The 230,968-nt window shown below is 37.9% G+C and overlaps 4 protein-coding genes and 1 long non-coding RNA gene across 12 annotated transcripts; 2 read left to right on the top strand and 3 right to left on the bottom strand.

Moving 5' to 3' along the window:
- Nucleotides 1-22,329: 22,329 nt before the first annotated feature.
- Nucleotides 22,330-147,047, top strand: ME1 (malic enzyme 1). Its single transcript, XM_039385320.1, has 13 exons — nucleotides 22,330-22,460; nucleotides 29,642-29,791; nucleotides 50,040-50,115; nucleotides 51,294-51,455; nucleotides 70,350-70,453; nucleotides 106,250-106,359; nucleotides 116,651-116,748; nucleotides 118,538-118,651; nucleotides 132,418-132,523; nucleotides 135,357-135,499; nucleotides 138,050-138,223; nucleotides 144,382-144,480; nucleotides 146,690-147,047. The coding sequence occupies exons 1-13, from the start codon at nucleotides 22,330-22,332 to the stop codon at nucleotides 146,846-146,848; spliced, it is 1,626 nt and encodes a 541-aa protein (XP_039241254.1). The 3' UTR covers nucleotides 146,849-147,047.
- On the bottom strand, nucleotides 88,966-144,703 carry LOC120324034. Its single transcript, XR_005565029.1, has 3 exons — nucleotides 142,923-144,703; nucleotides 90,547-90,723; nucleotides 88,966-89,748 (listed from the first exon to the last, which is right to left on the bottom strand). It is a non-coding gene; the product is annotated as an uncharacterized LOC120324034 (long non-coding RNA).
- A 3,501-nt stretch (nucleotides 147,048-150,548) lies between the features above and the next one.
- On the bottom strand, nucleotides 150,549-154,783 carry RWDD2A (RWD domain containing 2A). The gene is made up of 3 exons (XM_027743195.2): nucleotides 154,594-154,783; nucleotides 153,573-153,791; nucleotides 150,549-151,752 (listed from the first exon to the last, which is right to left on the bottom strand). Exons 2-3 carry the CDS (start codon nucleotides 153,768-153,770, stop codon nucleotides 151,075-151,077), a joined length of 876 nt encoding a protein of 291 aa, XP_027598996.1. The 5' UTR covers nucleotides 153,771-153,791; nucleotides 154,594-154,783; the 3' UTR covers nucleotides 150,549-151,074.
- Nucleotides 154,784-154,901: 118 nt separating this feature from the next.
- Nucleotides 154,902-165,997, top strand: PGM3 (phosphoglucomutase 3). Of its 2 annotated transcripts, none has more exons than XM_027743206.2 (13): nucleotides 154,902-154,980; nucleotides 155,590-155,795; nucleotides 156,499-156,683; nucleotides 157,167-157,234; nucleotides 157,538-157,671; nucleotides 157,828-158,023; nucleotides 160,503-160,660; nucleotides 161,324-161,407; nucleotides 162,114-162,212; nucleotides 162,531-162,647; nucleotides 163,359-163,481; nucleotides 164,258-164,431; nucleotides 165,016-165,997. In XM_027743206.2, the coding sequence occupies exons 2-13, from the start codon at nucleotides 155,592-155,594 to the stop codon at nucleotides 165,100-165,102; spliced, it is 1,629 nt and encodes a 542-aa protein (XP_027599007.1). In that variant the 5' UTR covers nucleotides 154,902-154,980; nucleotides 155,590-155,591; the 3' UTR covers nucleotides 165,103-165,997. The 2 variants fall into 2 exon arrangements, with proteins under 2 accessions (XP_027599007.1, XP_027599008.1); XM_027743207.2 differs by lacking the exon at nucleotides 154,902-154,980 and adding an exon at nucleotides 155,007-155,131.
- DOP1A (DOP1 leucine zipper like protein A) lies at nucleotides 165,121-226,679 on the bottom strand. 7 transcript variants are annotated; one of them, XM_027743197.2, is made up of 39 exons: nucleotides 226,605-226,679; nucleotides 215,654-215,845; nucleotides 214,434-214,615; nucleotides 212,186-212,356; nucleotides 210,386-210,575; nucleotides 209,721-209,819; nucleotides 208,516-208,615; nucleotides 205,923-206,032; nucleotides 204,533-204,641; nucleotides 203,633-203,753; nucleotides 202,644-202,763; nucleotides 200,862-200,976; nucleotides 200,406-200,435; nucleotides 199,796-200,029; nucleotides 195,964-196,588; nucleotides 192,665-192,939; nucleotides 191,853-192,005; nucleotides 189,513-189,613; nucleotides 187,962-188,221; nucleotides 185,279-187,286; nucleotides 185,062-185,173; nucleotides 183,967-184,149; nucleotides 182,787-182,912; nucleotides 182,323-182,457; nucleotides 181,735-181,790; nucleotides 181,121-181,225; nucleotides 180,366-180,432; nucleotides 179,432-179,576; nucleotides 179,104-179,183; nucleotides 178,435-178,544; nucleotides 178,122-178,271; nucleotides 176,775-176,836; nucleotides 176,010-176,162; nucleotides 174,632-174,768; nucleotides 173,412-173,467; nucleotides 172,377-172,541; nucleotides 170,706-170,835; nucleotides 168,746-168,805; nucleotides 165,121-166,588 (listed from the first exon to the last, which is right to left on the bottom strand). In XM_027743197.2, the coding sequence occupies exons 2-39, from the start codon at nucleotides 215,789-215,791 to the stop codon at nucleotides 166,283-166,285; spliced, it is 7,479 nt and encodes a 2,492-aa protein (XP_027598998.1). In that variant the 5' UTR covers nucleotides 215,792-215,845; nucleotides 226,605-226,679; the 3' UTR covers nucleotides 165,121-166,282. The 7 variants fall into 7 exon arrangements, with proteins under 7 accessions (XP_027598998.1, XP_027599003.1, XP_027599002.1 ...); XM_027743200.2 differs by having other exon boundaries at nucleotides 166,283-166,588; nucleotides 205,923-206,005; XM_027743202.2 differs by lacking the exon at nucleotides 168,746-168,805.
- Nucleotides 226,680-230,968: the final 4,289 nt, after the last annotated feature.

The following is a 230,968-nucleotide window of genomic DNA, read 5'->3' as shown; positions in this document are numbered from 1 at the left end:
TGTGAATGGAATGAAACCAGAATAAAAGGAGTATGGTGGACTTATAGCTTAGAGGAAATGGGGATGCCTGTGCGCTTTTATCTTTGGGTTCCTTAAAAAGCCTGCCCCATTTCACTGAAAACTCGCTGAATGTGCTGTCTACTTCAAAGAAGGTTTAAAGCAACCTCCATGTCATTGACTTACTGACCACCCTCCTTGTTGTGGTTCTAATTCTACTCAAACAGGCTGCAGCTCTATGTTCAGTAATCTCGGCAACTGGAGGAGAAACTCGTCTTCCAGAGCTTTGCTAGCTATGGAGCTTTCAAGAGATAAGAATAAACCATAAAATTTGGCTAAGAATAAAGAAGACATATTGGGGTTGCACTTGACCTAATCAATGATAATAGAGTAGAAATAGCACAAAAACCCCTTGGTGAGTCAGAATCTCTACTAAACAGGGGTATCTTTTGAGGGAGAAAGCCAAAATCTGTTGCTGTTGTTCCTCTTGGAGGTGTAGGCTGTGTTTTTCAATTTGCAGTTGTTCTGAGTCATGTGTAATTCTTATGACTGCACAATTCAGAATAATTTAATCATATTATTCTTGCTTATGTTAACTTGTCAGTGGAAATATAACAAGTACATCATAGAAAAGAATGTGACATGTTTCTTTTCTTTACTCTGTTGGAGAGAAAAACAGAACACTTGCAGTAGCCTGTGCTCATATTAGAATAGTTTCCACACCAATCTCTTACATCTTAATTAAAGTAGTGTGCTTACATTTATAGATTTGCAAACAGTATGCAAACACTGTGGTTTATGGCCTGTATTTTCGAAAGCAAAAAGCGTTGTTCTGTAGATCAGATACAGTATACAATAACAAGGATTTTTTAGGAGATTTTGAAGCTTGGAGCTATTTAAAAAAATTTTTAATTTTTTTATTTGTTTATTTTGTTTTCTTTAGTAGGGAGCAGGAGGTTTGGGGTGGTTTTGTGTTGTGCTGAAGGGTTTTTTTGTACTTTTGAGCTAACTGTAGTCTGATCCTATGAACTGAATGTCTGGTTACAACTCAGGCATGTGAACATATTAAGTGAACTCCTGGAACCTATCTTCTAATTTCTTTTTATCCAAAAAGAATTAATTTCAGGTGCTCCGAGACTGTTCCACAGTCTGAGCCAAATACAGTGAGTGGTGACAGCCAGGAAACTTGATTCTAAAGCCTCCATCCCGTTTAAGCAAAATACCTAATGTGCGTGCAACTGAATGTGTGTCATTAATACATAAGGGATTCAAAACCTTTAGTTTTCTCAGTTTAAGCACTTTTATAGGTCTCAACATGTTTTTGTGCATATTAAAAAGCATTAAATAGCTGACTGCCTTTAGGCTCTTAAGCTAGTAGTATCTTGTTATAAAGTCTCTCTTGCTATTGCTTAGTGCTAATTCAGATGCAAACAGTGGCATCTGATCTACAGTTCAAATGGGGAGGATTCTCCGAGCCTTACTCCCCTGCTGCTGACCTGCTGCCCAGGTGCTAGTCTGTCTGCAGCTCCTCATCCTGGCAGCACATACAGCATTTAAATTCCCAAACTCTGGTGGCTTTGAAACAAAATTTGTAGTTCTTCCGTTTATACATTTTTCTGCATATTCATTCAAAGCAAAGAACCTCATAAAATGAATTAATAAAGGGATCTTAGAGCTTATATTAGCAAAATGTGGAGATGAAGAGCAAATAACCAGCTTTTTAGGTAAAGCGTGTTCTGACAGCCTATAAGACCATTGCAGGCCAGCTTTTCCATGAATTCTCCTAGAAAATATTGGAAAGAACATGCAGTGGTATTTATATTTGGTAAGATTGGTGATACATTCCCTGATTTTTATTCTGGTTCACTGATGGGTGTGTACCTGGGAAAAAACTTCCAGAGTTAGAAAGTCCTGTATTAGAAGTATCACCTGAAAAATTGGTTTTGCATGGTTCTATAAATCTTTATGATGGTTAGACACTAATCCTTGACAAAATTTAAAACATTTGTAGGATATAGAGCAGGTCTGGATAGGGGCTTTGAGATAGATTTCAAAAACAAGGCAGAATACAAATTGTGTACATTCCTAAGTGTCACAGCCTGAAATGGTTCCAGAAAATTTTCTTATTATAAGAGTAGTTAGGTTTTCTCTTGTATTTCTAGAAGAGAAAGCTGATGAAATGAATGCAAGAATCACTTCATTCAAGGGGCTGGAATGCTTCAGGTTTTTAAGTATGTTCTACTGGGAAAGTGTCCTGACTGATGTTCTGTCTCCCCTTCCCTGCTTCTAAAATGATGTGGGTGACATTGTTGTCTGCTCTCCCTAAGCAGGGAAAATAACAATGCTTTTAATTTCAGACATGGTACTGCATTGATCAGAGTTATGTATTAGTTTCCATTTCACTTGGTCGCAAATGTGTGACCAGATTGAAGCCATTTTTTTTGTGTGTATGTGTTTAAAGGGTGGCTTGCACAGGAACAAGCTACACAGACTGAAATTGTTTAACCAGACATCCTTACATCCTTTTTTTTTTTTTTTTCCATAGCAATGATGTAAAGAGCTCTTGAAGGCTCTCATGGGGAGGATGGGCGGTGATTTTGTGGAGAGCTGCAACAGAGCCTTTGCTGGTGCGGCTGTGTCAGTAGAGCCCTCTCATGGAGATGGGACGTATGCCTGCTGGAGGAAGTTTCTTGTCAGCATAGCTTTGCTACTATCTTAGATAACAGGAACTGATTCTGGCACATCCATCAGGCTGTTGCTCACATTGCTGCTTGGCTAGAGTTCGTGACTTCCTGTGTGAGATCCAGCCTGGCACAACTGCCTCTGTTGGCTTAATGTGAGCTGGTCCAGTGTTGGCCAAGAGCAGGCATATAGGTCCACCAGGTCTTGATATCTGCAGAGTTGGAGCTGAAACAATGTGAGAGAGAGGGGTCTCTCTCTCTCTCTCTGCTTTCTCTCTCTCTCTGCTTTCTCTCTCTCTCTGCTTTCTCTCTCTCTCTGCTTTCTCTCTCTCTCTGCTTTCTCTCTCTCTCTGCTTTCTCTCTCTCTCTGCTTTCTCTCTCTCTGCTTTCTCTCTCTCTCTGCTTTCTCTCTCTCTCTGCTTTCTCTCTCTCTCTGCTTTCTCTCTCTCTCTGCTTTCTCTCTCTCTCTGCTTTCTCTCTCTCTCTGCTTTCTCCCCCACATTGCTGATACTTCTTATTATCTGTAGTGTTTAAAAAAACAGTATTCTGAATTATTTTTCTGCATGCAGATGAAAATGATCCCTTCTGGAATTCATCTCTTGAGTGTACCTTTGCTCTTGAATGGAAAACCGGTAATACTTACTTCCTAGGGCAAGAAAGTGTAAACTACAGTAGTTTCATAGGTTTTCTGGCTGAAGAATTTGTTATACTTGCTGGTGATCCCAGGTGAGACTCTCATGTGGGTATTGCAGTGGAGTAAATTACACATGGCTTGTTCTGAATTTTACTTGTATATGAGAAGACTTAAGAGCAGTGTTGAGAGGTTCTCAGTTCAGACCACTACTTTTGTGCTCTACTTAGGATTTCTGTTGCACTGGGAAGTAGAATAAAATTATTATTTCAAATAATGAAATATAGTGGTTAAAGCATAATGGCCTGAACAATTTAGCATCTGTCTGAATAAGCTGTGTAATGAAACAGACTGCACTATCTGCAAGCCTGAGGACTATACACTTTAGAAGGCATGCTGCTTTGTGGAATGACCTAGAAATACTGGAAAAATAGGCTGATGGGAACTTCACAAAGTTTGATAAAGGTAGATGAGCTGCCCAGCAATTAGGATGGAATAAACCTGTGCAACAGAACAGGCTGGAAAACAAGTGGAGAAAAAACAACCTGGTCAAAAAAGGCCTGGGTGACCTGGTGACGTGGTGACAGGGTCAGAGGCAAGGAAGACAAGTTGAAATATGGGAAATTTGAAATAGTTCTGAGGAAAGATAAAGTTGTACCTTCAGGATAGCCAAGTGCAATTGGGGGCTGCTTAGAGAGAAATGGAATCTCCATCTTTGGAGAGACTCAGTACTCACCTGGAGATGACCCTGAACACCCTGACCAGCTGGACCTGCTCTCAGTAGGAGCTGGACCAGAGTACCTCCTTAAGTCCTTTCCAAGCTGCATGACTATTTTATTTCTGGGTCTCATGAACTATATGCATATAATAATGGTTTGGACTTCATGGATAACTAGATTATAAATGTTTGTTCTCTTAAAATAATGTCCAATTGTTAACTGTTTTCTTGGTTTTTTTTAAAAGTCAGTGACAGCTGACTTCTAGGGAACAATGAAAACTAATTTAGATGGGTAAGGATGGTTCAGACAGTTAGGTTTTCTGTGCTTACTGGTTTTATGAGTTATGTGGGACTGTAAATTATCTGGTTAAAAACAGCATCTCTCTTTTCACTTTAATACAGCCAAAGTGCCATATATGTGCAGGGTTAGATACTACAAGAGGAAATTAACCCTGTAAATCCCATTATTTCTTATCTGTTGTCCTGCCTTTCATCTTCCAACCCAATAGTGAATTTCTGTCTGTTTTTACAAGTGAAGGATTTGTAAAGTTTAAAGTGTTGTCATCCATGGTTTTATGTCTCTTGTGGACATTTTATCAACTTAAGGATAACTTTTTTTCTAAATCAAACATTTTAGAAGTAAAGTGTATAATTGCTTTAATGGGGGCATAAGCTACCAGGAAAATATTTAGTGATGTGATAGTTCATTACAGCTTCAAAGTTGTAACTTGAGTGCTCTTCTCAAAGGGGGAAACAAGTTTGTGTTTTTTTCAGTTAATATATATGCCCGTAAGAACAAGCCTATGTAGGGCATATGAACTGAGCATATAAAACTGTCTAATGTTGGCATGTGGACTTTTTTGCATCCAGTTTTGAAGAAAGCTTGGGATGTATTTTAGTGTTTTCCTGTCTTTAGAAGGAAAAAAAAGAAGAAAAATCAAACAATGGAAGCCAGCCTGGATGTGCTCCCTATCCAGTGATAATTATCTGTGAAACAGATAATAACCTAAGCAGATATTCTCAATTTCTGGTTAGCCATTTTAGAGCTCAGCATGTGGTTGGATTTGTGGGGCAGTGATGGAGGGAGAAGAGGACTTTTATAATCATGTGATTTTTATTACTTGAATTCTGTTTTATTCAAGCTGCCTGCAGTATTATTTATGAAATTTACCATTCAATTTCTTTATTGAAAAACCCCACCCCTTAAGTCAGACCATACATCTAAAATCAGTACGAATGCTTGGGAAGCTTATGGAAAGCAAAATGTTATTTTCTAAACGGAATAAGCAATGGTGACTTTTATATTACTGTTGTGTATGTGTCTGAAGAGAAGTGTGTGAAAAGATACCTAATGGTCTAGATAAAAGTTTTGCTTTAATGGCTTAAAAAGTGTGCTGAAATCTTTGGGATTTTCTTGGTGAACTTCTGCCAGTGCTGTGCGTTTTCACACAAAATCTCATCTGAAACAAACAAATAAACAATTTTTTTTATTTATTTCTGAAGGACTGGGAATTTACTGTAATGCAAAATTCCTCTTAGAAGGATGTGAGTCGATGGGTTTTTGGTTTTGAACAGGCAGATTTCTTTAACAATGTAACTGATAGCAAAGAATGAGAAGGCATTCAAACTTAACACAGTTGTGAGTACAAGATCTACTGATCTGCAGAGCTACATGAGCCCAGCCAAGAAGTTCTCCTGACCTACTTTTAGGTAACAGATCTTCAACTTGGCTATCACTGACACTTCAGAAATGCAAGCATTAGCTACCATAGTATCACAGATAATAACCCAAGCAAAAGCTTTGTGACTTAATTACTTTACTTTAAAAATGTATTTTTCTTTTATTGTTTTTGCCAGACGATGTTTCTTCTTTAGCAAATTGTGTAGTCTATGGAGGAAGTTACCTAATTTGTCAAGAATATGTCTGTATGTGTAACAGGATAAATGTGGATTCTGTACACAAAAATCCAGAATTTTCTAATTATCTGTGTTTATTGGAGTTGCCAACCTGTATGCCTACTTTAGAATGTAGAAGGTTAGAAATCTCTAAATGCTGCTCAGCTCATTCTCACACATGTGGAATAAATTAAGAGTATCTAGTAGGGTTTTTTTTTACCATTTTCTACAGTACTGCTAATAATAGACTTGTTTAGCCCTTAGATAAAAGCATTAATTTTGCAGAGGACTAGTAAATAGTTCTGGTTCGACACAGTAATTTAAAGATTCCAACATTAAAAACTTGCCAAGCTGGGAGATGCTTTCCCCATGGATGACGTGTTTTGGGTACCTGTTTTGTTTGAGGGACTCTCATATTCTTCTCTAAGTGTGTGATTTGTGATTCCCATTGAAACTCAGCTGGGGCTCTGGATTCATCTTTATGAGATTCCAGTGGGGTAGTGCTGCCCACCCCTGCCTGGAAAAAGAAATGTTGCCTTTTGCAGTGTAATTTCAGCTTTCGGTCCAGGCATAAATAGGAGCAAACGGCAAAGCAAGGTTCTTTGTGTGCGTAGTGTGTGCAAAGCAGATTGCAGCAGTCCAAAGCTCTTCTGGCACAATTACTTGCTGCACCTGTTTTTTCCTTGTATTCTTCTGAGCTTCATTTCTTCAGCCTTCACATTTGCATGCGTGCATGTTCTCTGATCTTAGTGTTCTATGCACAGGTTGGACTTGTTCTATTTTGTCCGTGACTCCTACCTTTGAGCTGTCTTTCAGTTATTCATAGAAAATAAATCCTGTTACTGTTTCACTTGCTTAGCTGGCTGTTCACTCCCCATCTGCTTGGGCCTTCTGTTTAACTTTTTCATTTCCATTGCTTTCAGTGACATCAGTTCGATGCTCTTTCTCTGCTTGTTGTTGTGCTCTTTCAGCAGCTTCCAGCAACTCCTTAGTGTGCCTTTCCTGTTTTTACTTTTTTTTCTAGAATATTCAGCTACTTCTCTTGGCTGCTGTGAGAGGCAGATAGACCTCACAGACCACCCAGTAAATAAATTGGGTCAGTGTTTCTAGGAAGGCTAGTGACTTTGCAGTATTGAAACTTGCGTCCTGTGAGCAGTGAGAAGTAGTTTTTCTATACTATAATGAAACCAGTTTTTCTTGCGAATCTTGTAAATAAATCTTAAAGTTCAGTGTATGTAAATCCCATTTCCTACTAGAAAAATAAGATTTGGAAAATAAGTCTTTGGAAAATCTTGCATATTATAGCTTAGACATATAGTCTTATTTTGAATGCCAGTACTGATGAAAGAAATCTGTTCATTTCAAGCATTGCTTTGCTATGCTGAGAGACTTAAAACTGATGCTTCTGTACAACAGCAGAAACTGCTTTTGAGACCAACACTTTTGGGGAAGGAGAGTTAAACTAGTTCCTCTAAAAACCAGCCAACTCTCATTTCACACAGCAAACAGTGTTACCTTTGCCAAAAAGTAAGGACCAGTGGTAGAACAGAAGATTTTGTTTTGTTGTGGAGCTTGCCATCCAGCTCTCAGTACATAGGCATTGGGAGTGATTGTGAATATCTGAAGGCTCCTATACCTGCATGTGAAATGGTCTGAATAGCAGCTGGCAGTATTGCTACAGTGTAAGTAGATGAGGTACAGACAACCACCATGATTGTGGTCTACTTTTGCATTTAAAGTTACTACCATAAACTGTCTAAAACCCCCAAAAGGCAGTTTGGATGACTAAAGCTAAAGAGCAGGATTTTGTGTTCTTTTGAAACAGTGTTGGTTCAATTTGTTTGCTGTTTGAGTTGAGAAAATAAGTATGTGTATTTTATTGTATAAGCTTGTCAGGCTTTTTATTGTGATCCTTTCATCTTTTAGAGAAGAAACATGACACTCATGCCTTAGTGTCAAAATGGATCTGTGTTGCGTTTTCTTGTTACTGTTTCTTTTCTCATCTCTGTATTTCTTGCCCTTGAAGACAGCGCAGATCCTTAACGTACTCACATGGGAGTTCTTGTAATAGTGTGCAACAAAGGCATTTGAATATTATCTACTGTCAGACTGGAAATAAGATACAGTCTCATATATGTGTAGAAATAGTAAAACTAATAAAACAAAATCCCCAGTGATGGCTACAGCTACGTTTCCTGCACTAGAAAAATTAGTACTTCTGTACTATGTTTTTCTTCATCAGCTGGTCTTTTAACCATCAGGTGCCTGGTGAACACTAAACTTTGTTTAATTAAAATGGCAGAGAAGTGGCTGCACTTTTCATGTTAAACCACCAGTCACCTGAATATTTGCATAACATTGCATAACAATGTCCAGAAAGTTAATGTGCCCCAAAGGAGGCTTTCCAATGGGTGGTAAGGGAGGTTGAGGCTAGAAGTGATTCTTGCTCAAGACCTGTGCATCCACTGCATCATGGATTTCAGCTAGGATTTTGGTGGAGAGGATTGGTTTTTTTGATATAGCCCTTATTATTTATGTGCTTTTTTGCATGTTTCCATCTAATGAATAATGCAAATATGCAGTTTGAACTTCAGGAACTCACAAAATAAGTTTAGTGTGCTCATTTGCAATGTGGAGGTTAGTAAATAGAATACAAATACCTTTCTGAGTTGGTTTCGTTACTGTGTTTTTCGTTCAGTTTTGCATGAAAGGGGCTTAATATTGGTGTTACTGGTGTGATTGACATTACTCTGGATTGTTGATAGGTTTCAAGAAGTGGACAGACTTACTTTATAGTTAATCGGTTATGAAACTGATGAAAATTGATGATCCATCACCTTTCTTAACCTGAGCAGATCTTTCACTGTTGCCTAAAATATGTTGCAAGTAGCTTAAGGACCCCATGTAAGACTTGAAAAACTCTGTTAGAAGTAATTTTTTTTTTTTTGAGATGCCTTAGCAATTAGTCTGAAAATACAGTGTTTTGCCAATTTATCTCAAACTTCTTCCTCTTCTGTGTTCCTGGTTGCTCCATACTATGTTGTGTAGATGATATATTTATAGGTCTGCTAGCTCAATGTGTCCAGAACAACCTTATCAAGGGCAGTGGTTAATGATTAGGATTAAACGAGATATTTGTTTTTATTTTGTACTAGTGATGGATCTGGCACCATAGTTTCCTTTAGGAAAGGCAGCAGTTATTCAGTTAGGTAGCTAGAAAAATCTTGTAGTTGGTCTGCATAATTAGATGCTAGCAAATTGGAATGAAAAGTTGGAATTGAGGAGCAATATTTCCTTCAGATTCAAATAGTCTTGTGTTTAATGTTTACTGCCAGGATACATTTTTCAACATCCGGAAAGAAAATAGGTTTCTTAATATAATGGGTTTTTTGGGGTGTTTTTTTGTTGTTGTTGTTGTTCTTTCTTTTCTGTTTAGTTCTTGTTTTCATATTGTTTTAGACTTGAGTTTCTGTGAGTGGCACAGTTAGATAAGAGGGCAACTAAATCCTTGGTTTGCTTTGAAAACATTAGCAACTTGAAATTAATTGGCTTTACTGGGAGAGGATTCTTGTCATTTTTTCACCGTCGTGAATTTTCTTTCAGACAGAGCTCTTGTGTGCCTGATAGCAAATTCAGATGGTTCATATTGGCTGGTTTCCTTAACTACCATTTAGATTTTATTTCCATAATACTCACTTTTCTTTAATCTCCTGTCTGCTTTGATGAGTCAAGCTTTTTTGGAGAGCAGTCAAATAAAAAGAAAAGTGATATACTCCGTTTTATCACAGCTTTTTCCATGATTCATTTCAGTCTGATCTTTTCTATGCAAACAGATACTGTTGGTACACAGGTTGTATCTTGGCAAAAGCAGAACTGTATGAATGAATCTGGTACAGCAGTTTTAAATGGAATTGTCCTACCATTAGTAGATATCTTCCCTCAATCAACTAACTTTTTGCATGCTGTCAAAGGCTGCTGCATGACTTTGCCTTCTCTCTATAACTGGTTAAATAACAGTTTTAACTTACAAAATCAGAGCTCACACTAAAATTCTGCACCGGCTGTATCTTATTTTTCCTGTTGAGTTTCAGGGTTTGCCTTCCTAGTCAATCTGCTCCCTAATTGTATTTTCCTCCTGCCTTAATCTAAAGGGATAAAACCAAACAAAATTGTAGCCAAGTTCAGATAAGCTTGCAGTTTTCAGGAAGAGGTGCAACTGTGTGACAGTTACGTGCACTGTTCTATCCCTTAGCTGGTATTTCAGATGCTGTGATGATCCTGTCCTGTGGTTCTAGTAATGAGTGAGGCTACTGATGGCTACTCTGAGTGTTTAAGAATTCAAAATGGAAGAAAGGCCATGTCACGAAAACAGGTGTTTCATTGTTACGTACTGAGCAAAACTAACACACAATGTATGACAGAAAAGATAGCTCAAATATCTAAACATTCTTTTACTATGTATTGGGTTTGTGTGGGTTTGGGTAGCCAGGGGAGGGGTGGGCAGCTACAGTGGTGGCTTCTGTGAGAAGCTGCCAGAAGCTTCCCCCATGTCAGTGCCAGCCAGCTCCAGGATGGACCCACCACTGTTCAAGGCCAAGCCCATTAGTGATGATGGTAGTGCCTCTGGGGTAGAGTAATTAAAGAAAGGGGAAAAAATAGTATACAGAACAGAACTACAGCTGAACCCCCTGGTTAACATCTGAAGCAAATGCTGTATGGTCACCAGTAATAAATGGGCCTCTGTCCTAAAGCCTGTTCGATTTATTTATTCTTTTTAAAAAGGGATGTAAACAGAGTAATAAGCCATTCCTGTGCAAAACGTTAAACGTTCACTTTGGGATTAAAAAAGAGAATCTGTTGCTATCCAGTAGTCAGCTTACTCAGAGCTGTAAGTTGGCAATTTTTTTTGTCACATTGTTCATGATTACATGAATTTTCAGTGACTTCAGCAAGAAGAAAAAGACTTTTATTTACAAGAGAATGCTGCAAGTAGGATGCTTATTGTTACAGCAAAAATGGAATGGTTACCTCCTGGATAGCAATTAAGGCTGTGCTTATAGATGAAGTGCATTCAGAGTGTAAATTTTGCATGTTACTTTACATTGATTTTAATGTACTGCCAAATTCTGAGGAAAAAATGCCAAAGTTAGATGAAACAAACTCCCCAAAAACAAAGGGTTTGGATAGGCTTTGCTATTTTCACATATACATGTATTACCAGCTTGTAGACTGAGGTGATTAAAGGAAGAGTAAGTTGGCAATCTGTAGAATGGGAAATGGTCAATAGGTGTGCAATATATGCGATATCTGTGTATGACTGAAAGGCTTATAGATCGTATTACCAGACTGTAGTAATAGGAATCCTGGGTTGCCTGTGACAATGGAAAGTACTCATTTCACACATTTTGTCTGAAATAGTTCTTTACATTATAGAACTGAAAAAGAGGAAAGGGTACCACCTAGGGTCCTACTCAGTCTTTCCTCCTAGTCTGTGGAGGGTGCCCAGAGGACTAAATTTGAGTAGACACGTAACTTTTAGACACAATACACTACTCCTGAGTAATCTGATAGTCTGTGTAACTGGTGTCACTTGACACGGTTCAGTGCCCTTGGCTCTCAGGTCAAATCTTTGTAGTTCACCAGGCTGGCCAGTCTCCCTGTCACCACTTTAGTGCAATAGGGAGAATCCTTACAAGCTGATGAGGCTGGTACTGTTGCAGGTGTGGAAGGAGCTGTTCCAATGTCTTTCAGCTTGAGGACCACACAGGTGGGAGCTGCTGTGAGTCAAGGAAAAGCATCTACCCAGTATGAAACATGAGGTTTACTGCAGGCACTTACGTGTCAGCATCTGCAAGCCAAGTAGGCACTTCACAGCTTGCTCATTAGAGATTAACTTCTTTTTGTGCTGCCATAATTAGGAAGATACTTGAAAATACAATTTTAAGATATGCTAATCTGTGTGGAAAGCTTTTATTTTTTTAATTGCCCCCTGAAAAAAACCTTCAAGTGTGCATCTTTTTTGAAGTAGTTCTGCAGATGTGCCTTCTATCATCTGTTTTTGCTCACATCCTTCTTTGTTGCATTATTTTAGGCTATTCTTTTAGATTTGATGGATACTATTGTATTACTAGAAGAGAAAATCAGTATTGAGATTTATCTCTGCTCTCCTCTATGCAACTCTGTGTTACAGTATTTAAAATATTTATTTGTGTTAATTGTTTATCAAGCTAATGAAATGAGTTGCTTAGTCCTGTCAGAAGACCAGAATATAGTAGTTGATAATCTGTTTAATCCCTGAAAGACAACAATAAAATCTGTTAAGCATATGAGGTTTATCAAATTCCCACGGGATTTCAGGGCTTACTAACCTGTATTTGGTTAAGTACTTATTTCAGACAGATGGAATTTTTAGCAGTTACTGAAATTCCTTTCCAACCTACATGGAAATCATGACTGACTCTTGAATAAGACCTGATTTTGCAAATGTAAACATTGCATATTGGAGACTGCATGCCTGGTAACTATACTTTATTTGTAAAATTATTACAGTTGGAGAGCTATTTTTTACCATTTTGTTTGTAATCATTCTGGTTAACAATATATTTTATGTCACCTGATACTATGTTCATCTAAATTCCCTCCATAAATAGGGATACCTTGTCAGTTATTCCACTGATAGCATTGCAGGCATCCTTTGATTAGAGTTATATATTAGAGATACAGGGTACTGACTCACAGCATCTACTATACAACTGAACCAATATTTTAAGTAGAATTTCAGATATGGTATAGTAAAACTTAGTGACATCTGTATTTTTAAAAAATCAATATCATGAATTAAATTGCAATTTAATATACTATTATTATATAAATTATGTATCTGAAAATAAAACTGCACATTGATACATCTTTAGAAGACAATATTGACAAAGGCAGTAATTAACGAGATTATTGCCTTTTCAAGATTGATTTACCATGGTTCACCCAGGGGATTAGAGCTCTCAAGCGGCTTACAACCAGTGTTTTTAATTTATGGCATAGGTAATCTGTGTTGAAAACTAACATCTGTCATAAGAACATGCTCAATAATTTTGTAAGTGATGTGGTAAACTGCTGTTGTCTCTTTCCAGAGTGGTTCCTGTAGCCAGAGCTTTCCCAAATAGGCATCTTTGAAGGTCAATACAACCCAAAGGAGTTTTAAACAAATAAAGATGGCTCAGAAATAGCCAGGGACAAAAAAAAACCCCAAAACCCAACATCTGAATATTTGTTCACCTTCTCTGACTCTACAGTTTAAGCTGTGTTTCATGCTGCTGTTTGATCTTGAATGCCAGGGGCAACCAAGAGAGCCAAGATAGATCTTTCTACACTGGTGGGAGGTCCCGGATAGGGGATTGAGTCAGAGGAAGCACAGATCACAACCAATACTTGTTAGTATGCCTCTTATTAATTTAGCTGCTATACCAAACAGAATTGGGGTGTTGCTGTTAGTAGCAGGTAACTGCACCCATTGATTTAAGTCCCAGTTTGCTCATGTGTAGGTTCATTGTAGCTCTCAGGTGGGAGCCACAACAGGGAGGGCAGCCTCCCCTCTTTCCTGGGAAGCCAGGCTTGTACTAATGTACCTTCGAGCTGGGTATTCAGAAAGTCCCTCAGGGCACCTTGTTTCATCAGGTATCTCTCCACAGACCCTTATCTGCATGCAGCAGCCACTACCTTTCTGGTTGTGATCTGAGTTCAGCTTGAGGAGAGTGCATGCTGGGGCCTTGTGCAGAGCTGGTGACTCGGGGTGTGATGAGTTTATTGGTTCTCATGGAGTCAGCAGCATGACCAGGCTCAGGAGCTGTGCAGATCTTGGGAGAGTTCACACACTGCTTCTTGGCAGGCACAGTGTTGCCTCCTATGCTGGAAACTATTGTTCCATCCCCAGACATGGGGACTTACGGAGGACATTCACATCAGCTCATACCTTCTGGCCTGCAAAATTGTTCTCACATGAAAAGCGAGAGCCTAGACATCTCTGCAGACCTTGCTCTAACACATCTCTCCCTGAGCATCTAAATCATTTCATCTGCAGGTGCTGTAAGACCTACAGGTCTGTCAGTTTGGGAGGTGGGGTGTTGCTATCCCCTTATGTATTGTGCTTTGTAACTTATTTTATGGCTTTAAAATTACATGCTTTTGGGACAGCCAGCTCTGGTTGAAAGTGTACAAATGCAGCTCTAGCAATGTTTTGGTTGCTTTGAGATTAAAAATCCCCGTAGTAATATGAATGATTCAGAGTAAGATGATTTTTCGGTGGATTGTGGATTGAAGAGTCAAAAGGACAGTTGAGGCTTGATGTAGCAGCCCACATCCAGGCAACTAGTGCTCCTTGAGATACAGAGTGTTGTGCATGGCTGTCAGCTGGTGCTGTGAAAGCCTCTTATGCAGTTGATTTATAGTTAATACTATTGCCATAATGAGCAATGTTGATTGCTCCGATACCGTTGACCCTCCCACTTGACAGTAAGTGCTTATGTGTGCAAATCTGAATTTGGTCTATAGTCAATGTAGTAATTGGAGCAATTTGGATGAGTGACTGCAAGGTACCTATTCTAGAGTGAGCTTTATGTTTCTTTAGACTTTTTATTTTAATCAATACTATACATCCTATAATTATCATGGGAGGATAGGTGCCTAGATTGCATATGAAAATCTAAATTTAGAATCTTAACTAGACCCACTTCATCATCCTACATTATACCACAATATGCAATATATTTTTATCTATTATTATCTTGGTGACTTCTTTTGATGTTTATTTGTTGCTGTCTGCAGTTTGTGTAATACAGATTTCTCAAATTTAAGATGAGGAGAGATTATGCAATTGAAAAAGATTTTACTATGTATATGTATAATAAAACAAATATGTACAAATAGTTTCTTAAAATAGGTTAGCTTGCTTACTTTCAGATAATTGTTTACAGTAGGTTAAAGGATTGCTCAAATAAGAATGCTGTGTTGTGTCATTTCTAATTTTCTGGTCTGAATCACGCTTCATGCAATCACTGTATCAGCTCACTGCATGGCTGCCAAGCTGCCCACATGTTCCCATGATGAATTTGCCAAGAGAAGTCTGATCTCCTTCTGGCCTTCTGCATTTCTTTTGAGTCATAAGTCCATGGGTGTGTGTATTAGCTACTGTATTTGTTTGTGCTTTATTTGTTGGAAACTGGTTTAGACTTCTGTTTCAGTTTCCCCTGTTGACTTGACTGTGTAAGTTTGCTTTTGAAAATCCTATGGACTTAGAATTGGGCTGTGAATATACTTCAGGTCACTTGACTTTCCTGAAAACTATAAAACATGGTGTGTTCAACACACTACAGCAGATCTACCACAACTCTAGAAAAACAGCTTTGAAATATAAATCCCAAATGCCAGAATATAGTTCTTCGACTTAAAATAATAAAAAACCTGTGTTTCAAAAAAGTGCATAAAATAAAACCTGTGCCTTTTGGCATTTCTGAGCTGAAACTCGGACAGTTCCTTCTTTTCTTGTATGTTTAGAGCTCTGCTCATCAACTATAGTGTTTTTGTTTTCATTTACCTTCAGCATGCCTCACAGTCTCACAAGTCCTGATGGGTGCCTGTGCATGAGGGCTTACCAAAAGAAGCACAAGTGCTTTATCTAAACTGGGTTCTGCTGCTTACATTTCACCAGTCCTCCTTTTCTAGCTTTTTCTTTCCTTGTCCCACCCAGGGTAGTTACCAGGTATGTGCCTGGCTTTTCAAACTCCAGTGAAAACACTTAGCAGGATTCACTGCTATTTTAGGGATCATAGCTGTAGTCTAAGGCCTATACAAGACCTGTGTGTTAGGTACTGTAGAAAGGCAGGAAAACCACAGTTCCTCTGTAAAACAAGCTAATGGATTGTTAATTGCTAGTTTGTATAGTGATTTTTAAACCTTAATCCAAAATGCATAATCCAGAGCTAACCAGTGTGCCCAAAGGCGAATCTGAACATAGTTTGGGGGGAAAATAACTGTACTTTTAAAAAAGATGGCAGTTCTGTCACAGTGATTTTTCTACTTACAGTCTAGTATTACTTTAAATAATGTGTGTGTTATAAATGGTTACCAACGTTCTTTCCTTCTGAAAATTTATTGAGATTTTGTCTGTGTGATTTACCAAAGGATTGCAATAGAAAATTTGTATTTTTGTGTTCAGTTTTCATTTCTTAACTCTATGCTATACATCTTCAAACTGGGGTAACTTTCTGCTGATGATCATATAATTTCTTCTTATCAACTTGTATTTGTCATCTTTCTCCCTAGTCTTCATGAGTACCATTTGAAAGGATTTCTTTTTTTCTCTAAAATTTTAATAATACTGATTTTTTTTAAAAAAATTTGAAACTGGATTCTGCTGTTTGAGCCCTTCTTTTGTGCATAGTCTTTACGACAAATCGTTCCTAAGAAACATGAAGCTCTAAGTTAATGTAAATTGACAGTTTGCAGAGAAATTTTTTTCTTCATGTCCAAAGGAAACCACCTTAACAGAAAACTATGTGTGAATTTGAAACATTAAAAAATTACTCCCTCTCCTTACCTACAGAGATACTTGGTGTGACGTGTCTGGCCTAGAGCACTGGTTGCAGAAGAAATATTTACCCAGATAGCTACACTGGCTGCCTCTGCTTGTAAGGTTTTTTGGCAGTCATGACAAGCATGGGTCGAGAAACTAGCAGTAAGATCTTTGCCATATGTAGTTCTCCAACACCAATTTCTTGCCATGAACCACATTTGTTTTCAGCAGAATGAGTGTATTATGGAGTGTGTGCTCAGATTAGTTATTCTAAGTATTTCCTGGTGTATTGTGCCTTGAAATGAATGTTGGACATGGAGTATTAAAACTGTTTAGCTGGTTTCTCTGAAGTCATGTTTGGATAATAAAAATGCAGAATGGAGGGGAAATGCTTGTAAAACTTTATTTTTGCCCATTTGTAAGGTGATTTTTTTTTAAAACACAAATTATATAAAATAGCTCAAAGGGATTTGCAGATCATTAAACTCTTAAATGTGGTTAAAATGCTTGAAAAATCATATGTTCTATATTTTTATAGAGATTTTATCATAATTTCTCTGAATGTGTAAAATTTTGCAAGGTTGTGGGTTTTTTTAAAATATTCTAATCCTAAAGGGTCTTATGGTATTAGGTGCCTGAAACTGTTTTCATGTAGCTCATACCTAGCAGGACTATGCATATATTTTGTTGCTTCCTCAGTTTAAGAAGTTTTCCTTAAAAAACCCTAGTTTTATTAATTTTGACTTGGATTCCTTCCTAGCAGTACTAGAGTAGTATGAGAAGCCAAAAATGCTGAAGGCAAAAGCTTGACCAGCAAAAGAATTGCTTGCAAAGAGTTATGCATACCAGAGATCGTGTTTTCCTAAGGACTGCTTCTGGTTCTGCAGTTGAATTTCTCCTGGAGACAGTCTTGTGCATGAAGTGGTGTCAGCATTGTGGGATGATGTGTGACTGGCAACTAGTAGCGATGCGACAGATTTTTCATTTGGGACATACTGGGGAAAAAAACTCTTCTCCAGTAATGGGAAAATGTTTTTGATCTTTCCGACAAAAGCATTCATCTTATTTACACATTCTTTTTTGTTCGTTTGTTTTTAAGAATATGGAATTGCAGGGTTCTCTAGATCCATTTGCTCAAAAAATTGATTCAGATCTTAAGCAGACACGTATTGCAGGTAACTGTGGGGTTTTCTCAGAGCTTTGACTGGCAGAGCAATCCCCAGCCTCTGCTCAGGGTTACCAACTGCTGTGGTGGGAGGCTGCAAGGGGTAGTGAGGCACCAGCTCTCCTCTTTCCAACCATGGCAGCAGATGTTGAGCATATCTGAGTCCTGCAAATTTGTGTACTTTTTTCATGATATTATTGAAATTGGTTCACTACACTTTTATGATTTAGATATGCAGAATGAGTTGTTTTAACAGAGGGTTTTTGACTTTTTGATGGACTGTGAGACAGTGATGAACCTACTTGTCTGCCATCCCCAAAATACTTTAGAGATGATAATTTTTCCCTAACAGTATCTTAGATCAGCAATCCAGAGATGTCTTTCTTGTAGAATAGACGATACTTCTGTATATACTTCCTTGCTACACCTTTTTACCTTCCTCTTCATTTCTTCCTTCCCCCTTCACGGATCCAGTCAGTTCAAATATGCATGCAGGTACTTGAGCTTGGTGTTGGTGGTTGTCCACTGAGTCCCAGGGATGACCCGAAGTCTTACAGGCCTTGATCTTCTCTGCCAGAGGCTGAGGAAAGAGCCACTGAGTTCAAGAACCTTGGATGTGGACATGGTTTCCTCTTCTGAGCCAGCCTCCTTCTGCATGCTGTTAAGCTGATATTTTTGTGGCATACCTGCAGTGAGGCCAACAGAAGGAAATGAGTTTTTTTCCTAAATGAGTAGGAGTTTTTAAAAATGGAGGTTTTAGTCTACTAGAACAAAACAGGAGGGCTAGGTCTTGGAAGAAATGGGAGAAGGATCCCTGCAATGAATACTGGCAACCCTTTAGTGAAGCTGAATCTCATTAGTGCGTGGACAGGATGCACATATTGCTTTAGTACACTCTTTTTTTCTTGAGAAGTTTATGTAAACCTAGTAATTATATGAGCTTCAGATATTCTATCTGAACAAAAACTGTGTCATTGCAATCTTGTTTGTATTAAAAGATAAGACTTGTCTCTGTTGACTGTGAACAGAGGCTGAGACAGCTCTTGAAGTATTTTGAAAGTGTTCTCTGTCTTTTCAAGCACAGCTTGAAAATTTAGTCAAAAGCCAGTGCAAAAAGCTGTCTGATACAAGAGGATGCTGTGCTGTTTATTGTGTTTTATGGCTTTTCAGTACTGCGACTGAACAAGAGAATTGATGTGTATGTAGTTGCACTAGAACAACATTGTAGATGGAGGGCTTTGGAGGAAAAGAGAGTCAGGGCAGAGCACATATAGTTATGGGCTGAGTTGATAAACCAATAGAGATTAAATAATGAAAGAATACTGAGCAATGTGCAGTAATAGAAATCGCTGCTACAATTACAAACCTTCCTAACATTATAAATGGAGAGGAAAATTCAGAATTAAATGTATTTGAAATGAGTTAAACTTCTTGAGAATAGAAAAGGCAGACTCAGAGAGCTTTCTGTGTACAACTGAGAATATGAAAGACTATTTATGCCTAAGGAGCAATAAAAAACCCCAACCCAAAGTTTTGATCAAAAGGTTTGTGAGAAAGGAAGATAACAAGGTGGCTGAAGAACAACTTGTTTTTACCAAAACCAGAGCTTATAAAGAAGCATATGAAGCATAACTCTTGAAAAATTGCAAACTCTTATCTGGAAGGGTTAATAATAACTATACTTTTCATCTCTATGATGTGTATGAGGCATAAAGCAGTGAATAAACCAAAACTACTTAGGCAAAGGTTAATACTTATGGTAGTAATATCTTGCCCTTACACTGCTTTTAGATCATCACACTGTTGTTCTACTTGGAAAATTTATTTGTAATACAGACTGCATAATAAAAATGTCCACATCGTTTATTATAGTTGAGATGCTAGATGATGGAAATCTGTCCCATCCAGGTGTGCACAAAGTATACCTCTCAGGAAGGGAAAGGAGTGTGTAAACCAAGCTAGACCTAGAGCCCTCTCTGCTGGATGGCTGGGAAACAACAATTCTAACAGGAAAAAATAAGAATTCTAATATAAAAAAGAAAATCCGAGAGGCTACTGCAAGAAAGCTAGATGTAAACTATAAATCCTGAGTAGTTAAGGTCTTCCCTAATTATAAGCAAATGAAATAGTATACACTTATTGCATAAAATGGCCTGCTCTTATTAAATTGTCAGGTGATATATTTTAATGATAATTCTTTTCTTTTGAGTATATATGAGATCTGAGGGGGGAAAGAGGAATTAACATACCATCTTAGAAATTTTAAAAATTCATAATATCTGTACCAAAGAGGAGTATTCATGTAAAGGATTTTCAAACTATATATAGCATAGGGGGTGTAGATGGGTTATGTGTTTTGTAGTAATGCTCCAAAGAAATTAATTCTTACTGGAGGAGCTGTAGTAATATGTGGAAAATAGGCTATTACAAGATGAAGTACTTTTTAAAAAAAGGCACTTGGCAAGATGTAACACGTGTCTGTTTTAAAATAAAATATATTTTCCAGTACAAGGGAAAACCCTATCATAGTAATTAAAGTCTGTATCTTATTCCTAAAGTGAAGGCAAACACAGACTTTTAGAATTTTTTTTATTTCTTTTGACTAATGGAAACGGGAAAGGAGAGATGCAGAGAGTGATTGGATTGCCACTTTATTGCCAGCACTGAAAGATCCACTAAAATTACGGAGCTCCCTGGAGTCCAGTCATTTGGAACTGATTCTGAAGTCTATGTGTGTGTGAGCACACATGTGTAGCTTTTATGTGGGTCCTTTAAGCCAAAAAAAGTCTAATGGAGATAAGAGGGATCAACTTTGAATAAACTTGTGAGGAATTTATTTATTTATTATTCACAGTTGACTCTCCCTTCTTCCATGGTCTTTCAAAATGTGATAGCAGCTGAAGACACTCGCTTATGGTCACTGAAAGTTCATTAGCAAAAAAATTGCAGGCTTTGTGTACGGTTTTGGAAACCTTTGAAATCTTGTATGCGTGGAGAATTACAGCAAAACAGTGTTTGACCTTTATTAAACTTGGTTTCCTTTCATTTCTGTCTCATATGGGAGAAGCACGTTCTACTAATGTGTGATGTTTTGTGAAGTGTTCATTATGAAGTATTTATCTTTTTTTGAGTTATCATTTCACTTAAGGGTAACAACTTGATTAATGGCGTTATGAAGCAGATAGAGTGATGGAGCTGCTTTGGGGGTTTTTTTGCCTACTTTTTTTCAAGCCACAATGACATAACCACTTGAAAATTTAGATTAAAATGGTGTAAGAAGTGTAACCTAGTAAGACACAGAAAGATTTTGTAGTATACTTTTGTTCTGGAAGAGTAAGTCCTGTGAGGTGACTATTTCTGAAAAAGACAGAAGAAAAAAAAAAAAACCAAAAAATAAGAAACCTGTCCAGGTAATCAAACTAACTGGTATGAATTTATCACTTTGTATCACTTACTAGGTGTTGTGTGAAAGGCAGGAAGAACTTTGTGTACGGGACTGGATTTGTTCCCTTGAAAAAGAAAGAGTAGTGCAAATGTAGAATGAAGGATGCCTTTTGTATTTGTTGCTTTACCTGTTTTTTCCTATCACTTGTTGATGCAGCTAGTTCTAATGGTAACATGAACAAAGAAATTTTAAAAGTCTGTTTATAGAGGTTGTTACGGAAGTACCTCAGTAGTGTTTATTTTCCACAGAAGAATAAATGCAGAAACATTACATTGCCATTTTTAACTCTTGATAGATCTCAAGGTGTTTTCTCAAATACTTTTTGCATAAGAAACAAAGTATTTTCTATAGTTGTATGATAGATATAGAATATTAGGCAACTGTCTAATGGCTTATTTATATGTGGGTACACACACACACAGACATCTTCTTGCTAGAGTATTAAATGCTACCTAATATCTGCTACATGAACTTCTGAATGTGTTTAAGCTACATGATAAGCATATTGCAAAGATTATAGACAGTTTTAGTGTAACCTAAGAGAGGCCTCAAAGACACTTGCATATCTGCCAGTATTGACTCTGGAGTGGAAGCCGTGCAGCAGCATGATGCTAAAGGAGAGCTGTAACATGTCTGTGGAGCCACCAGTCAGTGGCTATAGTGTGAAACAAATGCATGCATTTCATAGGTCATATATGGAAGAAACTCCTCTGAAATTTCTTTTTATCCCCTGAAACTGTCAGAGGTCTGATCCAGTCTGTCAGTCCTGCCTGGCTGTAGTTACCACAGCATAGTAAAACTTCAGCAGTCAGAGTGTCCTAAACCCGTAGCCATATTTCTGCTGTAAAGGCATCATCTTTCTCAGACTAGCTTGGGTACTTTCTGAAGATGTTTTAGACAGACAGACCTCATTAAAAAGCAGCAATTGAGTGACTGAGAATATACAACTGCTCTCTGCTTCAGCTGTAAGTTAATGATTTTGCAATTAATAGTCTTATGGTGTCAGGAGATCTTACCTTGTTCTGTGCTGGGATGGAGTTATCGTACTGTTTTCTTATGACTCAATAAAATCTTTTTCCAAAATAATTGCACAATTTTAAATACTACGTAATTTTAAATAGTTTTTCTGAAGCTAACTTTACCTGCGCTATGATTTGCCACAGAATTTTCTTAAATGAATTATCTCATGTATATATCTATACATGGTTTTATTTTTATTTTTTCAGGGCATGGCTTTTACCTTGGAGGAGAGGCAACAGTTGAATATTCATGGATTATTGCCACCTTGCTTTCTTGGTCAAGATGCTCAGGTTTTTACAATTCTTAAGAATTTCGAAAGGCTGACATCTGATCTAGACAGGTAAAGTATGACTATGGAACTTTATCCTAATTACCAAACCACGAGTCCTTTATGGTTTTTTTTATGGTAGTACAGATGAAATTTTGGGGTTTTTTTTCAAGCTATGGTGATTGATTATGGGAAATCTATAAGTTAAATATATACTTTTGCTGAAAGGCTTTCTTCAAAAAATCAACTCCTACTTTAAAATTGTAATGTTCCAGGGCTCTTCACATGAAATTACTTTGATAACCAAATGACACAAGGGTCATCAGAAGCAAATGAACTCATGTGATAGTAAAAGTCAGTAATGTCTTTACATGCATATAGATACATATGCATTAAAACATATAAAAATAATAGAATATTATAAAATTAATGTGTCATGAAGTATTGTTGTGTTTGGGTTTTTTTCAAGAAAAAAGCTGGGGAGGGCTTTAAACATTTACGAATACTAAAATGTGGATTTTTTTTTTCCGAAAAAAAATCATATTTTGTAGGCTCTAGAACAAAAAACTGTGCCTTCATTTTTTTTCATCCTGTGCCTTGCTTTTCTCTGTTGTGGGCTGTCTTGTTATCTGTATGTAATACATGGCTTTTAGTTACCCATCTGTTGGTGGCAAGGCTTTTTTATAATTTAAAGTTGCCACAACCTTTGTTTTCTGTAGAGTCAGAATAGGATGAGCACAGTCTTCCAAGTCAATGAAGAGCTCATGATTGTGGTATCTTTTCTAGGTTAACTCTTTTCCAGTGGGCATTATCAGTTGTCACAGATCAGTAGCTTCCCAGGTTAGAATGTTTATTATTTGGAGTCCCCACGCATAGGAAAGTGCAAAATTTCATGGAGACCTGTGAGTCAGCCATAGATCTTATTATAGGGGAAAACTTTATCCTTCCTCCAAGGAGGAGATGGGAATCTCCTCTTTGACTCTGCCTTGAAGTAGTCCCTTCATGATACATCTCATTGTTTTATGTTTCAGTACATGTAACACTTCAAAGCAATTTCAACTGCTTCTTTCTGCTTGAACTGCTGAAATTTCTTTTCACTTATAACTTAGGAAGAAAAAAAGGTCTTTATCCCATTGCTGCATGTATTTTTTAACTAAGAAAGAAATTTTGCTCCTACTTCAGGTCATAGGAGAAAAGCACTTGTATTTCTCAAAACATCCCAGATAGAAAGTTAAGGTCTAGCTATGAAGGAGTTACAGCCAAAAGGAGAGCAGCAATATTTCCAAATCTTAATTTTTTTTTTTAGCAAAAAATTGTGGATATTTAAGTGGCTTTTTGCCAAAATGACAAATTTCTTCAGGAAAGGCAAAAAATAAATAATCTATGAGTTTTAAATTACAGAGTACTAAAACTTTGAATGCTGTGCCATTTGAACTGAAATAAACCACTGTATACTGAAGTTTTGATTGCAATGGGAATAATGAAATAAAAATAACTGTCTCCAAGTATTGTGGGTATAGTTTGCAGAAAACTTGCTTTACCATGTTAAAAGAAAGAGAAGAAAAATCTGTCTGTCTTTGGGGTGGAAAGAATATTTTTTAAAAATACAATTAATCCACATAGAATAGACATAAGTAATACCCAAGTATAAAGAAATATATGTTTACAAATAAATGTAAATTAAAGGTTTTTGAGAAGCCATTTACTTCAGATAATGTTTTTTCCAGATTTGTCTCTGTTAAGCTTAAGATCTGTAAATACTTAACTAAACAAAAATTTGGTGTCTTCCTTTCCCACCTACGAGTCTTCTTGTGCATCTTCTGTTTTCCAAATAAATAGTTAGATAAGGAAGAAATTTGTTTCCTGTTCCTGTGACCAGACATCCCTAAAACAGAAGCGCTAACATTGAATTATTACATCCATGTGTCTTGAGTATTAGACTCTAGCTTGCCATTTTATACTATAAAGCCAGTTTTTATTATAATGCCTGTTTAAGTATAAAGGTTATATTGTATTGTACAGCTTTGCAGTACAAATTTATTGTTGTTACTTTGGTTTTAGTGATGTACTTCAGCTGACAAAACTAGCAAGTCTTCGGTTCATAGAAATAGTTTGAAACTAATACAAGTTAGGCTTTTTTCTCACTAATGTATTAACTAGTCAAAATACTTCAATTAAGATTTTAGTAATTAACATATTTAAAAAGTGAGAAGCTGTGTTTATTTCCCAGTCTTATTCTGTGACATGTGGCAGTGGTATTTTCTCAGCCGTAATTTTCGGTACAGGTATTTGTATCTTCTCCTTCCCCTTATAGTCAGAATAAACAGTGTGGCCCTATTTTATAATGCTGGATGAGCTGTGGTAGGATCTCCATCCATGGGAGGTATTCAAAACCTGACTGAACATGGTCCTGGGCAAACTGCTTTAGCTGACTCTGCTTTGAGCAGGGGATCAGATGAGGCCATCTCCAGAGGTGCCTTCCAGCTTTGAGCTAGTGAATGCTTTCATAGCACAAGTCCATACTATTTAAGAGATAAGCTTTCAGGGATAATCTTGAATCAATGCAAACTTGTGTAAATTAAATCAGGTTGTCCCTTATGCATGTAAAATTATATAAATCCACAAGTACCTCCCAAATGAAATTGTTTCTGTAAGAAATTATGTTTATATTCTGTGTGAACACCCAGCAGATCTAAATTCACTATTCATGCCATGGGATGTTTTGATACAAAAATATTTTCCTCACATATTAGTGGGGCTTTATATAGCTGTGCTGTTTCCTCCAATTTTTAGCAAAATAAAATAATTTGTGTTACATGTGTAGGTCTGCATTTAAGACCACTGATGGAAAGACTTGGTAATATTTGCATGCGGAAGATACTTCCACTGAAGACTGTCACCAGTGACATCTTGGGCTCCTTTGCAGATAAAATGCTTTTGTGTGAATTGAGTGTGCAAAAAAGTTGCATGTGCAAGATGTAATTTTCAGCTGTGTTTGTAAGTCAAGTATCTGACAATTTTATTGGAGTATGTCAGTAAAGATCTGCTTGGAGAACATGTGCGTTACATGTGTGTGAGTTCAGTCCTCAAGGCAATATGTGAACTCTGGTCTCCTATGTCTATACTTGTATCAAAGAATTTTAAAGAGAAGAGTGACTGGGATCCTGCCACAATGACTCCTTGAATAGCTTCACTGATGGAGAATGCCAGAAGACATTGACTGTTTTAGCTGGAACTTAAAAGGAAATCTGTACAGGCGGGTGCTCAAGGATAACCTTGTGTAAGAGCATGCAGTTATTGCCTTCTACTCAGTCTAAATGTCCTAATTCTAGAAAAAAAGTGCACATTTCCTGCAGTATGCATCTGGCATAGTCCTTGCTCCCATAGAAACAGCAACTGAAAAGAGATAAAGGGAAGCTGTTGTTTTCCCTCCAGAGCTTGAATTCGGCAGTGGGTATACCTGTGTGTTTTATGTCCAATTACAAAAGCTTAAGTACAAGCATTTAGATATTGCAGAGATGGAAGCTGTTAAGTACCTTAGACAGAAGAGTGTTGTCTGATGAAACATAACTGCTATGTATGACAGCATCTTACATTGGCAGGATTGTAGTTTTGATTGGAAAGAGGGTGTGTGTAAATTCATAAAGCTAAGGTGATAGATCTTACCTTGACATGGCTGAAACTCCTTTGCTGACTTGCAGCATGAAATTGCTGTACTCTGAAATACCAGGAGTTCATACACAAAATGAATGTGGAAACAGCAGCAAATATATTGCCTGGTATGCTTGGTGAAAGGGAATCATTCTATCCCTCTAATTTAATTTGGACAAGCTGTGATATATTCTGCAAATAAATTAATCTTTTTTTCTTTCCTTGCATGTTCTTAATTGTCTTTCTTCTTCCTGTTTATGGGCATTGAAATTGTTGTCCCTGACACAGCCACATCTTCTGCCTGAACTTTTCTTTCTTCACAAAGTTACACTGGTAAAATGTTATACTGGATGTGTGAACATTAGGAGGGTGGCCATCAAATCACTTTTTCAGAGAATGCCATGTTATTTTCTTTTTTTCTTAAAGTTCTCTGTCTTTAATGCATTTTTTTATATAGATACTGATGATGCAAAGTAATGGAGCTAAGTATCTTACACAGGTTAAAAATAATAGCCTTTCCTCCCATTTTCCTTTATTTGCTCTCATGTTTTATAAGATAAGAGCAAAGAAATTTTGAGTTTGGGTTTTTTTCACCTTTCCATTTTGCCTTGTAAAATGCGTGCCAGTGATAGTTGTGCCAGTTATCCTAAGAAATCATCGGTAATTTTCTGGTAGTTATATCAGTTTTCTTTTGGGTTTGGATGATATCTGGTTTATATCCTTTTGATTTTTCTGTATTTCACTCCCTTCATAATAGCAAACTGGTATGAAAAGTTCTTAGGTGAAGTAAGGGCAAGAGGGGGAAAAGTGACATACTGAAATTTGAATGCTTGGCAGTCTCCTCTATCTGACTTGCCAGACCTTGGGTTTTGTCCTCTGAAACTCTTCCCTGAAATCTTCATTCAGGACTTCTTGTCTGAGGATAGATAATATTTTTCTCCCTTTTTATAGCACAAATGATTATTCTCAGTGTTTTATTGCTTGTTTTCACTATGTTTTCAATTAAATGTGGGCTTCAGTAAAAGATTCTCTTAAATACTGAATTTTAAATATATTTTTTAAAACACAATGCTTAAAACCACTTCAGGCTTCTAGTTGTGTAGATTACTTGGATGTTGCTAAAAGATGCATACTTGTTGTCTAATGTGTTATAACCATCACCACATTGAGGATGAAGCATTTTTGTGTTTCCTCTTATAAAGAATTTTTGAGAAAGATTATACCTCTGACTAAGCCAGTTACTATGTTGAGAAAGAAGATGTATACCTGCCATTGAAAAGTATTTTTCACTTTATAATGATATTTCTTATACTGATTTGGATATGATCAAGTATGTAATATTTGAAAATGTGATTATAAATAGTATGCAGTTATTACCTTTGCAAGTTCTTTAGCATATCCTGAATATTAAAGTGGCACAATAAATACAAATAAAAAAATAAACCCCCTGTTTAATGCTACAGGACAGTAAAAACAAAATGGAGAGCTTTAACAAACAGTTTTTTGATTCGAAGCCCTTGAAGCCCAACTTTAGCCTTTTGCTAAAGTTTTAATTTCTTTTGTAAAAGATTTCTTAACCCTATTTAAAATCTAGGCTTGATCTGAGTAATAAGAAAGGATGATTAAAAGGTATTTTAAAGTCTTAAGCAACCACACCTTATTTTAAATGAAACAGATAAAAAAAATTAAATACTGGCAACTGCTTCAAAACAGTGCTGTGGCTTGCATGGTGCTTGCAGTCTCCAGTACAGAGCGGGCCAAAGTATGCATAATATTTTCTAACATCACTTTAAATATTCTCTGGAAATGAAATTAATGTCTTCATGTGTATTCACAACTATGTGTGCATGAAACTTGTATTTCAAGCTAAGTGTTGGGATAGTCATCCTCAGGAGGAGTTTTAATGAAGAAGAATTCAAGGACATTGGAAGATATGCTATACCATAATGAAATACTGGGAAAATGAAAGGCTAGTAGGGAAATGTAATAATATGAAAGAAAATTAGTATGTATGTATATTTGTAGCTGATAACTGTAAGAGCAGGATATAATTTAACCTTGGAGAACATTCAAAACTAATGGGTATGATGGAAGGTGTTTAGGATTGCCTCATGGTGATGGTATTAGAGTAGTTCTGCAACTTTTTAGTTTCCAGCTCTTTATCTTTTTAGGGTATAAAATACCCTTGGTGACAGAAGCGGAGGGACACTGTTTTGCTTCACTTGTGTCACCACATTACAGTCATCACCTGCCAAACTGGCTGCATTAGCCTTGCTTATAGTGCACATTAAAAGTTTATATTGTAGATTGCAGAAGTGCTTCCCTGATATACAGTGATATACAAGCTAAGCTTGAATGAAACAAATTCAGATTTACTAAGCTGTTCTTTTTTAGATAGTTACCTGACTATGTCTTCCTAAAGAATGAATTTGATTTTATTGGGGCATGTGATGCATGAGAATGCAGAAGAAAAGGTCATGTGAATAATACTTAAGCACACAAAACTCCAGGGTTTTGGAATTAATGTGTTGTATATGTCTCCTCAACACTTGTGTGATAAAATGATGGGCATATTAAGCTTATTGAGTGTAAGTAATTAGTAGTCCGTTGCAAATTAAAAAAAAACACAAACCCTTGCATAAATTGTGTAGATAAGTTAAAGATTTTATATAAGCCTATTGGTACAGAAGACTACTTAATTTTTAAAGTAATACTTAACATTACTAAAACTAGTAAATAGAGAGGTGATGTTTAGGATCACCAAATTCCTAAGTATTAAGTATTCACAAAGTGGACAGAGTCATACACCTGTGTGAACTGGTATAACTTGAAGTCACTCTCCGACTCATATCATCTATCATACTCAGCATTGAAATTTGGCTTCCTGGTTGGGATCTTGAAGCAGTAATGTAATTATTCAATATTAGTTTGATGGTAGTTAAAAGTAGATCAAGCTAAACATGAACTTTTTTTTCACTCTCATTTCTCTGATTTTTTTTTCCATTGGTTTTCTTTTTAAACAAACAGAACTTCTTCAAAATTAATTTTCACTGGGAGATAAAACATTGCAGATTTCATGACAAATAGAGTTCAGGGATGAAAGGCCATACATGTATGCTTTGTTTTTGAAGTTTGTTTTATTTATGCGAAGTATTAGTCTGGATTTAAGATAAATTTCTATTGAGACAACAACTTGCAAAGCTTAACATTTATAGTTTTGTTTTCTTTGGGCAGATGAGTAAGCTTGTTTAAGTTATATTTAATGATGGTCTCATTTCAAGTGGAACAACTGATAGGTACAGATAAGGTTCTGATAGACCAAACCCTCAGTGCACGTCAGTGTTTTATACCTGAGAGGGATTAGCTTCTTGAGTATGTAATTCATCAACTTCTTGATGGTTTCAGTGTCTCTATCTCAACCAATTTGTTATTTGTTTCTGAACCATTTGTTCTATTAAGACAAGGAGGAATTAAAATACTTTTAACAAGAAAGAGGCTATTATAGAACAAAGATAACTTTAATTATCTAAACACCTCTGTATTTCTATATCTACTTTATATGTTCCCTTGGTGTCTGTCTAATTATATGTAATTCTCCACAGATACATTCTACTAATGAGTCTTCAGGATCGAAATGAAAAGCTTTTCTATAAAGTGCTGGCTTCTGACATTGAAAAGTTCATGCCTATTGTTTATACTCCCACTGTGGGACTGGCTTGCCAACATTATGGGTTAGCATTCCGGAGGCCAAGGTATGTAAATTTATACTTCAAATAAAAACAATTGTATTTTATTTTCCTCTTGGCAGATTTCTACAGGGGTTTTCTAATATAGCTGAATGTAATCCAAAACTGCAATAAAGATAGTTCAAGCTACACTTTTTGTCTGCAATAAACAATAATTTGTATTGCATTAAGAAGGCAAATGGTTGGTTTAATTGCATTAAAACATGAGTATATTTTTAATCTTATTAACTGACTGTCTTAGAATCCTAGCTGCACGTTACAAGACTGGAGAGGAGTGGAACCTTAGTCTTAGATTTGTCTTAGCAACTTCAAGAGCATAGACTTTTGCCTATATAAATATTTACATTATAGGTATTTTTATATATATATATATATAAACACTAAGGATGCCTTATGTGTATGCCTACTGACATCTTAAAAATAATCAATAATCATCAAAGTGCCTGTCTCACTGCTTAATAATTTGTTGCTTCATAGATTGGTTGCTGAAGTGCTTTTATTCTGTAAACAGTATCTGTATTTATAGAGTGATGGGGAAGTGGTATGAAAGAAGGATAGATCCTTCTGTTTCACTCTGCCTCTTGAACATCTGCCTCCTGTGTATATTGCTGCCTTCAAGTGCAAACCAGAACAACACTTTGGAGCCTTCTGTAGAATTTTCTGGCGAAGGAAGAGATAAATGAGCTGCATGTGCATAGCTCTGTTAACAGAAATAGGTTTTTTTACAGTCAAGGCATTGATCAAAAATAAGAAGCTTGCAAGATTTAAGGGAACAAATGACTGCACAAATTCTTCAGCAGGCAGTATTTGAGGGAGACTTATGGCTTCGAGGTTTTGTTGTTGTTAATGGGAAAATCATTTTGGCCTTATGACTAACAGAATGAGTCAGGACTATCTGGCCAACTATAGAAAACAAGAATTCCCACTCCTCTGTGCATTAAAAATTTCAAAAATACCTCAAGAATGCTAACTTAAACCTGTTTAATGATCTGTGGTTTTAGGTGCCTCCCTTAGCAAAAGAAGTCATCTCCAGTTTTTCCCTCAGTATATACCACCATGGTGATTTAATTGGCCTTCCAGGAAGTGCTAAATGTGTCTGGAAATTAAGTCTTTGCTTACACTGGCCTCATTGCCCCTTGTTTTGATATCCACTGACATATAAAATATTTCACAAGGAGCACCTCTGCCCATGCATGTACTTTTCACTTTCTCCCCAGATCTGTTAAAGTCATTGAAGTCATTAAGGTTGCAAAAGACCTCCAAGGTCATAAGTCCAACTTCTGAGTGAACACCACCATGCCAGCTAGACCATGGCATTAAGTGCCACGTCCAGCCATTTCTTAAACACTTTCAGGGATGGTAACTCCACCACCTCCCTGGGCAGCTTGTTCCGATGCTTGATAACCCTTTCAGTGAAGAAATTCTTGATGTCCAACCTGAACCTCCCTTGGCACAGCTCGATGCCATTTCCTCAAGTCCTGTCACTGGTTGCCTGGGAGAAGAGACTAACCCGCACCTTGCTATAATCTCCTTTCAGGTAATTCTAGAGAGCAGTAAGATCTCCCCTGAACCTCCTCTTGTCTAGGTTAAACAACCCTAGCTCCTTCAGCTGCTCCTAAAATGACCAACTTTCCAGACCCTTTGCCAGCTTTCTTGCCCTTCTCTGGATATGCTCCAGCACCCCAATATCTCTTTTGCAGTGGGGTTGGAACTAGCTGATTTTTAAGGTACCTTCCAATCCAAACAATTCTATGATTCTGTCATCTTTGACAGACTGTCCTGATTAAGGAAAACACCTATACTTTGCAATCTTTCACTGTGCTCTATTACAGAGATCTGCTTGAAAAACCTTTTCGAAATTATTCCAAAACCAACTATGCAAAGCAACCAATATAACTGATTTTGGAATTACATTCAAGACTGTGACTCATTTAGCATTAAGCCTTATAGACCAGAATCCCTCATAAAAAGCATCCTCCATGAGATGGACAGAGAAGAAAAAATAAACATTAAATTTAACATTCAGAAGGAAAGAAGCAGTAAAATATGTAAAATTTAGTCCAGTCTGTACAATCTTACAATTTTGATTGATTTTTTTTTTCCAGATTTTGCAATTAAGGAAAAAGGTATAATCTGATCATACATAAAAAAAAAGGTATTATCTATAAGAACTGTGTGTATTTGTTTTATGCTGACTTGTATGTAAATACTGTCTTTACTGATAAGTGACTGTTTTTCTTTCAGAATGTTTTTTTATTTCAGAGTATTTTTATTACTGTCTCTTCCCATAGCTCAGAAAATGTTTGATATATCATAATTTAATGAAGATCTCATTAGAAACAGACTTGTTTATATAGTTAAATAAGTTAAAAATTACCCAGTTGCTGCAGATCATATTTATCACACTGGAATTTGCAAGGCAGTGTCTTATTATTCAGTTTACATCTGTAAGGGTTTTTTTTAATATTCAGTTACATTTCTTTATGTTGTGAAGTTTGAAGCCTCTGGCTCAAAAGTTATATCTTGAGACAAGGAACAATGACAATTAATTTAGAGTTAAAAAATAGGTAACTCATGGAATCATTAAATGAGATCATCTTCTGTGACTGTTTTTAGAAGACTATATGGGCTTACATGATGTGCTTACAGTTATAGAAAGACTCTGTGGCTCAGGCGAGAGGTTTTCATCCTGAAGCAATGTTTTGCAGTTCTAGAAAAATCATTCAGGGCTGAGCAGCTGACCATCTGATTAAGCATTATTTCTCAAGAGAACCATCTGCAAAGTAACTTGACTCACTGCTTTGAAGCTCGTATGGATTTTATTTGTAAAATTCAGGCTCAACTCAAGATTGCATTACTCGCTCTGAGTATTCAGCTTTAAATCCACCCGTTTAATGAGTAAGAGTGTTATTATAGAAATAAACAGTACAGATCTGATAGCAGATCTCTAACATGCATCTACCTACCACAGTTACATAAAAATAATTTAGAAGTCCAGTCTTTCTGGTCTTCATCCTAACTGTTGAGGAGGATGAGGGAAGAAAAAGGGTTCTCCAGGGAGTTGTTCAGAGAAGGAATTTGGACCTGTACAGATAAAAGCTTTGCTTATGCTGGGAATATAATGGGGCTGTGTGTTTTTTGCAGTGCTCACATTATCATTTTAAGAGCATTATCTCAGAATCCCTACTAGGTCACTTTTTGGTGCAGAGTTTCTATTATTTAAATTCCTAAAGTAAAAAATTCTTCAGTTGCACAAAGCATGTACATATATATGACAGCTTTTGCTGACTTACCAAGAAACAATATAGTTCTGTAAATGGATTTCTGAAATATAACAGTTCTTTCATCCAACAAGAATAAATATGGGAAAGCTTAATGGAAATTTCCTCTAAGAATCCAAAATCAACTTTTTACATTGTATAGAGAACACCCGGGAGTTTAAGGTTCTTATATAAACTCAGCGTTCAGAGAAGGGAGGAAGAATTGCCAAGTACTGCTATGCTGAAGACTTTGGATGCTGTTAAAATGTTTGGTGACCGTTTATGCATTGCCATTCCTAGAAGGAAAAGCCATTTCAAACAGAATATGAACAAAGTGAGCCCTGGTAACTATTGCAGCCACACAGGCATGGCACAGTTCCTTTGAAATAATTTCCTGATGCAGTCACACACTGTCAAACTGACTAGGAACCATTTTTAAAGCAGCTATATTGTATCTGATGCAGCATATTGAAGATACAGATGCACTCTCTTAAAAGGCAGAGTATGTTGGGCTTAGCTTTGAAGTTATTTAGCAGATTGCCTCCTCATTGAACTATGTGACTGACTTGGCACATACCAATTTGAGACTTATTCCTTACCTTGTATTTATCAGAGAGGATGTATTTATTTACATTTATTGTATGTGTTTACATTTACAATTATTCAGATTCAGTGTATTGAATACAAATGTTGCAAATGTGAGTTCTTTTTTTGTTGACATAGTAATGTTTATATACTGAGATTGCCAGCTGCAGGATAGCATCACTTTTTAATAAAGAAAATAACTTAGAGAACAGGGAAGTATTTATTTCCTGTCACAGAACATGCAAAATGTTAGACCTTGGCATCAAAAGTTGCAGTCTGTTGGCCAGTGCAAGGCTGATTTTTTGTGATTTTTAATGAGGCTTTTATTGAAGCTATTTTCCTTAATTCCATTGGTTGTCTGTGGCATGCAAGTCTCTTAAGAAACTAGATTCAGCTTACTGGAGGCCAAAAACTTGTCAAATACTCCTGAATCACATGAGCTGAAAAAGTTCAGTTCCTGGAGCTTTTGTGTGACTCTCTCTCCCTCAGATACGTGATGTTTTCTTGATTGAGACTAGAATGTCTGGATTTATTTGGCCTAACTTTTTCAGCAGTATAACAGCCCCCTTGCCCCCTCCCTTAGATTTTTTTCAACACATCTAGATGTTTTGGGTTTTTTTCCTGGAAAAGCATATATATATGTATGTATGTATGTATATATATATATATGTGTGTGTGTGTATATATATATATATATGTTTAGGGACTTTATGAATCTGATTGTTGCTATAGATAATTATTATATTCATTTAGTCAAAAGTGATAGTTGTGTAACATAGACCTCTTAACATATTAAGAGGTATAACAAAGCACTAGTTTCACAGCTGTTTTTTCCAGGTATTTTCTTCTCTGAAGACTGTGCACAATTTTCACCTGGAAGTGAAAAAAAGGAAACCTGGAGGTTTTTTAACCAATCGCTTGTAAGGGCTTGATTGTTAGGACAGTCTCTGAAATCAAAATGTTTTGCAATAAAGACATAAAATACAGGAAAATACTTTTTTGAAAATAGCAGGTTGGAATTCTGTTCTCCAGGAGGCACTGATGTGTGTTGTGTGTATTAAGCACATGGTTCAGGTGGCAGGTTATTCTCTAACATTTCGACAGAGAATTAGCATAACTGTAGCATTTCATCTGATTTTAGACAATCTTTCTTTTACTGACTTCAAAAGCCTGACAATGATGGCAGTTGCAACCCCTACCCAAGCACTTTTGAAACACATATTGGTCATTTTCACTTTTGTGAAGATGATAGCTGCTGACATCTTCCAGGCAACTTTTTGTCTTCTTCTTTTTCTTCTTTTTTTTTTTTTTTCAGTAGCTTTGCCATTGAATTCAAGCACCATGACATCTCATGACACCCAGTAATTTTACTTTTAGGCATGATTCATCAAGCTAAAATTTAGCTTAACGTGCCATTGCTTCCTTGCCTTGAAAGTAAGACTATTAGAATCTCCCAGCAAAATGTTTGTCCTGCTCTGAAAAGTTGGAAAAGGAGAATTGACACGATGTAAGAGTGTTGAATTCCTCTCTTCTTCTAGGCTGTCTTCTACACTGGATTGTGCCTAAAGTGTATTGAACTTGGTCTGTCAGCTGCCAGTAATGCTGCTGCGGGGAAAGGTGTGAGAATCTTGTGCAGGAGATGTCAGTTGGCCTCATTTTGGTCTTGGAGTGCTTTGTAAATATTAAGCCAGTTTTCTCATTCAAGAAATATTTGAATGAAAAAAAGTTATGTCTTGATTTTTGAAAACGTTGGGATATTCTTTAGTTTATATGCATGTAGTCATCTGGTCTCTCTTGAATCATTATATTCATAGCCTTTGCTAATATTTTTGCAACATGTTTCACCATTTACTTACGGTGTGAATTTTTATCTTTTTATTAAACTTTCACGTTAGAATAAAATCACGAATAACTGGCTTGTGCTAAACTGAGAATAGGTAGTCCTAACCTAGCATTATGAAATATAATGTCCTCCATGTGGTGGGGTTTTTCTTTATGTACTTGGTGCTTCTATGTAGGTATAACTTACAGCAGTAGTGGAAGGGGATGGTATTTATAGAAGTTGTGCTTTGAGTTATTCTTGCATTTAGTCTTGTCTGAGTTGGAGCTTTACCTATGATAAGCCTCTTCCTGCTCTCATGAACTGCGTACATGATTTCTTATGCAGGTAATCTTTAAGAAATTTGTAATTATGTTCATAAAAGCTTTATCCTAAAACACATCCCAAGCGTGGAATTACTGGCTTTCAGACTTAAATTTCTACCTGGAGAAAGTACATCTTGGCTGTGAGCAGGAGGAAATGAGGCCATCCCTTCTCAAAACATGAATCTCAAAATGTTTGGCAGCAGTCAATGTTCAGTCATTTTCTTTCCCCTCTTAACAGTCTTCTGAGGAAGACAGATAACAAGGCTCAGTGCTCTTCTTTAGACATCCTTGGCAGTTTCTGTGCAAGAGGGCCAAAATTGAAGTACTGGCCATGACTTTCTCTCTGTTTCCTTGTTTACTTCCTTCACAGAGTCTTGGATGTTTCCAGGGGATCCCTGTCCTTATTTGACTTGTACTGTTATTTTCTACAGATTTCCACTATCTGTTGTGTGAGGTTAAAACTGAGCATTCTCCCTCCTCCATAAATTTAGAGGACTCAAATTTCTCTTTTAAAGGGCATCTGCACTCTGAAACAATGAGAACATATGCCAAAATCTATGGGGTTTGGCATAGGATTATCTTCCTCGTTTCCTTACATCCTACTGAGACAGTCCTCTGAAACAAAGATGTTTCGAGCAGATGCTTTTCACTACATGGGAAACACAGTTTGTGTGACAGTTATTAATGGAGTATTTATTAGAGCCTTCTTGTTTGCTTTACTAAAGCAGTCATCTGGTGGATCTACGTGCAGAAGACTGGACATAAAGTACATGATCCCAAATTAAATGTCTTCACTCTGACTAATCTTTGCTTTCTAGTGCCAATACCACATAAAAGGTAGGCTATAGGCTTTTCAACAAATAAACTACGTAACTGCATTTTAAAATAGCAGTATTGTTTTGGCAAGCGATATAACCATGTTACTCTTCAATGTTTTCCTTTTTCCTGAATTTTTGAGGAGATTTTGACTCAGTGCCAGACTTTCCTTGTTACAAGCTCCCAGATTTCCCGAAGCAGTACATTCCTTAAAGAAATGTATTTAAAGGGCAGAGATTTTATTAAGTTTTCACACTTCTACTTGGCCAAAGACTTTACTGGCAACACTGAAGTATCAGGTCATACAGTACAAGAGGGGTCTACTCATTGGCTCTGTCCTGCTCTATTCAAGCTGTATTTATATACTAAAATTTCCCCCTCATGAAACAGCCTCTGCCAGTTTTATAGAGCTTCTTAATTATGAACATCATTTGGCCCCCAAAACAAACCTTTTAAGAGTCACTTCCTTCAATAAGAGAACCATAACTTTCCTTAGTTCAACACCTTTTCAAGGGCAACCTGTCAAATCCCACACAAGATCTGCGAATGAATGCCACTCCATTTTTGCCTTTTGTACAAAATTATAGGTGTAGTTGCCTCCCTTCTGGTCCAGGAGACTTTGGACAGCCCTGAAGTTGTGGCTTGCTTTAGACAGTAGTTTGCATATTGCATCTATTCCCATGGACTGGAATTCTGCACCATCCTGGCACTCATTTAGGACAACATAGGCAAGTGACAGCTTGTGCCCCATGAACAAACAGGATGGTGCAAGATTTTTTCACGTGTCTGATCAGCCTTTGGAACAAGAACTTGAATTTTCAGATTCTCTTATCCAGCAAACGTGAATCCCTTTGTGGATGATCCTGATAGTGTCTGATCTTCTAAGACAATGCTTAAAGTAAAGCAAGACACAGCACTGATACTGATCACTCCAGCATAAAGCAGGTGATAATTCTGGTTTTATGATCTGAATCCCTTGTCTTGGAGACTCGAACTTTTTTGCAGTTAGTGATTTTCAGTCTGTTGGTATCAGCTTTGCACCAAAGTGTCTCAAACTTATCGTTTGGAGTGGCTTTCAGGGAATGAACAAATTCATTTTAATCTTCAGGAACATACTTAGTAATAATAAATATGTTTCTGCCGCCAGTCTTAGTTGCCCCATATTTTGCTCCAGGGCTCTGGCCTCCACATCACTGCCCATGACATCTATGCTAGTTTTTTCCTAGGCTTCTCTCTAGAGCACTGCAACTGATTTTCTGCAGTAGGTGAGGTAAATCTTTCAGTGCAGCCAAATACAGCCAGAAACTGTAAAGTAAGAAATTACATTATCTGTGGAGAATACATGTGGGTTTTTTTGTAAAAACTGGTTAGGAATGGAAGAGGAGCTGCAGCCTATTTTTTGAGCGTGTTGTGCACACCTTCAGCATCAGGCACACTTTTAGATTTACAATAAAAGATCCTTTTAGAAGACTTATATATTATCTGTGGTGTGCTGAGGCATCCCAGGCACTTTCAAAGAGAGATGGTTAACCACTGGTGCTAATGTCTATTTAACATTTGTGTTGAACTGACTGTTGCTGAGAAGTTAAGAGTTTCCATTTTGGATGGAATTCCTTCAGTTTTATAAAAGTATTTATTCTGAAACCCTCCGAAGAGGAGGTAATGCTCCCCAGGGCAGGCACTACAGGAATTGCTTAGCAAGGTGCACTGAAAAGAAGAAAATCTGCTACCTTTCTGTAGCTGTGAGATGCTCTGGGATACGAAATGCTCTGAGGTGTGAAGTGTGTGCACTCATAGGCTATGCCCTTGCTCTTCTGCGTGCTGTTTAAACTTGTGATTCATTGCATATGCTGTGGAAGGGAAAGGGCTTACTTCCAGATACCAGTGGGATAAAAAATAAATGGTCTTACAGCCTGTGTTTACAACTGGGTATCATCAGCAGTATCATCATGCACTGGTAACATGAACATGTAACAGAGAAGCGTTACAGGTGACTGATAAGCATTTAGTGTGGGTTTGGTTTGATTGTTTTTTTTTTTAAATACTAAGATCATACAGATAGAAAATCCTATGCTCTCCTTCTATGCAGAGTTTTTCCATGTCCCCGGTAATTCCCAGTGGTATCATCTGATACTGCAAAACAAGGTGCCAGTAGTATTTCAGATGACATGCCAGTGATTTAGAAGCATTGCATTGCTTTATTAGCTCATTCTGTATATATCCCAGCCCATGCCCAGAGGATATTTTCCTTTAGGGGTGTGCTTACACTGGAGTTTCTCCAGCTGTCATTTTTTGTAAATTTGTTGCACGCACGTCCTTCGGCACCACCCGAATCCCCTGCTTACACGTTCAGCAGCTTCTCTGTTCAAAATACCCTCATTACTCAGCAGTCTAACATTGTCTCGTTGCATTTCCAATACAGGATACTTAGTAGCTTTAAAAAAAAAAACAACCCTACAGTCATTCCTGTAACTGTATTTGGTGAAGTGCCAAAGAGGAAGGAAAAACCCTAGTGAAATCCCTGTGACTTTGCAGCAGCTGGGCTATTCTAAAATCATAGTTTTCTGTCTCTGTCTAGAAGCTTTCTAAATAGATAGGGTAAATAGTCAGATCTTAAAATGGAAAATCAGAAGTGAAGAGTAGGCATATGATTTTCAGCCTTAGGAGCATAACAAATGGGATGATTGTGTGTTGTAATATATCTTGTGTTTCTCTATATTTATGGTTAGATGCTTTTAGTCCAGGAGATTTTTACATGCTACATTTGAGAAAGCCATATGCTGCTGATGATATGAGGCTCCTGAAAAAGACAGAAAAAAATTTTGGGGGTAGAAGTCAATGCTTTTATTTCTTGCAAGGCATTTTCATCCTTTTTAAGCAAAGTTTTATAGCTGTATGAAACTGTTTTCTTACAGGCACGGTTCAATAAAAAGTGTCAGCAGTGTTAGTTATAAAAAACTTAAACATAAAAAGACTAGGTCATAATAACTTTACCAAATCTCTTGTAGAGTAACATTAACATAGTGTAATTTGCAGTTGGGTGGGGAAAGGTTTGTGAGGCATCTGGCATCCTGACCACCACTCTTTGAGTTAAGTGGTGACATTGAAAATCAGTTCTGCTTTGTACAAGGACCTTCTTCAGCTAATGAGCATTAGCTGATTAAACCACATGCAGGAAAAACAGTATTTTTTAGAAAACAATATGCAAGAGGCTGCTGGAAACATAGATCAAGTAGATGAAATGGTAAGAATGTGCATAAGCCAAACAAAACAAGTCATTTTTGTAAGAAAAGGAAGGACTTCTGGCCGAAGGCAGAAAGTGATAGGGAAGGCTTAAGTCAATTGGCAGAAATAAGGGAACCATTTACTGAGAAATATAAAAAAGGAAAACAAGTTTCAGATTGTAGCGAATGAGAACCTCTACCTTTGGCAAAAAGATGTTCAAAAGCCAGTTTTCATTTTTGCCTCTTTGTTCACAAAGTGGCTACATTTAACTTGAATTTCTGTTAGTCTTAAGGAAAAAAAGGGAGTCTAGGAGACCTCACAATGTTATTTTAGTGTAGTCTAGCGTATGGAAATTAACTGCTGTTTTGGACATTCTGGTGGAGTTTTCCATCTAAGGGAAGAGCTTCCTGTTGCTGAGATGAAGCTCTAATGTAGATTACAGAGACACAGCAGCACATTTCCACTTACAGAAGTTTACTATATTATAAAAACTGTTATATCAGAGGGTATTTTTGGTTTCTTTTAACTTTTCTCTAGGAGTTCTTTAGATTTATTGTAAGCACATACAAATGTACAGGTTTGCTTCACTGTATGTTGAGGGGCAGGTTGTTCATGCTACCTGTTTTAGGCAACAGTATGTCTTTGAGCATTTTCCTTAGTCATCCAGAAGGAGCTTCCTCAATATAATATGTAGATGTTTGCTTCTGAAAATGAAAATACAGAACACGGTTTGCTTTCTGTTCAATTAATTAATTTTTTTTCTCCACAAATAACTAGTATATGAACCCTGTTTCTGTTCTCTGCAAGCAATGTGCCTATTTCTACTTTCAGTTTGCCACTTCACATAGAATGTAGCAATACTCCAGTGCAGGCACTGAAGTGAGATTCTTCTGGAGGATGGTTGTAATGGCAGTCATTTGATGAGTGGTTGGCATACCACATTCAAACTTCACAGTGAAACAAATGTCTTCTTTGAAAGAATATGGCATATAGACTTTCAATGGCAATGTCCTCAGAAAAGCTTGTGCCTCTTTCTGACGTTGGACTCGAGCCTTTGATTACCTTGAACAGGTTGGAAGCTCCTAAATAACATTTCAGAAACTCCTCTTGTAACTGCTGGTGGATGCTTTTTGAATACTCCATCACCCCATAAGACTGCCTCCAAGACTCCATTCTGTATCCTGTGTTGCTTTGTTTCACATTGGTGCAGAGTGAAGGTTAGCAGTGTTAGTTTGTGTTAGCCAATATTGTTGCATGCTACATTTTTTCCCAAAATGTTGATACTGACTTTATGAAATGAAAAATTTTGCATGGGGTCATGACTGAATTTGCAAAAAAGGGAGGGAAAGTGTAAGATCACTTACCTCTAATGGATGAGGTTACTTTTTATGACAGTGGGCCAGATACATTCCAAATGTTTAAAGCTCAAAATGTTTCTTTGGGGTTCCATCTGGTATAATTTTTTTCTCAAATTTTATAATAAAGGCTTCTAGTAATTTTCAATCAAGTCAGAATATCACTATTTTTTTTCTTAAATATATTCAATTCCCTATAATTATAATATACATGTCATATAAATTTCCTGGGTTTTGATGATAAAATTTTAATATTCACTTCCTCTGTGAGTGAATTTCAGAAAACAACTGGTATGTTGGAAGTTTCTTAACGTCAGATAACTAAGTCTTAAAAACAGTCATGTATGCCTCTCAATTTCTCTATCTGAGATAGAGCTGGACATGAAGCTTTTTTCCCATGTTAAAAGTTGTTATTATTGAACACAGTACTAAAAATTTTGTCTGTCTCATGCATTTATTTATGCTGTAAATAACAGGAAATAAGTACAGAAATAGTGCTGCTGATCAGGTTGTTTACATTTTTAAAATGTGCACGTGGTAAATTGAGATCTGTACTTTTTCAGAGTGTTATGCCACCTTTTTGTGCTAAAATATAGAAGACATTTTCAATTGGTATCTGCTGATACAATTTCCACTGAAAGCAGGAATAGATTTCTGCGTATGTTTGGAGTTGAGCATCATGCAGAAAGAATCTGATCTTAGGAACAGCAAAAACTGCTAGATCAGGTATTTTTGTTTACTGCTAACACTTCATACTGAAAACTAGGGAAAATTTATGATCCATAAGAAAATTTTACCTCAGGAGATGCCAAGGCAAAATAACTGCTCTAGCTAACTCTGCTTGTGAGGGGGGCTTGGAGTGGGTGATCTCCAGTGGCCCCAGATAGCTTTGATTTGTGTGCCCTGGGATGCAGGTCCTGGAGATGTCACCAAATGCTGCACACAGACAGCTTAAGCCTGGGTGAAACAGCCCTACTCTGTGCCTGGATGCTCACTGCAAATTTTGTATGATAAATTTAATCCTGGTGCTTTCCCATAAGCCTGCCTGCCTTGTTACCTCGTAGCCCTGCAGCTCCTTGCATTGGGAACTGTTCTGTCACTGTGACAGACATTGAGCAGTGTCCTTGGTTCATTTTCAGCAGATAGGGTCAGCACTACAAATGGAAGATAGTGTCTCTTTTCAGAAGTGACTTTTTCATTAAAGTGGAAGTTGAGTAGGATATGCCATAAGAAGAGGCATTTTTTTGAATAAGTCTTATTGAGAGCAAATGATGGTGATTTAAAGGTCAGTGAAAACTGCCTTAAAAGATGCTATTGTCTAAATACTGGAAATTTTCCATGTTCCAATGAGCCAAGGCAGCACAAGTTGCTGAAGTAAATAGAAGGACAGTTATCTCACTTGTTGAGTACTTCACAGTTTAAACAGCATTTAAAAGGTTTTTTTTTAGAAAAACATCAGTAGCATTACAAGATTCCTAGTAGATAACATGATTGATGTTGTTTGTAGGTGGCTTTTTATGCAGTTAATATTAGCATAAAATAATACCAACATGATAGCTATTGAAGCAGAGCAGTAGGTTGTTTTTTGTCTTAAAAATGAATGGGTCTGTCTCTGGTAAACCATTCTCTCATTCACAGTCTTCAAATAGTTCTATTTGTGTCTATTAGAGTGTAAGTAATTAAGTTATTTATTGAGCAACTGTCAGAGGAATATAAGTAGCTTCTGGAGGAAAACAGCTAGTATTTTGCAAAGTCTGCCTTTTCCTTCGCAAACCCATCCCATTGAATTGCTGATTGTCTAGATGAATGATACTTTAGGAATATAGTTAAATCAACAAATCCATGTTTTAAGAAGTGACTATAATGAAGATATGATTTGATCTACTTTGTTGCTGTATGAAAAGGATCAATCATTACAGTTTGAAATTCCAGACCAAAAAATTCTGTGCTATTTGCTTTTGCAAGTCAAGGAAGTGCGACACTAATTAAAAAAGTGTTAAATACCTAAATATACAATAATGAGTATTTTATATGAATGATGCAAAAAGTCTGCAATTACGAAGTCCATGAAGTGTTTCTTTTAGTATGATGTATTCTTAATTTTTATCTGAAGTAGTTTGAGGTCCACATTATAGTTTCCAAATAAGTAAAGATTTTTGGATTATTAGTGAAGTGTCACACTATAATTGCTTTTGGTACCATGTAAAATTGGCTTTAAAGCTTTGCAGTGTAAGGCGTGTAATGTTGTTACTCAGATTATTTTTACAATGTAATGGGGTTTTTTTGTGTTGAACGAGAGCAATTGAAGAATTACTTCATTAAGTTGCTTTTTATTGTACAAAAGTCTTAACTTCTTTGCCCAGTTCTGGAGCTTGAGTTTACCTAATGGGCGTTTTATGAAGTGAAAGCAGAATGTTCCAAGGAAAAAAGGTTCTTTCTGCAAGAAATCTCTATACACTCATATTCACTACATAGAGATTACACACTTTGGTAGCAAGCATAGGTGTCTCAGGGAGCTGGAAGAGTCCAGACTTTATGGAGAAAAGTAATAGGACAGAACTGGTGCAGGTTTTTTCTCTCTTCCTTTTTCATTTGCCTTCAGTCTGCACTGCTATGGGCAACTTGTCACCTACTCTGTTATGTTATGATTCTGAAAATGTATGCTGTATGCAAACTCTGGAGACTGTTTCAGATGCAGAAGGGGAGATGGGGCAATGTCTGTGTGATCTGGTCCCTGCCGGGAGATATGTCAGGAGTGTTATAGCTTGCTGTGTTGCAACTTATGGAACAGCAGCCCCTGATTCCCTGCTTCCCTGATCCCTCATGGGGTGGAAGAGGAATGGTCTGAGGTCTGAAGTCAGGTTTCTGAGTGAGACCTAACGTGTGGAAAAAGGGAATCTCTCTGGAAGTTCCTGGAGCCCACGGTGTTGTTTGAACCAGCTCTTCTGACTGTAGTGCCACCTGAATGAGTCTCTTTGAAGCACACAGTGTCCACTGTCAAGGAAACAAGGCAGAGCCAAGGAATCTAGTCAAAGGTCTTGGTCAGGTTCAAGCAGAGTGTAGATACTGTATTTGCTTTTGGCAGCATTTGGAGCACTCCACACCCTAAGGCTTACACCAGAAAAATTATAATCTTACATAGCTATCTATCCCAATTTTCTTTTTACAATGGTTTTGTTTGTTTGTTTGTTTTTATTACTATCATAACTATTATTCATTTTAAATAAGCTTTTAGCATCTATACTAAAAGATCCCCCAGCATCTGAATCTTTGTGTCACTAGAGTTATGTATATTGTATTCCTCCAAACCCTTTCCTTTCTTTTCTGAAACCTTACTCCCCTGAGATCATATCTTCAAACATCAGGCTTATGGCTGCTCTCTTTCAGGTTAGGTTCATCACTTTTCTGCTCTAAAGACTAATTCACATTGTAGACTGCACAGTTCTGTAAGTGCTCTGAACCTAATTCTCTCTTCTACATAGATGTTACTTTTAACTGTAGTAACTATTAGAGCACTACACTTACTGGCAAGGATTGATGAGCATCTTTGATGAACGTGGGCATGTAAAAGAGTACTACACAGGCTGCCAACATTGGTTAAAGAGTACCATGAAACTGTTTTCAGAAGGGATTCTTGAGATAAACCTAAATGCTGGTTTGCTCTTTCAAGCTGAAGATTGACTGTTCAGACCCCTTGACACTAGCATTTCCCACTTAGGATCATTATGAACACTGTGTTTTCCTGTATTTTAATTATTTCCCTACACTCTTGTGCCAAACTGGGCTTTTGAATCACTATAAAAATTTATAATGAGGCTTCCATTATTCTTTTATGCATAGCAAACTAGAGTTGGCAGATGTTAGCATCTGTCTTCCAGAGTACTTGAAGTCTTCTACAAAATAAATATTTATAATCAGTAACCATTTAGGAAACCATATGCCAAGTGTGAAATAACACATAATATTTATAAACTTTTATATCTTTTCAGGATTGGTATCTTACTCTCCATTGTCTTTCATATGTTGCTGGTACTTTTTTATGAACTACATCTTGCTCATGTACAGCCCCAGGCTTTCAGAGGTGTTAGCAATGCCTACTGTTTTCTTGATGCTCCTATTGTATCTTTGATCTTTGTTTTTGATTCAGTCTTTCTTTTGCTTCTTATAAACTTTTTTGATTAAATATGGTTTGAGTATGCAACATCTAGAAAATGTAAATCCCAGATTTCTTTAATACTGATGAATTCAGTCTGATGGTCGGTAGCAGCCGCAATTTCAGCATCAAGTGTTTTATTTGTTGAAAACTGTACCTGTGCATTGCAAAGTAATGAAATTCACCCCTGTATAGAGGGAAAGGTAAAACAGCTACATTTCTTAAATCAGCCCACCACCTGTATTTATTAGGCCTCAGTGGTCTTGCAGTGCAAAGGAACCTGGTAAGGTAGGATGTAATGAAAAGTTTGACTATATTTTATATGAAGACAGGAGACCATGTTGAAAAGTTACAATGGGAAATGTGAAAAAGAGCGGAATGTTCTTTGGGGAGGATATAGGTGCTCTTAGTTTCTAGTGCAATGTTTGTATTGTACTGGTTTTTATAATCTTAAAAATAGGAGGGAATTTCAACAGGGATCAGGGAAGTTAGTTTACCTCTTTCTTGCAAAGTACAGGAGTTCAGGAGAGTCTAGGCTGAGAAATTAACTTGTTGGACCCTGAGATTTTTTTATTGTTGTTGTTGTTGTTATTATTATTATTAAGCTTGTTGATTTAGGCTGCCTGGAGAAGTGAAGTCTCCTCTACTATGATAGTTCATCATTCAAATAACAGTTTTGAATATGTAGGGTTGTGAGAAAAGTTTGAACTTTTTTCATTAAAACATGTTTGGCATTTTCTGAGGCATGTTAGATTGCCTCCTGTTGTTACAAGAGGAGGAAAGAAAGGATTATTCTGTTACCATGACGTATTTTTCTAAACTGTTCTTTAATAGCAAATAGACATACACATTGCTGCTGGAACATTGCTTCCTTGAAACATAATAAACAAATGCTCCATTTAATACTGTTGACTTTGTTCTCATAGATCAGAATTCTAATAAAACAGACCCAAATTATATGATGTAGAATGACCTCCACATAACTGGTAAAATTTGCTACAGTGTGGTGAGCTCAGTGACCCAAAATAGATCCACCCTTTGTCGAGTGGATCTTGATGTCCTTGTGTGTGTTTCCCCCTCACTCTTCAGGGCTTTGTTCTTACTGATGGTGTGACAGAAAGAAAGGAGGCATAGTTACTTCTTTGCCTAATTACTCCTCTGCTGTAGTTATATATGTTGTCTGGGTAGCTGAAGTGGGCGTAAGTAGAAGTGTTCACCTTGGCTAGGCAAGTGTAAACCAGTGCTGAATTGAGGGCAACAAAGTGGCTGAAGACGAGCACTTCTGCATATGCACTCAGGCAAATTCTATGTGGAACTGCATTGTGCCCGGTTCAAAATGAATTAGTTAGAAGACTGATCTGCTGCTGCAAGATTCAAGTAATTTTTAACTCACAGTTTTGCTGATTGGCCTTTTAAGCCTCATCAGGTCTCAATTTGTTGCCTTGCAAGAAAAGATAATGTGTATAACCGAGGTAGAGTTCAAATAGAAAGGATCATACAATGTTGCAAAGCCAACAGTTACTTTCCCAGTGAGCTTTCCAGTCTGGGCTGCTCTGAAAGTGCGTACAGGAAAACTTAAGCCTGTTTCCTCATGAGTTGCATCTCTTGTTAGAGATGTGAATATGTGCATGCTGAAAAACAAATACCATATATTTCCGCATAATTTTTCCTGTATCTTGCCTCTTTCTCTGTGTGCTGAAATATGTTATTTGTCCATCTGTTTTAGCAGCCCATCCTCCAGTGCTGTGTCAGGTGCACAACCTGCAGACCATCCCTTGCTCTTTGTCTGGCAGAGTGGGGTGTGCATCACTGACATGACAGTCGTTATTAACACGATATTCAAATGGATAATTTGGTCTTATTTCTAGATTGAAATACGTATATAATTTAATCCAGTTTAAATTGCGTAGCTTGCCCCATTCTAGTTTATTCTTGTGGCTGTGCCATGACAGCCAAAAAATAACTATAATGTCTGCTAGGTAGCTAAATGATTGACTACATTTTCAGCTTGTCAGCCCTATCCCTCTTACAGTAACCTTATGCAATTGGTGCTTTTCCTGGACCTCGTGGAAAACAAAACAACAACATAATGCTACTTTTCTGATGGTTGCCTCCAGGTAGAATTGTCAGCAAGTTCAGTCCCAGAAATATGGGATGAATAGTCTTGTGGCTGACACCTTTGCAAGCCAGCGTTCCTCTTGCAACCTTGTGTAGCTTCTTGCAGAGGACCGCTTAAAGGAGAAAAGTGCTTTAGCTAAAGAAATGAAGGACAAGAAAAACAGGTCCAGATAAAAGAATAAGAAATTCTTGTCTCTTATTCTGTGCCCCTTCATCTAGAGGTGTCTTCTCAGTCAGAGATGTCTTCTGTGTCCAAAACATTTTACTAAACTACAGAAAGAATGGAAGGAAGGAAAGAAGGAGGGGAGTGAAGTGCTTTTGACATGACTCTGTTTACACTTCAGCCTCTATTTTCCATTGTTGCTTGAATGTGATCCTGCTAGGACAGATTTCTGAAATACACTCTCAATACTTATTCAAAGTCCTTACAAATGTTCTAACAAAATTCCTTCTGGAGCAGCCACCCTGCCTTTATTTTCCTCTGCTGGGAAATTTATTCCATGGAGACCTCTCTCCCTAGCTTGCAAGGAAGAGGTCATTCAAGCACACTGTGCTGGACTCTGGCTCTTTAGAAAATCAATACAAAATCTTGCTTCATTTAACACAAATCTGTTAGGTTGATGTAAATTGGAGGATGGAGACCAGGAGAGGAGTGATCCCACAAGATAGCTTTCTTCCAGCACTTTTCACTTCCTTTCACACGCTCTCTCTGACAGTTGTCTGTCTCTGAGGCGAGCAGTTTTGATAAGCTGTAGTTTATGATTTAACAGTTTACAGGTTGTTTTATCTAATGACTCACTGTACAATACATCAGAAAAGAAGCATCAGCATTTACTTTTATTTGCTGCTTTACAGCATTTCACTGTTAGGAACATCTTTTTTCAGGTAGCTGGCTCACAAATAGTATGCTTGTGTGCTGTAAATACCAGAACTTTTCAAAAGTGCTGTATATATTAACCCTCCTGTCCCTAAGGACCTGTCACTTCCACGGAGGTGGAGTAATTAATTTACTGACAGGTCTTACTCATTAAAAAACAACTGATAGATGATAATATCCAGCCTGGTGTGTTAGTTCTGAGCGTAGGGAGTGGATGCAGAAGGGGAATTAATTAGAAACTCCAGGATGAAAAGATTTCTAATTCTAGGGGAAAAAGCATCAAATGGAACACTTTGGTTAATTGCAATGTGTCTTACATTGCATTTTGTCCAAAATAATAAATAATTCCATTTGAATGTTTGTGACAGCAAAGAGGGGAAGAATACACTTAAATACAAAATTATATTAAAATTCAATATGAAAGTATAGTTCACATTATAATTTATATATAAACATATAATCTAATATGTTTGAAATATATGAACATAAGAAATTGCATGTAATGTTTGGACTCATTTTGTTGTCTTGATTAGTATATATTTAACACAGCAGGAAATTTTTTGCTTGACTTGGAGTATGTGCAATCATATCTGGAAAGTGTTTTCCTGAGTTCTTAGTTTTGTTTAGACCTGCATGAACAAATACTCACTTGTATGAATATGGTGATATTGTAGTAGACTTAGATTTCAATTATTTTTTCAGTACTTATCTCCAATTTTTACTGTATAATGGTGGATCAAATGCTTTAGAATAATTCTAGAAGACAACTTCTTATACTTACTAATGAAAGTTTAATTACAAGAAGGCATCTTTGACACGTACTTCTCCATTGATGTTTTCTTTGTGAATTTTTAGAGACTGAATTCAATGGGAGAGTATTTTTCCGCTATCTCACATGAGAAAAGTTGATAAGAAATGAAATTAAATTATCTCTGAGTGGACCTGAATGTCTATTTGCCTGTCAAGTAAAAAAATCGAAGAATAAAATGCTGAAGAGTAGGATAAGATACAATATCAAATTTGTAATAAACAGAAAAAGAAATGAGAATTAAACTTTTCTGTCATTTTGTTTTAAACTCTTCTGTACTGGTGGATCTAAAGGCCGATTTACAAACATTATTCAGCGTAAAGTTTTGGTCTGCTCAGCACCAAGGACCTTCTCTCACTGTAGAGAAGGTAACTTACCACTTCTCTGAGTTTCAAAGGGGCAATCTAATGAAATAAACAAAATGTTTTCTAAACACATAGCTGAATGTTCTTGAATTATTTTATGTGATGATAATATATGGCTTATTTCAAGTTTTGTTCATAGCTTAAAACTTTGGCCTATTCTTGTTTGTAAATGTTAGGACTGCCGAGGCACTAGTGATCACGGTTATATGAGGAACTCGTTTTGTAGTCAGGGACAACTAATGAACACATTTGAACAGATGAAGTGCTTAGTGAGCTTTAAAATCAAACTTAATGGTTTTCAGAAAAGACTCTTACACATTCTCAATGCTCGATGAAACTTCACTGAGTTACGTGTTCTCTGACTTCTACTAAATGCAGATGTTTAATTTACTCATTGATACAAAACTGAGCTCTTTTTATTGAATGGAATCTTTGTTGGAAACACATTTACATAGAGTTTGATTATTGATTTATACTTTATTTATATTAAATGGATTTATAATTATTTAATTGCCTGCTTATATGAAAAGTATTTTTCTATTTGCAGAGGTCTTTTTATTTCTATCCATGACCGGGGTCACATTGCTACAATGCTTAAATCCTGGCCAGAAAGCATCATCAAGGTAAGTGCAGTTTTAGTTGCATGACAAAGCTGATGCTGTTTTATAGCCAAGATGACTTGGTTAAGATGATTTTTAAGCTTTTTATCAATTTAGATTTCAGTGATTTTTTAACTAATTTTTTAAACAGAAAGAATGCTGTTACAACCAAAGTTTGAGGCATTTAAACCTTTACTTGTCTGGCTATAGGCTTATGAATTAGTCAATTACACAAAATATTATGCATGAAAAAAACCCAACTCTGAATGCTTTTTCTGCATTTCAGAGAATCACAGAGTGGTTAAGGTAGGAAGGCACCTCTGGAGATCATCCAGTCCATCCTCCTGCTCAAGCAAGGTCAGCCAGGAAGGGCTACATCCAACCTTTGGGGTTTTGAGTATCTCTCCAAGAGTGGAGACTCCACAAGATCTCTTGGCAAACCGTTCTAGTGTTTGAGTTAATAGTTCTCCATTTGTGATGCTTGATGAGCTCTCTCAAAAGAAATATTAAATTTCCAACTAAAATGTCTTGTCACAGAGTATGACAAGGAGATTTTTGTGTTTTCACCTGCTTGCTATACTGAGCACTTCTGTCCTTTACTATGAAAAATCTTTCTGTATAGCACAGACAGTTTTTTGGGGGTTATTGCATTTCTATCAAAGAAAATACATGCTTCCTCATATGCATAAGTATGATGGAGTTATGTTATTTGCTCAAGGGAAGAAATACATCTTTGAGAGGTAAGAGCCAGGTGGTTGTAGACATCACTGTCAAAGGCCGGGAGGAGTGGCTGGCTCTGGTTCTTCTGAGAACAGATATGACAAAATCCAGGAGTCTGGGATTCTTCTTTTTTAGTGGGTAACTTCCTTTCCCTTCCTATTCTGTTTTTGTACTGTTGACAGAAAAATGTAAGAGGGAACAATTCCGGTTCCCTTGTAATGTAGTACTAAGTAGCTCTTTTGTATATTCTTAAAATTTTATATGAAAGTCCTGTTTCCAGTGAAGCAAGGGTCTAAAATAGTGTAACAAAACCATAGTAAAGTACAATAAAACAATTCTGTGCCTTTACTGTAGTATTGATTTGTTTGTACCTGCTAGAATTTTTGCATAAAAATTAAAAACTGATGGTAAGAAAATAACGGAATACTTAGTGCATACAACCAAAGAAGTGACTTCTACAGTGTTTTTATTGCTTCCTCCAGGCTATTGTGGTGACTGATGGAGAACGTATTCTTGGTCTTGGAGACCTTGGCTGTTATGGAATGGGCATTCCCGTTGGTAAACTGGCACTTTATACAGCATGTGGAGGAATAAAACCTTACGAATGTCTGCCAGTGATGTTGGATGTGGGAACAAATAATGAGGTAAATCCTTTTCTTGAAGTGTAGTGAATATTAAACGTGCATGTCTGTGTACTTCAGTTGTACATTCATTTTAGTTATAGAAAGCACTGTAAATTTTCCCCAGATGAGGTCCTAGTGCTTCAAGTGTGTGGACCTTACCCTCTTTAACTTGGCTTCCCATTTGTGTGAAATGGAGAGATTTAAAGTTGTTGAAAATTGGCTCTTTGCTTTCCAGTGCTTCTGGGATTACTAGTTAATTGCTTGGCTCCTGTTCTTCCTTCTTTTTTTTTTGCCTGAAAGAATATTTGTATACTTGAAAACTATGAATGATGGCAAATTAAAAAAAAATCTACAATATCATTATGCTTTTGTAGAAGTAAACATGTGTTCTCCTATAAATAATGCAAGTGCTAAACTTTATGTATGATAAATGTATCAAAGATTTATGTGTATTATAGCTAAATTCCTGTAGCAGTAAATTTAGCTGGGGCTTCTAGATTGTTGGGTTGGGTGTGTGCATCTTCAGCTTTACACACACACATCCACCCCTGCCCCACTGGGATAATTTAGACAATTACAATACATTAAAGCATTACTGAACCAGAAATGCATGCTACCCTTTCTCTCTGTCCCCCCAGAAACTCCCTTTAAAAGCAAACAGACTTACTTGTGAGACGTGCCTGAACACTGTAGCATGTAGCCATATCAAATCATATACAAGTCTCATTAGCTATAAAATGTTTTTATTCCTGGTTTGAGCAGCTGGGCCAGTTGTGTAATCTATCATTGAATGTTTCTAGGCAGTTAATTGCATCAGGTACTTCTTATACTTCAGTAGGATTTGCCTTTTGCTTTTATGATTGTGTTTCATTGTACTTTTTAATTTTGCATAGCATATTATTTTCTTGAAAGTTGTTGTCAAACATCTTTATATACACAGACCAATAGCAAAACAGGCTTACCCATACTAGTAGTCTAACTTTCATGTCACTGTTCTTGTGACTAAACAATCAGTATGAAAGAGTGGCACCCATAAAGTATTACAAGGTGCATAAAATTTGTGTGAGCTAGAGTTTCTTGATGCTCTGAAATATTCACATTCTGCTCAGGAGATTGCCTTTTGTGTTTTTCAATTCGGAATATGGCTTCTTATATTAGGACCATAGGGAATGAGACCTGAAGTCTGCCCTTGGGTCATGACCAGGTGGGACTTTATTGCTGTACCCCTTGACTGATGAGACTACATGGGCCTGATAGTATTCGTTAATGGAAGCTTGGATGTAGTTCCCAGGCTCCTTTAGTCAGTCAGGAAACCTGGGGCACCAGGTCCCTTAATTTCTTCCAACACCCTTCCTCTCACCCACATCCCTGTTCCGTCCTTAATACCTGTGTTCATGTAACCTGGTGGTGAGTTGCTGTAGAGAACTGAAATGACTGAAAAGTGTTCATGTTTTGCTGGCTAAGCTGATTATACTAGGTCAAGCTGCTGTGGAATTGCACTGCAATTCCTTATCTTAAAATCTAAACCTCTTGGACAAATAACTGTATTTTCATGCTATATTTTCTTAGTCTAGCCAGTATTTTCCATAATAAAACACAATAGAAATCACTCTCACAACTTGAGCACATATGAATAATAATTATGCTGAACATATTTTTTGAAATGTGCAGATGTTTTCTATTTAGATTAGTTCCTTCTGCCATTCTGCGGGGGCCTCACTGCTTTAAAAGGAGTTCTAAAAAATGTACTTTTGGCAACTGTAATGTAGAGGTGCACAACTTGCAAATTCTCCAAAGAAAGATTAAGTCTTATTCTAAAGCAGATTGCAAAAAACCACAAGATTTTACAGGTTCTCATCCTGGATTGCTTTGTTGTATACAGGACTCGAAACAGTAACTTCGAGAAGCAACTCAATTTCAGATGATTATTAAAATCCTTGTTACTGTCAGTTTTAGCAGAGGTATTTTTGGCTGGGATATTGTCCTGTTACTCATAAAACCAAAGAAAGAAATAAGAAGGAAATAAAGCATTTTTATACATTTGCCTAGATAATAAGCAAGAGAAATGGAAACTGCTTATTTATGGGTAAAAATTGACCTAGTAGAAAGTCTCGTGTGACCGAACTAGTAAATCACTCTATGTAATCTACGTGGGACTGAGTGTCCAAAAGAAGAGATATTGGCTGCTGCCAAAAATAATATGCCTGTTTTGGAAAATATTGACAAATTGGAGGTAAGTAATTATTGAGGGACATATTTATCCAAAGCATTTAAAATTTTATTTGGAGTACTATTAGTTATTTACCTCAAACCGTGACAATCTCACGGTTGTGCCTTACCCAGTAGCCACGTATTTTTTAGGTGTGAGGATGGTTCTTTAGGTGGGATTTCAATCCAATTAAACTATACTCAGTCACCGGTCTCAGTGCTGATAGGAAATTGTCATTGGAAATCCTGAGGTGATATGATCTCTGGATCCTGAGTGTTCATCTAATGTTGTAGAGATATATGTTAAATCACCTTGAAATGGTTAAAGAAATAGACTGTAGAAGAAAAGGAGTAGTTGCCAAGGTACAAACAGCTGTAACTTAATGGAGACCTACCCAAAACACATGTTCTCAGCACTGGAGGTGGGATGGTTTGAGAACAATGAAAATAATCAAGCTGGATCATGGGGAAACATTAAACATTAAAATGTGAGTGATGATTGTTTTCTACTTAAAAGATGCTATTAAAGTCTCACAAAATAAACAATGTTGAGGCAAACCTGTAGGTAAAAAATCAACCTGGCTTACAGGGATGTGAAAACTGGCAGTTTAATAAAACCAAACAAACAGCAAAACCTAATAATAGAAACCAAGTTCAGAAAATGTGTTTATAGGCAGTAAAAAAGCAAAAGACACTAAAGAAAAGCAACCTAGTGAAAATAATTATGAATAATAAGAATTAGTTTTTCTGTTGTTCCTTATGCTTTTCCTTAATGGTGGTACATGTGGAAGTACTAGTTTGTCACTATAAATGTAGTAGTAGATATTTTTTAAATGTCAGTTTTATCTGTCTTGGCAAGAAGTCTTATTTTCCATTGTATTAACAGCAAATGAATATGTTGAACAAAAGCTTTAAAAGTTTGTCAAGATCCTTAAATCAGAATGTCCAAATAATGCTTTGGCCAGTTTTTTTAAAAAAAAAACTCTGGTAAAAGCTTTCTGTACCATGCTGATCTGGGTGGGGAGGAAGAAATAGTTTTTTCTTAGTTATATTTGGGATAAATTGAGAACGCCAGGCAGATTGGATTAAAGGTAAGGCTCTTATTTAAATACAATGGTCCTGGTCTAATGTGAGTTTACAGATTTTTGGGTTGACTCTTATTTTTTACCTTTATAAGACATTTGAATTCATAGTGTTTCTTTTAAAACTAGACCAGTGAAGAAGCAAAGCAGGCCTCCTGTGTTACTAGAGAAAATGCAATTTAAAATTTATATTTCTGTGAGGAATAATAAAATACTTGTGGGTTTATGGTGTCTCGGGGTTGTTTTTCTTCAGCTCTGCAATGTTTAATATCTTTATCAATTTCTGTTGTTTAAGGGTCACAAAAGAGACACAGTTTAGTTAAAGTACTATTATCCAGCCAGACTAGGAATGAAATCTAGGAAGACTGATGACTTGTGTTATATAGAAGTCAAACCAGTGGTGAAAGGATTTCTTTTGAGGAATGAAAACTGTGTTTATTTGATACCTTAGAAGAGAAACTCTGACAAGTTCATGGGTGCTTTAGCAATTCTAAACGTAATGTGTAAATTCAATACTGGCGATGGCCAGTTGTGGGAGCTTTGGAAAGATTGCGTGTTAGCGTTTAAACTTAAACCATTTACAATGAATTTCAGTCTAACTAGAAGGCATTCAACTCCTTTAGATAGCACCTTCACAGGATGTGAAAAAGCCAAGACGGCTCTTACTGAAAGGACTTCTTATTCAGGCAGTTTTTAGCAGAAGGCATCTTGGTGTTCTGAGCACCAGGACAGTGCCACACCCTGGCCATCAGGACTGCCGGGCTGTCAGAAGTCACTCCAGCTGCAACTGTGATGGCTGCAAGGAAGCTGGGCATGCCAACATTCTCCTGCCCTGTGTAGCATAGTTAAATAGCTGACTGGTCACCTATATAGTTAAATAGCTGACTGGTCACATATATATACCCTTAATGTACTGATGAGCTGTGATGGTCAGTTTGCTTTTTAAAAATGTGTATCTGAACTGGTTTCTGTTTGTATTACTGTTGGTCTCTCCTCCCAAGTAACAAGAGATAGGAGGAGAGAAAATTACCTCAGCTTGTGCCAGAGGAGCTTTCAACAATTTCTTCACAGAAAGGGTTGTCAAGCATTGATACAAGCTACCCAGGGAAGTGGTTGAGTCACCGTTCCTGGAAGTATTTAAAAGTTATGTAGTTGTAGTGCTTAGGGACATACTTTAGTGGTGGACTTGGCAGTGCTGGGTTAATGGTTGGACTCAATGATCTTAAAGGCCTTTTCCAACTTAAGCAACTCTATGATTCTATGATTTAAGTACTGAGAGGTGCACAAGAGAAAGAAATATGCAGGGCAGCTCCTAGGGCAGCTGCTCCTCCATCTGCGACACTTCAGGGATTTGTGGGCTGCTATTTCAAGTTGTTTCCTGCGTGCTTGCTTCAGAATATTTTTTCTCTTAACTTACTAAAATATTGAAATGGAGAAATGTGATGGTTCTCACAGTTGCCCTAAATAGGTCAATGACTGTGGCTGACTCTCAATTCTGATTCCTCTGGAGGAATGGCAGACTTCCGTGGTGGAATATGGAATCCAGAAAAGCTGAGGTGCAAATTCAGGCTCAGTTCTTCAGCTTGTTCTAATTAACTTTCTGCATTTCAACAAATTATTTTCAGTTGTCATAAGAACTGGTACCAGCTTTCCAAGATTCATATTCTTGAAGAATACCTACCTATGAATGTGCAAATGAAATCTGTTGAGAAAACATAAACAAAGCTCCTTTTATTATTCATATTCGAACCAAAATAGAAACCTGGGCAGTAGAAAGCTGAGTATAGAGCCAACCTGCTATTTCATACCTTATCAATCTAAATATATAAATGTATCAAACAAATAATGTAAATTGTGTACAGCTGCAGGGATTTCTAAATAAAAGACAGTCACAATTTGCATTCATGTATAGAGTAGTGGCACTTTTACATTTTTTTTTGGTGTAGTAACAGTATACTGAAATGGTTATGCTCTGATTTTAAAAAGGTCCTTTTGCCTTTCTGTTGAATGATGATCTTTAGAACTAGAGACAGCATTTCAGTGCCAGTTTTACTGTAAAATAGTAGTAATATTTCCTGAATTCTATGAATAAAGATTGGTCCTGTCTATCTAAAGATGATCTATTTTTGTATCCGGTGCATATATGAGAATCAGATTTCAAGGTTATATTCTCCACTGTGTTCCTTAGTAGTTTTGAGTGTTTCTGCAATATAAATGACACTATGTGTGATCAAAACAGAAGGTTTCTAGATGCGCAGCTTTTCATTTAGGTATGTTAAAATGTTATGGACCAACTTAACCTAGTTGATGAATAGAGGCTTTTTTCCATGCTCCACAAAACAGTCAGGCCAAGGAAGGTACTCAAAGGTACTCAAAAAAATGCTGTGGCCCAGTGGTGCTGAGTTCCAGGCATGAAAATTTGTAAAACTATTAAGTAAATCTGTTTTTTTAATCTTTCAGCTGCTGCCTATCCATGTCAGTCTGGTAGGAGGTAATTGCACTTCCTTCACCAGTTAAGTTCTTTTTTATAAGTGGATTTTTTTTCCCTCTTAGATCTTGCTGCTAGATCCTTCCTTGGTAGCACATGGACAGCACTTGAACAAAGGAGAAAATACATGAATATTCCTTTTTCTTCCTCTTTTCCTGCTTCCACTTGGCAAGTAAATAGTGTGATTGGATATTATTTTTCCTAGAGTCAATGCCATGAGTAATTTTTTCTATTCTCTTTTCACTATTCAGAAGTACTGAAAAGTAAATTAATTTCTGAATTTACAGTTCTGTCTAGCCCATTATGCAGATTAAAAACCCATATACTATTTTATTTTGTTGGAATTGGTAGTCTCCTTTTAGATCTATTAAGTTATTTGAAGTGGACTGAACATGTTTTAGAAGAGGGAATGGGCTAGTGCATCTGTTCTTATAGATGCACATTCTAAAATTGGGGGCATGTAGTGTCATCTTTCTAGTGTGTTTCAAAAGATTCTACCTCTAAAATAAACATAGGATCACCAATCACTCATAAATGTGCTTTATTTAAACTATAGGAACACCTGAAGCTGTACCAGCATCCATATTACGCTTACAGACTAAGGAATGAGCTGGGAAAGGATGGTACTTGCAAGAGTCACCATTTCCTGCTCAGTGTAGGGATTGGTGGGTGACATGTTTGTGGATCACAAATATCTGACAGCTGATGTTCTTCAGTAATTTTTGAGAGTTTTCCTTTTCTGGCTCTTCAATGCTCTAGTTGAATAGTTACAATATGTCTGGTAATACATTTATGACTTGAAAATTTCAAAAGTTATTTTTACTCACTGTTTTAACTCAGATGAGTTGAGAATTTGTTAGTGTAGTAATAAATCTGGATTTACCCAAGATATTGAAGTTTTCAATGTGTTTCAGTCTTTTAAAGACTGCCTTTTGAAGAATCTTTGAGTTTGTCTTCCATTGTGTCCCTGGTCTTCTGCAATTTTTTTTAGTTACTGTTTCTTTTGTATCTTCTGCCTTACTATGTATTTCCTTGGTTATATTAAACCTTCAGTAGAAGACTGTGTATAAATGTCTTGTGCTTCCTCGAGGATGCATTCTACTAGTGAGAATCAAGAGAGCTGAAATACAAAACATTGCCTATCCCTTTTATGAAGTAATTGTGTACAAAGGGGAACAGCATTCCCCACTGTATTTAGAGCTGCTAAAAGTTTTGACTTATTTGCAAATGTAGATCACTTGCTATTCTTTACCATGGTATTCCCAGGGCAATGTGTTGCCTCACCTCCCTTTTTTTCATTTAGCTGCTTTTCTCATATTTTCTTAGGCGTAGATCAGCAGCTATGAGTACCAGCACTTTTTCCAATAAAACTCAAATATAAATGGGCTTGGCTTTTAAGCATTTTTTTAAAATATTTTTCTCAGTTTCATAGTATGCACACTATCAGCATTTTGTTTAATGTTGCATTCACTTGTTATTTACTATAACAGTAGAAAGACATTCTGTATTTACATTACTACTATTATAATGCTTGTCTCCTTTTACCCTAATAAGGGGATGAAAAATACTTTGATCTACATTTCCTGTCAATAGCAAAAATACTTACAGTCCTTTTTAAATAAATAAAAAACTAATGAGGAGAGATTTTTTCCACCAGACTTTTACTGTTATTATCATACAACAAAAGGTTACTGCAATTTTAAAAATTCATTCAATTGTTTTAGTTCAATTAAATTAAAGGAGACTTTCAAGTTCATATTATCTTTTTAATATGTATGTTGTATAAAACAATATATTGCTATATATTTAGTGCCAGACTTACATCCACCATGATTCTATATTGGCTTTGCTTAAAGTTCTCTTATTCTTTTATAAAATACTAGAGATAAGTGTTTGCAATCTTCTTGTAACCATCCAGCCTTTCCATGTTGCCTCTCTAGTCAACCCAAATCTAGACTTTTCTAGTGTACCCACTGTCCTGGCAGCAATGTGTTTTCCTGTTTTTTTTAATCTTTCCCATGCTTAAGATTCAATGGAATGGCCGGTTATAATCTTGTGTTTGAATTACTAGTCTTGAGAGTCTGGGGCCCGTTCACCAAGTTAGGTAAGCTCAGAATGACTGAAAAAGAGACACAGAGCTTGACAGCCAGATGAACCTAAACTAATCCTCCTTGGGAAATTTTATGAAGAGCAACAGATGCTGCTTTTTGTAGAGGAGCCGTGTCAAATTTGTTCAATTAATTGTGTTTTAAAATGTTCTTTAATCTGTTGTTCTACCTGTTGATTATAAAAAGAGCCTAGACTAGCTTAGATGTTGAAGTATCCAGTATAGGTTCTTAAGTTACTTAACATGAATTCATACTCAGTTTGCACTTCAGTTTACCTCTGTCTGCATCTGACATGTGGTTTCTGTGTGTCTTGGGAGACTTTTATAGAGAACTTTTGTCAACCTCATATTAAACAAACCCTTGTTATCTTTGAGAAGTGTCATTCTACTGCTCTTTGAGAAATGCCATTCTACTACTTAGTGCATGAGAAGATCTCAGCAATTGTCTGCTACTTTTGATCCATTGTTATCCTTTGAACTTTGTCATTTTGGCAGGAATATATGGTATTCTTTTTCTGAGACTGTTAATTTATTTTTGCGAAATTTGCTATTATGAATATTTCTTTTGTGAAGTGTTCTATTTCATTAGACCATGGAAAATGTGTCAAAGTCAGGTGGTGCTTCAGATTTCCACATTTGCCAAACAGCATTTTGGCAATGATTTTTAAGACCTGAGAAGTTGAAGAGGGGAGAATTTTAGCACAGAGAACAGAGATGGTGACCTGAGATTTAAGTCTCAGTTTCAGCTGGCATTAGAAAGAACGAGCTGTGTACTGATATTACTGGCAGTTCTGTCAGTCCATTTAATTTCTTTTTACTTCACTTTTCAGCACAAGGGGATCTATGAAAGAGGGCAGAAATAAATATCTGGAAATGCTTATTTTGGATAGCAAGCATGAATATCCACGGGCCAAACTGATGGCAGACTTTATTTCAAGATACATTAGACATTTCCAATTCTTCATGCTCAGAAGGCAACAACAGATAGTGTTTGTTTTGGTTGGCTTTCATGTAACTGCCAGCTATCAGCCTCCTCAAGGATTTCACAGGCAATGGAGAAGAAAAGAGAAGGAGTAAGCATAAATATAGCTGCTATCACAAAAGGTGGGATAATATGCATCATTTATGGCTCCGCAGAAGACAGCTTAGTGTCTTGAACAAAGCATGTCACCTATTTATCATAAAGGTGTTCTTACAAATGTTGGCCTTGCACTAGCAGGTCTACTTTGTGCACAGAATTATTTTTTCCTTTTTTTCTTTTGGTGGTAGGACAGATATATAGCTGACATGCCAGCACTGAAATAATATCAACATACTTTTTTCATAATTGCCAGTCAGTCAAAGGAACACTGTTGATGTGACTTGTTGATGTAGGAAGAGGTCCAACCCATTTGGCTCTAGTAAAAAAATGGCTGATTGTCAGCACAGTAGACAGGGATGTCAGAGTCAAAGATATTTTGATGAAGGACCATGTGGGAGTAGCTTATGGAAATAAATGAAATAAATATATGTAAGTTTAATAAAATTGAAAAGAGGTCGCAACAAGTAGTGGAGATTTGTAGTTACATATTAATTGAAAAGAAATCAAAACAAAATATCAGAACTGTTGGTATAGAAATGGGATGTACTGGTAACCTAGAACAAGATTTTCAGTTTTGTAAATGATATCTATTGATATGTTAAAATTCTGTTTAATTACATATCTGATGGACTCAAAACACTTGTGCTGTCATAATCTGTGACCTGATACAATAATAGCAAAATCTTCTTTATTAATAGAATATTAAAGATGAATGAAAAAGATCTTCAAGGGTTTTTTTACAGTTTATGTTATCTGTCATTTGTCACATGAAGCAAGATTATTAAGATAGCATTCTTCTGAATATTGTTAGTTACTAACATTGTTATAGTTAGTTAAAACTTTACTGATACCATCTTCTTTGCTCTTCTCTGAGTCACTTTGTTGGTGGTTTGTTTTTTTGGCTTTGATTTTTTTTTCTTAATTTTTGTCTGGTTTTGAAAACTGGATGACTCCTTACATTCAAACGTTTCCACTGCCTATCCTAAACAAAATTTTGAAATGTAAGTGCATGAAAATAAAAGGAATGATATGTGTTTGTTGCTTCACAGAAAATGATATAGGAAAGTTTGATATATTCACAGTGTTTGAATCACATCAAGCATCTGTATCTTGTCATACTCTCTTGATTAAGCTAATAAAATAATTTATTAAGATAGCAACACACCTGATTACTTTGCAGGAAAAAAAATCTCCAACTTCTATAAAGCATTTCATTGAGGCTAGACTTGTTTTTAAGGTACTGTATAGGCTACCGTGAGTAATATTTGGACTTTTCTTAAAGATTATTGTTTGGCCACCTTCTGTGATTTATTATAAGCACTTACTGCTGGACCCTCAAGTAGGTTTTAGCGTGTCATCCCTCAGGTTTTTGAGAGCAATAAACTTTTGAAAGTTTGGTTGTGATAATCTATTTCTATAGCTTACAGTTCCCATTATCTATCAGCTGTATTTCAAAATGTAGCATTGAGGGTATTGTTAAATGTTTCTTGATGTGTGACAGGACACGGGATTGAAATTTTAGACATATAACTGCTGGGGTTCATGAAGAAGAAATAATAGTCATTAACTGTATGGGGTCTGTGGAAGGTCAGTTGTGTAGGGAGCTTAATGGTTCATCTGAGCCTTTTCTGTGATTCAGTAAAAGCTTTTATAGAAAGTAGATATTAGGAGTTTCAGGAGATTCCTTGTGAGGTGCTCTGAAACTATATGAATAAAAGACATCAGATTTCTCATATTTTTTTACTTTCTGATTATTATTTGTATGTTAAAATATTAGTGTTTACATGCAGCATAATGTACTGAAGTCCTAAACGATGTTGGATTCTTCAGTTCTATTGTTTTCTCAATAGGCAAATGATTAAGTTTTTCAAGAAATGCCACTGGCATGCAGACAACCATTTGTTTTCAGTTTTACTGTGTAGAAGAGTTATGCATGCTAAAATTGTGTCTGATGAAATGTTCCTCTGAAACCATGGTTCTGAGCATCTTCCAAGTTCCAACTCAAATTACAGGCATTTGTGGAATTGGCATTATCCCTGTCCCTGCAGACAGATATTAACATCAGGAGAAATCGCTCAGACTGTTAAACATAATGTAGAGTATTTATCTTGCTGGTTTTTTTTTTCTTAAAGTACACAATGAATTAGGTCTCTCTGTTCTCCTTACTAACGCTGCTAAATATGGTTCTGGCAGTGAATTGTGTCATAGAATTCTTTAGGTTTGAAAAGACCTTTAGGATCATTGAGTCCCACTGTTATCCCAACACTACCAAGTCCACCACTAAACCATGTCCCTAAGTGCCACATCTACATGGCTTTTAAATATTTCCAGGGTTGGTGACTCAACCACTTCCCTGGGCAGCCTGTTCCAGCGCTTGACAACCCTTTCTGTGAAGAAGCCTCTGTATTCCACCCATGGTGACAGTGCCATGTTCATACAAAGCATGCTGTTATTTTTGGATTGCCACAAGTAACACAGAAAATGGATCTTTCTATACTTTTCCTTTTGTATAAATTAAGAAAATTCAAGATTAGAAATTATTTCCCCTTCCTCCTGCTAATCTCGTGCCTTAGTTATGACCCGCTTGGTATAGCTGCTACTTGGTGTAGAAGCTTAAATGTTTATTTAAAAGAAGGACCTGATGCATCCATGTGGTGATGGTACACGAGCAGAGTACTAGGAAAAGAACTTTAGTGCTATAAGGATCAGTTTAACAAGGAATTTATTATTTTAGTTTTGAAGCTAACTTTCCTTTAACAGAATATGTTGGCACAATTTTATGTTTAAAATTGAAAAACTTTAGTTTTTCATTTTCTAGTATGAAAAACTGTCAAACTAACTTGGTAGATTTGTTTTTTTCTTCAATTACATTACTTTCATAAACAACATCTAATCCAGTCCTCAGGAAAATGCCTGCTTTTCTCCTTATGAACAGTGCATGACCTGTGCTGCAGATTCAGTGATGGCTGTTCTTTCATAGTTACTTCTAAGTAGTTTTTAGAAGTTAAATTGGTTGAAAATCATCAATGTAAGCTGATTGACCTGAAAAAAAAGATTCCAGTGGCATTTAAATTTCAGGGAAATACCATTATTTTTTTACTTTATCTGTTGGCTAGCAAAGTTGTAGTTGAGGTATGGTTCACTACTTAGCTATTCCCAGGTCTTTCCTGACTGGAAACTGCCATGAAGAACAAGGTGAATAAAGCAGTTTTTTGCTAGGTTGTCCAATTAGGTTTACTACAAGAATTTTTTTGATAGCAATAGTAAGTTACTGCAAAAGCTTTGTCATTGTTGTGTGAATCTGCTATACTGTGTACCAGAAAGGTGAGGAGGTAGAACAAAAGCCAAATTGCTCTGATCTTGCATCTGATGTTGGGTGTATGATTGCTTTTAAAAAATTTTTAGGTTTTGGTATTGAATATCAGGTATGGCAATATATACAGTTTGCCTAGCTATGCTCTCTATACTTGTAATTTTCAGAGCCAATCAAGAAAAGAACTTCAAGTGTCCCTGTGAATTCCAGGTTGTTTGGAATGGAAAAATCAGAAAAGAATGCACACGCATCATTGATAAGGCCCCTGGCTGTAGCCGGTATTTTCTGTTTCAGGTGTTCAGAAATCTTGAATTACACCTAAAAATCATTAGATGAACTTTCTATAAAAGCAGAATTTCTATAAAGTATTTTATAATTTCCAGTATTTTGGAGGTAAACTAAGAATGACTTAGATGTACCTACAGACTCACACTAGAAGGCAACACTGCTCCCTACCCCTGGACCATCAATAACCCTTGAGCTTTTCACCCATCACTGGATTCCACAAACTGACTGGATGCAAACACCAGTGTGTTGCGTGACTTGAAGAGCAGACAACACAACAGCCTTCTGAAAAATCAAGTGCATCTTGCTGCTGCAACTTTCTGTCTTTGTGTTTTGTGCTTGGTGCTCCCTTGCTAATGATGGCTCACACAGCTTGTGCTATTTGGTATATCTTAGGTGTGTTTGTAAATGTTACCCTTAGGGGACTGCATGGTCTCTGAGTTTTATTTCCTGGAGGAGCCCTTCTGGTGCCCTGACAAGGGATGGAGGGACACGGGCGGAGTGTGCAGTGCGAGAGGTCTGGAGGGCTGGCGCCCGCTCGCCACACAGCCCACTGTCTGCCCACAGCCCGCACACACTGGGGCCTTTATGCAGTGCCACATACATGCGCTGGAAACATCCCACAGAATGTCCCTGGCACAGCCTGGCTTTGTGCAGTCTTCTTGCTCAGGGACAGTCTGTGGTAATTTCATAGCGTGTTAGAAGATTCCTGCATGAAGCATTCTTTCCAGCCATTAGAGGGATTTTTATTTTGCTGTTAAAGTTCGCTGGAGCTGACAGTTTTTCAGCTGGGTAAAGCTGACTGCATGCGTGGGAAATAACTAGAGTATAAGCAACAGGGTTCAGTGAGTATTCAAAGCTACAACTGGCAATTCCTCTTCAGATTAAGAAATGAATAAGCTTCCTGAGCAGAATCAAGCACAGGATGTAAAAGTCACATTGACACTTAAACAACCTTATAAAATTAAAGAACAAATTGAATTGAATAAATGAAGCCTGTCTTCAAGGAGAAATAACTGAAAATGTGTAGTCTAGGTGTGCAAAACTATAGTATCACTATGCGTGTATGAAAGAGAACATATTTTCTGTATTGTTTAGCACAACCTTAAATTCTTTTAAACAGAATTTGAAATACCGTAACTTCTTTTCTGTTACGTTAGGATATTGCTTCAACAGAATATTAATAAATATTTATATTTTGAACTGTCTCAAAAACTCTTAATATTCTTCAGGAATAGTTTTATTCCATGGAATTTGTTCCCTTCAAGCACTACACTCAAGATTGATGACAATTAAACGTTATGAATGTATTGTCTTTTAAACTCTTGACTATTTCAGGTCTAGAATTTTGTCTGAACAGACAATGGATGATTTATAGTGATGTTTTTAGGGTTACAGATCGGAAAATATTAATTATAGTACAGCTGTTGTCTGCATGCACTGTTATCTTTGCCTCTCAAGTACTGGCAGCCACTTGGTTTTGGCAAGGTGAACACAGCTGGGCTCAGCTTTTTAAACTCGTGTCCAATGTGTGGGGGTTTTCCTCCTTTATTTGTAGCTAGAATGACCCATTGTGATACCCCTTTTTTGGCCTCCTATTTTGGGACCGTTTGTGTCATCCTGTCCTAGGGAAATTCCTGTGGAGGAAACTGAGGTGCAAAGAGAGATACTGCTCTGTGTGCCAGTGCCTGTCTGTGGGGCATGTCCAGATAAAGTGTTAGCTGAGACTCCCAAAGATGAGATCTCCTCCTTTTGGGGAGACAGAGAGGATAAGGCCTCTTTTTTCTTCTGCTAGAAAAGTCTGATGTTTAGATAGGAGGGGCCATGATCTCTTCTTAGTAAGTATGCCATGGGGCCAGTGTAGTTCAGAGAAAACAAAATTTAAAAAAAATCTTTCACTCTCTGATTATGAAACTTCTTTTTGCAAAGTATTCTGCACCCTCAAACCCAATTAGTAGCATTCAACTCATCAAAAATTCACTTAGCATTTGGAAACATAGAATCTGTTACATGTTTTAAGGGCATCATCCTGTATTTCACACTTCAAAATAAGCTTTTTCTAAGAAAAGAAAGGCTTCCTAGTCTAATATAAATTGAAATCTTATACACTCTTTCTAATGCCATGAAAAACACTTTGCAGCTGTAAGCTGTTCTTGAAGGACAGACAATTGTGATTCAGCATGTTAGTGCTTACAAATGAAAAATTTAAATGAACACGGATTGATTACTGGGTAATGAGTACTAATAGAAGCTGAAGCTAAGTCCAAAACATTGGCTTTGTTCCTACCTGGCTAACCCTTCTATTGGAAAAAGTTTCACATCAAGGGAAATTTCGGTCTTGTGGAACACAAAACAAAAAAAGGTTTGGAATGTCCAACTTTCCTGGAGAACAGAAATTCCACTGTGCTCACCAGCCCTTCCCCAACCTGTGAAAACTGAGACAAGAAGAAGGTTACAGAAAGAATTTACAGTGTATTAACATAAGAAAGAATTTACAGTGTATTAACATAAGAAAATATTAACACTTGAAAAAGCAGCAGTATTCCCCTAGTTTTCTTGGTAACTGTGTGCCCTGTTAGACCAATCATACTCTGAAATGTATTTAATTTCTGGTGTATGGCATGTCTTTGTCCCAAAGCTTCAGACGTCCCACACAAATGTAGTTCTCCTTAAACTTTATAGCTGTGGCTCTAATGCAAACCATCATTTTCCATTCTAGAACTGCTGGAGGGTTTTGACATTTTGATGGTGTGCAGTTAGTTTCTGCTCTGAAGTCTCACCATACACCAAACTCTGTCTAGGTGGCATTGATTGGTTCTGAACACTTGCTGCTGGCATCTTTGTCAGTGGAAAGGCTCAGTGTTTTGCAGTTTTTCACCTCCAATTTTCCATGAAGCTGTTCACTAAAATGTACCTGTTCCAAAGAAACGTCTCAGTGCCAAGTTTGAGAATAGATGACATTTCAGTGTGTTTGTGCTCAACTGATGAAATAGTTAAGTGTGCAATTTTCTGTTTCTCCCTGGTTTGGCTTTTGTAGATAAATTAGAGCCAGGTGCACAGCTCAAGTCTTGCTTGAACTTTGATGCTTTGCTGATCCCTTTAAGTGTGCATAAGTAAGGTGGTATAAATGGCTTGCCTTTTTCTTAGAACCCCAAAGGTCATTGCAGTTTTAATTCGCTCAGGTGGTGCTTCAAAGAACATGTTATTTTATACAGATAATTCTAAATAGATGTACATGATATTTCCACTACCAGAACTTCAAACCGTATTTCTGTTAAAGCTCGAATGTACCACACTAGTAAACCTAAATGTTTTAGAACTTTTCTTTAGCCTTAGAATAAGTGTGTCTAAAAATAAACTGGCATTAACCTTTTCAGTATCATGTAATATGCATAACAAACCCACTAAACTGAAAAAAGCAGAGTTATGTTTTGAAGGAGATTTGATTTCCAGCTTTGGCAACAAGCTGGGTGACAAAAGAAACCAAAGTCATTGAGAAGAGGTACCTAATCATCATGTCAGCTTGACATACTCAATTGTAGGATGGAACTTTTTTTCCGTAATCTGTTTTGAAAACCATGAAATAGTCGATAGCAAATGTTAGTTTCTCAAGATGTGTGAACCCTCTGAAAAAACCAAGCACTATGGACCGGGTTTGCATGGTGTTGACCTGAATAAAGGGATAATGTGCTTAAGCAGCTTATGCATTCTTCAGTGCCCTTTGGAAAGGGAGCGGCTCCACAATGGTTTGCCACTCAGGGCGCAGACGTGACCACTGTTCTTTTCACTTTCTGAATGTTTCATTCTTTTGTCTCCGCCCAGGGTTTCTTACTACGTTGTTCCAAACAGGGCTATAAAGGAACTTTTTGGGGCTATTTCTTGTCAAACTGTAACGTTTGTTAAGCAGAATGCACTGAGCTGTAAAGGAATTTTGAACTCTGAGTATATAGCTGGCCAAGCTTTTCATCAGTGATGTGTTGCTGAATTAATTGTTTCTACTTGTGAGACTTCCCAGGCTAGAGGTTTAAACATACTCCAGAAACGCTGTAATAATTGTTTTAAATATTCCACATTAAATTTCAGCATCAAAGATACATGAATAAACTCAAGCTGTGGTCTCACAAAGGGAGCTGCTTTGAAGTTCTGAGTTTTAGTGTTGACTATAGATTTAAATGCTCACAGACATGAGAGATGCAAAAGGAAAGTAGCGAAAGGAGTGTAAGAGCCTATGTTTCAAGGCAGACCCATGTCTTGTTTAGCACTTTCTGAACAGAGTAACTGTGATGCCTGTTTCTCTTGAACTTTCACATAATCACTGCCCATCTGATCTGGCTTCTTAAAGGAATAAGCCTGACAGTCTGGCTGCAAAGTGCTATGGAAACATCTTCAGTATTTAAAAAATAAAGGGACCGAAGATTTTTTTTTATTTCATTTTAAGCATTGTTTTACAAAATGAGAAAAAATGAGAAAAAAAGAGAAAACAGACATTGCTTAATAAAAAACTTGTGGAAACTCTTAAAAGAGCACATCAATTTAGGAAGACGAATTACGGGAGTTGGAAAGAGATTAAGTTATTTACACTTATCTGGACAGTGGAACATGCAGTATGTTTGCATAGGACATGAACTGGCATGAAAAGCTGGGGCAATGGGATTTTAGAAATGGGATTCCTGTTCCTGAGTCCTACTGTGATGTTCCTGTCAGAGGCTCCTGGGGCTTGGCAGTTCTTTGTGTGCTCAGTCTGGTGGGAAGCAACGGGCTCTCCAAACTTGCCTGAAGTTTACACATTGCTGAACAGTTCATTTACACTTCCTGTGAATTTATCTCCCAGAGATAAAAAAATTATCCTTGATTTTTCAGATTTTCCTGAGGTCATTTTAAATAACTAGACAAACTGAAAATTGAAATGAAAAACTAATTCCAGAAATAGTTCTTGACAACAAAGTTTGAAATGATCATATAAGAAAAGAAGACTATAGAAAAGGGACAATTACTTAGAAAGATATCAGATCAAATTCTTGCCTGCATTTTCCTGCTGTATCCGGAATAGGTACAGAATTATGATTTTGATTTTGCTGCTGTAATACTTAAAATAATGTAAATACACAGGTAAAATTGTTTCAGCCAAAAAATATGCTACTTAAACATGAATGCTACAATGAGTTGATGAAGGGAATAAACAAAATACTTACAGTGTAATGACTTCACCTTCATTTACAAAGTAATTTTAATTTTGAGATTTATTCAGTTGTCAATTCAAAAAGTTGAACTAATAACTTCTGAAAGGCTGTAAGTAACATGTTAGAAACTGTTTTGAATTGGTGATGAATTTAGCAATGGTTTTAGAAAATTCAGCTTTTAAACCTGCTTGATTTTTAAAAACATTCTAATCTTACATCTTTACTTTTTTGTGGAAGTGGAGAGTAAAGTGAGGGAGAGACAAACATTTCTATCTGTAGGTCTGCATCAGGATACTCCCACAGGATGCAGAATACTACCAGAGGTTTTAAGTTTCATACTGATTCAAATCAATCTTTAACAGGGACTTCTGACCCAGAAGATTTTTCAGTTCTACAACATAGAAAAGCTGGGAATGCAATTGAGGCATTTCTCTAAAATTCAGAAATCTCATTTCTGATTCTCTGTTTGACCAAACCAGGACCTTCTGGTAGTGAAAACATGGAATAATTCAGGCTTGGTGTTTTTATGGACCTAGGGGAAAAGTCTGTATCATAAATCTAAAGAAAGAAAAAGTACAAGATTTAAGCATAGGCAAATTCAGAAATCTTATCCAACTGATGGAACGTGGGTAATTGAAATGGATAATGCTGGACTCTAAACTGATAATCTAAAAAGCATGGAAGGAAGAGGTCGAAGGCTTGTTTATGTTTTGGCATATTGAATTTTAGAAAGCAGCACACTTTCAGAGTATCAGCTCATCAACAGAGTTGAAATGATGGGCTCTGGGAGAGATTGTGGAACATGATGATAGAAGTAAAGACAATGTCCTTTTTAAAATGTCAGAGCACTGTCAGGACATAAAGGAAAAATATAAAAGTGCTAACTAAAGCTTTAAAAGATACTTTTGAAACCTGACTTCCCAGAGTAAACTTTTTCAGTTGGAAACTGTACACTTCCTTTGAGACTAGAGTATCCCTTTTCTTTGATACAAAAGGGTGTTTCTTTAATCTCCTTATGTTTCTTCAGTCTTTATGTAGACATGGATAAGTGGATATGTACTTCATATGCTTGGATTAATCTTCAAACACTGTATTGTTCTCCCCTTCTTATTAAATAAGAGTGTAGTATTGTAGCTTGCTCATGTAACAGCTCAACCATTTTTTTTAACAGACATTGTTGAAAGATCCTTTGTATATTGGGCTGAGACACGAGAGAATTAGAGGTCAAGCCTACGATGATCTTCTTGATGAATTCATGGAAGCTGTGACTTCAAGGTAAGTGATATATCTGTGCTGGTCCTTGATGAATTCCACTATGAACTTCATATTGCCAGAAATAAAGGTCAGTAGCTTAAGAAAGGAAGACAGAGTTGTTAGGTTCCAAATAATTTTTATTTTGAGCATACGATTTTATGAGTTTATAACTGCCTTAACTATTTACCTTTAATATTGTAAATATATGAATTCACTGTATGAGTGGTAAAACTCATCTTGAGATGAGTGAACTCATTTGTCAAATGTCTTTTTCAAGATTTGGATGGCTAAGTATTTGCCTAATAATTCTCTATGCATAGTGCTGTGCCTACATGATTGTCTCTGTGATTTCATATGTGAGATGTCACGAGCCTTAAAGAAGATCTCACACTCAGCAACCACTGCCTCTGCTCCCACCAAAGCCACAACAGGACTAAGCTTTCAGTGTTTTAATTTTAAATGTCATGGTATGGACCTATACCAAGTCAGCTCTTTCACTTGCTTCTTTTTTCCTATACAGAAAGTAGTTAAATGTATTATTAGACCATGATCCATAAAATAGTTCTCGTTACACATCAAATAAAGTTTGCTCATATTTTCCTTGTTTGTTAAAATATTTGGAGTTCTAGCCCTGCATTCAATGTGTATACCTAAAATAGCTCAAGTGCCAGGATCCTTAGCAGAATATGTTTTCTGCATCTGCATCCCAAAGTTGAGGCTGAACTGTGGAACCTGGAAATACTTTCCAGCTCTTCAGTCTTGCCTTGTGCCCCTCAGCATTTTGACTCCATGTTGTGACCTTACCTGGACAAGCACAACCTCTGTTCTTCCTGGCTTGGTTGCTGTGCAAAAGAAACTTGGCCAAGCAGGAAGTATTAATTTCCATGCCTCAAACACGTATTCCTTCATGTATTACTATACTCTTCCCCATCATCCCCAGTTAGCTGCCACTCCCTTGTTGATAATCTTGCTATGAAAGTTGCTAGTTTGGCTCTATCCTGTAGTGTGTTTCTTCCTCTGCAGAATATTCCATTTCAGATAAAATTGATGCACCTTCCTAATAGATTCATGTCCCTAAAAGAAGGTTTAAAGCATTAAGAAATTGCTCTGTGGTCCATGTTTTGAGAATCTCTAACATAATGCATTCCCTAACTCACCCTTTCTTTAAAATGAACCCTTGTTCTTCTTACTGAAGGATATCATCAGAGTCAAGCAGAAGATTATCTCAGTAATGTTTGAAGGTCTGGTTGACATGTTCTTTTTACTTAAACATCTTTAAAGCTCTGTAATTTTGAGCAATTTTGAGCAATTTGTGTTTGCTTGACCTTCTGAAAGATCACTTTGTTCTCATCTAAATCGCTCATGATCAGTGTAATTTATTTCATGTTTGAAGTGGGGCTCTTAAAAACTATAATTCAGACTTTATGTGGTTTACTTATGAACTGTGTTGGCTGTACTGTGACATCTATGTTGATTATGATACTTATTTGCTAAGGTGAAGGGAAAAGTGATGTAGTTAAGTCAAAATCAAGTCCATTTGATCAATAATTTCACATGTTCCTAAATTTGAATTTCCGTTTAATGTGCCACTGGCAGACTAAGCACTTGCAGCTGATTCTGGCATAACAGGTCTGACTGTTAAAGACTGTTAAAGATTCCCCTGCCAGCCATTGTGGTGATCTAGGTAATTGTATACTTTGGTTAAATAATAGTTACTTTTTCCTTATGAAAGTTTCTGTTATGTTTTTCCTCTTTTCACTTTTCTTAGCCTTCTGCTGGCTGTTTCACTGAGGGAGTATTTGCTTCACTAATCTTAGATGCATGTTTGGTCTGTTAGATTTTAGGTTAGTCATATTTATAGTTAGTTAGAATGCTCCAAAAGAAGCATTCTTAATTAGCATTGCCTAATCAGTTCCTGGAATGGAAGAAGTTTTGCAGAAATCTGTTGTCGTGTTTTCAGTACATCTCCAAGACATACATAACCATGAACATTGTAAAGCACAAGGCTGTCGTATATTTTTAATAAGCCTAAGTTAAAGACACGGTGATGACAGATATTTTCAAGTTGGAAAACTATGTGAAATACCTATTTTAGATCTTTTTCACCTCCATAATTCTCCAGAGAGGCCAAATGCTAATAGAAGTGAGAGCCAGGTTTTAGCAGCACTGCCTGGGAGCAACAAGGAGCAGGCAGCCGTACAGGGCGGTGCACTTTGTACAGGCTTTTCATTGGCTTCCAGGGAATTTTCCTAGACATGCACATCATCTTGATTGATTGTTAAATTTTGAAAACCTAGATTTTTATAAACTGATGCAGCATAATTTATAGTGTTTCATGTTGAAACATGACCTTTATACAGTAAATGCCATAATGTTTAATAAAGAAAATGGTAGTTTCATCAACTGCAATACTTTCCGCTTCTCAGCCTCCACTGCTGTTCACCCCCAGAAAGATCTTCTTATGGAACACAATTATTTATGAAAGAGTCAGGATTAAAAAAAAGCAAACCAAAAAGCACACCAACAAACCCAGAACTTAAACTATCCATTACTAAAAGATTTTGGTACAGTATCCAGTACACTATCATGGCAGAATGGAACTAGTACATTGTGATTTTTCCCAGATGTGGGAAGGCAGAAGCATATGGAAAGTGTCTGGATTTCTCTTGACATGAATCCAGTGAACAGCTTTTATTTATTTACTTATACATTTATCTGTTTATTTATTTATTACCAGTACCAGCAGCTGCCCTCTCTGAGGGCATGTACTGTAATTTCTCTGGACATTGCCAGGTATTTCTTGCTCTTGTGTCAGTGTGGTAATTTAGGGGAACAGGAATATTCTAAATGGAAGGAATGTTTTGTTACATGAGGGAAAAATGGACAGTTGTCTTCATCAGTGAAGAACATAAACTGGAATTCAGAAACGTCTGTTAAGTTTCTATACAAAGAAGTAAATTTTTTCAAATTACAATTTGTTCTTAAATATCTATGTTTACAGAGGAAACTCTGAGAGGAGGGATTTCTAAACAACACTTTGGTAGCTGGGATTGATCCACCAAGACTTCCTGTGTAACCAGAGAAAATAACTCTATGTTTTTATTCCAGTTCCTATTTCTTCCCTACTTGACTGTGATAATGCAAAGAGAAATATATAAATGGCCAAGAGGTATTCATGTACAGTAGTGAAGGGATTATGGAAATGCTTGAGAGGAAAATATGTAAAATGGAGATGGAACAAGAAATGATAGAAGAGGAAAAAACACCTTTTCAATGAGAGGGACTTGAATTGTCTAATACAAGAAATAGATTTAAAGGGGATGGAAAGTTTTTTCCATGTTTCAAATGATATTTCATTTTCACAAATCTGGTAAGAATAACTCCACCCTGAAGCCCTCCAAAAAATGTCAGAGTAGGGAAGAACAGCATCATACCAGCTTGCTTTCTGCTGCAGGTCACCTCTGGTGGAAGTCATTGTACATTGGGCAGGGACAATACTGACTTACACCTCTGGCCTGTGAACAGAAAGGAAACTTAGAAAATGGAAAGAATCTGATACAATTCCCATGGTTTGTTTCCTTGCCTACCTACCACAGCCCCAAGGAGCTGGGTGGAATTATTATTCTGTTGTGAGCTAAACCCCGTGGATTTGTGATGTGTAAAAGAAACTCTGTATCACTGAAATCATCTTTCTGTGTGTGTGTGATTGTAAGTTTTCAGTTTCACTTCAAGATGCAAATAATAGTGGTGGACCCTTGAAAAGTAATACCATGTGTCGTCTGCATTCTCTTCTGTAATCATATTTTGATTAAATCCTTCCCTGCTCTTTTTATATGCTGTGCTTTTCTCAAGTTTGTGAGTTATAAACCAAGCTGCTGACAATTGTAATTCAGTATGTTCCATCCTAAATTACCATGATGTAGTCATTATTCCTCATTTGCCTGATTACATTATTCACAGATGGTAGCAGTGTTTCATTTCACTTTGTGTGTTACTTTAAAACAGTGTTTTATGGTAAATATGGTTTAGCTAGCTTTGAGAACAACTGTAAAAGCAATGTATCCACAAAATACAAATACAAAAATGTTTTAATAGATGCTTTCATTTAGTAGATTTCATTAGAATATGGTTCAATTTGTGAATAAATAAATTCAAACAGCCCTTACTTTTGGCAAGAGAATATACTAGCAGGAAGTCAACTTAAAAGGTGCCTATAGCTGGGCATCATTAAGGGAGTGGCTGGACATTGTGGTGGTTCTGACATTGTGTTCAAGCACAGATTATGAGTACAGGAACATTTGTGTCTCTATTCTCTTTTGCTCTGTAGTGGTGCAAGACCAAGACTTATGTCCTGCCTGTATGTTCCCATACTGATTAAGTTAAAGTGGCTGTCAGAACACATGCAGGAAGAAATGCTACTGCAACAACTCCCTCCTATGGCAGACTTTGTGAAGACCTTTCTGTTTATAGGTTTTGTTGCTTAGTGGGACTTAAGCCCCTGGAGGCAATTTTTCAAGTCTATGGCTACCTGCTCCTTCCATCATTTAGCAAACATTAACTTCCTAGTGAAGATCCCTGTGGACAGCAGGATAGGAGAAAGGTGGGTCCTTGGGCAGTAGCCCCTAGACTGCCTTGACTACAGCTACAATTGCTCTTTGAACCCACCCCCTCAGTTCCTTCTTGTTTTACATCTGAGATTGATGTCCAGTAATTGATGGGCTTGCATTCTTCCTGAAACTGCTTGGACCCAGGCTTCCTTGCCCACCTAGACTCCCAGGTGGACTTTGCTTTTATAGTCATGGGGTAAAACCATTCAGGAGGATCCTTATGTTTTTTGACTATTAAAAAAGACCCTTAAACTAAAAAAAAAACCCCGCATTGTGGTTTTAAAACAGGGACTGTTGCTTTGGATAATGGAGGGTGCTGTGGAAGAGAAAAACTCCAACAGTTACATAAGCAAGATTCCTTTTTTTTTATCCTAGTTCAAGTAACTGTGATGTCTTGCCTGAGGAAAATTTTGGGATTGACCACATGACTTGTAACTGTTATCACTTGCAACATCTAAATTGTTAACAGATGATGCCACCTCTAGGAAATTTGTTGGAATCATCCTCACCTGCCTGTGTAGGGGAAAAAGAGAAGTAACCTCAGTGTAGTGCATTTTTTGAGATGGGATGCTTGTGTGCACATTTGACACTCTTCAGTTGCCAAAACCAGGGGACTCTGCCATGTCTTCTGGGTAGAAGACATCTACTTCTGTGTGTTCTGTTAGGTAAGGGGGGGTAGGGTTTTTTTTAGTTTGATTGTTGGGGTTTTTTTATTATTATTTAGTGCCTTTTATCCCTCTTCTTCCCTTTCTTCGGTTCATTTGGTGGTTAAATAGTACCTGATTGCTGGAAATGTTACGAATGTATGCTTAACAAATTTTTGGACACAGTAAGGTATAAGGAGAAGTGAGCAAAATTGTGGCAGGATAGACAGACCCTAAACACATCAAGTTTATTTGTAGAGAGACCTATTATTGTTTGGAATGCGAGACCTTAGAGAAATTCTGAGCAAAGATCAGCAGAGGAACCTTGAAGAAATAAAGCCTCATTGATCCCTTATAGAAAACACAAAGTAATGAAATCCTCAAACACAGTACTGAGCGGGAAAGCTGTTGTTTTACTTTTGCCAACAAGATAGAGTGGGGGAATATTTTAGTATTTTTAATATACCCCTTGTACCAAAATTAATTCTGGAGCTCAAATTGTATATATTCATCTTCTAATAATGCTCAGCTACGTCCCAGACTTGCTGCAGCCATTCAAGACCCAACAAGTGAAGAACATGCTGTTCTTAGGCTTTTCTTCTCCAAACTATTTTAAGAAGGGATTTTTCAAATGGAAAAGGCCTGGGTAATCTCAGTTACTTTCCTTCATCTTTTATAGCTCCAGCAAATGGTGGGCAGGATTCCCAATAGAAGTTAGCTGGTGCAACTGTATTGTAAATGGAATGAATGTTGATTTATTTGAATAATTTGTATGAGTGTAATATTTTAACTAGGTATATATTGTTGTTACGGAAGTACAGCAGTTTTCCAGGCTGTTAGAAGCAGCAGTTTCATATTTTTTTCTTTTTTTTTTTTTTCCCCTTTGGAAACTCTAGTAAGTAAAATATCAAATTTTTGGCTGTAATTTACATCAGAATGCAGTAGCTTATCTGTGCCTCTTATCCCAACTCTGTCTCTCTCCTGCCAGAAGTCAAGAATTATTTCTACCTATATTTCAACTCTCGGGAAAACTTTCACTCACTGTCAGTCTGGCTAATGGGATTTGGATACCTCAGTGCTTCATCCCTCTCTAGTCCCTTATACCAGACAGCAACACTGCTGTGCTTTATTCAGAGTATCCCACCTGAACTGCTGCTGAGATTCTTGATCCATGGCAGTGGATTAGTCCATGCCCAGAGGTGCCTCTGCTGTCTGGTTGCCTACTAATAGTAAGCCATTTGTAAATATCACTGACATAACCTAGTCATCGTTTGGTTGTTACTAACTTGTTTTGCCACTGGCTGATTTAGCAATAAACCATCATGGCTCACTGGTTTGTATGTCAGGTACTTGCAAATTTCTGTATAACTACTTTTATACTGTTTTTTGTTGTAGTTGTACCCTTTAAAAATAAAATCATTACTGTATTAAAAATTGACAGTGACATTAGACAAACACCTCTAGTCCCAGATTAGAGAAACTACAATATTCCCAGAATTTGATTATCCATACTCCTTGAGAATTTTGCGAGACAGAGCACTTGCTAGACTCAACAAGTTTTTGTGCAGTCTTCCCAGGAAATTGCAATGGAAACTTCAGTGGCTTCCCTGGCCATCCTAAAATCTGCAGTAGTAATCCATATATCCAGCTATATAGCCTATTGAAGTGTGGACATACTGCACTTCTGAAAATCAGGGATACTTCTCTTTTGGTGCTTATCTGTGGAATTAAATGCTGACTTGTAAAATGCAAGTATTCAACCATGTCCTGAGATTATGGCCTTGTTAGTCTTTCAGCTGTGCAAACCTTGTGATATGAACTCTCAGCCAGGGTTTTGGGACTGGGGTTGGAAAACATGCCAGAACTGAATTCTGGAGTTGTGTCCATTGTCATTTGAATGCTTGGGACTGCCTCTCTCCTGCTAACCCAGCAGTGTCTCTATACCAGTTTCTTGCCAATAAGGTATACTGAGAGCTTGCTTAATTGAAGGGAGCTAAAAACTGATGCTTTTAATTGCAAGATGATATGATATGATTAATTTTACCGATCCTTTGCCTTTTTATTTAATCTGGAGGTAAGGAGACAGTATTTGGTATCCTCAGAATTTTTGACACTTTTTGGAAATTCCAGATACCCGTCTTTTTTTTGCATTAGCAGTCACCAGTGTTTATACACCCCTGTAAAAAATATTAGCCTGAAAATGGCTGAAAAATGCAATATGACACTTTAAACCCACTACCATATGTAAGTGCAGTTAACTGACACTTCACTGACACTCACAGTTGTGCCAGTGCTAACAACTTCTGAATAAATCATGTTACCTCTTTAGCTAATGTGTTTTTAATTGCAAAATTATAGAAGTTCTTTGCAATTCTGTAAGTGAATAACTAGATTTTTGGAGTTGCAAAGAATGCTGATTGTGTCCCCAGAAGCAGATAATAGTGATCTGGTAGGTCATCTTTATATAACTGGGGGTGTATATGAGAGGAAAAAGTAACACGTTTTGAAAAATAGACGAGTTTCAGTGATTCAGAGATCCTTTTTTTCCTAATCCCTTACTCTTTCAGATTTTCTTAGTAATTTTGTGGGAAGAATTTCTACTGCTCTCTCTGCATTGGCTCCTGCAGAAGAAGTCTTTACTGTTTTGTCTGTGGCATGTTGTTACTTTGATACTTCTCCTTCTAAAAATGCGACCTAGCTTAGTACAAAACCAGAAAGCTGTCTGTTTCAAACATTATACTTTAGAAAAAGCGAGAGAAGTGTCACTTAATCAGCGAACTGTATGTCAGAATTTGGTGGATTTTGTCATCAAAGTTCATCACTTGCTGGTCTGTGGCAAGCCTAAATGGCTACTGGAAAGAGATCGCTGGCAGGGATTGCTGAAAATGAACTATGCAGATTTTAATAAAAATGGAGTTAAATACAGCTAGAAAAAGTCAAACCTTCTTTCTAGAATCGTAGAACCATAGAAGATAATGTTTCTGCAAATGGTTAAATGATACTATAAAATTAATTTGATTATAATTTCTTTGTGAATAATTTCTACTGCTGTAAGTAAATTCCTTTTTTTTTTCCTCTTTCCCTACTTTAAAAGACCTTGATGGAATAGATATTTGGAATCGTTACTCTTTCTCAGGATGAAGCTCTGATCTAGAAAACATGCCCAGGAGTTATTTTTCCTTTAACAGAACATATGAATGGGAACAAGCTTATTTGTGTCTGTTAGATAAACTGAAATGTTGGTATGATAGTTACTAATATCAGAAGAGTCTTCAAATCTGAAAGTACATTGAGAAAAAATGCAGGAAAAAACCTGCTCTTTTAATAAGCCATCAGCCATCACAAAGAATTAAACTTATATTGTGTTTATTTCAGGTTCTGTACAAGCCTTGAAAATGTTTAATCAGCTTATTTTTTGCCTACATGTCATCTGTGTTTGTGGTTCCATACTTGGAAACAGAAAACATTTGTGCAAGTCTGTGAAATACTACAGTTCTCACAATAATCTGAAATCTCACATCCTTTAACCAACTGTGAGAATCTCCAAATTTATCAACAATATTTAAGTCCACTTGCTTACATATACTTTGGTCCTGCACCATTAAAATAAATATATTTTTATAGGGTTTTTTTAGCCTTTTTCAGTAGCTTCAGAATAGAAAGCCTGCCTTGTTAGAGGTTTTGCATTTGTCAGCCCTGGCATCATCTGAAAACCTATGGAGTCCATTTCTCTGGCCAGACATAATGGTCCAGACATTTAGAGATCTTTTTACAATATCAAGTTTTTATTAGAAGTCTTTGATTAGTCTTTTCTTCTGAAGAATTGATTATGATCTGAGCACATGTTTGACTTCTGGAATTTCCTCAGCTGTGAAGCAACAGTGATTCTACTGATTTATAGTAGGAAAACAGCTAGTTAAATCATTCATCCTTCACATTTATACCAGCTGATTTAAGAATGCCATAACAGTTACAAAATGCTATATTAAATTTGTTAATGATTCTAAATTTGAATTAAAACCATGATTTTTCAGTTTAAGGCAGACTACACAGTTAGGGTTTGTTTTCTTCGTCAGAAAAGTATAGAAGCTGTAGATTATATATGGAAAATATTTTTAAAGAATGATATTTTCAGGATAAGAGAACTGAGTGCAGCTGGTTTTGTATATTTTCCAAATCAGATTTCAAAATGGAAACCAGCTGCTCATCTGTTGCTCTTAGCTAAAATGCCAGCATATGCCGATTGTCGCATGATAGCCATTTTTGAACTAATATACATGAGGAACACTGGGTATGATCTTGATGTCAAATTCAGTTGCACATCCTCACCTAATGCCAGCACCATCTTCAAACACTGCAGGCCCATATCCTAAAGACACTTAAACGACTTGTTTGCAAAAAATCCAGAATCAATGAGGAAATCGTGGTATATTGCATACACTGTGCATTTTCAGCTAGCTTTCTGCCTGAATTACTCAGCCCCTTGCAGCTGTGCTGTTCAATTGCATTAGCAGACATCTCCATCTGAGCAGGCAGCTCCTGAGCGTTGATCTCTGGGCGTAAGAACTGGCACCACTGTGCTTTTGTCCCAGATGCCTTCTCTTCTGAGCTCCATAGACAGGGCTGCTTTGAGGCTGGCCTTAGGCACAGGAAGGAGAACAGCACTGGAGGCAGGAAGAGACAGGCTACGTGGCTTTGGTCTTGTTATTGGTGATTTGTCAGCAGTGTGGGATTTATGTATTTTTAAATAAGAACTACTTTTTCAGCAGGGGTGCCAACAAAAAAATTAAGTCTAGGTCATACTGTTAATAGAAGTCAAACACAAGGCTGCAGTGAACAGTGCGTTCTTAAGGCCTTTGATTTAGACTTGGGGCCAAGTTCATTTTGTCTGGATGCATTTTTCATGTTTAATAACTATTCATAGGGTTTGTGTAAGGCTGAATATTAGTTCATATTAGTTCATTTTTTTCTCATGCTATTAAACACAAGGTTTAATAAATTAGGAAAATTTAAAAGTTTTGGTCAATAATAAAATAAACTGCAGCATATTTACTTGTTTTATTTTAAATTATATATTAAATATTATGGAAACACTCTAATTGTTGTACATAAAGCATAGAAACATTACAGCACATAAAAAAGAGGTTTGCTTAAAATAATTTTGAGTTTGCCCAGTTCTCCAGAAAACCCTGTTTTGGCTTTTTTTGTAGACTTCCAGGAGACTTTTTTTTAATCACAGAAAAGGAATTTCCATACTTCGTCCTGAAGTTACATTCAACAATATTCCTGTTACAGTTATTTAATAAAAAAATTCTAGTCTTTGATATCTACCAAAGAATGTTTTGGGTTGGAAGGGACGTTAAAGACCATCTCGCTCCAACCCTCCTGCCATGCCCACTAGACCAGGTTGCTTAGAGCCCAATTCAACCTGGTCTTGAACACATCCAGAGATGGGGCATTCACAACTTCTCTGGACAACCTGTTCCAGAGAACAGGTTACTACCCTTATCAAATCCCCTTCTCAAGAGCTTGGCTTCATTATTTGCTTGCATGGAGGTCCCCAGATGCTGAATCTCCTAAGTCTGTTTCAACAAAAGAACTATGTAAGAGGATTGATTGGTATTCAAAGCTTTTTCAGAATGACTATCACCATTTTCAAGTTACATCTCTGATAAAACTTTTTGCCATCTCTTGTACTACAGTCAGCTTTTGGATGCCCTCAAGGGCAAATATTCAGCATTGGTGGAAAACCTCTTCTTCCACAAGACGTGGTAGCCATCGTTCTGCTCCTCTAGGCTTTGGTTGTATTGCAAAATATCAGAATAATGGACGTTGTAATTGCAGCAGGTGTAAAACCATGTCATGGAAAAAACCTGAGAGCAGAAGACAAGGAATTGCCTATTTCCTGTGGCCCAGGTATCTGCATGGCATACTTAGAATAAGGTGCTAAACCAGATTTTTTTACTCTGTATTTGGGAGTAAGAGGTCCGGTGGTCAAGAACAAGGAGCTAATATGAATGTAAACAGTTGAAAAGGACAGTGGAGCTATAGTGTTTTCTCAGTTGAGGCTTGTTGGCAGCAGGTTTAGCTTAAAGAGCAAAGGCAATGTCAAAGAACCACTTAATAGAACATGGGACAAAGTGGATTTTTGACAAAGAACATAGTGTGTACTCCAAAGAAAACCACTAAACTAGTTTCAGCTTATATAAGTACTGGTGCAGTTTTTTAATGTTCCCATTTTTGTCACCTTGCCTTTGTTAGAAATCCTACTGTGATTGGAAAACATGGGGAATTCACCTAAGTAACTTTTTTTTTTTTAGCGTTACCAGTCATGGAGGTTTTAAGTAAAGTTCTGTGCCTTATTTGAGTCATTGGAACAATTGTTTTGCATGTAGGTGTTTTAATGGGGTTTCAGGTATATGATTGAACTGCACTGATATAAACTAAGCAAGGTGATAAATATGTTATCAGAGTTTGAGGAGACTTTTTAAAAATGCTCAGTCATATAAGGTAAAACCTAAAAATGCGTATTAACTAAACTGCCCAGGCTGTTCAGGTGCTTTCTTTTGCATTTCTTCTTCTGGGTTACAGAATTGGTCTTAGAACTTTAGTCTTTCTAAGAGAAATGGACAAGGCTAACTTTTGCTTCTTCACATAGAAAAAAGTGTCTTTTAGAAAGGACATCAAGCCCTAATTCTGTGTCCAGTTTTAGAAGTCAAATGTGGATGTATAGCCCAAAGAAGCTGAGTCATCTGTTTATGTAGAAACAATAGTAAATATCTCCTTTGGATCAGAATGACTGAAATGGAAAGCAATTCCATTTTTATTGTAATTATTTTCATTAAAAAAGAAAATGCTTTTAATTTTAGGCAGCTTTTGGTAGTAAAATGTTCCTAAATTAAAAGAGACTAACTTTTAGAAGAAGGAGCGGAAAACAAAAGCTAGCATGCTACTTTACCTGTTAGTTAAAAGCAAGGCTGTGCTATGAACTAATTTCGAAGTTTTGAGCAGTGCTGATGGTACCAAAATAGACCTGGCTTATATTGCTTTTATCATTTTGAAATGTTATGCAGTTTATAGTAATCATAAACTTAACTACCATCTATCCTATGAACACTTCATTTATAGCACCTGATGTAGAGATTGTGCCTGTGGATGAAGATTTTGTTTAAATATGACATTTACAGGAGCCTGTGTTCCCTCGTTTTTAACAAGGTTAACATTTGTTTTTTCTTCTTCAGTTATTAGGTAATAAAGTCCAGTGTTCTGCTGCTCAGAAGTGTCACTTTGAAACTGTTAATGCAGGCATGGCTGTTGTATCCTCAGAAGAAGGATGTAAGGGGAAATAGTTCTCTACTGGGAAAAATCTGATATCTTCTTTTTGTATGCTTTGCTTTTATGTGTGCTGTGTGAGACCACCAATGGGTTATACTTTTTGTGCTATACAAAGTGGTAGCTAAGGTTCCTGACCGTAAGGACCATTATGAGTGAGTGAACTACACCACCACTAAATTACTGCAACTTCTATACAGCAGTGCTGTGAAATAAGAACAGTGAAGGCATCAAAAAAAAAACAACAAAAAACAACCAAAACAACTAACAACCAAAAAACCTAATTTGCCAGATTTTATGGATTCAAGCATTCCTGATAGAGCATCTGATGGCAGAATGACATATTTTTTTCTCTTAATATGGTATAGACGTTAGTTAAGTTAAGTTAGTTAAGTTTCCAGTGTTGTGGCACAATTATTTGTGGTCTGCTTAATTTTTTTCCGCCCTTGGTGGGGCATTGATAGAAGCTTTTAAAAACAATAACCTTGTCTGGTGTGATGTGGCTTGGATGCTTTTTGCTTAGCACAGCAGCGCCCTACCTCACTGGTAAATGAGAAAATGAACCCTCTTGCTGTCTGCAGCAAAGAATCTACCTCAGCTGGTTAGCACAAAATATTGTGCAGTCTGAGCAGTGCCTGAGCTTTAAGTTAGTGTGGAAATCAGACCTAAGGGTTCTGAAAAGCTTGCTTGTGTGTAATAATAGTCTGCAATTCCTCATTGACTCATTCCACATTTTTTGTCTCTTCATATTTTTGTCTCTTTACTTCCTATAGCTGCCTTCTACTAGTGGTATCTCATCCTGTTGCCTTTTCTTCCTGATTGACTTTTGTAAATTCCAACTCTGCTTCCTCCTTTATTGCCCACTTCTCTCTGGAGAGGTTTGTTCAATCCTAATCCTGCCTGTGTTCTTAGCCATTTTTGTTCCCACCTGTAATTATCTCTAATCCTTCTATGTCACAGCTGTTCTCTCTTATATCCTCCTCAGTTGTTCATTTGTAATTCTAAGTATGAGGTTTTCTAAATATGTTAGTTTGGTTATCTAATTCATTTAATGATCTCCTAACTTCTGCTGTCTCTGTCATGCTCTAGCTGGCAGTTGTATGTCCCACAGCCTTCGTTCCTTGGCTGGTTCCGTCATAGCACACCACAGTTTTCACCCTTCCCAGTCCCTTATTAAGGGATAAGCAGATGATAAGCAACAACTACCACTTTTCAGCTTCATTACTACTTCCTTGCTATCACTGTCCCTACAAAAATAAGGAAAGAATGTCATAATGTAACTAAATTGTGTTCATTCTTTCTCAAACTAATTTGTTTGTATATTCAGTCTCAGGAAGGCTGCAGGATGGTTTCTTTTCTTTGGAACCATAACGCTTGAAGGCAGAGATTTTGTTGTCTACCACCATCCAGTATGGTGGGGCACTGCATCCTTTAGTCAGCTTCCAGATTATAAGTATTTGAATAGTTTTTAGAACTGTTTTTGTAGATTACTGAAGCATCTCAAATTTTGCTTCTTGAGCTTTGTCTCAAATAGGATGTAAATTAAGTATTTAGCAACCTTGCTAAGTACAAAGGACTCAGCAAGATACTATCTTTATAGTCTTATTTTAGAGTGATTAATACATTGTATGTAAGAAAGAGGAGACAGTTTCTTTCCACAAACATCTGTTTATGATTTAAACTCTGCAAAATATCCAAAAAAAGACTGTGTGGTGAATACAGACTTAGGACTTTTGCCACGTATCCTACTGTCTCAATGACTGCTTCTATACTATTATTAATTTTGTTGGTATAATTCCAAATCTGTCATACTGAGTTTCAAAATATTTGTAGTCACATACCCTACTACTAAACAAAAATAAGAAATGAAAACTTGGGTACCATTTCTGTAGTTGATATATTACTTGATAATATTACTTGAACACTAATGCTGCAACATAAAATTATGATCAAAAGCATACGTTTTGCTGTAAATAGTTGGGAATGTATTTGAGAAAATCAAGTTTGCTCCACACGACTTTTTTTCCTCTTTCTTTATGTGTAGCTGCTCCTTTACAGTGATAGACCCCACCTGTTTTCCCTGTGTAACAACCATCTGGCTTAATCCTGGGGATGCAGCTCCCTCTTTCACAGTTTGCTAAGTCTCTTCCAGTTAGATCTGCTCTGGTCAAATAATGACATGCAGAGCTAATGTGTTTAAAGGGATCCAGCTAAACATTACACTTTGTACAGCCTTATTTTTGCACTAACAAGCTTCTTGCTATTTTCTAGCAGTCTCTTGGACCAGAGGGAAACACATTATGTAAGTGTTTAAGAGGCATTTAGGCAATGGCCTTGTTAACATGCTGTGACTTTTGGTCAGCCCTGAGGTGGTCAGTTAGACTAGATGATTGCTCTAGTTCCCTTTCAACTTCTCTATTCTCTGTGAGCTTTGGCATTGTCGAAAGAGGTATGTATTTTTCACTTTTGGATGGTGCAATATGGTGATGAGGCCTCAATGTTAATGTAAATATGGGTTTTGTGGTTTGTTTGTGATGTTGCAGTTTGAAAAATTGTTGTTTTTTTTCCGACATCAGGTACGTTACGGATAGTCCTGATGAGGGTATACCCTGTACTTCTAGGAGAAGAAGTTGTCTCTTGGCATAAAGATAATGCTGTCTCGTACAGCAACACTTAACTGGATCTGTGTTCGAATTCTACCAAGCAAACACTGCAAGAACATCAGAAAAAATGTGAGATTCCAGCATCTAAAAACCACTTTGGTCTATTAAGAAGGTCTTTAAAGTACTTTGAAGCTACCAAAAGGGCAATAGAGATTTTTTTGGACTAGAGATGAAAGCTGAGAGCTAAATGAAGGGATTTTTGTAGGACAGAGTGAAAGCCACTCTGTCACTTGTCCTCACAGAGAGGAGATTCCTTTGGAATTCAGGTTATGGCATTATTGCTTATGACTTCAGAAGTCTTCTAGAATTTTTGCTGGAGACTCAAGCCAAGCTTTGAAAAAGTTTAGCTGCTGAGTGCTACATTTAAGAGCTGAACTCTGGGCACGCAGCTAGTACGAGATAGCTTTTGTGATGCTTCTAGCCTCTATTGATGCTTGAAGGATAAGAAATAACATCTCAAAGTTGACAAATGGACATTCAGGGCTGTTATTTGTAGTGTTTCTCTGTGTGGGGGTTGTTAGTCTCTATGCTACGCAGTAGCTTGTACATCATAGCCACTGTACAATGACTTGGACTGCATAAGCTGAGTTTGCCTCGCTGTATTTAAATGTTGTAACTACTTTCACAACACTATCCGTGCTTCCAATCAGGAGGTTCTTGGAGGAATCCCTAGAGATAGTCTCTTCTCACTCTTCTAAGTTGTTATCCCAGAAATTATATCATATTTATAAATTTTCAAAATCTTAATATGCTTTTCTTTTATTTTTTTAATGGCTCCAACAAAGGGAAAGGAACTTAAAGCGTTTTGGACCCATCTATACTTCACGTATTTAGAGATGGGTGGGTACTTGACTATTTAGCTGAATTTTGTGAAGATTTAAAGCACTAGCTGTCTACATTGAATGCCAGGAAATGTAGACAGCTTAGAAGATGCATATGTGTGTGTATATATGTACTCAATTTATAAAACAACAATAATTCCAGAAGTATAAAATTGGCTGTAGTCCTAGTTTTTCAGTTAAAAATAATAGCACTGGAGATATCGAGTGGAATTTCATGGCTTTAAAACTGTTTTACCAGATCATTGCTAGATGCTTTTCTTATTTAGTAGACTTTAAACATTTCCAAGAGCTCATTATTCCCATCTCTAGGGAAGAGACTTTGCAGACAACTACAGTTATTGTACATCTTTCCTGGCCTTATTGAGGGAAGTGGGGGAGGGAAGCAGTGTAATGGATATGTGTTTCCTGACCAAAAATCCAGTCCTGTGTCAATGTCTTGCAAGCATTTGGATGGAAAACTGAACAAATTCAACAACAACAACAACAAAAAAATCCCCTGATCACAGTAGCTAATGTCTTGGTCCAGATGATCTAGCTTCTTAAATCATATAGGGGGGAGATATAGAATGAAAAGAGACTTTTTTTCTGCTATCTTTGTCAAATTGTGAGAAGTTTACAGAACTAATCTCAGTTCAACATCTGATCCTAATTTTCAGCTGAGTTCAGTTTATTGTTGCCTGTCAGAGCCCTGAGACAAATGAAAACAAAAAGAAATTGGATGGGTTTCTTTGTAAGAAGAAATTTTCCTGAAGAAATCCTCCTTCTTAAGGAGGATGTTCAATAGTGGTGCAATCCCCTACCAACAGCATTCTTCATGTCATCCTTTCACTAAGTGGTTAGAGTCAGATGGCAGCTTTCCCAAAGCTTGTGAGAAACACATTTTATAATTAATCATTTTCATTAGTATAAATCACATAGCTTGTAATTTTTGCTGATTATTGCTGCTCTTAAAAATAAATTATGAAAATAAAAAGTACTTTAATAGTAGGATAGATGTACAGTCCAATATTCCTGACCATTTACTACTACAGGAGCTTCCCTTTTAATCTATTAACTGCAATGTACGATTAAGTAAATAAAGAGTTTCAAAGTGTGACACTTACTCTATCACTCTTCTTATATTTTAGTCAGCCTTGACTTTCATAGCTTCTTGAAATGGAAACAATGGCTTTTTTCAACATGATATAAGATTCAGAAAAAGTTTTGGTTTATTTGTTTATTGGCGATGAGTAGAGACATTTGCTATTTATTTTCTATTTATTTATTTTTTTATTTTAATATACAGATGATCCTGCCAGTATGAACAAATCTTATGATGTAATCATTGACCCTATTTACATTTTTATCTATTAAAGCCTAACAGAAAATATAAACATTAATCAAACCAAGGTTTAACTCTGTCTTTATCCTGCAAAGGTGGAATTTGAGGGCTGAGGACCAAGGAGACATATAGATGCCAAGCTCTAAGCTATCTTGTGCAAGAAAAAAAAAATTATCGGGAAGCAAATTTTCATTAAGGGAGTTCAGATGAGATTCTTTGGTAGTACATGACAGTTTATATAAGAGGAACAGCATTTGATGGCATAATTCTGATTATAATCAGTATTTTATGGATTGTATGCATCCACTGAACTACAACCAGCAGGGGAGGGATAGATTTTGGGAGCCACCTCAGATGCCACAGTGAATGTTTAACATGCACATTTAGATGTCTCTTGATACTGTACAAGTTTGAAGCATTATTCAGTCTATTCACTCACATTTCTTCACAAGACTTCTACCCATATAAAAATTTCTTCCCAGAAAGGTAATATGTGCATATATGTATTTGCTTCTGCATGACTGGAAGAAATATGATTGTAATAACTTTCTTCTACTTCCTCCCCACATTTCTGCAAAAAATAAGTATTCTGAGAATTATCCAGTGTTACTGCTGAAGATGGATTAGGGTGAGCAGGTTCACTCATTTACAGCCACCCACTGGAGTTTTGGGTCACACAGTGCTTTTGTGAGTGTTCTGTGCTTGGCATCACCCAAACACGTAATGAGTTGATAGCCTTTAAAAAGGTCATATATATTAGGTGATAGGGAAAATAGCTTTCAGACAGGTAGTTGAAAGAAACAGATAGTATTAGTATTATAGAATAAGTATAATTAACCTTTTACACTTTTTTAGACCATGTAATCTATTACTATGAATACATTTTCAGGCTTCTTTCGGAAAACTCATGGTCATAGAAAGTACACAGACAATCCAAAAGCTTTGCTTTATGTTATGTAATAATAGTTGTTGCCTTGCTAAGGAAGCTCAAGCTGAGCTTGTTTATTCTCAAGAAGACATTACAGAAAGAAAAAAACTCTTATTTTGATTTTCTTTGTTATGGCTTTGATTACATAGTGTAAACATTGCACAGGTGTAAAATACTTTGCCATTTTTTTCCCACATTCACTTATTTTTTCTGCAAAAGCTATTAAATGCCCTTTCCTTTCTCAGAAGTAAAGTTTCTTGCTGGCATGAGGTGACAGGATGATTCGTCTATGCAAGCAATTGATTGCTTCTGTGGTTTAAGATGCTATTTTTTGGGATGCAAGGTGGCCTTAGGAGTCTGTAGAATCCAACTCTATAGTTTTGTGAATGAGTAACCTTAAAAAAGAGTAAAGTTGTATTAACTGGCATTCTTAAACTTCTCCAATATGACTACTCTCAGTAGGTGCTATGCTGTTCTCCATTTAACACACTCAAATAATGAGTACTCAAGTAGACCAAGTAATTCTAACCATGGATGTAAACATTTCAATACTCATCAGACAACAAAGACTAGAAGTCAGATTACTGGCTAATGAAAAGGAATATTAACTAATCTTAAAAGGCAGATGGATCTCTGGTCAATAAATCATGAACTGGGGACTTAAACTTACTGAAGTAACCAAGATGTATACATTTTTAGGCAAAGTATCCTGAGCATACCAATTAAGACAATTAAATTTTCTAAAGTCTTTGGAATGCATATGTATTAATAACTTTGAATACTTAGTCATAGAATTTACCAGTAATTGCAATTAACAGAAAGTTTTTGTGTCAAACACCAAAATAAGATTATCTGGAATTAGTATAAACCTCTTTCCTTCATGATCCGCCGCAGTCCTTCCAAAAGAGTGTGGCCTGCGTCTAGTTTCAATGCATCTTCAATGGTGAACGTATCCAGTAAGAATTCCAGCAGTTCATCTCTGAAAAACCAATTTACCAAGTCCACTAAAATACTTACAAGGCTATTTGTTGGATTAATATTGATAAATTGAAGGTGTAAGTGAGTGATATGCAAAGGGAAAATAATATACATATAAATAGAATTTAGAAACAACATAAAAACTACTCTTTTTAACTGTTTGGTATATCCTACTTTTGCAATACAGCAAAGACGGTATCTGAACCAGCTAATTTGAAATGCATGTATATTCTGCAAAGTCTGTATGCCACAGCCATATCCAAGGATTCTAGTTTAGATGTATTGTTATTTTCTAAACAATCTGAAATAAAATCAGAGAAAAATTGCATCTGATTAGTGTGCTGCCTCTGTAATCTAAAATAAAACATTAAACATCAGTTTCTTACTTCTCTGTGCCAGGCATTAGGAGACCATTTGGTACACCATCTGAGGTTCCCTGAGGAAGGTGTAAATAATACTATGAAAAGGGTAGATAATATTATAATCCTCTTAGAAGAGGATTATTAACAGTTCTGAGGAACGTGCAACCCCTTCCTTTTCTCACTTAGTCCCCAATTATAAAAGCTATAATTTTATACAGTGCTCTTTTAAGATCACTGATATAGTCCCCAGGATCTTGAATATTTGAGGAGCAGCCATGTAGAACTTCTAACCACCTGTTTAAAATGTTAAAATAGAATTAGAACACTTATGGGACCTTAATTTAGTCTCCAATTAACCTTTTTTCCAATCATTGTTAATAAAGATTTGAACATAAGTTTACCAGTGAGACAGTTTGGACTGAAAAGTTTGAACTTACTTCAAAGGCAATTTTTAAGAAAGTTAAATTCATGATGCTAAAGTGTAACTGTAGCCAGTAGCACAGGCTGTAATAATATGTCCAGTGTAGGTCAGCCGAAAGCGTTGCCAATTTTTCAGTGTAAAATACAATGTTCATACTTTCCTTTTGTCTTGGGATTTCAGAAAGCTTCTGTTTCTGCAATGAAAGCAAGAGTGGCTATTACTTCTTTACGATAACTTCTTGGAAAAACATTACTCTTATAAATATACCGTTTTATTGAGCTTGAGTATTCCACTTCTATGGCAAAGTTTATAAACATTCCTCCAATTTTTCCCAAGTAAAAGCCCAATTAGGAGTAATTTTGAAATTAATACGTGAAGTCTTGACTTTGTTTAAATATTAATAGCAATGGCGACTTCTGGAGTATCGAGGAGCCACGAAAAGAGATTTTGTTAAGTCTTTGAAGCTTTACTCATTGTGTGGAGGTTTGAACACTGTGACTTGTATAAACCATATTAGTAAAATTGTAGAAAAATGCGTTTCGTTTGTAGTAATAAAATGTGACTTTCCATTAAGTTCTGGCTAATATTTTCAAAACAGTAAACACTTGAGTGCTTTAGAAAAGTATTCTCTCAGTTTTGTTTTGTTTCTTACCTTTAAACACGTGATATGGAATTTCTTCTAGTACAAGATCATTTTTAAAAATTTGTGATATAGTTCTGACCTGATTTTATGTAGTCATTGGTCTAAAAATGTTTTGGGGTTTTTTTCCCTGTGAACAACTTCTTCTTTCCTGGTCCAGAATAACCCAAGTTGTTCATCACATGTGAAATCAAGAGAGCAACCAAGCAGTTGCAACCTGGTTTTGTAATATTGGCGTAATTGAATTCATGTGTGCTAAGGGAGATGCAAAATGTGCAATAATTGAGTGGGAAGTGCTCTATCTTCAGGCCAACCATCACAAGTCTAGGAGAAATGTTCTTAAAGGCAACTGTGTAAATCCTATGGAGCCCACCTGAACTTCTATTAATTTCTGTTTTCTTCTGAAAGATAACAATTTACTTTAGCTCACTGATGCCAACTGCTGCAGGTTAAATGTATATTCGCTGCAACTTGAGTTACAGTTTCACTCATAAAGCTGATTGGAAAAGCTTTTCATTCATACAGAATAATAAACTTATGGCATGACCCAAAAGTGCCTGGTGCCTTTATCTTTAGAGAATCTCTGATGCTCTTACAATGATACGTGGTATGGAAGCTGTAATCCAGATTCTAACTGTTTAATATGTCTGCCCCGGGAAGGGCAGGAAGAAGGAAGAATACTACCTGAGGAGCAGCAGGTCACCATTCCCCACAAACTAAGGAGTTTGGTTGAACACATGCTTTCATTCATTTTTATAATGTTTTCTGGTTTGTGGTATCTTACATGTGATGTGCACTGATAATGTTGCCTCTGTTTATTGATATTTAATTTCTGCTGAATAGCATTGAGCCGGAAAATTAAATTGCTCTGGCAAGGCTACTCAAACAGAACCCACTCAGCTTCTGTACAGAAGTGACAGTGCTCTCCATCTTGCTAGGATGTGTAAGATGAATCTGATGTCTTTCCCTAGGCATAGTTCTTCTCTGTGTATATCTTTTATTAGGATAGATTTGAAAATACTTATAGTCTTGGATAATCTCCCTTCTGGATTACAGTACTTTCTGGCCTTTGTGATGCAAACCTGGTTTCCTTCCAGGCAGTCCAAATGTTGCTGCCAAACTCTTCTTCCTCTCATGGGCTTTGTTCACACTTCCTCTTGAGAAAATGTTCCTATTGGCTTTACTATACCAAAATAGTTTTTATTCTTTCATGGTTATACACAGCTTTATTGGTACCTCTACCTCATCTCTGCTTTAGTTACACAGCTCTGCTACTTTATTTTTTTTTCATGTTTTGCTTAAGAGGATTTTTTTTTCTCCTTTAATATGAAATTATCTTCCCCCGTTACATCTGCAACTCAACTTTTCTTTGTTTCCTTCAGATTGCTATTCAAAACCTACCTTTTGTAAGTTCTTTCAGCCATCTCACAGAGTGCTGAGTGTGTCAACATAATTGAACGTTTGGAGTTGTATGTTATTTAAGCATTCCTCTAGCCGTGTTCAATGTACTGCAAGTTTGCAAAGACAAAACATTTTTGTAAAGTGGTTTGACCTTCTGCATAATATGAGGCATTTAGTTAGAATCAAGTGGTTTTAATGTTTAATTCTTTAAATATAGAATGGTCAGAGTACTATAGCACTGGTTATACTATAACAAATAGTGATATAACTATTTTGAAACTATAACAAAAAGTGATATTACCATATCCATATTTGATAATCCCTTATCTGTACAGCCCTTATTTATGTTAACCTTTTTGGCTGTGATAGTTGCTGAACAATGGTATATGTCCATTACCTATAGCTTTTTGTGATTTTTTTTTTCTTTTAATCTAAAATAGCATTCTTCAGTTTTGGTCCTTGGTTTATAAATTTATATTTGGCCACACTGGAATAAATGTATTTGTCTTTTCCCAGTTTACAAGATAGAACCCTGTTTCATAATTTATGACAACCTCAATCTTTATGTCATGTGTAAACTTTATTATTTATTGTATTTTTCCCCATCTATTTGTTATTATGGATATTTAATAACTTTGTACATAAGCATTAGTTCCTGTAGAGATCACTGCAGAGATAGATGCTTCTCTTTCTTTTTCTTCCTTCCCATCTCCTTTTATTTAGTTGCCCCTGGATGTGTCTTCCCATGATACTTAGATATTATGTAATGGAGAGCAGAGATTTATATGTATAGTTTAATTGTCAAGTAATCTTAACAATGCAAATAGAGTGAAGTGGAAAAAAGGTCAAACGCTTAAGATACATTGCAGAAAAATATTCTAGAATCCACGTAGATGGTGTTCTTGGAAAAGAGTCAAAAGAGAAATTTGAAGTTGGATGTCCTTTGGGCCTGTATCTAACACAAGATGTAGACTACAGAAGAGCTGTAGCACACTGATCTAGTGTTTTCCAGAGTAATATCATCCCTAAAGACAGCAAGACTGACTTCAAGCCATCATCAATGTCAAGGTTATTTCTTCATATGTAAAAAATCTTTGACCAGGATGGTGGCGTGAACTGCATAATCACAGCAAGATTATGAAGAATTTAAAAGTACATAGGATAAGTTCAGATTTTATCTGGACAGATTTCTTTTTCTAGTGCAGTACTGGGCATAAGACACATAAACTATCTTGATACTAACATAGCAGATGTTCCATGCTTCTTTCTTTCTCCCTTTAGTCAGAGTGGAACTGAAAAGTTGCCTGGAATAGGTCACAGAACCATAGAATCACAGGTCAACTGCAAGTTTTCATGTTGTTAACTGCAGAAACTTAAAATCGGTAATTTTAAAACCTACAAAAACATTCTCTTGAAACCTGGTTTCCCTCAGTCTTGGGGAAATACTAGAGACTTAAAGAACCAGTTCCTTTACCATCAAGTACCATGAGAGTATGTAGCTGTAAATGACTTCTCAGATATCCTTCCAGAAGTCCCAAGTTTTTGTCTGATCCTGGCAATTCTTTGCTGAAGTTTATCCTGAAATAAGTGTAATAAAGTTGAATCTTTCCTTCACAGTGGAGTAATAGCTCCATTGTGAATTACAGGGGTTTCCAGTCTGAGGTACATACATAATAGTGTGAAGGCAATAATAGCATGTTGTGTTTGCTGTGGGACCATTGTGGAAGAAGGAAGTGTGTTCTTCAGATCTAACCATGGGATGTGTCAAGTACCTCCAACTTGAGGCATTCAACCCCTCACAGTTAGTGTGGTATAGAGAGCCAGTGAAGTTGTAATCCAGAACGGGCAGGTTGAAGAAAGCTTTAGAAATTTAACTGTTTATATATATACATACAGAAGAAACCCTTTTCCCACCTTCCCTTGAAATAGTGATATTAAGTAAAGACCAGCATCAAGTCTAGGCATAACAGAATAGCTGGTTTTGTGTACAGTAAACTGCTTTCTTCATAAGTACAGTATGGATCACCTAGATATTGTTCTAAAGACATTAATGTAAATGGAAGTGGGTTGGGCACTAAAAACCAAATAGTATCCTATCCTCATTTTCATTAACTTTTGTTACTTATATATAAATTATTTCTCACACTGCAAAATTAGTGTTGACCAATTGGAGAAGAAATAGGTCTTTATATTATTGTGTCAAATAATCAGTGCTCTACACATCATATGTTTAGTTAGATTTTATCATCCATATTCACCTGGAATGCTATACTCAGTACAAGAGAGAGATACTGGAGGGTGACTAGTGAAGGGCCACTGAGATGATGGACTGGAGCATCTCTCCTGTGAGGAAAGACTGAGAGCTGAGGCTGTTTAGCCTGGTGAAGCAGCAGCTCAGAGGGTGTGTGCAAATATTGCTAGAGAAAGAACCAAGCTGTTTGTAAGTGGTGCCCTGTGACAGGACAAGAGAAAATAAGACACAAACATTGTGCTTAAATGTAAGAGAAGTTTCAGCTTTAGAAAAAAAAAACATTTTACTGTCCGGGTGATCGAACATTGACACTTGTTGTCCAAGGAGATTGTAGAGACTCTGTCCCTGCAGATATCCAAAAGCTGTCTGGATGTGATCCTGCGGAGCTTGCTATAGTTGACCCTGCTTGAACAGGTGAGTGGATAAAATGGCTGCCTGCCAGCCTCAGCCATTCTGTGATTCTGTGATATTCCACTGTAATATTCACAGTTCCTCCAGTCAAACAGCACGCCGTCTAAATAATGCCTTCAGAATAGTACATTCTCCATTTCTTCAGTCTAGCCTCCACTATGCTTCTTTTCTCTCAAGTGTTATTTGTGTTGCAGGTACATAAGATATTTTAATGCCTTAAAAAGACCATCAAGAATTTGGAAAGGGAGTCGTTTATTTCATAAATGATCAAACAGTAGAAATATTATGGAGTGTGTTTCATCTATTAGAAATGCTTTAAGTGTTCCCGTTACAACCTCCCTTTGACATTTCTGAAAGCTCATTACTTTTTTGCCTTTTAACAGTCAAGGTGAAGACTGTGAGTGGTAGAATTTAGATTTCCATCTGTTCATTATACTTTAAGTAGCAAGGAGAAAGAGCAGATGTGATGCCCCAGGCTTTCTACTAATTTGGCTATCCATCTGCATCTTTTATTTTATGGAAAATATCTATAAACTCCTGTGAATATCATCAAATATGTAAGGAAGTGCAGTCATCTTGGTTTAACCTCCTAAGGCTACTTAGCAATCTTTAGATTCTGGCAAAAGATACAATATCTTTTCCAAAAAGGCATTGGAGTTGCTATAAATCACTCAGCCCTGATTCAATGAGGCATCAAGGGAGGTATTTAAGTTAAAATAAAGGAGTGGTCCTGTTGATCCAAGCTGGAATTCTCATGTATTTAAGTAAATACCTTAATAAATTAGTGGTTTTTGAAGTAGTATTTTTAAATACTATTAGACTCAGTTAAATAACTATAATTGAAAAATTATTTGGAAACTTTCTGGTGTAGAATTATTAGCCAAGGATCTTATTTTATTTTTGTTGCTGTAAGGCAGACCCTTTCACCTTTTTGGAAAATGGGGAAAATTAGTGTCTGGGCAGTGAATATATGAAAGGTCATTCTCAAGAAAATAAAATGCAGCTTCTATAAGTAAAATGCCTCCTTAAAGTGCACACAGTCAATACCAATATAATTTGTCCATCCAAAATGAAACCTTTACCTTTTCCAAGTGCAGCTCTTATTTTAATACAGAAATCTGAGAACATGTCCATGCTTAGGGAATACAGGCTTCTTGGAATAGATGGTTCCACTAATCACAGTAATTATGAATAGTAATATATATAAAACAGTATTGGTCGTACTAGAAGAGCTCTAGAAGACTTCCCTGTGACAGCCCTGTGCAATTGTTGACCACTGTTCAAGTGCAGCTATACTTATCTCTTTTTGATAACTTTTGCAAAATTTAGAGCATTAAAAATCTGATTAGTAAAGTGTTCAGGTGCATGCCAATACCCAGGCAAACCTCAGAACTGTGGTTTTATGATGTTTTTCTTGGCAAAGTAAAATTCCTGACAATCTAAGCCAGATAGTAATGATCAGTGATTTAGAGATTGCAGAAGTGACCAGTAAACACCCATTTGAAACTAGATTCAAATGATTTTAAGCTGTGTAGGATGACTTATCAAATAGTGTTATGTTTTTTATACACTTTTTTTTTAATAACAATAGTTCCTTTTTGTTTTAATGCAAAACCATTTAATTAAAATAAAAAAGTAAGCTTGAAGGGCTTAAAAAAGACCACTCTATATTTTGGGATGGCAAGAAGTGACACACACCTTTAGCTACAGCTAAAGATTCACGAGGAATAAAGCTACTTACTATTTCCATCTGAGATGGATTTCTTTCTTGATTCTCTGTTTTTCTGATTTAGCCTGCTCAGACACTTGACCAATCCATCTGTTCAGTACCCTTCCCTCCCTCAGCCTAAAGTGTCACAGTGCCAAGTCTCTAAAGAAGAGTTGAAGAGGATGAAAAGAAAAAAAATATCTCAGATCATCTGTTTCAAATCTTCACTCATCTCTTTTAAGTGAATATAAAACTGAAGGTAATTTGAGATTGTTCTTTGGTCTAAGTCACAGTTAAAGCAGCTAAATGGTAACACTAAAAAGGCAGTAGAATAGCTAGGAGAGGTACAATTACATTTTCAGGCTCCCTGAGTTTTACTTTTGGCTCAAATAGGGTCAGGATTAGGTAACAAGTAAACCAATACAAATTCATGAGAGTGCATCACAGTAATTCAATTTGCTGTTTACTTGAAATTCACGTGGAACTTTTTTTTCTTACAATATAGTAAATTTACAATATAGTTTTCTTCCTCTTCAGATTTAACCTGAGAGTTAGGCAAGCTCAGATACCTTTGCGTTTGTGGAAGTTTGGTGGTGTGTTTTTTTCATGGCAGTGACCTAGTCTACTGGGCCTGATGTTTGTGTATGTCAAGAACTAAGTGTAAGATTTTGGCTCATGTCTGACTTTGTGAAATTTCAAAAGTGTAATTTATTTGTGTAATGTGCATTATACCATATCTCAGTACTGTGCTATCCAGCCATCTTCCTGCTGAGGGGACTGTTTCACAGTGGAAAGGAGGAAACTTGCCACAATCCACTGTAAGAAATTGATTTGACAGCACTCAGTGAAAATTCTTATGGAATAGAGAGGTGGATTTATGTTAAAAGTGTTTAAACAAGTTGATTTTACTTATTCAGTTTCATGCCTTCCTACTCAAAGCATCAGCATCCATGTCTTCATGTCGTCTGAGCGAGGGCCCTGGCTGTCAAGTCCTCAGTGCTTTTTCTGGGCTTCTAGTGGTGACTGGTGATAAACTTGATTTTACACAGGTCTTCTATGCCCTTAGCAACAGCTATGCTGGCATGGTTATTTTGCCTCAAAGTATTGCTTACTTCAGCCTCCATAAATTTTTTGTGTCTGTTGTACGTTTGTCTGTATGTTCTCATCTTGAGTTTCTTCAGATTGCAATATAACTTCTTGCTGTGCTCACAGGATAAGGAGTGGCATAAGTGATGTGCTGTGATAGCAATTGTTGCTCTTCTGCTGTTGTCAACATGCAGGGTCATGGTCCCAGAGTTGGCTGTGCTGTGGTCCTACCAGGGCACAGACCTGCTCGTCTGGATTTAAATGAGACATTTTTAATTTTCCTGCAGTCAGTTTTGTCCTTCCTTATCCATGTATGCCACTGTTTTCACCTTTGTTTTGCTGCTCCTTCTAGTAGTACACACATTTCCATTCATACTTCATTGCTAGCACCCTCCCTAATTCCGTTATAAGACTCTAAACATGTGAACTGGAAAAGTCTAAATTATGATCAAGTCTAGTTCCTGACAACATTGTTGTATGCAGTACTTTAGAACAAATATCCAAATCAAAAATAAAATACAAATAGTTTTGCAACAAGAAGAAATCAAACTTTACAATTATGGTAACTTACAGTTAATAATTTCATAGCCTTTATATATTACAGCCCTGAGACATCTGAGAGTTACTTCAATCAGGTATTGAAGTAGAAGAAATCTAGTTCAAGTTCCCTAGTGACTGTCCATATTAATCCTAACAGCACTTTGAAAATGCACAAAAACTTATAGAGGGTATGTTTAGAACTGTTTTCAACTCATTTTTTTCAGTAGAATGGACTTCTGAGACTTCAATTTAAAGACCTAATAGTTCTTGCTGCAGAATGTGATGCAACCAAGCTGATGACAAGTTAAAGAAACAGACTGTCTTTTACTTACAGTAATTGTGTATGTTAGTATACCACAAAAGCTTTTCATTTAGTTACCTTTATTTGTAAGAGAAGCCCTTTATGTACATAGTGCCTGACTGTGGGCAAAGAATCTGCTTTTGCTTCTCTGCTTAGCAAAAAATTCTAGGGCCACCAGCCTCAAGACCTTCCTCATTGAGCACTGCCCTGCTCCTAAGCCTTGCTATTCCCAAAGCCGATGAAGCCCACACATGTAGCAATGCTGTTGGCTGGCGGGGGGGGGGGGGGGGAAAGGGAGAAAATTGAGTCATCTCCACCCCATTCTCCTCACTACTCCTGGCATAGAAAGGCCATGGAGATAAATACGAAATCTGCTCAGGACAGGGAAAGATGCAAGCAAAAGAGTGTTAGAAGCACTGGTACAAAGCAGGGCTGCACTGCAGACACTACAGCGCTGTGATTGTGCCAGAAATGGTAACATGGAAAGGTTTTGTCGGATTATATTTCCTTAAGAGAACGTGAATGAAACATGGGTCTGCTGCTGGTGGGTGCTAAATGCTGCCATCATCCCTACCTCCATGCCTACTTTGGATATGTACTGAGTTCATAGAGGTAAGGATTGGTTTTGATACAGAAAATGGCTATGAAAAATAATCCTATGAAAGTAAATGCTTTCTGTAGATAAAATAAAACCAGTGGCTGCCTATAGGGGAATAAAAAAAGAATTTTAAATAGAGTCATTCATGTGGAAAGCAGAGATGCTGACAGTTTCTATTAAGTTCTTTAGAAAGTCTCTTTTTGTGAAGAATGTCCTGTCTGACTTGCTGGTCCAATTCAGGACAGAGAAAGTTGTTTGTAATTCAATGATACCTCTTCTAGGAAGGTTTTTGCATTGTAGGACTGGCTAGAGTTCAGTGCACCTTGGACAGATTTTTGTCCTGTGCAGCTGTAGCACATCAGGCTGTTAGAAAGGCAGCATGAGTAGTAACATCTGCTTCAGAGGGGCTGGGATGCTTGCTGGAAGGTATCTCGTCTTGGCCACCTTTTTAATTCAGACACTTATGTGGCTTCTGGGAAGGTTTTTGCTATCCACCTCTAGAGTTCAAATTGCACCTTGGACAACCAGCAGGGTAGCTGTAGCACATCAGGCTGTTAGAAAGGCAGCATGAGTAGTAACATCTGCTTCAGAGGGGCTGGGATGCTTGCTGGAAGGTATCTCATCTTGGCCACCTTTTTCCTCAGAACACTTATGTGGCAATTATTGTGGAAAACTCTATCCAACTCATTCAAATTGTGTTGAATTTAACCAGCAGGGTAAAATTGTAGTGGAAGAGGTGCTAGGATGGATGTATGACCTCACTGCAGCAGTTTAGTTGCTTTATGAAATGCAGTTAAAGATAGCTTGGGAGAGAGCAGAAGGAGAAGGCATCCAGGTCCTAAGAGCTGTCAGGAGTGGAGGTGGGAAGGTGGGAAGGCATGCGTTCATGAAAGCCCTGTCACAAAGCAGAGTTTGTAGCAGTGGCCTTTGTGCTTTACATCTGTTTTGAGCAGTGGGATATGTGGTAATGAGCAAGCTTACAGCATTTGGAGCAGGGAGGAAGGAGATGATTTCCACATCATCCTGGTGCACTTTAAATAGTTGTGGCTGGCAGAGCAGCTGCATGACGCACGAGGCAAGGGAGAGAGCACCAATGTTGCTATCATTTTGGTTTGCTTCTTCTTAGGAATGGGAGGCAGCAACCACTTCTGGTGGTTTCTAAGGTTTTTTCAGTTCCAGGCACATATGAACAACAACAAAAAAATAGTCAAATAGGATTTTGGAAGCTAAAAACCTAAAAAGCAACCACTTGTTCCTTTAGGAAGGTTTCCAAAACAACGGCTGGCAGTAAGAACAAATGATCTAAATTTATTTCCAGAAAAAATGCTTAGCTATTGAAGTAAGCATGGATTTTGCTGATCATATGGTTTGAATTCAAAATTATGCCCACACTTTTATAGCTCCCACTAGATTCTCAAGGGTTTTCCGTGTTTGAGGTTCTTGAGAGCATTAGATTGCCAAAATGCTGGTACTGTATATTTGGGATCATTAAAGAGCTTTGGACATTTTTCTCCAGCCTGTTACATAAAGATATACTCTGTAGAATTACTTGAAAGATTAACATTGTTGTCACAGACAACTGAATATAAATTTATTTATAAATGGGATAAACTAAGCTAAGACTATCATGAAGATATGTTGTAAATTGGGAGAAGTATTGGAACCATTGTTTTCTGGCAAACACACATTATTCAGTAGGATGGTTCATTGTCCAGCATTTGCTTCCCATACTTGATGACAAATCTGATGTTGCATGCTTGCCATCTCTCTTGTCCACATTTTCTCTTCATAACAAAGAAGGGAAATATGGCTTTGAGCATCTGTCCAGTTGGATCCCGATTCAGACTGCCTGTGTGACTTGGAATCTAAGATCCAAGTACACAGAAAGGCGTGGGTGACGAAACAGGATTTACAAGGGGGAACAGTGATCTGGATCACTTTCTAGGGACAATTTATGTTTGTTTAATCAGCTACTGCTGTGACACATCCTAAATAGGTGGAAGAAAGGAATTCACAGCTACAGATCGCTTGCCTGCAAAAATTCAGCAGTCCTAGCCAGGGCTCACTCATGCAAAGCTATTACTTTCAGAGAAGTGTTTTTCAGAGCACAAAAATAGTCAGGAATTCATTTGGGCATTTGTTATAGTTACACACTGAGGAGGAATGTCTCCCAGATTTTCTTTTTTTTTTTTTTTAATTTACTTTTGGTAGTGTAGGACTAGATCCTATCATTTCTTCAGGTGTTCTGGTTAGGACAATTTGTGCCTACTGGACAGGTTCTTTCTTCCGTTTAGTTGTACCACCTTTCAGTATGAAAATGCATGTTAGTTACGTGTTCCTCCAGTTCCCCAATTAATCCCCTGTGTGTCCCCAGGTCAAAAGTAGTGATAGATGGAGAACTGTTGTCTCTGTTTTGAGCAAGCAGTAAGGCATGATGTGTTGCATGATGTGTTGTAGGGGCAGCGTTGTAACCGAATACAGTGTCTGCTCCTGGGATTCTACTGTTGGTGACACATTCAAATTAGAACATTCAATTTGGTGACACATTCAAATTTAGGTTGCATTGTAAAAATGTGTGCATTCACATTTCAAATAGGAAGATGAAATTGTCCTAAGGTATGTGATGATCAAGTTTAGCTACATAGATAAGCACTATACAGGTTAGCACCCTTATTTCATACTTTCATATTAAATAGTCCACTATTTCTAAAATGTGGAGAAGTACCTCTTACAGCGTTTTCTGTCATGACAACTCCTTGTAATTTTGCCTCCTAATCTTGTTATGCCTGAAGTTGCTGGCTTTTGACGTGCTCACTGTAACAGTCAACCACAACCATTCAAGGGTTTTACATCTGATGAATTTGTTGGTAGTAAGTCCGTTACTTGCATCTGGACCTGCCTGATCAGTCACTCTGAGTCATCTGAGGAAACTCAGTGAGGTCAATCTGTGCTGTATCTATATCTAGTATTGATGATAGATGGTCACATTTTAGGATAGCTGTATGCTTGTTTTCCCTTTCCATAATGTTTGAAAGGTAATACGAGTTACAGAACTGTAATGGCCCACAGTTGCTTGAATTTGAGTGGTTTGAAAGGCGCAGCAGGATTTGATGACTGCACATGGGCAAGCAATAAAGTGCTTGGTTCTCTTCACATCCAGCAGTTATTTGTTTACCGTACCCACGTATGGAGAGGTACATGTCCAAACTGAAAATTTGGAATGACAGTAGAGTATGAGTTGCAAACAGAAAGGACATGTTCTGCTCTTGTGAGGGTTGATTCGAACAATTTCCCTTTATAGCGGAGAAACCGCAAGCTAAAACTGTCCGTCAGAGTGTGAAAGTGTTGGAAGGATGTTGCAGAGTAATAATTGAAGGAAAGTGGATCTCAGCTGTTGGCTGTGAACATTGTCTTAGGTTTTGGCTCAATTTTTGCTTGAAGTGATTGTGATAATAAGATGTGGAAGTCATATAAGAATTGGTGGCTATTTTGGTGTGGTTGTTGCTTCTAGAACTGTGTGGCAACTTTGTAGCTAATTCCTTATTGCGAGGGGGTTTTCTGGAATGCCAGATATTATCTATTTTGTATTACATCATCTCTATGTCTCATCTGTTAGTGATTTTGAGAATGGGAATACTCCAAGCAGAGAAACACTGTAATTTTTTCATGGCTCCCACTGACTGGATTTGATTAGACTTTTTCAAGAACATAGACCTCAAGGTTCACAAGTCTTATGAGGTACTACCACAGTATGGGAAGTACTGAAGTGTCAGTTTTTTACCTGAATGTAATGTACTACACTTGCAGTGAATAAGAATGCTGCTTAGAAATTTTTCTGCTATGATACCAAAATCTCAGAGGTCCAGAGTTAAGACTGCTTGGTTTTTTCTATTTTAATTAAACAACCATGATATCTGGCCCAGAGAGTTAGTATGGATAGTGTGCCCAGTATAGGATGAGAGTTTTCTACAGGGATGCTTATTTAATATAACTCACAGGAAGTTTTGGTCTGTGTCTACAAAGGTAATGGATAAGAAAATAGAGAAAAATCAACTGCAGATGAGAAAATGGAATATTATGTATGTTAAAATAAAGAAACAGACTGGCCTAATGACATCCAAGAAACACATATAACCAAGCTCCAGAATTCCAGAGTGTTAATCTCATTAGTTCAGTATTATTATGCAACTGTCAGCTCCTGGACCCTTATGGAATCACAGAAATTCATTGCAGAAACTGAATCAGGTTAGAAATTTAAAATAATTATTGAAAGCAGCTCTAGTTTCTTATTTGAACCCAGTTATGATTTACAGTACTGAATTACTGACTTGCCAAATTCTCTTTTAAAGAGTTGCCTGTCATTATGCTGCTGAAGAAGTCCAGGTTTTTCCATAAAACCTGAAAGTGTATTTATTTTCAGCAGGGATTACCATTCCTGCCAGTGAAATCCCCGTAGATTTGGCTAATTGCAATATGGCTGTAAATATGTGATTTCCATGGAAATTAATTTAGTCACAGGAATTTTTGTCCTTTTTTTTTAGTACTGATGGCTTTGCTTATTGTAGTTGCCAAACACATATATGGTTTAAAGAAAAACAACGTATTTATACTGAACTGCTCAGTATATTATTATTTATACTGAGCTTCCCAGGACATGTATGTATTGCTTTTTTGTATGAAGCATGAACTGCTTGACTATCTCTCATGGATTTGCACTGTTAGCAAATAAGGAAAACCTCCTTTAAATCAATCAGGATGTGTGCTTTTGCAATCTTGTCCTGTTAGACACTAGTGGTAGTAATTTCATAGCCACACCTTAATGTAATATTTTTTTAAGTTTTAATCAAATGATTCCTTAGTCTTTGCAAATTGCCTTTTGGTTTATTTAAGTTTGAAATACCTTTTTTAAAAATATATTTTCTTGTAATATTATTCCAAAGTGGGATAACGTTTATGTGATATTTCCAGATCCAAACTTGTGCAAGCAGTTTTAGTGTTAACACTGTATTTTAACCTTTTCATGTTTTACTCTTTTTTTCCCCATATGATACTGGCAGTATTCAAGTTATATTTGGTTTTTTTCCTGTTGTCAGTGTCTGTGAGCTTGAATTCAGTCTTTACATAGTTTTTGTGTAGAAAATGTTTTCATTGTTTTTGGTGGTTTTGTGGGATTTTTTGCTTTTGTTTTAAGAAAGTACTTAAAAATGCCACATGAATGGTAGGCAAGGAATCCCGAGACAATACTATTAAAAAGCTGAGGACGGGAGGATATTTACAAAAGCATGTAGTGACAGGACGTGGGGGAATGGCTTCAAACTGAAAGAGAGTAGCTTTAGATTAGATAATTAGGAAAAAATTCTTTACTGTGAGGGTGGCGAAGCACTGGAATAGGTTGCTCAGAGAATTTGTGGATGCCCTATCTCTGAAAGTGTTCAAGGCCAGGTTGGATGAAGATCTGAACAAGCTGGTCTAGACGAAACATGTCCCTGGCAGGGGAGTTGGTGACCTTTAAGGTCCCTTCCAACCTGAACCATTCTGTGATCCTATGACTCTATGATATATAGTAGTAATGTTAATTTATTTTAACTTCTTATTAACTTTCATTTTAGGAGTAACCTTATTGGCACAGCATGGCAATTGTTTACTTTTTAGGTATTGGCATACAAGTCTAGTGCCAGGAGTCTTCAGGTTTTTTATTAAAAAAAAAGATACAGAATAATAGAATTATAGAGTGGTTTGTGTTGGAATGGACCCTTAAAGGCCATCTGGTCCAATCCCTTGCTGTGAGCAGGGACATCTTCAACTAGATCAGGTTGCTCAGAGCCCTGTCCAACCTGACCTTGGATGTTTCCATGTATATACTCCTTTGTTCCTCTCTTTTATATTTTTTAGATGTATTTGAGATGCCTTGTGCCTGTCAAAGTGATCATAGGCAACTACCTATACTAGAAATTGTACACTAGTGAATTGGCAATGAGACTGTTACCATGAGGTTCATCAAAAGTTACTTGTCCCATGCTGTTGAACTGACTTACATAGTCATATCACCTAAATGATAGAAATTGCTCAGCTGATACAACTGCATGCTGTATTTTCAAAATGTAGTATATGGAGATTTCAAAGTAGGAAGTGCCAATTTGCATTTTTCCATTAGCTACAAGGATAAGAAAACATTAAAATGGACGATAACATTGATTATTAGCATATTATTTAAGAAACAGATGTAAGAAATGTAGAGAGCCTTGGTTTTGCATATACTCAAAATTTTAATGTATATTAGCCAAGTGTAACTCGATTCAAATTTGCAGCTATCACTTTACTTCCTTAAATTGTTCTCACATGTTTATTGTTTGTCTAGATTAACCATGGCTTTGATCAATACTTCTTTTATAATAAGAACGGTCAAGCAAAATGTGAGTGATTACATGGTTCTGACCTGCATAATGACAATAAAATAAAATCCATGTTCTGAATGTGTTACCTTTTTATTGAGAGCAACTTTTTTTGTTCACTAGCTGATTTCCCACTGAAGACTTCTGTTGAGATATCTGCAGAGAGATGAAGACTTTCTTCACTGATCTTTTATTCATAACTTAGAACTGAGTAAATACTACTAGTAGCATAATTATGCCTTCTAGTTAATGTATATGAACATAAAGATACAAAATATAACAGAAACATATCAGTAGATGTATGAATCAAAATCTGACTACAAATGTTAATAGCTTTTTAATATAAAATTTTTATTTTTTTAATGTAATGCATAATTTTTTGTCTTTCTAGATATGGCATGAACTGCCTCATTCAGTTTGAGGATTTTGCTAATGCTAATGCATTCCGCCTCCTGCATAAGTACCGTAACAAGTATTGCACTTTCAATGATGACATTCAAGGTAAGACACTTTTTCTCTTCATTAATGTGCTCGCAAGCCAGAAAAATAAGATTTAATTTCCAGAGGGAAACAAATCTATCATCTTTATTGTGATATCGGTAGATGTACAGGTCATATCTTGCCTTGAGTTTCCTCAGCATGGGTTTCTGGTGAGCTGAGTTTGCTCTTAAACTTTTCCCTTCTCATTTACACCTCATGCTCTATTTAGAAGTTCAGTCTTTGTGGGGTTTTTTAATAGTTTAATATGTGAATGGCTTTCACCATATAAATTATGGACTTCAGGATTTTGAGCAAATGTCAGAGCTCAAGTCTGGACTGTACTTCCCTCAGTTTTTTTGTCACTGCAGTGACAACTGCTCCACTGTTCCTCCATGCTTGATAAACGTCAGACTGTATTTCGGTTTTTAAACTAACAACTCAGTTAAATATTCATGTAATTTTCCTCACAGTCTCATTCAGTTTTAGAGGGAAATGACTCTGTTTTCCCATCTGAATCATTTGTACAGCTGGCAAAGGGAGAATATCTAGGATGGAAAATGTCAGTGAGGGGGATTCCCCAGTGCTCAGTATAGACGGGGATCTTGTCCCTTCCCTCCCAGAAAGAAAGACAAACAGGGCTGAAGTGGCATATGCTACTGCTTGAGTTGCCTTATATCCAGTTGGGAAAAGAGCACTGGAAAATAACTTTCTCTAGGGCAGTAAGTGCACTGGCTCCCATCCTTGCAAGGAGGCTGAAGTCAGAAGAACTGCTGCAGAGAGGTACCCAAGGATGGCCCTGGGCAGTTTGCCTCTTACCCCTGTTCCCTTGGGTAGATAGAGGTCTTCAAAAGGATCAAAAATGGGAGTTTTGTTGTTTTAATTTCTTGCAGTTTTCAGTGACACTTTAAGCCAACCATAAGGAGCTTGAGTATGCCAGAGGTCATTATTTTGAGTCATGCTTGGGGTCTAGGTCTTATTTCAGGGACTCAATGCATGGCAATGGATTCAAATAGCCCTTATCTTTCTGGTGTTAGGGATTTGGCTAGCCACTTGAACTATGCTTCTGTTACAAGCCTGGCTGAGTTTTACTTCACATCTGAAACAGATTATGAAAGACAACCTCCCAGATGGGAAATAAACTAATTATAAAATGTCATTTCCCTTTGTAAGAAGCATGATGCTTCTCTACCCTGCAGGATCTGAGTGTAGCCATGGTTACAGCAGTCCAATATAGCATGCCAAACAGATCTGGAAGTTTCCCTGGTTGTTTAGAGCCTCAGCTCCTACAGGGAATTCTCTTTCTTTGCAGGACAAAGGTCCTTAGCCCAAATCAGAGAGAGACTCAACTAGAATGTGGTTCAAAGAAATAGAAGGGAACCTTTTCAGCAGAAGTGTAACAAGTATGGGTAAACTTAGCTGACAAAGTCTTTTGTGTCTTTATTTGCATTTCCAAACCACTACATTCTCTCTCATGCACCTTGGAAGGAGGTGTCACAGCTGCATAATCACCTTCAGTAACTTTTTATTTTCATAGGATGTCATCTTCCCCTATAACATGGAAGTAGAATAACAGCCCAAATATAGATCCAGTGATCTTTTATCTCTCTTTCTATTCCAATTTTATAAACCCTAAGGATCTTTCACCTCACGATTTAAATGAGGATGGGTGGTGCTAAGTTTTTTAGCAGTCCTTAGAGATTTTTCAGATTCTAAATGGCATTATTTTTTCCACGCTACTTGAAAGAGTGGCTTTCTCTCTATTTAAGTTGTATTCTCTACCCCTAGAGCACTAAAGTGGACAAGTAGTGTCAGACCAATAAAAGCAAAGAAACACAGCACTGCATCTAATTTGCCTTCATCTTCTGAAGATAGTGCTTACTTGATATTTTAAACAAAGTTTCTCCTAGTCTTAATATTTTTCAAGGGAAAGCTACTTTAAGATCAAAAGAAATCTTTAATATGTTTTAAGGAAAGGCTTTTTTCACGTGGATTTTCACTGCCATAGGATATGCAGTGAAAGGATTCCTATACATCTTAGCGATGCAATGAGAACTGTTAAGTATCTCAAATCTAAACAAGCTATTAAATGATCCTGACTTCTGACAGACACTATAAAGACAAAGAAAACATTGAAAGCTGCATACCCATCTGCAGGTACTCACTTGGACAAATGCAGTTGCCTTCTCTTAGCTCACAGGTATTTACAGGGTGTCAGCATGCCCCTAAGTGACACCATTGCAGAACATTTGGAAAAAGTCTGCCAAAACACTGATCTTATGGAACCACTAGAGACTGACCATTAAGGGTCACCTATAGATATATTTAAGAACTTCTGGAAACAGATTTGTCTCCATCCCTGCTACAGTGAGATCACATCATTTCCTTCGGAGAAAGCTTTGTAACTTTTCCTGCATCCCCTCTCTGTACTGAAGGAATTGGGAACAAGGGTGAACAGGATTCTGACTAACTGCTATAAAACTATATTGAAATAATAAAATTCTTCGTATTTTAGCATTCTAGAAAGCATCTTTGGTTTTGGATGAGTGGTGAATTTCTTCCCTCTGTAGTTACGGTAATTTCTTCATATTTATATTTTCAAAATACTCTTTTACAAACCCAATAGCAATAATGTTTCCTTAGGGAGAAAATATTCACTTTTTTCCTTGGATTCTTGTCTGGTTTTATTCTGACCACAAATCAGCTTGATGCTTTTTTATTTCTTCTTTATGAAACACATAAACTGATTTTTGGAAAAGGAAATCAGTGAAAGCCTTGGATTTAAAACAAATACTTTTATCTGGTTCTGTCTAACTAACGTTTTCCAGAATTGAGGGCGTTTTGATCATGATTTCCTGTATGGGAGGAATATTAATTAATTATGTAATGTCAAGCTTCACAACATTTAGAAATTCCTGAATTAGATGAGGTTGCTAGTTTTGCTTATCTCCAATATATTTAGGAAGGAGAAGTTGTAAGGAAAAGGTGGAATTTTCTTGAAGATATGATATGTGGCTTTTTTATCTCTCCAACCCCTGCATGGGAATGGACCAATGCCAGAAGAACTGGAGCCTATGTTGTCAAACAAAGCTGTTTATCAAGGTGGAAGATGTTCTCTGCTTGATCACCCTAGAATGAGGCAGGGTTGGGACCCATGGTTTGAAAATCCCCTAAGAGAAACTATCCAGTTCCCTTCCCTGCTGCAGGAGAAGTCTCTTAAGACCTGCTAAAGAAGAAGTCCTAGGTACAAGGCCAGGACTGCAGTGTCTGAAGTCCTGCTTACAGGTGGGACCGGCTTAGGCCATACCTGCCTGCCCCTCACAAATCCAGCTGGGGCAGTGCAGGATGCCATAGTGCTCCCTTTCCACACCCATTTGATTTTGGTGGGTCTTTTGAAAGAGTTTTTGCTACTCAAGTACAATCAATGGCTTAAGGCATGTTTGCGCATCTTTAGGGTGGTGCATTTGTTTTATGTGGGTCTCTCACTGCTTATCATGTGGTAGCTGCTTGTAGTCATTGCTGATGTGGGTACATTTCAAATAGTAATATAAATTTCTCTAGCCTTGCTGACTCTATGCAGGTCAATTATTTAAATTGTTTTAATCTTTTTTCCCACTCCTGTACTTTAAAATTGTCTCAATTGACAATGACAAACTTCTGCAGTATAAGCCAATCTACATGAAATAAGTGTTTCACTGTCCCACGATGCCCACAGTGCTTCCCCCTATTATGGACACAGAGACTGTATTTTATGCCAACAAAAATATTTACTTGGAGAGACTGCACTGGATTGGAATTAATTTTGGTATTCATCATGACCTTAGATGTTATTAAGTTTTAACAGCTGTGCTGTTTAATTGCATCAACATTTTATGAAAAGAAAGAAACCTAAAATAAAAATGTAGAGCCCATATAACTTAAGATTATTGTTTGATTTTACATGTATGGTTTGATTTGAAATATATGCTAAATCACCAGACTGCCATTTGAATAATTAGGAAAACTATACCTGGAAGTTACATTATGACCAATTCAACATTAAGTCAGTTATTAAGTCATCTCTGCCATTCTCAGAGATCAGAATTTCTCTGTCACAACAATTCTCCTTTTTAAGATTTAATTCTTTTTAATATTAACATCAAAAAGTATACATTTGGTACCCGGAAATTCCAGTTCTTGAAATAGCATTGTAAAGAAGGTTTTGGGTTTGTTGTTGTGGTTGTGGTGGGCATGGGGCTTCCAATTCATTCTCTGACCAGGAATTTTAAAAATGCAAAGTTGAATGACATGTAATAGCTCATATATTGATATTGTATATCTCAAATTCTGATATGATGTGCAAACTGTAGAAAACTTCTTTCATAATATGAAGAGAAATTTGCTTACAAGTGAAGCACGTTGGGATTTTTAAAATAAAATAATTTTTAAAAAACCTATTAAGACATATGCTGTAGAGCTATGTAAAGTGTATTTTTCTTTTAGTATATTCAGGATATCACCTCTCCATTACTCAGTGGTAAATTTACATTGAAATCAGTATGCTTTAAAGTAAATGTCTCACCTTTTGTATAAGTTTCCATGTGTATATACAAATATATATACAAGTATTCCTCTGTTTCATTTTTTTCTCATTACAGGTTTAAAATATAAATCTATTCGCAATCAGCTTGAGCAAGGAGTTGCACCAAATGACCTCCCAGTCACAGCCACCCTGTGCTTCTGGGACTCTGTATCCCTTTCCAAGTGTGCCAAATGGTTGCTGTTTTAAAAAGGATACATTCCCCTTCCCTAGAGCCTTTCCCTGCTTTGTGCTGCCTGACTGTTGCAGCTGCAGAGCAGGGCAGTGTTCACACAGCTTTGAGAAGCCAGTTCATAGCAAGGAGAAGGAGTTCCCATCTCTTAAAAAGGGGTCCTTTTGAACTACCCATAGCAGTAGCATTTGCCTCACTAGTGACTGAGATTATACCTTTTTGATAGGATCTTTACTCTCACCTTTTTCCCAGTAAATCTAGGAGATGAGAATGGATTTTTTTTTCTCCCCTAGCACTCTGTGAAGTGCTGTTTGGATGACTGGCTGTATCAACATGTGATTTCTGTTCTTCTTTGTATTAAGAAGTATGAATTTTACTTTTACCACTTCCTAATCTTTTAGTCCAGAATGAATACCTCAGATTTTAGAATGTGCTGTAGAAAGTTCTCCCCTCTTCTTGTTTGCTAGCTTTTTAAGACAAGGTAGGTAAAATTACATAAAGGAACTACTAATACTTGATTACAAGTTTTATTTTTTGAAACTAAATAATGGACAAATGCTTCAGAGCCATAAGCCATTTACATCCAATATAAATGAAGTTCTTATTCCTCATCTTTTGGGGCTTTTCCCCTCACTTTTTGTCTTCAATTATGTATCTGCTGAAAGAATACTCTGTACTCCAAAGCATTTATAGTATGCCAACCCCAAAAGGCCATGGATATTCCTTCACATATTCATGCTCAGCTGCACAGTTTACAGTAATAAGTAAAGCTAAAGAATCTTGCACAGAAAACACAGAGTTGGTATAGAATGGTGTACCTTGAAATTTCACATCTATTGTATTTTTACAAGACTCACCTTCCTAGAAAACTATAATGAAATGTTTGCTGTCACAGCAGTTGACACTGCTTTAGAAAAATATCCTTTGTTAAATTTGTTTTGGCTATTCTAGAAATTTGTGGAAAATAGAATGGGTTTTCAAAATCATATCCATGAACAATGTCTATCTTATTCTGCACACAAAAGATTTAACCTGTGCTCTGTAGGAGAGGGCCGAGTCAATTCTCTCCTTCCTATAGCGATGACAGTCAGAAAAGCAGCAAAATTCTGTTTCTACTTCATCATGTCTGAGCAAAGTGGTTAGGCTTTGGCAGATGGACGGGAATTGCATTTTGATTCTTTTCAAAACCTTGAGTCAGTATTCAGGGTGAAATTTAAGGTCATGCTGTTAGTCAGAGCAGTTCCGGTTAAACAGATCTGCTATTCAGGCTGACGGTGCCCCCCCTTTCAGTAGGAAGGAATAAGGGAAGCTGCTGACGAGGAGTGATGACAGCCACTGCCAGCAGCAGTGATAGTGGGTTCAGTAATCTAATAAATTGGGTCTTTATCCCTTTTAGAATCAAAAGGCTGAATAAAATTGGTGTGGACTACTTTTAAATACCGTTTTTAGAGCAGTACTGCACAAATCGTGATTTGAGAGAGATGTCATATTTAAGCTTTTATTTATTACTATTATAACCTTTGTTCTGAATCAGCCTCATAAGGAACATAAAGGTAATGCTAGCTCACATCCCATGCAAATAATCAATGAAAAATATTACTGACAATCAATGTAGTATTTTATTTATGTTTCATATATCTTTTCCTTAAAACAGAGGATGGTATAGTAATGTAAAAGTATCCTAACTGGTAATACTTAATTGCAGTACCTTTTTCTAGCTAACAAACTTAGCAACAGTACATCAGCCATGAAGATAAGATGATATCCCAGCATTCACATTTGTTATAAATCTATGATATGTCACCAGAAAGCAGCTTGAAGTGCAGCTTTCATGGCTCTCTGAGAAGTCCTTTGATGAGGGCAGAGTTCCGAGGTGACCACAACTTTTGTCTTCAAGAGCTGGAAACAGGACTGTACAGTGCTCTAGCTCAGCTTTCCTTTTCAGGAAATCCGACTGCTGGTCTTAGGAATAAGCTATGTTATGTAGGCTCTCTGCTTCTCCTCCCCTACAAGAACAGCTGTGTAATATAAAATAGAAGAAAGAATTTTGCATCCAAGGAGAGGATGGGATTTTTTTCTTACTGGTTATGGTGATTGTTTGGTAGAGTACCCAGGGAAACTGAGAGCACACTCTGACTTCTCTATTTTGCCATTTTTGGTCTTTGCCAATTTGGCCCTTGCCAGGGGAAGGCAATGTCATCTGGGAAAGAAACAAGCTGGCTCTTGGAGACTGTGGGGTGGAAGTGTCTCAGCCTGATGGTTGTTGTTCCCAAAGGCATGCCTAGAGGAACCATTTTTAAGATATTTTTATTTAGAAATGAAGGACAGAACAAGTCATAAAAATTACTATATAACTAAAAATGCCAAATTTGTATGGTCTAAACATTAAGTGAGCTGAGAATGAGGTGTCCTGTATTTCTGATGATTGAAGGGAAAAGTCATAATCAAAAGCACGTAACACACTTTTTAGTTCTGAAGGCACATGTTTTTTAACTGCTCAGGTGGATTTACTTCAAAAAGTGACTTTCTAACTTTAAAATGTGTTGTTAAATTCTATTATGCATTATCTTTTATTTTTGAAGAAGTAGCCATTCTTGAAACTCAGATGATCCTACCTATGAATCACAGATTCAAACCCAGCCTTCAACACCCAGATGATGTCATTTAAGAAGAGGTTTACCTGCTACCAGGCTTCTTACTACTTTTGTTTTTTTAGTGCCTTAGTTACATGTCTTGAAAAATCAATGGCCTGTGTGCCTGCAGTATGAATGTCTGTTTTGAGCACCTCCTGGAGTTTAATGTAGAGATTACTGTTCTCTCAACTTTAAAATTTGCCTTGTTTATGAGACAGTAAAATTATGAAGAGCAAATTTAGGGGAGCTGCATGTTGAGGGCAAATGTCCAATGTGCAGATTCTGAGGCACACACTTTTGGAGGGCTTGTCATACCTATTTCACACTTTTTATGAAGGAAAAATCAGTAGCAATGTGAGTTTTCCCCTCAGAAGCAACTGGGTGGCTTGTAGGCAGTTGCTGACCCTGAGATTAGCTCAGTTGGTTCGAGCATGGTGCTAATAACACCAGGATTATGGGTTTGATCCCTGTATGGGCCATTCACTTCAGAGTTGGACTCGATCCTTGTAGGTCCCTTCCAACTCAGAATATCCCATGAAATTAGGGACACAACATCCAATGCTCTGCACACACTCTGGGTGCAAGCCACCCTAGGATCAAAAGCTTAGGAAAAGCAGTTAGGGCAGTGATGATCAGGAATAGATTTGTAGAAGCCAGCAGATGAAAGGAGGTTGTAGCCATGTCGAGGTTGGTCTCTTCTCCCAGGCAGCTATCAGAAAGACAAGAGGGCATGGTCTTAAGCTCTGCCAGGGGAGGTTTAGGTTGGATATTAGGAAGAAATTCTTTACAGAGAGGGTAATCAGGCATTGGAATGGGCTGCCCAGGGAAGTGGTGGATTCTCTGTCCCTGGAGGTTTTTAAGAGGAGACTGGATGTGGCACTTAGTGCCATGGTCTAGAAACCATGGTGGTAGTGGATCAAGGGTTGGACTTGATGATCTTTGAGGTCCTTTCCAACCTGGCTGATTCTATGATTCTGTGATTCTCCTTTTAAGTTCTTGCAGGCTTCTCAAAATCATTTGTGGCCTCGTCTTTGGTTTCCTTAGGTCAGTCAGTGGCAGCTGCTGCCCAGAGAAGGAAGAATTCATTTCTTTTCCCAGAACTGGACATCGCAGGGCCTGTGTTCGTCTTCCTGTGATTCAGCTCTCTCTGAGTCAGATAGGCATTTTAAATCTTTAAACACTGTTGAAAACCATTTTTTGACTTCCAATACCTAATTGTTAGTGTCCAGTACAGCTTTTTCAGTTCTGATGAAATTAGTGCTGTCTGATATTGGCTCTTCTGAATTTCCTCTAAAGAAACACATGGAGCACAACTTTGCTGCTGCTATTATCTATGTCACTACCACATCCCCATCCACAGGATGTCTTTATGGGTTCTGTGAACTTGTTGAAAACTAATGCACTTTCTCAGCATTTTTTCCAGTATTTAATGGATCCTTGCAGAAACAGAGTCTGACTGGTTTGGGGTTTTTTTGGTCCACCTTATGGCTGGGTTTTAATGAGGATAATAACTTGTGAAAAATACAAGCTTGTTGCCTGAAGTCAGAAAAATTCATGAAAGAAAAAATTCATGAAAGAAAAATTCATGAAAAAAAATCTTCCCCCTGCAGTAGACTTTGTTGGGGAGAAGGAGTCACCTTCAAGCTTTGGGTCAGAAGAGCCAGATCTGAGGTCCTGACGACTAAATACAACTTTCTTGAGCATGACAGAAGCTGACAGCTAGACTCAGCAGTGCTGGCAATTCACCTGCAGTCTAGTGTATTGATTTGGGTGCTGCAGTTCAAGGAATAGAAGAAACAGCCCAAGGAGAGAAATGAGTGCTGTTTTAGAAAGTGTGAAAGAATTGGGATTGTTCCACATAAGAAAAGCATGTTGGGACAGCATTAATCTTCAAATATAATACATGACTTGTTGCAAAGACAAAATAAAAGGTTTTCCAGTAGTAGATAAGAGACCAAAATAGAACAAGAAGAAGCAGAAAAGAAACATTTACATTTGAAATTTTCAACCAAATGGAGTAGCTTTCTGAGGAGATCATAAGAGCATTCAAAAGAAGACTTTAGGGACAAGTTAGACAAAGATACGTCAGCAATCACAGACGTATGACTGATCCTGCCACTGTGAACAAGTTTGGGTTCGATCCCTCCTTGGGTTCTCTTTATTGCCCTACTATTTATTAATAGCTGTTTCTCACAATGAAGACCAAAATGTTTCCATTCAAAGGCAGACAGGTATCTCGTTCTTTGTGATTCTGATTTGGAGAAGAAAGGCCTCCACAGGCTAAATCTTAAAACTAAATGTTAGCCTTTTTCCCTGGGTAGCATAACTCAGAGATAGATTTAAAAGGCATCTCCAATGTTTTAGATGCTGGTGAGCTGAGACCCCCTTCACAGTGGACTGGAGTCTTAAATAAGGTGGCCCTATTCCTTCAGCTAGCTTTGCTTCTCTGTAAATGTTCAGTTTGTTCATCTACTCTGACAACCTCTCCATGAGAAATGAAGGTTTATTTTAGTCTTGTATTTTACTGTACTTGGAGTGTATCTATTTTAAGAATGAAACCAGTATCTTAATTTTCAGTATCTGGAGTCCTTCAAAATATACCTGTCTGGGCTTTCGCACCCTTCCCTTCTAAGAAAGGTCCTAACCAGAGTATTCTATAGTTTGAATGCCCTAGCCATTATACCCATCCAGTAGAATTAATTGATCATATTTAATTTCACATTACTCTGAAGATATTCCCACTTAATTTAACTTTCATAAGAACAAAGTAGAGCAAACCCCAGTTCTGCTCAACTATTTGTTACTACCCTCACTAATTGTATCTTTTAGCCATAAGATGCTGTGGAATTATTTAAAATGTAATGTTTTGTAATTGTGTCCAGAATAACCAAATTTATTCTTTTTTTTTTTTTTTTTTTTTTTTACCTTCAGGAACTGCATCTGTTGCTGTTGCAGGTCTCCTTGCAGCTCTGCGTATTACCAAGAACAAGTTATCAGATCACACAGTGTTGTTCCAGGGAGCTGGAGAGGTATGTATTTTTATACATCATGAAAAATTGTGCTATGGTGATTTTTCTTAGTATTTAATCAAGTTATATGTGTCCACTTAACAAGATGATTAAATGGGTAGAACAATCACTAACACGTGCTGAAAGTTGGTTTTTAATTCAAATGTAAACTTGCAGAAAAATCTCTGATCATCTTGTCAAGCCTTGTATTTTTCATAAGACATTTTTTAGAGATCTGTTCTTTTTTTAGAACTTCTGGTTTTAGCTCTTCACCTGTAAGCTATTGAACTGCTCTCAATATAAGCAAACAAAACATTTTTGAAAGATGAGGAAATACATCAGAGAAAGTAAAGAAAACATATTTACATAAATCAGTGTTATTTAGGAGGAAGCAGTGCCCCTTCGAATTTTTTTTTGTCATTGAATACAGTTTTTCAGTATTCTGCATATTGAGATCATCCATTTCTGAAGATTTTATGCATATTTTTTATACTAATTTTTCAGTATTAATTTCTAAGCCACTTCACACAAGTGAAGGTTGTACTTATCTACAGTGTGGCTTGTCATCTCTTGTATCTCTTGCATGAAGTCTTCAACCCCATGGAGACTTCTTTAATTTCATTAAATATTTGATGTTAAGTCTGTAGTTTTCAGAACTACTTGTATCCATGTCTGGTGTGTCAATGCCTTGGTGCATCAAGACTGTCCATCTCTTTGGAGTTCCTTCCCCTGGTTTTGCTCCATATTCAACAGAGAGATTAATCCATGGTCTAATGTTTATTTTTTTTATTAGTATTGTCAGTGCACCTGTTACTGCAAAGAGGTAATGGTAGATGTCATCCCTCCTGCAGGAGCTCATTTTTAATAAAACTACTTATTTCTTAATGAAAAAAGGGTAATCTCACTTGATTCTCAGTGAACAAGAAACAGAACCAACCCTATATATGTATATGAGTTGGTAATCAGAAATACCGAGTGGTCTCTGGGCTCGCGTTGTTGCCTGGTTTTCAATCTGTACCTGTATGACATTTGATCTGTTGGATGAAATATTATAAAATCCAGTAAGAATTACTCACATTTCAGCAAAATATTGATAAGTGAGTTTTTCTCTTCCCTGCTTTCACTGGGAGCACAGCCAAATCTAGAGTTACAAAATAAATGAATAGTAAGTAAAAGGAGACTTACCTTCCCGATGGACATTTTAAAAAAAGATAAAAGCAAAAAATCTTTTAGAACTGGCTTTTACTTTCTGGCATGCAGACTGTGATTTCCTTTGGTTTAAATTACAAAAATTTCAAAGAAGTAAAAATACTTCATGCATTCTGAGATTAATATCATAGGATTATAGAATGGTTTGGGAAGGGACCTTAAAGATCATCTAGTTCCAGTTCTACTGCAACGGGCAGGGAACCTTCCACTAGACCAGGTTGCTTAGAACCCCATCCAACATGGCCTTGAACACTTCCAGGGCTGTAAGTATTATTATGTGGAATAAATGTTAGTTCTAGAATTTTCTAGTTTAAACATTTATTGCACTCTCCACACTCTAAGTGCCATCTGAAGATTTATCTGTACCATGATTCATCTATGTGATATAGGATTTATCTATGCTATTTTTCTACATTATGGCTTCTAATTACCAAATGGTAGCAACAGTTCATTAGGTTTACTTTATGAAAAAATAATTATTCAGTTTTATTGTTTAATGAAATTAAAAAACTTACCTAAAGTAGTGGGTAAAGGAAACAAGTGAGCAGGGGATTTCTTATATTTCTTGTTTTTTATACTACTTTTCTTCTTTTTCCTTCAGGCTGCACTAGGGATAGCAAACCTCGTTGTTATGGCTATGGAAAAAGAAGGGGTTTCCAAAGATGCAGCTACCAAAAGGATATGGTTGGTTGACTCAAAGGGATTAGTAGTAAAGGTAATATGATTTTATCATTCCTTTAAATATCATGATATTACTTGCACTCTGTAGATAAAGACAAGAATATATTCTTTGAGAAAGCAACTGCAACAATATATCTCTCTTGGCATAGCAAGTTGTTTTTCTTTTCTAAAGTTTATTAAATTAATGACAGACTTCCATGTTTCTTCAGGGTGGGGGATTATTATGCTTGGAGTTCCTGCTCTATTTCTCTTAGGGATGAGCACATAATGAAGAGAATTTTTCAGCAGTTCATTAAAAAATGTGTGAAGAAAGAAATGTTCAACGTAGGGGTTTAATATTTCCCATGTTAATGCGACTACTATTTTTGAGCACAGTCTTGCACAAAGACATATACATACATTATTAGGATGGCAGGCAAGTCATCCTTCTGCAACAACTGACATAACCTTGCAACAAATAGCTTCTCTGCATAGTGATATAGCTCATGTTGCAGATGTTGTGGTCTGCAGTGCTATCAACACTGGTCAGAATTTGAAGCTGCTGAGAGACTTCATCAGTCACCCTTACCTCATTCCTTCCATGTGCCAAAATAAAGAAACATATGAATTCCATGTGCCAGAATAAAGAAACTGGTATGTTTTAAAAGGTAGTTATGCATTTAATAGTTTGTGAGCTACTTAAAGGAAATGGATGAGAGGCCAATTGGCTTTGCTTTTTCACCTTGCTGGTTGGTTTGCAGTATTTGTGGTCATGTTTGTTGGTACCACACTCCTGCCCAGCGTTCTTTAGCTATCTGATATGAAAGATCTTTTGTGGTTCACATTCCTTTGCATCAAGAGGATGCAGTCAGTATCTGTTGCTTATTGAACAGCATCACAGCACCCTTCACTCATGCTGTTCGAGAGAAAATAGTAGGATCATAGACTCTGAGATGGGAGAGTATTACTAAGGTCATCTTGGACACCCCTTACCAGAAGGCACAAAAGTAGCCTGATCAGGTACAGAAGAATGCCACTATCTAGGATACAGGTGTTTTGGGTTTTTTGGGGGGGAGGAGTTGGTGCTTTTCTTTTTGTTTGTTTATTTTGGTGAGTGTTTTTAATCCTTTTTGTTTTCATCTAATAATCTTAAAGTGATTTTGCATGCAAACATAGATGACTGAAGGCTTGTGTATTGTCTGTGGCTGTTGAAACCTTGATGTTGTCTAAGAAGAGTGATGTGTTGCACCATTTCTTCCACCATAGAGACTGGGATTATAAAATAATGCAATTGAACTAAAATCACCTTCTGGTACTGTTAAGGGAACAAACTGACAGGGAGAGTGTAGGAACTTCCCAGCCCTAAGGTAGCAAAACAGGTCTCAGCTGCCTGTCTGTCCAGTTGAGGTGGTTAACCAGCCTTTCTTCTCTCTCTCTCATTTCTTCTCCCTGCTTCTTTACACCTCTCACTGCTAATTTGCTAGTCAGCCGAGAAGCTGAGTTGTTGCTTTTGGTACGCAGCGACTGATTCCTTTCACGGGTTCTAAATTTTTAGTGACTCGGTGACTGCATTCTTTCCTCACCACCTTCTAGTTTCTGTGCTCTCAGGCAGTGCCAAAACTAATGAGTGTCTCACACAGCTTCGATGTTCCTTTCCTCGCTTATTCTTCTTGCTGGACCTTTAATTTGGGTTTTGTCCAAAAAACAGTCCACTGAATTTCATGTTCTGCCTGGAGTATATTTGTGAACTGTTTGTGATAGCCAGACATAACAGCTGTCTGAGGTAGATTAGGGCTGAATTTGTGGCCAGATGTTGGCGCAAGCAGCAGGAGCCAACGGTGCACATTTCAGGTCGTTGCTTGTGTTCCTGGAAGGCCTGGGAGCACTAATTTTCCCATCTAGCCATCCTGGGGGGCTTGAGAATGTGTGGGTGCTTACTGCTGCACTGTGTTTATGAAGAGCCTGCTGGGTTTAGAAGCTGGAGATCTGTCAGGACAAGACCTGAGCTGGGCATAAGGAAGCATGTTCTTGGCCTAGGGTGCTACAAGTCCTCTCTTGGCTTCTTCTGCAGAGAAATGTTCCCCTGAAAAGTAAGAAAAATAGAAGAAAAATGCCCTACCCCAAAAGAAAGAAAATACAAAGAAAATACAGTGTAAGCCTCTTGAGGCTTGAGATTTAACTGCCAGGAAATAATATGTACAGCAAGTAAATAATTAAGCTATTCCTGGTTCCTTTTTCTGGCCTGAGAGAGAATGCTGTGATTTAAGTCCGCTTAGGAAATTGTTTGGGCTTTAGCTGATTGCAGAAAAGTGCTACAAAGCCTTGTAAGATTTTCCAGATTCTTAGAAATGAGATAAGAGAAGTAAAATGGGGAAAATTTATGAGAAAACTGTACAATCAGAAGGACACAACCTTTTCATTATTGCAAAGGTAAGAATTGCCAAGCTACAACATAGATCACCACTTAACCAACTTTTGCATAAACTAAACTGACACACTACTAAGGACATGTATCAAAAGAAATCTGTTCAATGAAGAGTCCCTTCAACTTTGCTTTACAAAAACCTGCTTAATCAAAAGAATTTTACTTGAAGCAGTGAGACTTTTTCAGCCCTAGAAATGTTCTGATCTGTTGCTTTAGCAGTGTGAGAAATAGGACTTAAGACTCAGCAATTACTTTGTCCAACAAAACTAATTTTTACATCATTTATATTTTGTGCTGTCCTTTGATCATTAATTTTGCGATGTGTGATTATAGATTTAAACATTGTTTCTCCTTTCATCTGCTTTCTGTAGTGTTTCAACCAGTTCTAACCAAAGAAAATTAACCTTGGAACTTTTGTTGACCTAACTGCAGTTTCCACCTTTTTCTTCTTACCCCACCCTCAAAAGCTGCCACGAAGTCACTTATCAGGCTTTTGTTGCTGATTTTGTCCTTTGTGGCTTTTTAATTCAAGTGCAGCTGTGTTTTCATTTTCCTGTTAATTTTATTCCCACCTCCCCCTCCATGGGAACCATCTGTTTTCATTAAACCAAGTCTGATGACCAACTTTTCTGCTATGTTGTGGTGAAAGGGCTGGTGATGAAGGCTGTGTTTGTTATGCTGCCTAGAGTTGTGTTCTATACTGCATTCTAGAGACCTTATGGTGTTGTTGGTATTCATTTGGGATTGTTGTTTGGTCTTTTCAAATTTATTTAGAATGCTTTCACCAGTTGAAATTAATTGTTTTGCAAAGGTGAGTGAGGAAGGTTTGCAGATAATAATATCATTAGAATTTTGCCACAGGTAAACTATGTGACTTTTTGAAACTTACTGTCTTAAGTATCCCAGTGCATTCAAATGGAAATTTTAATGTTTAATTAAAAGATACCTTTAAAGTTGCTTTTGCACTGTTGTGTAGTTGAAGATGTATCAGGTTTTGGTGGCGGGGGAAGGGGGGGGGCTACAGGGGTGGCTTCTGTGAGAAGCTGCCAGAAGCTTCCCTCATGTCTGGTAGAACCAATGCCAGCCGGCTCCAGGACGGACTTGCTGCTGGCCCAGGCCAAGCCAACCAGGAATGATAGTAATGCCTCTGTGATAACATATTTAAGAAAGAAAGAAAAAAGTTATTGCGCAGATGGAATTGTGGCCAGAGAAGAGTGGTGTGAGAACATCTGAAAGAAACAGCTCTGCAGACACCGAGGTCAGTAAAGAAGGAGGGACAGGAGGTGCTCCAGGCACCGGAGCTGAGATTCCCCTGCAGCTCGTGATGAAGACCATGATGAAGAAGGCTGTCCTCCTGCAGCCCATGGAGGACCACAGGAATGCAGAGGTCCATCTGCAGCCTGTGGAGGAGATCCACGCTGGAGCAGGTGGATGTCTGAAAGAGGGCTGGGAACTCGTGGGAAACTGTGCTGGAGCAGGCTCCTGGCAGAGACCTGTGGATGAAGGAGCCCATGCTGGAGCCCAGATAGCTCAGTTGATAGATAATGAAACTCTTAATCTCAGGGTCATGGGATTGAGCCCCACAGTGGGTGCCAATAAAAGACTGGAGGGTTGACCTTGGCTGGATGCCAGGTGCCCATCAAGTCATTCTATTGCTCCCTTTCCCAACTGGACAGTGGAGAAAAAATAAGATGGAAAATGACTTGTAGGTTGAGATCAAGCAGTTTACTGAAGCAAAAGTGCAAGTTTGTGTGCTCATAAGTGCAGAGAAAAAAGGCTTATTCTCTACTTCCTATCAGCAAACGATAGGGGGGTGAATGTTGGTGAGACAGCACTGGTGCTGTGCAAGCGCTGCTCAGCAGTAGCCAAAACACCGGTGTGTTATCAACCTCTTTCTAACTACCAGTGCAAAGCACAGCACTGTGAGGGTGGCTGTGGGGAAATGAAGTCTATCTCAGCCAGACCCAATACAGAAGATTATACATAAGCAGTTGGGACACATCTTTAATTCTGAATTCTGTCTCATGATCACATTCTCTCTGATTGATTAATAATTTTTTACGTATATGAAAACATTGATGGGTTATGTCTTCCACATTCCTTTCCATTCTCATATTCTCAGTGTTCCCATATTTTTTTCTGTTAATCACACAAATTGCAAAATGTGTGATGAACACATTTTGTGTTGTCTTTAAAGCTGTCATAGTGTCATGTTTAGCTATATTAATGTCAAGTCTTCGCCCATGAATTTCAAAGACAGTAAATTCTTTTGTGTCAACTGGCTGAGAAGAGGCAGAATGTGATTATCAGTTTTAGGATGTTCATGATGTTCACGATTGTCTGAGCATTTCAGTAATGTGCTGCAAAGACTTCTATTTTCCTTCTTCTTCTTTTTAAGGCAATACCAAGAACAGACTAGGCAAGATGGTTATTGAAACTTCCTGGGAATATGGTGCAAATAATAAGGCATTCTTAGTATTTAAAAGGACTCACTAGAAACCCCACTGCCCTCTGCCAAGGATAGCTGCTCCTGTGCTGAGGATGGACATGCTGTTGGGAATGTTCCTGGGCTGCCAAATGTAATTCTCTTGTGGTGAAGTTTGTCTGTAATTTGCAAGGCATCATTAGATTTTTGTGTGCCACATAATCCCTAGTGCACAGAAGAAGTTCCTTTGCATAGGCATGAATATTATCCATAATTTTAAAGAGTATGTCAACATGGAGCAGTGTTGCTTTTGACAGTTTTGTACTCTATTCTTTCTAGTTCAGCAGAGTAATACTTGTATCTAGTCAAGTGATTTGTATTTTAAATGTCCGTTAGATGTGTGATCTCATCCCCTGTATGGCAAGCACAAGAACATCCACTGAGGTCTAATGGTTGAGGGCTTCAGAATGTTGATCTTTCTAAGAGGAGGACTGAAATAGATCCCAGAAGTTTACCAGTTTCTGTGGTCCTAATTATTTAAAATTGAGATAACCAGGTAAACCTTTAGATAATCCCATTAAAATGATTTCATTTTCCCTCCTCCTTCCCCCATTTCATTATCCCTGGTAATCATATTTGGATAAGATCATCACAACCAAATAACTGGCAGGGGATATGACCTTGATTAAAGTTTATGGTTTGGTCAAAGCTGGGTACATACATAGTTCAAATCTTTGCTTAGAAAATGATGGAAGAGGTACATTTGGGATTGACACCAGAACTTCAGTGCCATATAGGTGTGGTTGCTTCCATAAGAGTCAGCAGACCTCATGTAACAAGTGAAAGAGTCTTCAGAGCTCACAACTAAATATTGTATTATTGAACTGAATCCTATCCAGACTGTTACTAATGTTTTTATTATTTTGTCAGTAATCACTCTTTAAAAAAGTTTCTATTTCATTCTAGATACTAATTTGGTAATGGTTTTAATGTTGACTTTTATATACCACCTAATGTTTTAACTCCTTCTTCTGCTAACTTTTAATTATTTCTAGCTTTCTTCTTATCAACAGTCCATTACTCTGACACTTCTGTTCTTGATCAGTTCTTTTATGGCTGACTGCAACTGCCTATGGTCTTTTAAGCCAAAAAAATTTATTTACGTTTTAGCAAAGATGCAATGCCTTGGGTATCTCTGAGGCATGACAATCACTCAAAGCAGCTTCTGCCTTATTTTACTCATGTCACATCCCAATGAAGCGATCCTTGTTTGCGTCGTCAGTTATTCTGATGTCTGAGGAATCAATGTGTGTGCTTTCATCTTTCCTTTATTGTATTCTATATGAAGTATAAGTTTTGCAAAAAGGAAACACATTAATTTGTCTCTGAACTCATGAACATTACTCATGCTTGCTGAGTAATGTATGAAAACAAGTGAGAACAAGGCAAAAGGATGATTGGTGGGCTGTTTCTCTGAAAGAGACACCATCAAAATCTATTAACTTTGTTAGCATGTAGCTCTTTGACACTGTGTACATTAGATGTATTGATGAGATAGGCACCTAATTTGGCTGGTTTATGATTTCTTTTACTCGTGCTCTGTTACTGAGATGAACGATTGTTTGGCTCAATTTTCAATTGCTTTGTGGATTTGTGATTTGCTCCACTTCTCAGATCTTATCTTCTTGAAATAATTGTCTTTATAATTTTGTCCTGCCTATTAACCTTGTTAACCTATTAACCATGTATGCTTATTTACATGAAAAGGGCACTTTATAAATTTTACAGGAGTTAAACAGCCCTGATCTTCTAACAATGTGTTCTAAAGTCAACATCAGAATTACATTTCTTACCTAAATTCTTAATCTGAAATGGCCAACCATTATGACATTATTTCTTCCAAATGTTGTGGGTTTTTTCACACATGTGATAACAAACTGTTTATTAGTTCTGTGTCCAAGTTGCCTGGTCTGGTTTTAATGTGTTCTCTTCACCTTTAGGTGTTAGATGATGGGCCTGATGAGGAGGCACTGTCACTTTATAGTTAGCGCCTTGGTACAGGGATTTGGGAGGGCTTGTATGTCTCTGCTATTTTGGTTCCTAAATGAGGTGGCATAGGAGTGCCTGTCACCTGCAGGAACTGGACTTCAGTTAACCTCTGACCAGTGAGTCCATATCCATACCTCCACTTTTTTTGTTTTGCATTTTGTGACTCCTCATACCTGATGCTGTCCTGTGGTTCTGGCTAGGGGGGCAGCCTGGCCTGTCCCCTCCCAGCCTGCTCTCTCTGCCTCTCCTGTCCCTTCCCTATCATGACTTTGTGGGACTCCCCAGGGGAGGTCCCTCATCTCTCAGCACTGTCTGCAGTCCCTGCCTAGAGCTGGTTGAACCAGATGGTTCATAACAACCTTTAGACCATGGATTTACTTGTGATGAAAGAGATAAAAAGCCACGTAGAGACCATCTCCCAAGAGGGAGATGTTTCACCACCTTCTCCCGCGACTCTTAAACCACATTTTTTTTCACAGCTGCTTTTTTGTTTGTTTTGCTCTTAACTGTGCAGTGGGAAACTTACAGGAAAAATTCAAATCAAACCAAAACATTTGCAGTTGGAAATACTCTACCTACTAATGGACTGCTTTGCTCTCTAGTCTACAGTTCTCATGTCTTCAGTATTTAAGAACCTCCAATGAATTTATTAATTTGTCTGTGTACTGATCTCTGTTCTCTTGTTTAAATAAGCTGCAGTTGACAGAGTCAAATGGAGACAAGTGTTTATATAAATAGATTTGTGCCTCCCTGGTTGTTAGATGGGACGAGTGCCAGCGCTGCCTGAATATGGGACAGTGCAGTCATCAGGGTGCTCTGGCTTATTCACAGCTGCCTCCCAGCTGATGGAGAGAGCAATTCTTGGAGAGCTTCCAGCCCTGCCTCTCTCGCCTCACTGGTATAGAGCTGCTCTGCTCTTCAGCCCTGGCTCGTGGGGCAGCCTCAGCAGAACCAGCTCAAATGGGCTGTGGCATTAGACTTCACATTGGTGATATTTGCAAGATTTGCCTCCTGTTTCGTAATATCCCATATAGATGTCTGCTGTGCAGTCTAGTCTCCTGTTTTTACAGCTGTTTTCTGTGAATTTTCTCAGGGTTTTATTGATGGGTCATTTTTGTTTGTTATCTGAGCCTCAATTTGGCTATAATATGATGGTATGAGTAACTTTCTGTGAAAACTGTGATGTATATTTGCTAGTGTCTGATCCCTCTTGATCAGACACTAAAACTAAAAACTTCAGAACCCTCCCCTAAAAGTAAGAACTGCTTCCATTTCAAATCCAACATACGAGCAATTTTTTCATAAAACTTTTAAATACTGAGTCCTGTTACTTCCTTTTGCTCCTTGAATTGAAAGGTCCTGGTGTCCAAGTTACTGTGTTTTACTATTGGTATTAATAATATATAATACAAATTACTCTGTTCCATTAAGGAGTATAGACATTTTAGGATTGCCAAGATCTCTCATACATAATGTCACAATCAGAGAATGCTGCTGTTGTTTCTTTATCTCTGTATTTCATCTACTGATTTAACACAGTCCACATTGTAATTAATTTGCTAATAAAGGATTTAACTCATATTACTTTCCAAGATACCATAGTGACTTCTAATATATGTGTTTTCAGGTTGCTTTGTTCTCTTTTGTTCAAATCCAAACTATACCATAGGTTTCTTGGTACAGAATTATACTGTGATAGAGGCAATACTTTTCCTCTCCAAAGTAATTTCTGGAATTTTCACGGAGTTTTTGGATTAAGGTTTATTAATCTTTTTGAGTGTTATTAATATTCTCAACCTTCAGCATTCTTGTGAAAGTGTATTGTATAGTTCATTCAGGCAGCTTGATTATACTTTAAAGATACCATGAATGTCATCGTAATACATTAGTTTTTAGTAGTTTGTCAGTTGGTTGGTTAGTTTTGTTTTTTGGGTTTTTTTTTTTGTTTTTAATTCAAGCAAATTTATTACAATGCCCCTAGCAAATTACTTGTTCTATAAAAGATAAGAAAATCATATAAGAATATAGCATTACAAAGTATAAGGAAATGGTGTTTCTTTATTTCTTGAGATGCTGAATACGTTTGGGAAGTAAAAGCAAGAAGAACATATAGTCTCTTTTTTTAACTTTACCTTCTTTCTATTGAAAGAGTTTATGAGTTTGTATCTTCCCCTGTGAATAGCTGCACAGGTATCACATTAAATCTTCTAGTTCACCTGTGGATTTCATTGTGGAAGACTTTCTTTTGGGATTTGGGGAGTGTCATTTGGTGGCGGAAAGATACATATATCTCTATGTACATCTACATATGTTATATGTAATAGAAAACATAATACAACTTAAGACAGCTGATGTCTGGCCTAGGTAAGTCTTCATATAGCCATTTGAACAACAGTGCAATAACATCCTTTGATAAGAACCCCTGGAAAAATTTCTCCCCTGTTTGGTGAGCACTGAAGTCCTTCAGTGAAACAATGAGACTATATGGAGGCTTGGTGTACTGAAAAGGACATATCTTTAAGGTGATTTTTCTGAGCCCTTTCCATTGAATGAATGAATTTTTAATAATGCTAAAAGAGCAAGACAGTGGACTTAGAAGGCAAATCCAAATGTGACTGAAGATGATGTTTCTACTTAAGACTCAGAGCTGCATACACCAGAGCTCATTCAAATTCTTTCTTAGTATGGAGTATTTCACGTTTTTTCTTTTTCCTATTAGAAGAGTAAAGGAAATATCAGTGAGCTGTGTGTCATGCTAGTATCTTAGGATTATGGAGATGCAAGAAGACCAGAGCAGTTTCTGATTTATGCTGCCTTGCGTTGATCCTTCACAGCTCATTTCCTAGAAGCCAGAGTACAAAAGCTGGCTAAACCATGGCTGGAAATAGAAATGTCAGAAGAGGGGCTCTGTGCTTCTGGAAGATGTTTTAGTCAGAGCAGCTCGACACTGACAGGTTCGTCCACGTTGCATCTCTTCAGTGTCAGGAGGGAGACAAGACAGCAAACCCACAAACCTAGAATTGAGACTTCTGCATTTTGGCTCCATCCTCTTCTTTCTGCTGACTGACAAAACCTCTGTAATTTCTTATTCCAGCTAGAAGCATTGAGGAACAGATGTCTAGAAGCTTGTACTAAGTGGACTGGAAGCCCTTAGTTTGAGGTTAAGATTCACAAAACTTAATAGTTTTTTCCTGCAAGCCATTGCTTGCCCTGTTGGCAGGGCACAGAGGAAAGCCAGCCATACTCTTGCTGCCACCTCTCTACTTAGTAGAGGGCAGAACTTGAGAATTTGTCAATTTGGAGAGAAAAAAAATACTGCCTAAAGCTCTGTCCTCCGAATTAGCGGTGTTTTGTAACCAAATCATCTGGTCTTGAAATCTTGGATGCAGTTTTTAGGGACGTGTTATGTAGCTCCTTTAGGATCAATTATTTAAATGTATTTTAATTAGCAATTAAAATACATTTCTGACACCTCTCCTATAAGGAAAGGCTGCGAGAATTGGGATTGTTCAGCCTGGAGAACAGAAGGCTCTGGGGAGACCTTATAGCAGCCTTATAGTACCGAAAGGGGCCTACAAGAAAGCTAGAGAGGGACTTTTTACAAGGGCATGGACTAATAGGGCAAGGGATTATAGCTTTAAGATAAAAAAGAGTCAATTCAGATTAGATATTAGGAATAAATTTTTTTACAATGAGGGTGGTGAGACATTGGCACAGGTTGCCCAGAGAAGCTGTGGCTGCCCCATTCCTGGAAGTGTTCAAGGCCAGGCTGGATGGGGTTTTGAGCAACTTGGTCTAGTGGAAAGTGTCCCTGCCCATGGCAGGGGAGTTGAACTAGATGACCTTTTAAAGGTCCCTTCCAAGCTGAACCATTCCATAATTCTAATCTATTTTAAAATATGTATTAAAAAAACCCCCTAACTATAGAATTTCTTTTATAAGCATTTTCCAAGCAAAAATCTCTATGTACATCGCTGTTGTTATTTTTGCTAAGCCACATAATTTAATATTTCATTCTTAGTTAATATACTAGAAAAATATTTACTTGGAGACATGATTCATTCTGACTAATGGGATTAAGCTAATTCAGACCAAAGCTGAATAAATAAATAAATTTAAAATTGTTTGGGATTTTACTTGGGTTGAGTTTTTTATTTGTTTGGTTTTTGGGGGTTTGTTTGGGGTTTTTTTGGTGGTTTTTTTTTTTAATGGTAGAATTTAATGTGTGAAATTAAGAGCAGATAGAAATTAAGATAAGGCAGAAGTGAATCTGACCTAAGCTGACCCATCTGGCTATCACTAATCTCGCTAGCCTGAAAAATGTTGCAGTGGATCACATCCTTACTGTTTGAGTACTTCTTTGTAGCTAATTAAATGAGAGATGATCATCAGTGCCTGAACTTTAAATCCTTGGTTGTTGCATCAGAAAGTGTTTTAACAGCTTTGTCATTATCTTAATTTTAAAATATTGAAGTACCTCCTCAAAAGCCAATCAAGTAGAAAACTGTATGAAGAAGTAACTACTTCATGAAGGATTTTGTTTATTTGTTTTGACTAAAAGTGAAAGAATATCAACATTTTTATCCACTAAGATGTCAGCCTGATCTCTTGGCTGCTATGCACTATGGAAAAAATTAAAGGTCACCTTTCCCAAATGATCTGCTCAGATATGCAGATCCTGGAGGTGATCAGATCTACCAGCCTGCTACAGCCTGAAGAATGAGCTGGTCACAGCTCTTGGAGGTGATTTCTTTTTTCTTGGTAGCCCAAGGCAGTCTCCTAGAGGCGGGGTGTTTTAAGGCCAGATTAAAACCCGGTTTCCTCAACAGCAGTACAATAAGCCATTAAGGAAGCAGCTGAAGAAGCAGCCTGGGATCTGATGGTAGCCCACAGCACCAACTCCCGGCTCCCCAGGAAATCTGTTTCCAAGTCAGGCTCCGCTGAGCGTTTTGATTCCAACTAAGCAGTGGTTTAGAATGAAAAGTGGCTTTGGTATTTTGAGTTATTCCTAGTAACAAGCTTTTGGCCTGGTAGTCATAAATGCTTTTTTCTTTTTTCTTTGCTGACTAAAAAGAAAGCTTCATATTTTCCCCTGAAAATATTAAGGAAAATTCCTGCTTTAAAATGTGAGGACATCTGCTGGGATGCTGGGAAAGGGCAGACTGCAAAATGCGTATTCATAGTGGAATGATTTGAGCACGAATATGCCAAAAATTATTAATATTGCAGCATTCCCTCGAGGCTGAGAATTTCACATTTTATCCACAAAGGAAACCAAGGGCCCATATCTCAGTGTTTCTGTGCTATTAGCTCTAGGAGAACACTTAAGACCTGCATAAGCCCATCCAGACATAAAAATCTGTAGAAGAGAAATCTCTGGAAATTCCTTTTAATCACAGATGAGCCTAGGGAAGCTGGCATCCTGTGTGGCAGACCAGCTCAATCAGTCCCAACCACATAACAGCCTTCCACAGTTTTCAATGGTACCCTTGGGGTGGAAGTGCTTTTCTTGCAGCTGGAAATGAAAAACGACCTTTTCTTTGGCCTACCAGCTCTTGCAGTGGCTGTCCCAGAACTTGCAGAGAAGCTTCTGTGATGGGACTGGCACAGCCACATGTTGCCACACTGCAGAACTGTGGTCTGAAATGTAGCATCAACTTTCTTGGTTTTGTTAAAATGGAGAAAAAATGCCGTTAAAAAACTAATCCTGGCTTATATCCAAAGCCATAAATTGAGCCAAAGTTGTTGAATTCATAGACTTTGGCGAAATTGTGGAATTGGAATTCTGTTCCAATACTTTAGTGTAGTCTTAATAAACTTGCTAAGATTAAAGCAACTCTCATCTTATCAGCAGAAAAGGTATGGCTGGGAAACCAATACATATCTGTTCTGGCTATTTGGTCAAAATTACATTTAGCAGTCAGTTTTCCTTATGTACTTTCCTATATATCTGTTTAATCTGTTTCTTTCTGTCTGAAATTGTAAGATGTTTGAGAGGCTGGAACCATCTTCTAGATTTGTGTTTGAGAAGTGCTTTTGCAGTGATGTTTTCTGCAGGCATGAGACTAAAATGAGGGGTGGAAGTGTACACATTTTAAACTCCTCTGTCTGCAGACAGAGCTCTGCATATTGAGACAACTAATATAATTTTCAAAAATTCTGGCCCCTTCTTGCCCTGCACTCCACGTTACCCATAGTGAGCTCAAATCCTCTTTGCAGCCAGTCCATGTCAATGATACTCTATAGCCCTTTCCTCCAGCATTTATTATATTCCATTTGGGAACCATGTTGGGCACTGGTGGGTGGAAATTGCTGGTGTAGATCAGAGCGAAAGTTGTTTCACAGCTGAGTCAATTTTGTTAATGCAAAAATGGTGGTGCACCAGACATCTGGTTAGAATTATTTTTATTCCATCCTTAATAATGAGTGACTTAAACACTGTGAAGCAAAATATAGGCTCCCCTATAGTCTGTATACTCACCCCATACAGTCTGTGTACTTTTAGACAAGAGCGAAGCTGAAAAAGCTGGGAGAAACTATTTTTGTGTTGCCTTCCTAGCATATCTGCACTCTTTGCTCTATAAATATATTTATGCTTTATCATTAGTATTTTTAAGCATCTTTAAGATGCTTCAAAGAAGAAAGTAATGATGCTTTCCTATAATTGTTAATAGAGTGGTATTGTACAACTGTTACGAATTTAAAGTAAAATTATTATCTACTGCTTAGAGAAATAGATTAGTCTTAAATTATCCTAAGCATGTTAACTGTGCACAGTGTAACTTCGTTTAATATGATAGACGCAAAAGTAGAAATGAGAATAGGATGTGTTAAACCAGATACTTTGTAAACTGATTATCCCAGGATATTAGGTTCCATTAAACTTAAAATAAATATGTTTTTCTTTTTGTTCCTTACTCAGGGACGTGCCTCATTAACGTCTGAGAAGCAGCGTTTTGCCCACGAACATGCTGAAATGAAGGATCTAGAAGATATTGTTAGAGATATAAAACCATCTGTGCTAATAGGTAATTTCTTTGACTTTAAAGCAATGACCTTATTCTTTGTTGAATAAAAATGGGGATGTGGCTTTGTCTAAAGGCAAGATCAAGTTCCTCTGAACAGAGTTTACCTTTGTGTGTTTCTAGAAAACACTGGGTGCATAATGGACTCTATTAAGCAACTGAACAAATAGTAGCTATCCACACATGTAACACTGCTTTCACTCTGAGCCACTCATTTACAGAGAGGATGATCCGAGTCGGTTTAAACATCTGATGGAGGACCTTACCACCTTCCTAAATTATTTTTGATTTGACATAGATGTAGTAGAAACAGCCTCAGTCTTAGAGTGAGAAAGCTGAGCTAAGCACATATTAAACTATGTGAGTATGAGTATGCTGTATCTGAGTCTTTGCTCATATTTAGGTCCTTAGCCAGCAGTCCTTTATGTAGACCAAAATGCAGATTTTACAAAGACTTTTTCTTTTGTAAAAGCTGCAGGATTGTGATCTCAGTAACAGATTGCTCAGCTTTCTGTAGTTTGATTATTGTATTTCAGTGACAATTTCAGGAATGAACTGCAAGTACTCAAGTAATTTTTTTTATACATAAGACTTGAAGATTATCTGGCTAGTAAAATCATTTATCAGATGCTAGAAAAACTGAAATGCCACAGTGAAAATTATCCTGCATTTTATGAACTATCTTTCTGACTATGCCTAGACCTCATGGTTGTTGTTCAGTAAAATCTGCTTTTGACAGTGATCATGACTGAGGTAAATAAAGTTTATGTTTTCCTATGCTACAGGAAGATGTGACTGTAAGACAGAGACCAAGTAGTCTAGAGAATTTATTTAGTAAATTTATTTAGTAGAATACAAGGCTGAAAAAGCTAGAGGAACAGAAGAATAGATTGAATTATCCATGATATTCGTAGAGGTAAAGGTGTGTGTATGTTTAGGGAAAATTTGCTGTTATGAAATATGGTGTTTACTGTGTGTCATTTTTATATATAAACCTATGTGACTCTCCCTCAAGGTCACTTTCTCTTATCAATTCTGAAAAATGAAGGCTCTTCCATCAGAAACAGCAATGAAAACTAATATTGAGGATTTTTGGTTTGGGTGATTAGCCATTCAGTATCTTCCCTGGGGTAGCAGGAGTAATGGGGAAATATGTTGATAGTCCTTCTTCCAATGTTTTACCTAGCTCTGTCTCACAAATCCTCATATACATTTCATTGCCTGTGATGGCTCAAGAAAAAGCCTTAATTTAGTTTGAAAAAATAGGCCATGAGCATTTTGTTTTAACTTTATATTTGAAGATAGTTGTCATTCTTACTATTGACTGTCCAGAAGCAATTTTAGAATGCATCAAACATTTAGCAACTGAAGATTTAACCAGAAACCAAGGTGTATAATGGGCTCTTATATAAGTGGGCCAAAATCATGGCTGCATTAACTATTCATCAAGCATAAAGTGGCCCAGCTGGTCTAGCAGAGCTTTTGCATCTAAGCATTTTTGTCCATTCACAGAAGGTGAAGTACAGAGAGCTCAGAGTTGCAAAAACTAGTACTGTGTGACAGATGATACCATACTTCATGTGGAATCAGTCAGAAAATACTCTGAGGCACCTTACAGAAATGTTAGTCCTGAAGCATGACCTTCTGGCCAGCTCTGTGCAGTGAGGGCCCCTTTCATCTCCCTTCAAGGACCTTGTGCTTTCCTCAGGCAGATACCAACATGTTCTTTTAGATTGGGCAATGTTGGGGTGCTCATTTGAGCATGAGTAACAAGAGGTTAAATACTGACCCAAGTTCCAGGCTCTCCTCTCCCTGCCCAGGTTTTAATCCATTTCCACTCCCCCCAAGAGAGGGAAAACCAGCTCTTTTTCCTGCTTTGGAAACTCAGATTCACCCCCACTCAGAATGTGGTGTCAGGCACTGTGGGCTCTGAGCAAGAAGGAGACTCTCTTCTCTCCAAGCCAGGTGAGAGAGGCCTCCTGGAAAATAAAGATGCTTAATTTTACTCCAAGATCTGTTTGTTTTTCAGTAAAGATGTGGGGAGGAAGGACCTTATGCTTGGATTGCCAGCTCTCATAGATTAGTCAGAAATATGGGTATACCTGGTATCTCAAAAATATCACACACACCCCTTTTTGGTTGCGAAGTGCCTGAGGTCCAAAATGTAATACTTGCTGTGTCACTGTGTGTCTGCGATGCAGCAGAGTGCAACCTAAGTTAGATGCTTTCATGCTGCAAGACTGGCATTCAGTTCTGTGAAAAGCATTTGTAAGTGTGGACAGTATAGGGACCATGAAAGTGTCTCTGGTGAGATGAAAAGGGATGTATTAAAAAAAATAATAAATTGCTGTCAGGGAAGGCTTAAACTCAAAATTGGGATTATCCATCAGCTCAGCTCAGCTGTAGAAGGCAGAGACTTTACTCACCATGTCGGAAAAGACTGAAATCTGACACACTGGATTTGGGAGAAACTATCCAGTCTGTTGCATAAGACTTTAGGAGCCCGAGTTGTATCTATCCTTTACTGGATTTACCTGCAGATTGAGAGATACATTTCTATGTTATATAGAGGGCTTGAGAAAAGTGAAAGGAGAAATTCACCTAATTGTACAGTGTTGAATAGGTTTTGCCTTATGTTAGGGATAATACCGAAGTTTTACTGTTGCAAAATCTTTTAAACAAAACTTTATTTTAACCACGTTAGGAAAAAGGTTGCACTCCATTTTAAAGAGGGAGATAGGCAGTAAAAAGAGCTCTGTTCATTTACAAGTGACGTGTGTCCTACCTTGAACTGATTTCATTTGTCTACTGTTATGTGTGTGTTTTTCTTCTTTAGGAGTTGCTGCAGTTGGTGGTGCTTTTACTAAACAAATTCTTCAAGATATGGCTGCTTTAAACAAACGTCCTATAATTTTTGCTCTCAGTAATCCTACCAGCAAAGCAGAATGCACTGCTGAGCAGTGCTACAAATATACAGAGGTAAAGAAAGATTAACATCTCTCCAGTATACATTTTGAAAAGTAAATCTGAAATTAAATTTAAAATGGGAGGAGGACAGAGGATGGAGTAGCAAGTACTAATCATGTCTATGTGCATAAATAGAATTAGTTAAATTAAGTAACAAGTTTTTCGGATTTTATCAAGACAATTGCACTGAATTCTCTACATGCTTGCGCTCTCATAAAAACATAAAATAGCTTTTACTGGTGTCAGGCAAGACTCATAACTTTTATTATAACTGAAGCATCAGTAGCCATCAATGATTAAAGCCTTATGCCTGTTTTTGAACTGCACCACTTTGTGAAATACATACACACAGTGGCATGCTTTTCATTTGAGATTTTAGAAATACTCTTTAGGGTAAGAAAATACTTCAATACATGAAACATAATCTTTAAAATTATTCTTCATTAAGAACTGGGGTAATTGACTCCTCTTACAAAGACTTCTATTATAGAAACATAGGTGAAAATTAAGGGAACTGTGCTTGCTTATTTATTGTTGTATTAAAGAAGTGCTAATAATCATGTTATCCCGTAATTCAGTCTAGAATTTGAAAGGTATGTGTACTTGACTGTATGTGTTTCCTGCTGGATTGTGTTTGGATTTCTTGTCAAATGCGGGGCAGTTTGAATGACAGTTTTGCAGTGTTTAAAAGACAAATTTAGCATGTCTACTCCCTACTGCAGAGATGCAATTACAGCACAGTGCAGGTGCCAGGGAAGCAGCCTACATGAAGTATTGGTTATAGTGGATAACCACATCTGGTAAACAGAGCAAAAGACACACTGAAGTATTTGATCTGTCACCAAAACATATAATAAGCCAGCCATGATAATAGTGCATGACACCAAACCAAACAGAATATTCTTCTGAAGAGCTGAATAGCAACAGTGGCATATTCTAAAATGCACGTTTCCAGTTCTCTAAAACAGGCATAGGTATTTCTGATATAAAGTGCCTCTGAAGTATTTAACAGAGACATTTATCACTTCAGCAGTGCTAGCATAAATAAAGGCTGGCTTTTCTTCTCCATCTAAATTCACTGCTTAAATTTGAGGGTGCTCCCTCCCCAGAGAGGCAAGAACCAGGGGCCTTTGGCCTGCAGAAACAGAGCCTGTGCAGTGTCACTCCACTCTTAAGTCCAAACTGCATAAATTATTTCTCTCTGCCTGTGCATCAGGAATGATCTGAGGAGAACCACTAGTGCTGTGGGAGAGTCACCTCTGAGGTGCGTCTTCTGCCACCACTCAACAGCACTTGATGGTGTTGGCATCTGCTCCCATCAGGGTGTTCCTCATCCCAGGGGAACAGTGATGCTCTGTCAAGTCTTGCAGCTCCCTGGCAGCCCATCTCTCACAGCTCAGATGGTGTCACAACTGTAATCGTGCAGGCTACCGAGTGACACCAGGACTAGTATTCCTCTCAGCTAATGTCAACACACTAGCAGCATGAGCCCTGCTGCTACCTCTGGGCCACTCCACAGGCTTCTGTCCTTCCCTGCAGTTGCCTGATATGTGCTGTGCCAGCACATGGGCCACTGTTTGGGTCCTGGGAAAACATACAGAGGTCCCACACAAGCTACAACATAAACTGAATTAGAGCCAGTTGTCTTGTCCTCGGGACAAGTGGTACGGTGTAACCTGTACTGCTATGGCTAAATTCTCTAATTCCCCCAAAAAGGCTGGCTCTTCCATACTGCCTACATGCACCAGTCTGGGCATGGTGCCTGGGCCCTGTCAGCCACAGTCCTAGTTGTCATTACCCAAAAATCTGCTGGGAAACATTCTAATGGTTCATCAGTACTGGCCAGTGCCTGACTTGGTGCCCTCACCCTGCTCAGTATATTACAAAGAGGGGAACCACGAGGTCCAGGCAGAGGAGGTCCCGCACTAACATGTGCTGTAGGTTACATTGTGGGGTGATGTTCCTGGGACAGAGCTTGCCCATTTGTTGTTCTGTTGAGCTGTGGAGTGCGCCCAAGGGCCTGAAATAGGAATTGGGAAGAACAAAGAGCTCTGCTCACAACTCCTCAGAAATTGCCCCACCCAAACATGCAACACTTAGTTGCCTTGGTGTCATTTTTGTGGATGCTTTTCTTTTTGGGAAAAAGAAATCCAGTAGCATCACCTGTTGCTACCATGACTGTATTGTCCACTTTGAGTTTTACAGCTCCAGATGCATACCTGCTTCCCATGTACCCTTCTGCTGGCATGGACTCACAAAGTGAATAATGAGTGCTGGCTTTCAGTTTCTCCCCTTCTAAATTGTATGGATAGCTCTTACCCGAATAAGGCAGCTGTTACTCTCTGACATCAGATGTCTCAGAGAATCAACAGTGATTTCTAGGATCAGCATCCTTATGTTCTTGAGCCATATTCGGTCAAATAGCTCTAACACCCTCAGAAAAGATACTAAATAGATGCAACCCAGCTTCCACAGTGATGGATATTTAGAAGGCTGTGTGAAATATTTCAACAGCAATCTCGCATCTAACATGCTTTTTTTGCCTTTCTTGTTACAATTTAGGGACGTGGCATTTTTGCCAGTGGAAGTCCTTTTGATCCTGTCACTCTTCCAAGTGGAAAAACTCTCTATCCTGGACAGGGTAACAATTCCTATGTGTTCCCAGGAGTTGCCCTTGGCGTTATTTCGTGTGGGCTGAGACATATTGGTGAGGATGTATTCCTCACAACTGCTGAGGTACTGTATTCAAAATTATTTAAATTCCTTTATTTAGTGGTTTAGTATTATTGAGCAATTAAACAGAAACAGCTAAACTTTATTTTTAAAACTGGAAAAATACTGCTTCCTGTGTAAGGCCTTTATATGCAAAGCATGTTGGTTTTTATAAATTCTCTTTTAATAAGTTGTTTTTAAAAAGTTAATACTTGAGGTCATCTGACATAAAGTTCACTTTCTATTGGGAAGGAAAAAAGAGAAAGACTTCAGTACTGTATTATCACATGTAAATGCACATATGTACTTGCATGCACAGGCACAGAGGTTTCATTTTAGATAAAAAGGAATTATTGTTATTGATGTTAGTAGCTTTGGAATGACTTATGTGTGTGTTGCTTACAAAAATTGTTTTAATTTCTTTCAATTTTTTTTTTTTAGTAGAGCCATTGGCATAATTTTTTGTGGACTTTCCTTGTCAACAGCAGGTGGAAGTGCTCCATTGCCTTGTAGTTCCTTCTACCACTGTTCTACACAAATGTGATATTATTCTTCCCATTTTCCTTCCTATCGTTTTCTCCATTGGTTCTTCTCCTTTGTTCTGACATTATCCAACATGTGATCTCTCTTCCTTTATCTCCACTCAGTGGGCAAGAGATGAACAGAGAGCAAACACTTTTGGTTCTGGGAGCTATTCACCACCTACTTCCAGTGATTGTTCCAAATCTGACATCCACTGTCTTACTTTATGATATCATAAATGCACAGGATTGTATCTTCAATATATATGGGAGAAGAATCTGGCCTTTATTATTTTAGAATCTTTTATTCAAACAAAATAAACGGGCATCAGGACCTGAAATAAAATGCTTAACACATTTTTTTTTTTTTACAAAAAAATTCCCCAAAACAATGTTAATCTTTCTTCAGCTGTTTCTCACTTAAGAAAATTTAAACTTTCTGTGCTTTTTTCAGTCCAGCATCTTTGCTCCTCATTTGCTACAGCGTCATTGCACCCTTACCACTCCTGCCTCTGAGACTCACTCTTCCTTCTCTTTCTGCATTGTCCTAGAGTTCCTGTCTCCTCCGTTGCCTCTGTTGGTTCTGCTCTTGGCTGGTAGCAAGATCAATGTAATGAGCCTCATAGGACTCAGCTTCCTTCTATCCAGAGTGATGGGGGTTATCCCTGTATAAGCTCCTGGCTACTCAGCTCCCAGGAACATGTTCCTAAGCTCATCCTGCTCAGAAACGGCCTAGGTTCGGGGATTAGAAAGCCCTGGGTAGTGCATGTTGGTCTGACCATGTCCATGCAAAGTAATTAAAAGTCTGATGCTTTGGGGTTTTTTAAAAGGTATGTAAATAAAGAAGAAGGCTACCCTCGATTTACCACATTAATTCTAACTGACCTAGATTCACTTTAGTGGGAATTTCTACCAAGTCCAGCTCATACCAGTTACAATCCAGAGAACTTTATCAATGTGCAGTGTCCTAGTCTTCAAAGAAGCTGTGTAAGCACACTTGGGAATACATGGATAGTGTAGGTACCACGCAGAGGAAGGCTCAAAGGAATGAAATTAGAACATTAAAATTGCAGAACAATAAAAAAGAAAAAAAAGCTGCACCAATTAGCAGATGTGTGAATGCCTGACTCAACTCCTGCAGCTTCTCTAAGGGATACTGCATTCCAGATTCTTGTTCCTTCTGTCTTCTTCATGGATTAAAGGGAATAAAATGGCTCTTGGCTATCACTCAAGGGAAACTGATAGGCAATGTGATCCTCTGACAGGCAGTGTGTCATATGAAGCTTTCTTAAAGGGTGGCACTCACACGCTTCCCTTGCTGGATTTTGACAGGTTTTTTAAGGTGCATACTATAGGCATCTTTAAAAAAGTTTGCCAGAAGCCTGCCCTCTGTAAGAAGGATGTTCACAATTTCCATCTTTAAAATTAGCAAAAGGCCCAGACTGTCTCCACTGGCTTTAACCATCTTAGGAGGGCAATGATCCATCTCCTAAGTCTTTGGATAATTATATCTTCCCTTTAAATCCTCCCCTGTAATTTCAGTTGGATACAGTGATCCTCACTTTCCAGTCTAAACTGCTGTGTTACACAGTTGTCCTACTTCACTGTAGAAGTTGCTTCAATTTGTTTTGTGTGAAATGGTTCCTATACATAGAGTTCTGATGGATGAAAGGTAGCACATATGTGGATTGAACTGTGTTCCAAGTGACAGTCTACTAAGTCAGAAAAAAGTCTTTTCTGAACACAGAAATTTAACAGGGAAGTAAAATAATGTCAGAAATGGTGAGGAAGCTTTTAAATTCTCTCTTGAGGTAGAGGTTCTCTCCTGACTCTTCTTTTTTGCTAAAGGTTTTGCTACACAATTGCCTTCCTCTAATAAAGTCCGTAGAAAACTTTGAAACGTAAAAATGTATTTTTTATCTCTCATAGAAAGTCTCTGTTGGTGGCGAGATCCCCGGATAGCCTCTTGCCTTACGGCTCGGAGCTCAGGGCGTTCACGTGTGGTCTTCTTATGGATGTGAGGAGCAGTGGGTGAGCTACAGCTCACTGGGCATGGTGACAGCTCATGGATGTCAGAGGAGGCTTTGCCAGAAGACATGTCAGGGGTGTGAAGACTGGGAGGGCTGCGTAGGCCCTTAGCTGAAATTATAGTACAAACCAAAAGTGCTTTTTTTGTTTTGTTTTCCTGGCTTTTTTCAATGGAAGGATAAAATCAGAATAGTTTCATGTGGGTTTTAGAATAGTGCTTAGTAGTCTTCATTTGAAATGAAAGCATCCAAGATGCTGCAAAATTTAAAGCACCAAACCCACGCCTTTTTTAGGGCAGAGGGACCTTCTTAGATTGTAGCAGTAGCTTATTTGAGAAAAAGAAATTATAAAAAGTAGCAGCCCAGGCTGCATACCTGCACCTCCTGTCTTCTTGCTTTGCCACCTCTCCAACTAAATATGATTGAAGTCACAAATAGCTTATTATAACTACAACAGATTTTACTTCTCTGTTCTTTTCTTCCTGCCAAGTAAAATAGAACATAACTTTGATTTTCGATGATAAATCAAAGGTACTGTAAACTGTAATACCTCTTAATTGCAGGCAATTGCTCTGTGATGACAGGGGATGTTACCTATTCTTCTAAGTCCTACCAAACATAACAAAAGGGACAGAGAATTACGTACTGATGAAATATTCTTGGCATGTGTGTCCTATGGTTCAGTTCTCCAGAAATAATCCCGTTTCATTATAGAGAATATGTCCTCCAAAAACCAAGATGCCCCAACTTGCTTTATGCCATTTGTCTTGTCTTGGTTGTTTTTCATTTAGGTTCTGCAAAAAGGCTTAGCTAATTTTTCTACAAAAACCTTGAATTAATTAAAATTTAAAACAAAAATACCCATATTGGGTTAGACCTAAGATCCAAACAGCTCAGCATCTTCCTGTGGAAGTAATCATAGCAGAAGCTAAGGAAAGGAGGATAAATGGGGAAGAAATAGAGCGATCCTTCTGCTGAAATGGCTCCTCAGTATCTGGCAGCCTGTACTGTATGGCCTTCCTGTGCTGGATGTTTTATCCCTGTATGGATTTCTCCTTCATAAATGACCCTAGTGGCTTTTTAAACATGTTTATACATTCAAACGTCTTTTGACAATTAGTGTCACGATTATGAGTTCTGCACAATTTTCTGCTGTCTGTTGATTTGGTTTCCCTATAGAACCATAAAAAATGCTCACCTTCAGTTGTCTTTTGCATTTTTTTTTCAGTCTTCTCTTTTTTTTCTCCCAAGTTTATTTTATTATTTTTTGTCTCCTTGTACAAAATATAACCTTTTGATCATCCTTGTTATTCTTTATACCACTCTGGATTCTATTCCATTCTCGTTTGAAGTATGTGGAGCAAAACCACACACTGCTCAAAGCAGTGTTACACTGTGAAGTTATATATTAGTTCAGTTACATTTCCTGTGTCACCTCTTACTTTCTCAATAACTCCAAATGTTGATTCATCATTTTTCCCCTGCCACTGATCTGGTGTTCTCAAGGAGCGTTTTTTAAAGACCACATGAAGGTGTCATTCTCTTTGAAAAATGCTTGTTTTTCTGTGGTTTTACGTAGTTTTTAATGATGTTACAGGATTATGTCAGAAGGAACAGCGTGGCATCTAGACAGTTGAACTTGCTCCCTCTCCCACTTCAAGCACTGCCTAAATATTGTTACTTTCTATCAACTCCATCACAAAACAGAAGTACTCCACTCCTGAACCATTTTTTTTTCAGTGATGCATTACACTAACAGCAGCTTGCTGTTGATTTCTTCAGATTTCATCTTTCCTACAGAGCCCTGATAAACTGTTAAAATCAGAGATTTCATGTTGCAAGCTCCTCTTTACTCATTCAGATGCACATCAAAGGGCTGTGTATCATTATGAAATAACCCAGTTACTATTATGGGGAGCAGTAACTAGATTTCACGTTCTCTTAGCTCCCCCTAGAGGTTTTTCCTGTGCTAAATTCCTCAATATCAGATTTAAATGTAAGCAAGTAATTTTCCTGTACTTGTTATACTCAAGAGTATAATCTCTTATTACTCTTCTGGGTTGCATTTTCACTCCAAATGGAAAAACTTACAACACCTACCAACATGCAGTTAGGTCACACAAGAGGACATTGGTTCTCTTTGAACCTGGAGTTACTTTAGTTCAAACTACTTACATACTTCTGCCAGAAGGGATGCATTGATGATATCCAGGCATCTGTTCTGAGGCTATTCTAGTTGTTTGCAAGTAATGTATATTTCCCATATGCAACAAGAACTGTTGGAAGCAGTTTGCTCTGTTTCAAGTATCTTCATAGTAAATTCCCTCAAAAGTGCACTTCTTGCTTTCTCTTTGTTATCAGTTGTATTCCTCAGTGTTTCTAGATTTTCCTAGTGTTTTCAGAACATCTTGTTGTGTCATACATGTTGTCATCAGATGCTATCCGGACCAGAGTTTTTCTTATATCCACATCTGGATCACCGCAAAAGGCTATTTTCTATTTCAATTTTCTGTTCCCCAAATGACAAGCAAATTTTTTCCTGATGATAACAGAAATATCATTAGTCCCAAAGGCAGCCCCACGACCCTTTGCTTCTTGAAAGGTCTCTGTTGCAGGAATAGAGGAAGTTCATGAAGTAAGCCCATAAGCAGACAGTGCAAGCAGTGTCTCCTCACTGCAGAGAATGTCCTCACACTCTGTGGTAACAGAAGGTTTTTCATGTGGCCAATGAGTAAACAGTAAAAACCAACTTCTCCAGCTTGCTGTGCTTTCCTGATCTGTTCATTGCTGGTGATGGCAACAAAACATTTCCAGTATTGCTAGGAAGATGAAGCAGGAATATTCAAGCCATAAAGGAGATGCCGCTCTCAGACATGCATCAAAATCCCTGCGCTGTTCCTCCCCTGGTCAGTCCGGTGAAAAATCAAGCAAAGAGCAAAATAATTTCTTTAGTTACTTGATATGCTTGAGACAACAGACCCACTTCAGCCTTCAAGTGGAGTGGACAGACTGTTCTAACAGCATCTTTTTCTGTCCAACAATTTAGCATTAGACCTTCTATTTCAAAATCCAACTACAGTGACCGGCAAGCCTTTAAAAGGCTCTGGATAATCTTATTTTGCTTTGTTCCGTGGTTGACCATACTTACTTTTATGATCTCATACAGGCTAAATCTGTGAGCTGGATGCACAGCAAACCTACTCAGTCACCAGTAATTTCATTCAGAGCATTTTACACTTAAGGGTTTCAGCTGTTCTCTGTACAGGTTGACTTGACAACTGTCAGAATAATAGGTGCTTTGAATTCTAGAAGTCTTTGATCCAATTACAATTGTTAGCTGGAATGTTTATCTCACTATGAACTATTTAGTAGTTTATGTGTGTCATGGACTTACTCAAAACTTGAATAAGTCTTATTGTCTGAGTGAGAAAAGGGCGTAACTACCTAAATTTCTAGTTCTTGTGTAGCTACTCCTAATGACAAAGCTGGTTCTAAAAAACACTGCCTAGGTCGATTAAGGAATATCTCTGTGATTTGCCAAAGCAGAAACATTTTTTTGCTTAAGACTAGATCACTGTCTAATAAGTGCAGCTTCATCTGCATGTCAAGTTAAACATGTCTACTTCATTTCTAGGTTATAGCTCAGCAAGTTTCAGAGGAGAATTTACAGGAAGGTCGTCTCTACCCTCCATTAGTCACTATTCAGGATGTGTCACTGAAAATTGCTGTGAGGGTAAGTCATTTCAGTCTTTCATGGCTTCTCTTCTTCCCACACTCTCTACATAAGTGAACATTTGACTTGATCAACTAACACACCTTCACACAAGTTGAAGTTGGTTTACATCAATCAATATTGGACACGTACCAGTTTCAAAATTAAATTTAAATTCATAAATGTAAATGTAATCCCAAATGCAAGAAGGAGAGCTACAGAACTATAGCAAGTGTTTCTCTGTAGAGCCCAGACTGTGCTGTCCACCAGTCAGGAGCAGATTCCCAGCCCCAGTCATGCCAGCTGCACATCTGAAGGCTTTTGGCCCTTCATGGTTATCAGTTGCCTGTCAAGAGAGTAAATGTCCACCTGTGTCCAGACACTGTTCCCTCTTGTTCCCATGGTCACTCTGGCCTATTAAAATAATTAACTACAGGGGATGCTTTTTCTTTATGGCTTGGGTTCGGGTCAGCAAATAATTAATTGGTTGTTTTTTTACCAGCAAATACACAGCTGATGAGGATGGATTTCCAGAAACTGACCTAAACCCACAGTTTTCCCAGAAATTTGGCTGTCCTGGAGAGAAGAAGAAGCTCAAATACTGCATTTATCCAAGTTCCTCCCTCATTCTGTTTTTAGGGCGTGGTTTCAATATTTTAGGAGGTTATTTTGCTGGTCTTCTGTGCTTTTTTTTTCTCTAATTATTGTTTTTCTCTTGGTCACTTTAATGTGAATAATTCCACTTACTCTATATTCTTCTGAAAGAATAACAAGAAGCCCTCATGCATGAAACAGTTTCCCTAGACTGACTCATTTTGTATATTTAAGAAAAAAAATTCCTATTCACAATTTACTTCATCTTAGGCAAGTAAAAACTCTGTTCTGTAGATGCTAAAACGTTACCTGGATTCCTCAGGCAAAATCAAATTGACTGTGTGTTTGGCAGAAACACAGTGAGAGAAATTCCTTTTCTACTTGTGCATGTTATATAAAAAACAAAAAAAGGAAAATGCTACCCAGTGATTCTCTCTGCCTTTTCTCTGTTGAAACTTTATTCCTGCAAATACTTGCTCTGGCTCATACAGCCCAAGAGGTTTAGCAGTGGCCTCTGCCTTTTCCAGGAGAGTAGCAATATAAAAATATTTTGGAATACCAAATGTTGGATATAAATTCAGACCTTATTCAACCATGGTAATTATGTGCAGAGACCTGAAGATAAGCCTTAACATAAACACCCAAAGTGCTTCTGAGTCAAATCGAGTTGAGGTTCAGATTAATCCTAGAAAAGATATCTAAATACGGTGACTTTGAGTATCAGCTTCTCACCAAACTAAAACATTTAAAGGGAGCTAAGGAGAGCAGGAAGAAGACAATGTCCCTTTTATTCAAAGAAGGAGTATTAGTTTGTTTCCTAAGTATAGTTTCAAGCAGACCTTTCCAAAACGTGCTGCTGCATAAAACCAGTGTGACTGAATTCTTTTGTTTCATAGATGAATGTCCAGTCTAAAGATATATGTTTCTCAAGCAGGTGTTCTTTAGAAGAGAAAGGCTACTTTGATATGTTGAGTGGGCTTCAACCCCTTCTAAACTTAATTCTTACTGCAGCTATACTTGTGATGCATAATTGATTCACTTAGGTATGGTCTGGGTGAAGAAAGAGCAAGCAAATAGTTGTATTTGCCCCAACTATCCCAAGAATTAAATCTCTGCACTACGTAGGACTAATTTTTTCTTATGTGCTTACCTTTTCTGAAGTATATTATCAAACGATGGCAAATAACAGTTTCTAGACTTCTCTAGTATGCAGGGAGTGTGGAAGCTTTGAACACATCACACTTTTCTTTGCTTTGAGAGGATGGTTAACCAGAGGAGTGTGAGGATAGAAAAGCAGAAATTGTATCTCAGTGCTTGATGCTTGTGGGATATTTTATCCACCACTGCACATTAAAAGCTATTACTGGGCAAGGAGGAGCACTGTATTTTTAACAGCAAAGACTTTTTGAAATCCTGTTCAAAAGTAGCATGAGTCAGACCCAGTTAAATACAAACATCATCCTGTTTCTAGACTTATTCACTGCATACGAGCCTGGATCCAGTGTGAGTACAGATGACTGTCAACACCAGAGGAGACGAAGTCTTATGTTGATTTTGAACTAATTCCTACTTTTAAATCCTGCTAAGTATACTCAAATAGTCTATCAGCATTAATTAGGATTGTGCATCTTTCTAGATCGCAGAAGAAGCCTACAGGAATAACACCGCCTCCACCTATCCTCAGCCCAAGGACCTAGAAGCCTTCATCCGCTCTCAGATTTACAACACTGATTACAACAGCTTTGTGGCTGACACCTATACCTGGCCTGAAGAAGCCATGAAAGTGAAACTGTAAATATTTAATGAAGAATGAACAAACCAGCAGCAGTTAAAAAGCATTAAAATATAAAGATCATCTCTGCCTAGGAAGCCCAAGAATAGCTAATTTTTTAAGATTCAGAAAACTTTTTCTAAATCATAGTATTTCATTAGCAACTCAAATCAAGAAATCGTGAATCATACATCAGAAAATAAAAATTAATCTGAGAAGTATATTTGCATTGTTTGGTTATTTTCATTGTTATTTTATTTGAGATATCCTCCACTACAGTCTGATAGATCTTTTTGCAATATGTTTGGTTGTATGTTGAATTGAGAGTTTTGTCACAAACGTCTATGGGAACTTAAACAGACAAATAGTACTTTGGACAAATAAAAAATGCATATGACTATTTAATCCACTGCAGATCACAGTAATTTGTCAACCTATTATTTAAAACCCCCAAACTTTAAACAACTGTAAGGTTAGAATATTTTCTTCCAAAGAAAAAACTTATTGGTCACTCCTGTGTAGAGTAATGAAAATTTTCTAACAAGAACTGAACCTGCAGAACCTTTTGTCCACATCTAATTAGAATATTTTAACATCACTAACAATAGCATTTAACATTACTAACATTTAACATTAGCTAAGCTAATCTCCTGTAAACAATCAAGGATTTCATTCCTCCGCCAAGATGACTGCTGTTCTGATACACTGCAAATGTTTGACCTGAAGTTCATGGAAGTGCTTGAACTCCATGTGTTTGACAAAAAAGGACTATCAAAATGCTAGGAATAGGCATCAAAGAATTATTGGTTGTTAGACAACTACCACTCCAGGAAAAATGTAATATATTTTCTGGATGGTTCTGGAAACAAAGTGTACTTAAACTTTTTTTCTGCTATCTATTTCTTTCTAATCTCTACTATAGAGATTATCTCTAGAAAACCAAAAATTAACTTTATCTGTCCAGTCCCGAGCTTTGCCACAGCTGCAGACTGCAGGTCCCTGTGGTGGTTTGGAGCTGACTCCCTGCCAAGTCTCCAAACCTCACCACAAAAGCTTCCCCCCCCACCCCCAAACCAAGGGAAAAGAGGGGACCAAAAAAACCCAAGAGAACCAAAATAAGAGAGCTAAAGCAATATATAAATATATTTACACTTATATTACATTTATATACAATTACAAAGACTATGTACACATAAAAAAGAAACCCCCAACACCCCCAAAGGGAAAGGGAAAAGAGACAAAACAAAAATTAAAAAAAAAAAAAACAAAACCAGGTATACACAGTCAATAAAGAACTAGCCAAAGAAAATCTTAATACTTTCCTTGAGATAGCACAATCACTCCCAGTGTTGCCACCCATGCTACCAGACCCCGGATGGTAGGCCCGAACAAGGCCTCAGCTCCCCCACATGAGCAAGACCGGCTGCGGGAGTCTGTTGTCTCCAAACCTTGCCAGAAGAGAAGAGAGGAAGAGGCTTCTCTCCCATCTTATTTATATGTTTGATTACGTAAAGGAATAGGATGGAATACTTCCCTCCTTCCTTCCTGGTTGCCGGGAAGGAAGGCCTAGAGTCAAACCCATTACAGTCTCAAATTCACAAAGAGGGGAGGCACTTTCTCCCTCAATGGGTAATTTTTTGTCTCACTGTGCTTTTGGCCAAAGTTATGATCATACAAACATTACCCTTATAGCAGTGAAGGAATGCACAGTAGTCATCATTCTGAGCAACCAGAAATACTGTCGTCCTCTGCATTTCAATATATTGCTATTGTGAGAAGAGCATTAAAACACTTCCCTGTGTTTTATTTGAAATAAAATATCTGTTATTTTCGTAGTCCTCAACTGAGTGTACTGAAACACAGTCTATAAACAGCTGATGTTGAGTGGCCTGGGATTTAGATTTGATCAGCCAGACCTCTGCAGCTCAGCACTAAGTCTGTTGTTATTGCTCGGTACCAATTTTCACATTGTGGCACTCAAGCACAAAGTGGAAGGCAGTAGGCTGATGGTCCTTTAAGGCACAGCTGCTGGGGACTTTTCAGGAGCATTCTTCAACTACATATTATATTGATGATCTATGAATATGATCATCCATTATAAACTGGAAAACTCACTACCTAAATATGCATTCAGCATGCTACCCCATAGGAAAACGCTGTCTGGTGAATCAGTACTATCATGTCCTCTTACAAGCTGCTGGAAAATTGTCTCTCAATACTAATTTGACATAGAAAGGATTCTTAAACTTATATGTATTTTTATGTAATATATAATATACACAGGGTTTTTTTCCTGTTTTCTATATTTTACATGGGTTTCCTGATGTAATGTAGAGGAAAAACAGAGGAAACACTAAACTTTATTTCATCTTACCCATTTTCCTTTCCAAGGTGCTTGCCTAACAGTGTAAATATAAAATGCCCTGAGTTGAGGAGATGAAAAATAATTATCAACATAACCAGACAGACACTTCCCTGCATGACATCCTGGTCTCTAAATTGAAGAGATGTGGATTTAATGGATGGACCACTCAGTAAATAAGGAATTGGCTGGATGGTCACTAAGAGATGTAGTCAGTGGTTTGATGTCCAGGTGGAGACCAGTGATGAGTGGCATTCCTCAGGGATTGGTATTGGGACTGGCACTGTTTTAACATCTTTGTCAGCGACATGGACAGTGGGTTTGAGTGCCCCCTCAGCAAGTTTGACGATGACACTGAGCTGTGTGTTGCAGTCAACACAGTGGAGGGAATAAAGGATGTCATCCAGAGAGATCCTGACAGACTTGAGAGGTGGGTCTCTGCAAACCTCATGAAGTTCAAGCAAGGCCAAGCCCAAGGTCCTGCACCTGGGTCAGTGCAATCTCAAGCACAAATACAGGCTGGGCAGAGAATGGATTGAGAGCAGCCCTGGGGAGAAGGACATGGGAGTGTTGGTCAACAAGAAGCTTGACATGACTCAACAATGTGCACTTTCAGCTCAGAAAGCCAACTACATCCTGGGCTGCATCAAATGCAGCATGACCAGCAGGTTGAAGGAGGTGATTCTCCCCCTCTACTCCACTTTTGTGAGACCCCAAAGAGCACTTCACCCAGCTCTGGGGCCCCCAACATAAGAAGGGCATGGACCTGTTGGGGAGAATCAGTAGGAGTGCCACAAAAATGATCAAAAGGCTGGAGCACCTTTCCTACGAAAACTGGCTGAGAGAATTGGGGTTGTTCAGCCTGGAGAAGAGGCGGCTTCGGGGAAGCCTTATAGCAGCCTTCCAGTACCTAAAGAGGCCTACAAGAAGGCTGAAAAGGGATTTTTTACAAAAGTATGTAGTGACTGGAGAGGGGGATGGTTTTAAACTGTAAGAGAGTAGGTTTAGATTAGATATTGGGAATAAATTCTTTACTGTGAGGGTGGTAAGGCACTGGAACAGGTTGTCCAAAGAAGTTGTGGGTGCCCCATTCCAGGAAGTGTTCAAGGCCAGGTTGGATGGGGCTCTGAGCAGTCTGGTCTAGTGGGTGTCCCTGCCCATGGCAGAGAGGTTGGAACTAGATGATTTTTAAGGTTCCTTCCAACCCAAAGCACTCTTATTCTATAAGAGGAAGTGAAATGCAAAAATAGTAGTTTTGGCAGCTTAACTGTACAGGTACTACCCAACCCATGCAAGGGATGGGGTGATGTGGGCTTCTTTCTCCTCCCTCTGCCCCTTATTTAAAAGCAAAACTTCGTCTTGTGGATGGACACAAGCCTTTGCATTTAATGGATTGTTTGAATGAAGTGAGAAGTGGATGCTTTGCAAAGCAGTGGGACACTGGATGCACAAACTCATTAATGTAGCAGTGAGCCTTCCTTGAGCTAGGTGTGCTTTCGCATTGGAAGCCACGTTCATCTGTGACTTCAGCCACTTTGGTATCCCACAGCAGAATGTAGAAGTTAACTCCAGGCCTGCACCACACCTTAGAACACACAACACAGTACAGATGAGGAGACAGGAGTGTGTAATTCAGGATACTATAGCGTGGGGCGTTTATCACCTTGCAGGCACTTTGAGGCATGGCTCATAGTCACAAATGCCAATTCTAGGGTCTTAGAAAATCAGTGAAGACTTCTCAAAAATATGTGGCAATTCAGAACAGAAGCTAAGATTAATATCCAAGAAGAATGGTTCAAGTATTTAAAGTTTCCCTTTTCACAGTAGCTGTAAGGCACAGTATTTCAGTGGTTGCTCTCCAAAATTAGAACCCCTTACACAGTTTCTCTTATTTGTCTGAAAGTTTGCCTTCAACACCAAATAAAATCTGAAAAATGTGTCCACTTTGATGCTGTTTCAGGAAATCTAGGAACTGGCCAAGATCCATGTGATAGTCATTCCTCAGGCCGTAATCACCATGTGCCTGAAACTGCAGGTCTTCAAAACCATGAAAGAGACGAATATCATCAATGTTTCCCCCTGTTTCTATGTTGTCCACATGCTTGCATGAAATATGCTTCCAGTTGGGATATCTAATAACACGCCAGAACTCTTCACAGTTTTCTTGGAGCCCCTCCACACAGATGACACCAGGTTTCCCAGTTAGGCAGAAGCCAGTCAGATTTAACTTCTTTGCAGAGTCAAAAATCTTTTTTCTCAATTCCTGCCTGTATATATGGTGGCTGTAGATCCACATGCGATGCAAAAATTCTTTAACTCTGACTTCTTTTGAAGCATGTTCAGAAGAGATTTTACTGTTTTCCAAGTAAGGCAGGCTGTTGTCCTTCACCCACTGCACAGCTTCACATATACAAAGATCACCTGAATCCAGAGAGCTGATGTAAGAAGTGAGACGGGTGTTGAGCTGCAACTGTTGCTGTCTGTGCAGCGCATCTGATCTGGCAAAAAGCTGAGGAGCTACCTGAGGATACATATGAGGAAGGTGTACCTGCAATTCCACCTTTACCTTAAAAACAGAACACACACACACAGAAAATTAATTCTGTAGCTAATGAAGGCATGCTAGATTCTTCTTCCCTGTCAAAGGCAAATTATGAGATGTAACTAAGATTGCAGTATCCCAATGACTGCAATTACTTTCACTTTCCTTTTGTCTCAATAGCCCATTCTTTTGTCTGTTCCTTTTCTTTTATTGCATCATGCTGTCACTTTCCCAAAATTTCTCATGATATCCAGGCTGCTCTTCTGCTGGTCACAGAACTAATGCTATGGCTTGGGAGAAGGTACCCAGTTACCCTCTAGGGATATATCTTGTGTGTTCTCAGTATGTGCTCAGTGTTGCTACAGTGATGACCTATGAATCTGTTAGGGGCTTTTGAGAATCTTATCCCTTACCAACGCACATTTGATCAATGAACTTAGGCCAGTTGCTGGATCTACCCCAGGAAAACAAGGCCAAGAGTTGCATGAAACAGCATTTATGATTGTACATACCGTATACAGAGACACATGGCAGGGGGGGTGGTGGAACTAGATGATCTTTAAGGTTGCTCCCAACCCAAACCATTCTAAGATTCTATGCATTATTATTATTATTATTAAATTTTAAGCAAGTATTCACAATAAAGGGGAAGTATTCTCAGGATTATAGGGGATAAAAAGATTTATGTGCATTTTAGGTCAGGGAAATATCTAGATTATCTTGTCTGATCTCCTATGAACTCTGGGCTGTTGAATTTCTCTTGATTATTCCTACAGTGCCTTCAAACGGAGCACCACAGTTCTTTGGAAACTGAACCCTGTCTCTGGTTCAAGAGCAGGAGAGGATTTATGTCCTCAGTGCTTGAGGCTCCTGTAGACCTTTAGAGGATTCTCACTAGAGTGTACAATCACATGATTAGTCCTGCAGAGAAAAGTGAAATGTGAAATGACTAATTATCTTTCCAAGTTCCTTGACAATCTGCCAATAGGTACAAGCTTAGGTATCTTTCTAAAATGCACCCTTTCACCAGCCTTCAGAGAAAAGTTCTATGAACCGTGTAGGAAGGGCTTGTACTGGAGTAGTGGGTTTTTTTTCTAAGTTTCCAAATAATCACGAGGCCACCTCATTACCCAGTAAATTCTTCTAATGTTTAATTATCCTGGTCTTGAGAAAAATGGCTTCTAGGCTGAGTTGTTCTCAATTTCTAGTCATTGCATTATTATACACTCAGACCTATGTTCTCTGTGCAAGTATTTACATTACTTACTTGTCATATTGTAGCCCTTTCTTCAATCAGATAAACTATTATCACTCCTTATACTGTAAGTTTGGTTTCCCTGCTCATAGGCTGGTTTTGTTTTAGTGTTTGTGTGACTCCTCTTAATTTTATTCTGCTATGTGGGGCTATTTTTACATTACTGTATTTCAAATGCACACCAATGAATGTCAGTACATGTGCAAAGGGTGGAAGAGAGAAATAATAGAGTGATTTTGCTAGAATAATGTAAAATCCAACATAGGTATTCCCATGCAGGGAACATTGCCTTTGAAATGCACAGCTATTTGTAAACCAGTAAACTCTGATTTCACAGCCTCTTGTGAATGCTGTGTGTGCCATTGATATTGGTGTCTATTCCTATGTGCCATTCTATTAGCCTTTATTGACCAGAGAAAGTTAATACTCAAATAAATAACAGCCAAGACTTTTCTGTTACTCTTGGCTTTTGAAAAAGCAAACAAAAATAAGGTGGGTTTTTCCCCCCTTTTTTCAGAGTAGAGTTTTCAAGTGTATGTAGGAGTAAAGAAAACAACACACATGAACACGTCTACTTGGCAGTTCTTACCTTCGCCTCCCCTACATCAAGAGCGATGCAATATTCGAGCTGCGGGGGCAGAGCTCCATCAGAGTTTTTAAGGTAGCGCTGGACGCTGGGCACGGCATCTTTATCCAGATTGATTTCACCTCTTTTGGGAAACATCGAAAGGAGCATTTCCACTTCCAGCAGCTGGAGCTCCAGGCATTCTTTTACCGTGACAGCCATCGCGCTGTCCTCCACGCCCGCCTGGAACGAGAGGCCTGGAGTCAAATCCCGGTGCTTAGGACACGGTGAGGTTTAGCACCACGTCACAACGCAACAAGGAAGCCCCACGATTCTTTAAGGGCAGAATTTGATTAAACACGGCTGGGCACACAGCGCTCAGCAGCCAGTCCCTCGCAGGAGCGCTCCACACACGCCGGGCAGGGCTGGCACCTGGGTGCTCCACAGAGCCAGGCGGAACCGTGCCGGGCTCAGGGACGGGAAAGAGCCCAGGCTGGAGACCCGCGTCAGTGTGCGCGGGCAGGAACGGCCGCGTCTGCGTGTCGTGGTTCAACTCCAGCCAGCAGCCGAGGTCCGGGATCCCTCCACCCGCGGGATCGGGGGAGAATCGGAAGGGCAACAGCCAGAAAAACCGTGGGTTTGAGATAAAAGCAGTTTAATATGAAAAACAAATGCCGCGCACATAAGCAAAGCAAAACCAGCATTAATTCAGTGGGCAGGGAGGTGTTCAGGAGAGCAGGGAGATGTGTAACGGTGGCTTGGGAAGACAAACGGCATCACTCCGAACCCCTTCCTCCTTCTTCCCCACACTTTATATACTGAGCTTGATGTCACACGGCCTGGAATAACCCTTTGGTCAGTTGGGGTCACCCGTCCTGGCTGTGTCTCCTCCCAACCTCCCACGTACCCACAGCCGCCTCGCCAGCGTGGCAGTACGGAAAGCAGAAAAGGCCTTGGCTCTGTGTAAGCCCTGCTCAGCAATAACAAAAACATTTCTACATTATCAACCCTGTGTTCAGAACAAATCCAAAACACAGCCCCGTACCAGCCACTGCGAAGAAAAATAACTCCGCCCCAGAGAAAGCCAGCACACTGGGGCGGCAGTTTGGAGTCCGAGCGTGACGTCAGTGAAGCTGTGCAAGACTGGATATCCCCGAGAGCCCGACCCGTCCCAGACACAGCCGGATTTTCCCGAAGGAGCGGGGCAGGGGCGCGGTGCGCTCGGCCCGGCCGCGGCTCTGAGAGGGGTGGGCGTGGCCCGGGCGCCACGTCGCAGACTAAGCCCCGCCCATCTCGTGGCCATTGGTCGGTTGCACAGCCTGTGGGCGTGGCCGCGCCGGCTCCGTGAGGGGCGCGCGGCGGCAACGGGGTCGGAGTGGGTTTGTCGTGTCCCGTCTCTTCCCGTCCCTTCCCGTCCTGTCCCTCCCGGCAGGTGGGTCCGGGCGTCGGCGCCGCGGGATCCCGAGGGCATCAGCCGTGCAGGGAGACGGCTGCGGAGGCGCCCGTCGTGGCGTGTGTCCGGCCGGCCCCGCCCAGCCCTTCCCGGCCCGGCGGCTGTGTGCGCTTCTGGTGGCCGTGACCGGGTGGGTCCGCACGGAGCGCCTCGGCAGAGCCGCCGCCCGAGGGAAACGTCCCGGGGACACTGCTGGGGGATTCCCTACAAGGGCTTGGAGAGGGGGGGCAGGCTGCTTTGGGGATCGAGAGTTAGTCTGAGGGGTCGCGGCCGAGCGTGGTGGGCGCTGATGTTGCGGTGAGAAGCGGGCGGGAAGTTGTCGGGACCCCTGGATCCAGCCGACCGGGAATCGCGGCTCTCCTCGCCTCCTCCGTGCGTGATCTGTTTAAATCCGGTCGAGCTCTGTTTATCCAGTGCTGTACAGGGAACGTAGAGGATCCTTCACTCTGGTGGTGCCTGGCTGCACTCCCACCAAGGGACTTGATACGAGTGGTTTAAAGTATCCTGTGGGCTTCAAAGTTAAAAACGTGGAACTAATTACAATGACTTGAGTTCTCTCACTTCTATCCGTGTTACTTCCTGCTCTAGAAATGGATCCCGAAGCCCTTAGAAAATACTCAGCCTTACATCCCAAGCCTGCCGGCCTGGCTCTGCAGTATGGCACTGCTGGATTTCGCACCAAGGCCCAGCAGCTGGATCACGTCATGTTCCGCATGGGCCTGCTCGCAGTCCTCAGGTCCAAAGCCGTGGCAGCAACTATTGGTGTCATGGTTACAGCATCTCACAACCCTGAGGTAAGATCAGCCTTTTCCTTAAACGTGTGACCAGTTTGGTGGAGTGGTGTGAAATGTTTTGGTAGAATGATGGAAAGATGTGATCAGTTTGGTGGAATCAAAGCTCATCATGGCACTGAGAGACCAGATACTGAAGACACTTGGACCTACTTAAAGCACACATTTAGCCTGCTCCCTGTAAATATGATCTCTGGCATATTTGAAGTTACTTTTCCCTCTGACCCAAGTGTCATTTTTTCTTATGTGGAAATGGTGTAACATAGAAAACATTTTATGTTGCAACGTAACTTTTTGATGTTATCAAGCTAGGAGCACCCTTGAGAAGGGAGGAACTTCTGAGCAAAATTTGTAAGTTTTAAAAATAAACACCCAAATGCAGCAATTACAAATCAGGCACTTAGACTTATTGCTGCTGTGGAGCATTGCAGTTTATTTGAATCTCCCCTTACATCATTGCAATGTCAAATTAGTTTCATACCAAAATTACAAGGGGGAAAAAGTTGGTTACTTAATATGCTGGTTATGGTACTTTTGGGGGCCTTGTTGGAGGTTTAAATAAACAGCTAAGCTTTTGCATCTCAGCACTTCTCCACCTTTAAAGAAGCAATGTGATTGAACCATATGTTGGCTGTCGTCAAAGAGATTTTACTAAGTTCCCCACTTGTAGACTTAGTATCTTTTGTTCTTTTTTTTTTCTACTAAGGAAGACAATGGCATAAAGCTGGTTGATCCTCTTGGAGAAATGCTGCACCCTTCCTGGGAAGAGTATGCCACACAACTAGCAAATGCAGAGGAGCAAGAATTACAGGAAGTGATAAGTGAGATCTGCCAAAAAGCAGAAGTGAACCTGCACAAAGATGCTTTGGTTTTTATTGGTAGAGACACCAGGTAGTTACAAAATGCTGTAGATGTATGCTGCTTTTATAGAGGTGCCAGTGCTGTGTTCATGGGTGCTTTTGGGGTGCTTTGCCCCCTGCAGTCAGATTATGCTTTTTCTATGCCTAAATTTATGATTATAGCAATAAGCAGAAGTTTTCCAATGCTGTTCCTATGTTAGCTGCCCTGATAGCTACGAGAACTTCTTATCACTGTTTCTGGACGCGATGCTTTATTGTGATGTGGGGTTTTTTTGTGGGTACTGTGGGATGTCCACCTATGTTCAGCAGTTTACTTGTCTTTGCAATTCCCTGGGGGTTGGCTTTCAAACTTCTTTATTGAGAAATGCCTGCAATATAGAAAAAGATATGGATTTCTTCACTATGAGTCTAAACTTACTGACAGGAAGTTTGTACAGTCTTCCACATGTCTCTTTCCCAAGTCCATACCTAAATGTCTTTGCAAAGGTTATCAGTTGTATTTGTTGTTTTCCAGGCCAAGCAGCGAGAAACTCTCCCAGTCAGTAATAGACGGGATTCTTGTTCTGGGTGGTCAGTACCATGGTATGTTAAACTTCTGCAATTCTAGCTTGATTCAAGTTTTTTGTGTAGATGTGACTCTTTTATATAGGTCTAAGGCAGTAGCCCAGACACATTTCCATTCTTTCTTGTAACAGTGTCCTTTCAGGGTATTCGTATGGCTTTAATGCAAGGAGGGGTGGGGGTGGGAGTCATCTTTTTGCAACAGAACTTCAAAAATTTCATATGTATTTCCTGCCCTGCATTTGTCTGTATACCGGGCAACTTTGAATCAACAGTTAATTTGCAATTCTATTTCTGAATATTATGCCTTTTATTTCATGCTAGATTATGGTCTGGTGACAACACCACAGCTACATTACATGGTCTGCTGTCAAAACACCCAAGGGCTGTATGGGAAAGCAACACTGGAAGGCTATTATGAAAAACTATCCAAAGCTTTTATGGAACTGATAAAACAGGTGAATAGTGGGTGTTGTCTTTTTCATGCAAATGTACAAAATTATTATCTTCTGATTGTTAGCCTACTTGGGCCTGAATTTTGGAATTCAGCTTGCCTCTAGTTGTGGTTTCACTAGGGCAAGGGTTCACTTTGCCCCTTCTTTCCTTGTGCTAAGTCTCACAGCTCTGGAGAGTGTCAGAGGCACCTGAAGATTGACTGTGCCAATGGAATAGGAGCCCTGAAACTATCAGAAATGAAGCCCTACTTTCCACAAGAGGTGCTAATTCACATATATAATGATGGAACCAAGGAGAAACTCAATCATTTATGTGGTGCAGATTTTGTGAAAGTTCATCAGAAACCACCCAGAGGTATGTAGTTGGTAATTTTATATCACTTTACCTCCTCTCCAGGCCTGAAAGCGCAGGGTCTGGCAAGGGTGCATCATCCTCAGATCAGCTGCGCTCCCTATTTCTTACTAGTGACTGCATGAATGGTTCTGCTGGTGCAATGGAAAGAGAGAATCGTATGGCCAGGTTTGGCTCAGCTCTAGTTTATGTTAAACTGTTTGGAGGAGTACAATATCTCTCTTGAGTGGCTGAAGTATGTTTGACAATCTGTTCTGAATGTTAAGCTGGTGGAGTCCAGAGATCAGTCAGGACTGGCTTAATGTTGTTTATTTTGCTTCCCTTTGTGATATGAAGAAACATTCATGTTGTGGGCTGGGCTTGCAGACACTTTTTCGAGTTCCTGAAGAAGATCTGGGATAATTAACAGCTTGATGCCAGCAGACCGGCATATTGACATATTAGTGACTGACATAAACCAGAGAGGAAATTATTTGAGCTGATTTCCTGCAAAGTGGATAAAAGAAAATCCCTGAACTGGAAGAGCAGGGTGGTTTGGATATGAGGTTACTTGAGGTTAAAATGGGTTCTCCATTGGACAACTGCATTCTCACTGCAACTGCTGGCCAAATCTGAACACCAAATTATGGTGTGGTTTCTCCTTCCCATGCTGCTTGTGTGCTGGAGAAATGGCAGCACAGTGGGAGCAGCACAGTGTCAGTCACTGCTGGGGATGGAGGCTTGTGTGTCACCTCTGGATCCTGGCTTTAACTGCCTGATGAGAGACTCTTTGGTCATTTCCATGCAGGGCTGTGCTTTGAAAAGAAAATAGGTTTTCCTAATCACTCACTGAAACAAATTATCTGATTTTTCTGAAGGGTTAGGTGGTATCAACTTCCTGTTTAAAGTCATAGGGAGTCTCAGCTTGTTAAATGTTGCAGTTGTCATTACCTCATGCTTTGGCTTCAGGACCTCACTGGCACTGGGATTTAGTGTCCTGTATCACTTCAGGCAAGCAGGAGAAGAAACAGGCAAGGTTTGGGGTATAATTTCCTGTGCTCTGAAGAGCAAGATGTCACCAAGGTGGGCCAATTTTTCTGTCTGCTTGTGTACTAAAATATTTTTTCCAAGAAGGGGCCACAGGATGTAGCATGTCCTTAGGAGCTCCCTGCTGGGTTCCTGGTGGACTCTCAAACCAGCCTAGAGAATGGCCAGCTGCAGTTTCTGAGAAATAGACCCTGAGGTTAATGTGACCTTATGACATCTAAAGAAAAGCAAGATTTACCTTAACTAAAGCAATTCATTTCTGTGTGGCATTGCTGTGTCAGCGAGGACTGTTTCCTAACTGTTTCTCTCTTGGAATTAAGCCTGGAAAGTTTTTGAGGCAGGTACTCCTTATGCATTGTATACATTGTTGTGTAAGTTTAATATCAAGCACACTAAATGTGAGGCATTTTATAGCCAGCACATCCACTTGTATATTTTTTGTACAGCTCTAAGAAATCTTGGTGATGGCTACTTTGGAGAGGGGTAGTTTTTTCAATGTTTGGATTTATGTGCCACCTCCTGTTGTAATTGTATTTCAGCGATGGCTTTGCTGGTGTGGGGGTGCATGTTTGCCTTGCATTAGGAAAGACATCAAAGGGGAGGAGCAGGTCTGGCAAGTGGGAATGGAATAAAATTAAACAGGCCAGAAGTATTTCCTGAGGAAAAGCATTTCTTGATACAAGGGAAAAATAATTAATTGTTGTCTTGGAGGGTGAAGTACGGAGTACGCAGAGGACCAGCCATGAGCAGGGAAGTGCAGTGACATGGCCCCAGAGTCCTCCTCTGCCTGGATATAGTTTGTCTCCTCGCTCAGGGCTGCACAGCGTGCCACGCCCTGCTCAGAGGAGCAGTGAGGGAGGGCTGGGTGTGTGCCCATGTCCAGCTAAGGCCACTCAGCTTCCACTCAGCTGCCTCAGGCTCCTGCCCAGGTGTCAGGCAGGGCCCCAGGTGTCACAGCAAACATGGGCTGGCTTTGCCGCGCAGTGGGGGACAGCGACTCTCCTCCGTCTGAAGGTGATGTGTATGGTCTGTCTGTGGTGTATGGATGTCTGCTTGCTGGTGACTGGGTGTGTAAAATAAGGGGTGGGTGTTCCGCTGCTGCAAGGTTTTTAACCTTGTGCCATCACTGATACTCAGCCCTTATTTCCGAATTTTAGGGATGTGACTATACGCAGTTGTTCTGGGACTGCTTTTCATACATTTCTGAGGAGAAGGTGTATTATCATTAATGTTTAGAGAACCTGCATTTTTGATGTTAGTATTTATATTTTTGATTTGAATATGCACTTCAGTTGCCATTCAGTACAGATTCCCTGTTACATGTCTCTCAGTCTGAGAGCGTTATTTTTGTGTGTTCACAGAGCTAATTTCCTTATGAGATCCACTCTGGGACTAATTTGAGCACTTTGTGGTTTTTTCTGTCTCTAACTTGCATTTGTAACTGTGTGTGCACTAGGGCTAGACATGAAGCCCAATGAGAGATGCTGCTCCTTTGATGGCGATGCAGATAGAATTGTTTATTACTATAAGGATGCAACCGGCCATTTTCACCTAATTGATGGAGATAAAATAGCAACTTTAATTAGTATCTTCCTTAAAGAACTTCTTGCCAAGGTAACTTTACAAACTAAAGTGCCACCATTCACTTCATATGTTAAAGGGTAAAAGAGTCTGAAGAACTTGGTTGTGGCAGTCAAGGGTTTGTGTGTTATCGTTCCCAAACCACTCTCTGCCACATAGCATCCTCTCCGCACAAGGGATAGAGAGAAAAAGCTTTTCTTTTTTTGCAGAAGTCCTCTTGGACTCAGTGTCTATGATACTGAACCTAGACAAGGCAGCCTGGTTTTGTTTTCTCAGAGACCAGTTCATTTCTGTGTCAGAGAAGCTGGCCAGTGAGGAGAACTTGTGCTTGCCACCAGTCTGTGCTTACTTTGCACTGGAAGCTTTGACTTTACTGCTTGTGTGTGTGGCCTCATGTAATGCCATGTGTCTGGCCTGTGCACAGAGCTAACTGAATCTGAAAAAGCAGTAGGGAAAGTCTGAGCTTGGAGAGCTGCTTCAGCCAGCCACAAGAAAAAACGAAACAGGATATACAAAGACTTGGACAGAATTCATGGTGTTTTAAACATAAAAAGTTCTCTGTGAACTCCTGCCTTCCTCTGATGCCCAGGAGTTTTAAGTGTATGTTTAACAATTCTAATTATTCTTCAATTTATCCTACTTGTTTGGCTATGGGCCCATAGTACACTAAAGCACTTGGCTTCTTGGTTTGCTCAGGTGAGACAGAACTTCAAGATGGCCGTGGTACAAACAGCGTATGCCAATGGGAGTTCGACACGCTACCTCGAGGAAACACTAAAGGTATTCTCCATATTTTTCCTTGCTAGTTTCCTGCAAATGTTATTTAATGCAAATTTGTTTACTTTTAAAATAAATGCTTCTGTAATATGATTGTTGGAAAACTTTAATTGGGTGAAAATAAATTACTCCTTCGAAGCTGCAGTACTGACTAAATTCTTGGTGCCAAAGGAGACCCAAGAGAGCAAAGCTGAAAAAGTTCCAGTCAGCTTTTACTAATTTAAAAATGTTAAAATCCATTTTTCCGTCTCGAACAAGCTGAGGACTTCATAACTTTGCAGCAAAGTGAGTTAGTAAAGGCTCCTTGATACTTTGACACTGAGTTTAATTTTCTGCAACAAGCTAAATGTTGTTCACTACAGAAATTGAGCAGAGGTGTTATTTCTGTTTGTATAGGAATCTGTTGTGTTCCCTGAAGCCATAAGCTGAATTGGGTTTTTCTAGCTTTGGAGTTTGTTTCTTGATTTCTTTCATTAGCCTTTATTTACACTTGAATAAATGAAATCTTTTTTAATTGGGTCTGCAGAAATAGTGGATAATATTAGCTCTGCAGAGTCAGTGGCTGTGAAACATAGGTTAGTTTGTAACAGTCTATCCAGTTCTATCCAGGTTGGTGCTCAGTTCCTGCACTTCACTTGACCTGCAGTTCCCACCTTCTGAGGACAGTCTGTAACATCATTGTCATTCTCTGCATATCCTTGGGCTGCAGGTACCTGTGCACTGTGTCAAAACAGGAGTGAAACACTTGCATCACAAGGCCCAGGAGTTTGATGTTGGTGTTTATTTCGAGGCAAATGGACATGGTACAGTAAGTGTGACCATGTAATGCATATGATCAGCCAATATGTACAAAATTTTAGTTAGACTAGCTGGAAAAGAATGTCTTTTCACTCTCTGCTTACTTTTATAAACTAGACTTTTCTCTCCTTGTTTGAAAACAGACTTGTTTTCCCCTTCTGTCTTTATCATAGCATTGCCACCGGGTTCTCTGTGGTTTATGTGGGCATGGGAATTCATGATAGCAAATATTAATGATGATTATTTGGGCTTAGATAGTAAAAATTTTTTCCTTGTTGCTGCACATATCCTAATTTGATCTTGACGAGCTCTCATCTTTTTATTCCAGGTATTATTTAGTAAATCTGCTGAAACTAAAATAAGACAATTGGTGAAAGAGGAGAAGGATGATGAAAAAAGAGAAGCAGCAAAGGTGCTTGAAAACATGATTGACCTGATTAATCAGGTAAAAACTGGGAGAAATTAATCGCTATGTTGGCAGTCATGAGGCTAATCCTGTTTGTGAGTTCCTGTCAGGCTACTGCTGGGGACTGCTGGAGCAGGAAGTCGGGTGCCATGATAGAAGGGGCCAAGAAGAGGAGAGTGGGACCAGTCTTCAGAAAGATGTGATACTTTCTCATGAGTGGCTGCAGAATGCTTTTATCTGGTGCAGTCTGCTGGCTGCAGGACGTAGAGGGAGTGGGATAGCACGGGAACCTAGTGCTAGGATGTGACTCGTTCATGATTCAACAAGTGGTAATCTTTTGTCTGAAGTTTTTCACTAAGTTATATAGTACAGGAGGATGGGGGTGTTCCAGTGCCTGGATCCACACAGCCCTCGGACTCCGTGTCTTAGCACAGATGTTATTTGTCTGTGGTAGTGCCAGAGACCCCTGAACAGCGGTGAGGTGCCAGTCCTCCTTAGGAGAGGTGAGGACTATCACTTGCCCTTGGCAGAGCTGTACAAATCTGCTGCTGTTCTTACCTTAGGGGCAGCGTGGTATGGGCAACAAAACCAACATTCCTCCCCTCTGCAACCAAACCAACCAAGCTCAGCTACACTGGGCAAGTTGACCTGGCTGTACTTGCACTCTTCAGCTGGAAGCTTACTGATCAAATCCTGCCTTCCTTTCTTCACTGTTGACTGCTCCAGTGTTTCTTCCCTTTCTGTTAACAGACTGTTGGCGATGCCATCTCAGACATGCTGGTTATTGAAGCAATCCTGGCCTTGAAAGGTCTGACTGTGCAACAGTGGGATGCCCTCTACACTGACCTTCCCAATCGGCTGCTCAAAGTTCAGGTGAGTTACACACCTTGCTGGCTCAGGTTACAGCAGCATCTCGGGGCCCTACTGTAAGCATCTTGTGCCTGTAGATATTGAGATAGGCTTTATTTTTAAGCTGAAACAGCCCATTAAAGGGCAGAAGTAGGCCAAACAAGCCATGAAATGACCCAGGAGGGACCAGAATTTAACTTGGACTAAGATAAAAATACAACTTACAAAAATGATGAAATAACAGCCAACTATGTTAAATGGAAAAACCTGACCAGAACTCTTCAAATTTTAGCCTAATTTTTTCCTTCTTAACTTTCAAATTAGAAAAATCCCATTTTTCTAAGGGCCCTGCTTGCTGGGCAGCTGGATTTTTCTTGCTGTGCCACTTTGTATAACTTGAATGTTCAAGCTCTCACTTCTTTATCCTCTCCAATATTCAAAGAGCTTGAGCAGAACAGGCTGCCATGTGGTAGCATTCTATTAGACAAAGTAAGGAAGCTCTGGGCTTTAAATTAACCAGAGGAGAGAATTTCAGCTTTCTGATCTACTGGGAGAAGCTGCAGCTTCACTTCAGAGTCTGACGAAGGAGGCAGGTTCAGAACTGACCCTTTTCCAAACTGAGCAGCTGAGCCCTGTCAGGACATGGTTAATACATGCTGAGCAGGGATCCTAGGGATCCCAAGTGTTTGAGTAGCCCTTTAATAACTCTCAAATTGAACTCTTCTTCAGGCAACACAACAGATCGAAACCTGAATTTATGTCTTATCCACGACACAAATAAATTGTTTCTGTTGCTGCAGGTTGCAGACAGGCGTGTTATTGACACAACGGATGCAGATAGACGTGCGGTTACACCTCCGGGACTGCAGGAGAAAATTGATGCCCTTGTAAAGAAGTACAAGTTATCACGAGCTTTTGTCCGTCCATCAGGAACAGAGGATGTCGTTAGAATATACGCTGAAGCAGACACACAGGTCAGTGCTTAAACATCTTGTTTATGTTAAACAATGTTCTCCTTAGCATGTAGTATGCTTACATACTTCTCATTTAATCACACTTAACAAATGCCAAATTTGGAAAAAAAAGACTTAATGATCACAAAAAGTCTCTTTGGATTTTCTTTTATTTAGAAAAGTAATGTTTCATGTTCTCAGTGTTTATCTTTAAAAGGAAAATGTGTTTATAAAGGCAGATTTGACACTAGATGATTTTGAAAAGCTTTCTGAGATCTCAGGGTTAAGAAGAAAGTTACCAAAGCACTGCCTAATTGCATGATTTCAGAAGAGGCAAAATAGAAAAAAAATTCTTGCTGCTGTTAAGTTAGTCCACATCTGAACTTAAAGTTGACAGTAAAAGCAGTGGTCCTGCTCTACCTCCTTCACATGCTCTGGCCTGCTTCTCCCTGCCAGCATGATGGCTGTGGCAGAAGATACCTCAGGCTGATGGAGCAATACAGGGAGCACAGCATTTGCAGGAAAATGCTTGCCTTAATATCACATATTTGGTCTAACCTTCTCATGGTGACAGCAGCATAACTAAGTTTTCCAACATTCCACAGGAGAATGCGGATGCCCTTGCCCATGAAGTAAGCCTGGCCGTTTACCACCTCGCTGGTGGAAAGGGAGCACCACCCCAGCCTATATAACGAATGATACAACAGCAGTTAAATTACACAGCTTTGCTTATCTTTTAATATTACTTTTTTTACCACGTGCTCTTGTGCACGTACTGAACCCTTCCTGGGATAACAAGCATTGATCAGAACTGAACAGAATATTTTTCCATTTATTCTTTACCTCCTTTAGCAACTTACCTCTTAATGAGATGCACTTGCTGCTGAATGTTCCCCTCCCCAAGTTTGTCTAAGTTCTTGACAGGCCATGGCCATGCCTAGAAGGAAATCTGCCCCAGCCCAGCTTAATTCATTGTCACATTGTGCCTGAAATCCAGCTCCCGTACCCTCAGAGCACTGGCCATGGCTGCATGACTGGAGCTCTGCTGTGACTGTGCTCACAGTGGCTGCAGCACAGTGCCTGCTGCAGGAACATCATCCCCACCTTCCCACAGCAGCCCAGTCATCTGTGGGCAAACAGCATAAGGCACAGGCTGTCACTAGTCTTCAGATTCAGTTTACCTCAGTTCGAGGGGGAAACAATAAAATAAAAAAGAACATTTGCAAATAATAACTTATTATTGCAATATTATCTTCATTAGATACTTTGTGAAATTAATTAGAAAGTGATTTGCAGTAATAGCATTTATAATCACACTTAAGAGGGAAGGGACAGAGACAAGTTTGTCTTCTGTGGCCCTTACTGCTGCCCAGCACCATGAAGGGGCTGGGTCAAGGGATGTAGTATTTTAAACACACAAGTGTCCTCCTCAGCTTACTTTGATTCAGGGTGTCTACCTCTGACGTTGTTCTTGTAGTCCTGTATTAACTCCTGACATAATGGCATTTTCCAGATTATTAAATAAGCACAAGTTCTAATAGATTTAAAAAAAAAAGACAGAAATAAACTGGAAACAAATTGGAAAAATGTGCACCTTGTATTTTTTTTTTAGTTTTTTTTAAAGACAGAACTCAAGACAACAAAACATTTACTGCAAATAGTAGGCACCATAATCAATATGAGCCACCAATATTTAAACTTGATTCAGGCCACATCCAGAACTTTTCTCTTATTTACAAATATTTAACTTAAATACAACATTAAGTATTTCATTACATACAAAGTAAGAAAAGAATACTATACACCTGGGAAAGATACAGTATTTCATTTAAATAGTTACACTTCACATAGGCTGCGTAGTACCAGTTTGGTTCATGATTTTATGACACCTTCAAGAAAATCCTTCTCAACCATTTCTTCTATCTTTTGTCTTGCTTTGCTAGAGAAGGTCTTGAGGTTCTCCATTTTTATGTCCTTACTCGGAAAACAGCTGGGGTAAAGGACAGGGCTCCCTGAGTGTCCAACACATCTGCTTGTGACTTTGCTGTTAAACACTTGGCTGAGTACGTTGAAGAAAGGCAAAAGCTGCTCGATGCTGCGAACGGTGTAGATTGTTAAAAGCAAGTGACCTGGTTCCCAACTTAGTGTTTTCCCTGAGCCATCCTCCTCCGGGTTTTTCTGTAAACACAGAGACATGGCAAATAATACAGGACAAAACAGAAAAAGCACAGGTAAAAGTAAAAGAGTCACGTGTAATAAAGTATTTTTCTATATTCCAAAAGTATTTGTCCTATCAACAAGACATATATGCTGGAGTGCAGCTTCCGAAGCAGGTCCCTTGATCACCACACCCTGCAGAAGCGGTGGCTGGGAGTGTACAGGTGGCAGTCGGTCAGCCAGTTGCAGTGGGCATTTGAGCCCAACACCTCATCCCAGGGCTGTCCCAAAGCAAGGCAGCCCCCACCATGCTGCCCTGCAGAGCTGCTCCTGGTGCAGCACCCCATGGGATAACACAAATGGCCCGAACTGGTGACAGCCAGCATTGGCTGCTCAGGGAAGTTGTGAGCTACTTCAGCAGCTTTCATAAGCAGGCTCCTCTCTGGTGACACACACACTTCACCCTACTGCCAGCATCAGTGATGATAAACCCCAGAGGAAGTTAAAATACATACGAAGCATTTTCACTTTGCAGCTTGAGTTCAGAGTTTTCAGGAAGAGCAAAAGCAATGCTGGTTTTAATATCAGAACAGACACTGAGGTTCTGAGAAACACTTGAAGTTGTCCTCAAAGAGAAATGGTTCAGTTACTCGTTACATGCTCTCAGAAGAACTCAGTTATGCTCCTTCCATTCCATGGGAGAATTTCAAGGGAGGGAATTTCAGGAACCCCACAAGCAAAGGCAGCAGTCACATACCAGATGCTCACTGGCAGTATCAGCACACTGCTCTGACCCTGTTTAGGGTTGCCTTAAATACCTGTGTACTGAAATACCTGAGCACCAACATTCTGGTTCTTATATGGTAGTCTTCACTCATTTCCTTTTTCTCTTTGAGTCAAAAAACATATTCAAATCTAGACAATAAGGTACTATCACCACTAGAAACACCTTGTTTGTACTGTTACTGACAAACCAGTACAGGAAAGTTTCTACCATGAAGTAGAATTCCAGCAATACTGAATTTTATTCTGTGAGAAAGAAGAAAAGAAGCGCAAAGGCCCCACTAAGGAGAGCCTGATCCACCCCTGACCAGCACCTCTGTCCCACTGCCCTGGCAGTGCCTGTGGACGAAGCGGGAGTCCGAGACCCCTGCAGGTTGCAGAGCTCCTGCAGAATAGGCTTGGCAATGAAAGCAGAATGAAGGGGAAAGAACAGCAGTGGGAGCAGAGGGCAAGGTAAGACTGACTGCACAGCCTTTGAGCAGAGATGATTCTTCAGCAAATACAGGTTTTACCCTTTAAATGAAGCAACTCCTGCAATTCATGAGCCTATATGACACTTATTTCACAAAACCCAATTTGGTTAAAATTCAATATGGTCGTATATAATATTTTAATCTGGTGGTTTGGCTTCCTGCCACAGGAGATCACTCTTCCAGCTCTACAAGTCTCCACAAAGGAAAAGCTCACACTGAACCAGAAAAAAAGAGAAGACTGAATTTCCAGTACAGAAGGAGTTGTTGATGCCTCCTTCTTTTAATGAAGCTACTAGTTTTTAGAGTTTCTCCTTTAAAAACTTCTCATTGGATTCACAGAAGAGAAGCTTCTCCATATTGGTTCTGTACTGTGCTCAGCATTACCCAGCAGTGAGCAAAGACTGCCTCCAGCACACAGCAGGTGTCAGTGTTACACACCACCCAAACAAATGGGGCGCATGCAAATACTGACTCTCTGAGCAGTGAAATGCAACCCAATCCAAGCCGTTTCCTCATGGCCGTATCTGCTAAGCAAACACCACTAATTCCACAGATACTTAAAACAACAGTTAATTTGACAGAGACCCCGATTAGGGATTGTGTGTTTCATACCTGGTGTTTGACAAAAATTATTTTACAATTTAATTTTATCATGATTTGTGATTATAATTCTTCTTAGAAGTAACAGTAGCTTTTTGTAATCTAATTCATATAGGAAATCAACTTAAATTTATTTTTAAGTTATCTATAAAAACAGGGGTGCTTATGATTCTTTCACCTCAAAAATCTCTCAGCTTTGTTCTACAACAAATCTGATCTCTCTCAGTTCTTACTGAAGGCTAAATAGTGCCCAGGGCCTTGAGGTGATGGTATTATTATGGTGAGCTTGTTTCACAACTCAAGCATCAAAGGCCACCCTCACCTGATGCTTGGCCATCTCCATTCCCTCCAAAACCACCGTCTTAAAGTCCTCCTGTTTGTCCTGTGGAAGGAAAGAGGAGAACTTTCAGACTGCATTTCAGATATGAAAATAATACTTTGCCGTGAAGGCCGTGCAGTTGCTTGGTTGGGTGCTAGAAAAATCACCCGCCCCAAATGAGTGCATGATCCAGAAATGGCAGACTCGAGCTAGTGTGGCCAAGACGCTATTAGACAGAAACAGCACTGCCAGTTTGTTCTTCTGTTTATTTCCAGCAGTGCTGAAGGAGGTTTTTAAGCATGTTTCCCCTCAGATAACACAGCCTGAGCAACACTGTACTACATGAATCTAAGCATTAGTCAGAGTGCCCTGAAAGAAAATTAAGATACACTCCATTTTGCTCATATCAGTTATTTTCTAAGAAAACCCCACAGCTATATGCAACAATATTCTCCTCTGCATAAAGTAGGCCAATATTCACTACATCAGGTTTATCTCATCATCATACGCCTACCTATGGTTCAGTGTGCAACTGCTGCCGTGACTAGGGGGTTCCAGAAATTCCAGGAAGTTTTCTATATTCTTGAAGCATATTGTGGAAGTTCTGATTTCAGAAATCTATCTCAACATACAGTACTTACCATAAGCATGCATATCTTACACATCATATGTGCTTTATAATTCATGCACAGAGACCACTTGGAGTGTGACAGCTTTCTAACAGATACAGCACACTACATTGAACACCAGGGTTAGAGGCTAAGCCTGATGAGCAGTCAGTTAAAACTGATCATTCCTTTATAAATGCAAGAAGAGAAATTTAGTCTCATCTTCATGGTTCAAAAATGATAAAATGAAGAATGCAGATACACTTCAGATACTCGTTTTATCCCCTATAGGTATGAGCCTTGCTCGGATAATTCAGATCTTCCTGCAACTAAGTTATCCCTAAGCTTTATGTAGCCACTTGGATCTCAGCAGTAGTTTCTTTACTATGTAAAAACACTCATTGGAGACTGTAAATGCAGTAGCTGCAGCAAACTGCCAGTGTTACAGCCCAGATCATGCGATCTATTTGGAGGAAAACCTGAGAATAAAACTTCAAAGCTTTCTCCCACATGGCTTTGCACTTCCTCCCTGCTTCTCTGGCCCACCAGCAACCTTTGCCATTGAAGTGCCTGCTCATGGGGGCTCTGTCCTCACAGCGGGAGCAGCAATGTATGTGACAGCAATGGTCTTACTTTGTGGCAGCAGAAGGACTCTCCCTGGGACAAAGTTTGGCCAGCTTCCATCAGCTTCACTAGCGGATTAGGCCTCTGCCTCACCCAAACTGAGGTTTTAATATATCTCATGCAACTTGACAACCCTAGTTCTGCTCCCACTCTACAAACTGTGCAGCCAAGATTTCCCCAGAACTGTTTCTACTGACCTCTGCCTTCTTCCATTTATCATAGCAGCTTCAAGGAAGAAACTCATCCCCACTCCCCCACAGTCTCAGTTTTTAAAATATTTAAATATGATTCTTATTAACAAAAATGCTTTTCTACTTCGATGTAGATACTAGTATCTACATGTATGAGTGGCTATCTGAAAGTGATTTTATGTTAAAATATATTAGAAAATGAAGCATATTTTACATTTTACAAAAATAATACTTTTACTTGGGAAATCCAAAGACTGTGACCGTAGTCTTTTTTTTGACCATAGCAGGTTTGGGGTTTTTCTGTTATCTGTTTGTTTTGGTTTGGGGTTTGGGTTTGTTTGTTTGTCTTCTATACCTACATGTGGCTTTTGCCTGATGCTGACTTGAGATTACTTCAGTGGGAATCTCCCACACCAGATAAAGTCCTTCCCATTCTTCATTGTTTAAAAAAAGTAAAATACCCAAACGGAAACACTGCTGTGCATTACTGCACAGGAAACCTTTCAGTGTAAAGAAAAGAACTGGAAGAAAGCAACATACCTTTGCCTTTTTGCGCAACAGTTTTGCCAGACGCACCACATACGGTTTGAATTCCCTCTGATGTGTACCCTGTCTTCGTACTTCCAAGCCTGAATCATCTGATGCTTCTGGAATAAAAGCCCAACGATACCTGCCATGAGATAACAAAAGCAGACATTATCCTTACTGAACATGCAGGCTCTTCTGCTGGATCAAAAAAATATGAGTGGATAAGGAAATCTAGTGAAGTATCAGACAAGGAGTGGGGAAAAGAAACCCAAATCAACTCTCACAAGGGAACATTAGTCTTTGACAAGAAAGAATGAGAAAGGCACATTCTGAAAAGCAGGAGGTAATGTGGCCTTGCATTTTTCCTTTAGAGTTTCTTATTTAAGGATGCCAAGAGCAAGATAAGGCAGAGAAGCTAAAACCAGTGGTATTCACATTCTCATTCTGTGCAAGAGAACTGAAAGCAGTTCTGAATTACAAAAAAATATAAATTAATATAAATTACTGAAATTTTGCTGCACATTTGCAATGTGTACACACGAAATATTCTCAATATACCATGCTGATAACAAAAACTCATTTATTTTACCTATTCATAGGCCAGTGAGACCAAGCGGACCATTCTGTTACCTGCACCTTGCTGCATGTAAGGACTGGCTACTGGTATTATAAATATAAAGGAAATCAAAGTTTCTGTCCTTGAAACTTCAATCCAAGCCTCCATGAGAACTCCATAAAAACCAGTGTGATTCAGCATGACTTTTGTCTTTTCAGAAATGCACAGTAATAACCTAAATAAAACTAGATTGACTAATAGCAGGGATTAGGACAGCTTGGAGAACTGGACAAGAATTATGAGCCAAATACCCATAAAATAAAATAAATGAAGGAACCTTCAACATTAGCTTTAGAAATGTAGAAATACTAGAGGGCACAGACTGGCACTGCGTGTGCAAGTCCTTCCATCTTCTGACTCACACTGAGTGTCTTTTAAAGAACAGAATAACTAGGGGTGACCAAATGTCTACAGAGCTGTGTTAGGGCAGCAGCTCTCAGTCACCACTGTGCAGTGTAAAGGAAGAGACAAGATACTTTCTTTGGTGGTCTCTCATTTCCAGGGTCTTCAGCAAATTCCAGTTGTTTTGCATTCATTTTTTTCCAATGGAACAGGGTTGCAGAGGCACTGAGGAAGCAGTTTGCACACGTGAGTGCTACTGACCTTGAAAAACCCATGGGGTCCCCTTTTTAAGCAGTTTTGTTGCCACATCTTCCAGACAAATCATGCAGGAGTAATTTAAGCAAGTCATGCTGAGATGACATGCAGTCTTCTGATCTCATGCATTAGTCACTGAGAGTGGGTGTATTTTGAGTTCTCAGGCATTACTGCAACTAAGTACTTTAGAAATAGAATACTTGAGTAAATCACTACTACTGATTAGCTCACAAGTGTAGAGAATCTCTTGCCACAGGCTAAATCAAACCACCTTGAATTAATTTGATGTGCAGCATAATTTCCCCTGGAGGCCACTCAGATACTGTGAGGGAACGAACTATTATAGGCTGCCCTGGGTGAAGTCCAAAGAAAGAAAGGCAGTAGGAAAACAGAGATTTTTATACACCAGAATTTTACCAAGAGGCATGGACAAACATCCAAAAACTTAAATGACAGTTTCTTCTACTCACATCTGGAACTGAGGCAGGTTTTCAGATGGTAAAGCTAGGGCCAAGTCCAGAAATTTACAAGCGGACAAATACAGGTTCAACCACCTCTGGCTGTTGTAGGATGTGGAGAAGCCATTGCCACCTGTGTAAGTCGTCTCCAGACCAGCAACAGACGGGCCAGAAGTTCTAAAGCAAATCAGGGCAGGCAGGTGAGTCATAACAACCTTCTGCCACAATGGAAACTTTATCTTTCTTACTTGCCTTTACAAACATACAATTCTATTTCCCAGCTTAATCCTCAATTCATAAATCAAACCAGAACACTGCGAGTCTGTGCTATTGGCAGAGTTCTGTATGCATATACATATGTGTGTGTGTGTGTGTGATAAAAGGTTAATATATAATAAAACGTGTTGCCCTGTATCTTATTCACATCAGACATCCAAATTAAGAGAAAGTTTAAACTTGCCAATCATATCAATATTACTTTATTCGAGGGAAAATTCCTCAAATAAACAAAGAGACTCTAGGAAAAAAGTGAACAAGACTTGGGCAAATAAGTCTGGCTCATTTGAGAAATCTGCCTCTGCTGCTAGCATTGACTGAAATTGGATCACACTGTGCAGAAGGCAGATGGGATAAAAACGGACAATGAAACAAAAAAAATCACCTACCTCACTTTTATGTCTTTCTAATACTAGAAGAAACTACATTTTTTAGACAAAAAATTGGTCTTATTTAGAGTAAGTGTATGATATAGAAAAGGTATAAAGTCATGCTGTGAATAATTTAATTGCAGCAGCAGAGTCATTTTAGCCAGGAAGACACTGTAAGAACTCACACACTTGTATAATTTAGCTTAGTGACTTATGAGCAATCTGACAGTGGGACTTCCTTTATTTTGTCCTGGACAGTATGTCCCTGGTACTGCAGTTAGACTGCTACCTTTTATTTGTCCTTCTCATTTGAGCTCATCAACTCTTTCTAACACCACTTATTCTAAAGAATGACTCAATTCCCCATCAAGCATGCCAAAGGGACTGTTACAAAGTTTACCTGGAAATGTCTTCATCAGCAGTGAGCTCCTGTTCCATCAGTAAAAACACTTGCACCTGAAGATCAAATGCTACATTTTAATAGCATATTTTAATAGACTGTGACTCAGGAAAATGCTATAGGGAGGCCTGAGTAATATGTCTTAGACAAACTGTTTGGAGCTTTATTTCCAGTCCTGGATGATGAAATAACCCCCTGACACTGCCACCCTAAAGCTCAGGTGTGAATTCCCAGAAGCAACGCAGTCCTGTTGACTGTGGTACTTGTGTGAAGGCCAGGGGACAGCACAGAAATCAGAAGGCCACACTAAGTAGAATAGTTTTTGTAGTACTTATACTATTGACAGGTTAAAATGAAATGCATCTATTGCTAAAACAATGCACTTGATCTTTAAAATATTTTATATAGCTTTTCTCCTTCTATTGCTTGGATCTGTAGTTAAACAAGGGCTAGGTTAGGCACTTGCAGATAGAAAAAAAAGAATCATCACAGCGATGAGTCTGATTTACTATCTGTGTTATCCAGTCCCTTGGTAACTCCTTGGATAACAGGCTAAATGGATCACAGGATGCACCAACCACTCTCCTCCATTCCCATTGCCCAAGTTGAAACCCACAAGAGGGTGTCAAACAACCAACACTGGAGACTCCCCAGTAGCAGCTCTGAAAACAGATGCTTTTACTGTTTTGTTATGCAGGGTAAAACAAGAGAAAGAAAAAAATCTGAGTCAAGCCTTGTATAAATCTAGTCAATAAATTTACCCACAATATGATCTGAATGACCATCAACTGCCAATACAACACAGATTCCAACTCCTTTACCCAGGCTCCCATCCCCTTTGCTGGAGGAAGAAGGTTGAGTGACCAGGAAAGTAGAAACAGGGACACTACTACAGAAAAGCAGGAGTGGGAATGGTGGAGAGGGTACACATATGTAAGGAGAAATTTAAGCAGGAGTCAGTAGGGAACTATGAGGGCAAATGCAAATTTAATTCAAGAGACAGCTGAACAGTTTAAATAGTGTAAACCAACAGATATTCAGTTTGTTTGCAAAAAACAGACATGAGGACTATGAAAATAAGTCAGCTTTCAATTTGTGTACATTGTACATTTACGTGCACAATCTCTAGAAGAGATTGTCTTAAAAATATTGAGGAGGAGTGAGGCTGTGTCTCAGATATGCACCAGCCTTCCAAATAATGAATGTCAGCTGCAACTCACCAGTTCAGTGATCATGGTTGGCCAAAGTGAGGTAAGATGCTGTGGAGACATTCTTAAAAGCAATACTCTGAAAAACAGGAACACTTGGGAATGAAGGGTGGGCACCTGTGGCAACCGGAGACTTTCTACCAGCCTTTCTGAAACAAAAAGTCAAGAAGAATTCCTCAGTTCAGAATAATTCCAAACAGCATTTTCTCCTTCCCTCATTTACTCTCAATTTTAACTATTTTTTTAAATATCTGCCATGTTACAGTTTCAGTACTTTACTATTTTTATTCTGCCAATATAAAAAAATAATCATGTTCACTAAGAATGGAACAAAAGAGAGAAACCTCGAAACAGTGCAGTTGTCTATTTTGTTTAAGTTCTCCACATAAATGCAATAGTGTATCTAATCTAGGAGCTTTGCTCATCTTATGTAGAGCTTAAAAGAGGAGTTAACAGATTCCAAACAATACAAAAACAGCCGGAACAGCTAGGATTTATTATTATTATTAAAAGGCTGCACCATCATAGTACATGGGAAATTACACACAGACAATATGGTCTTATTCAACTATAATCACCTCTAAACTTTCAGCATATATAGAGGCAGGTCCATAAAGAATTTTTTCAGTCAAGCCAACATACATGCATGTTGCAGTTCAAACCAGTGAAACTACCTGATACCATGAACATAGTAATCTCAGCTACTGACTTGACTGGGAATTAAGAAAAACACAAACACACAACAAAAAACCCTAAACAACTTGAAAAAAAATAGATTCTGGAACAAATGAAACAAGAAAGATGATGCAATTGATTTTCCATATGGAAGAAGAGACCAAAGCGTCCACCTTGGTGGCACAAAAAGACAATATATCTAGAAAATTCTGCCGTAACTATTTACGTCATCTTAAAATAAAGCTAAGCAGTCTCCGTTCCCAATCACTTAAAGTAAAAGGTAAGAGATAAACTTCAGTGATAAATAGGACAGATAAACAGAACAGCAGAAAAAGCAGCAAGAGAAGTCAAAAGTTGAAAACTTCAAGGTCAGCTTTTCTATTTATCCCCAGCTGATGGGTGTTTATGCCTCAGATGTTCATATCAAAACTTATGATACAGGTATCCAAGGATATCAATCAAGGTATAAAATGACAGATCAGTGAAATAATCTGAATAAAAGTCAACTGATAATTACAAAGTATGTGTGGTTTGTAGACATTTAAGGCTAAAAACATTTTAACCAAAATCTGCAGAAACTCTGTTCCAGCCACGGAAACAGTACCACACACTGATATTCCAGGGGAAAAATCTACCAGCTGTTAGTCTGTCATACAAACATTCCACAGTTAACAGCAGAGTCCAGAAGTCCACTAAATTATGCATTTTTACTGACCTTGTATATCTGGAAGGTATTTCTGGTATTGGTCTATCTCACTGCTAAAAATTGCGAACGCGAGTCTCTTCAGGAGCATAGCGCGCTGCTCCAGCTCCACATCCCGGTTAGCAAACAGGTTGAGTGAACTGCTCTGAGCCACAGCCACTCGTGCTGAAAGAGGAAAGACAAAGTGCAGAGAAGAACTTAAAAATTTCCCTTCTGTTTCACTTTAAAGCACAAGTAACTCTTACTTTCTTTGCATTAATGAAGTTCAAAAGCAGATGTTGGGAAAATGCATGTTCTGCAATTTGTATTTTTAACCACAGTGATTTAAAATACATATTAAAAGAAAACTTGTAAGTTTTCTTTTAATGGCTGGGGGGAGGGAGTACAGTCATTTTTAAAAAAAAAAATTGTGTGTATAGGTGCTTAGAAGTTCCAGAAATGTGCAGAATCAATTTTTTCTTAAGCAGAGTTACTGTCAAATCTTAACAAACCAAAACAAAACCAAAACCCAAACAAACCAAAACCCACCCTCACCCACTCTGCTTAATCAACCTTGCAATATAGGCAAAATTCACTGTAGGCCAGGATGGCCTCAAATTCTCTCATTTCAAGTTATTTATGGATTTACAGAAACAAATAATCGAAGTAAACATGAAAAACATTGAATAAATCAAACAAATTGCAATAAATGTTAAACAAATGTTTTCAAAAAATTTTTTCCCATTTATTTACCATTTATATTGGTGAAAAGTCACTATTACATCAACAAATACTTACTCATCAAATCTCTGAATGTGGTTTTGTCATGTGTCATCAAATTATCCATAATAGCTCTCCAACTAAAAGAGGCAGATTGTACACAAATCAGAAAATCAAAAAAAAAGCAAGAATTTTCAGGAATATTTACAGAGCTTTTTCTGCTCTTTTAATTCAGCCTACAAATTCCAATCCAAGCTCTCTACTTCACAGGAACCAATCACTTGGTGTGATTTAATCTGAAACTATATTTCTTGAACCCCCTTGTCAAACAAAATTGGAGATGCCATTCAGAGGGACCTTGACAAGCTTGAGAGATGAGTCTATGTGAACCTCTTAAAGTTCAACAAAGCCAAGTTCAAGGTCCTGCACAAAGGTCAGAGCAATTCCAAGCAAAAGGACAGGTTGGAAAGAAAATGGATTGAGAGCAGCACCGAGGAGAAGGAGTTGGGGCTGTTGGTAGATGAAGAACTGAATTTGAGCAGGCAATGTGTGTGCTCACAGCCCATAAAGCCAAACACACCCTTGGCTGCACCAAAAGAAGTGTGGCCAGCAGGTCAATGGAGGTGATTCTGCCTTGATTCTACTCTGCCCTGGTGAGAATCCATCTGGAGTACTGCATCCAGCTCTGGGACCCCCAGCATAAGACAGACACAGACCTGTTTAAATGGGAGGACCACAAAGTTGATCAGAGGGCTGGAGCACCTCTCCTGTGAAGGATAGGCTGAGAGAGTTGGGGTTGTTCAGCCTGGAAAAGAGAAGGCTCCAGGGAGACGTTATAGCACCTACCAGTACCTAGAGCGGGTCTGCAGGAAGGCTGAAGAGGGACTTTTTACAAGGGCAGAGTGATAGGACAAGGGGGAATGTCTCTAAACTGAAAGAGGGCACATTCAGATTAGATATTAGGAATAAATTTTTTATTATAAAGGTGGTGAGGCACTGGAACAGGATGCCCAGAGAAGCTGTGGATGCCCCATCCCTGAAAGTGTTGAAAGCCAGGTTGGATGGGGCTCTGAGCAACCTGGTCTAGTGGATGGTATCCCTGCCCATGGCAGAAGGGTTGGAACAAGATGATATCTAAGGTCTCTTCTAATACAAACCATTCTATGATTCTACAAAATGCTAACCACTTTTTCCTCATTAAAAAAATAAATTCAATTTTAACATTTTTATTTTTTAAAATAGATTTGTGTATAAAAATATACCTTATGTAAGCAAGTTTCACATTTCATGCAGTAATCTAAACCACAGAATATCTTTCTTTATTTCTCTCAACAGATATCTGTTGAGAAACTTTGGTCCACATGTTAATGGTATACATAAAATTTGTAAAGGCCATTGATATAAGCAGTAGAAAGAGAGTCTTACTGGTTAACACATGAAGCATCCATCTGGAAGAAACTGGAATCCATGAAGAGGTCAAATGCTTCCTTTTTCCATGCTCTCCTTGTGTACTGATACCCGCTAAGACTGCTTAATAACTGGACACAGGCTCGATAGCTGGATGCGTTGTGAGCGCTAAACAAACAAAAAAGTCAACATAAACTAATTTTGAATTGCTGCTTTATAGAAAGTTTGATAGGCATCTAATCCTTACCATACTTGTTTCAACTTAAGTGTCACCCTCCAAATTTCAACTGAATGTAGAGATCTATGTCAATTCAATAAACTGTAAATGTACCTGTGATTACGGAGGTAGGGCACAACATAGTGCATAATATTTACGAGCAAAGGAATAACCCTCTCTTTTTCATCACTGTAGAAAACCATATCCAAAAGATGAGCCAAAACCTATGAAAGGAGAGGAAGATATGTTACCATGCATTCTCAAATTGCTTTTTATCTACTGTTCAGCATTTTTTTGTACAATGTTCTTGACCGAACATTATGATAGAAGTTATAAAATTTCAGGTACCATACAAAATCCAGAGTATAAAGATCCCATCATTTTTAAAACAAATTAAGGTAAAAGCATAGAAGCATAAGCTCTTGGTCAAAGCATTCCACAGAATAAGCTACAAACAAAGAAAAAAACTCAAAGACTGACTGTGATTATCAACAGTAAGAAAGATATACCACTTAAATAAGATTTAACACATGAAGTTTGCCATCAACAAAGTTTCCTACACTACACATCTGAAAGGCCATGCTTTATGCTTCATCCACCTCAACAAATCTTTATAGCTAGGTTATTAATGAAGTTTTATAAATTTTTACATGACAGGATGCAAAATCCATGCATATCAGTGTTTCCCATCAAATCTCCTTCCTCAAGCTTCTGGTCTAAAGCTTTTCACAATATAGAAGTTTATTTTAAGACAGCATTAATTACATCCAAGGAGACATTTACCTCAGAAAGTAAGGTCAATGCGTGGACACTATAAACAGATGGAGTTATGTTTGAAGTTTCCATTGCTGGAGACAACATATCTAAATGAAGATAATAATAAAAGTGTCCAAAGTTAGTTTTCTTAAGCTATTATTTACTTTACAGCACATTTTAAAAACATATACTTTGAAGATGAACAAACTTTTCTCATATTCACCGTTTAAGATACTAATGCTGGAACAATACTACAGCATTTTTAATGTATTCAAATACGGCAAAGCTGTCCTCTTTGTTGATTTTGGCCTGATAATTAACGTTTTGTTTGAAATAAAGATGAAAGTGGAACTACCTTCAACATCTGATTCTAAGTTGTTTCCATCAACCATAATCTTGGGGGAAGGCTTAACCTCTAAGTTTCGTCTTAGCCAAGTAGTCTGTTCCAAGGAAGAACCAGCAATCGCCCCAATGGCATCCACTATCTTGTGCGTTACATCCTGGTAGGAAAAAAACCCAAGCATTTTAAGAATTTTGTGCAGAAGGCTTTATTTATTGTCCTGACACGTAGAAAATCTATATAACCAAATACAGAATTGCCTTCAAATTACTTCTGTTCTATGTTATCAGTGATTAATAACTCCACAGAAAATGAGAACTTTTTCAACAGATTATAAATATTAGAAGAAGATACTAAAGAGTTATTTCAGGCTAGAGAACCGACATCAAAAAATTCTAGCACATTCAAGCATCTAGTTCCAATCCTCTGCCATGGACATGGACCTATTTCTCTAGACCAGGTTGCTCAGAACTCTGTCCAACCTGGCTTTAAACGCTTCCAGGGAAAGGACATCCACAACTTCTCTGGGTAACCTGTTCTAGTGCCTCACCACCCTCACAGCATAGAATTTTTTTCCAATATCTAATCTAAACCTACTCTCTCTCTGTTTTAAGCTATTCCCCCTTGTCCTGTCACTACATGCTCTTTACAAGAGTCCCACTCCATCTTTCTTGTAGGCTCACTTCAGATACTGGAAGGCTGCAATTAGGTCCCAAAGCCTCCTCTTTTCCAGGCTGACAAATACAATTCTCTCAGCTTTTCCTCATAAGAGAGGTGCTCCATCCCTCTAATCAACTTGGTGCCCTGCTCTGGACTTGTTTCAAGAGGTCGATATCCTTCCTGTGCTGGGATGTAGATGGTCTTTAAGGTTCCTTCCAACCTCAACCGTTCTATGATTCTATGATTCATTGTTCAGTATTTTCAAAAGACAATACAACAAATTTCTTACCTGGAGATCTCTTTGATCTTTCTTATTCTCCAGACTTGGGTTTTTCATGATGAACTCATTAAGAACGCTGAAAAAATACACAAGTAAATATGGATTTTCTTCTCATAATTCATTATTCATTAATTTTAAGGGTTAGGACAAATCTGAAGACATTTATTTGCACAGTACTATTTATTTTCTAAGCCTTCAGTGATTGCTACTTATCAATATTCAAGAAAGCATCCTTTCAAGTTCCTTAAGGTAATTTTGATCATATCATAAGAGTTTACCAAGAACATGTTTTACTCGACTATATATGAAAGTCTCTTTGGACACAGTTTACTTGGGAAGATAAATTTAAAATATTCAAGAAAATGGTCCCTGAAGCTTTATAAAGAAAATCATATTCAAAATTATATTTCTAACACTCTAGAAACTGTTTTCATGCTGAGAATTTTCACATACCTAAGAAATAGTCATTGTAGTTATTTTCTAAGAAAAGTCAGAAACTTACGCCTGCTGCTTAAAGAGCCTGAATCACTCAAATAATCAGTAAGGTAAGATCATGGCTTATATCATATTATAATATAAAATTTAATTTATGTAACTATTCCTCGGAGAAGAAACTGATTTGATAGGACCCTGAACAGAACTCATGCAATTACTCTACCAGTCAAAAGTAAGTGATAGAGATTTGAAAACACTAACACTTCAGTATGATTTCACACAGTAACATTTCAGCTTATTTGGAAACTGCAAAGATCAACAGCACTTACCCAAGTATGAGAAACTGTCCTGGAGCTGGAAGACCAACCTGTATGGAATCTTTTAATAGAAGCAGCAGTGCTGCCCAGCTGTCTACTAAGCTGGTCACTGGAATCCTAAGAGAGAGAGCAGCAATGTCGATGAAAACAACATCGTCTCCCTCAGGTACTCCCCCGCTGGCTTTCTACCTCACAATTGTCCTGTCAGATATTGTGAATCAACATTCTTACAGATTCTTTGATTTTTCATGTAATACTAGGTAGCTACATCAAGTCATTTAGAAACAGAGGAAGGCAGAAGAGCAGCATATTCAAAACACACGCTTTTCCCTCCAAGGTTGAAGTGCTACCAGTGAGTTACACCCCAATTAAGATCAGCTTTCTTTGGGCAGGGGACAGATTACCTGCAGGATTTTTAGCTGGGGGAAGAAAGGTGATGCCGAACTAGGAAATTCACAAAATAAATCACCTATTTTTTATGACACCTACAGTTCAAAACCATTCTTCCTTCACTATTTATATTACACGGGCTATTTCTCATCATAGAAATTACAAGAAGATGCAAAATATTCAAATTTTCCATCTGCTTCTTGATGGCAGTAATAAAATTTAACTTCTTTTCTTACCTTTGAGTATACGCATAGAAAAACTGCAACATGCAGACTTCCAATGAAAGATGTTTCTAGAAAAAGATATGAAACTTGTGTCATCAGGAAGAAAAAAGAGCCTTTTTTTGCCAGGGCAAAATTGACAATGATCTAATGTCTGAGTGTCTGAATATGCAGCTTATTTCATTAAGGTATTACCAAGTGACCATTTAGACATCTTTCTATAAAGTTATTCTTCTCCTTTTTTTTTAATTCCCTGTTTTCCCCACTTCTTTTTCCCACCTGAAAAAAATCAACCTGAAGCTAGGGAATGCACCTGTTTCCCTAATGTAAGCAGCTTATCCCCACAAAAGAAGGACTTGTACAGTGTTTTGTGCTATGTTTACTACAATCCTGCAGTAAACAGGATTCTGGAGTTGTTCAGCAAATAGCAATGACTTAAAGCTGGTATGACTTCCCTCCAAAAGTTCTTCCATCTATTAGATACTGTGAAAATTTTTGCAGTTTGCTGCTCAGCTTTGTGAATGAAGTACCTGTATCATCAATGTTCTAGGCTTCATTAAGAGAACATTAAACAAATCAGCAGCATCTCTACAGTTTTCATACCTTGTCCTTTGCTATGGCTGGAGGCTGCTTCAAAACTTCTTTCACAGTTTGTATAACAGTCTCTGTTCTCATAACACTGATAGAGCGAACCAGCTCGACCAGTAGAAGTTGTTCTTCACCTGCTGTAGGTATAACCTGAAAGAATCAAATGTATGTCACAGATTATCATCACAGACAATGGCTATGTCAAAATTAAGGCAGCTGGCCTCATGAGATTGAAATGATAGTAATTAACAGTCCATCTAGAGACTTGGTATCCCTTACTCTTCTCCTGGAGAATTCAGGAGGATTATCCCATTCTAAAATGGTAGCTCCCTGACAGTACAGTTACTAATCAGAAATGTAAATGTTGTCCATATTTCATTGTATTTTTTCCACTGCAATGTCTGAATTTTTTCTTCCTGCTTCTAAATCCCTTAAAGCTATTACCACTATTTGAAGTAACCACTGTAGTATAAACATACCTTTGTCCTAGAAGTATTTTTGTTTTGCCTCCTTTCATTCCATACAAATGCAATGGCAGCCATGAAGTGAACACCGTGATTCATTGAAATCGGACCCAAAAGTTCCAGGATCTGTTGCCTCAAATTCTAAAGCGTGAAAGCAGAGCACATACTCCTTTAGATAAACACCTCAGCATTATGTTTAAAACAACTAGCTACAAACCCATATTTGGATGGCAACTATCACTAACTTATAAAAATGGAATACTACACCAGATAAGCTGAATTCAAATGGGACTTTTTCATATACAGGACATGTTGAATAATCTTTTGAATAATAAAGATTTGGGTAAATTAAAGGAAAGCTGGGATGTGCAGAAAACTTGCCATGTTTAACCAGAATAGAAATGTTTATCTTTTTTTTCATAGAAAATAGATAGCATTATAGACCATCAAGAGTTATATCCCCATCCTTTCAGTGCATAGGAAACACTATAGGCAGCACAAATATGACTATGGATGCTGTCTGTGAAAAAACATGGAGTCTTGTTCCTTCAATCTGAATGACAAATGTTGAAATGGATATAGCAGCAGCATCACAAACAATATCTGAGACTATTCAAATTAACTGAGGAAATCTTATTTTAAAACATTTCAAATTAAATTATGTTTTCCTATTTAATACCATGAAATATAAGTTTGAGCTGATAAGAAGGTGAAACAGCATTCTCAGTATTATTTGACTCCTCAGGTTCTCTTTTTTATGATCACTGGCTCACTATCTGCTACAACATTTCCCCATACAGTGACATCATTGTATGGAAAGTGAATGAATAAAGGAACTAGTTCACAAGTGTTCTTATGTAGTACTAGATGTTTTAAGAGGACAGTTCTCTTTTGTCAAGATTTTACATTACTACTGCATATCTTTTGAAGCATAAAATGGTGGCTTAAACCTTTTCAGGATGGATTTCATTTTGTTTGCAGGAAACAAAGAGATGAGACATTATTGCCTTGAACCAATACACTCAAGTTTAAAAGTAGATTCAACATCCATTTATAAAAGCCTTGTTTGTGGGGTGAGTGAGTAGATGAGGACAAAGGTATTAAAACAAATTCAGAGTTAAGGGAATGGAATTGAAACTATTTTCACAGAGGTATTAATGAACAACTTAAATTATATTATCCCTGATATTCTGACCTTTGTTGACCCAAGATTAATAGTGGTAATGGATGCAGCAGCAGCAGCAGCAGTTTTCTCCGAAGAATCTGCAAGGTGCAGAATGCTCCACAGCAAAGTCACAGAAGACATGATCATATGCAAGATAGATAGTATCCCATTGCGTGCTTCAATCAAGTGCTTCTGATCTACATTAACCAAAAGCTAGTAGATTTTCAGGGGAGAGAAGAGGAGTATTAAATATCCACATAAACAGCATAATTAAAAGAGTGTAAACTGAGACTCAACTGACATGGAAGCTTTAAACCTTAACTCTTTTTCAAAACAGTTTGTCAGTAATTCTTATAGTGCTTACAAGTTTTGATTCTGTTAAAATAACAATTAAAGAACCTTTTGACTCAGTTGTGCAATATCAAATGTATTCTGAACATCTGAGGCCTCATGTCTACAGCAATCAGTTTTGTATCGCCTGCCTGTTCCTTTGCAAAACAATTATTTCAGAATTTTAAGTGTAACAAATATTCTAGGTAAAATTATTTACTTACACAAACAAAAGACACTTTTAGTCATTCTTAAATTAATGGAAGGGAAAGGGGTATAAGAACAGGAAAAAAAGTGTAAAAACAAGACTAAAGAGAGAAAAGGGTGAAAGCTTCTTACAGAATCTGGGCCAAATTTTTAACTGAGACTAGTCTCAGAATATCAGATCTAAAAATATTGCTTGACTTGAAAGACAAATTGTGAATTTACAGAAGGAGCAGAAAGATAATTTAGACATATTGCAAGATAAACGCAGAAAGTAATATGATAAGCATCAGTCTGGGAAGCTCCACAAAATAACAGCAGTTTTAAAAAGTGGCATTTTAGAGGTCTGAAAGTGAAGGAGTTCGCTCTAGTTATTTCAGGGTAACAAAAGAAAAACCAAAAAAACAAAACAACAAAAAAAGTAAGCAAATCTTAAAAGTACAATTCATAGAAAATTGTTTCTCTGTTTAAGATGTGCATATTATCAACAAAAAACAAATTTATAGCTAAATTAACATATTTGGTATTTTTCCCACTCAGATTTAATTTGACATGTACTGCATAGAAAACTCAGACACCAGATAAGTTTACCTGATGATACTGCGTAGATGGATCCAGGAGGCAGTAATGAATTATTGTTGTGATCCCTTCTAGTAAAGTAAGAACCATATCTGGGGGAGTGACTGATGCCATCCAGAGAGGCCTAAAAGAAGAGATTAATTTTTTTAACGTGGGTTAATCTGATGCTAAAGTAACTCCACCCAATCAAATGTTCTTAAAACGGTTATAGGACTCTACATACACATACCTATTATCAGATAATCCAGTTTCATATTTATACTGCTGAATTAAATTATCCAAGTTCCTGCAGAGCTGAAGAGTCACTGAAACAACCACCCTTTGAAGAACTTTTCCCATGTAAGGCAACGTAGAAGTGATAAGGCCAATCCACTGGGGATGCATTTTACAGGCACAGTGCTGGTGTAAAGCTCGTATCACTGCACAGAGAAACATGCCTTGGCAGGTTATTGGCTGGGAATGTAAATACTGAAGAGAAGTCATTGGCTGCTGGGGACCGATGTGCTCCAAGTCTGTTATGACAAAGTCAAACCCCGTTTCATTTTCTTCAGGCACAGTCATTACTCTGTGTTCCAGCACAATCAGCCGCTGAAGTACTTTTAAAAGTTGTGACTGCAGAGTACTGCCATTGTCAAATTCATCTTCAGAAAAATTTATAAGGCTGTCTTCAGAGAAACCTTCTTCTACAGCCACTATGTTTTTTCCAGCTATCTTTTCACTGTGCCATTTCTGTGCACTGAAGATAGAAGACAGCAGACAATGCAGGATCACTTTCTGGACCTTGCACTTGGACAACATGTCTGAAATAAAACTAGGAAAGCCTTTGGCAGAGCTTTCTATCACTTTTGCCAACTCAGCAAAGAGAAGTGTCAGAATTTCTATACTCATCATTTGCATATTGCGGTTTCCTATTAGATCTTGTGAGGTGACTTTCACATGAGTTGGATAGTGGCTCCGCATGTAGTATAAACACAAGGAGATAAGAATCTCTATGTACATAGAGCTCCGAAAGTTATGGTTAGAATCAACCGGGATGTGACTGTAGAAATCCTTGCCCATAACAGATATCCGATGCCTGGCTAGAAGATTCTGGAGCAATGAAAGCTGAGGAGTGTATGCGTTGTTGACACTGGTAGTGGAGATGGCACTTACAAAAGCTGAAGGATTTGTTTTCAGAATTGCTTTAATTGCAGAAAAAGCATACAATGTCCTTGAAGAGTCATACAGCTGGAGATAAAGCAGCACATGTTGATACAGTGGATGGATATTGAAGTTAGGAGATTTTCGCATTCCTGGGGACCCCACATCGCTTTCTATTTCTGAAATTTCTCCTTCTCCACAACTGTACCAATTTTCTAAATCAAGACCATCACTAAAAAAGACATTTGTTTGCTTAAGCTTTTCTGTTTGTGATTTCTTCTTCTCTTCATCTTTCTTTTTGGCTATTTTCACCTTAGGTTTTGCACCTGGTTGCTTACCAGCCTCTTTAACGATTGTTTCTTTTTCTGACATTTTTTCTGGTAGCTTTCCTTTAAAGCTGAACTGAATACTACTGTGGCTTCGCTTTCTGGACTTTGATTCAGTGGAAGAAAGAGTGAGATCAGAGAAAGATTGCTGGCTTTCTGCAATACAAGGTGAAGAGTTATTTCTTGAAATTTCATCTCCTAAGCTCTCAAGTCCAGTCTCAGTTGAGGCTGATAGCAACTGTGAGCTGCCATTACTAAGCAAACTACTCTGACTACTTTCAATATTTTGATCATCATTTTTTGCCATCTCTACAGAGTTATCCAAAGAACTGAATTTACATGAAGTATCCTCAGTGTGTATACTATCTTTAACTAGTTCAACTTCTTCTCCGAGACCACTTACAACTTTGCATATGAGATCTGTAACCACTTGTTGCACAATTTCATCAGGTGAGTCTTCTTTCAGAGTCTGAGAGCTATCTTGAGCACTCAGGCTTTCTGTTTCCACTTCATAACTGATGTTGTCTCCAGTAGATGACTGAGAACAGCCTGAGTCAGAACTCTGCAGTATTTCAACTTGATGGTCAGGAAGATCAAAATCAGACACAACCATTGGTATGGTCTCACTGCTGGTACTTAACAGGGAAAGCCTGTCACTCAGAGGGTTGACAGTGAGGCTGAAGTTCTCCATTTCATCCATAGCAAGTTGTTTTTCATTGCCTTCTTTAGGTATAATAAGTTGTCCTTGGTTTACAGGCACATGGGAAAATGCTTAAAGAACACAAAAAAATGTATACACATAAGATTTTGTTCTTCAGAATAAGAATTTAGAAATAAAATTTAGACTTTAAACTCTTATTAAGACTTCAAATTATAAAGACATGGTAAATAGTGTCTTGCCATTTCACAGCAGAAAAAAAAAATGTTAATATTCAAACAACATATTCATATAAACAAAGCGAGATTATTTTAGCAGCACACCTTAGCAATACAACATAATTCTCCCATGAAATATTATGCAGTCTTATCTGCTTTTGTTTTCATAAAAAAAGAATTGGTGGTATGCTACTAAAATTGCACAATATGTGCAAACACCTTCAAACCTTATTGGTATGTTTTCAGCCAGCCCCAAGTCACTGGTTATAAAAGCATTTCATTTCTTGGTTAAGCTTCAAGCCATATTCCTAATGTCTATCAAGGTTCAGTAAAACATAAGAAAATACTCTGCATTATAACACTTGCATATCATCTTAATTTGAGAACAATAAAACTTCCATGACACTTGAAATAGAAAAAAACCCAGACAAATGCACACATAAGCAGTAGCTATTCCAGCACCTGGTTTTTCAAGTTACCCTCAAAAATTTCTGCTGTTTTTAATGTCGCACGTAAACAACAGTCAAAGAAATTATTTAGGAACTTCCTACAGCCTTTTTGTGTACATACCATCAGCACAGCTAAACTTCTGCATGAACTGCTTTTCATTTTCTTCTTCGGGGTGATTGGGAGATTTAGTCCAGTAACATTCAGCCTGTACTCGCTGAACAGAAACCCGCTGAGTTTTCGGATGGAGAAGGAGTAGGAGCAAAGGTTCAAGAACCCTTGCAATATCATGTCTTTGAAGCACTTGATTTAACCAGGCTTGTCCCACTGACCATGTAGAACCATCCAAGCTATTGAGACTATCCAGCATGATAAACAAAGACCTAGAACAGAAAGATGAATGAATCTAGCAGAAATTCTACACTGCTTACAGAGTAATCCCACTTTAATCTGATATATGACAAATCTTAACATGCCAGTACATACTCCAATGTCTTCTCCATATAAACCAGTATTTTCTTTAGAATCCAAACTTTGCAACCTGAAGCTTTATATTTTAGTCTAGTCTAATGAAGAAATGGCCAGGAAGAGCTAGTAATAAGGTCAGTTAAGATATTTGCTCTAATACTAGCAGTTGTATAGTCAGTTCAAATATGTGTAAGGCTTCTAGCATAACAAGCTTTTGTTGCCTTCTGAGTGCTAGCACCATTAAAAAATATACAACTTTAAAAGCCAATTCCCAAGGATACATGCAAAAGAAAAGATAACTTATTCAAAGATTTTGTCCTCAAGAACAGAGAGGAGAAATATACTTGACAATTCAGCACTTCCTGCTGTCATTATTTTCTTTTTTAATAGTTCTAGCCTTTAGAATCCTTTCCAGACTTGGGGAAAAATAATACATATATTAGACTCTGAGTTTTACCTACTGTTTTACATCCTCCAGCAGTACATATTCATAAATTTTTAGCTGTGCACATAGAATTTATCACTGCTTATGCAATGAGTGATGGTATCAAGCCAAGGAAAGAACAACCTTTTTACTCCACTCCCTACAGCTAAGTATGCATTAGGAAATATAAATAAACACTTTTCCACAACACTTGTGCTAGCTAAGGAAGACAAAACTAGTTCAGAGTCTGGATCATTTAGTCTTTTTTAAAAAGGTAGTCTGATACCAGAACACAAAACAGAAATCCTCTGCTGCTTGCTATAAACGACCTCTTACACAAAACACACAGAACAAATTAAGGAAAAGAACTTTCATATTTTAGCACTTGCTTGCAATTTTGTTCTTAGGTTTTCTTAGTTTTACTGTTACTTTCCATTTCATATAATTCAATTCTGGCTTGGCTTCTCTCTCCTGCTTTTGTTTTTATCAAAACACAGCAAGAACTCAGATACTAGGTTCAATATACACCACTTTGATTTTAAACACAGTGATAGAGTGACCATTCTTTTCACATTCTTTATAGCTTCCAGAAAAATTTACAGCTTACATAATCATCATGAAAACAGTTTTGCCTAATACAAATTCACTTCTTGTCCTTCTTCCTTGCTCTCACAGTTACACTGTAGTTCTCCAACCTCTAAACACACTCTGTTGCCAGTATAATGTAGTTAAAGATTTTGAAGTAAATTTATTTCAACTGAATCATCCTTGCAATCACCAACCTGTCAAAGGTACGGCCAAAGGAAGACGACTTGTTAATATGAAGGTCTCTGGTGAGATGCCATAGCACTGCAAACTTAGCATGAGCTTCCATTCTTACTTTCTGTGGACCAAATAATAAGTTAGATCTATCAGAATATAAGAATTCCTGATAAAAACTGGAAAGAGTCATACAGTAGCTTAGAAGATATAATGAAATTATTAAAATTAACTTTTTTGACTACACATTCAAATACTATTTTCTAATCTTAAAACCAGTAATAGCCAACAATAGGTCTCTGTGAGCAATTTAGTACCATGAAACGATTCTCCCCCATCATGATCTTAAATGACTTAGTTTCAAAGTCTAGCTTGAAAAAAGTTTTAGAAATTTTAAAAGTGTGGTAGCTTGAACAATACTTATTTTACTTTCACAAATTACACAATTCTGTTTTCAGTGAGGCTATCTTGGCACTAAAAGAGATCATGAAGAAATGTGCAAGCTTTTCAATATGAAAACTCAAGCAAAAAGAGACAGAGAAAAGGCAGAGAAAGAAGAAAAAATATTAGCTATAGCATCTGGAATGATGGGATTAAACACAATACACATGGCAATAAGGGAATGAAAATAAGTTGGCTAGAAAGAGATAAGAATTTTCTAGCTAGATATGTTGTAGACAAGAGTTCTTCAAATTCAGCTCTGGAACTTTGAATTTTATTTGGACAAATAGGACGTGCTTACCGCCCAGAGGACTTCTAATAACTAGTAATAATATATAGAATATTCATAAAATTATAGAATATCATGAGTTGGAAGGGACACACATGGATCATCGAAGTCCAACTCCTTATATTTAAGGGTAAAAACGGTCCAAAGTAACAACTGTTATGTCTATCTCTTTACTGGGGCTGATCAAGGCAAAGAGGTATTCCAGCAAGGCTGCAAACAACAGTAAATGTCATGCTGTGATTTGAATACATGGATACAATAGACAAGGAAGCTACTAAGCAGTTGTAGGGGTGAACAAAGCACAGCAATCAGGATAATTACACTGAATAAAACATCAAAATTACTTTCAAGTACAATAAGGGTTTAAACTAAATTACTAGACGATAAGCAGAGACAAAAGGACAAAGATTTTCACTTGTTTGTTCTTAAAATATATTGTTATAGGGAATGAGCAATAGGTGTTTAACCAAAATGAGACAAAATTAAAAACTGTTAAAACCACTGTGACAGTTTGGAATACTTCCAGACTTCATTTACATCAATACAACTTCAGAAGCTTTGCAACAGCTAATAAAACTAGTATCTGCCATAATAACGAAAACTTTAAGTAAAAGCTATGAAAATTACAGAAAGGACACAAGGCAAATCACATTAGACAAAAACTAAAAACAAACAAAGCAAAACCACCACCCTACACCAGAAACAAAAACCAAGAGAGACAGCAGCATTCTAGAAAGTAAAGCAAACGTCACTTGTATTTAGAAAAATATGCTTCTCACAGGTAAATAACCCACAACACTGCTGCAAATATATACAGTTACACAAAACAATACACTAACATCTGCTGAATAGAGTGAAAATACCAATTCTCAAACACATACAGATGACTCCATGTGAGCCCTTCCAATCCATGCTGGGAAGATGTAAGAAATTACTGTTTTCACAGGAGGGTTGGCAGAAATGAGCAAATACCACATCCACAGTCACAGCAGTTCACAGACCCGCCTAATAAGTGAAACTAAAAATCACCACCAATTTTAACAATACAGCAAGCTGTGAACAGCAGTGACTGACAGAGTGGCTCACATTCACTTTTGCTGACCTGGTAACTCTGGTAGAAAGGCAAAAAGGTAACTGCTTCTGAAGTCACACAACCCTGTGTTGCTACAGTGTGTAACCATTCATTCTGTTGAGGCTGTGAAAACAACTCATGGATCTAAAATTTAAAGCACTACAAAGGCCTAAACTCAAATGTCAAATTGATAGTCTCTATGTGAAATAAATTTCTAGGTGAGGAAAAAAATTAAAGTATCTGTCATAACAAGAAGAACTCTTACTAACAACAGCAAAAGCTAAGCACGTGCTTTATATACTGGGAAGCATAGCATAACTTTTGATAAGATATGAAGTCTCCTACATAAGTCTATTGCTGAATGCTGAAAAATTTCCTTTGTCTAGCATGAAACTAGAGTCTCATCACAGAGCTAAAATAACATTTGAAAATATGCAAGGCAACATTTTTTCAATTTTGAAGTTATTTATACCCCCATCTCAAGGGACAAGTCCTTTTTCTACATATATTTCTATAGTTATATACTTAACTGGTTTTTTAGTAAATCTATGAACAACTTGCCTTGTCTCTGTGAGTCAGCTGCTGACTAATAACATCTTCACAAATGCTAGAAGATGGAACGAGGTTGTGCAGCTGGTAGAAGAGCTCCACACTCTTCTGATGATGCTGAGGAGTTCCATCACCCAACTGGTCCCAAAGAGTTAAAGCTATATGCTTTGTACATGAAAAGTTGCAAGAGACACAAGTGAATGACTATCATGTCTTGTTTTACTCTAGACTACATTGATCTCTATGCAATGACGGGAGACACTACATTTGAGGACACTCTGTGACCAAGAGGCAGTCTGTAAAATGGTTCCTTTTGTATGAACAGAAGAAACTGTTTTAAACAATGCAATTACTTGCTACACAAAAATTTCCTGTTAAGAGTCAGAACTCTTATGTATCTCTAGAAATAAATTTTCATTGAAATACAGTTAACTACATAATATACTCTGCTGCTGATTATCTTTTGTAAATGATCTCTTACATAAATTACACAAATGCAAAGACTGGTGTTTAGCAGTCATACATTATGCACATCTCAGTTTTTACCTTTGCTGATAAACACTGCTATTCGATCAGGTTTTGTTTATATGTTTAAAATATGCATTAAAACACAGATTTTCACTCATGTGGTCAGTAAGAGAATCGCAGCAGGAAAACTTACTGTGTATTTTCATTTAGATTTTAACACAGGTTACAACTGATATCAAAATATTCAGCAAGAAAATTTGGTTTACCACACCAAGGATGGTAAGGGGACCAAGACTTATCTTTGCCAGAAAGGTAAAGAAGTATAAAGAAAACAGCAATGAGATACTGCATCTTACCTTGAAGAAATCTGTCTTTTCAGCCATATATCTCAGATTGCCTTGAGTAAGAGGAGGTCTGATGACAACAGCCACTCTTCCCTGGTTAGGACTAAGAGGCTGAGCAGTTTCCACACTGTTCAGATTTTCTCCAGTGACAAGAGCAACAGATTGAGTCAATCCAACCAAGTCCATCACAAGGGAAATAGTAACACCCTGAACACTGAAATCACTTGCTTGCTTGCAAGCATGCATTAAAGTCTGTAGCCACAGTGGAGGATGTACTTGTTCACAGTCTGAAATAAAAATCACAGATTACATATTCATTTAACAATTTTAAATATTATGGATTTTCCCTCTTATATCCCATAACTATATGCACAATTGTCTTTTGTCTTTCATATTTTAATCTGTCCATTGTATGGGATTAGGAAAATGTATGCAAGAGAAAAAATTCCTGATGTATCTTTAAGATAATACAATTAAGAATGCAATACTGTATCACTTCAAACATTTAGTAACCAAAAATTAATAGAAAATTTTGAAAAGAAAGAGAAAAATAAATTCTATAGAAATGCATCCAGATGATTTCATGCTTTAGGCAAAACTGAACTTTTAGTAGTTTGTACATCCTTACATTCACTTTCCTCCTTCTCAAAAGTCTTGACCAGCAATCAGATCTTAATACTGTAGTTCTTAGTCTGAAACAATTCTGTGGTATATTCTATAGATATATAAAAATACCTAGGACATTATTATATATTATCTTATATATTATAATATACATATAGATAGAATTATTTACATATATAAACTAAGTTTAAACTGACAAAAAAACCAGAGATTTTCCTGACAACACTTTAAAAGTTTCTGTGAAAATTGATGTTTTGTGTGCAGAAACTTGATCCTACAAGACCATATTCTGTTTCACTGTAGGTGGTTGTTTTCCTCTTCTTACTGTCCCCTCACTTAATGTCATACTCTGGTTTGACAGTGGAAGTGCCTTTCTCTGAAGCGTGCAGTCAACTCTCCAAGTGAATATTGCACCCTTTTATTTTAGAGATACCAAAGTAACTTCTCTTAAAACTTCGAAAAGACTGTATTGACTGTGTTCCTAAAAAGGCAAATGCTGCTAGAATCAGACACAAGTGAAGAAGTGTTATTTAACAGAAAAAATACAGCACCTATTTAGAATCAAGTGAAGAACAATGCAATTTCTAATTTATATCCACAGTAGTTAATTTTGAAATATAAACTGAAGCCTAAATACTCCTAACAATTCCATACAGTGTTCTAGAGTTTACAGATATAACCATTGTTCTCAGCTTCACTTAGTTCCCTTTTTAATTTCTTCAATTAAAGACAGCTGAGAAATTAAGCATACAGCAAAATTTAAGCACAATTATGTTCTATCAATATCAGATTATTTTGGCTCCTTCAAATAAACAGACTGATGACTCTCCAGGGTGATTAAGAGCAATTGGGTCACACCACTAATGGAACCCATCAAAAACATGTTCCAAATTTAGGAACTCTTCAATAAAAACAACCTCTTCTGCAGTATAAAAACCCATATCAATGGGTGGTGTGAGAATTACGGTAACTATCTTCTTCCATTCTCTGTTCCACTGGAATTCTGTGTTACAGGAAGTAGCACTCCGGGACAGCTACACAGCCCCATTCCCCTCAGTATTCCCATATGCCCTGCCATTCTGTGCAACAAATGTTTGTATTTGAAACACAATTCTTCCCATTGTTTTTACCCACCTACAATTTATGCTTATTCTTCAAACTTGCACCGTTTAATAGACTGTAAAGAGGACATCACAAATGGGAAGGTTCAGATGATGAACAAGAAACACAAATCCAAGACATTTAACAAAAAGTAAAAAGGACTCCTAGAATTACTGCCTTCATACGAGGCACATACTACTCAAGCTCTAGAGGCTTTCTGCTCTGTGGTGGGCAAGGCAGCGATAATCAAAAGTGCTACATGCACAAACAGGTCAGAAGCAAACAGCTGACTTGTAAAATATTTTTAGCCTTTAGACACAACACTCATTTGTAGGCTGCTAGTTTTTGGGAAAAATAAATAAATAAAAATTCACATTTCCAGGGTCATATCCTTAGACAGATCTCTTACAAAACGTAGTAGATCTTTAGCATTGTAATACCCTTAATTAATAACAGTTACAACCAAGTTGCCTTCAACTGACATAAATACTTGATATGACTGGATGTTATGAAGTCAAATATGTGCTCTGCTCCTGGCTGTGTAATGAAGAGATATACACAACATATCTTAAAGACCACAGAAATAGAAGCAGCAGTCAAATTAACATGCTTGTTTCCAAAAGCCAAAAAACTACTCATCTCCAAACACTGCCCACCCCTTAGCCTTGAACAGATCTTGAAAATTGTGGATAGGAAACAAAAAGCTGCAACCATGAAGTTTCCTCAAAAAAAATAAAATCACAGAAGCTGACTATGACAGTAGCCAAAATTATTGTAACTATTTCTTGCATTCTCCAAGCATATCCACCATGACATCATTTTAAGGAGCAACTCTTAAACTGCAGACCAAAAATAGAACAAAAAAGTGGAACTGTAAATTGAAGACTACAAACTGTAAAACTAGACTGTCCATCTAGAACATACCATTTTACAGTAAACCCTAGCTGTCAATGTTTAAATTACATCTTTATCTGTATCTGAATGGTTTCACCTATCTGTGAACACATCCATACTTCACAAATCTCACCATTTTTATTTTGTTTACTAATGCAAGTGTAGCCTGAAGAACTTCTTGCAAGAACTGTTCCTTTAATGGGAGCAAAGTAGACTTAATGCATTTCTTATCTGGTATGATTTTTATTAGACAGCAGCTTACAATTTCCATGTATTGCCAAAGTGATCAATGCGCAAATCAATCTAAAATTGCTAAAATGAAGCTAAAAATGTACTTGATGTGAGCTGTGGCCATTACAAAATATTACAAAGAAAACATCGTGGATCCATACAGTAAAGAACATCTGACAATCCCAATTCTACTCTCAAGTTTCAGTTTGCATAATTTATATTTGTCACCCGAATATTGATTGGTATCAAATCCCATGCCAGCAATATTCTTAAAAACCTATGAGAAAATAATTTAGTTTCCAAAAAGCAAACCAATTGCTACAGAAGAAAACTTGCATTTCTGAGAACAGCAGCAAACAGCAACACACACAAAGCATGAATACTATTACTCTAATTTTTTTTTTTGGGGGGAGAGGGGGAATAAAAATTAATATCTTAAGATAAATAAGAGTGCAGCTTACCAACTTCAGGCTTCCCAGGATGTAATTCCGAAGTACGGTTTCCTTCAGCAATGTAAACGGGAAAGCTTGAACATTCAAGATACAGTTGACAAGCAGCAATAAAGGCAGGAAGGTACTCTTTTGGTGGTGTTTTCTTGTTTGTTTTCTTTACCTTAGCATCATCTTGTGATTCTCTGTCCTGTTTTGTGCTCTGTCCTTGCACTGTAGTGAGGTCCACCGGAAGCTCTGCCCCCAAGGGCTGAGACAAGGAATTACTCTGAATGATATACAGGTTGATAAATCTGGTTAAAAACTGTTGGACATACTCCAAACAGCACTGCATTGCAGTCTTTTGGATCGTTTTACCACTACGAGTTGCTGCCCCCTGTGTCATTATGGAAGGAGGCTGTACAATGGTCTCCTCGGATCCCACAGTTGATGCTGTCTCAGTCTCTGAGGATGTGCTACCAATAATAGGAATGCCAGGTGCACCGTGACCTTCATTCAGTGCTCTGTCAATGTCATCAGTTGTATCTGCCTGGTATTGTACAAACTCAGTGAATCCACTTTCCGATGATCGACTGCTTGGAGGATTTTCACCATCTTCAAACACATCGTTAGGATTTTCAAGTGAAACTGATGGCACCTGAGTGAAATAAAAGTTTAATGACTGTTCAAAATGGGTTATTTCAGTCTTAGTGAGAAAATATTTATTTGCATCTGCATCTGAAAGCAAAAAGTCTATTCCACGGTATTAAATCTATTAATATAAATATATTTTATGCAAAATGATGTTTGGTGCTTCAGTAAGCCTGCCAGACCAAGCTAACAATAAAAAAAATGCTTATCAAGCAAAATGTTTTAAATATTATTGCTTTTAACCTTTTCTTCATATCATAATCATGTCTACTTTATTATGAAAGAATGCTGAAATGTGTAGGCACAAGGTATAACTAATTTATACAGCATCATAAACCAAAAGATTCATACATCAAAGAAAAAACCCTTACTTCAGCAGAAAACAGGACACTGAACTATGTTGCATATAGTCATTTTAGCTAGCAAGATTATATTAATACTTTAGATTTTAGCATGTTTACAAAAGGACAAGATATTTCTTTGTTAATCTGCTAATGCTGCAGTCGTAAAGGAGCAACAAGTGCTTGCAGGCAAAGGAGACAAAAAAGATGTCAGCCAAGAAGAATGGGAAGATGTGAGAGACTATGTAAAAGTATACGCTTCTCTGATCATCCTTTTGAAGTTCTCGCTGTACAGGTAAATAACCACATTAAATATTAAATTATTTTTACCTAATGACTGTCTAAATACATTAATGGTAGAAGAACCACAACTATCAAAGTTTTGTCTCATTTGGAAGGTACAATCAGCATAATTTAACAGAACAACTACAAGTTGCCAAAACACCTTAGAAAGTGAACGGTGGAGCTGTAATACAAGAATAAAATCTTTCATAACCTAAAAACATTTTTCCCATTTCCACATGTATAGTAATAAAGCCAGCTCAATTTATCAGTAAAATGTATGCTCTCTGACTTCTATTAATTGTGTATGGAATCTTAATTTATAGCTATATATATGGCACAACTTTAACTAACCAGCATCTTTCTTCTTGTATACCAATCCCCAGATCTGGAAGATGGGTATTTTGTTCAAATACGGAGTTATAATTATGAAAGAAGACAAACTTTTAATTTAAAAACTACTAATCATTTGCAACTAGAAAGGATATAAGTCATCTCCTTAGAAATGAGAAAGAAGGGTTGTTCCAGAAACAACATTTCTTCATGACTCATTGTGTGCCTTAATTCCCCATGAATTCAGAAGAATATGTACAAATCTGATGAATGATTTCTCAAAAAGAACCCACAGTGACATTCTGGACTGTTCTGGCCCTCTGTAGTTTTCCTGGTAACTGGTAGCACAGTCTCTGCTTCCTTTGTGGAAGCTTTAGTGTGGAAACAACTAAAACAGAAATGCAGGAATCGATGGGAGTAAATGCAGGTGCTCTCATACTTCTGAACCTGACATCTTACTGGAGATGGCAAATGTTGACTGAGATCTAACAGGCTCAGAAGTTGTTTTTCTGTCTGATACCCTAATCCCTAGACATCTTAAATATGGAATTTGAGTATGATGTAAAAATACTAATAACTTTTTCTATTAATAAATAAAAACAGAGACATCATTATATATGGGAAATTATGTCTTGCTTTACCAGAGGTGGAGTAAGAATGAAAATCTGTTTGAGCTAGTATCACAGAAAACAGCGTATATAGAAAAAAATGCATATACTAAAAAGCTTGGAAAGACAAAAATGGTGACCCTGTTTTATTAAATACAATGTAAAATCAATTAGAAACATGTCAATTGAATTCACTCTATCTCTTTTAACAGAAACCATGGCCACATATGAGTCAGTTGTAATTGAAAGCAAAAGGTTATAGAAGGTTCAAAGGGCAACTTCAAACGGGGTTTATTAAAAATAAAACCAAATCCAACCAACCGAAAAAATCCACCCCCCCCACCCCACCCCCCCAAAAAAGAAAAGAACAAAACCAGGCAGGTATCAACTAGCTAGAAAGAATAAGGGTAGGATCCTCAATAAAGGATGATGGAGTCCTAAGGGACAAGGTGAACATGAGCCAGCAGTAGACCCTTTTGGTGAAGAAGGCCAACCACATAAAGGACTGCACTACCAAAAGTACAGTCAGCAAGTCAAGGGAAGCGATCAGTCCCCTTCTCTGCAGCAAGTTTAAGACCACAACTGGAATACTGTATCCAAGTTTGCACTCAGTAGAACAAAACAAACACTGATGTATTGAGTTCATCCCCTGGAAGGCCACCACAGGGGCTCCTGAGATAGAAGGAAAGCTCAGAGAGTTGGATTTACTCAGTTTGAAAGAACGCTAAAAGTTATGGAGGGAGTGAAGGTGTCTTTATTGCTGTCTGAGAGTTCCCATTAAGTAGTTGAAAAGATGGAGGTGTGCTCAGAAATTCACAGTGAAAGAACAAGAGGCAACCAACATGAGCTGCAACAATGGAAATTCTGACTAAATAACACAGGGCAAACAAACAAGCTGTACAGAGAAGTTGTGGTCACTTCATCCTTGGAGATATTCAAAACTAAGATGGATATGACCCTGAGTGGCGTGACCTAGCTTTAAGTAAAATCTAGCTTTGAAATTAGCCCTGCTTTGAGCCATGCTCTGCAACTATCACTTCCAACTTAATTTGTCCTATGATGTTTCCTTACTCTCTTCAGCCGGAAAACAAGGATTTCAGGGCATGTCACTTAACATACCTCACAGAGCCATGGTAGCTCTGTGTAGACCAAACTAAACTATGTTAAAAGTGAAAGAGTTGCTGGCTAGTTTGTTTCTTTTATTTCTTTATTAAATGATTCTAAGAACATAAAAGTGGCAGTAAAATAAGTGCTGGGCATTAATCCAATGCACATAAATTGGGTAAAAACAGAATTTCAGTATGACTAATATGTAACCAAAATGGTGAATTCTTTTGAGTCCAGTTATTCTACTTGATCAGACATGTGAAGCGCATTAGAAACTTTAGTTGATTAATTCATTCTTAGGCCCTGATTCTGAAGCGATTTATACATGTTTAATATCAAATCTGGATAAAATTCCTTAAGAATCAAGGTATAGTATCACAACTATAATTTCTTTTGATGATCTAAGTTTCTCATGTGTTGTTGTATATTAAATTAAAACCTAATTAAAAGATTGTAGATGGTTCAGCACTGACTTAGAAAGCCTGCTTTTCTTTTCCACACAAGAAGTATTTTTCCCAAATGCTGCAAAACTTAATTGGTTACCTTTTTATTTTCCCATTCTTTGATGGAGCTGCTGTGTCCACTAGGAAGCTGCAGGATACCATCTGTACCAGCAGATAGCAACGGCGGCTGAACCTTACTAAGGATCTTCGAGCAGAGTCTCAGAGAATCAGTAAGCTCAGACAAATGCAGAGTATTAAGGTGGCTTGTCAACGCAGAAATCATCCTGAGCAACAGCTGAGGCAAGTGTTCTGTCTGTATTTCAATGTAAGTCTCCTAACAAAGGAGTAGTAAAAAACTCAAATTGTAACACCAAATTCCACCCTGAGGTACCTACCATTTGCTTAATTGTATTCTAAACATATGGACCACAGAAAAAGGAAAATTAATATCTTAATATCCAAGAATAAGAAATGCATGCTTTACTAAAAATATTTAGAAAATTAACATTAAAGTTGGGTAACAAACAAATAGTAATATATTTAGCTCTTTTTCAAACTATTACATATTGTTCATTACATAACAAATACGTTACAAAACATAACAATAACAATAAAGAATGCTACTATTATTTTAATAACCTTAAGATAAAAGTTTAAGAATGAAAGATAAGTTATTAAAAACTAAAGGAAAAACAGGCTAATTGCCATACCTGACACAGGACTCTCATACTTCTAGTAGGCTTTAAAATGAGAAAGCAAAGAATTGAGGAAAGACAGCTATAGAAAAAAGTTCCAACAGTCTTTGCTACATTAAGCAATGACAACAGAAGAAGAAGATACATCTTATTTGACATTTTAAAAAATCCTTAAAAGAAAGCTGCACATTTAAACTAGCATATCAAGCTACAAAAGACTATGCTTGTAATGAATACAGAGAAGAGAAAATGAGGACAGACCAAAATTTTCAGGTATAAGCATCATAAAAACCACTTCACTTATGTGCAACCAGTCTATCAAGAATCATATAGTAAAACAAAAATTTCTTTCAATGGTGTCCACCAGTTAATGGCAATATATTTTCAGGGAAAAACAGGTATATATAGTATTTCTGTAGACTCTAAATATACAGAATCCCAATATTAGCAATGAATAAAGCAAATTCTTACCAAAGAAACAATATCCAACAAAAAATCCACTAACAAGCAGAAATTTGTCAGAGGTAACTCAGATTGCTCGCTATCACCTCCAGGCCCAGTTTGAAGTCTGGCATGTAATGTCCTCCTGCAAAATTCAAACAGGCTTTCACAATATTTTTCCCTTCCCCTTACATTGAGCATATTTATGTAACTTAATGCAAAGTTGTATACATCGGGGATGCTTATAAACCAATAAGCAACCTCTTTTTTACTGTTAAGTAGCTTATTTTGCCCCATGGCATTCTGTCAGAAAAAGCAGCAAACAGCCTTTCAGTGTAAAACAGTCTTCATTTGTAAAAAATTCAGGCTACAGAAAATTGAGAATGGAAGACAATAACTTACATAATACAGCAGCTCATGTAGAAAAAAGAAAAAAACCAAAAAACATTATCCAGATTTCATTTATTTATTAATAAGGCAATTTGGTATCCATGTTTACAGTAACACCATTTATACGCAGAGAAATACTCACCTGCTTCCTAGTTGGCTGTAGACGACTTTGTTTACTTTAGCAATTCAATCCAACATACAAAAATCAAGTCACAGACATGTTGGAAGGAATTTCATCTACTTCAACTTCTCACACTGAGCAGGACTGCTAAAAAACCTAGATAAATTCATCCACATCTGTCTAGCAGAGTTCTGGAAATCTCATAAGGAAGCTCCACAGCCTTCCTGGTTTCCACTGTTCCATCTCTTCCACTGCTGCACCATGTTCTTAGCAAAGCATTTCTGAAAGTCCAATCTTAACCTTTCAGCCAATTTTTGTTCCTGTCACTTGTTTTCCATCAGCCACTACCAAAAGTATGGCTGTATCAACCTTGGAAATGCCCTTCAGGAAGTCATAGGCTGCCATTCAATTTCCCTCTTTGCCAGGCTAAGCCAAGCTTACCTAACTCAACCTTCCATGCAGTGTCCTGTGACTGACCATCTAAGCAGTTCTCTACTAGAGACTCTTCACTTTCTCAGCACTCCTCCTCAGGAATGCCCAAAGCTGGACATGATATTCCACATGTGACCTTAGAAACACTAAGTGAAAGGAAAAATAACTTCCTTTCACCTGCTGCCCAGGCTCCTCATAACGTAGTCCAAGACACGGTTTTCTTTGCTCAGTACAGCATACTGTTGGCCTCATAAGACAAATTTGTGTCGAAATATCTTAATATATTAGTAAGCAATGAAAAAACATTTTCTACAGATTTCATTTGAAATCCCTACATCATCTATCCCTTGCTACAGCAACAACCCCTGCGCTACTGTGGTCCCTTCATCTGTTTCTTTTCCATTAATATAGTCAGTTATCCCTTATTTACTATGTCCCCTCCCATAGCTCTCTTTGTCATGCACAGAGTTCCCATCCTTCTTCTTCTGTAAAAGAGTGGAGGAAAAGACAACATGTTCCACAAGTCACTCTTGGTAAAGCTGACAGGTTTGCCAGACACCTGTCCTGGAGTAATCCCGTCCTGGACAGATAGAACAAAAACTAGCTTTGAGATCACTCTGGAGTGTCCCCTTCAGTAGAGGGGCTAACTCCGACTTTTGATTTTACTCAGACACTGAGTTTGTGAGAACTCACATTCCTGAAACCCACAACCACACTTTGGATATCGGCCAAAAGATCAAAGTTAAAGGGATAGAGGAGAAAAAGACTTACAGACTAAATGATCTCATAAGACTAACTTCTATGAAGAGGAACGTTAAGAAAAGTTAACTTCAACTTTACACATACAGAGGTTAAATATTATCACCTACCTACAACATTCTTCAAACCAACGAGCAATGTAATCCCACATATAATAAGGCTCAAAGGAATTGAAAAGAAGATTGGCAGTTTTAATCAATTCCGCCGTTTTCTTGTTTTCTCTCAGTTTGCTGAAAGAAAATAAAAGGAACATTTTATATTTTTACACTTCATTTTAAAGTTACGTAACTACACATCGCTGTGAGTTTACCCACTGCCAGTTAACACTGACAAATTATCCTCCCCTCATTCCTACAGTGGTTGTTGCTCTAGGGCTTAGTATATTGGCAGGCTGGTCATACCAATGTCTTTTCACAGTTGCTAGGTTTCTTCTCCATCCTTGCTTTAGTAGTTGTCTCTTAACTACATTTTTAATAAATCTGTTCTCCCATGATTTTGTTCCTACAGTTGTTTCTCCCACCCAGCTTTGAATTTCCCTTTTCTCTCCACCCTTTAAGATATTCAACTCAAATCCTGAAACACTTTATTTTCCACTCTGGCTGTCTTGCAGCACTTTTCATTTTTACTCTACTCTTTTTTTTTTTTGAAGAATGCAGATGTAAAGAATACCACAACTAATCAAATAAGCATTGTTGTCATGGATAAAGAATAAAACATACACTAAATACTAAAAAAAGTAAAAATAATAAAAGCCATAGCCCTTCATACCTTTGTGCTAAACATAGAAGATGCAATTAATGTCAATAGATCCTGTTTCATGAAGAAAACGAGTCACAGTCCCACAAGCTTCACAGTCATGATTTCAGCAACAAAGATATATTATTTAATACAAAATCAGGCTTTGGAATGGGCTGCTAAGGGAAGTGGTGGATTCTCCGTCCCTGGAGGTTTTTAAGATGAGACTGGATACGGCACTTAGTGCCATGGTCTAGTAACCACAGCAGTAGTGAATCAAGGGTTGGACTTGATGATCTCAGAGGTCCCTTCCAACCCAGCTGATTCTGTGATTCTATGAAAATACATTCTACTCATTATTCACCTGCTTAGCTGTGCGTGATCTTTGTTGAAAGATGGTTCTGCCTGAAGCTCCAGTTCTGCTTTGCACTGTGTATATAATGTTCGAAACACTTCAATCAATACATCCTCTAGTATGGCAGGGCCTATGGAGAAATACCAGTAGTCATGCAGTTGTATTATAGCACCGCCAACAGTCCACAGCTGAAAGCTATCCAAATCATTAGCTAGCTTTGGTCACTGAAACCATAGAATTCCTTCTGGTCCAACCTTGATTTTTTTCAGTCACCTCCGAAATTATATTCCAAGTTAAAAGGCAAGATATCCAACACTTAAGTGTTGTAAATACTTTTGTCCCACAGTCCTCTGCACTCATTTGGTAAAGAGGGCATTTAAAGACTTTAAATAGGGGAAAGGAAAATTAAAAAGAAACACCAAAAACAAATCCAAAATAACTACCCACATAACAAACAAAATACTTGCTTCCTTTGGATAAATTCTTCTGAAAAAAAAAAAACAACCAAACTTTTTTTTTTTAATATCTATCATCTCTGTGTGTATGTTAGAAGAAAGAACAAATTATTCCCAAAAACAACAGCTGAGATTTTAAAATAGTGAAAGTCACTGTTTGATGAAAGAAATGGAAAAGATCCAATCTGCATTTTTTCCAACATGCAGTCAGTTCTCTCTATGACTAACTTACTGTTTCCTGTGTAGAAGGTAGAAGAAATGGCATTTGGTAAAAGGTAAATTTAATGAATACATTACATTAAACACAAAACACACATACAGCTTGGCAGACCTAAGAAATCCTCACCCGCTAGTACTAAGAATATAGCTTTTCAATTTGATTAACAAGAGAGAAATATCCTCACAGCAAAACTACATAAAACAAATTAAAGATTAGCAGAAATACAAAAATTACCTAGTTCAGGCTTATCCAGCAAACTGATAAGAATTCGAAAAGGCTTTAAGTCTTGCATTAATGTGCTTTCTTCTCCCTGCCCATTAATTTGTAATATTCCAACCATTGCCTACAAAGAAAAAAAGCATATCAGGAAAACAAAAATAAAACCAGAAAACATTTTCTTGGAAAAAAAAAAGAAGCAATAGGAGTTGCACATAAAGGGAAAATTATTAGTGGACACCACTATTTCATCTCACTGCAGCTCAGTCTCTCCATGTTGAAGTATTCTCTCAACTTTGCCTATTAGAATATTTCTGTTGAACAGAACTTGATAACTTATGTATATTTAAAATCAAAATAAAATATTATACACAGATACCAACTCAATAATTCATCAGAATAAGACAGAAGACACGAGAGGTAATGAAGAAATTATTTGAGAAGGTATGGAGACATTACGGGCTTAATAAATAATAATCTGCCCTTCTAGAATATACTCACCAAGGTGACAGAAAACTTTCTTGACTGAATAGCAATGACAACTTCAAAACAAATGGGGAAACTGAGTTTCTAAACCAAAGCATTTTAGGGAATGAGCCAGAGAATTAAAAAAAGCCCAATGAAACAGGAACAGATTTTGCTTAGTTTTCTCTCTAAACTAGTTAGTTTCTTTTACAGTTTCTAAAAAAGGAGAACAGAGAAGAGAGAGGAGAGAGATAGGAAAGAACAGAGGCATGAAAACTGGTTCAACCCCACTATCTGCTATAAACCAAGTATTATCAGCCAGTATCCAGAAAGAAAAATATTCTGTACTTGAATATGCCTCTAGAAGGTCAGAAATATATGGAGATGGACTGCAAAACCAAAACACAAAGAGACTGCTAAGGAAGAAGGCAGAAAGAAGCAATGCTTTTGAAGTCTTTCAAAAGACAGAAAATGGTTTTAGAAGGCATATGCAATTTGTATTATGTAGAGCAGGCCACATGTTCTAACGTCCACAGTCTTTTCAGACAGGAAAGCTTTAATGACACCGATTAAACCAGAAAGATGGACAGATTAAAAAAGACTATAACCTAGTAACAAATGCCTGTAGGCAAAACTGTAGCTCATTCAGGGCTCTCCTCCACACCTGGATAATTTCTGAATCATCTGCCATGGGAGGCAGATGGGTGAGAGTGCCACAGAGGTCCTTGCTGCACTGGAATTCTGGGGTTATGTCCTCATCTGTACAACAGCAGATCTCACCAGCTTCAGATAAAACTGAAGTGCTAGCTCTGTGCTGGGTATCAGCTTTGAGAGTTGGGATGAGCTAAATATTCACGTGGCAAGTCAAAATATAAAGAGACAGCAACTTTGATCAGGATCTATTTATAAAGATATATACCACAATAAACCATCGTATAGCTACCTGGACTAACATCTCCTTAGAGAAGGTGTTGAAATAGTAAGTGGCATGCTCCTCGGGATTGCTGTGCCTTGTGCTTCTGGGTCCTACAAGGGCACCATTGTTATCAAAACCTTCAAGCAAACAAAAGACAAAGCAAATAAGTACTTGTCCCTTAACAGAATATATTGCCAATTTCTTTAAACTAGAGATCAACTCACTAGCACTGATAACTTACCAAGATGAAGTCCAAGTCATGTTGGCAAGAGAAAGATGATTTTATAGAGTTTAATACAAGAAACTAAGTGATACTTCCATGCAAGCAGTTTGCACACAAATTAAAAACTTTAGTTTTATGCAACATTATTAACCAAATTACATCTTGCACTATAGAAAAATGTTCACAAACACCATACAAACCACAGAGAGTATCTTAAAAGAAAAAAACCTGTTGCACAAAAATATTTCAGTATTAATGAGAACACAAAATTCAGTGTTTTAAATATAAAGAGATGATCATCAAAACACAATGACATGACTAAGGCACTTGGAGAGAATATCAGCCACATTACAAAAACAAAATCAATTTTGTTATTCAAAATTACATGGAGGAGATGGACCTTTGTATTGTTAGTTTGTATCTTTTCCCACAGAAAAAATAGGCTTAAGGAATAAAAAACCCCCCAACAAACAGGTTGGTCAGGATTTCACCCTGTTCCACAGAAACGTTTTCCAGTTTTGTCCTGAAGTGACAAAAATACAAGGAAAGCTTAAGAAGATGCATGCCCTTTAGCAGCAAGTTAAAACAACCACAGTTGACAATAGTTAAGATAACCTGATTTAAAGAGATCTAATATGATTTTTATTCCTAGAGAATGTTAATAGTCACTCTGAGCTATAAAACAATAGGAAGAAATAGCTAACACTGAAGTTAAATAATGTTAAACAGAACATCAGACTTCAGAGAGTGTTCCAACGTAACTGACCCCCCTCTCTCAATGTTTTATATTAGGAGTAGAATATCATAATAATAGAAAAGCAGCACAAAACCAAATGGAAAACAAACAAAAAACATATTGTCAGAAAGTTTGTCCAAACATATAGCAAACAGAGGCAGTAGCTGTTCACAACACAGGATCAGGAACAATCACTGCAAAACTGTTTTCTGAAAGTGTATTATCTTTCTATGTTCATGAAATAGCTGTAAAAGAAGGTTCCACAACTAAATACATAGCACAATATTTTAAACACATAAAATATCTTTTTCAATGATAGCAAAAGGCACATCTAATCCATCAAATTTAGATGAATTATTAGTACAGTGTTTAATATAGAAATTATTTTTTCCCTAAATTGGAAAACGCATGTATGGAGCATGACATTGCATTTTGTTGTCTTTCTTTAAAATATGACTAATTTACAAGTCAGTGTCTGGAGAAATTATTAACTAAATAAGACAAGATTTTCTCATATTTATCTTCTAAACCCCTGCAACTTCTACAGCAACAAAACCAACCCCCTCACTGTTGCTGACTTCATCCCTCCCTTCATCATTTCAGTTCTCTCTCAGAGCCCTTTACTACTCACATCCTTTCTTCCCAGTCACCCACAGGCTACCTGCCTCTGATGTCTTAACTATCAGCTGGGAAAGATACAAGAGCTGATGGGAAGGATTCTGGTAGCCTGAGAAGCACATATGTGCTTGCTGGTGAGCTGGGAAGTCAAACAAAAAGGTAACAGCAGACTGCGAAACAATCTACCCCTCAAGTAGAGAAACACTTTATGTCTCTCCATTCAGTTTCCAGTTCCTATGGTACACTTAGGAACTCCCATAATTTTGTCTTCTCTCAGAGTGAGTTTAAAGAGTAACTGGCCAGATTCATGTGACTACAGGCTTCATTTCCTTAAAATAACAAGGCTGAATAAGAGTAATTGTTTTCTAAAATTTTAGAATTTCTAGTCTTCCAAATATTCCCTAAATAGTTAAGGGCCTTCTAATAGCTATTATTCTCTGCTACCCTCTTCTGAATACATGCTGGTTTCATATAAATATTTAAATGTGTATCATATTGATATTATGCCATTTGGTAGAGGTAAAAGTGTATACCATGCAATTGCTCGATTTTTATTCCAGAAAAGTGTTGAAAAGTGATTGATGATCTGTTAATTCAGTTATGTAAAGATCTAATGAAGTTTAAAGACTCAAGCCATAATATCAATGTTTTTCAGCATCCTTTTCATATCTTCTATACTGTTGTATTCCAACTACCATTTAAACTCTATAATGTCTATTCTCTGTTTTCTTCATTTTACGTTTTCAGACATACAGAAGTTGCCTTTCAGTCTCTATTTCCATGGGCCTAGTACACCAGGCTCTAGCCCGAATGTGGCCCATAACTGCTGCTATAGGAAAACGCACCAATAATTTATACATATTCCAGCATAACATTCTTCATCTTCTCTGTCCATGGAGAGAGACAGTGCCTTTCTTTCTTATGAAGTAAATTAAGTATTTCATTTTTCCAAGAATCTTTCTCCACAATATCGCAAACACTGCTAAGGAACATACAATTCTCCCTCTACTTTTAGTGAACAATGACATGAAATACAAACCTACCCAGAAGCCATGCATAGAGCCTTCGGTTGAGTGACATATCCCTGCGCAGTACTACGTGAAGGGCTGCTGACAAAATTCTGATCATGTCTGGACGTGTTGCCTGAAGAAGTCAGAAACATGATTAAATTTAACTAAGAAAGGTAACACTTTTTCTATGCTATCAGCTTAATGGTCATTAAAGCATAGTTAATTTCATGTTTTGACATTTCTGAATTTGATACAAGAAAACATGATCTTGCTCCTAGGAAACCAAAATATAACTATTATTTGGAATAGATACTTTGTAATAACATGCACCCTTTACGAACAGCAAAAATAATTGACTCTATTAACAGCTCATTTTTGTTACAAGAGATTTCATTTTACTTAGGAGGCAAAAGCCTTGGAAGCAAATTCAACTAAAATCCAGTGTAAAAAAAAAATTACTAAAGAATTTTAAATCCCTTTCAGTTTCTTACTGCTTTAAATGCTTGCATAAGTGTTAATATTAAAAAGTGTTGCATTGATAATTTCATCACTCTAGTACCTAAACAGAGACAATTCAAATATTTCCATAGTCACTGATAAATGTGAATGAAGCACTTCCACAAGTAAGAACACTGTTCTTTTTACATAAAAGTGCAGGTTTTCTCTAATTTCTAACAAGGTGAAAATTATTCTTGTATTACTTTTCCTCCAGGAGTAAAATAAATCATGGATCTTTTAAAAATAGGAAGTGACTAACAATAAATGCTGTCCAAAAAAAACCCCCACAAATTTTAACATCTATCTCCCACTACTGCTAGGGCTAACTACTCACCCAAAACCAGTAATCATTTTCAATTCTCTAGTGTTCTGAATCAGTTATGCTAAGAGGATTAACTTTTGCTGGCTTTGAACCCTGAGAATTAGAAACTTGCAAATGAACAGATAAATTTGCTTTCTCATCAAACTGAAGCAAATTAAAAGCTTCTTCATAGACTAAACATGATAATTTATATTGAGTTTACATGTACAGAAGTTAACTTCAAAGTTAACACATCAAGTTAAAAGAAAGCAGAGATTATGCCATAAGAATAGCAAACCTATCTGAGGAACTCCTACATATGAGTCTTGTTCAAGCTTGGAGAAAATCATTAACGAAAACCAATGAAACACTTCTACTGACTTAAGAAGTGGAATATATTTAGGAGTTTGTCAATTCATCTCTCATGTTAATAACCTACCTGGCTCATGTGGAAAGGAAAACAAAAAAGGATAAGGTCCAACGTGCTCCTCTGTACTAAAACACTGGTATCTTGCACTGATGTGCTTACTGCTTCTACCTAAAGTAATGGCAGACATCCCGAAATAGTTATTTATTATTTTAAGAAGATAGATATAAAAGAGCAGACAAAAATAGGAACAGTTATTTATCAATAGTGGTATGTACAAAATAAAATTATTTTTAAATTTTGAACATTGAGACAATATAAAACAAAAAAATAAAAAGTTTCACCACGGAGGAATCACAGAATCAACAGATTCCCTGAACAATACAAAAACTAAGCTTTTGGTTTTTTATATTACCAATGAATACCTTAAGTTTAAAAGACAAAATAACACTCTATGGATTTTTCAAAAACATACAACAAAACTCTATCACTTTTAACTGAAGCTTGTAATGAATGGAAAGTTTTACACAAAACCTAAGCAGTTCTGAACCTAAGCAGTTCATTCAGCTTTGCAACACTTTTATCATGCACAAAAGCATCAGTTTAAGTGGACCTATAATAAACGTGCATTTTTATCTCTTCAGAGGCTGAGCTCAAAGACAGAGAAAACATCTAAATCCCCCCAAAATACATTACGTAATAACATCAATGTCTTCATTGTTCCACTAAAACATTACCATTAATTCAATGTCACTGCCAATTATGTAGAGTTGGTCCTCCATGGAAAGCTTCCTGTTCAAGTGGGAGAGGACATAAGTGATGCCAGGCAAGCGAACTGCAGGGCTTGTGAGCAGGCTGCCCCAGAGGGCACTGTAGAACGCCGACTGATCCACAGCCGAGGCAACTTTCTCCAACAGCGTGTTTGTTCTGCAGTAAAATCAAGTCAGCTGAATAAGGGCATGTATCACAGCTCATCCCTGCTCCCAGTTTTAATAAATATTACAATTAATTGTTCCAGGAAGGTCAAAATTTTGTTTTCAGAGGCCCCATTATACACTGAAACTTATAATGCAGCCTGAACAGAGTGATCCAACTAGCAAGCCTGTGGGCCAATCTGGCTTGCAAAATGCTTTTGCCTACCCACAACTTCTCCTTATGTATTCCTTATGTTCTCCTTATGTTCAAAGAGCCAAATAACCCCCTCATCTGCTACTTAAAGCCAAGTGTTGCTACAGACAGAGGTTTCAGAGAGACAGCAGGAAAGCATAGCTACTGAAGAATCAAGCAAACGGCTTTTGCCTTCTCATTCCTCGCACTGAGCCTTTCTGGTAAAAACAGGGCATAAAAGTACCACAATTCTTTGAGCACAAGCAATCCCTTCCCCTGTCTTCATTTCTTCCCATTCATGTGGCAGCAACTCCACACCCTATGGCAGGCCCCAGGAGGCAATCTGGGTAGCCCTTGTCCCTGTTGTAGTGATGCCAACTGCACTGTGTGTCTGCCTACATAGAAATAGAAGAAAGTGTTAAATTGCTCTTCACATATAAGTTGTGAAAATTCTTGTTTCTGAAGTTGGAAATATCAAGAATATGTAAGTACGTGAACAATTCCAAGACCTCCAAGTGTTGGAGTGTAACTTCATCCTTTAATATGTTAAGATGCTACCTCAGCACCCCAGACTCTGCAGTCAAGATAACTCAACTGGGGCATAGTCTTGCTTGATAAGAAGTTATTGCCTCCTGGGCCACTCTGCTAGAAATAGAGTAATAATCTATGAAGGTGGGTGAATTATTGTTGTCTTCTACGCGGGTGGTTCAGTGACAAATGAGATGCCACAACAAATATATTTTAATGATGTAAGCTTTGTTTGCTATCTTACATTCAGTTCAGATATGTATTTTAGACCAGAAATAATATGGCAGTACTAGCTTAGAGGAAACTCATGGAAAAGAAACAAGCAGCATGTTCCAAACGTGTTATATTTGTCAATCCATAAAAGAATCATAGAATTGTTTAAGTTGCAAAATATCTTCAAAATCGAGCCCAACCATTAACTCAGCACTGCTAACTCTACCACTAAACCCTGTACCTAAGCACCACATCTACAGTCCTTTTAAATACCTCCAGGGATGGTGGCTCCACTACTTCCCTGGGCAGCCTGTTCTGATGCTTGACAACCCTTTTAGCGAAATAATTTTTGCCAATATCCAACCAAAACCTCCCCCGGTGCAACTTGAAGCCATTTCCTCTTTTTGTTTCTTTGCCTGTTACTTGGAAGAAGAGACTGACGTAATATACTAAGTCTACTTAATGTCAATTCCTTTCAATAGGAGGAACAACTAACAGCTAATTTGTCCTAATCAATACTAAGAATCTTCTACCATACTATTCTAATGCAATTAATAAGACAGGATGAAATTAAATACCACTTATCTTAAAAAAATGAAATCCACAAGTATTCAATGAAAACTTACAGAAAAAAACCCAAACAAATCACCAAATCAAGCATATCACGTTAGTAACATATCTATCCTTACCTCTCATAATACTCTGATCCCTCCTCTAACCCAGGCAGAATCCCAGTTAACAGTCCTTGCAGTCCTGGTTTCAATGTTTTCCCCAAAGGCAGGTAATAGATCTCATACAGACTCAATAATGTTGGTTTGACAGACATAGCAGCATTGGCAAGGAGTGGAAATAGTCCAGAACTGCAAAAAATAAATTTTATCTTTTTTAAGGAAGCTTCTCATGTGACAATTTCATTTCTATTTCAAGAGTGCTACAGGCATATCCAATGTAGTTATTATAAGGATCAGATTTTTGTCTGATATGACTGACTGCATTTAGATGGACAAGTTGGTAAGTCAAGGCCAATATTATGAGCCTTAGCAGTACTGGGATAACAAGCACTGAAGGCCCAGAGATGACTCTGTTTTTCACCAATAAAACAAATATGATAAACCAGAAACATCTCTGCATGACAGAATGTTAATTTTGTCCATGCTGAACTACATCACAATGAAAATTGTATTTAAAAATACATTTGCTTTGCACTTATTAAGAAAAAACAAGATGAGATCAATTTGAGTAAATTTACGGAAATTATTTTCTGTAAGAAAAATAATGATGTTTTACTTCAGCAGGTTACCTAAAGGTAAAATTTACAATATTTATACTGTTAAGTAGCATAAAGTATATATTTATTTCATAAATTCAGTCTGAATACAGATTCTCCAATTAACAATAAACCCATGGTTCATGTTGTAGCATTCAACACCGGAAGTATGTTTTGAGTTTACTACGAATGTCAGTTCATGAAAGCTACAAATGTGATCAGTTCAGAAGTTACCCAGACACTGGAAACATTTTTGCTACTGCTACTGAATATCACAAATTATTGCAGACTGTATCGATAATCAAAGTCATAGAAGCACAATTGCAATTTGCAAAATCACTAAGGACTCAGGTTAGAAGACCCCTGACACACGAAGAAGAAAATGGAAAAACAGTAAAAAAGGTAAGTTTAAGAAAGGGTCTTGAAATCTACACCTACAAATGTACTATTAAAAAAAAAAAATCTTTGTAGATACAGTGTTATCCATACCAGAGGGAAAAAACCCACAAAACTCTTTCCAAACTACAAAACTTTTTGTAAAAATTATTTTTGCCTTTATCTGTTTAGAAGAATTAGGCCTTTACCATTGTCATTTGGCTTCTTTTTTCTACAGAAAATGCCTTTTTGTTCAATAACCAGCACACTACCCCACAGTCTCTTTGTAAGGCTATTACTCATCCTTCAAGATTCCATGTTCAGATGCTGGCATTCTGCTTTCATGAAAAATACTGGAATCTTTGATAATGCCTTAATGTGAATGTCTGTCTTCTCCCAAGCAGCAGTAACAAGGGCTTTTAGTTAGATTACACAGGGTAGCATTTTCAACTATCCTAGAACTTATTGTTAACGAGAGATTGCAGATACTGAATCACTGCACAAGCAAAAAATGTGAGCTATGAGTTCCCAGGCACACAATTTATTTCCAAGCATTAATACACACCTTTGCTACCTAAACAGAATTCTGTTTTACCCTAATATTTTTCAAACTGATGAAATTTTAATCTCCAGGGATAGATAAAGAATAAGAACCACATGTGACTTGTGCGTATATACATATGCACACACCCCTCTATGAATTATATAATAAATAACTTCATGTCTGTCCCACTCCACCCAACCAAAAACCTAATGGAGGTTTAGGAATCAGAATATGTTCACTATTCTTAACTTTTCAAGTTTATTCTTCCTTTTCGTTATCATCAGTTCCAGAGACTGACAGTGAGAAAAAGTTTGTACTTGTCCCCCATTCTAACAAAACAGACAATCTTTCTGTTCTGTTCATTTGATGACAAAGTTTCTTTCAACAAACTATACTCAATTTTTTTTCCAATATCACTTAAATCACAACAGAAAAATGTAATGTGAACACACTGAAATAGATGTTCACACTTCACATACTGTACATATATGCACAAAACTTTGTTTATTTCAAGGAAATAACAATCAATTCGAGATTTTCTAGTACTAAAGTCAGTTCTTAAATATTTAAGTGGTCTGTTTATCTTCTAATATAATATACAATAGTCAGGAGAAATGCACTAGACAAACACCAGTAACATAAGGTAAAGAAATTGATTCTTGCTATGCAACAAAGTGTGCTAATATAAGAAGTGGGAAACCAAAAGCATCTCAACTAAGCATTTGGAATGGAGTTGTTTAAAATATTGTACCTGTACAGGAAAAGATCTTTGGCCAAGCGCTTGGGCCCAATGATTTTGAAAATTATCTCGTACGTTTCAAGTGCCTTCCGATGAACCCCTCCTGGCAAAGCTGGATGAAGACATTGTGCCAAGCGCTTGCCTATAGTCAGCTTTTTCGGTACTACCTGGTACTTCGCGTTGTTCTGGAGCACCTGATAAATCAACACATTAACAACAGCACAAAACAAATTAAAGTGCACTTTTATAAACAAGTTCCTGAACGTGGTCAGTAAGTCACCACACATACCTATGTTAAAACACAAAAACCCCCACTTCTAAAATATACCATGAGCTTTTTTCTTTGCCATGCCTTTCACTTGTACACTTGCTATAGGTGCCAAGGCATTTAAAACTTCACTTGCAATGGGCATCTTACCTACAGCTTGTCCATTTCATTTTACTCATCTTTTTGAGGATAAAAATTGCTATTTCCATCCACAGTAGCTCAAAGAGGACTATTAAACTGTGGGAGGTGAGCCTGGGATAACTTTAAGAAAATATCATAGAGTGAGACAACATGCAGCACTTTACCACTACCTGAAACTATGTAATCATTTCAGGACTGGAACACAGAGTTGTATTTACATATTTAGGTTTTATTTTCCCAATATCATAGCCTTGACTTTGCATAAAAATGCAGCAAGAATCAGTCATTCTCCTGAGTGAAGCTCCCTGGAAACACATACAACTGATTAAAACAAGATTTTTATGGATATTTATTTGTAAACTGCTATTAAAGATTGCAATGATATTACATATTCAACTTACTAACTGTTAAAATGAATCTGAATGATAACATTCTCTGGTCAACAAATGATTTGAGCCCCATTTTATCATGCTTTCTAAAAATACTGCTGATGTTTATATTGGCTACTATTTTTTACACTATTTCAATAATATTGAATGATATTATAAGTAAATGTTAGTAATAAAAAAGATGTTGCATTTATTTCCAGTAAAAAAGTAAATAACTTCTTTTACTTACAATTACAAAGGGTTCAACTCTAAGTCTTAGAAAGGCATTTGTTTGATTTATTTGCTCCTTGCACACACCCAACATTTGGCTCAGATTGCTAAAATATTTGCAAGAGTATTAGATGGTTGGAACCTTGCACTTCTGTACTGTTACACCCATTACAATACCCTCTGTCAATTCCTGAATCTTTTCCAAGAGCACCTGCCAGGCATACCTTGTTTAGTTTCCCAAGTGCCGATATTAAATCTGCCCATTCACTTGAATATTCAAAGTTCTTCAGTGCTTTGTCAACAGCTGCTACATAGTTTCTGTACTTGGAATCAGTCAGTAGCTCCACCTCCTCCGTGTTCATCCTCCCACGGTGTCCCCACTAGAGACCAGCTTGCAATTCATGTACAGACATTACCTGTTTAAAATTTAAAATAAAAAACCCTGAAACCATTGTTCACAGAGACATATTGTTAAAATAATTCTATAAAAAAACCACTACATTTTTCTCAGAGGCATTAAAAATATCAATCTGAGATCAGTTTACAACCAACCCTTAACAAAAGCTAACATACTGCGAAAAAATATTAACAAATATTTAACACGTCCAAAGCCAAGTCCTATTAAAAAAATCCAAACAAATAATCAAAAACCCACAACATCACAAACCAAAGAAAAATCCCTAGAAAATCAATGCCCTGTTTATCCCAAAAAGCACTGCTTGTTCTAAACAATGCAACAAAGGGATTTTTCATTTTCTTTTTTACTTCCTCTGGGTCCATCACCAGAAATCCACACCTTTTAACAAGTCAGCCTTTCTGCAAACAGAAGACACCAATCTTTCTGAATCACTTCCAGGCAGAAGACAAGAATGAAGGATACAAACAATAGTTACATGCTATTCAAGAGTACCTCTGTGCATTGACACTTCCTTGCTATTCCAATCCAGTGATGCAACTCTACTTTGTTTTAATATTATTGTCATCCATGCACAACAAAAGTACATGTTTACCAGTGTTCTGTAATCATAGGTTTTTGCAATTTACTCGACATATTTTCATCCCATGGTAGTCTACACCAAGTAATTAAGACGTACTAGATTCAGAAACACCACTTCATACTTTTATAGGTCATGGACTATTTATTTTAGTAGAGATTTAGGAAAGATGCAATAATTTTTTAAAGGAAATGAGCTTTTAATGCTGCTTTCACCTCAAGCAAATACAGCTCAATAGGAAAATCCTATTGTAGCACATCTGTGCAAAAAGGCAGATTTAGCACCCCTTTTAATGGGGGTCTTGTGGGAAACCTTTTGAGATCTCTCTGATTCTTGGCTTCAGAAAAGACTTCACACTCAGCAGATGTTGCTCTCTTCTGCCTTGATTAAAGGAAAATAGGAAGAAAATTATGTGCAGAAGCACAGGCTGAAGCATGGTAGACTGAAAATAACCAAGCAAACCATGGAACAGGTATAAAGCAGCTGTATTCATCAGACTGTCTACCAGGTATGATAAGGAAAGTTCCAAGAACAAAGAAGAAAGGGACAGATAAAATGAAAGAAAAAGAGTTGGATGGCAGGAGTGAATAAAAAGGCCAAGAATCACAAACCATCTTGATTCTGATGGCAGACTAGTAATGACAGACTGTATCCAAGGTACAACAGAAATGCAAACCATTACTTAAAAACCATATCCTGGGTGTCGAATTGATAGATTTCACTGTACTTTGCTGGCATAAGGCACTTAGATCACACTTTTTATTAAAACAAAAATAAATTATTGTGGTCTCATTTTATAATAACCATCATTGGATTAAGTCCAGAAATAAGTCAAGTTTGCTTTGAAAAAGCTTTAAATGTCAACAGATTTCTCAGAGACAGTTGCACTACCACCAGTGTCTGATCTCCAAAAGTAAAAGTAAGTATTAATACTAAAAAAGAAGAAAGAACCAACATACAAAGGCATCACAATTCTAATTTTTCCAGGCACAAAGGACGGAGAAAGAACTTGACACATCAAATAATGCTTGCTGAGTGAAAGCATCAGTATCTTTTTTTATCCAGCTAAAGCATAAATGCAAGCACTTATGGCTAGTGTGAAAGACTCTGTCTTCCTCAAGTGCTTGAAAAACCTGAAAGCTGAGAATGGCCTGATTCAGGATTATAAATCCTGATAATTATCAATACTGATAATCCTGGCTGAACAAAACCAGGCTGAACACAGGGTTAAACAGGTAGGGTTTTTTTCAGACTTAGTGATGAGAACCATCTCTTTGTTTTAAAATGCATTAACAACTTTGACTGAATAATTATACTTTTAGACAAATCTATTGCACGCTGGCTGTGCAAATTTAATCATTAAGAAGTTTTATATAGAGAAGAAAAAACATACTCTGTTTTCTTACTATTCTATGGTTATGGTTTCATTTTTCTTCCTTAAAAAAAAAAATTATGCAATTTGAGATGATGGGGAGACAAAGAATTTCTTGCATATTTTTTCCCACAATGAAATTTCAGTCTTAAACAATATACCTTCCAAACCATATGACTAGCCATAATAAGCCAGGCACACAGAGAAGTTACTATGTAAATACTATATACTATTTTTATAAACCTGTGACTGTTTTTATTCTACGATCACTGAAACTACAGGAATGCCCATTTTTATTAGTTCTCATATATAAAAATACACTCATCCTACAGGGCTTACTTTTTGTTTAGTCTGAAGATACTTCAAAACGTAGTTTTTAATTTTTTCTTGTTTCTATTATGTATTCTTATCAATACTTTCCTGTTCTCTTCATTTGTAATAAAACTGCAGATATAACAACATTTAATTTTACAGCTAATATTTCAATACAATGTTAAACTTGTTAATGTCTATCTCCTTAAAAGTATCACACCCTTATTCTTTCATAATTTACTACTCTGTAAAATGAAATAAATAATAAAATTTGATAGATCGAAAAAATTGTAAAATAGCAGTTTATGCTACATCATCAAACAGTCCAGAGGATAAAGCATTTATCTTGCCATTACACAATCACCATTTAGCATGAGGGCCAACTTTCCAAGGAATGTTCTTTATTTGTTTCTCTTTTTAAACAAAGGTACGAAGAGTACAATCCTTTGTTTTGCTTTGGGGGTTTTTTTTGCATACCAGAAGTTTCTCAGATTGAAGTTTAGCCACTCTCATGACTCTGGACATAGGCAATCTCTGACCTGTTAGATGGCCTTGCCTTTTTCAATGGAAAAAATAAATGGCAATGCCTGAGCAGAAAGTTAATTATCAATGAGGAAGAAACTACCTAAGAAGTGCTATACACTTCCAAATAATTTCCTATTACTATATTTTAAACACAAGTGATTACAGAAGTAGGTCTTGACACTTACTACCTTCTATTTCACCTTCTCAGGGGGATTAAAATACAGACTCCACACAATTCTGGGTATACCTGGATACCTGTGGAGTCTTAGTGTATGACTTTGACAAGGAAAGCAATTGCCTGGGCTGTGGATCTTCTTTTGCGAGGGGTTATGTATAGCGTGTTCACAGAGCAGCCTTCAATTCTCTTCATCAGTAAGGTAGTGTTGGTTTTCCTCCAAGTCATGTTAAAACAATACTGTTACAGCTGTGTTTTCCACAGCAAATGCTCATCCTTCATAACTTATGTGCCTAAGAGCCTTCTGTGTCACATCAACACAAACTATTCACCTAAGAGGCTCTAAATGGTTTACACTGAGGCTAAAGAAACTAGGAGAAGAACAACAGCTTCATCAAATCAATTCAATAAAAGCAGCTTTCATCTAGAATCTATTTAGATTTAATCACAAGGTTGTAAGACTTCCCACTGATTCATAAGCTCTCCATTATCTGTTGTACCCCAAAGCTCCTCTTCAGGTTTGATTTGCTACTGTTCCACTCTTACATTTTTCAAGCCTCACATAATTGCTCCACTTGTCTCCTTCACACCAATCTGCAAGAGTGAAACAGTCGCTTGCTGGTACAGGTCCAGGGGCTGATGGCTGTGGAGGACAAATCTGCATACATCACGTCACTTCAAGAATTCTTAAGATTTGTTCCAATAACCGTAAGAGCCGGAGCTCAGAAGCTTGCTCCCTTTGAATTACTCAAAGTTTCAGCTTTGCAATGCAATATTTCAAGGCATTTCTAAAATTGTTTACCATTTAAAGCATGGCCATGGGATGTACAGTAAAAGAACTAATAGATAATTAAAAAGCAGATGAGAAAAATTTCTAATTTCACAGCATTGAGCTTTTTAAGCCGTGTATAGTGCCCACATACTAAGCTGGCAACTGCAGAAACACAGCTGATTATTTCTAGATTGACTTTCCACAAATTCCTCATTTTAGAACTTTTCAAAGAGACACCTCTAATGTCTTCTGAAGAATAAGAACCATTTGAGCTTGTTATTTTGGCCAACTGCTATTCAGTAGAGTAACAAAAGAAACCTCCCATTACACAAACAACCAACACAAAAGAACCCCACCAGACAGTATTATTAACTATAATTAGCCATGATCTCATTAGTATCCTGCAACAGTCTACTTCACTTAATAAGATTGAATATCGTGATTAATAACTTTCCAGTACACTTTTCTACCTAGTCATATTCACAAGTGGAAACAGTGCATTGTATTTTTCCACAGAAACATCAGCACTGTTCTAGGTGTTCAAATTTCTTTCCACAACAAAATTAAATCAAATCAAACCAAACTAGCATAACAATCTGTGCATTACCCATATTGGCAACTTCTAAATCAACACAAGGTGTTTTCCTGAGAGTGATTCTCATATCAAACAAGAATTAAATGAGAGAAAACTTACGGTTTGTACTATAGAGATTAGATTAGGTACCCAACTGGATGTGCTCCCTCCTCACTTATGAATCTACAAAACACGTTTATTATTTATTATTACACCAAAAAAAATTGTCAGCAAAAAGAAACTGAGTACATTTTTCCTTCTTTTGCACATTTGTCACAGAAAAAAAAAAAGACTAGTATAAAACTCTAAGTCTGGCACTGAGCACAGTCTGACAAAAATACATAAGGTATGTAAAATGTTCTTTCTGCTATTACTGTCATACGGTATTCCAAAGTATGACTTATATTAGACATGAGTTCATAAAGAGGAACAAGTAACAAGCTTAAAAATTCATAAGGAACATACAATAAGCCTTCTCAGGATTCAACTTCTCTATTCAATGTTTAAGAAAACAAATTTATAATTATAAACAAACACTAAGTGAATTTGCTTTAGAGCATAATTTTTCAAAAATAAAAAAGTATCACATCTATGTCTGTTTGTTAGAGGGGAGAAGAAAATGACCAAACACTTCTCAGTCTCGTTGGCAAATATGTCTCTTTGAATTGCCTCTTAAAAACTGAGTTTAGGGTGACATTTTAATCCCTCTACTCAATTCTACTTTATTACACCTTCTCAATATATAACAGGTGAACTACAAAATAGTTTGACGTACTGGACTGAAATTTTGATTTTGATTCCTGACTCACCAACAGAACACTACTGATTCCTTTTCTTTCAGCCCTTGAGCACTGTGCCTGCATACTGCTCAGGAATACCTCACTGTTTCTGGCAGAGTATAACAGACATCATCTTTTCTAGAGTTAAGTACTTCTGCACTTCATGAACACCAGAATCTTACACTAGAACTTCTACTTTTAAAATATCAAATTCATCTTAAGATCAAATTAAATATTCAAATTTCACAGATCTGAACTTATGACACTCACTAAATGAAAGATAATGATTTGCATCTTTGTTACAACTCAGGTCAACCATCAACTGCAAATATTTTCTTTTTCCTATAACAGTTTCCTATGTCTTTTCCTTTCTTGCAATAAGTGATTGCTGAGTTATCTATGTAATATATTATAGCTTAATCAACATTCACTTTACATCTAAAAATCAAGAAAGTTCCACATAGCCACACTTTTTATTCTAAAGTACACAAAAACTTCTATCATGTCTTACTAAAAAACAGATGGTAATTTAAGTCAGAATAACACAACATAGAGAAAAATGGTGAAATGCTTCCTTGAATCTGTAGTTATCCTTCAATGCTCATTTTCAAGCACTTTTTTTGTCTCCTTCTTCCCTTTGTTGACCACTGTATTTGAACAACCAATATTTCAATCTAAATCTAGAACTGATCCCTATATTCAATTACACATTTGTAGAAAAAAAAACCAAAACAAAACACCTAGAATTTAACCTGGACTCATTTGACATGTTTGCAGAGGGTTTCCTCCTGAAACTTTATTTCATCTCAGTTCCCAAATTTACCATCTTTATGCACAACTTAAATCCTAAATTTTGGCAGCAATACATTCATCAAAGAAACAATTTGGGTAAAGGCATTTTAAAAATAATCTTCATTTCATTCAGCTGACATTCTAACAATACCAAATGCAGAATATAACATTTAAGATTTTGTTGTTGTTGTTTTTAATCATAGAATGGCTTGGGTTGGAAGGGACCTTAAAAAGCATCTAGTTCCAACACCCCTGCCACAGGCAGGGACACCTTCCACTAGAATGACATGTAACCTCCTGGAGTCACCAGTCACTTGGACAATGCTGAGCCAAACAGAAACATAAAATCCTTACTCAGAAGTTAAGTGTTAACATTGTATATAGTGTATCAACTACTGTTCCCTGGACCAAAGGAAACTGTTGCCTGCTGAAAAAAGCTTGGCTTTGCACCCTGGGTTGGTAAGGCCTTTTTTAGCTCTACACAAGCAAACCTGCAGCATCACACAGCGTAAGCAGTTTCCCCATCTTCATAAAAAGATCCTGAGACTGCATATTAGAAATAAGGCTGTTTGGATTACTCTAAACAGGATACGGAAGGTATTTACCTGTCATAGCTAAATCCATGGTGACCACACAAGTTCAGTGGGTTGGAAAAAACCTTATGAAAGAGCAAACAAGCATGTTGTGGTGCGAGTGCAGCTGCACCCTGCCCGTGTCTCCCACACCACCTGCCAGCACCATGAGCTTGTGCTCTTCCTGTCCCAGTAGAACTGCCTGGCACTCACATGCAGCCGCTGGACCTGGCGGCTGCTGCCTTCTCTGCTGAGCAACGCTTGGTAAGTACACAACTTCAAATAGTTATCTTCTCTCCAGCTGCCTGAGCACAGTAACAGGACAAGCTTCCTAAAATAAACTGCAACTTATTTTCACTTTTATGTGTTTCAGCCTCATGCCTTCAAATGGTCACTATACCCTCTCTGAAAAGACTGCCTTTTTAACTAGCTAGCTTCCCTCTTCCAATCTTTTCCAGTCATATACTGATGGAAGACTTACCTTGAGGTATCATTTTTCTTTCTTATTTTTTACTCTTATCAAGCTAGTAAGTCCAATTAATATAGTAATACAGTTAAATAAATAAATAATAACAAAACCATAGCAAACATAACGATGAAGTCAACTCAAACCAGTATGATGACATCTAAAGATATATTTTACACATTTTGCTTCAAAGGAGAGTTTGCCGACTTCCACTGCGACTTCACACTGAGACTTCTCTTTAAATATTCTGATACACAGTTTAACACAGAATCTACCAACTTAACAACAACAACAAAAAAGGTGGCTTGGTAATTTATTCATTTATTCTTTGCTCACAATAACTTTAAAAATTGAAGATTTAGACAAATCTTTCATTTATCTATATCTATTGTTCTAATAATATGTAGCTTCAGGTGACTTTAACATTCTGTCTCCAAACAAATACGATACTTCTTTTCACAAAGGCATGTCAGAAGTTCTCACATCCTTATCATTGCCTTACTTGGGTAACCTAATACAATGCATTCAGGCAAGACTTTGTCCAGCTTCCTTTTTTATTATACCCTGAGGTCTAAGATATTAGTAATTAATTAATTTCAAATTTCAACTAATTTTGATCATTTTATTCTGATTTTAATTCTGAAATAGTGTCATATGCCAAATATATACCTACACATCATCTAGATTGTGGTTACATTTTGCAATACATCTGATTTCACAGTTCTACAGGTGGATTTCAAAGGAATTCATAAAGTAGAATCCTCTTCTGACTATTGGGAAAACAGGGGCTGGACCAAAACTTGTTTGCTCTCCTTATCCTCTGAAGTAATCCAAAACAGACATAAATAAAAGGTTAAATTCCCTTTTATTTCTTCAAATTATACTAGAAACTAGAAAATTAGGCAAAGCACCATTCCTTCACTTTTTTATGCTTATACTGAAGTACAAATTTCTGATAAAATAGGAATGTGTTGACTAGTGAAACCATTTACTGATTCTCTTTGGTGCTTTCTTCTCATTTCTTGTTTCAGTTATTGGGGGAAAATGGTTGATCCTGCAGTGTTTCTTCTCCCCAGCCTGTCAGAGGGAAACACATTGCTTGCTGTTTCTATTTATCATTCAACTTCTTTTCAGCTACAAGTCAGGGCAACGTGATTATTAATCGGAAAGACAATTTATTTGCACACAGACCAATTACTTCTATTTTCTATTTCATGCTTTCGCAGGTCTATTTTTCTCCATCATTTTCAAAACAGGTTTTTTTTACAACATACTTCATACCTCTTCTTGGTTCTCTTCTACACCCTGCATATTTATTAATATAATACAGCTTCACAAAAGTAAAAAGCATTTTCAGCCAGCCCAATCCAGCAGTCATTCCTAGTTAAGTAAGAGGACACTAAAGGTGGACAACAGTAACTCTAGCCAAGAGAACTAAGCCAACAATGGAAGCATCCTCTCTTTATTGAAACAGAAAACAATGGCAGAACACAGGCTGAGCCCATTTAACACCCGTGTGCTGGTCTGGGCTGCGGTACAGCTACTTCTCTTTACCATGGCTGTTACGGGGCTGTGTTTTGGATTTGTGCTGAACACAGTGTTGATAATATAGAGATGTTTTTGTTATTGCTGAGCAGGGCTTACACAGAGCCAAGGCCTTTTCTGCTCTTTGTACTTCCATGCTGGCCAGGGGGCTGGGAGTACATGGGAGGCTGGGAGGAGACACAGCCGGGATGGGTGACTCCAGCTGGCCAAAGCGAAATTCCATACCATATGACACCACGCTCTGTATATAAAACTGGAGGGAAGAGGGAGGAAGGGAAGGATGTTTGGAGTAATGGCATTTGTCTTCCCAAGTCACCATTACATGGGATGGAGCCCTGCTCTCCTGGAGATGTTGGAATACCTGCCTGACCATGGGAAGCAGTGAATTAATTCCTGTTTTTGCTTTGCTTGCATGTGCGGCTTCTGCTTTCCCCATTAAATTGTCTTTATCTCAACCCACGAGTTTTCTGGCTTTACCTTTCTGATTCTCTCCTTGATCTCGCTGGTGGGGGAGTGAGCCAATGGCTGCATGGGGCTTGGCTGCTAGCTGGGGTTGAACCACAACAACCAGACAAACTGCAATCTTACCTACATAGTTTGCTGTGCCTGCAATGAGTATCTCTAATGGTCAGCGTAGCGTGCCAGCATTTTTACTCAAGAAAAGCAGTACCAGTATAAATATGGCCTAACTTATGAACTTAACCATCCACTCAAATGCATAGCCACTCCACTAATGGAAGATGTAAGATAACTTGTCTTTGCAAGATGCTATTTAAACACCTACCGTCCCAGGTGCTACCAACAAGTTGGGAAAGTAAGACATTCAGTAAATTAGAAATGCAGCCTCTCCCTATCTCATTTACAGGCTGCTTAGTTTCCAAATGGGCCAATTCTCATTTCAATGAAAACAAAACCAGGAATTATGCTGTAAACATTCTGCCTGTTTCCCAACTGACATTCCCCCTCATGACATTTCTAGATGCTATATTGAAAATGACTGTACATTTTGGATAATCACAATATTTAGACATCACACTATTAGACCTGCAAAAGCTGCTGTATTTCAGCCGGTTTTTGAAAAGGTACCAACATTAAAAAAAAGAAAAAATCAACCATAAAGAGCAAATCTGACTGCCAGGCCTGCCTAAGTATTTAACACAGACAGACCAAGCCTTGGTAGCAAAACGAAAGACTAGGATCTTCAACCTTATACTGGGCCCCCTTATCACCTGCAAGTATCTAGCCAGTTACTATTTAGATACAGTCTTCTCACCACTTCACACTCCTACAGTTGGAATTCAGGTATCACATTGTGCAGTTAACCTGAGAATCATAACACTTTCACTATTGCTGAATATCAAAAGAAGATCCAGGAGTGAAAGGGTTCTTGCAATCAGCAATGAAAACACAAGGGTTGAGTCACCCTTGGCTCATCAAAACCTGCACCTCATATCTAACATATTTTAGGTCACTTAAAGAGATAAATTGTTTAGGCTTTTCTAGTTATGGTCACAAGTATGAAAATGCTATTTCTAAGAAATATATAACACCAGAAGCCGTCACATATTTGTGCTTTTCAAACAGGCACCACAAGATTTGAAGCCATCCCTCATCAACAGATGAAATTTAACCCTGCACCACACAAACCAGGGACAGCCGTACACCCCACGCATCCTCCCAAACACCACACACAATTCCAGCAGTCGGGCCAGACCCAAAAGAGGCCCACAGCCCTCAAGGTCAAAGCAGGACGGCCCTGGCAGCCCAACGCCGGGCTCATTCCCCAGCGGGAACAGGTCGCCCGAGGAAGCTCCTCCACGCAGGGCGAAGCCAGGCCCCGCCGCGCAGTGCCGGGGTGGGGGCGCGGGGAGAGGCTCCGCACCCCGAAACCCGGCAGGGCGCCGCGGGGGGGACAGCAGCAGGGGCGGGCAGGTGCCACAGGTTAATTGATGCGGCGCAATTAACAGGCTACAACCGCCGACCCCAGGCTGCTCAGCACCTGCCCCTCGCGCACTGCCCAGCACGGCCCGGCGGTGCCCGCGGAGAGAAGAGGAGTCAGCAGGGGAGGGGAGAGGAGGGGAGGGGAGGGGAGAGCTGGGCAAAGCAGGGCAGAGCAGGGCAGAGCAGGGCAGAGCAGGGCAGGGCAGAGGGCCGGCTCCGCTCGGCTCCACTCCAGGGGCGGACCCTCCCCGACACCGGCGCGGCGACAGGGAGGGACGGAGGGAGCAGAGCAACCGGGGCCCGCAGCCCGCCCGTACCGGGGGATGAGACGAGGGGGCGGCGGGAACGACGTTACCTGAGCGATCCGAGCCGGAAGAGCCCGACCGACACCGGCACCCCCGCACCGCCCTGACAGCTCCCGGCGTGCCCCGCGCCCGCCGCGCCCCGCCCGCCCCGCGCCGCCGCGCTGCGCCCCATGGCGGCCGCGGCCGGAGGGGCGGGTGCGCGGAGCAGATGTGGGTATGGATATGGGTATGGATATAGATATGGATCTGGGTATGCGTGTATACTTATTTTGCCTAATCTTCACATAGTTTACCAAATATAGTGCAGGTAAAAATAGAAGGCAGGTGGTAATTTACAAAATATGCTACAGGTTACCCAGTGAACCTGTGGATGTCCCATCCCTGGAAGTGTTCTAGGCCAGGTTGGATGGGGCTCTGAGCAACCTTGTCTGGTGGAAGGTGTCCCTGCACATGGTGGGAGGATTGTGAACGAGATTACCTTTAAGGTCACAGAATCACAGAATCAATTAGGTTGGAAAAGACCTCTGAGATCGTCTAGTCCAACCCTTGACCGAACACCACTGTGTCAACTAGACCATGGCACTGAGTGCCATGTCCAGTTTTTCCTTAGACACCTTCAGGGACAGTGACTCCACCACTTCCCTGGACAGCCCATTTCAATGCCTAATCACCCTTTCTGTGAGGAAATTCTTCTTAATGTCCAGACTTAACCTCTCCTGGTGCAGCTAAAGACTATGTGTTCTCATCCTGTCAGTAGTTGCCTGGGAGAAGAGGCTGACCTGCACCTGGTCCCTTCCAAGTCAAACTGGTCTGTGACGCTATGATGGTGTGTATGATGCCTATGCTTATGTTTACAGTAGTTGTATTAGGAATTTTCTAAAATTTGTTGGGATTTGTATGCTTGAGTCCATACACAAAGGTGTATGGGTGCCCACATGGACGCTATCAGAAGGAATATTTTACTGCAAGAGTAATTTTCAAATGACCAGTGCCACGGAATAAAGGGTACAGTTCTTAGACTGCAATCTGTTAGTTTCAAAGTCATCATTGCAAATCTCAAATTTCAGCAGGCTTCAAAATAGCAAACAGTTCTTACGGTTATAGATTACTTAACTAACTGCAAAAAAGATAAGGTGCATCCAGCTTACATGATAAATATTTTACACTTTGTGTGAGCACAAGTATTTCTAAAATATTGCAGGGGAAAATCTCATAATATTTATAAATCTTCTACTTTGTGACTTATGTTTGTCAGCCAACATTTTATGAAGTCTAATTTTACTCTCCAGACTTGGGATAATAATAAAGAGGAAGTGCTATTCCTTTTCTCATTAAGCTATACCAGGAATTGGTAGATGAGAAACAGTTACTTTTTGGAAAGCTGACAATTCCCACTGGTTTTCTGAGGCATTGAGTATGACTCTACGTGTCATGTATTTCTAATTAAGATGGTGCATTTAAATTTCTTTTTCATTGAACAGACTTAACAAATGCATTTCACAGGTAATTGTAACTACGATTGGTGGTGCTTTTGGAGCTATTTAACAATGGTGAACATCACTGACAGGAAGGCACTGTCAATAACTGACCACGAGTTTTCACATGCTGCTGCACTGCAGGGTGGTTGGATTCCTAAGCTTCCCTTGTGCTGAATGCAGTAGTGGCAGTTACAGTTCAGAGCTCCCAAACAGTTCTTTGAAATTGTCTCATCAACTTCTGTGTGCACTGGCACAAAAAAAAAAACAACCACAAAAAATTGTACGTTGCTGGGAAGAATATTGAGAACAAGACGAGGGTAGTTGTTTGGCTGCTATATAAAAGGCTGGCACAGCCTCAGATTGATTACTGCATCAATTCTTGTCTTCATGGCTCAAGAGGGGTGTAGGGAAGTTGGGAAAGACACAGCAGAGATATGTCGCTGTTGTCTTACAGTGAGAGCAATAACAACTGGGACTGCTCTATGTAGAGAGAGAAGGCAGGGGAGAGGATTGATCAAAATCTACAGAATCATGAAAGATAACAAAGTTGGGGTAAACCAAATCCCACAGTATAAGAATGAGGAGGCACAGAAAATGCTTTTCTGCTAAGCAGATTGTGAACTTGTAGAACGTATAGGCACCAGGGACTGGGGACTTTGACGATATCTGTAGGTCCAAGGAGGCATTATTCATATTGATGACAAACACATCCATAAGTGGACACTGAAGGAACTGGGCAGAGATGAACCCTCCAGCATCCCTAATACAGTGAGACACGTCAAGGAAGTGACCACACTACAGAACTCTTCCTTACTAGGATCTCCTTTTACTGACATTGAAGTCAGAATAATGTTCTGGATGCACCACTAATGCACTCACTCTGTAGGATATTTACCTTCCTATGTAATTATTTCACAGCAGAAATGGTGAGAAACTCATAATAAACAATTTTGTATAAATGAAGCTCACACCCTGCAAATAATTCACATTATTCATAACTTTGTAGCCTTGTGTAAGTCCTTCTGAAGTCAGGGCCCAAGGCCCTTTTACTAATCCTAGGAGTCAATTCTCCAATAATTACATGGATTTTATGTTTGATGTATGACATACTTGCTCAGAACAATTTAACCCGTAATATGTACATTGGTTTGTGAAGTAATTGGAAATAAAAGCCACCATGTGGTCCAAATTTTTTTCTTCCTTAACAAAGGAAACAACAGCAAAATCCCCAAACACCACACTCCGAACAGCATGTAGACAGTATAGTCTGCATTTTAGAATTCTCCAATAAATCCATGCTTTGTAAAAAACAACAAAACTTGGTTGAGACAGTTGACTATTATCTGCTGTGTTTTTCCCACAAAATCTAACGTTGCTCCATCTGCTTCTTTGGGACTCTCCTACTTGGTATTGATAACTCCAAGGACTAAGAATACTTCAAAGTAGTCATGACTTCTATAGTAAATTTAGCATGCGCAAATTTGCTTTTTTGCTTAAAGCTTTACAGATCATGCTTTCAACTAACTGCAGCTGCAGAGGGTCTTGTGACTTTCATAAAAAGTAAGCAGTTAACAATGCAGAAACACTCCTTGTTTCAAAGCAAAAGCTTTCCTTGGTGTCCTTGAATACTGACCATCAGCTTCCTATATACTGTGAAGCTGGCATGCTGGATGAAGTCTGCAGTCGTGACAGTGCTCATAAGTTAAGAACAGTCACACAGGGGTGTCAGAGTGGGCTTACAGTCTCTTGATAAAAGACCTCATGAGAGACAGTAGGAAGCCTCACCCCAGAGCAGCAGCTGCTTGTGCTGAGTGTCCAGTTGTTATGAGTGCAATGTGACAGCATTCAAGAGCTGGGTGAACATGGACAAGGAGGAATTCAGGCAGACTTGCAAAGTTGTGAGAAAGGGCGGAGAGGGGTTTGTTCACAAGGCAGGAGGTAAGTGGTGGTGCAGTGATACACCACAGGACACAGTGCCCAGTGCTGACTGGGGAGCCTGGCTCAGCAGAGGCCTCTGCTCAGTCTGAACTTTGCAGGTGTGGTGGGGTGACCCCAGCCTGCTGCTAGCTCACTGCTGCACAGGGGGAGAACCAGAAGAGCAAAAGCAAGAAAAGTTGTGGGTTGAGATAGTGATGATTTAGTAAGTGAAGAACAGAGTTTAAAAAAAAAACCAACCAAACATACAATCACTCACCACCTCCCACAACTAGACCAATGATGCCTAGCCAGTCTCTGAGCAATGGCCACTTTGGAAAGACTACACTCCAGTTTTGACTACCAAGCATGACATTACATGCTATGGAATATCACTGGTCAATTCAAGTCAGCTATCCTACCTTTCCCCCTGCCCTAGCCTCTTGCCCACCACCAGCCTACTTACTGGGGGGTTCAGAGGGAGACACCAAAGAGGCCTTGGCAGTGTGCAAATACTGTTTGGCAATAGCTGTTCAGCAGAAAGGGACTTAGGGGTGCTGGGTGACAGCCGGTTCAATATGATCCAGCAGTGTGCCCAGGTGTAACCAGCAGTACTAGGGAAGTGATCCTGTACTTGGCACTTGTGAGGCTGCACCTCGAGTACTACGTTCAGTTTTGAGCCCCTCACTTTAAAAAGGACATCGAGGTGCTGGAATGTGTCCAAAGAAGGGCAATAAGGATAGTGAGGGGTCTACAAAACATTTCTTATGAGGAGCAGCTGAGGAGCAGCAAGGTTGTTTAGTCTTGAGGAGGCTCAGGGGGCACCTCATCACTCTCCACAACTACGTGAAAGGAGGTTGTGGGGGCCGGTCTCTTCTACTGTGTGTTCAGTAAAAGGACAAGAGGAAATGGCCTTAAGCCGAGACAGGCGAGATCCAGACTAGATACTAGAACAAAATTTTTTTGTGTTAGTGTGGCGAGGTACTGGAATAGATTGCCCAGGAAGGTGGTGGAGTCACCAT

Source organism: Pipra filicauda, unplaced genomic scaffold, assembly GCF_003945595.2.
Source record: "Pipra filicauda isolate LSUMZ 115617 unplaced genomic scaffold, ASM394559v2 scaffold403_size635245_pilon, whole genome shotgun sequence".
Classification (NCBI taxonomy): domain Eukaryota; kingdom Metazoa; phylum Chordata; class Aves; order Passeriformes; family Pipridae; genus Pipra; species Pipra filicauda.
This window is presented reverse-complemented; position numbering and strand designations above follow the sequence as displayed.

Bases quoted from the DNA above. Each gene is read 5' to 3' on its own strand.
- ME1 (XM_039385320.1), top strand. From the start codon at position 22,330: ATGGCTTTTACCTTGGAGGAGAGGCAACAGTTGAATATTCATGGATTA. The intron at 50,116-51,293 runs GTAAGTGCAGTT...TGCTTCCTCCAG, and splicing joins GGCCAGAAAGCATCATCAAG to GCTATTGTGGTGACTGATGG. The intron at 144,481-146,689 runs GTAAGTCATTTC...GCATCTTTCTAG, and splicing joins CACTGAAAATTGCTGTGAGG to ATCGCAGAAGAAGCCTACAG.
- RWDD2A (XM_027743195.2), bottom strand. From the start codon at position 153,770: ATGGCTGTCACGGTAAAAGAATGCCTGGAGCTCCAGCTGCTGGAAGTG. The intron at 151,753-153,572 runs GTAAGAACTGCC...TCTGTTTTTAAG, and splicing joins TTGATGTAGGGGAGGCGAAG to GTAAAGGTGGAATTGCAGGT.
- PGM3 (XM_027743206.2), top strand. From the start codon at position 155,592: ATGGATCCCGAAGCCCTTAGAAAATACTCAGCCTTACATCCCAAGCCT. The intron at 162,213-162,530 runs GTAAGTGTGACC...TTTTTATTCCAG, and splicing joins AGGCAAATGGACATGGTACA to GTATTATTTAGTAAATCTGC. The intron at 162,648-163,358 runs GTAAAAACTGGG...TTCTGTTAACAG, and splicing joins TGATTGACCTGATTAATCAG to ACTGTTGGCGATGCCATCTC.
- DOP1A (XM_027743197.2), bottom strand. From the start codon at position 215,791: ATGAACACGGAGGAGGTGGAGCTACTGACTGATTCCAAGTACAGAAAC. The intron at 209,820-210,385 runs GTAATGTTTTAG...CCATTACTTTAG, and splicing joins GCAGTGACATTGAATTAATG to GTAGAAGCAGTAAGCACATC. The intron at 196,589-199,795 runs GTAACCAATTAA...TATTTCACTCAG, and splicing joins AAGAATGGGAAAATAAAAAG to GTGCCATCAGTTTCACTTGA.